This window comes from Dermacentor andersoni, chromosome 1, assembly GCF_023375885.2.
Source record: "Dermacentor andersoni chromosome 1, qqDerAnde1_hic_scaffold, whole genome shotgun sequence".
In the NCBI taxonomy this organism is placed as follows: domain Eukaryota; kingdom Metazoa; phylum Arthropoda; class Arachnida; order Ixodida; family Ixodidae; genus Dermacentor; species Dermacentor andersoni.
The window spans coordinates 300,928,047-301,216,404 of record NC_092814.1 but is presented as its reverse complement, the minus strand read 5'-3'; the positions used below and the strand labels follow the sequence as shown (position 1 = coordinate 301,216,404).

The 288,358-nt window shown below is 47.9% G+C and overlaps 3 protein-coding genes, 1 non-coding gene and 1 pseudogene across 8 annotated transcripts; 2 read left to right on the top strand and 3 right to left on the bottom strand.

The window, feature by feature from the left end:
• Positions 1 to 61,112: 61,112 nt before the first annotated feature.
• Positions 61,113 to 61,185, bottom strand: TRNAS-UGA (transfer RNA serine (anticodon UGA)). The gene has a single exon. It is a non-coding gene; the product is annotated as a tRNA-Ser (tRNA).
• Positions 61,186 to 117,260: 56,075 nt separating this feature from the next.
• Positions 117,261 to 209,603, bottom strand: LOC126547612 (uncharacterized). Of its 5 annotated transcripts, none has more exons than XM_050195506.3 (13): positions 209,504 to 209,603; positions 208,250 to 208,463; positions 205,519 to 205,806; positions 191,228 to 191,356; positions 185,810 to 185,833; positions 175,453 to 175,637; positions 171,085 to 171,184; positions 149,775 to 149,876; positions 149,629 to 149,677; positions 142,760 to 142,875; positions 142,123 to 142,273; positions 135,929 to 135,949; positions 117,261 to 121,371 (listed from the first exon to the last, which is right to left on the bottom strand). In XM_050195506.3, exons 2-13 carry the CDS (start codon positions 208,457 to 208,459, stop codon positions 120,680 to 120,682), a joined length of 2,067 nt encoding a protein of 688 aa, XP_050051463.1. In that variant the 5' UTR covers positions 208,460 to 208,463; positions 209,504 to 209,603; the 3' UTR covers positions 117,261 to 120,679. The 5 variants fall into 5 exon arrangements, with proteins under 5 accessions (XP_050051463.1, XP_050051462.1, XP_050051464.1 ...); XM_050195505.3 differs by having other exon boundaries at positions 208,250 to 208,512; positions 209,504 to 209,599; XM_050195507.3 differs by having other exon boundaries at positions 208,250 to 208,505; positions 209,504 to 209,564.
• Positions 209,604 to 209,842: 239 nt separating this feature from the next.
• On the top strand, positions 209,843 to 238,703 carry LOC126547617 (suppressor APC domain-containing protein 2). Its single transcript, XM_050195513.2, has 6 exons — positions 209,843 to 211,072; positions 211,150 to 211,274; positions 211,583 to 211,729; positions 212,220 to 212,321; positions 227,128 to 227,232; positions 227,509 to 238,703. The coding sequence occupies exons 1-6, from the start codon at positions 210,178 to 210,180 to the stop codon at positions 227,629 to 227,631; spliced, it is 1,497 nt and encodes a 498-aa protein (XP_050051470.1). The 5' UTR covers positions 209,843 to 210,177; the 3' UTR covers positions 227,632 to 238,703.
• LOC126548368 (uncharacterized) lies at positions 232,154 to 246,978 on the bottom strand (annotated as a pseudogene).
• A 3,383-nt stretch (positions 246,979 to 250,361) lies between these two features.
• Positions 250,362 to 252,001, top strand: LOC126547618 (alpha-(1,3)-fucosyltransferase C). The gene has a single exon (XM_050195514.3). It carries the CDS (start codon positions 250,636 to 250,638, stop codon positions 251,728 to 251,730), a length of 1,095 nt encoding a protein of 364 aa, XP_050051471.1. The 5' UTR covers positions 250,362 to 250,635; the 3' UTR covers positions 251,731 to 252,001.
• The last annotated feature ends 36,357 nt before the right edge of the window (positions 252,002 to 288,358 follow it).

Sequence of the window (288,358 nt, the reverse complement as noted above, 5' to 3'; positions counted from 1 at the left end):
GAATTAACTTAATCTTCAAAGCAGCTGGTTTGCCTAGTAGATGGAAAGCAAACTAAAATAATATTACTGTGTTCAAAAATGAAGACATCACTAGCAGCTTGCAGGCATTTCTTCATTACGCTGTTTTTGTAGAAAAACTAATACAACAGCACCGCTCTAACGACTTGGAATTATTCAAACTATTTACGCCAAGACAGTTTGATTTTCGTCGGGTATATTATACTAACAACCTTACTTCAAACACAGTCAATGGCAATATCAAGAGAGGTATTTTTAAGGGCAGATTTGCAGTACTGCATTTATCGATTAAAGGTGAACTTTTAATTCCTGATTACTCACAATATTATTTACACTAAACTAAGCATATAACCTGACCATCTGTAGAACTACTCCACAGCTACTTGCACGACATATAGCAGCAGGTTATCGTTTCACGAGTCACTACTATAGTACAGTACAGTACACGATGCAGTACTATGTCAGCAGTGAAGATTCTTGTGACGACACCTTCGAGCTGGTGCGGAGTCGTAAATCAAAGCGAAGATTTCTCAGCGCATCATCGAATTCGAGTGAGTCTACCGTGATATCTTCGCGCAATACCGAGGAGCTCACCATCCTCTTCGCGCCAGTTTTCGCCACTGACAACCTGAGGCGCCTCAACAGGCAGGCGGTGTCTTCACATCTAGAGGCGCTGGTTCCGAATGAAATCAAAGACATCAGAGTGAACACCCGTAAGAACGTCCTAGCGATTGACGTAGAACACGCGGCTGCGTTGGATTCTTTGCGTAAAGTCACGGAACTTGACGGGATGAAAGTCCGCCCTCATATTCCGCTGGGCAAACAAGTCAGTACTGGCGTAATTTACGATGTTGACGAGACCATTCTCGACTCCGACTTGTCGATCTTAATCAAGCCGGCTACACAAAACACCATCATCACAAACGCGTTTCGTCTCGGCACGTCACGGTATGTTAAGATCATATTTAAGGGCGAATCCCTCCCATCGCATGTAAAACTGGCGTCGAAAGTGGCCCACACTTTCGACACGCAGTTCGCCCGTTTATATCAAAGCCGCTACAGTGCTGGAAGTGCATGAAGCTTGGCCATGTGAGTAGTGTAGGAATAACACTACCGTCTGTTCTCGCTGCACTGGGCCCCACACCACTAACACGTGCAAGGTCAATGTGCTGAAGTGCACAACCTGTAGCGGCCCTCACGATGCATCCTCGAAGGAATGCCCTTTGATTCGAAAGGAAATGGCAATATTGAAAAAAAATGGTTAGAGACCACTCGTCTCACCGAGAAACAGCAGCATCTATCAAGCGACGACGATCACGTCGCCGACGTCGACCGAGAACCTCCAAAGCCTCTGCAGAACGCCAGCCACGTACATTACCACCCGCTCTTCCGCCCAGGCCAAACGCAGTCAGCTCAAAGGACACATGCGCATTGAACAGCACGGCTGCTGGCGCTTGGCCTGCACTGCCGAGACTACATGCCCCTACTGAGCGAAGTCAGAGTTCTACAGCAAGGGATACCTCGTCTGTTAATGATAAATTGTTGGACCAGGATCAACAAGTTGTTGTCATGATCAGCTCTCTCATGAGTGCTATTCGTGCTTTTCTGCACAAGCTACAGGCACCAACAGCTCGAATGGCGCTGCAAGTGCTGGATGCCATCAATCCGGTTCTTCGAGCGGTCAGAAGTCCAGTGCTTGAGAGCTTCTACAGCAGAACCATGACTCATCGACAACAACAGCGATCGTTCCGGGATGATGTCAGAAGTGCCTCCATATCCCAATGGAATGCGAGAGGCCTGAGGTCACGTATTTCGGAGTTGCGACAGTTCGTGTTTGACAACCACTTTCCTATACTGGTTATCTGTGAACCGAACTTATCAGCCTCCATAAGACTATCAGGACATGAACCTTTTGTTTCAACCACGTGTATCCTTAGTAGTAAGGTGCTGGTTTACAGTCGCAAAGACCTTACGTATTTTTCGCAACCCGCACCGCCACACGACGGTAACCAATACGTCTGTGTTACTGTAAAAAAGAAGAGGCTGTCTTTTACTCTTATTTGCGTCTACCTATCCCCAACCAGTCAGTTTGATAGCAAAAGATTAGAAGATATGGCTGCTACTCCCGGTCCTTGGATAATAACAGGGGACTTCAACGCTCACCACCATATATGGGGAAGCACCAGGATATATTCGAGGGGCAGGTCACAAATATCATTTGCATCAGGCCACAACCTGTGTCTTCTAAATTACGGAAGCCCGACATTTCTGCGAGGAACAACGCACAGCAGCTGCCTCGACTTGACTTTGGTGTCACGTTGCCTGACTTCGAGCGTGCAGTGGTTCACTGATATTGAAACCCATGGAAGTGATCACATTCCGACCTATGTGAGAATTGATGGACTAGACGCCGCATTACCGGTTGTATCTCGCCAAATCGGCTGGTCAGGCTTTCAAGCTTGAGTAGAAGACACATGCAAGAAACCTATCGCACGCAAATCAGAAGACATAATTGCAGACGCAATGCAAGATTGCACGCATTGCTTCACATATTCATCAAAGCGTACAGAGAATGACATTGAGTTGGAAAGGCTTCGTTCACTACGTCGCCGAGCTGAAAGGAGATACAGGCGCACGAAGTCAATTCTTGACCTCATAGAAGCTCGGCGCATGCAAAAGAAGATAAAGCGTCGAATGAATAAGCTAGCTGATCAAAGATTGAAATGCTTTTGCGAGTCGCTGGACCCCCGCAAGCCATTATCCCGTGTGTGGCGTACCCTACGGGGTCTTAGCTCAAGCCCCCAGCAACCACGCCCTTTAAACGCCCTTGCTCTCTATCAAAACCGCCGTGAGATAGAAGTTGTGGAGGAATTTTGTGCGAAAGTCGCCGGCGGCACAGTTTTAATCTTTGAGATGACTTCAGGTGACATCCCCGGTCCACGAGATACAAGTATGGACGTTCCATTCTCTATGGAAGAGTTAGAAGCTGCTATGGCGCTCTGTAGGTGTTCATCTTCACCAGGCGCCTATGGCATAACATATACTGCTTTGCGCCACCTAGATCAAGAAGCTCGAAGAGAACTCATCAGTCTTTTTAATAGTTTATGGCGAGATGGTGTCGTCCCACATGAATGGAAACGTAGCCGCCTGGTACCGCTACTAAAAACAGGAAAATCACCGCTCGAACTGGCATCGTATCGGCCTATAGCACTTGCCAGCTGCGTCGGGAAACTCATGGAACGTATGATCATCATGCGTCTCGAATGGTACTTTGAACACAACAAAATTTACCCTCACTCAATGGCGGGATTTCGACGAGGTCGTTCATCGATTGATAGTGTCATCGATCTAGTATCATCTGTAGAACAGCAAAAATCTCGGAAGCGATTATCAGTAGCACTCTTTCTTGACGTGAAAGGCGCTTTCGACAACGTTTCTCATCAAACCATTCTAGACGCACTTTTGACAGTTGAACTAGGAGGGCGAGTATATCGATGGATCAGAAACTACTTGACACAAATGTCCTTGTTCGTGCGTACGGAAGATGGTCCGACTACCGACCACTACACATGCCGAGGCGTTCCCCAAAGCGGCGTTCTAAGCCCTATTCTTTTCAACCTCGCGCTTCTTGGGCTGGCCGAATCTCTACCGGAAACAGTGAGCGTTTCAATCTACGCCGACGACATCAGCTGTCACTTGCCTGCAGGTTCGCGCAAGGCTACAGAAAGCAGCAACAGAGGCATCTGACTATCTTCACACACAAGGCCTTACCATCTCAATAGAAAAATGTGCGTTAGTCGCTTTTACGCAAAAAGCGATGTCTGGTTATCCAGTATGCATCAATGGGTAGCCAGTCTGCTACAAGAAAAATCATTGGTTTTTGGGTGTCATTGTTGACCGGGACCTCTCTTGGAGCCCTCACGTTGCCCACTTGAAGAAGAGGCTCACATATATTGTTCGCGTCTTCAAGTTCATCGCCGGCAAAACATGGGGATCGTCAGTGGGCTCCATGCTGCAGTTATATCGAGCACTTTTTATCGGATTCCTACGCTATAGTTGTGCCGTACTTGCTAAAACATGCAAGTCAAATCTTCGAGAACTTCCGAGCGTGCAAGCACAGGCACTACGTGTTTGCCCATGCCTTCCGCGGAGCGCCTCAACAGCAGGAACCATTATTATGGCTCAAGACCATCCGATCACGGCTTACATCAGCACCGACACGCTTAGGGCCCATGTTCGTCATGTTTCACGGATGCAATCAAGCTCTCTTGCCTGCCTGCCAGAACGACGACCACAGACGTCCTTCTACAACGAGGTCAGCAAGCATCGTGCCTCCCTGCCATCGGGCTTCACACCCTCAGCACGTTCAACCTCAGCAAAATAACCTCAAGTGCGTCTTACGGTTCCAGGGATAAGAAAGAAGACCGCCCTGCCTACCTTGGCCTTGAAGCAAGCAGCTCTGGATTGTTTGCACACTTTCTACTTTGACCGAGTCCACATATATACGGATGGCTCTTCCACCCAGACCAGCTCCACCGGGGCAGTGGTTATACCATCACGATCACTAAGCATCCGATACAAGATTTCTCCCTTGACAACATCGACCGGTTCGGAGCTTCATGCCCTCCGAGGTGCCGTTGATTATATTACCAACCGGTTAATCGGTGGGCAATATTCTGCGATTCGAAGGCGGCCTTACAATGAATACAAATGTATTACATTTGTATTCTCTTATCTAGCGTTTACGATCTTTGCGCACTGATGTGTAGTGAGGCTGTTTACGTACACGTCATGGGTACTTAGAGCATGAGAACGATATATGCTGTGTAAAAGCTTCAGTCGAAACGACAATCTTCGGTGCTGCAGAGATAGCCAGTTTAGCATTGCCTTAGACTTAGTTGCACTAAACTGCCTGTCATACAATGGTATATCTAGTACATATCTTGCCGCCATAGACTGAACTTTTTCTAGTCTTTCATTGTTAGTTACTGATGAAGGGTCCCACACAGAGCATGCGTATTCCAGCGCAGATTCTACTTATGATTTATGTAGTAACTCCCGGGTTTGTTGTGGAAACGCACGGGTATTTCGTCGTAAAAATCCCAAGCTCCGACAAGCTTTGCCTACGGTATAATCCACATGCCGATTTCGTCATAAAGAGGGAATCTTAAGTAAACGCCTAGGTATTTATATTCACACATCATTTTTACTGGAGAGCAGTTTATCGGGTATTCAAATTTTCCAGGATTCTTTTTTTTCTGGAGAACCTCATGCACGCCGTTTTGTCGAGATTCAGTTTCATTTCCCATCGCTCACCGCACTCGTGTATGGTATATAGGTCGTTTTGAATTACAAAGCAGTCACTTTCAGATGTAACTTTACGGTATAATATAGTCATCTGCAAATAACCTAATATGGGACTAAACGAGAAGAAAGGGGACTAACCGAGGGGCCCAATTTTTCTAATATTTTATTCTAATATTGGACTGTACATTTGTATTAATGTCATTGATATAAAGTAGGAAAAGAAGGGACCCCAGAACTGACCCCTGAGGTACCCCTTGTTAGGGTTGGCGTCTGACACCACGTGGCGAAAGGAATTTCATCCGACCGTCTTCGTCGAAATGAGGCGTGACTTCTCCTGCGATGGCTGGCGTCCCGCACCTTGTGCACAAAGAACTTTCTTTCCCCCGACCTTCTTCCACCAGGCCTCGTCGAAATGAAGCGTGACTTCCTAATTCGCCATGACCGTTTCGTGTGTCTACCTGTCTGCCGGAAGCCCCGCAGTGTACAGGCCTCTTTTGTGTGTGCGTGCGTGCGTGTGTGTGTGTGTGTGTGTGTGTGTGTGTGTGTGTGTGTGTGTGCGTGCGTGCGTGCGTGCGTGTGTACGTGTGTGTGTGTGTGTGCGCGCGTGCGCGCGTGCGCGTGCGTGCGTGCGTGCGTGCGTGTGTGCGTGCGTGTGTGTGTGTGTGTGTGTGTGTGTGTGTGTGTGTGTGTGTGTGTGTGTGTGCGTGTGTGTGTGTGCGCGTGCGCGCGCGCGCGCGACTTTAGAGGCCCTTTCCTCGAATTGGACGTAGAAGAGAACTTCCACGAACCCGCAACGCGCAGAAAAGGCGGACAGGCGTCTACAATTCCAGGAGGCGGGACGACTTCTTCCTTTCAGCAGGCTCGGTATAACCAGAGGAGGAGGGGCCCTCTTTTTTGTGCCGGTCACGTGACATCGACGGAAGCAAGATCCCGCCCACGATTGTAGAGAGCCTATTTAAGGGGCTCCGAAATGTACTTTTAACCACTTCATGCTCTTCTCATTTTTTTTTCATCTACCTTTGAATAAACCGTGCAAGTTTCGCACTAGAAATCGTCTCGCCCTTAACTTGGTCGCCATGATCTACCGGATGCCTGCAGCTCGCCGACAACGCCACGCTACCGAATAAGTAACGTCGGTCGATCTTCGATAGGCAGGCGCCGCTACTTCTCGGCAGCAGTACGATACGCTACCCTGGAGTACGCAACACCCTGACGTAACATTAGTCATTGCAGATTGTTCGCCGTTTACGACTGCATATTGTCGCCTCTCGCGTAAATATTCTGTGAACCACGCAATAACTTGGGGATTAATATTAAAACTGTTTAGTTTTTGCAGTAACAGGTAATGTGAAACGGTGTCGAACGCTTTTTGAAAGTCAAGAAAAATACAGTCAACCGATGATTTGTCGTCCAGGGCTGCCGCTAAGACATGTGTGAACTCTACTAGTTGTGTGACGCATGATAATCCTCGTCTAAATCCATGCTGGTTTGAATTTAATAAAGAATTACTTCTATATGTTTGACTACTGCAGTATATAAAACGTGCTATAGAACTTTACTGCACACAGAAGTGAGTGAAATGGGATGGTAGTTATTAATAACGTTGCGCTGGCTAGTTTATGTATAGGAGCAACCAATGCCCTTTTCCTATCAGCCGGAAGTGAACTGTGTTCCAAGGACTTCTCAAAAATAATTTTCAAGTACATTTACCCTATATGAGAGCAAGACTTCAACATAAAATTGGGTAAACAATCATGGCTAACATCTTTTGCACAATTTAAATCACGAAGTAGTAATTCAATGCCCCAAGCTTCGATCATTATATTAAGCATGAGTGCGCATTCGTGTTTCAACAATTTCAGATCTTTCCGAGGATCTGTTGGGGCAGAGAACACTGATGTAGAATAAAGATTGAACAACTTGGCCTTTTCTGTGGCGTCGCAAATTATAACATCGCCATCGGTCAAAGCGGGGATAGAAATGTCTTTTTTATTTCGTTTTATATGCTTCAAAAGTTCCTTCGGGCTTTGCTTTATTTTAATTTCTATTGTTTTAAAGTTGGCTGATTTTGTTTGGACTGTAGCATTGTTCACTTCCCGCGTTGCAGTTTTACTTTACATAAGTTCTCTTTAGAAGGGTATCGTTTGAATAAATAGTAAATTCTTTGCCTACGCTTCACTAAAACGTCCAGTTCTTTAGTGTACCATTGCTTACTTCTATTACGCCTTCTAGTCAATACCCACAACGGAACAAACCGGTTGCGTAGTTCAAAATTGGTTTCATTAAATAGAAGCCATAGGTTTTCCACAGAATACTCATCCGCAAGTGTTTCGAACACAACGAAATACGCTTCCAGTAAACAATTAACGCGTCAGCGTTAAGGAGCTCGCGTCGCAGAAAAGCCGGTGTCGTCGTTGTCGGTGTCCGCGGCGTTGGCCGTGAGCGAAAAATCCCGGCAGGCAATTCATAAATAAAAACAACTTGAAACATGGGCTGCGTGGGAATCGAACCAGGGTCTCCGGAGTGTGAGGCGGAGACGCTGTCACTCAGCCACGAGTTCGATGCTTCAAAGCGGTACAAAAGCGCCTCTAGTGAATGCGGTGTTGTCTTAGAAACGTGCCGTAGAAAGTTGTACTGCGGTGTATATCGGTAATTATGAGCATGTAACTTACAGAAGTTGCCGTTGCACGAGTAGCGAAGTACGTTTCTGCTACATTTCTTCTGTGCTTTCCGCACACGCAGAGCCATCTTGCGGCAAACACAGAAGACCCCCTCCTCTCAATGTACGGCGCTGCCCCGACAGGTGGCGCGCCACGCGCGCATTGGGGCTGTGCGGCGACCGGTGCGAGGCGCGTCGCGGCCCCGACTCCCTCTCCCCTGACGACGCTTCGCCGTGCTCTCTCAAGGGTTGCAGAATCAAGCGTCCTTCCTTTCTTTAGATCACTATCTATATATCTCTCTGCCCGTGCCGATCACGACGTTTGGCTGGCGTAGATCGTTTCCCCCTCCGAGACACCGAGTTCTTTGGTTCGTTCCGCTTGCTCAGGCGCACGTTTCGTTGCCGCGCCGGTGGGTGCAAAGTCCGATGCGGGGCGCCTCGTAAGTGATCGCTGCGCCGTAGCGCATTGTCTTACACCCCTTGGCGGGTCGACGGGAACGCTGTCGCGTTTCACTCTTGAAGGCGAAGCTTAAGCGTTCTCCAATTTTTGATTGCTGGGATATCAGCCTTGGCGTAATTGTACATGCACCGACTCTTCTCATTGTAAACGCTTACATGTTTCACATATATTTCGCATAGCATGACGTCATGATCACTTACCCCTGGCAATATTTCAGTGTTCTGGACCATTTCTGGCATGTTTGTGAAAAAAAACGTCTGGGATATGACTTCCTCGCGTAGGTTTCAGCACAGTTTGTCTTAATGAAAGGAGGTTCATAAAATCGGCAATTTCAGATTTGAAGCTAGGAGAGTTTCCACAGGCTATCGGCTGTTCATTCCAGTTGAGATCAGGTAAAGTCCCCACCCACAATGACGTAATCGGATGTGATTTTTGTAGCTATAACAGTGACATGACATAATTCTTTAGCTGAACCAATTGGTGGCCGGTAAAAGGAGCAGATTGATAGTGATCCACCTTTCCAGAGTTTCAGCTGACACCAAACAGCTTCACTCCTACCCTCTATAATATTTACGCGTGTAGAAGGAATGCGCTGGTCTACCAAGATAAATACACCGCCTCCGTAATAATTTCTATCCTTTCTATAACATGTAAAGTTATCAGGAAATACTTCAGAGCTCGCTACGTCTTCATCGAGCCACGATTCGGTACCGATAACTACACTAGGTTCGACCATGCGCACTAAGTTATTGAAAACATCAACTTTGTTTTTAATGCTCCTAAAGTTGACTACCAAAAATGAAAGTGAAGTCGATAAGGACTTATTGGGTCATTGGCACGGCACAACCTTATCTGAATGGTCATCATAGGTGTTCATGATGCCGTCTATGTAAAGTTTGCACAAGTGCGTTCCTGAACAAACTCCCACAGATTTCACCTTCTCTTGCGCACTGGCTCGGAAAAGTCTTCCGACATACTGATACCTGTATCTTTCAAATTATTGGCCTTTCCTAAAATCAAATGTTTTTTTTCTTTCAGAGACCCAAACCTTGCGATCATGGGACGCGTTTTTCCTTCTGAGAATTTTCCAAGTCGGATGGGCTTTTTCGATCGACTTAGGGTTAACTTGTAATGTTGTTGCGCATGCTTCCTTCAAGAGCAATTCAGATGATGACCAAGATTCGCGAATATTTTTATCAGGTACGCCGTAGAACACGAGGTTATGCTGCCTACTACTATTTTCAATATCATCAATCTTATTTTGGAGCAGCTGTGTAACACCGTGCTGTGCGTCATAGTGTGCGGTACACTCCGTAATGGCGGATTATAAGGCGGATTCTTGCCGATCCTTGCCGTTAGGCGAAGTGTACAACTTTATCTTGGACGCCGCTGAAAGATGCATCCGCGTGCAAGGGATACAAGTCATCGCTCACCAGACAAAAAACAAATCCCACCGAGGTCGATCGCAAAAGCGCACACGAGACATGGCGACAAGAAAAAAAGGTGCAAGCAATCACATTTCAACATGGGCATGTTTGGCCATGGCTAACATGCACGCCGTAGACTACCAGAGGACTACTCACGTTCTGCTGAAGACCGTTAAATAAGACGAGGGCTGACACTAGCATTTTTTTTTTTTTTGGTTGGGGAAAGGAGTATCTTGACTTACATTCCCGTTTATATGGTGCGTATGAGGTGCACAAGAACTGGCTTTCGGAAATACTGAAACCAACGAAAATTACGTAACATAAGCCACGACAGCTTGCAGTGAAGGGGTAATAACAAAAGTACAAACGTATGTGCGTGTCACCCATTGGTAGCGTTGTGGTTGAGTCTGCAATTGCTACCTTACGGTACCCGGGTGCAATACCACGTCGCGCTTCTCCCCCCCCCCCCACCCTTCCATTTCACCCCCTTTTTTTTTCACCGCATTGTGGCAGTTTGTCCGACAGGTCTGGAATCTTTACGCTGATTACATCTGATAATGGCCAAACGACAGTAAGCAGCCTTTCCTCACTACCGCTCGACTACCGCATCTTTTGGACCGTCCGGTCGTGTGTTTAAGTGCGTTTATTGCGCTGTTTTTAAGTATGTTTATTGAGCTGTATTTATTATGATGGGTCATTCCACGCGAAACATCCCGGGCCACAAAAGGGACCGGCGCCGATTCTCTTTCTCTTGAAAAAAAAATGGCGAGTTGATGATTGTATGAATAAAGTTTCACCAATGTATGTTTCTCGCAAAAAATAAGATATATATATTTTTCGCCCCACAAGCGCTCTTTAAAGTTTCCGCGAAGAAGCAAAAGTTGGCTGGAAGTAATTTTTAAAAGTATCAAACTAGGTAAAATGACAAATATTATTTTAGAATATTCTACTTGCGTGGTTCTTTCATGTGATGTCACAGGTGAAAACGTTAAGGAATTTTCCACGTTTAATTTGCTCGGTAAAAGCGCAAAAAATTGCGCGTTTTCAGAATTTTTTTTGCATAAGCACCATTAAAGTTTTAGCCAGAATGTTTTTGTACAAGTCTTTTTTTGGGTGGCTATAGTTTCTGCTAAAAACAAGTATAGAATATGAAGTCGTGTACTTTTGCCAGGAAGTGCTCCCAAATTCGGCAAACAGTCAATTTTTGACGATGTTTAGACCTAAATTAAGCATGAAGGCCCTCTAGATAAATATGTGAGATGGAACATTGTGCGCAACTACCGTTTAGCTTGTGATGTAGAAATCTCAATTTGAGAAAGCTTTGTTTGAGGCGAGAAAAAAAATATACCTAAGTCCACAATCTCACCGATAGGCACTCCCGAACTATGTCTTCACTGCAGAGCACGCATGCACCACCAGCTATCTCTTTTTTTTTTTTTTTTTGTTACACGTATGCACTGTGGCTATTTGCTAAGCGACCGCGTGCTGCATCACTAGACATCAAAAGTTCGGCAGCATGTTACACTCCTGTAGCACGTGAAGGCGAAAGCCTGCACCACACTTGGTGACGCATTAACGTACACGACCTGAGGGGTCAGACTGCTTGCAAGAAATAACGAACCGCAGTGCGAAGTGCACGCGTGGCCCTTGAGGTCGACCTCCTCAACGACGGTTGCGACCACCTAATGCACTATGTATAGGTGCAGCTTGCTTGCCGCCAGTAGGTGTTACGGATGTGCAGCTCAACCCGAACATAATTAAAGACACATATGGTTGTTGTACCTCACGAATGTTTATTTGTCAAAGTTCATTTTTTAGCGTCGTCCGGTGGTAAGATATCGTTTAACCACGCACCGTCACTGGGGCTCCGCGGTGGCTTCTCGACGTTCGGAGGCATAACCATGGCGTTATGGTCTGTAAAGTAGCAGGAGATGTATTGCAACTCTTCAACGGCATCGTGGTTGTGGAACACCAAGTCTGTGCACGTTCGCCTGTTTGTTGTAACACTCCTCTTGGGAGTGACCAAGTCCAATCCTAGCTTTCGCTCCATTTCGGGTAGAAACGCCGCGTTAGTGTGAGCGTTCTGGTGGAAATCTCCAACTAGGAGCATGGGTCGCTGTCTAAGTGTAAGCGAAAGGTTGCATGCCCGGAAGCGACGCGCTTTTGCTCCTGAGACGTTGGGAACGGCGATAGAACGCAATCGTGCGAGCGGGGTTCTATTTATTTCCCGACTAGACGAAGCGTTTCTGTACGTTGTATGAGTGATTCTAATGACTGTATGCACTATACGCTTCACTTTGCTGAGGGCTTGTAACCTCTGCATTACGAGAAAGATGAGCCTCGCATTTTTTGCTTGCTTAAGGGGGGTATGAGTCATTGGTGGTGATGATAGTTTTCGCACCGTGGGACCGGAGGACCCGTTTTTTTTTGTTTCTTTTTTTTTGGTTATGTGAGCTATTGCATTGAGCCACTTAAAGCTTTCGTCTTAATGTATATCAATCGTAAACAGCGTATGCTCATTAGTTCGGGGATCGAGAGATCGAGATGGTCAGGTAGGCGAACTCGCCATAGATGTGAGATTTTTGTTTTGGCAGAGAGTTTCTATAGCTTCGCCTTCTTCTGTCCTACGCGGAAGCAGAATAATCGCAGGGTCCATTCTTGCGTGCTGTTTCACTCCGGAACAAAGATGGCCCTTGACCAGGCTCGCGGACACTCACTGCAGACGATAGCCTGCAAACTGCAAATTTCTTCACATTTGTCTCCTATGCTATGGTTGGCGCACAGCGATGTTCTTGCGTAACTCGTAATCTGCAGGTCTGTATTACACTGAATCAGCGCCGTGCACCATATCCAGTTTGCGATAAGTATCCGGTCTAAACGATGACCTCGAAGCAGTCATAGTCTACATTCATCACACAAAAATATTACCGTAAAATTTAGTTGCGGGTCATCAACATTCAAACAGCCTTAAACTGATACTTTAGTGTCATTTGCCGCGCATAAAAAAACATGCACCTGTGGCCGAATTGCGAAAACACCCGTGTACAGATTTAGGCGCACGTCAAAGAACCTCAGGTGGTCGAAATTTCCGGAGTCCCACACTACGGCGTGCCTCATAATCAGAAAGTGGTTTTGGCACGTAAAACATAATAATTTAATTTTAAAAGCATGCAGCTATGTTTTATGCACAAAGAGTTCATAAGCACGGCAAGATTTCAATTATGGCCCGCATGTGTTTTCCATTGAAGACGGTTCAGGAGTCCCTGCAGGGGAGATTTGTTGTGGACTTCAAGAAACTCTTTTCACGCCCCAAACAAAAGTTATTTGAATTAATATGTCTAAAGCACAAGCTGAAATGTTGGTGCGTATAATGAGTTATCCCAGGCATTTTTAACTAGAGGGCCTTAGTGCTTAATTTAGGTCTGAGCATCTTCAAAAAGTGACTTTCGGAAATAACTTTTCAAAAAGAAAGGTACTAAATTTCATAGCTGAACATCATTTTCAGCATAAACTATAGCAAAGGGAAAAAGTAAGAAACAAGAATTGTGGCCGAAACATTAACAATGTTTATGCAAAAAAAAATCTGAAAACGCGCAATTTTCAGCCTTTTACTTAGCCACTTAAACGCTGAAAATACATAAACGCCTTCACCTATGACGTCACACGCAACAACCGCATGAATAGGGTATTCTAAAATATTTGTCATTGTACCTAGTTCGACACTTAATTTAAAAGGTTTACTTCCAACTAACTTTTTACTTCGCGGAAACTTCAAAAAGCCGTTTACGTGACCAAAATATTTTTTTCTTGAAGAATATTTTTGTGAAATCTTATTCACACAAACGTCAACTAGCCCATATTAGTTTTTTGAAAGACTCGGCGATGGTCACTTTCAGGGTCTGGGACTTTTCCGCGTGGAATGATCTCATATGTAAACACAGTGCGTTAAACATAGACACATGAACCGACGGTCGGAAGGGTGTCGCTGTAGGGCAGTAACGAGGATGCACTTCTTGGAGTCATCTTGCCCTTGCCAAATTTAAGTGGTGAAAAGTTTTTGCTACGCCAGGCAAATTGCCGCAGATAAAAAAGAGAATCTGCAGTAAGCTGGTATCGACTACCCTAGTATAGCAATCAGAGATCCTACCACAACGGTAAGAAGCAACTCGCTACCATTTATGCGCTCATAATATTAACAACTTACTGCTAATTGTTGAACCTCACGATTTTTTTTTGTTGCTGATTTTGGCCTTTCCGAAGGCTAATTCTTGCGTGCTTTACGTACACATTCCACTTTAAGCTTATACCAGAAATTTCTTTAACACCCACCTTTAACAACCATTTGTAAGGGTTTCTTTCGATAGAAAAGTGAGCCCTCAAGTGCTCTGGCACTGATTGCCACAGAAGTGAGCTTCTGCAACGAGATTCTCCCACATGGTTGGGCAGAATCCCACCTACAGTGTTAGCCAAGTACTTTAAGAAGACGAATGAGCATCACCGCATGTGCGGACACGGCCGAGTATCCTTTTAAACGTATGCAGAAGCACGACATCCACGAACGACGCCGGATATTTGCGCTACCATTTTCCAAGTTTATATTAGCGGTCTGCATAGCGGTGTGATTAAAGCACAGTGTGCTGAAGGAACTTCAAGAACGAGCTGTCTGGGAGCGACAAAGCAAATGGTACGACAAGGGTCACTCGCGCCTGTTCATGAACGAAAACTGAAGGTGACCTAAAGAACGATCAACGGAGCTAACTGTTCAGTAAAAAGTTGCGCTTGCTACTTCGGGTTAACGTTTCTGTTAATTTCTGGATCGGGGTTTCGACTTCGACATGGTAGTGTTTGCAGAATCCACAGGCAGCTTCAACACGGATGCATTTCCACCAATCACTCGAGCGGATCGGTATGGGAGCTTAAGTGCATCACTGCTTCATTTGCAAGAAGCACACACTGGCATAGTATCACGTCGAGATCCACCGAATGGAATGTTCACCCTCTTGGAATGCTCTGGGAAAGTTCACCCAGGTGCGCTCTACCTCAAAACACACAACGAGAACGCTGATGCCAGAGAAGCGCGTATTAGGGAAGCCTGATGTACCTTAACGTGAAACATGCTTAAAAGAACGAGATACGTCGGAAGTGCTTCCTTAAAATAAGTCGGCTTCACCCGAAAGGCGAAGCGTTCATAGGGATAGCAAAGTGTTAGACAACAACACGAAGCAAGGTTCAGTAGTTTAATCGGCCGTATAGATTGGAGTAAACATTCGCTTACTATTTATATCAATAAGAATGGTGCCACGCGCACACTGGCTAACATGAACAGATCTCGCTCGAGGACCACGAACATCCCCTGTCAAAACGCTGGCGGGACGAAAGGCGCAGACAAAGGCGAGCGTACCCTTCGTGCTGCTTCTCGTTTCAGCGGGTCTGTGTAACTTGATATTACGCGACCTCCAACACTACGCACGCGGGAAGACGGCCACCAGCCATCTCGGCCCGCCCAAGCTCAGTACCCTCCACACATTACCGCCAAGATAGCGCGAGCGAGCAGCATATGCGCTCAGCCGTGCGGACATCCAGCACAGCAACGGCAGGATCGCGCAGGAGGCGCGCACTCACCTGCCCCCTTTAGCGTGCGCTTGATCACGTTACCAGTCGCTCACCTATACCCGCACCCCCCCCCCCTACTCCGTCCCCGTATTCCCTTGTGAACACGTGATCACGCGTCACTTCCAACGTCGTCAATGTGGCGATTCGGGTGAGTTGATTATGCACTGCGAAAATGTTTTTTTTTTTTTTTTGCGCTAGAAGTCGTGGACAAAGAATGGAGGGCACAGGACTAACGAAGCGCTTCGTGTGTTCTGTACCCGCTTTTCTTTGCCCGCGTCTTCTAGCGCAAAAACTGTTTTCGCACTCAAAGTTGGGCGCGCGGGAAGGCGGCCCACGTCAAGCCGCCATTCTCGTTGACTTCCCCTCGCACGTTTTCGTTCGTACCCACAGCATACGGCGCGCGGGGCGCGGTAGGATCTTATCGCACTTGAACTTTATACGAAGCATCACGGCGACGGCGGCGAAAATTCTTCTGGAGTGTCCCTATAGTTGTTATCACCCGCCGTGGTTGCTCAGTGGCTATGGTGTTGGGCTGCTGAGCACGAGGTCGCGGGATCGAATCCCGAAATGCGAAAACACCCGTGTGCTTAGATTTAGGTGCACGTTAAAGAACCCCAGGTGGTCAAAATTTCCGGAGTCCTCCACTACGGCGTGCCTCATAATCAGAAAGTGGTTTTGGCACGTAAAACCCCAAATATTATTATTATTATAGTTGTTATCGGAACAAAGACTGCCGGATCTGTGTAATCTACCTGTATTATTGTTGAAGGAATGCGTCGAACGTACCGTCAGCCAAAAAAGTTTGCGGACAACGGGATCTCAGAAAACCTCCAATTTACGAGCAGCCTGCAATAGTAGTCGGTAAAACAGAACATCACAAGGTTGTTCACATAAACTAGTAGTAGCTGTATATGTGCATACTGGGCTACGTTGTGAGGCTGCTCGCAAATTGGACGTTTTCTGAGATCCCGTGGTCCGCACACTTCTTTAGTTGACAGTACTTTTAGTCACTGCGTATATTGAAGAAAATCACTTTCTTTGCCCCTTTCACCCGTTTTCGTGGTTGCCGGTCGGCGGTCAGATACGATAAAAGACGCCGAGGAAACGGCGCGTGGTCTGGGGCAACCGAGTTGCGGTGAAGAGCGGGAGCGAGGGGCAGGGGCGACTGTCGCGCGCGAGTTCTCGCACAGTTAAGTTGCGGAGAGGGGCGGGAAGGTGGGGGAGGCGGGGGCGTGTCGCTCGCTCGCTCGTTCATTCGTTCGTTCGCTCGTTCGTTATGTCGTTTTCTCGGGTTATTCGCATACATTGACAATCGTCGCCGATGGTTTCTTCACAATTATTTATTCATAATTTTTCAACTTGTCCAACTTCCGCAGACTTTCATCTGTACGTGTACAATAACCCTGGGGAGCTATAACGCAAAGCTATTCCAAACTTTTCTATTCCAATTCTGCACTCGGCCCTCCGCGACTGGTCAAAACCTTTTTTGGACCAACCCCACTTCGCCTGTCATTCACGCAACGTCACAAAAACCGCGATAGCTCCCCATCTGATATGACGTGTACACACTGATTATGCATGATTGGACCGAACAAAAGAAACAGTTATTTTTGCTTCGACGCCTTTTCGCAATTAGCCCTCTGCTATTGGTCAAAAGTCTAAGGCTGGACCCACTTCACCTGCCTGTCACGCGACGTCTCAAAACCGCAAAAACTTATTGCGTCAAAGTGACGTGTAAGCGTTAAAGATACATTAAGATGCCAAACAAAACTGAATTTTCTTCTGAATAGCCGCAGGCTGCCCCGTTTCCGAAAGGAATAAACGATGACGGCCGCCGATCGCACAGGCACTGGCTGCTCACACCTGACGGAGAGCATGGGTTTATTTGCGTGTATTAAAACTTTTTGCGTGGCCATGTAACGTTTTCGAGCCCTTTCGGCACGTTTACGACCTCGCTTTGCCAACTCTTCTTTGCTGAGGATCGGCTTTAGCGGCATTCTTAACATTCTGCTGCACACCGCCGCGATTTTCGACCATACACCGCAAGCAAAGTAAGGGAAAGCGGGCCAATGGCAGATGCCAGCACCACCTACTTCATCCGGTTATCTATTTTCAGTACGCTGGCTCGGCACCATAGAAACCCTCTACACTTGAGCGTGCTCCTCTCTTCTTGTCAGCCAATTACAAACGAAAAAGTTCTCAATGTAGGTAAAGTTATGCATTTTGAAAGCAAGGTGACCTCCTATTTACTAGGAAAGCGCTTGATTGAGCTGTTCAGGCAACGCTGCGGGTCACCGCGCGATGCTTGCGCCGGCAGTTATGCAAATTTGACGTCAGGAAACTGGAATAAGAGCATATTGGAATAATATTACGTTATAGGGTCCCTGTTTGCACTTATCATAATGACTTCTGCACGCTAACTGAGCAGTGAAATTTTGAAATAAATAATGTTAGCAGTAGGTGCTAAAAATAAGTTTGTTATTCACCATCAGAAAAGAAAGCTTTTCGTTTTCAATTCGCAATACACATCTCGATCTACCGTTCCACCAGTGAACATAACGTCCCGCCCAAAATCGCCCTCTAATGAGTGCTTGTTTATAGGTCTTCAACTTGACGGGTTGATCGATCGATTGATTGATTGATTAATTGATTGATAACAATGATTGATCGGTGATTTCTCCACACAGATCGACTCTGTGTATGTGCAATCATTGCTGGCAGCACTGCCATTACGGTATTTAAAGCAGCACAATTTTTACTCTGGAATCTTCCCAACTTTCTTAGGTAGTATCAGAAATAACATAAAAAATTTATCTTATATTCTAAAATAATCCTAGAAGTCCCCAAAGCGTCTGGAAAGTGCAGTTTTTTGGAAGAGCGGAATCGGGGGGGGGGGGGGGTAGGGTTGTAAGGGGGGCTACCAACAGTTTCGTGCACCCTTAAGGTGTACACAAGCAAAGAAAGCCTGCTATGCGTAACGCATACGTGGAATTTTCTGCTCTAAATTTTCTTTCACAACACCCTCCGAATTTATTTTCGCAGCGCTTGTAACAGTCTTTATAAATTTCTTCGTGAGCGCCGTAGTACAGCCTCTTCAAGTTTTTAGTAATCTAACGGAAACGTCCACCGACACGGCGGTCAGTGCCGCGTCATGGGACGCACCTACGAAAGTTGCGAGTCTATAGGCGCCTGCGCGTGGAGCATGCTGAGCGTCCTCCTGCGTGCTCATTAGACAGTTTTAGTACTGCGTCATGACGATACGTACGCAGCACGGAAGTGCTTTGTGGAACGTAGGAGCGCGCGTCGCGTTAGAGCTTTTAGTACTGCGAAATGCCTACGTACGTAAGCGGGCGAGCATTAGACGCCGGGCGCGTCGGAGCGCATTGACCGCGTCCGCCAGTACGTCGAACCGTCGGTCGAACTAGACGCTGTAACGTCGGTCGAGCTAGACGTGATGTAACGTGTGGCTGCGTTCCCGCTTCGTCGAACTATATTGAGGCCTTTAAGAGACTCTACTTTTAATACGGATGAAATACACGAATCATATCGAGAAAAATATCAACCGAGTACTTACTTTCTGAGGCTGGCACAGTCATTTGCGACAAACTGCGCCAAAAGCAGGTCGAGCCTTTCGCGCAAACAGCACACACTGAACACTTTCTCAAAAACTAAGTTGCTATTTTTGCTGTGCATTCCCACCGTGCAGAATCTGGGAATGGCTTCTGCGCGTTCACTTCACGCAGCAAAGCCAAATCGTAGGCCATTGAAAAGTACAGCCTTCCGCTGGTCGCCTTTGACGCGGCCATGTTGGGAAACTCTTGTCTCGCGCTCTCCCGAACAAACGAGAACCACGAGAGCAGCACGCAAGGCTCTCCACGTACGCACGCAAGAATCGGATGCGTGCGTTCGCAGCGGCCGCGTAGGCATCACGTACCGTTCGTGTATAGTTCTGCACATGCGCACTTTGCAGAACGTAGCGACCTTACGTACGCAGTACTAAGACTGTCTATTGTCGCATAGGCTGTCCCATTCAGCCCAGCACAGACCCTGCTGCTTATCAGCCCATCTGTTGCTTGCAAAATCTTATTGGGCGTGCCATAAGGGGCACGCGTGAGACAATGATCGCACGCAGCAGGCAGCAGTTGAGTGGCGCTGCTCTAAAGCGCGCATGCGCACATCTGCTTTGCTGCGATTAGCGGATGAGCAGCGATGATTGTGTCGAGCTCAATGGAATTGTAAAGCTTCCCACGCGAAATGACTGGTGAGAACTCTAGCGCTAGCGCATGCGGGAGCGGCAAGCATGACGGTTCAGCCGACATGGAAACGAATAGGAAGACCACAAGTTTAGCTAAAATTCGTCGTCACTTCAAACAGTTTTGTGGCTATACAAACTGATCCTCTTCGATAAAGCACGGCGTTATAAATCCAACAATTCACGGCAATTCTGCCTGTGTGCAGAGTCTTATTACTTTCTTCGCTAGGAAAAATAGGATTGATTAGAAATTTAAGACAATGAAGGCAGATCAAGCGCAGCAAACAAAGCCACAAGAACGGTTGCAGCCACAAGCACGACGGTCAAAGACATCCATGCGCTAAGCATCGTTCTCGTGGTAGCTTTAGTAATTTCACTGGTAATCTAATTAACTAGCAGTACACTTCCCTCTAGTAAATTTAGTAGGAAACCCCATGAATAGAACAGGCTAGCAGACGAGGTTCGGAATAAAAGAGTATGCGCTGGGCACCTGAGCCTACTCACGCTACTTAGGCGTACTTCGTTCAGAGGCTGTTAGCGTTCCACTTCCTTGAGCACGGCTGTAGTGATTTTTTGTATTTTTTTACCTTCATTACGGTCGCTCCCTCTATAATGCAATGTTAATCCGGACGGTAATGCAGTAATGGAATAAATAAATAGGTTCCGGGCAGCGGACTACGCGTTTCCACGAAGCTGGCTATGCAATACATGTTCTGGTGTCTGGAGCAGCATGGTTCGCTCAGGAAGGTGCAGCTGGAAAATGGGCATCTCTTCCATTTAAGCTTATAAAATGCATTCAGAGTACTATATATATATATATATATATATATATATATATATATATATATATATATATATATATATATATGTATATATATATATATATATATATATATATATATATATATATATATATATATATATATATATATATATATATATATACAATTTTAGTTAAGCGCGCTACTGACAGCGATAATTATAATCTCACTTTGTCTCCCCCTGGTCACATAATTTATTTGCACAGGTGGTCTTCACGTGCCTACCTGTGCCTCATTTTAAGAAAACCATAAAGCTTAATATTGAACACCCGGTATATTCAGAGTACTATATATATATATATATATATGTATATATATATATATATATATATATATATATATATATATATATATATATATATATATATATATATATATATATATATATATATATAGTACTCTGAATATACCGGGTGTTCAAAATTAAGCTTTATGGTTATATATATATATATATATATATATATATATATATATATATATATATATACATATATATATATATATATATAGTACTCTGAATATACCGGGTGTTCAATATTAAGCTTTATGGTTTTCTTAAAATGAGGCACAGGTAGGCACGTGAAGACCACCTGTGCAAATAAATTATGTGACCAGGGGGAGACAAAGTGAGATTATAATTATCGCTGTCAGTAGCCCGCTTAACTAAAATTGTAGAATTAACTTTTTTATTGACTGCAATAAGTTTGTCTGTTTGTATTGAAAAGTTAGAGGAAGTCGTGTTTCTACACAGTTTCACTTGGAAGAATTCTTCTAGCATGTCTGTGCTCCGAATCCGACTCCAAATTTTAATTGTTGTTCGCATGATTACGCACGCAAGACAGCTCCTCCCTGATGTGACGCAGGCTGTTGCGTGTGGCGTTTAGTCTGACAGCGAGGTGGAGGCATAAGCAAAGACGATCACTGTCGTCCTACCCCTCTCGGCTGCGCGCCGTTCTTCAAATACTATTTGTGGAAACTCAGCGCCGTGTGCGTTTCCTCCTGGTGGTCCGGTCTTCCTCGCGCTGAAACCTACAGTCATGAATCACCAGCAAGCCCAACTTTTCACCGTTTTCGATACATTTGTCAGTAGACACATTTTAACTTCTTGATTGCTCCCTGCAAACACTAAGAACAAGTGTAGTATAATCAAAAGTAACATCCTCGTGTGAAAAAGAGTGATCAAGAACTGTGTGTTTTGCCCTCGTAACCAAATGATGCAAAAATAATTTTTAGAAAGCAGTGGGGGGGTACCTGTACAGAAGATTCATACAAATGAACCACAATACTGAACACTGACAACACGTATATAATCGTCTCACGGTTGAGAGTGCTCGCTTTATCATTAACAGTAATGGATTTTCCAAAACGCGTCTTTCCCCTAAGGTAAAAATCAGTCCGACTTAATTTCCTTAAGGAAGTGCCACTCTCTTTTTGCTATGAAATGTACGTTTTGAACTGGTTTTGCGTGGACTACTTTCACTGCCACAGCTGTCAGCAAATATTTCCAAAAAAAAAAAAAGAAGAAGGGAAAAAAACATATGCCTGTGCTGTCTGCGGTGCCCCACCCCCCTTCTGAAAGGAACCGTTCGTGTGGTGCGGCTTCACGCCCACCATTTATCACCTCAATAATATAGCGAGGCTGCGTTCGCTTCACGCAGGCACGCTCACTGTACCGCTTCTACGGCATGTGCGGAGTGTCCCATCTAATCCTTGTTAAATATGCATGGTGCTCTCGCGAGTGGCTCCGGCAAGCGCTGAAGCACCTAGGCAGTGAGGCGCTGTTGCGGAATGGTGCATTCGTCGTTGTCGACGCTACAGTGCGGCAAAATTTACAGACAAAGCGACTATTCAAGGGCTCCCCGATGAGAAAACGGAGTACTTGGACGGAGTAAGATTTCTCTATCGTTGTTTGTGGACGACGGTGCGGAGAGAAATTAGGGGAAGGCACGAGAAAGAAATCGTGTCCATTGCTTACGCGACTGTTTCTGAAAATAAAAATTTGAATCCTAAACGAGTCATGATACGATTGCATGTTTCAGCTGGCCATCGGTGTGTGATACATTTTTGCCAGGCCATGCGCTTTTGTGTGTTTGACTCACAGATATCGCTGCACGACGGATTCGATACCTGACGCCCTTGTATAGTGCTGCTACCGCCGTAGAGTATTAGAGGCAGCCATCATGAATTTAACATTAACCACATTTAAATGAACGGGATCGAAGTGCATCACATTTGCATAAGCGGGAATAATATGCTAGGAAGGCGAAACGAGAAAAATGCACCGTGCGGTTGTGTAGATGGAAAGAGACAACGACGATGATTTTAATGAGAGCTGGGGGTGCCATTAGAGTGAAGGAATAACTAATGTTTCTGGCGCCAAGCGAGCGAGGAACATGAACAGAGGGGGGCAGGTAAGAGTCAGAGGAATCTCTTACCTGTCCCCATTTTTTTTATGTTCAGTATTTTGCGCCAGAAACAACACGCTTAGCAAGCATAGACACCAGCTAGCGCGAGAACAAGTTCTTCCGGAGTAAGCAATAATTACAAACACCATGCTCAAAAAATAATAATACTTGCAAGAACAATTATTCGTGAAGGAAAAAGATGAAAAAAGGAGTAAGTAAAAGAACAGTCACGCAAGGGAGACCCGAATGGATGAAGTCCTGCGGGAGTTATGTTCAGGGATTTTGTGTAAAGTATTACTAATTGTATCAAAGGGACTGTGAGGGAGTTGGTACGTGGGTGCACTTTCAACGATACGACGAAGTCAAAGCGATGGTTGGAGGTAATATCAAAGTACAAAATGTTCTAGTACCAAAATACGCACTGACGAAAGATTGAAATCTATAAACATTACTTCTCGCTGGGCCGTTAACTCAAGGCACGTATGGTCTTGACTCCCAATAGCTTGACGTCACGACAGAGAGCTGATATCCAGGTTTTAAGCCATACAAGGAGGCGTTGGCTCTTTGACGCTCGCTGCATACGTGCGGCCGTCAGAAGAGGCATAATTATCTGCCTGGTTCGTCCTACATGCAAGGAATGGTTCGTCAGAGTGATAGATGCAAGTCTGAAAACAACAAGCGATGGCGATATGAATGTTTGCCAAGTTCTGTGTTGGCAGTTCCATGCCGGCTTATTTTACGGTATCGTTAAAGGCAAGCTCTGCGCGAAGTCGGCCTGTTATGTCTTTTAGAAAGAATGAGAAACACTTATGCGATCGAAATACGTTATCTTTCTATCTGGACTGCCATATGGGACATCGGGCTCCCACTGTAAACTGAATGTTCGGACGGGGCAAGTAGTTTCATTAGCCGTGTACGTTTAGGCACACCGACTTAATAAATGCAGGTATGAGAAATCAGTCCTTCTTCATTCGCCTGGGCTGCTCCGCCGCGTATTAGTGGAATGAAATTAAACACAAGCATGGAGGCCCGTTTCACGCAAATACTGCAAAAGCGACATGTAAAATGTAATGTGCACCGCGCTGCAAATTGACGAGAGAGGACGCCGTTGCATGAAGAAAGCTTCAACCAAACATGTTTCCGCGTGGGACACTATTCAACGCGATGCATCCGACATGCTATGACTACGCCTGCAAGATATGCTCGGCGCCGTGCACTTTCTACCATATGGTACGGGAGTGCGCGCGCGAGAAGACACTCTCCCATACCGGGCGCTCAGTGCTCGCCCCGAGCGGACGTACACAACGAGAGCTCCGCCGAACTCTGAGAGCTCCCTGTCATCCCTGGACGAACTTTGGCCCGCTGCACTGTGCCTCGCCTAAACATCGGCGGCCTCGGCCGGCCCCAGCACAGGGCCCCCCGACCCCGCGCCGCACTACAGGCGCTTCGCCGCCGCCGCTGCCGCGCTCGGCATGGATCCGCCGCCCTCGACAGCTACGACTGCATCGCAGCCTGCGCAATCCACCACGCTGAATCCACAGGGCATGGACTTTGCTGACGCTTCACAGGGAGCATTTACGTGCGTGACCCCTTCAGCACCACGGCAGGACGACGCCACCGCCATAGTTGTGAAGTTGACCGATGGCTTCGACCTCTCCTAGCACCAATCGAATTGAGCCTACAAATTGGTCGGGCGGCCCACCTTCCCAAGTTCGAGAGGCAGGACACAGTCGCGAAAATTCGAACCGCCCAAAACCTCATCGCTATCGACACGTACCGTGCATCGGCCACCACCAAACTACTCGCCTTACAGTCCGTGGATGTCTGAGGAAAATCGCACCCTGTGAGTGCGTACTACGCCAACGACCCACAGAACGCCCGCGCCGTCCTGCACGGTGTACCACTCTCCTTTTCTGAAGATGCCGTGCGGGAAGAACTCCTTATTCCGGGCCGAAAAATCCTGTCTTTTCGACGGCGTCTCTCATCATCACCGTAGAGGGCCCTGAAATACCAAAGAGCGCCATCCTGTTTTCAGTGGTCTACCGGCTGTACCCACCCAAGCCGAAATGCCTTCAATGCTGGCATTGTTACAGCCTGAGACACAGATCTGATGTCTGCCCCAACGCGTCGACATGTTCGTGCTGCAGATCTTGTCGGCAACATTTCCCCCCTGGAACTGACACGTCAACAACTCCTCACGAGTGCTCTTCACTGCTGCAACTGCGGGGGTGACCACTCGGCTACGGACGCAAACTGCCCACACCGCCGCGCTGCAGAGGAGGCACTTCGCCGACGCAAACCACCGACACGCATCAATCCAAATCAACAATCAGCCCACCATCTATCACGACCGCCTACTCGAGAAGACTCCGGCGTGCCAACCAGCAACCGGTATTCGGCACTCGACACCGACTGCCGCCGTAGCCGTAGCCGCAGTCGCAACCGGAGCCAAAGTCACAACCGCTAGCTCAGTCAAGATCGGCCCAGACAGAAACCGAAGCCTGCCCACAAGCAGAAGGTGGACTTCAGACAGAGCCACCAGCTAAATCACAATGTGATCAACACGATTCACGCCGTCCTTCGTGGCAACAACTACCTAAATCTAAGCCTGTTGCTGACGACCCTAACTGGCCTGCGCCACCTCACCAGCGACAGAGGCAGTCTACGCCTTTAAAGGTGAGTGGTACAGCTCTCCCAGAAACTGCCCTCACTCCGCAGCCCTCCCCATTGAGCTCGGGCCTTTTGTCAGAGGAGCTAGATGCACGTATTCGTCGCTCCCGGCGTATTGGGTCACCTGCTCACCAGCTCGTCCCTGAAGGTCACCTGTGACTGGTGGACAGGGCGTGACGGGCGGCGAGGTACCGCGGCGTCAGGCATTCAGGACGCCGTCCACCTGGAAGCGACCATCTTGGTCTGCTCGTTAAATAAAGTTTTATTTCTCTCTCTCTCTCTCTCTCTCTCTCTCTCTCTCCATGAGCCATTATTCATAGTGGGCAGGTTAATCTCTTCTCAACTTCAGACTGATACACTTTGGCGGACTGCCTTTGTGCCAGAGCACGTCCAAAGCAGATGGCTGGCATCCACTGCAGACGCAGGAGCGTAGCACTTCTGACCCTGGACGTTGTCTTCATATGGTGGACCCCAGGTACCAGTGACGGCTGGTGGGCCACACCCCGGTCCGAAGTGTCTCTTACTATAAATGCCGATTCATACTTCGAATACCTGCATCTCTTAACTAAGGCTTAAACAAATTTGCAAATAAAAAGAAAGCGATAGCAATGATATGGATAACGAACACTTTCATAATAGTTTTAAAGATAGGCACCGCGCCAGAGAGGTCTCGATCGTCAGTTATCAATGAGCTTCCCGGACGGTATCCTCCGAAATCAGTTACAGAGATAACTTGTACACACTTCGCTGATATACTTAGAGCTATTCATGATTTTATTTCGCTTCTTTTTCTTCAGAACTATGCCCTAATGCTATAATAATACGGTCTAAAGGATTGTTTATCCATAGTGAGCTTAAAGCATTTTATTGATATTCTGTGTAAGGCCTTAGAAAATATGTTCAATCTGTCTTTCTATACTGCTACTTACCCCGACTTATTAAATATCAATCAGATGATTCCTGCTTACGAAAATGGGGACTCTAATTTGTTAGAACACTACTGTCCTATATCACTCTTAAGTAGCTTAAACACTGTTTTTAATATGTAACGGCGAAACGCATCACTTCATTTCTTGAATCCATTCTGACTCATTGTCATCATGGTTCTCGTGCTAAAATATCGACAAATACGTCAGTGTTACGTTTATCTGGGAACAGTGCCGATTACGTCAGTTCACACTTAAGCGACAACAAAACAGTGTTAGGCATTTTTTTTTTTTTTTGGACTTGCGAAAAGCGTTTATACTGCGAATCGGGACGTACCGCTAAGTAAGTTATAATACGAGTACTTGTGCTTCGTGGTCTAACACTTCATTTTTTTCGTAGGTATCTTATTAAAAGAAAACAGGCAGTTACTATCGCATATAGAAATCCTACCGTTCTGACGCAGTTACAGGTGTTCCGCAAGGCTGGGTACTGGGGCAAATATTTTTTTCTTTCTTTGTTATTGATCGCTGTAGTACCATAAGGAATATTATGCTGTAATGTATCCAGAACATGTCTTTTTTTTTTGTGCACAAGACTCCGAAGACCAAACTTTACAAAATGCTAATAAAGAAATGTTACGTGTTAACCTGTTGTTCCCAACAAATAAGCGAACTTTTAATGCATAAAGTATTGTTTTTACTTTTTCGTGGAAAGCACCTCTTACGGGGTTTAATTTGCTTTCTCTAAGTCTTATCCACTTGAGTATTCAAACTCAATTCTGTGCTCGGGTGTCACTGTAGCGTCACTCTGCAAAAAATTAAGAAAGCTTGGTTTATTCTTTACAAACGCCGTTATTACTTTGGCACTGCCACTCTGAGCACAATTTACATTAGCATATGCCATAGCAATCGATTCCACTGTATATCATCCGAGAGTCGCACGTGCTTTTATATGTCGAACCTGTTGTACTTCAAAAAGAGCATTGTATTTTATGACGTTGTCTCATTTTAATGGTAGTGAATGTCACTGTTTAAAAGCCTAAACACAGTCCCTTTCAATTTACTCGATTTTAGGACAATAGGTACTCACAGTACCATGACCAGTAACTATCGTTCGAGGTCATCGAATTATTTATAGTCCAGATGCAATACACACAGTGTTGTCAACGGAAATTTTCTCTTGTCGAAAAGGCATAAGTTATATGGAAAGAGGAGATTAAGCAGCACTGAATCACTCGGATGGAGTAACTTACCATCAGAAATAAAACACGTCAAGAATTTTTCATCATAACTGAAGCACCATTATCGCGAAGATGCTATTATCTGTTTAGCGTAATAATTCCTCGGTGGCCTTTGTCTCCTTTTCTTACTTTTTGTGAATACATGCTTTTCATGTCTACATGTATACATACATTCTTTTCAATTAAAAGGCCTTCTTTCAGGTGTGTCGTTGTTATTATCAAAACAGACGGCCTTCTGTAAATGTGTATTTGTGTAAACGTGATTGATTAAGCAATTTACTTATTGCCGTATCGCCATGGTGAACATTATTACTTAGTGTGGATCTCAACTAGGCTTGAGCTCGGGATCCAGATGCATTAGACAACATTTTTTGTGTATATTTCTTATTTGAACAAACTGTATTTGAAAACCGTCTGTAGAAGTGTCTTCTTATACTTCCTTTTTTACCACCAGTCCAGTAATCTGTGACGCATTTCATTTGATTTCAGTAATAAAAAATATCACCTGCTTTCTTCGATATTTTCGGTGAGCAATTAATCTCAATCTCGATGGTTTCTGCACCAGCGGATGCATAAGGAAAAAAGACACGGATACCAACTTTTCCAACCACGGATACCAACCACGGATACCAACTTTTCAACGGTGGGTGGCCTTTTCGGCGGATTTTCGAGCTGCTTCTCTTCCGTGACGCCGCGCTTCCCTCAGACTGACGGCAAGGCCTAACCAGCGTTCGCTGGGCAGGGTTAATCCCGCCTCGTCATGACAGAGGGAATGGTCGTTGTAATGGAAGGAGACGATCTTCCTCCGGAAGAATTTGGTGCGGAGCACGGCTGGCGCTCCGCCGCTGTCAAGAAAAACGCCCTGCGCGTCTCTCGTCGCGACAGCACCCGTGAAGCGGCAAGCAGCGAGGGGCACCGCGAGCGTCTCAATGGCAGCAGGAAGCCCATGAGCCTAAAGCACAAGATCATCAAGTCGTCGCGAATGTCTCAGCTCCCGAAGGAACACTGGAAGATTATCGCCCGGCCCAGGGGTGGTCTGGATGTTCAGAAAACGGGCTCCGCAAGGCTTGGTCGGGCCATCGCCGCCGCGGCAGGACTCACGTCCGAGCAAGCTAGCCACGACATCGTCTGCCCCAACGCAACACAAAATATTATCGTCCTCAGCACCGCGTCTCGCGATAACGCAGATGCTTATCTAAAAATGAATTGCATCACTCTGGGAATCAAACAATACGAACTCGGCACTTACGAAGCCGCGCCGCACGCCACGTGCAAGGGTGTCATACGCCAAATTGATGTGTCGGAGAGCCAGGCCGACCTGGACAGAAGCATCCTCAACGAGAGAAATCCCTTAGCCCTGGGAGCCAAGCGAATCAAGAATAGCGAAATGGTAGTCATCGTTTTCGACGGCTACAAGGTCCCCAACTTCGTTTTCTACGGCTCGGCGCTAGTCAAGTGCTCCTTGTACCTCAGGCAGCACGACTGCTGCTATGCCTGCGGTAGGCTAGGCCACAAAGCCGACGTCTGCCCAACGCCGGAGGACAAACTATGCAGGAAATGTGGGGCCAACAACCCCGACGACAACCACACCTGCTCGCCTACTTGCGGCCTCTGCGGCGGCCCGCACGCCACAGCGGACAAGATTTGCAAGCAAAGATTCCAGCTCCCGTACATCGTTCGACGGAGGAGGAGGGAAAGAAATGCGGAATCCAGGAATCGAGACCCGTCACCAGCACAGACATGCGCCGGAAGCGAACCGGCTAGATCTTCGAGCCGGCGCTCCCGCTCGAGAAGCCGCTCGAGGTCCAGGAGCCGTTCCCGGTCCAGGAGCCGTTCTAGGTCCAGGAGCCGTTCTAGGTCCAGGTCCCGGGGCCCACAGAACAGGGTCCGGTTCGAGGAGCCAGCCGGTCCTGGGAAACAAGGCGCCACCTGGGCAGACAGGGTGCGGAGTGGAGCGAGAACTGCCGAAAAGGTAACGGGGGGTGCGGCGCCAGAGCATGGTTCCTCTGAAATAGCTCAGCTCAGGAAAGAAAATGCCGAGATGCGCAGCATAATCGAGTTAATGCGAGCCGAAATAGCAGAGCTCAGAAAGGCTAAGCAACCTCACCACGTTCCAGTCACTAGTTCAACCCCCTCAGGGACCCCCTCGGCGACCCCCTCGCCCCATCCCCCTCGGGGACCTCAACCCGTTCCAGTCCCTAGTTCATCCCCCTCGGGGACCCCCTCTCCCCAAACAGCAGACATTCCCATGGTCGTGGATGCAAGCCACTCGGGCAACCCAGCGAAACGAAAGGCCGTTCCCAGCATGCCCGATAATGTACAGGCTAAAGCCAAGTCGGAAGTCAGAGAAATGTTGAATTCCATCTGCTTCGAGATCAAGAAGATTAATGAACGACTAGCTGCAGTGGATCAGCGACTCTTGGTCGTGGATCAGAAGTTAGACGCGGAAAACATCAAAATTCAATGCTTAGAAAACAGAATGCCAGTGATAGAGTCCAAGGTGCAGGAAATGGACATCAGGACGTCGACCCACGCACGTCCCGCTTACTTCATGGATGGCGCGTCGGTACCTACGCCGCCACCACTGCACATCCCCGGACCGATTAATAGAACCATCTCCCTCGAGACCCTAGTAGCAACGCCGGAAGGTGCTCTATACAGCAATGATGGGGCCACAAACCCAATTTAGAATTTGGCAGTGGAACTGCAGGGGACTCCGCCATAAAAGATGTACCCTGCAGCAGTTTGTTCGCACTCACAAAGAAAAGCCACATGTTATATTATTGCAATAAACGATGACTGATCAGGTTTCACTCCAGGGATACAAAGCTCTGGCTCTCCGTGGGGACGGCAGAGGAATCTGCACATTAGTCTGCAGCAAGTTCACTTTCGTCGCACACGATCTAGGGGTCCAGCCTAGCAAGACGGAGACCTCCCTAGTAGAAGTCATCCCAAGTCAATCCAACATCTCCAGCATTTTTATACTTAACGTATATAGCAGCCCGAGCGATCACAGACAACGTTTCAAAACCATCATCGCTAGGGCAACTAAACTCGCTGGAAACTCTAGACTGGTTGTGGCCGGCGATTTCAACGCCCCCTTTCACGCGTGGAACTACACGCACGACACGGTCAAGGGCAGAAGCCTGTGGCAGGAGGCGGGAGATGCGGGACTCTCTCTGTTGACGGACCCAGCCTTTCCCACCAGACGTGGCACCTCCTCGACCAGGGACTCTGTCCCAGATCTCGCTTTTCTTAAAAACACTGGCTCAGCCGTGTGGTCGAATCTGCTCATAGACCTCGGTAGCGATCACTACATCACGGTCACCAGCTTACAAGTGGAGCAGAAAAGAAAGAAGGCCTTCTCGGTCCCTGACTGGGACAAATTCCGTGAGGTTCGCAGGGCCCGCGCCGTCCGTGGAGAAAAGCCGGAGAGTCTCGTCCAGTGGTGCGCATTAATTCTGCAAGATGTCTGCTCCACCACCAAAACCATAGAGACAGATCTACAGACAGACAAAATGGATAGCAGGCTAGCACACCTTCTCGAGGCCAAGCAATCACTTCTTGAGAGGTGGAAAAGCCAACGCTTAAATCGCAAGCTCAGAAAAAGGATAGCCGAGATCAACAAGCAGATCGACGAGCACTGCCAAGCCCTGTCTAGGCAGCAATGGGACGAAATTTGCAATTCAATCGACGGGCAGATGCGCACGGGAGGCAAGTGGAATCTTCTCAAACACTTGCTCGACGACTCCGGCACCAAGTCAAACCAGAGAAGTGTCCTCGCTAAAGCGCTCCACGAAGCCAAGAAGTCGTCTTCGGAAAAGGACGTGCTGGAGATGCTAGCTAATAAGTACCTGCCGCTCAAAACTGTGGCCGATGATGCGGCATACCCATTATACAAAGGGAAGCCGAACTCCGTGCTAGACGAGCCTTTCAAAGCCAGTGAAATCCGTCGTGCCCTACACGACCTCAATGGCAAGTCAGCGCCCGGCCCGGATCACATTAACAACAAGGCTCTCAGAAACCTAGAGGACGCATCGATCGAGTTTCTCACAGATGAGATAAATCGGATTTGGGAGGAGGGAATTGTACCGGAAGAATGGAAGTTGGCGAAGGTCATACTAATCCCAAAGCCCGGTAAACCGCCGAGCTTGGACAACCTCCGCCCCATCTCACTGACGTCATGTGTAGGGAAGGTGGCCGAGCACGCCATCCATAACAGAATTGCCGAGTATATCGAGACCAACGACCTTTTCCCCTCACAACATGATAGGCTTCAGGCCAGGCCTCTCCACCCAGGATGCCATGAAGCTTATCAAGATACAAATCCTGGAACGCTGCACTCGGGACACGAGAGCCATCCTTGGTTTGGACCTGGAGAAGGCCTTTGATAACATCCGTCACGAGTTCGTTCTCGAGGCCATCTCCAAATTCGACCTAGGCTCGTCCTTCCATGCCTTCGTCAGATCTTTCTTGAGCAAACGATGCGCCATCCTCAAAGCTGGAGATTTGGAATCGGAGAAAATGGAGCTGAGCAGAAGAGGCACCCCTCAGGGTTCAGTCATCTCACCACTCCTCTTTAACATCGCAATGGTCGACCTCTCAAGGTACTTAGGCAAGGTCCAGGGCATCGGTCACACGATCTATGCAGACGACATCACTGTCTGGTGCGCGGGTGGCAGTGACGGACAAGTCGAAGCCGCTCTCCAGGAAGCTGTCGACACTACAGAGCGCGTTCTAACCGACACGGGACTCCGGTGCTCCCCAAAGAAATCGGAGCTCCTTCTCTACAGCCCAACTAGAAATGGCCGCAAGCCACATAACTGGAAACCCCCACTGAAATTGACATTAATCTCTACACCAAGTGCGGAGATCCCATTCCCAAAGTCGCGTCCATTCGAATCTTGGGAATGACACTCGAAGGGGCGGGCACGAATAGCATCACCATTCACAAACTAGCAAAGAAGACGGATAGCGTCATCGGTCTAATCAGGGCGGTAGCTAACACAAGGAGAGGCCTGAGCGAAGAGAATCTGATAAGGCTAGTCCACGCTTTCTTGTTATGCCATTTCACGTACGTAGCGGCCATGCACGTCTGGAAGAGGGCCGAGCGAGACAAGCTAAATGCCATGATAAGGAGGGGGATCAAGAGCGCGCTCGGACTACCAAACTACACACGCACCGACCGACTCCTGCAGTTGGGTATTCGTAATACCCTGGAAGAAATTGCAGAAGCACAAGAAAGGGCACAGATTCTCAGGCTCTCCGGCACCAGGGCAGGCAGACGACTCCTAACAGAGATGGGCGTCCCCCCGGCCACTGTCGAAGACGCCTATCAGGGCCTTCCGAAAGAGCAGAAAGATAGCATCATCATATCGCCTGCCCCGCGCAATATGCATCCCCAGCGCAACGTAGAAAGAAGGAAGGCCAGGGCGGTGGCGCTCCTACGCCGCGCGACAGAACTCCCTGGCGGCAGCTGCTTCGTTGACGCGGCCCAGTATGGCAACAGCAACAATTTCACCGTAGTGTCGATCAACCACAGGGGTTCGACCGTTAACGCCGCTTCGGTACGAAGCACGTCCTCGCGTGCGGCCGAGCAAGTGGCCATTGCCTTGGCCCTCCTGGACGACAAACATGCCCATATCTTCAGCGACTCCAGGGCAGCCATCCGCGCCTTCGGCGTTGGCGCTGTGTGTAAGGAAGCCTGTCGCATCCTCGACGGCAAAAGCATCGCCACCCACACCCTCACGTGGTTCCCCGCTCACATGGGATCCATCATGGCAGGCCCCACAAACCTCAACGAGCTGGCCCACTCCAAGGCGCGAGGTCTCGCTTTCCGCGACCATGGAGAACAACAATGCCGGCCCGCAGTGGTGGAGAACAGAGATCAACCGATCACATACAATGAAATTGCGCAGCACTTTTATCTCGGCAGGAGAGACTTTCCCCTTCCACACAAAAAGTTAAATAGAGCGCAGGCATTGACCCTGAGGCATTGACCCTGAACAGGCTCGTATCCCAGCCCAGCTTTATTCCACAAGCTTTATCCCGACACCTATGCCACTGGTTCTTGCAGGCACTGCAATGACATCGCTAGCCTAGACCATATGCTCTGGCGTTGCCCCTCGTTACGAGGCACAGAACAAATCAATGAGGACAAGTGGCTCTCCGCTATCAAGAGCCCCGATGCCGGGGCGCAACTATGGGCTGTCCAGAGGGCCCACGATGCGGCGGTCGGGCATGGCCTGACTGTCCCAACGTGGGAGCGGCCCGCAGCGCGCTGAGTCGCGTACCTCAGGACCTTCATTAAAGTTTTGCATTCATCCATCCAACCTGGGGTTGAAAAACCCGAATGTAACATTTCGTTCTTGGAAGATGTGTCGCTAATCGCGATAAATGTTTATTAAGCGCAGCTTCACTTCAGACGAACTGAAGTGAAGCAGTTTCAACACCGCCGATAATTATCACGAGAAAGGAGCAAAAGGAAGAGAGATACAGCAGTGAGATACAGCTCGGATTCAGTAAAACGAAGTTTTCTTTGCATACCCCCAGGACGCTGCTGGCAGTGGCTGCGATCATGTAAATTAGCTCATACGAAAAAAAAATACGTCTTCCAAGATGCAATCTAAGATCGGGCTTCACGCAAAAGAGCCCGACCCTCTAACTATTGGGCAACAGTCGCACACATACTCTCCACATGCCAACGACAACTATGTGCTTGAGACAATTGGCGCATGTGTCACACACGTGCCAGAGAACGTGCGCACGAGTCAACCTTTATCAGGCCAAATACGTATAAATGAAATAGACGAACAAATAATTAGCCTTACCACTGCCTTGTGCATAGAGCTCTCCTCGCTATTCTGCCCTCGACAAGCATTAAACAACGCCTTTGTCATTGGGGCAGCATAGAGTTAAGGTCTTTCACAGTGTGCATTTGTATGGACAGCTGTTCGCATTGCCGTATACAGCTTTTCTGGACACGAGGGTTCAGTTCACATGAGTGCCACCACGTGGCGTACTGACCTTAAACTTTTCAAACTTCCCGCGGTGACGTGTGATGACGTCAACATAACAATTAACATAACAATAGTCATGTAAATAAATATGCGGTAGAAATTAGCAAGATGCGATTGGAGGATTGGTGGCTCAAAAGCAGAGAGGCGACATAAGGTTAAAAGTGTAGGAAGACATATTTAAAGAAAATAGAGAATTTTCATAACACAGTTAAACAAAAATAAAAAGCTGAGCATGGTGGCAACTGCCATCACCCCGTTTCAAAGGGGACGCTCCTACCTTCCATTCATTCATCCATCCAAAACAAAAAGAAAACATTTAAAAGCTATCCCTGCGTATTGAACTTCGCCACAATGCTTGTCCCGCCGGCGTTATCAGTGTTCTTGATAAAGTGTAGCCGCTCGTCGCCTGGAAATGACTGATCATCCTAAGAGCGTTTAGTCGCGACGAGCGACGACTGATTGTGGGCTTCTGATACGGTTCTTTTTTTTCCCTTTTTTATGCTGAGTAAACAAGCTAGGGTAATCATCGGAAGCACCCCGCAGCAGCCTTTCTTCAGTTGGCACATTATCTTCAGTTGGCACATTATGCGAACATCGCACAGCGTCTACGAGAGACGCCGTTGTGGACGGCTTTTGATTTTGACTTATCGATTTCGTTAAGGTAACCCCAATTATTTCCCCAGCGACTTTGCTATCCGTACTCATGGGCTACCGCAGCAGCTCCAAATCTAGATGTGCATAACTATTTAGATGGATACATGGATAAGCTGGTTTTGCACCTTGAGGCAAAAAAAAAGAAGGAACGACACAAGAATTGTACAAGCTGTCTCTGTGTGGTCGTCCGTTAACATGCTATAGCCGAAGCTGCTCACAATATTACGTCCCATTTACTGGCCACCGTGCCAGGTACACCTTTGGGCATGACATATACACTTCCAGTTAGTTGTGAAAGTACTGTCCTGTGACGGTTATCCACGTTCGTGAAAGAAGACCACTATTTAAGATTATTGTGCAGTAATATATGCGGGATTCGTCGGTTCTCCATATTGTCGACCATGTTTCCGTTCCGCCCATATAGTATAGCCGCACTGTAGACTAGCAGATATCGAACGCCAAAATGGCTACCCACGTACTCAAGACCTCGCGCGCAACTCCTGACACTTGTATTCAAGAGTTGTGCGACTCCCAAAGACATCCTTAAGGAATGGTAAATAATACATTATGGGGTTTTACGTGCCAAAAGCACGATCTGATTATGAGGCACGCGGTAGTGCGGGATTCCGTTATAATTTGGACCAGCTGGGGTTCTTTAACCTAAATCTAAGTACACGAATGTTTTCGCATTTACCCCCATCAAAATACGGCCGCCGCGGATAGGATTCGATCTCGCGACCTCGTGCTTAGCAGCCCAACACTACATCCACTAAGCAACTACGGTGGGTAAAGAATGTTGGCAGTTCGAGGAAGGTGACATTTGGCACTTGAGATAATTTGTTTGCATCGTTATGGTGCGAGAATCGCTACGAGCCGTCGAAGAATGACCATAGAGTGCATTGTATTTAATGTGTTTGAGTCCGCGCCCAAAATTTTATACCCGAATCACCCTGTAAGGACTGACGACCAGGCATCTCGCTTATGTGTGTAGTCGCCTGACAGTTGCCGGGCGCTGGCGTCGGCCAAAGGACCTACTTGACCTCTTTACAACGCTTGTCGAGATTCTCGCCATATTTCGCACCATCGGGTTTCGGCTGAACTCCTTCAACAGCCAATTTATTTGTCCAGAATTTTGGCTACCAACATTATGTTTTCTTCTTATCTTCAAGTCATCTTTTATATTTAAGCTAGTACTGTCGTGAGATTTCCAGCGGGTTCACCTTTCCCGAAATTCCTGCAGTTTTGTTGGCCTCTGCTCATATTTTGGGCGATTTCTAATAGACGAAACCATAGCACGGCCCCCTACCAGGCTGCTTAAAAAGTCATTTTATTTTCCTGAGGCCTTGTGCAAGCTCCTGTCTCCTTCCCATTCATCAACTTCCTGATTTCCCTGTCACTTATATACCATTTTGACGACTACAATCCCACGGAAGTTGCCAATGATATAATGGCCATGAGATTGAAGCCGCTCTACCGTGCACGCGACAGTCGCTTTTGCTCACTGCGAATGAAAATGTTGTATTAATGAGCGCCAATTTTAAGCACATAAATTCACAGCCTAAAAAATTATGCGCATCCCACGCACTGTGGGAATCGATGTGAGCGAAGCTTTTGTGTTGTTTGCTTTTAGTGACGAGAATTAGCGCTAATGCTGACTGCGAATGTATAGTTTCTTCAGCGTTTAGTGCAATACGGGAGTAGCGAATTGATGACAAATGTTAACTTGCGTGCACCACTGCTTTTTGTCTGCGTAGTACACAGCATACAGCGAGACGTGTTTGCTTGAGGCGTTGTTGTGCGCCATTGTGTATATCTTATGAGAGGGTTGAGCATTGTCATTGCTTCACATGGCACATCGCATCGCGGCACACGTGTAGGCAGAACTATGAGGCTGTACGTGCTAAAATCATAATAAGATTATGAGGCACGCCGTAGTAGCGGACTCCAGATTAATTTTCACATCCTGGTGTTCTGTAACGTGCACCTAAATCTAAGTGCACGACTGTTTTTATATTTCGCTCCCGTCGAAATCCAGCTCCCGCGGTAGGGATCGAAACCACGACGTCGAGCGATGCCATAGCCATACAGCTACCGCGGCGGGCACAGACGCGTTGTTTTGACGTGTGACGGCTTCCTTAGTGTTGCATAGACCCTACGGTGTTTTTTGTGGCTTTGCATCTGCACGCCCTGCGTCAATAGTCCGCTTGACAAATTTGCATGGTGTTTGTTCTTGAAAAAAAGCAGAAACGTACAGTACCGTACCTTCCATTTGGCCCGCAACTGTTGTCGGGTCCATAGTAGTAGCGTTTCCTTATCGTAGCCTTTTCTCTATCACGACCTTCCCTCCTGTATGGTAACTGAGAGCGAAGAGTGGCAAGGCTGTTATTCACTCGTTTCACGAGTGCCGCCGGTTTTACCCATTCTCTGCCTCATCTCCTTGCTCCTTCTCTACCGTTCTACTTGCACGTTAGTATATACAGCGGTAAGCGCTGCAGTTTCTGCAATGCAAGACGAAGACGAAGACGACAAGCGATAGGCTCGCTTCCGAACGCCCGTCTGTAATTTTAAGTCTTTTTTAGCAAGTGTAGAGCTCCTTTTTACTCTTTGTGCCTCTCTTTCACCGAACGCCGGTCTGGGGGTCACCGTCCTGCGAGAGAAGCACAGCAAGCGGCTCCCGAAACGCACCGGACCGAAGCAGCGCGGCGAGCCCCCGCCGTCGGCCGCCCTTCGTGATGCTCTGATGGCATCCGTCGCAAGCAATCAGCAATCAGGTCAGCACGTTGCTTCTGTAGACCACAGAGAAGATGAGCAAGCAAGGAAAAGGCTACGTGAAGATGACATCGACACAAGGGAATCTGCAGGAGACAACGAAGAGATGGACCAGACAGCCTTCACTGTTGTCTCTTACAAAAAGAAAAGAGCCGCAGGTGTTCCTGTTATATTCAAGCCAACTGAGCCTGACAGCAGCTTATGGAAAGTAAACCCAAATCTTCTGGCTTCTGCGGTCGTGACAACAGCCCAAGAAAAGATACTCAGCCACCGTCTCAACAAAGATGGCAGCCTCATGGTGACAGTGTCTACACTTCCTGCAGCCAATCGTCTCCTCAGAGTGACAGATCTATCGGGTATTCCTGTAGAAGCTCGAGTTCTATACTCCTACTCTGCCACGTACGGGAGGATACAGGACGTTCCTGTTGAGTACTCAGATGACGACCTCAAGGAGTATTTGAGCGAACAAGGAGTCATATCTGCTAAAAGGCAAGTTTTCTACGTCCCTAACGAAGATGGCGTAGTAACGGAAACCCGAAGACGCTCGGTCATCCTGGAATTCTCTAAGGACGCCCCTTTACCAAACCGAGTGTCGCTTGGATTCTGCAGTTATCCCGTGACGGAATACATGGGGTCTGCTACTCAATGTTTCAGATGTCAATGACATGGACATATAGCGAAATATTGTAAAGGCCCCATCCGCTGCAAGATATGCGCTGGTCCACATACGCATAACGAGTGTACGTCACGTTCCCAGCCTCGGTGTGCTAACTGTGGAGCTGAGCATGCTGCGTCATACGGAGGGTGTCCTAAAAAGAAATCAGCCACTCTTGCACGGACGATGGAGCAAATCCAAGGAAAAGTGCGGAAACGACGAGAACCACCACCGAATCCGGATGTGATGTATACATCTACTAACCAAAAGCAACACGACACGGTGCAGCGCAGCGACACGGCTTTGAAAAAGTCCTACGCCTCAGTCGTGAAAGAAAACCAGCAAAGGCCTTCAACTGCAACGAATCCATCAAAGCCCTCAAGTGATATAACCTCAAGCCCACGACAGCAACAAGTGTCCTCAAGGTCGTAGCAGAAGAACAGGAAGAACCAAGAAAAGCTGTTAGATGGTAGCACTGCAAATGAGATATCAAGTATGCTGATTCCCATGATGTTCGCCGCAATCAAGGCTATTCTCCGTGCCAGCCCATCGTTTAAGAGCATCCCTGAAGTAGAGGCCGTCCTGGCTTTGGAACCGCTAGTGTCGTCTTCTGTCACGGCGCAAAGCCGTGATTCTTCACAGTAGCAAAGATGGCTTCGCCAACAATCGTCTCACAAGCGGTGTCCACCAACAAACACTTCCGCACATGTACTATATTCCAGTGGAACGCTCGCGGCTTGCACTCGAAGTTAGCAGACTTTAAGCATCTTACGCGAGTGTACCGATTCCCTTTTTTAGTCATTTCCGAGTCTCGCGTCGACGAGCACTTTAGGATAAAGGGGTATTATTTTCATCATTCAAGGCGACAAAATGGAACTAGCCGACTGCTCGCTGGATTTCGCAACGACATACCTGCCTCTGCAATTGACGTAGCACCACATGACAAGAACGAATATATTTGCGCAACCACAGTGATTGCATCCAAAGTGTTTACCCTGATCGGCGTCTACTTGGAACCAGGATCACCTTTCGACGTGACAAGATTGGAAAACTTGTTGACAAACACTCAGTCTCCACACATTATTTGTGGCGATTTCAACGCGCATAACGAGATGTGGGGCAGTTCACATACATGTGCTCGGGGTGCCAAGCTGGCGAAGCTTTTTGCAAAATACAATATAGAGCCCTTGAACGATGGCAGCATAACATACCTGAAAAATCCGACGACTGTTAGCTGCATTGACGTCACATTCGTGTCAAGTCAAGTGGCCCCTATGTTCGGATGGTGTACAGATTTCGAGACTCGAGGTAGTGATCACTACCCGATCTTAATCTCTGCCCTTCATTTTCGGACGTCGCCCAGAAAAGTGAAGCTGAAGTCGGTAGACTGGGAAGCTTACACAGCAGCCGTAGACAAAGGAATCACAGCCTCGACTACGAATACAGAAATAATACCGACAATAGCTCATTGCCTCAAACAAAGTACCCGCTCTGCCACTAAGCATTGTAATGTACCAACAAACGACGAGGAATTTGAAAGGTTATGTGCCATTCGAAGACGTGCCGAAAGGAAGGCTCTACGTACTAAGAATATCGAAGACCTCAGAACTTGTCGACGGGCACAAAGACATATACGACGTTACCTCACCAAACTGGACCGAAAAAGGTGGAGGGACTTTTGTGGGACACTGGACATACGACAACCGCTGAGCAAAATCTGGCGAGTCATCAGAGGCATTCGCAAAGAGCCGCAACAGCTTTATCCTTTTATCGCCCTCTCATTACATGAGCGCGCATCCGTGAAAGAGGTGGCAGAGCAGTACTGCAGGCTCCTTTCCAACGGGGCACAACCTTTGCGGCAAATTGCAAGTCGTCAGCCTAGTCCACCTCGAGCTACCCTTCCTGACTTAGAATTACCATTCACCATCGAAGAGCTCACGGCAGCAATCGGCGACGTAAACAAGCGATCATCACCTGGCCATGACGACGTGAGTTATGAAGCGCTCGCAAATCTATGCCACGCATCCCGCCTACGCCTTCTGGAGTACTACAACACCTCATGGATAACTGGGGAGGTTCCTACGGAATGGAAGCTTGCGAAAGTCATTCCTATATTGAAACCAGCGAAGCAGCCAACAAATTACGCCTCCTTCAGACCCATATCTCTGCTTAGCTGCGTAGGGAAGCTATTCGAAAAAATGATCTACAAACGACTAAATTGGTTCCTGGAAACTGCAAAAGTTTACCCGGAGGAAATGAATGGCTTCCGGCAAAATAGATCCGCAATTGATAATGTCATTGCCTTGGTCTCATCAATTGAAGAGGAATTGATCTCTGGAAACATACCTACTGCATTATTTTTAGACATTAAGGCAGCATATGATTCGGTCTATCATAGAGCAATACTTGACGCTTTGGAAACCCTTGGTCTTGGAGGACGGCTCTACGCATGGATTGAAGACTACCTTCAAGGACGCCAACTTTTCATGTGTACCCCGGATGGCCCCACGGCGCTTTATGCCGTCAAGAAGGGAGTGCCACAAGGAGCTGTGTTAAGCCCGGTATTATTTAATTTAGTCCTCATCCATCTGAAAAGAAACCTACCCCCTGACGTCAAAATCACACTGTATGCGGACGACATCTGTATTTGGAGTGCGGCGCGTTCCCGCACTACCACCCAACAACGCCTCCAGAGAGCGCTAGCAAATATATCGGCCTACCTAAATCCAAGGGGTCTGAAATTGTCCCCCGACAAAAGCGTTGCCATGGCTTTCACGCGGAGGTGTATGGAAAAATACCCACTAGTGTTGGGTGGTCGTGCCCTTCCATACGTCAAGACGCAAAGGTTTCTTGGAGTGACGATCGATAGGAACCTCACATGGTCGCCCCAAGTGAAAAAACTGAGTGAGAAGATTTCCTCGGTGTCGCACGTATTCCGATTTTTAGCCGGATCACAGTGGGGCAGCAACTGTCGATCAACGGTGCTCCTCCATAAGGCCTACGTCGACGGAACACTACGATATTACCTCCCGATCCTGCACAGAATATCTTCCACAAGCAAGAGAAAACTCGAGGCAGCACGAAACAACTGCCTTCGCGTATGTCTTGGCCTTCCGAAGGGGTCGTCCCGCTCAGGGACTGTAGCAGAAGCTGGATGCCTGCCTCTGGAAGTGCTATGTTCGCAGGAGACACTTCGGATACACCTCCGCCACGTCATTCATACGAAGACTCACTTTTTAAAGGATATTTCCAGAACCCGTGCTATATCTAGCTTTGGGCAGGCCGTCGGAAGCATATCTATTTCGATTCCTGCTCAGGCGTCACAAATTATGCCGCGAAACATTTCACCATGGACACTGTCCTCACTGGAAATCGTGCCATATATACCTGGAATCAGTGCGAAAAAGAAAATGCCTCAAGCAGCGACTTATCAGATAGCTTTAGAATATATGCACAAAGAATACGCAGCCGCAATGCACATTTTCACAGATGGCTCTACCACTCCACATCGTTCATCATGCGGACTTTTTGTTCCCTCTACAGGGCTACGATTCTCGTTTCGTCTTGAGCGAGCGACATCATCTACTTCAGCGGAGCTATATGGTATTAAGGAGGCCCTTGTGTATGTACTTCGACAGCAGCCGCCAAAGACATAGGTGATTTTCACAGACTCAAAAGCAGCCCTACAAAGTATGTGGAACAGGCACAAGCGTTGCAATAATCAACCAGCAGCATTTGACATTGCTTATCTTCACCACAGGGATAAGATTGCTGGGCATTGCATAAAGTTCCAGTGGATACCTGGCCATGCCGGCATTTTGGGAAATGAAAGAGCGGACCAAGCTGCCAGAAATGGACTCCAATACCGCAAGTTCAAAAGAACATATTTTACCAAAGCCGACGCTTCAAACATGGCAAAAAAATATGCCTATCAAGAAAAAGACCGCATCTTGAATCTGCCGCTTCACCAAGATAACTTCCTACGTTACATTGATCCAGAAATGAGACCGAAAATTCCACGACCACTTCCTCGACACTTAGAGACATTGTACCATCGTCTTCGACTGAACGTGGCATACACGAACAATTATCTGTACCGCATAGGACTTACTACTAACCCATACTGTGATAACTGTCGCACCTTAGAGACAATTGAGCACATTACTAGAATGCCCCGCGTACCGCGACGAGAGACAATTTTTTGAGCTCCAAATGGACATGATTTGCCACGAACCGTTAACGTTACCGAGCATCTTAGGTCCAATGCCCGGCCCTTCAAAACAACGACGTGTTTTGGATTTATTGTTCAAATACCTGACAGAAATTGGTCAAATAGGAAAGCTTTAAAAATTGCATCCTTCCTATACAAAAGCCTAAATTTACCCGCCATGTCACCTGTAAATATTAGTATCAGGTCCACTCGGACATTTCATATTCACTTTTATCCTTTTTTTCTCCCACTCTTTTCTGGAATCTTTTAATCCCATTCCCCATCCCTATACAGAGTAGCATGCCAGCGGTTATATACGCGCCGGCAAAATTCTCAGTTTTTCCAATAAAGAGCCCTCTCTCTCTCTCTCTCTCTCTCTCTCTCTCTCGCCATGCTTTTGCGGGGGGTCACAGATAATTACAGCTGTAAAGAGGCTAATGTAACGACGCCCAGGGAGCTCCAGAGAGCACTGTGCACATGTGACGCGAGGGAAGACGCGAATGGTCTATCCAGTTTACTACAGACCTACAAGGTTTTTTTTTTTCAGTATGTTCATTATTTGCATCATCCACAGGAATACTGTGGAGGCACTTCCTTTATACTGCATTGCAATAATAAGTGAACTTGTTTTCGAATGATATTCTCTTATAATGTTGTATTCTTGCCAGGCACGTACGCAGGATTTTTTTTCGGGGGGGGCCCAACCCAAGGTAACTTTTCTGTGCAAATGAGGGGGGGGGGGGGGGGGCTACCTTTACTAGTTTTATATATGAATAGCGCCCAGCATTCGCCATAAAAACGCGTAAACCCACAAAAGAGAAATGAAATAAGGTGTATTTTACAGGTACGCGTGTGCGATACGCCTCTCCCTTACTTGGCAAACAAAGAACCAAGTCAAATGCACTCGCGCAGGAAAGAAGCGCAGGAATAAAACTGCCAAGAACAAGTACAGAAGCGAACGTGTAACATAAATGTTGCTTGTTGCTTGTTGTAACATAAATGTGACTAGAACTTTAAGAAACAGCAGCTGACAACAAAGGCACACGGACTGCGCGGAGTTGTGTTACTCCGCCAGTCAATCACAGAAACAAACAAAATCGTTGTCATGCGGCCTTTTCAAAATGGCGTCGTACTTGATACCTCCGGAGCGTCTGCTATTCTTCAAGAGTCTTTTCATCGGCGGTAGCAATGAGGTGTGTAACAGACATGGACAAAATGTATGGAATCTGAGCATTTCACTCTTCAAAATTGGCTGTGCAGTTCATTTCACTGCTGAACCCGTTTTACTCATGAAACTTCACTGCCAACTGAAGTGAAACTTCACAGCGAATAGTTGTAGCGAAGCGAGCATGTTATTGCATTTCAATAATGAATTAGGCATTCGCCATTCCACTATAATAGGCGAGGGTAAAGGTATAAAATTACGCGCTAATAATTTTATTTTTATAGTTACCGCCTTATTTGGTTAACAGAAAAGGTTTGAAGTACGAATTATTTGCAGCCTCGCGGAGGAGCAGTGGCTGGCGGTTATGAGGGCGTGGGCGGCGCTTCATTGCAGACTTAAGTGGAAGGTTTAGCTCGGGTGCTCCTATCTAAATATATGTAATGTAAAAGGAGAATTCGTTTTTCTCAGCAACCACTGCACCAAATTTGACAAGCTTTGTTGCATTTAAAAGAAAAACTTAAACTCCAGTGACCGTTGGCTTCGAATTTTTCCTTTAGGTTGTCAATGTTTTATTAAAGATTCGCAAAAATCGGAAATTGTCGGAAAACGAGACTATCAAGTTTGCAACTCTGTCTTTCGGCAACGAGAAATGGTATCACAATTCTGTAAATTGCACCTAATAGTAGATCTAAAGCGTACAAAATTGATATGTTACACATGAATCTAAAAAAAATTTAGTAATATGGAAATACAGCTTTTGCAGAACCCTTGTAAATACCGTAACAAATTCACATAATATATAAAATAAAATTTTTCCGCTTTGAATGGTCTAATGGATGCCGTTTACAGAACTGCCATATCTGTTCTTGATGCAGAGCTATGGATTTGTAAACTTCTTGCTTCTATTTTTTTTCAAACTGTCGAATATTTGAAAATCTTTTTTAACAAAATTCAGGCCCTAAATCGAAATTCCGCTTCCAACAGTCACTATAGTTTAGCTGTCTCTCTCAAATGCAACAAACTTTATTAAAATCGGTCCAGGGGCTATCTCAGAAAAACGTTTTTTGCATTTTACACTGTATTTGAATAGGCCGCGTCGGAGTTGGGCCCGAGCTAAAGCTTCCTCTTAAGTTGTATCCGACTATAGTAGCGCTTTTTGAATTAGGTCTGGAAGAAATATACGGAAATATATATTTGCGGAACAATCTCAGTTGTTTTGGATCCCTTGTTTACGGCTCTAACAAGTGCCACAACCGACTCGTATTGTTATTTGGGAAGCTACGTAACGATGCGTGCCCGCGAGCCTCGTACAACCGCGTATGGCGCAGGAAGCTGCAATTCTACACGTACTGCGCCCACCGCGGAAGGTTAGAAAAGTATCTACATAAGCACAGCAGAGAAATGGCAACGTTAAGCGGCTCGAATGATAACTGTAGAAGCGTCATTCAGAACACATGGAATTGTCCTCCACTTCTGGCGGCGTTTTCTCTACTTCCTTTTTGAATAAAAAGATGTTGATCCATAAATATTTTCACAAACAGTGGTTACAATTGTTAATTTTCGCTTTTCCTTCCTGTTTGGTTGTTGCCTTGGCTCTCTCCCTTAGGAGATCGCTTAATTTCTCAAATCCTTGCGAGTATTGTTTCCAGTTGGCAATTTTGCATGAAAAGAGCTGTAGAATTAGGGAAAAACCCGACAAATTAACGGGTGACTGTCATATTGGCTATGAGTTTAATGGTTATTGCAGGGATTGATGGTAAATGCTGTCTCGCATCATATTATTTTCCACCTTATCTAATCCATATCACGGGTATGTTGTTCCGAGGATCTGTCAGCGTCGCGGCGAGCCGTCACTCGAGGAAATAATGGAACAACAAGAAAAGTTAAAGGCAATTGATACTTTTTCTGGCCGCAACTCGCTCCACGTGCACGCAGACCAGCTGACCACGAACTGAATCCCTTTCCTGGCCTCTGGATCAGTCTAAACGAGGAAGGTTGAATATACGAAGCAACAACGATGGGCGTGACATTTGAATAGACGGGGACAACTAAATACATCTCGAGTTAATCGCGCGAGCACCGAATTGATGAGGAAACTGGCCATAACATCCCAGGAGACGCCGATAACTGCCGCCATCCAAAAGCAGTGAGAAAGGCAGCAAAATGTTGACCGACGAATAGCTGTCAAGCCTCAAGATTGATTAGGCGGCGCATTACGAATGTGTGTGAGAAATGGTGGCGTGGGCGGGGAGGGGGGGGTATGCATCTTAATTTCGGGGGGGGCCCGGGCCCCCCCGAGCCCCCCCTTGGGTACGTGCCTGATTCTTGCTATCATTGTCGTGCGTAATCTACACAGAGTACTCAGGCATCCTCTAATGCTTTTACTTTTTCCTTGATTACGCCCGCCATTGTAATGCAAATAAACATAGCTTGAACTCATTTTCTAAGAGATAAACGCTGAATAAAACACTGATGCCATGCTGAACAAAATCAACAAGGGCCGTAGTACTCGATTTTCCGATGTCCCTGTTCGCAAGCTCTTTTTTTTTTCAGGATGTGATCTTGTACCGTAGAAACGTCCCTTGGACGTCTCTGATGTGCTCGTTTTTATTCTCAAGCACCCAGTGCAAACTGTCATCGCCGTAACTCCATGATGTCCCGGTGGCAGGCAACCATGGCGTATCACGCAAGTATGACCACGCTGATTCATTTGGGTTTGCATATACTATTTGGCTTGAAAAGGCCGTCCATGTAACCTGATTGTATTCTTCAATCTCTTCATACACCAGACGAGTTCTCTCATTTATCTAATTTTCAACTCACTCGGCCCTTTTCCTCTTTTTCATTTTCGCAAAGTGTGTGTCTATCGTGGTGGTTACCAAATACGCCCAACCGTATGCTACCACTCAAGCCTTTCTGGCGACCTGAGCAACTGAAGTCGCAGGCTTTCTTCAACACGGCGCTGGCATTCACTATGGCTATCCTCAACTACTTCTCGCGGACTTCGCCTCACCGCTTTCTCTTCACTGTCATCTCTTACATTACTCGCTCGTGCTACACACTACACAAACACGCAACGACCTTAATGAAGTATCAGTTACACGCTAGTTGACATGCTGTTGATGTACATTCCCTCTAAATACCGGGATAGGAGCGCTACCATGTCTTTGGTGACATTATTGGTCTACTACCTCGCTCAACAACAGTGCTCGTTATTCATCACATTTTTTTGTCGATAGGAGCATACTGTATTTCCTCTGAATATACTTTCGGCTTTAGATGCTACTTTGCACGCCCGCTTATTCTGTTACGCTGACGGCGACCGTTGTCGTCAGGTCGCCGCCTCATTCTGAGCTTCGTCGTCACCAGAGAGCACACAAAGGTGTTTCCACAGCAAGTCACGTGATTTCAGCCCCTGAATGCGCAGCGTTCTACATGTGGGAGCTGGGCACACTAACCACTACGCTGTATCGCTTTCCTTAGCCACCTTCGATTTATCGGCCTTCCCACTTCTCGTTTTCGTCACTGACGCAGGCAGAATGGACGCAGAAACGAAAGAAAGTGTAGATTGCTTGAGCCGCTAGGTAACACATGGCTAACGTTGACAGGCTACTATCATCGGAGCGCATGTGGACTTGCGGTGCGCGCAGATCATCGCCCTAGCTTTATTGTAAATTTTCTTTCACTTAGGCCCAAACAACGAAACGTTCCTTTCCTTGGAGCGCTTCCTAACCTTACGTGAGGCCTCCTTACAGCGAAAGACCGATGGAGGAAGCAAGCGTACTCTGAAAGCTCCCTTCACCAGTCCTCACGTAAGGAGCGGTTGCCGCATGCCTGGGTTCGAGATTATCTCTTAAAATCTTTACGCGAACACCATTATTCTGTAAAAAAAATGTTCTATCGTCGCACAATCTCTAAATTGAAGAGCTAATATAGAGAAGCGTGGACGCTTTCTTCTAGTTTTGTTTACTACAGTTAAAAAAAGTAGCGCATTACAGTGCAAAACTTGATGTGCTCCATCAACGCTGGCACGCCGGCGTCGTGCAACGCCTAGCAACGCCTAGCAACGCTTTCATGCCGCACGCGTGACTGAAACGAACATGCCTGGCAAGACGTACCGTAAGAGTATAGGCTTGGGCTGGTTGGCATTGCGCCGACCTTCACTCCGGCGTGGACAGGCCAATTTGGGCTGCTGACAGGTGTGACAAATGGAGGCGTGACGACTGCATGTCGCAGGTGTAGCATCTTCCCCGATCTGTAGGGCCGCCATGCACAACAGCACTCCCGCTGCCAGATGGTGCATCGGAAGGGTCGAGTTTGATGCAGCTCGGCCGGCTTGATGCCTGCATTGTTCGAAGCCATGGGCCGCAGCTTCTGAGAATGACGATCTCTGGCCCAAGACCTCTTGGTAGGTGGGCTCTGACTGGACTGCGCAACTGCAAGGAGACAAGCTCCAAGGAGCGACCGTTGTCAGCCACACACAATGCCTCAAGCGCCACGTGCACGCCACTCTCATCGCCAGAATGTATGAATGCAAAAAAATTTCTGACAACCCCCTACCGAAAGAAACCCTGAAACACAAGGCCCACGTTGATTTGGACAAATACCCAGAAACTTTCAGTTATGTGTCCTCTCAAATAGACACAAACGGGTTTACGTAATCAAGCTAAGTAATCAGAAATTAGAGCTTCCTCTGGTCAGGAAAGGGAAGGAAGAACTGGCCTTCATTACTTTATGTCCGTCCCTTAGTACCCGATAGCTACATGATCATTACATAATGCCAAATTCGAAGATCAACAAAAGGGAAAACCATATGAAAACCTTATCACGTTCCTAAATTGGCTCAGAAGACCTCACTTATTCGGCTTTTCTTCTAGCGCGCATCTTAATGATGCCAATACGATGCAGCATGACTAGTATATAACACCAAATCCGACCAATAATGACAACACTTCCAAAAAGTACGAATTATCCAAAACAAGTCGCAACTAAACTTACACTGGGGCTCTTTATCTTCAGCCTTCATCTCTGTGTAAGAACACTGATGCTTTCCCCTCTCCAGTCTTCAGTTGTCACGTTTTCATGGAAGTAAAGAAACTAATTAAAACAAAATCTGCCATACCACGAGCAAAAGAGACCAACGATGCTTTCTGTCTAATAGAAGTTCCTCAAACTTAGACGTTCCAAAATATTAATCTCGTCGAAGAAATTAAAGCTCATGAACGCAATCTGCAAAACGTGCCTCCAAAAGCACTCCTGCCAAATCAAACATGACTCGCTATGGACTCCCGCTAAAGCATAACTTATCAACTTGCGCGTAACCTTCCGAACTGTATGCAACACTGAACTTGTTTGCCTTGCAGTTCTACACGTGCCGTCACGTAAACTTTCCACTTCAAACTACGGAACTAACCTGAGCCAAAAATGCTTATAACCTAAAAAAAAGATTGTGGTATTCCTTACGCCTTGTTAAACGTTAAGCGCGCAACTAATCTCCTATAAAATGAATACAAAAGAACAAAATAATTTTCAACGCTTCTTCCTGATTTCTTTTTCAGACCTTAACAAATCCTTTCAGACGAGCTCGAGAGGGTCGCGCCTGGGTTCTCGCAAAGTGCGATCGCGAAGAAGGCAAAAGCCGCTAATTCGCTTGACGCTCCTCGTAGCTGCGACTTTAGAACAACTGCCTCCGCGTGCTAGAAGGGCACATTCACAGACCCGCGCGCGCACTGTTACCCTAGGTGCCAGGCAAATGACCGTCTTTGCCTTCGCGAGTGACCAGCTCTTGTAGCAGCCTACAGGACGCTTCCCTTTGTCCTCCTGCTTACAACGAGACGCTCTCGACGCGTTTAAGCGATGGTTACTACGCCTGAATCTTCGTGAAACTCTTTTTTCGCCACGTGCGTCACGCCGATCCCCGATCTCTGCAAACGCCTAAGCTTTACCGTCCTTCGCGTTTTCAGTCTTGGGCTGGATCTTGACTTTCGCGCCTTTGCCTCGGTCGCCTTGGCGCTTCGCACGTTTTACTCTAGACACCTCGACCACGTCCGCCTTTCTCCTCCTGTGCCTACGCCTTCTCTTCACCATCTGTTCTGACCTATCCGAACAGCCATAGGTGGCATATTCCGGCAGGCCAGTCGAACTTGCCGCCTCCTTACACACTTGGCCTAGCGGGTCCTCCGTTTCTTGTGCGAAAAAACCGCCGCTCTCTACCGCTTTCACCTCGCTTCCGGCTACTGACACGTCTGACTCGTCACTGCACGCAGCTGCCTCGGGAACCGTTCCTTGGTCCTCTGACTGCTGCTTAATAGGGGACACGCCTATTAGACTCCGAGTCTCCTCCGGTGTTTTCGCCCTGAAAACTCCCATACCGGAAAAGGGTTCTCCTTGCTCTGTCAGCGTTTGCTTCGACCTATTCGAAGAGCCATAGCTGACCTGCTCTTGCAAACTGGCCGAAATTGCCGCCGTCGTGCTGATTTGCTCTGCTTGAGGTGCGTCGCCCTCTTTCTCTCTATGCGTGCCTAGGGAATTTTAAGTCTCCGGTTTAAAATTCTTACGGACGGACTTCCTACCCTTTTGCTTCCCGGCGCCATATCGCGCTCTTTGTCGCTTCTCCCTGGTTGTCGTGGCGTACTGTGGAAACCTTGTGGCGTGCAGCTATCCGCGGCGAATTCTGTCACTCTCTCTTTTTGGGCTTCGAGGTCGGCGCGAAATTCCAGACCGAAGTGTCTGAAGAAAGCCTTCTTAGCCCTATCGTAGTCTCGCGCTTTCTCCTCGAACAAGCAGTTCATGAAGCACTTAGCAATACTCAACGGAATTAACGCTGGTAACCTCACGGTCCACAAGTCCCGGCTGACACCCTCTTTCTCACACACACTTTCGAAAACAGCGAGGAAATTAACTATATCGTCGTCTGTCTCGAAAGTGCGCTATCTGCCATCTGATTATCTGAATTTTGCGCTCAAGCTCTGCAATCCCAAGAGCGTGTCGTCGCGCTGCCTCCTGCTCGCACCTCTCGTACTCTTCTGCTTCTCGCTCGCGACTTTCTCGCCTCTCTACTGCTTCACGCTCGCGCCTCTCTACTTCTTCCCGCTTGAGCAACTCGCACCCATCTGCCTCTTGTTTTCTTTCAACAATTGTTCCCCAAGCCTCGTCCGCTTCTTCGACCGTCACATCTTCTAAGTTCATGATGTCGAGAACTGCACCTTTTATTTTTGCGGAACCGACGGAAATGCCTAATTCGTCGCAAATTAGAAGTAGGCCCTGTACTTCGAATCTCGCCATAGCGATCTCGCTTGTCTTCAAAATTCACCCTTCTCTGAAACTTAAATCCTATTTAAAGAAGGTGAATTCCTCAAAACTGTGCCCACCAGAAAACAATCATGCTCTCCTAGCATCTGCTTTCTTGTACTAGAGAGAGTTCTGGCGACATGAAGAGCACACATTCGGCACTAGCTGGCCCGTCTTTATCGCTATCCTCAGGAGACCACAGAATTTCTCGTTCGTCGCGCTCTTTACTTACAACACAACTTTCCTGGCCTCACCGGCCTCCTCCCAACTCCTCTCGACATTTTGGAAAAGCTCTAATTTCTGCCTTTTGCAGGGCCAACTGAAATGCCCACCTTCTCATTAATATTGAGGAGTTCTTGGATTTTCTACTTCTCCCTGCTCACCGTGCACCCTGTGTTTCTTCCCCACTAGCAATTTAGCCCGCGAGGCACTCAATTCTTTGTCTCCAAGACAAAATCACTAATAACACCGAACGTCATTACAGACTGCCTACGTTAATGAGCCTGGCGGAGGAGCAAACACGCAGCACTCATCACACTGATGTAGCCAACGCCAGCCGATCCCATAAGCTGCCAGCCACTCTTGCGATTTCCCAAGACATTCCAATTTCCACGAGGTCAATCTGACCGCAGACTACCACTGTTGCGAAGTCGGGGTCCGTGCGGCCAACGAAGTTTCCATTGGTGGTCCCGTTTCAGGTGCCGGGAGAAAGTGTTCCGAGCAACGCTGTAAGAAAATGAAGACAAGGAATATATTCAAAAAGGTTACATGATTGAGAATACCAGACGGCTCCAACTATCAGAGCACCCTATGGTAGCGTCTTAGCATGTCCGAGTTACACTGTTTCCAAGCGTCCTCTCTCAGCCATCAGGATCCGCTCTTTATCCCTGCGTGGTCATTGTTCCTGGTTTCCACCAATCCGGCGTCAGGAAGAGATGGCCTCAGGAGACTAATCCCGGCGTCGGTAAGATGGTTAACCCTTTCGGTGCGCCCGGTCGGAAACGCACGCCCCTCCCTGGGCGTTAAGAAGGAAAGTAGGAGGAACAAACGCTGACTCCGATTCCCCGCGTGGTCATGCCGATTTGGGCTGTTGACATACGTGAAAAGTCTTAGCCTTGCACCGACCTTCACTCCGGCGTGGACAGGCCAGTTTGGGCTGCTGACAGGTGTGACGAATGGAGGCGTGACGAGTGCATGTCGCACGCCTCCAACGGGACGAGAAATGCAGCCATAATGAAACACAGAGCGCTATCGGGATACAATAGGTACGAGGTGCTCCGGGGTATGTGGAAAGGTTTAATGGTTTCAAGGCTTACTTTTGGAAATGCGGTTGTTTTCTTTAAAACAGAGGTACAATCAGGACTCGATCGGAACGAAAGGTCAGTGCGATGCCTCGCATTGGGCGCTCCTGGGAAGTCTACAAATGAAGCTGTGCAGGGTGATATGGGCTGGACTAGTTTTGAAGTGAGGGAAGCTCGCAGTAAAATGGGTTATGAAGAACGTCTGAGGAATATGGAAGAAGGTAAATGGGCTCGGAGAGTGTTGAGGTATTTGTACAGGAATAACATTGATTCACAGTGGAGGAAAAGAACTAGGAAGCTTACCAGCAAGTATGCGACTTGTAAGGTCAGCAACACAGCAACAAAGTACGTCGAGCGGAAATTCAGAGAGACTGAGATAATCTCATGGGTGTCGGTAGTGGAAAAGCGACCTGCTATGAGTAACTACTTAAGAGGAAAAAACGAAATCAGGAAAGAAACAATTTATGATAACTCAAAGGAAACTCATTACTTTTCGAAACGAGATCGGGATGCCTAGAACACGCACCTATAAAGCGAGATATAAGAAGGAAGAAAAAGCATGTGCTTGCTGCGGTAAAGCTAGGGAAACGATGGAGCACGTTTTATTAGAATGTGAAGATATCTGCCCAGTGGTCGATTTAGGCACCACTGGCCTCCTTGAAGCCCTTGGGTTCAGCGAGAGCAGGGGAAAAGTAAACATTTCCGCAATAAAGATTAGTAAGAGGCGATTGAAATATTGGTGGAAGAAAAGTAGGGAGACGACAAAAAACGGAGGCGTACAAAAGCAAAGTTCGCAATAAGGGATCTGAAAATTCGGTTGTGGGAGTTCATAGTGTGTTTTTTTTTTTTTCTTTTTTAACCTAGGTAGGACATTAAGCCGTATAACAGCAAGAGCTTGGTGGCGCCACCCACCGCCCCGTTCCAAAGGGGAAGCTCATAACATCCATCCATCCATCCATCCAGCAGGTGTAGCATCTTCCCCGATCGGTAGGGCCGCCTGGCACAACAGTGTATAGAGCTACACCAGACAAGTCAGAGGAACGGCATATTGTTCGTAGTCGTCTTGGTTGCTCAAACTATTTTTATAGTGCGGTTAGTTATTAAATCAGTTGCTTTTTTTAAATAAAATTTTAAGTATTCGCTTTAAAGCTTAAGTCGCATTTGAGAAGTTGTAGAGCATACTAAAAAGCACCCAGTTATGTTACTTCTATGTTGTTACTATTTCGTGAGCATCTTCTTCAAGCTGTGAAGAATGTCCGCGAAAAAAATGACGTCACTGTGAGCTTGCGCGTCTTGATTTCAGCGCTCTCAATCATGAATCTAAAGAACAAAGTCCGCATACCCATAAATGTCTTCAAACCTAACTAATTAACTAACTAACTGCACTTCAAGAAACACTCCAAGTAACTCGAAATGACTACGAGCAATGTGCCGTTGGTATGGCTTTTGCAAGGTGTATCCGTCTAGTTTTAACGTCTGGCTTTACTTACGTAAAACACAGAGTATACAAACCACTCTATGGTCGACGTACTTGCTAGTGAGTGTACACACTTCTAATACGTGACTGTGAGTCACAGTGAGTTTCAGTAAATATGGATGGACGTTAGTGGAGACCCGAAAAAAAGTAACATTTACCAGCGCGAGAGAGTGTCTACTAAATTTTGCGGTGTTATCTGGCCCTTATCTTTTTCCTGTAACTTTCCCTTTGATCAAAAATAACCGCAGCATTATTTCGTTACAGCAAACACGTGCTTTGAGTTACATTATGGTCCGACATTTCATTCCGGGGTTGCGGCGCGAAAGAACAAGGACGAATAAAACCTGGCCAGACAAAAGCTACAGTAAAGCAGAGTTAGCAAAACGCCATTAACGTGTGGTACGTGGACTTTTTTTTTCGATGCTTCTCCATTGTCAACACGAAACACAGCGAACTTCTCAGCGTTTAGTACAAAGATGCCATAACCTACAATCCACTAAGCAGGAACCAGCCTTACTCAAGCGTGTACGCGTACAGCATATTTAGCAGATTTTTTTATGTGTTTAGCGTACTCAAACTGCGCAGTAGGTTATGAGGGACGTGGTAGCGTGGGGGCTCCAGATAGCTTTCGACCATCTGGTGTTCCTTAAAGTGCGCCTAAATATAAGTACAGGAGCGTTTTTGCATTCCGTCTCTATCGGAACGCGGCCGCCATTAGCGGCAACACGGTGGGTCTTGAGGCAAGAAATGGCTAGCGCGACGGAAGCGCCATCGCCTTTGTACAGGGCGAACTAGCCAGTGAAAAGGGTTTATACGTAAGGGACTTTAAGGCAGAAAGCTGGGCTAGTTGGAGGTTATTCGTATAGGGGGACATTTCACTAGCGCGTAAAAAATGACATGGACAGGAACATGAAAAAAGACCCACCGAACGCTAGTGTGTTTATAGTGTGTCCGTGTCCTTTTTTACGCGCTAGTGCAATGTCCCCTTATACGTGAGAGACTGACTGTAGAGAACCGAGTCGCTGCCAAGTGGACGGGTGCCTGACAGAGGAAAGAATGTTGCGAACAACTTCTCACAGCGCAGCTTTCTGTTTGATCACTTGACGAAGGTACAAACTCGTGGGCTATGAGAGCCGCCATGGTCGGGAGCTCCGTATTATTTTGATGACTTGAGGTTACTTAATGTGCGCCGAAATCTCGGAATGCACAGACATTCTTGCCTTTTATTGCGATAGCAATTACATGGACACTCCAGGCGCATCTCAGCCGTCGGCGTCGCCGGTAGGTTCCCCATAAAGTGTCCAAGTGCGGTAAAATACGGCGCCGCGCACCGTATGTGCGAGTGAAAGCGTGCAAGGGTGAGCCGGCGATCGCGGCTCAATCTCGCGGACACAACGGACAAAGGCGGGGAGGAAGCGCGCCGCCTTCCGTCGCGCGCAAGGCTTTGGGTGGGGGGGAGGCGTTCTACTCCGGGCGGCCGCGCAGCCGCGCGAGCCCGGCCGGGGCGCTGTATCTTGATGCCCATCTGCAACGGGCACAGAGTCCGCGCTGCGCTGTGTTTTCGCAGTTTAGTTCACGTTGATGCGAGCGGCAGCACGAAAGTCAATTCGTTCGCTGCTGCTGCCGCGCTTCCTCCCTGCAGCGTTTTGACAGTGAGTTTCTGCGGTCATCAAGTGAGATATGTGTTCATGTTCGATTGTGCGCGGGTGACACCATGCTTGTTAATTGAGTTAGTATGCCTATGTTCACAAGTTTGTACGGCCGATAAGACTACTATCCTTACTTCGTGTAGCTGTCCACTAATTCGCTATAACAATCAATGCTTCATCTTTCGGGTGAAACTGCGACTTTTTTTTCATTGCGCGATAATGTCACAGAGGGCGCGCACAGACGCACGCTTCGCTGGCTTTTAAAGGAACCCTCACCAGGCCACGTAGCAAATTTGGGTCATACGCTGGAAGTTGTTGCGTGCCCTCTAAGGAGCGTTCTGCTGCAATAATTTTTCAAATTGGTTCATTAATAGCCGAGATGGAAATATTTCAGTGCCCCGAACCCATGACTTCAGGAGGCGAGCGTCACTGCCAACATAACTCTCCACTTGTCCCCGTCTAGCTTCCGAAAGCGAAATTCCTTCCATTTGTTCCCATACCGGAGCTGGAGGATCGCCCCGTGACGCATACGTCACGGGCCCCACCTTTTTTTTTTTTTTTTTTACACGCTTTTTTGCTGTACGGTGCACTTCCGCTGACGGTCTCGTGTGCGAGCTGTTGCGTTTGTCACGTCGCGCACGGCTAACAATTTGGCGTGCTGTGCATGAGAACACCTAACCAACAGTATAACTCCGTGCTACACGAACACTGAGGTAGGTACAAGCAGGTCACAGAGCATGACCGTGCGTTGAAACACGATAGAAAAGGAAATGGTTTCTGTCTCTGTGGGCGCTTCTGCATGATATGGGAGCGAGCAGACAAACCGGAAGTACATCTTTCTTGCTACGGTACGAAGTAGAACAAAGGCGTGCAGACATTCGGTTACACCCCGGCTCTGTCTAACCCTTTTATAGGCAATACCATTCCTACGGAAGTATTTCGCTGTCTGGTGCCATAAGCATGAATGCTAACTTAGTTATGCGACAAAATTTTGTTGAAACAAAGACTGCAATATCTCCGCCTCTAGTAGGACAGTCCAAACGAAAACATCGATAATTCCGCAAGTAACATTTTTTTCCAGTATACAACGAAGTTGCTTGTAAAAGTATGATATCAGGAAAAACCTTACGTGTGAGATTAAGTAAATCTGTTGAAGCAGCAAGTATAGAGCGAAAATTCCACTGAAGCACTCTCATCAGCCCTCGGGTGGCGAGAGCACCGCAGTGGGCGCGAATTTCAGGCACCATTCCTGGGAGACCCGGGACGTTTCGGAGCCCGCGACTCCACATCCATGCTCAATGCATCATTCGACTCCAAGTTACTAGGGCCAGCGACATTTGATTCCTTGTCACGGAATGAAAACATAACATTTTCCTCACTCCCCATTGGCAAATTAGACATGTTCAGCTCAGGTACTGCATTTAATTTTGACATTGCTACTTGTATAGAAGTTGCCTGCAGCACCGGCATTAATTGTGCGGAAACTATTTATGATATGCAATCAGTCACATTTGGAATAACCCGTTCCATGACCTTAGCCATGGACTTTTCTACAGCAGCTACAATCGCTTCTGAAATGATTTAATCCCTGACATCAGGCTGCCGCGTTACAACACCAGCGTAACCATGGGATCTTTACTGTGACAGAAGCCTATGTACATGAACAACGCCTCTTATCCATTACCTCAAGAATTTGAACTCCATGTGCTCGAGAAGGACAATCCGAATAATTAGTTTGATCGTCTCCTCCGCATAAGCAACACTTGTCTGAGTGACGCACTCATTGCCAGGTTGTCCCTCACCACAGGTGCAGCAACGAGGATTACAGTTGCACCGTCACTCAACTGTGCGTTACAATATATATATATATAGCCTATGCTGCGCCTCCACCTGAGAGCGAGGCTCCTCCACAAAACCTTGCGCTACTGTTTTTCTTTCTGAGGTTACAAGATCAGGCCACCTCGTCCAAGCAGCGTCGCCGAATCTAAAGCCCCTTTAGCCGAATCAGGAGACTAGTGCCCCCTAGAGTTTTCTACTGAAATCACCAGAGGAAACTCTAGCGCTGCTGTTCAGCTACCATGAGAATGCTAGTATTGGCCTCGAGCTCCCCAGTGGAAAAGCTGGCGCCACCGTCGGCGTGACGTCCTATGAGGGATCACGTGGGCACAGCGGCCGCGTCGGCTGCTTCGGGAGCGCCGAAGCGAGCTGAGAACGGAAGTTTAATTTCCCTCGTACGCGGCGGTCCTCATTGAGTGGCGAAATTTTCCCGCTTCGGGTGTCTCCTATACAACGCTTGAAAGCACTACAATAGGTAGTGGCTGCCTTTGAAGATACGCAACATGGTAGGCTACTGCTCGGTGCCGCAGTGCCGGACGTACGCAACGGAGCCCGGTGTCAGCCTTGTTCACACGTAGCCGCAGCAGAAGAAGCTGCGTGCAGCTTGGCTCGCGAAACATAAAACCGGCAAACAGTCATCGGCTACAACTCGGGTATGCAGCAAGCACAGACGCGAGGAAGATTTCTGCTACGGCGCCGGGTCTGCGATGTTCGGAAAACGCGCACTGAGACGCTCGCCCGAGTCCGCTGCCCGACTAATGTCATGACGGTTTGGTCTATGAACTTGTCGATGCTATAGATACTGGCAAGTTCACTGGAGTGGAAAGGGAGCGGTAAGAAGCACATCAAAAAAGAAGCATGGCATATGGTCATGTTTGTGTTATGAATTAATGTACTGGATCACAAAAAACAAGCAGCGAGAAATCGCACGCTGAGAACACCGATAAACATAGAGTGCGACGCAACTCGAGAAATAATATTGAAACGTCCAAGAATTTAGAAGAAAAAAGATTGAATCGTCGCGACGGCACTTCACTGCATGCAGTCCCCGTAGACGTCGAAGTCTCTACAATGAAATTATTTTTGAACAGCTCTGATAGCGCCCACGCAACAATGGTTGCTTGTATATACTGTAAAATGCTCATTTCTGCGGCCTAAAGCTCATGGCACGGTGCGAAAACGCGCACGCGACGAAAGCGAAACAGTGCGCGGACAAGCATGCAGACACGCAGTCGGTCGCTGCAAACCTGTGCGATCGCTGCATTGAGGGTTCATTCTATTACGCTCCATTTAGTTATACAAGCACCATAAGAACATATTTCACATAGTTTGCTCTCAGCGTTTGCCTACCTTTCACACAAGAAGCCGGTTCGGGAGACTCCATGCATCGCGGCGACCGCGCGCAGTGGCGTTCACTGTACGTATTCGGTAAAGAGATAGCGTCTGTAAACGATTCTGTGCTTTCAGTTTGCCAAAGATTATTATTTAGACAATAAAAAACTTCTCTCGTTTCGAAAGTACTTACAGAAATGTCCGGGAGAGCTCCCGCGTGGTGTTTTCAGTGAGTGCTGACAGCAAAACCTATGAGGAGCGCGCCGCGTGATCCCTCATACTATGCCAGCTTCCGATAGATGGCGACTCCGTAACTCCTCGCCGCCAATACATGAATTTTTGCGACCTTCGTGCTTGTGGCTTCAGACGTCCTTGCAACTTTATTTACTGCGGTTTATCTGCACTAATCGGCCTAAACTTCGAAGGCATCCTGCATTTATAAACGCAGAAAGGCAATAATCTGCGCAAATGCATAACTGCTGCGAATTGTTGCATTTACAACACAGTTGTTGTTGTTGTTGTTGTTGTTGTTGTTGTTGTTGTTGTTGTTGTTGTTGTTGTTGTTGTTGTTGTTGAAAGAGATCAATTTGCAAAGTCACAAAGCCGTTTGAAGCCAGAAGAACGATGTTCAGGCCAATCCATATGTTAACCATCATTCCTATGCTTTGCATGCTGGCTCAAGCGCCATGTTTGCAGCTACCGTAGACGCTAGCGCCAGGGAGTTCCTTCCAGCAATTTTCCTAAGGAACTCTATTATGTGGTCATCGCGTGAGGAGAGCGCGACTCTCCGACTAGTCGGTCCCAGCCACCCCGTCAGACGACACGCCTTATCGTTCTAGGGTTGGTAATATCGATGGATGATTAATCGATTAAACGTATCCCCTCGAAATGGTTAATCTTCATCGATGTCTACCTTTCATTTAATGGACTTAATCAATTAGACCTGTTCGATTAATCGTTGTCAAGAGTTTGACAGGAGTGCCGCGAAAATTTTGAAATCTTACTGGAAGGGGGCCACACGAGCAGTGACTGTGCGGTTGTGGTCGAGCGACTGTCGGCTGTTTTTCCGAGTCCCGAGTGATGCCTAGCCGAGCGCTTCCCTTCTTTTCCCTACACCGCACACGTCGCCCGAAGCCGAAGGCTCGAGATGCCCTCGCAATTCAAGGCATACTAAAACAACCCTGTCGTTGATCGTCGTGCCACTCTCAGTCCGCTAAAGACGTGGTACAGCATACACTTCGGTCTGCAGAATGTATTTGACATAGCGATAAAGTTCATGTCGATTCCAGCAAATCTAGAGCATCCGAGCGCGACACAATGCGTTGCTAGTCCACAGTGTCATTGTGGCCACCCTGACAAAGACATACTACACCTCCTTGAATGCGCACGACTCGAAACTGCGAGGCCAAGACTAAAGGCTTATTTAATGTTACTAAACCCTCGACCACTCACTCTGAAAAAAAAAACATGTTGGGTGCATGGCCAACCGTGGAGCTAGAGAAAAGAGCACTTGCAGCTTTTAAAACCTTCGTGGACAATACAGAAGCATTAAGCTGAGTGTTAGTGAATGAGGCCACTATTATGTTTCAATGCCATAGACAATATGTGCGTAGCTCACGTCTGTATATTTGTGACACACGTCTGATTTTGTTGTGTGTTTTTTGTCTTGTTATGTATAGATAAGTGCAAATTCGTCAGACGCCTCAGCTGCAAAACTATCCAGCTTATGTGCGTGTTTTCGAACTCTTTTTTTGTGTTTACGGAACTGCGTGTGTCTCTTAGTCTCTTAAACGAGAAGAAAGGAGGTTAACCGAGGGGCCCGATTTTTATTAGTCATATCATAAGAAGCCAACAAACACTGACACCAAGGACAACATAGGAGAAATTACTTGTGCTTAATAAATCAAATAAAAAAACGATAAATTAATGGAAATTAAAGTGGATGAAAAAACAACTTGCCGCAGGTGGGAACCGAGCCTACAACCTTCGCATTTCACGTGCGATGCTCTACCAATTGAGCTACTGCGGCGCTGTTTCCGCATCCACTTTCTTGGGTATTTATGTGTCCTAGTATAACCCTGGGAGTGTTAGCCAGCGCCACCACTCACAGACCTCGGCGGCGGACGTGGAACGTCCTTTTTGCCGCAGGCGTCACGAGAACGTGATCTTTTTGGGTGAAGGCAACTGGTCAATAAAACCCACATATGCTACCTGAAGGCATCAATGTAGCCGGATTCGAGACCCTCGTTATGTAATAAACGAGTGTGTCTCTTTTAGCCACTTCTGAGCCTTCCTTTACTCTTGCGCGGAACTTCGCAAATGTATGTCGTATTTGACTGTCTCAATGTTTTCGTGGTTGTAGTTTTGGTTGCCGTGCGAAGAAGAGTAACCGGTGCCATCAAAGGCGCCAACCTCTATTTCAAATACATACAAATAAAGAGAACGCACGTCGATTAATTGCAATATATATTTTTTTCACAAACATTTATGTAGTTCTTTGTTGTCCGGTCCTCGACTGCTCCACTAGTCGCCAATTCGGCAGTCTTGCCCAAAGGTTCTGGGATGCCTGCTCAAAACGATCACCGGGACGTTCAAAGCCACTGACATGGCGGTTGCCATAGGAACGAAAGCAGCAATTTAGAAGCACGCCGACAAGCAGGTGGTCTCGGTGCCGCCTGATGAAAGAAAGCCGGCTAAGGAATAAAAACTGCTAACGCGCCTAGCATAATGACGGGTCGAACGCTTAATTGGTGAGCTGCAACGAGACTTGAAGGCGCCTAATTAATGCCATAAGCAGCATCAAGATGTCATTAGATATTCGACATCTGTCGACACAACACAGCAAACTTAGTCGATAATAATTTGCGATGAAGAAACGATTTATTTCGTCACTTCTCGCCAGTCTCCGCGGTACGCAACAATGTAACCGACGCAGTTGCTCTGCAAGCTGGCACGGCAGATGCAGTAATAATAGAAAACACGTTCGAAATGTTCTAACAGCATAAAGACATTTATTAAACAGTTGCTCATATGCAGTTTTAGTACAGTATTCTACCCGTTGCTCAAAGTAATCCTTTGAGGGAAATCCTGAAGGAAACCTTCTCAGGTGCTTATAGGTAATTCATACTGTATATGCATATCATTGCATTTTAGGTTGACGCATCGAGTATTCACGCAGCATCATCGACGCGACATTGAAGTCCCATTCCAAGTTTCCTCAAGGATGCTGCCGCAGTGTTGCGGACTGAATGTCGGAGCGGATTTTCATTGTACCATTGTATGGCTGTGACAACTTCAGTACATGCCTCCGTAAAAGGGCCCCACAGCATATTTTATTGGTGTGGTGCAACACACTTCACCTAAAAGGACGCAATTTTAGAAATATTTTGCAGTAAAAAGTATTTCAATCCATTCAGTACAGCGGCCATTCAAAGATCGCATTTTATTTCCTCCGCAGTGCTCCTGCTTCTTCAAAGCTTGCACTGCGGAGGCTACGGCAGTCACAACGTTCTGTCCATTGAACGACGCCCAGTTTGAATTTAATTGAATTATGGGGTTTTACGTGCCAAAGTAACGATTTGATTACGAGGCACGCTGTAGTGGCGAAATCCGGATTAAGTCTGACCACCAAGGGCCGGATCTTCAACCTGCCCCCAATGCACGGGATACGGGCGTTTTTGCATTTCGCCCCCATCGAAACGCGGCCGCCGCGGCCGGGATTCGATCCCGCGACCTCGTATTTAGCAACGCTACATCACAGCCGCTAAGCCACCGCGGTGGTTGACGCCCAGAGCAAATTTCGTTTCAGATTTTCGCCCAAACCCCACTACTTCCGGTTTTGGAATCTACAACATGCTAAACTCAGAGGTTACCACCTAACAAGGCTTGCCGACGCTGCTCCTCTTGCGGTAACCGGTACAGTGCACTTTTACCCCTCCCGCCGCCTCTGCGGCACGTCGCTATTTCGAGAGAGAGAGAGAGAGAGAGAGAAATAACTTTTATTTATATAGCCGGCAGATTGGTGGGGAGGCCAACCCCGCTGTTGGAATCGCACCGCTGGCACGAGTTGTTGGGGTCTCGGTGCTGACGCCCGTTATTGCCAATGGGTCGCAAGCCCCAAGGGTAGCGTTGGCCTGGCGGCCTGGGGCACTGGAAGCATCCGAAGGTCCCGGCAAAGCATGAGAAGACTGGTAACAGAACAACTTGTTTATTCTAACATAGCAAAAGAGCGGCCGGTCAGTTCGACCGAAGTGGAGAGACGGGAGAGCACGTAACTCAACAGTACAAATCGGAGTCTCTCTCCTGGCGTCCGGGGGCAGCTGCTCTTATACTCTCGGCGTCGCGGTCCAAAAGGGAAGGTCACGGGATGAAGGTCACGGGACGAAGGTCACGGGACGGCGGAGCATGAGCCCACGACGGCGCGCACGGCCGAGCCGAGAGACCTGCTGAACCGAGTGTAGTGACGCATCGCCAACCTTCACTTGGGGAGCTCCGCTCCCCGGCTGCCGCGCTTTGACAAGCGTGGGCACACACACACACACGCACACACGAAGACACGTGGCACTGAAACACGCCTGGACACGCTTGGCGGGTAGGCGTTGCGGCGGCGTTGAACGGGCCAAAATGTCCGCCGCTTTGAACAAAGCCCCGGCGTCCGTTGCATCCGCGCCGGCATTACCGCGCGTTGTAGGCGAAACGTAACAGACCGCCCCGCCGGGGGAAGGAGATCCCGATGGTCAGGGGACTGCATCCGCTGTCCGGAGGGATGTCGCTCGATGATGCTCATAACCGAAGTCGGGCGTCCTTTGGCGTTTCTTGAGCGCAGCGCACAGAGAAGGCCTCGTTCTCACGTTCAGGTGCACACAGGACACTGCAAAGTGACTTCGGGAGAGTTGACATTTTTGTTCTCGTTTCCGGCAAGCGTTAGAACCACGCCTGAAAGTCAACCGCTCAGTCAGCAAGCACGGCACAAACCTCACTAAGCCCTGCCAGGCTCTTTCCCCTTTTATACTGCTGCCTAGTTCCTTACAGTAGTTTAGCAGCACTCAGAACGCGTCCACAAATCGGAAAATTGCACTAGAAAGCACATCATCACTTTGAAACACTATACAAAAGCAATAGGTTAAAAAAAATCCTGCCTCAGGAAGAAAAACATCAGTAACAAGCAATTTTGAGGCTGATTCCCACGTTAGGGGCTTCGACTTAAGCCATCGGCGTTACCGTTGAGACTCCCCTTTTTGTAACGCACCTCAAAGGAATATTGTTGCAAAGCGAGGCTCCAGCGCAGGAGGCGGCCATTTTTGGGAGAGATGGTCTGCAGCCATTGGAGAGGGCAGTGATCCGTTTCAATGATAAACCTCGAGCCGGCTAGGTAACATGACAATTTCTGAACGGCCCACACGATACACGCACACTCTTTCTCGGTGGCGCTATACGCCTGCTCACGACTCGTCAGCTTACGACTAGCATACAGGACGGGGTGTTCTACTTCTCCATTTTCCCGTTGGCACAGTACAACGCCCATGCCTCGCTCACTAGCATCGCACTGAACAACGAACCCTTTTGTGTAGTCGGGCGATCGTAGCACAGGCTGGCTTGTTAGGGCGCTCTTTAGGGCGCTAAAAGCTCTTTCCTTTGTCTCATCCCAGACGACTGTTTGCGGCTCTGTCTTTCTTAGAGCATCCGTCAAGGGAGCCGCGATATCAGAGTACCTGGGGATGTACCTCTGATAGTAGCCGGCGACACCTAAGAACGACCGAATATCGGTCTTCGTACGCGGTTGCGGGAAGTCTCGCACAGCGGCCACCTTTATTTCAGAGGGGCGGCGTCGACCCCGACCAATCACGTGTCCGAGGTAGACAACCTCGGCCTGTGCTAACTGGCACTTGGGAGCCTTGACTGTCAAGCCCGCATCGCGCAGGCGGGTTAGCACTGCCCGCAAGTGGGCCATATGCTCAGGCCAGGATGCGGAGAATATCGCTACGTCGTCTAGATACGGTAAAGCGAATTCTTGCTGTCCCCGCAACACTTTATCCATGAGGCTTGAAAAGCAGTATGGCGCGTTCTTCAAACCAAAACTCAAAACTTTAGGACGGAATGTCCCCATTGGTGAAATGAACGCCGCATACCTACTAGCCTCTTCTGTAAGTGGAACCTGCCAATAACCCCTGACAAGATCTAGGGTGGAAATAAACTGAGCGCTACTCACTCTCTCAAGGCGCTCCTCGATGTTAGGGATCGGATAAATTTGATCCTTAGTGATGGAATTAAGCCTGCGGTAGTCGACGCAAGGACGAGGTTCCTTGCCCGGTACCTCAACTAAAATCAAAGGGGAGGTATAATCACTCTCACCCGCTTCAATAACACCGAGCTGTAGCATTTTCTTTACCTCAGCCTCCATAATATCGCTCTGGCGGGGTGACACCCGGTACGCCTTGGATCGTACTGGCTCTGGGGAGGTAAGTTCTATGTCATGAGTAAGGACAGAAGTCCTACCAGGCCTCTCAGAGAACAGACCTTGAAACTCTTGTAAGAGCTGGTGTAGTTCGGTTTTCTGCTCAGGCGACAGCGATGCTTTACGTATTAAGTCACTAATGACTTGATCGGTGTCTTTCCTGTTCGTCACTGAGCCTAGTCCCGGAAGCTCGACCGGAAGCTCTTCTAACTTTCCCGCATCGGGAATTTCCTCACCAGTATCTGGTGCCTTTAACGCTACCGGCTCAATTTTATCCCGTTCGGGCGTGCTCTGAATACCAGCTTGCTGCGCCTCTGACCCTTTTTCATCGTTCAACAACGTCGGCCCCGCAACTACCGCCTTTGCAGCGAGCTCCCGAACCTTCGATCTGGTTAAGGCCTGAACGCTAGCCTCACCAAACAAAAGCCCCTTCTCGCGCAGGAGGTGATCGGACCTGTTCGAAAATAGGTACGGGTACTGGGGGGGCAGCATAGATGACACTGCGGCCTCCGTCTCAAGTGCTCCGAAAGGTCCTTCAATAAGCACTTTTGCTACCGGCAGACACACGCTATGAGCTTCCACTGCTTGCTTGATCCATGCGCACTCGCCCGTGAACATATCGGGTTCTACGTAAGAGGGGTGAACTACATCCATTGTAGCTGCGGAATCGCGAAGCACTCGGCACTCTTTCCCGTTCACGAGGAGGTCTCGCATGTAAGGCTCGAGAAGCTTCATGTTCTCGTCAGTGCTGCATAAAGACAAAAACACGACTTGTGTTTTTGTTTCTGGACACTGCGCCGAAAAGTGACCCGGCTTCTGGCACGTATAACAAACGCGCGCTTGCCTCGTCTCGAACCGCTTTCTGCGTTCGGCTTCGGTTGCCGCCGTCTCCTTACGTTCGGTCGGACTGCTTTCACTCGCATCCGAACTACGTGTGCCCCCCTTTGCTCTCATGGGCGTGAACTTCGGCCTCTCAAACTTGGAGCCAAATTCACCCTTTTGACCGTCCTTAGCTCCGCGAGCCCGACGCGTCACAAACTCCTCGGCTAACTCAGCGGCTCTAGCCACCGTACTAACGTCTGGCCTATCCAAGACCCAGTACCGCACGTTCTCAGGTAACCGACTATAAAACTGTTCTAGCCCGAAACACTGCAGAACTTTCTCGTGGTCACCAAACGCTTTCTCTTCTTTGAGCCACTCCTGCATGTTTGACATAAGCCTGTACGCAAACTCTGTATATGACTCACTTTTGCCTTTCTCGTTTTCCCGAAACTTCCGACGGAACGCCTCCGCTGACAGCCGGTACTTTTTTAGCAGACTCGATTTCACTTTGTCGAAATCCTCTGCCTCCTCTCTCTCCAAGCGAGCGACTACGTCGGCCGCCTCGCCGGGTAGCAAAGTGAGCAAGCGCTGTGGCCACGTTTCCCGAGAGAACCCCTGCTTCTCGCACGTTCGCTCAAAGTTAACCAGGAACAAACCAATGTCCTCTCCAAGCTTAAACGGCCGCATCAGGTCAGTCATTTTGAACAATACTCGTTCTCCTGCACCGTGTGCCTGACTTCCATTACGAGCGCGTTCCATCTCTAACTCGAGACGCTTCATTTCCAAAGCGTGTTGACGGTCGCGCTCTTCTTTTTCTTTCTCTTTTTGTTCTTTAAGTTCACGCTCCTGTTTCTCTTTTTGCTCTTTAAGTTCACGCTCCCTCTCCTCAATGGTCTCAAGGCATTCCGACAGCTCGTCATCCTCAGCTTCTAACTCAAGAATAGCCCTTAGCAGTTCTGGTTTTCTGAGTTTGTCTGAGACATCCAGACCCAACTCTCTCGCAAGCTCCAGCAATTTCGGTTTGCGCAACGACTTCAAATCCATGGCTGCTCTGAATGCTGCTTTCTCCACTGCCTACTATTGTCTTGCCGCAAACTAACCCGGTAGCAACGACAAGCACAATTACCAGCTCTGTTTCTAACACTAACAAAAGCCTGGCAAAACTCAGAAGAAGAAAGTCCCGCACTCACCAAACCTTGCAGCCAAGACTTCAGCGCAGTCGTTCCGCTGCAGGCAACCAGTTATCACACAGGGCTCGTTGCGCTGCTCCCGGATGGTCGTTGTGCTGCTCAGCATACAGTCAACCGCATCTCTTCGCTGCTGGCCTCCGTTGTCGCGATCTCTCCGCTGCCAACCAGTTGTTGGAATCGCACCGCTGGCACGAGTTGTTGGGGTCTCGGTGCTGACGCCCGTTATTGCCAATGGGTCGCAAGCCCCAAGGGTAGCGTTGGCCTGGCGGCCTGGGGCACTGGAAGCATCCGAAGGTCCCGGCAAAGCATGAGAAGACTGGTAACAGAACAACTTGTTTATTCTAACATAGCAAAAGAGCGGCCGGTCAGTTCGACCGAAGTGGAGAGACGGGAGAGCACGTAACTCAACAGTACAAATCGGAGTCTCTCTCCTGGCGTCCGGGGGCAGCTGCTCTTATACTCTCGGCGTCGCGGTCCAAAAGGGAAGGTCACGGGATGAAGGTCACGGGACGAAGGTCACGGGACGGCGGAGCATGAGCCCACGACGGCGCGCACGGCCGAGCCGAGAGACCTGCTGAACCGAGTGTAGTGACGCATCGCCAACCTTCACTTGGGGAGCTCCGCTCCCCGGCTGCCGCGCTTTGACAAGCGTGGGTACACACACACACACGCACACACGAAGACACGTGGCACTGAAACACGCCTGGACACGCTTGGCGGGTAGGCGTTGCGGCGGCGTTGAACGGGCCAAAATGTCCGCCGCTTTGAACAAAGCCCCGGCGTCCGTTGCATCCGCGCCGGCATTACCGCGCGTTGTAGGCGAAACGTAACACCGCCTAGATGGCGGCCAGAAGCCCTTGAGCTCTAGCGGCATCCTCGGCCTGCTGGACAGCCAGAAGTTGGTCTTCGGGGGCCGAGCTGAGCAACACGGTCTCCCACTGCTTCCGATCCTGAATTTTTTGGCCCTGTCGGGGCGCCCGAGGGCAGGCCCAGATAATGTGATCCAGGTCCGCCCTTTCTTGACAAAATTTACAATTCGCCGAATATTGGTCTGGGTAATAATGATTATAAGTCACCGGATTTGGATATGTATTTGTTTGAAGGAGGCGCCATGCCACCGCCTGCTGCTTATTAAGTGATGGGTGTGCGGGAGGAAAACGCACCCTCCCCAATCTGTAATGATTAGTTATCTCCCTGTAGCCAACCATCCGGTCCCCTGTCAGCCCCAGCCGCGGCGCCCCGGTGGCTCGGCTTGTGAGTCCTCGAGCCACGCTGTCGGCCGCCTCATTGCCGGGGAGGGAGGAGTGCGCAGGTGCCCAGATGATATGGACAACTCGCTCACCGCGGAAGTTTGCCAGGATACGTTGTGATTCCGGCGAAATGCGCCCCTTTGCGTAATTTAAAATGGCGGTTTTAGAATCACTGACTATTATCGTGGCCAGTGTGGAAGCCATTGCGAGAGCAATGGCCGATTCCTCAGCCACCTCGGCTCTGTTGGTTTTAATAGATCCGCTGACTTTAGGCTCACCTTCTGAGTTCACTGCAACGATACACATATTCTGATTAGTCGTGTACTCTGCCGCGTCGACGTACACCACGTCCTGAGAGCGTTGGAATCTCCTATGCATAGCCCTTGCCCTTTCCTCCCGCCTTTCCCTGTGGTGTTCGGGATGCATGTTTTTGGGTAGCGGTGGGATAATAAACTTCTTCCTTATGTCGTGGGGAATGTCTACTTTAGTGCCATATTGTGATGCGTATGCTACTCTAAGCTTGTTAAGTATGTGTCTGCCAGTAGGTGTTTGCGAGAGTCTTTCATATTGCACTATCGTATGGGCTTCTATGAGTTCTTCGAGCGTGTTGTGGACACCTAAGGCTAGCAGCCTGTCATTCGATGTGTTTATCGGCAAACCTATGGCTTGTTTGAATGATCGTCTAATGATGCCTTCGATTTTTGTCTTTTCTGATACTTGGAGATTTAGGTAAGGTGTTACATATACTATGCGGCTGATGACAAAAGCCTGGACTAGTCGTACCAGATTGTTCTCTTTCATCCCATAATGGCGATTAGCAATTCTCTTAATTAGTCTCATTGTTTGTTGTGCGCTGTTTTCTAGTATTCTGATTGTTTCCCCGTTGTGACCGTTCGCTGATACGTGGAGGCCGAGGACTCTAATGCTGTCGACAATAGGTATTTGGTTGCCATTTACAAAAAGCGTGATGTTTGGTTTATCCGTAGAACTCTTACGGCCCCTGCGTGTCGGTCGGTATAGAAGTAATTCTGATTTTTGCGGCGAGCATCTCAATCCTTTATCCACGACATATTTCTCAACCGTATGTATGGCTGTTTGGAGGATTTCCTCAATCTGCCCATCACTTCCACCTGTTACCCAAAGGGTGATATCATCCGCGTACAGGCTATGCTGTAATCCATCTATATTTTCTAGTTCTGTTGGCAGGCCAATCATAGCTACATTGTAAAGAAAGGGAGATAAGACTGATCCTTGTGGTGTGCCCCGGCTTCCGAGTTCTATCTCTTTGGATTTCACTTCACCGATTGCGATTTGTGCCATACGGTCTGAGAGAAAGTCTTTAACATACGCATGGGTTCTTTGCCCCACTCCTAGGCCTTGTAAGTTTTCTAAAATAGCCCTGTGGGTGATATTATCAAAGGCCTTCGTAAGATCAAGACCAAGGATAGCTTTTGTATCTAGTGTTTGAGGTCCCGCGTCTATGATTTGGTGTTTGATTTGCAACATAATGTCTTGTGTGGACAGTTTTGGTCTAAACCCAATCATGGTGTGCGGGAAAAGGCCGTTGTCTTCCATGTAATTAGTTAGACGTGTGAGAATAACGTGCTCCATGAGCTTGCCAGCACACGACGTTAACGATATAGGCCTGAGATTCTCAAGTTGAAGTTTCTTTCCCGGCTTTGGAATCATTATAACCTGGGCGGTTTTCCATTGACGTGGGATATTACCCTGTTCCCAGCAGTTGTTAATATACTTGGTGAGGGCAGAGATAGATTCATCATCGAGATTTCTCAGGATCTTGTTGGTGATTCCATTCGGGCCTGGCGTGGATTTCGTGTTGAGCCTGATGAGTTCCGCTCGAACTTCAGCCTCGGTTATGGGGCTGTCAAGATACGGGTTTTCCTTACCAGTATATGGATGTTGTTGTTCTTTGGTTGTATTTCCTACGTATAGCCTTTGAAGTTCCTGTAAAAGTTCTTCTTCCGTGCCTTTGTATCTGTGAATTATTTTGTGCAGGCAGTGTCGTTGTGTGGACTTGCTGTTTTCCGGGTCTAAAAGATAACGCAGAAGATTCCAGGTTTTAGGTAGCCCTATCTGTCTCTCCATGGCGTTGCACGTGGCCTCCCAATTTTGACGGCTTAATCTATTCGCATAGTCCTCTATTTCCTTATTGAGCATGGCGATTTTCCTTCTCAGGTTTCTATTAAGTTTTTGCTGTCTCCAGCGTTTCAGCATGCTGCTTTTTGCCTCCCACATATGTAGGAGTTTGCTGTCCGCCTCCTCTATCCCCGCTTTTTCCGGAATAGTCTTAGTGGCTCGTATCACACTTTGATGAAGTTTTTTAGTCCAAATCTCAATGTCATGTATGACTTCATCAGCTTCCTCCTCCCGGATTTTGCGGAAGGAGTCCCATTCGACAATCATTATTTTCCTGCCTTTCTTTCTTGATGGGCCTGCGTGTACAGTTGTTGCTACAATGAAGTGATCACTACCCAGATTTTCTTGTGTGTTTATCCATTTTGCATCAGGTGTGTTCTTTGTAAAAGTTAGGTCTGGTGTGGTGTCATTGCTCACACTGTTACCCATCCTAGTGGGCGCCTGTGGATCCGTTACGAGAGTGAGACCCTCCTGCTGAGCGTCTAACCATAGATTACGACCCTTGACGTTCTCCAAACGGTATCCCCAAGCCGCGTGGGGTGCATTAAAGTCCCCTACAATTACCATTGCATGTCTTTCTGCTAAATTTAAGGATTTACGAAAGAGCGGGCCGAATCTTATCTTGTGTCGAGGGCTACTGTATACATTTAAAATGAAAAGGCTTCCTTCTCCCTTGCGAGTGGGAATGATTTCAATAAGGACGTGGTCTACACCGGTCACGCCAGTGTTGTGTTCTATGACCGTAAGGTTTCTATGTACGAGAGTTGTAACGGACGCCTTCTCGTCGGAAGCACCGTATGCTTTGTAACCGGATAATTTAGCCAGTCCCCCCGTTTCTTGCAGGGCGATGACGTCTGGGGCCTCCTTGCTACTTATGAACTGCTGTAGGTGTCCCCGTTTCCGGCGATACCCGCGACAGTTCCATTGCCATATTAAGTATTTATTACGCGGAGCCATGTTTAATTGTTTGATTCTCCCCGGTGACTTTACTGGTTTCTGTCACTACGGGTCGATGATATGGTTTGGTGGTCGCTTTTACCGGTCCCACTCCCGCAGGCCTCAAGTCTTTTTGCGCGTTTTCAACAACTGTTAGTCGGGTTTCAATGCCTTCTATTCTTTGTAGAATTTCCACGAACTGTACCTGTAACCCGGCGAATTGTTGTTGTAGCGTCTTGGTTAACTCCACAAACATTCCCTCTACTTGCTTTTCTAACTGCGTTGAGACGCTGCTTTGCGCGTCTTCAGCTTTTCTTTTGTTGGAGGGCGTCCCTGTCATTTGCGTGAGAGCGGGCGTTGACTCGCACGGCGTCTGTGCCGTACTGGCGGTAGGCGTGTGACTTGGCTCGTGTGTCCTATTCTGCTGAAGCCTAGCGTTTTCTTGCTTTGTTTAATTTCCTCTCTCTGCTTAGCATTTTCACGAGTAATTTGCGCTAGTAATTTTCTAATTTGGATCATTTCCTGCTCCAGGGCGGACCCTTCTATTTTAGGTGTTATATTAGACGGAGAAGCATTGCCGGAGACCGTGTCTGCCCAGCTCACCTGCGTTTTGTTGCCGTTGTCCCCGCCAGAGCCCTCCGGGGTTCCGTGTAGTGGGGATCCTCTCGATCTCGATTCAGACCTGGGCCGGGACCTGGACCGAGACTTGGAGTTGGACCGGCCGCCACCGCCTCCACCTCGGGGAGTCTTGGGAAGGAGCTAGAGCGGCTCCTGTCGCGGCGTCTGCTGCCGTGGCTGTTGGTCCGTGTCGATCCCTTGTGCGATTCGATGCTGCCCGACCGCTCCCTGGACCGACTCGGGCGATTGTCCGCCATAGCTTTCTGCGGTTGCTGTTCATTCCGTTGTTGTTGTTGTTGTTGTTGTTGTTGTTGCTGTTGTTGTTGTTGTTTCCACTGCCTCTTTCTGAGAATATATGGGGTCTTGAATCGTTCACGGCACTTTTTGTCTCCTGTGAGGTGTCCCTTCCCACACATGAAACATCTTGGCTCGCACTGATGATCTTCGGGTGGATTGAGAGTTCCGCACCCGCGACATTTCTTGCTGTTCGGTGTCGGGCAGACATCCGCTCGGTGGCCGAGGCGGCCACAGGTGGTACATGTTTCGTACTGCTTACGATATAGTAAGCATCGGTATTCAGCTCCGCGGTAGTACACGTAGTGTGGTACGTATGTACCTTCAAACACTATCACAACCGAATCGGTGCGTCCCATGCGTCTTGCGTGTAGTATAGTCGGGTTTCTGCAGTTCACCAGGCTTTTTTCAACGTCTTCAGGCGTGTCGTATTCTGGAATACCGTGTACGACTCCCTTGGAGGTGTTCTCCGGCGCAGTAATGTAAGCGGCCGTACTGTAGGTGTTTGATCCAAGTTGGATTTCCCGTATCTGGCTGTAGCGTTTCGCATTCTCCAGTTTCGGCGTGCTCATGATCATGGTGTTTTGCCTTGGATTGATTCGTAGCGTATCTTCTCCGGCATTTTCTGGTGTCAATGCGGCTGCCAGCAGAACGCCATCCTTTATGTACGCAATGCGTTGTTGCGCCATGTCGAGCCCACCTCTCGGGCGGATCACGACCTTGTAGTCATCCTCCGGTAGCTGCGGTTGCCTCGGGGCCATTGGTCGATGTAGAATTCGTGCGTTCGTGGTTTTCCACGCCGTTGAAACCGGCGCGTCTCCGATGTTCTTGGATCGTTCATCGAGGTCTGGGCGTCTCTTGGCGTTACTACGGCGTTCGTGAGCCGCAATCCAACCCTGGTCGTCATATTCTTCCGGGGAAATCGTCTCCCCTTCCACTTCTACGACGTCCATCCTCGCGTCTCGTGGCGAAGCGGGGGCCCGACCGCACCCGAGACAGGCGTCGTTCCCGCCGAAGTGGTGGGAACAGTGGCGTCGCAGACTCAGCTAGTTAGGGTTAGCCAGGCCGCCGGCGTGGCAGTGTATTAAAACTGCCTTTGTGGCTCAGAAAATCGCCCACCTGAGATAATCCCGATGTCTTCGTTGTAAGTCGGCCTTCCGGTGTTAGGTGTGGTAGTTCTAGACTCGAGAACTGCCTTTTTCCGCCACAATCATGGAAAGCTTTCGGAGCCCATGTGAAGTGCGTCTGCCACAAACTCCACAGCTGTGAAAACGACAAACGCCACGTTCGCGCTGCCCATCCACATGCGTTCAAGTCAGTCCCTGTGCGACAAGAAGAAGAAGAAGAACAAAACTTTATTCGTAGAAAGAACTTCGTTGCCCCTAAAATGGGGTAACGCCGTGTGGTCGGGCCCCTATTCCAAGGCACCGCTGGCCCTCGCCATCCTTTCTGCCCTGCGGACGAGCCTGAGCTGATCCCCGAGGGCGGAGCTGGATAGCAATGCCTCCCACCTCGCTCTCGTGTTATTATCTTCTTGTTCTTCTGTGTGAGCTGTGCACTCCCATGTGATGTGGTAGAGCGTTGGTGTGCTCCCACACCACGGGCATATGTCCTTGTATGCTGTTGGGTAGTATATGTGCAATTTATGTAGGTTTATGTATGTGTCTGTTTGGAGCCTGCGTAACGTCGCTGAGTCCACGGCTGAAAGGTTCGTATGCGGGGCTGGGTAGAGCCTTCTGATTTCCCTGTAGTGTTGCAAGATCGCTCTATAACTTGGATCGATGGGTGTCGGGTCCTCCACCATGTTGCCATGGACAGCTCGGCAATTAGTAAAACCTCGAGCCGCCTCATCTGCATGGAGGTTCCCAGTAACACCCTCGTGTCCCGGGGCCCATGTTATCGTTTGGGTATACCTGACGTCAAGGTCTCTGTTGATTTCGGTAAGTACCCGGCGTGCCCTCGCGCCGATCTGTCCCCTCTGATAGTTCCTACATGCGGCCTGAGAATCTGTGACTATTGTTAGTGGAGCATTGCGCTCTATGCCTTCTCGTATAGCTAAGGCAATGGCTATCTCTTCGGCTTCTAAAATGGTTGCTCGGGAAACCGAAGCACAGGCCGTGATTTTCCCTTTACGGTTTACGACAACTGCCACCATGTTCTTTGCGTTGGCCCGATATGGTGAAGCATCCGTGAATCGTGCAGTGTCCAAGTATTTTGTTGTTTTGTCTATGTATTCTGCTCTAGCTTTTCTCCTTCCTGCGTGTAATGTCGGATCCATGTTTTGTGGTATTGGTGATACCCCATACAAAGCTCTGATCTTGCAGGGTAGACCTTTGGCGTTTTGGTATATGTGTATGCATTCTCCAAGGCCGACTCTTAGAAGAAGAGCTCTGCCGACTGTCGTTTGCGCCAATCGACTCCTCTGCGCTATGAGTTGGGCCTCAGCCAGCTCATGAAATGTATTGTGGAGGCCGAGGGCTAGAAGCTTCTCATTTGAAGTGTTGCGTGGCAACCTCAGGGCTGTCTTATATGCCATCCTTATTATTGTATCAGCCTTTTCTTCTTCCTCCCTGTTCATGGTATGGTAAGGTAGGGAGTACATTAGTCTGCTAATGACCAGGCTTTTCACCAGTCTGAGGGTGTCTTGTTCCCCCATTCCTGTCCGATTATGAGCCACACGGGCTATCATCCGGTTAATTTGTTGCGTTGTTTTTCTGATCGTGTTTAAAGTGTGTAAACATCTGACATTAGATTGCAGCCACATCCCCAACACTCTTACTGTTGACCTCTCAGGAATAATTTTCCCGTCCAGCCTGATCTCGAGTTTGAGTCTCGGGTCAGTTCTTTGTTTTTTGGTTTTTGTGAGGCGAATGAGTTCTGACTTCTCCGCAGAGCACTGGAGTCCTCTTTGTTGCGTATAGTTTTCTATTATATTGGCTGCCCGTTGGAGCTTTTCCTCCTTCTCTCCCAAGTTGCCCTTGGTTATCCATATCGTTATATCATCCGCGTATAGGGAATGGTGGACGTCGGGGATTTCTTTGAGTTTTTTAGCTAGTCCAATCATGGCTATGTTGAAGAGTGTAGGCGAAATCACCGCACCCTGTGGCGTTCCTTTGTTGGGAGGATGGATGACTTCAGATTCATCGTTTCCTACTTTTATAACTGCTGTTCTCTGGTTGAGGAAGCTTCGGATGTACTGGTACGTCCTTTGACCGCAGCTGGTCTCTGCAAGTCCATCCAGTATCCCTTTGTGACTTACGTTGTCGAAGGCCCCTTTTATGTCGACAGCCATGACAATGTGTTCTCCGGCCTTGGGGACGTTCGTTAATACTTCCTCCTTTAAAAGCAGGAGTATGTCCTGTGTTGACAGATGTGGTCTGAAGCCAAACATGGTATCAGGCATTAGGTTGTTTTCTTCAAGATGACGTTGGAGTCTAGTGTTTACTAATCTTTCGAGCACCTTTCCTAGACATGATGTAAGAGAGATGGGTCTAAGGTTGTCTAAAGTAAATTTCTTCCCTGGTTTTGGAATCATGATTATCACAGCGTGCTTCCATTGCTGTGGTATCGTTCCTTTGACCCAATGGTCATTTATAAAGTTCGTAAGGGCTGTTATGGCTTCATCATTCATGTTTCTAATCATGGCATTTGATATTTGGTCCGCCCCTGTCGCTGTGTTCCGTTTTGTACTGGCGATTGCTGCTTTAACTTCTGCCACCGTGAAGAGTTCATCCATTTCTGGGTTTGGGTGTCCGATGTAATCAGCTTGGTATGGGGGTATCGGGGCTTTGTTACCGAAGCATTTTCTATGGACTGCCTGTAGGAGTTCTTCTTTTGTGCCTGGGTAAGAGTGCAGCAATCTCTCCAAGTTCTTTTGTCCCTCGCGTCTGGTTTTGAGCGGGTCAATCATTCCTCTGAGGATGTTCCACGTTTTTGCCGTCCCTAGGGTTCCATTAAGTGATCCGCAGAAGCGTTCCCAGTTGGCTGTTGTCAGTTGATTAGCATATTCCTCGGCCTTCTGGGTTATTTCTTTGATTTTCATTTTGAGTTTGCGGTTGCATTTCTGTCGCTTCCATCTTTTGGTCAGGCTTCGTCTTGCATCCCACAGATGCAATAGGTGAGGGTCCACTTCAGGTGTTTTGTCTGTCCTGGTGATGGTTTTGGTATGTTTCTGCTTTATATTTCGTATGCGTTCGCACCAATTATCTAAATCATTTATGTCCGTGGTATGTTCTTTAAGCGATTCTCTGTACGCCCGCCAGTCTGTTATTTTAGCTGTACCTATTTGTTTGCGGATTTGAGCTGTGCGGATTGTGGTGCTTATAATGCAATGGTCACTTCCTAGATTTTCGAGGGTGTTGCACCACTCCGCATTTGGACAATTTTTGGTTATTGTTAGGTCCGGACTTGTGTCTGCGGAGATACTATTCCCTGTTCTTGTTGGCATTGCAGGGTCTGTTAGAAGTGTCATGCCGAGTGCTTCTATTTGTCCCATGATATTTTTGCCTTTATTGTTCTGGGTTGGATACCCCCAGCTTGAGTGCCTGGCATTAAAATCCCCAACTATCACGAGAGGTCTCCCCTTCGCCATTGTTGCTGCCTCTTGAAATAGTTTGTCGAACGTTGCTCTTTTCTGACTCGGCGGGCTGTAGACATTAATTATGAAGGCGCTCTTTCCTCTGGTGCCTTTATATGTGATTTCTGTTATTATATGCGGAATGTCCGTTCCTTCTATGGATTTGTGACATATCGCCGTTACTTTCTTGTCCACCAATGTTGCGACCTTCCAGTTTTCACCTTCGGTATTGAAGGTTTCGTATCCCTGTAATTTTGGGTTTGTTCCGGCTTCTTGCAATGCAATGATAGCTGGTGATCTTTTTTGTGTCGTCACCAGCTGCGACAGTTGTCCCATTTTACGCCGGTACCCGCGGCAGTTCCACTGCCATATTTCGCACTCTTCGGAAGCGTGCTTTTGATGTTTAGGCATTGTGTGTCGCCTGGGTCATGGCCGACAAGCCTGGCCTGTTGTATACTTTCTCTGCTTTTTCTCTTATGCTGCTGCCTGTGGCATGTTTTCTCAATGCTTTCGTAAATTCTATTTGTTGTGCCTGGATTTTCTTGTCCAGAGCTTCTAGTTTTCGATCTACCTGAACCATCACCTGCTCTATGATTGTGGGTATAACTTCTTTTATGGTTTCTTTCAATATCGACAAGCTAATTACGGTGTCGCCTTCTAAATTCGGTAGTTTCTGTCCTTTCTGTCCTGTCTGGACTGGTTTAGGCTCTCGTTGTGGTTGCTGCATTTGTTGCTTTTTCAATTGCCTATTTTCTCTTTCTAGGTCTCCTATTCGCACTCGCATTAGCTCTAGTTCGTGTTCTAGGCGTGTGAGTTGTGTTGTTTGGTGTGGGGGTTGGGAGGCGATTGCTGCCCAGCTCACCTTGTTTTTGCCTTCCTTGTTCAGCGTCTTCTTGCTCTTCTGCTGTTGTTTTGTTGTTTGGCCCCTCTCTTGGCCACTGTCCCTGGAGTTGGAGCGGTCTCGGGAGCTGGACCTGGATCGGGAACTGGATCGGGACCTGGAACGGGCCCCATCTGGTGATGCAGAGTCCTCACGGTCCATGCTGAACCAGCGTCTCTTGAGGATTCCGTTGGCTTGTGGTCGGCGTAGCTGTTGCGACAGTGGTGGCCTGCCCCTTTGGGGGACCCGTTTGAGTTTCTTGGTGCACTCCGATGACGCCGTGGGATGAGCCCCCCCGCACAGGGCACACTCTAGATCACAGGTGTGGTCCTCAGGAGGGTCCCTTAGCCAACAATTGCTGCACGCCTTTGCCGTAGGCGTTGGACAAACGTCCGTTCTATGTCCCTTGCTTTTGCACAGTTTGCAGTATTGTCTCGTGGGCTGATAAGGCACACATGGCATTTCGCCACCGTAATAGTAGACGAAGCGTGGCACTGTCGGTCCATCAAACGTTATCACTGCGGTTTCAGACTTGCCGAGCATCCGGGCTTAGACGATTGTCACTCCTTGAGTGCGCACTCGGAGATGGCTTAAAAGTTCCTCTTCTGGAGTTTCGCGTTCCAGTCCGTGTACCACTCCTTTAAGGTACCCTTCAGGGGTAGTTATGTAGGTGTTCATCGACAAAGTTTACATACAAAGCGAAAGAAACACTGGAACGCGCAGACGCGCACTGCGAGAGCGGTCAGCGAAACCTGGCGAGGCCACGATCGTGCACTGCGGAGGAGGAGGCGCAACTCGAGCAGACGACAGCCGCCGAATACCGGAAGCACAAAATTTACTTTTTTTCGTAGGGACTTTGGACGCGGTAGAATTCCTTCATTTTCGATTACGTCAAGTATCATCAACATCGTTACCGTTGTGTACACGTTTGTGGCCGTGGATAACGTCAATATTTCTCGCGGCATTTCGAGACATCCAGCCAGTTGTCGTATAAGGGCGCCATGGCGTCCTCATGTGCAGTTTTGATCGTGTGGTTTTGACGGAGCCGTAGGAAAGCATGAACTGTCTTTACAGATGCGTTGTACGTTCTCTGCTGCTTGGAATCGAGTAATATTGGGTTCGGGTGTTGACAGCACTCTCTAGCGTCTAGCATGATTTAATTATCGTGCTCACAGAGTTACCAACTCTGATTTCCCTGTTCATATACATGCAAAACGCATAAATGCTCTTCCGAGATAATTGCTAGACCGGTTTCAATTAAATGAATAGCAATCAAGAGATAAATTTAAATTATAGAAATGGTAGCCAGCAGAATTTTTATTTCAGACATCATAATTATTACAAAAAAATTGCCGCACATCGGTAAGTTTTCAAATCAATTGATGCACGAAGTTTACAAATCCTTAACTGACACCAAAAAGAGATATCACGGTTCTCTGAATTGCATCTGTTTGAGCATCTAAAGTGGGCAAATTTGATAATGGTTTACATCTTAAATGTAGTTGTTACAATGTTAGGATAATATTGCAAAAATACTATACAGAAACTAGTGGCTTATTTGAGAGCGGTGTATTGTCTTTTTTCTGAATTAGATGTCTCAATAGTTATAGTGTACATGATTGTGTTAGCATCATAATTTATTACTGTGTTAGAGTTGAAAGCTTGGTACTTGTAGTTTCTCGCTTCTGTTTTGTTTCTCTATTTTTTTATTTTAAACTTTTTTAAAATAATATTTACGGCTTGAATAAAATCTGCTTCCTAATGTCACTAGATATGATTTTTTTTTTCTTTTAAACGCTACAAACCTCATCAAAGCCATCGATGCCGAGCTATACGATTTCCTTGTTCAGACATGCATTAATACGCATACGACCACCGACCATATCCCTGATATCAGAGAAGCAGGTGATAACCGCGAATGGTCGCTGCGTCTTGTGACGCTGTGTTCCGTGGAGTGGCGCAGAAAATATAGATCTACTGCGATGAGCCTCTGCTGCAATGTCTCCGGCCTATGTGTCGTTAATCACTTGCTAGCGTGAAGGAGTCGGCAGCGACGTAAATCTCAGTTACGATGTTATGTTACTGCTGTCTTCTAAAGCCAGCCTTTCTTTGCTCACCGGCCGTCCATCCATCCGGCCGGCTGAACGTATTTTGCAGCCAGCGCACACTCCCCCGGCTCGTGAGATAGCTGGTGGGCTCGCCGTGACGTCACGGTGTTTAAGAAATTGCTGGCTCTCCCGTAATCGAGAATAGATGCAAGCGTGAAATGGCTACCGGCAAAGCAGATTGGTTAGACATGATAATAGCCACAGTCTTAAAATGGGTGTAGTGCATGTTCGCAACGGGAAACGCCACCGCTCCACGCCATACTGTCCACTGGTCCATATGGACGCTGCCCAGCTAGAAGAAGAAAAATTTGGGGGACACTTAAGGTTCGCCTTTAAGAGTGGAACGCGATAGCGTTCAAAGATCCCTGACTGGTTCTCACGCTTCCCGGCAACTGTAGCGTACGTAACCGTAATATTTACCGGGAAACGCTGGCCGCGAACGCTATGCACGAAGGCGGGCTTTCTGGTGGAAACACGGCCTCTCGCGTGGGCCGCGATGCGGCGTAGGCGAGCGCCAGCTGGAGGTATTGAAAGGAACCGGGCGCGCCGCTCCGTGGCCCCCCAGTAGAGTGTACTAGTCTATCGTTACTATCAACCGTGTTTCAGGGCCGGATTGAAAAAAATGGGGGCCCTGGGCTAAGGCGCATGCAGGCCCCCTTTCCCTATACTGAAACACCCCCCCCCCCCCCGTCGCCTGCTGCGCTACTGGAAATATGCCATGTTTCATTTTAATTCCACCAAATTAAGAAGAACGGAGTGCGATCAACGGGATTATTATTATTGTTATTATTATAAGGAAAACAACAGAACTTGCTTGAAACCCGTGCTGTTGTAAACACACACACACATATGTTCGCTTTGTGATTCATCTGCATTCTGTTTTCAGCAAAAGCTAGGCTTTAAGGAAAAGTTTGGTGCACTCAAGACAAACAAGAACGCAGAAAAGACAAGACAGCTCAGATGTCGATCCTTCTGAAGCTAGGCTTTGTTTGCATCACTAAGTTTAATCCCGTGAGGAGACGCATGGTTATATCCAAAACATTATTTATTAAAATTCAAGCATCAGACTGCAATAATCGTTCTACACGTTGCTCTATAAATAGGCAATAGATATATACAATACTTAAGGCATTACAAACACCATAAAAATGCACTAGAATACAGACGAAAATTACCAACTGTAATTACAAAACATTATTTGAAAACATTTTCGTTAAAGGTAAGACAAGCAAGGACGACACCGAATAACCGTGGCACTATCAAAAACAACAAAAATACAGTTCTTTATAAGCACTCTAAATATCACAAGAAAACAAACAAGAGAGGAAGAACGAAGATTCGCATATCTTGAATTACACTGCTCGGCGTTTCATTGGCAACGTGGAGGCTGGGAGGCGACACAACGAACTTATTGGAACTATTCATGTATAGCGGAAACAATCCTCTTTTAAAATGGCATCTTTCGCGCCTTCACTTTGGCGAAATCAGATATGGTCTGTTCGAAGGATAGGTCGCGGAGGAGGTCACTTTCAATGAACGTGATAGCAAGTGAGTTCACCTTGTCGTCAAGGACGCTCGAACGAGGGCGATTTCTTATCAGCGACAACTTGGAAAACGATCGTTCGGTCTCACACTTTGCCACGGGTATGCTTAAGTACATTCGCAAAGCAATATAAAGGTTCGGAAACGCATCAATAAGCTTTCTTTCGTGCAGCAACTTCCTTATTCCCAGGGGACTCGTGTCCTGGCACACAGAGTTGTGCAGAAAGTTCGCAAACTGAACGATTTCAGCGGAAAATGCTGGCTCCAAATCATTTTTGTAGATTTTCACCAACTTCTCAGCCTGCTGTGCCAGAGAGGCCTCGCTCCCAACTTCTGTCAGCAATTTTAAGAATCCGAACCTTTCGCAGAGTTCAGTGTAGGCAGCCTTTCGCACTCGCAAAGCGAAGCCTAGACTGTCACGTACAGCATTGTAGGTCTCTACGATAAACTTTTTTCTACCTTGTAGCGCACTATCGCTTTTTCCGTCCGGCTGCTTACTCAAAACGATGCGTTTGCCCTCATCCTGATAACATTGATTGGTACCTTAGCGTGCGTGCTCTCTCTTCGAAGGTATCAAAGAGAGGTCGCAAAGAATTAACAAAGCCTTCTAGAGAGCTCAGCAGGTCTAGAGCAGTTGAAATGTCTAGACCTGGTTTCTGAAGTGCTACGCTCGTTTTGTCAAAGCGCTCCAAGATTTCACTCCAGAAAATCGCCATGAATGCAGATTCTGGTTTTGTCATTTTCTTGAAGAGAGAGTGCGCTTCGTTCCTAGTGTCACCGTTTTCTTCCTCGTTCTTTGATATAGCTTCAAGGCAACACAAGACTGCACTGATTTTTTTCAGAATGGCCTTACATGATTCAGCGTGTCTTGACCACCTGGTCTCAGAGAGACTTTTCAAAACAAGCTGCTGGCCAGTTCCGCCCATGCTGTCCAAAACATACCTCCATCGCTTAGGTGAGGCAGTAAAGAACACACAAAGTCTCTGAATTACAGTGAAAAATTTCACTGCCTCAAGGCAACTGTCAACGCTACACGCGCCAACTAAGTTCAGTGAATGACCAGCACAAGGGACGTGGACTGCCAATTCGTTCAGGTGTTTGATTTGAACTTGCAGTCCTTTGTATTTTCCTGACATATTATTCGCATTATCATAAGCTTGGCCCCTACAATCGTCGATTGAGATGCCATTGGTCGTCAAGAGGGACATCCCTGTATCGAAAAGATACAAGCCGGTATGCGATTCAATTGAAACAAATCCAAGAAAGCGTTCGTACACTTTCCCATTTAAATAGTATCGTAAAACAACTTACAGCTGATCAACGCGAGTAAGGTCTGGAGTCGAATCAACAATTAAAGGGAAGTATTTTGCGCGTTTCAATTCACCAACGAGACGTTCCTTGACAGCCTTTGCCATATGCTCGATAAATTCATCACAAATGGTTTTTGACAGGTACGATGGGTGACCTTTTCCTTTGTTCCCGTAGCGTTTGATGTGCTCCTCTAGAAAGGGATCAAATTCGCACATAATTGCCATTTCTCGGTGAACCAAAAATCTCCTCACTGCCCCTAAACGCTAGGTTGCGCTCCGATAGAAGCTTAACTACAACGACTACGCGCTTCAACACATATGTCCAGTAAACGGTCTCAGTGACAAGATGCTTAACCAGCTCCTTGTCAATTGTGCTGCTCGAGTTAGAGCGGACGAGCCATGCTGCCACGTAGTTCCTGTGCTCGACGCTATTTTCATGTGCGCAAACCTTTTCTTCCGTTCTTTTCCAATCAGAAAAGTCGTGCGTGGTGAAAGCACTAGAGTTGCTTGAAATCGAAAATAGTTTGCACATGAAACAGTAAACGGAACCTTTGGACTCCGAGTACATTAACCAGTGTCGCTCTTACGCCTCCCCATTTACAGCCTTTCGCCCGAAAAGATGAGGTCACATATAGCGTTTCTGAATTTTGTATTGCCTTTCGGAAGACGGTAAATTTTCTGCCCGATTTTGAAAATACAATGGCCCTTTCTCAAGGTATACACTCCGAAAGCTCTCAGTAATAACGTCCGGCCACTTAACAGGGTCACTTCGAAGAATTTCGCAACGTACCTCTTGCTGCAGGGGTGTCTGTACTTCTCTGTTGCCGCAACGAGAAGCCCTCTCATGCGTCCTCTCGAGGCACACTTTGTGGGTGGAAACATGATTATTTGAAGCCAAACTAACAGGAAACAAGTGAGTCCATTCTTGGAGTGTTGTTTCCTGGCGCTCGTCAGGAGAAGGAGGCTCATCGGGGAGGTTTGGCACCTGTTGATCAGCAGTAGTAGAAATCAGGCGTGGCGGACCGAACACCTGGAGCTCTGTGGCAGGGGCTCAGCCGAGTAGCATAGACGTTGCTGACTCAGGGACAGGACAGTGCTCGGTTAGCGTCGGTTACTCAGAAATATGGACGACCGAGGTTGGCACCGTTTTCACGCTATCCAGACAACCAAGATGAGTCAAACGTTGCTTCTTTCCAGGAAACCGTGGTGATGGAGTTGGCGAGTCCTCCACAGAAGCACAGTTGGTACTATTGGGAGTTTGACACGGACTCTGGGTAGAGCTATCATACTGCTCCACGGAAGCTGCATTCAGTTGGTACTTTGTCATCTTTGGTAGCTTCTTTTCGCGCAGTTCTCTTTCTAACTTCGCCTTTCGTTTAGACGCACCACTTTGATGCTTCCGACCGAGCATTTTCGCATGAATGGATGCTAATTGTTCACCGGGCACTTCGTCAGTCCGACGCGACCGCAGGTGTCCAACGGTGGCCGTCCCGATGACTGGCGCACACTGCCTGGATGGTCCGTGGCTGGCCGAGAGTGGTGCGTCCCCCGGGAGCTCCTCAGCGGGCGGGCTTATGCAAGCTTAACCGGCGGCTCGGGGCTGAATCTTAGCCCGCGATCAACTTCCTTTTATAGACGCGCGCCGCGTCTGTCTGTTACTAGCGCCAAAGCAGGCGTTCACATACGCATAGAGTTCCTTGTACAAATTCCCTCCTTCTCCGTACAAACTCACTCCTTCTCCCGTTTCGGTCTCGTCTTCCTATTGGCTAGGAGCAATCGTCTGTTCTGGGAGGTTCTCGATTTTTATTTCGCCCCGTCGACGCCGAGCACGAGAACGAATAGGAGAGGGCGACTCCTAGCGCGGGCGAAGTTACGCGCCCTCCGTCGCCTCTGAGTCATCTTTTTCTACTTCTTTCTGGAAAGTTCGGGGGCCAGTCTAACCTACTTTTTCCGTCGAGCGCGCGCGAGGGTGCGCAGCCACTAGGCAGGAATAGGCCCTGGAGACAGGCCTTTGTGTCCAGCTCTCCAACATCCCCCTTCACTCTTCCACAACCCTAGCCCCAACAGTGAACAGTCCATGCCCCACGGCACGCGGACAAAAGCACGTGTGACGTTTTCTTTCCTTTCCCAGCTGCCTAGACTCTGCCATCAGACTCATCATCATCTGCTATCGGACTCATCCTCCCTCGCCCAAATTACCATCACGGTAAAGAAAAGTCGAATGGGAGGCACTGTTGGGTACTGCAGTACATCCTTTCTATGAGAAGCACAGCGGCGGAACTATTTGAGAAGTGGAGGGTGGCGTGGTGCTGACGAGGGGCAAGGGAGATTTAGGTCCTCATCCCACATTACGTGTTTTAGGTGTTTCACCCTTGCCTCTCCTCTCCAGACAACACTGGACAGACGGACTGACAGGAAACCACGAAAACTCTTCCAAGCAAACGCACCTCGCTTCGTAAGAAGGAGGGCCCCGCCGGGGTGGCCGGGAGATTCCTGTTTTTGCAGCTCGACAAGCTCTCCACAAATGATCAGGCGAAACGCATGCTGTTAAATTAGGCGGGGGGCCCCGTCTGCTCGTCCTGGTTTTCTCGCTTCATACATGTCGCTCGAAGTTCCGTTGCCCATGGTTTCATATACTAAGCAGGTTAGAATAAATGGGCCCCCTTCTCCTACTGCCCGAGGTGAGGCCCTGGGCTGCAGACCCCTTAACCCCCTCCATAATCCAGCGCTGCCATGGTTACTATCCTACCTCCAAGACACCCGTCGTGCCGGCGCACACAAAATGGCGGACGCCGTGGCCGGTCTGTGCATAGAGTTAGTATGACCAACCCTAGAGGAAAAGTTGGCCCGAAAAGGTGGGAACCACTAGGGCGCCGCCCTGTTGCTACTGGTCAATGTGGCCAGCGAAGTTAATATTGAAATAGCTGAAAACAAGTACAGGTCACCTTATGCTTTGTCATTTAAAAACGCATACCTGATGGCTTTGTGAAGGTGATGCGTTAATATTAATTTTACGGAAAGCGCCTGCTAAATACGTGACATGTAAATCATGATGTACACATTCATGCAATAAAGGATGACACGAATTACGGTTTCGAATCTCTGCTTTTTGAGATGCGTAGTAGTTTCGTACAGTTTAGGTTTGACATGCGATCGCGCGTCAACATCTGACGCTATGGCAGATTCGTGCCTTTTGTGCCACCGAAGCCCCGAAGTGCTCTGGCATATACCTTCACATGTAAGTAAGCGAACGTATCTTCTTGTTCAGAACATCATGCGAGTAGACAGCTACTGTCATGCATCACAATCGCTTGAGAAGCGTCACAGTAGAGCATTTTTTTACATGCGGGGCGGTGTTTTTATTTGCAGGTTTCCCTTCAGTAGGAAACTGCTGGACAGGCGGACCGGCGCACCGGAATTGTACTGGCGAATCCATAAGCAAGTCATAGAATCTGTTTAATTGTTGCACTTTGAACAATCATGCTTCTACAAAGACCACAGCAGAAAAACAGCCTGATGCCGAGTATTTTTGTGCCACGAAGCAATCAAGAGGCGAGTGCCTAATACGGACGAAATCGAGTGCATGAACCCACATAATAATAGCGTAGGCGTTTTATTAACTGTGCAATATTTTCAACACTTCTTTCCATGCCATTTCATGCGACATATTTTTTCTGGTCACAAATGTATGCAGCGAATCTATTTGCATGATCGACTCCGGACCTGTGAGACCGTTCACTTGCACTTGATGCTGAGTCTTTTACATGTATCCATAAACTGCAGATAGGCACATCAAATTCCTATGAGCATTTTCAAAATTCAATTATTTTAGACACCAGGCACATATATGCAATACTGACGTAATCTCAAATGCCACTAAGCAGCTGGGACACATTTTTGTTGAGTATACTTGCAGGTAAAATAGGTAGATAATGTGGACAGCTCCAGCTCATTTTCCTTAAAGCAGTGTGTACAAGGGCTATTCAAAAATAACATTTTTTCTCGCGCACCGATTATATTGTTGTATAAGCAAGAGAACCCACCATGTTAGTGTAACACATCTTCTACATAACACTAATACGTGCTTTTTTTACCAAGTCAGATGGGTTACTTTTATGGCTCATTTAGTCAAATCACACAAGCTGCATTCATCAATGTTCTATTAGATTTTGCAAATGTGCAATGAAACATGTTCCCCTGTTATGCAGATATGCAATGATAAGCCCTTCTGTGTGTTTCAAAGATTTAAGCTCTAAATTAAAGAAGACATTTCTAGTCAGAAACAACCAGCAAAAATGGTGAATGCATAGTATCAAAAGCCCAAGGTACAGAAATTGTGAGAAGTGTCGAATTATTTTAAGGAAAGAATGGTATTTGGAAATGCAAGACTCTTTAGCGGAGGTCAAGCAAGTCAATATAGGTAGAATACTCTGCAAAATTATGCGAGTGACGGGTTGGCAAACAATGGGTCAGGAAATTCATTGTTTTTCTGCAAAAAAGAAGCTGATGATTGTCATTACATAAGTCACTTAAGCATCATGAGACTGTTGCTTGATAAATTCAGAAATAAACCAAAAACAAGACACGCAAAAATAAAGAACAATTTAATCATGCTCTCTCCACACTGGGGTAAATAAAAATAAACGAATCACATCTAATGTGGACATATCAGACGCCTTGCGAAACTCTAAAGGAAAAATTCAGTTTCAAGCTATGGCACTTGCCGTATAGATGGGGGGTGGGGGGGAGGCTTGCACCAACAGTGATAGTTACCACTGCATTTAGAAATTGAACGCATTCATGCAGACAAGGATGATTCTTTATATTTTTGGCTACCACTTCAAATGCCTCCACCAAGTGTTACAATGCTGCACGCAGCCATATTAAGGATCTCACAGCAACACCTGCAGGTTAAAAGCCACAGCAGTCAAAGTGCTGGTGCATTCTGGACACTAGCTTTGAAAACTTTTAGGAAAAAACATTGCAAGAAGCAGACATAAGAACTGCATTTATTTCCATAATTCCCCATTTTAATGGCATTTTCTTCTTGCTTACACAATGCCTACGCCTAGCCACAGCAGCTCCCTCATGCAGACTCTGCAAGCCAAGAGGCCGTGGAGGCAAATGCAGGTAACAGGCAAGATGCAATAGAACTGGTATTGACATTCATCTAATTTCTTTCTTTTTCTTACATTTAGGCAGCCAGCACACCCACAACAGCCACTTTGACAGCAGGTGTGTCACCCTAGTCGCCAAGGAAGCATTTGAGGGAAAGCGACAGGCAATGTGAACAGCCGCTTCTCCATGTAAGCGATACCCTTTCTCTCGGATGACTCCTACGCCTCGCCACGCCAGCTCACCTGTGCAGACTCCACAACAAAGATGCCGCGGAGGCACGTGCTGGTCAGGGGCAAGAAGCAGTGGCACTGGTGTCTACATTCACCCAATTCCTTTCCTTTTCTTACACTGAGGCAGCCAGCACACCTCGAACAGCCACCTGGACTGCGGGTGTGTCAGCAGATTCCTCTTGTACATATGCTCATAACAGTGGCGTAGCCAGAAATTTCGTTCGGGGGGGGGGGGGGGGGGGGGCTCACGTTACAGCTTGGCCTCCTCCTTAAGATGAAGCTTTAGCTCGGGCCCAACTCCGACTCGGCCTATTCAAATACAGGTAAAACGCAAAAACTTTTTATGAAATAACCCCTGGACCGATTTTGATGAAATTTGTTGTATTTGAAAGAGGAAGTTAAATTCTAGTGACTGTTGGGAGCGGAATTTCGATTTAGGGCTTAAAATTTCTTAAAACGATTTACAAATATCTGACCGTTTGAAAAAAATAGAAGCACGAAGTTTACAAATTCATAGCTCTGCATCAAGAACTGATATCGCGGTTCTGTAAACGGCATCCATTATATCATTCAAAGCGGACAAATTCAATATGTTATTTTACATCTTGCGTGAATTTGTTACGTTGCTTACAATGGTTTTGCAAGAGTTGTATTTCCCTATGATTAAATTTTTTTATATCCATGTGTAACATATCAATTTTGTCCGCTTTAGATGTACTATTAGATGCAATTCACGGAATTGTATTATCATGTTTAGTGGTTGAGTTACAGAGTTGTAAACATGATAGTTTTGTTTTCTGAAAATGTTCGATTTTTGCCAATTTTTAATAAAAAATTGACGACCTAACTCAAAAATTCGAAACCAACAGTCACTAGATTTTAAGTTTGTCTTTTAAATGCAACAAACTTCGTCAAATTTGGTGCAGTGGTTGCCGAGAAAAACGAATTCTCCTTTTACATGTATTTAGATAGGAGCACTAGAGCTAAAGCTTTAGCTCGAGTGCTGCTATATAAATACATGTAGAAGGTGAATTCATTTTTCTCGGCAACCACTGCACAAAATTTGATGCGGTTTGTTGCATTTAAAAGAAAAACTTAAATTCTACTGGCTTCCGGCTTCGAATTTTTCATTCAGGTTATGAATTATTGGTTAAAAATTTGCAAAAATCGCAAATTTTCAGGAAACGAAGCTATCACGTTTAAAGCTCTGTAACTCAACAATGAAAGATATCACAATTCTGTGAATTGCATCTCATAGTACATCTACAGCGGACAAAATTGATATGTTACACATGGATATAAAAAAAATTGTATTATCGAAATACGGCTTTTGCAGAACCCTTGTACACCACGTGACCAGTTCACGTAAGATACAAATTGACATACCAAATTTATTCGCTTCGACTCTTATAATAGATGCCGTTTGAAGAACCACTATATCTGTTCTTGATGCAGAGATATTAGTTTGTAAACGTCGTGCTTCTATTTTTATCGAACTTTCGAATTTTTCAAAATAGATTAAACAAAATTCAGGCCCTAAATCTAATTTCCGCTTGCAACAGATACTAGAATTTAACTTTCTCTCTCAAATGCAACACATTTGATTAAAAGCGATCCAGGGGTTACCTCAGAAAAGCGTTTCTGCGTTTTACATGTATAGGCCGCGTCGGAGCTGGGCGCGAGCTAAAGCTTCCTCTTGAACAATTTGTCGAGGGATCAAATGCATGAATAATAACTGCATTGCCATTGCCAAAGATGCTGCAACCGAATTCTTGAGCGATACGAACTGTCGAAACAAGTAATATATGTATTTTTCATAAAAAGATATTCTCGTATGTGCCAAAAATTGTGCCCAGAACTGATATCAATGCTTCCATATTTTTGTCTATTTTATAAGTAAAGAAAATGTCACACGATCGTTAGATAGAACTATATCAGTTCGAAACCAGCAAAGCAGTGCATTCCACTGATATGAAAAATGTAAAGGCCATGAAATGAACAAGTTGAGGACAAATATGTTAATGAAACTTTGTCATTCAAGAACCTTGTTTACATTTTTGTACATATGCAACGTGCAGTGAAAAACCTCCATGACGCTGTCATTTATTCTATTGTGTTGCGCAGGAGCAGCTGTCACCGGTCGTGTATGGTGAGTAATTGCACCAAAATTATTGTCCCAGCAGAGAGCAGGTATAAAATTGTCGTTCTACAAAATATACGAGGGCGAATTAGATGAAAGTGAGACAATGCGAATATATGACAAACGGGGTACTTTATTTAAAAGTAGTCTCCATGAGCATTTAGGCATTTGTCCTATTGAATAACGAGTCGGGTGATTCCCGTCTCATAAAACTCCTTGGGTTGCTGCTTCAAAAAACCTGCAACTGATTCTTTCACGTCATCGTCCGACACGAATCTGTTTCCCTTGAGCTGCTTTTTCATTTGTCCCAAAATGTGGAAGTCGCAAGGTTCAGCTGTATGGCGGATGTGGCAGCGTTTCCCACTTGAACTTTCGCAGTTTTGTATTGACCACATCAGCGACGTGGGGACGGGAATTGTCGTGGAACAATTAAAAATAAATTATGGGGTTCTACGTGTCAAAACCACTTTCTGCTTATGAGGCACGCCGTAGTGGAGGACTGCGGAAATTTCGACCACCTGGGGTTCTTTATCGTGCACCTAAATCTAAGTACACGGGTGTTTTCGCATTTCGCCCCCATCGAAATGCGGCCGCCGTGGCCGGGTTTCCATTCCGCGACCTCGTGCTCAACAGCCCAACACTATAGCCAGGTCGTGGAACAGAGGACCCCATTCGTCAATTTTCCATGTCGTTTGTTCTTGATTGCGCCATGATAGTCTCTCCGGCTTTAGCAAATTTTAACAGTAATGACCCCTGACGATCGAAAAAAAAAAGAAGTCAACTACACCTTTCCAGCGGAAATGACGGCCGTTGCTTTCTTTTGGGTTGGTGAATTCGAATCTTTACACTGTAAGCTTTGCCGTCCTGTTTCAGGCTTGTAACAGTGGCACCATGGTTCGTTCCCGACCACAATTGCAGACAAAAAGTCGTCACCCTCATTGTGATACCTGATCAGATGAGTCAAGGCAGCGCAGAACCTTCTTCTGGCGGTGGTTCAAAATCTTGGGAATTCATTGCGCACACAAGAGCCGATAACCGAGATGTTCATGAATTATGGTGTGAACCGAACGATGACTGATGTTCACACGTTCTGCCAGTTCATCGATGCTTATCCTCCGTTCTTGTCTCATCAGCTCATCAACCTTTTGCAATTTTGTTGGGGGTGAAGTCGAAAGTATGACGGAAACTCGTCTGATCGGGATGATGCATACTTAAAAGGAAGAGGTCTGGGCACCGACCAAAAGGGTTTAAAATAGTTATTTACGTTCCGGCTCCCCCACGGGAGGCTTGTTCAAGATTGTGATCAAGGCTCCCGTGGTGGAGCCGAAACATGGGGGCTCTACCATCTGAGCCGCTGCCGCGGAAAGGCGGTGATCCCGTGTTCGAGTCCCGGACCAGGACGAATTCTTCTTCAACTGCGAGGCTTTTCTTTCGAGGAACCCGTATGGGTTTCCTTTGTAACAATTGCTACGAGCGGGTGGATGTCTGATTTTCTCTTTGTTATTTACTTCTCTCCACCTTGCGGGTTTCCGCAGAACTATTACGTCAAACTCTTGCATTTGCTTCGAGTTGTTGACAAATTCAACTTCACCCTACAATCTGCTAGCCGCCTGGTTAGCTCAGATGGTAGAGCGGCTGCCCCAGAAAGGCGGTGGTCCTGGGTGCAAGTCCTGGATCAGGACGAATTTTTCTTCAACTGCGAGGCTTTTCTTTCGAGGAACCCGTATGGGTTTCCTTTGTAGCAATTCCTACGAACGGGTGGATGTCTGATTTTCCCTTTATTATTACAAATGCTTGATAAAGGGCAAAAAAAAGTGTCACTGGAAAGAAAGTTCACTGCACGTATACGCAAAACCTCTCAACAAGATATTTAAATATACGTATAAGTCTTTAATAAATCTACGTAGCTAAGGAAAAGTCACTGTATATAATGGGTCAAACAAAGCAAATAAACATGTTGCCCTATCACAGATTCACAGATTCCTAGATCGCACCCCCATTCCATCCATTTCCCCCGATGTATCGCGAGCGACAGAAGGCGGCGCGCTCGCTCCCCGCTTTTCTTCTTTGCGCACACAAGACTGCGCAACCATCGTCGGCTCACCCATTACACCCCCCCTACTCTTTCACTCGCACGCACAGCATGCGGCGCGCGGTCATGAAGTTATTGGCCTTAGACTTCATACGAAACATGAGGGCGACGGCGATAGCAGGAATGCGCCTGGAGTGTTCATATAATTGCTATCGCAATAATATAATAATAGTATCCGCTAACTGAAGCGTGCCGTGGCCGATCACTTTCCGCAAAAGAAGTAATAAACTGTCACCATGCGACAATTCGCCGCGCCGCAACAATGTATCTTTTTTTTTCCTTTTGTGGGGCGGGGGCACCGAAATGAAAAAAAAAAAAGAAAACGCAAAGGAGAGTATGTTGGCCACAATCCAATGCCTACTTTGGGCACATAATGTGGTTACCGAATGAATATCGAAGAAAATGTGAGACGCTTGGTCCACCGAGAACTATACGCATAGTGCTCGGTATCCTACACCGGCGAGACAAGACTTTCCGGTGAAGTTGCGCTCAAGCGAACGCGGTGCAATCCGTCCAGTCTTCACAGTGATGGCGGTGAGCGACCATAGTTTCTTTTTCTCGTCTGCTAGCCAGAAGGCGTTCAAACCTCTTCCAGGCGAAAATCCACTCGGTCAGAGAAAACCAACGCGCACCGAAGTGCGCCGCGCGGTGGTCGGGGCAACACGAGAAAAGCGCATGGAATCTGGCTGGCTCTGGCAGCCCCCGCGGGTAGGGTAGCGAGAATAAAAAAATTTAAGAGCCTCAGTGTGTCCTCACGAATAAAAGTCAAAGTAGAAAACATAACTTAGAACGTATACATATATAGTCACCATGGCTGGCTTTAGTGTCTTGACATGGATGCTTTGGCGTAGGTAAAAAAAATGAACTTTTTTTTATGCGACATGAAGGTACAAATGAACCACCACAACGCTTCGTCTCATCGGATCTCGCTGCGTGTTTTATCGACTTGTCTGATAGTGTGTATATTTGGCTTGTCTCGCTCTATGTTCCGATCTACGACTTTAAGAAATCAATGCACCTTTGGCGTCGAATGTTTATAACAACATTAAACCCACAAACGTCCGCAATCGAATATCTGAAGCACAACTTTGGAAATGTCAATGGACGTTTCGCATCAAAAGTTTATGAGAACTTTATGCCCATAAAGTTTCGGAATTGAAATGAATGTGCTCCTAGATTCCGCGGCCTCCGCGCGATTCCGCGGCGAGCCCGTTCGCCATCAAAACGCCCTTGAAGCTTTGTGCTCGGATGGGGCTGCTTGCGTTATGTGACTCCCGGTGCGTGGGCGTTGCAGCAAAATCCAGCCCGAGTTCGCAATGTTCGTGGTGAAGTGTCTTTTCGAGCGCGAAAATGACATTCTAGACAAAATCCAGAATGATTTCCGGCGCCGGGGGGAATCTTTGGTCGACGGTGCATGGACAGCTCGAAAAAATTTCGGGGGGGGGGGGGCTGAAGCCCCATAAGCGCCCCCCCCCTGGCTACGCCCCTGTCTCATAATAAACTTCAGTAAACTTGAACTTATTAATAAACTTGAAGGCAAATTGGACATTGATGCATTGCTTTTTTGAACATTTAGAGTACACATACATGTTATACTTTGCAGTGCTACAGAGCGTATTTTGAAGCTTCCCTCTATATTTTGCATCTTTAGTTACGTATGTGTTGTGTGGCCCTTAATGCAGTTCATCTTGTAGCAGCTGCTTTGTCTGTGTATTGCACATTGGATTAAGCTATTGATATCCACATGTGCAAAAGGCCTATACTTCTCTCACATATAAAAAATTATTCTGTTTTATGTTCTAGGTTCTATGTAGTTCTCAGTGTTACAATAAAGTAAAAGTAAACACTCCGATCATGGAATTAGTTATTATAGTAATTCCTATGACATTTATTGACAAGTTGACAACTTGAACTGGTCAATCCGTCATGGGAAGGAATTGTATGTATACATATAGGTAAAAAAGGGGTATGTGTATTTTTGTAGGGGAGGGGGGTATAGGATTAGGGCGGTACAAAAAAACGTACCAACACCGCCCTCTAGACCCATTGCTTTAAGGTGCCGTGACAAAGCGTATTATGCATAAAGTTCATACAACTAACTCTGGTATTACTACACACGCCAGGCGACGCGAGCTACATCTGCCATGACTCGCATTCGCGACTGCACCGGATTCCCTCCATATTATTCTGGTTAATCTTGCTCACTGCAACGAGGCAATAGAACGATCATGGGGGCAGGTGCCTTTAAAGTATCTCGACCTTGCGAGGCACCGCTGCGCGTGCCAGAGGAGCTGTCCGGGCGAACATCCCCTGGCACACACCTACCTCGGCGGCCCCGACCTATTACCGCTCTGCTTCGAGCTTTGATCCCCCCACTGTCCCTTGGGTGCCCTGGAGTTCCTGCGCCGCCTGCTTTATTATAATCTCAGGTGCTCTCCTGAGACTTCGTTTGTCGGTTACATGTGCCCTACAGCTGGATCAGTACTTGTAATAAAAAAAAACCCGATCGATCGTCGCGACGTTAGATCGCGACAGCGGCTTCTGCAACATACCGCACCCGTGCGAAGATAATTAGGGAATGCCAATGAGGAGTCTGACCACAGCTTCGAGCTCCAAACTCGTAACCTCGTCGAGTGACACTCCTGCAACAGGCGTGACCGCTGAAAACCGCATACCGCCGGAAACTTCAACAGGACCATCCTTCGGTTGCATAACTGCCACCTGCACGGCCAACATCGATCACACCCACACCATCCCGCAACATAGAATAAACAGCCCAAACACACGGCTGCACGCATACCACATCACCACACTACAAGCGAGACGCCATACTGCTACGCTGCTACGGTTGCCAGATTAAATCTGACTACTGTCACCAAGTCTAGCAAGCGTCTCAGGAGCTGGAAACCTTGGCGCGTAGCAACATGGCGGCGCTCTTGCGGTTCCCGATTTCAATGCATGGGCCCTATGGGTAGCTTGTCCTCTAGAGTCAGTATGAAGCTCCTGCATTTCCCAGGGGGCGCTGCGAAAATGAGGCTAAAAAGCGCCCTCTGTCCTGAACTGGGTAGTACCAAGCTCGGTCGTCTGGTTTGGAAAGCACGTTTACAATATGGACCCGCCACTTTCGGTTGTGTTGTACCACGGCTTGCAGCGAATATCGGGCGCCGAAGATTTTTTTCAGGGGTGGCACGCTGCGTAAAGGCAAGAAATTATGCAACGCCAGATACGTGTACGCCGTTCAAGAAATAAGCGGCGAAGTTTTAGCGCGGTGTCAATCGCAAGTGAAGCGAGTCACGTACCAAGTTGAACTTCAGGTAAGGTTTGCACGCTGCTAGATTCAGGCGCACAAACGCGAGGAAATGTTTGCTATAAATGAATTCACAGCAGCGATAAGCAGACATCATGTGTACGGAACTGCTCGAACGCGCGACGGTACGCGCCGCGACGGCAGCGGTCTTTCAGCATGCCGCGATGTACGAACTGCTCGAGCGCACGATCATACGCGCCGCGACAGCAGCGGTCTTTCGACATCCCGCGAAACGGCGGGCCTCCTGCAATCTTTGTTGACTGCATGCCACTAGACAAGTAGTTATGCCTGCACTGTAGTAGCGGCCATCTGTCCCTTTCATCATCATCATCATCATCATCATCATCATCAGCCTAGTTGAGCCCACTGCAGGGCAAAGGTATCTCCCATACTTCTACAACTACCCCGGTCATGTACTAATTGTGGCCATGTTGTGCCTGCAAACGTCTTAATGTCATCCGCCAACCTAACTTTCTGCCGCCCCCTACTACGCTTCCCTTCCCTTGGAATCCAGTCCGTAACCCTTAATGACCATCGATTGTCTTCCCTCCTCATTACATGTCCGGCCCATGCCCATTTCTTTTTCTTGATTTCAACTAAGATGTCATTTACCCGTGTTTGTTCCCTCACCCAATCTGCTCTTTTCTTATCCCTTAACGTTACACCTATCATTCTTCTTTCCATAGCTCGTTGCGTCGTCCTCAATTTAAGTAGAACCCTTTTCGTAAGCCTCCAGGTTTCTGTCCCGTAGGTGAGTACTGGTAAGACACAGCTATTATACACTTTTCTCTCGAGGGATAATGGCAACCTGCTGTTCATGATCTGAGAATGCCTGCCAAACGCACCCCAGCCCATTCTTATTCTTCTGGTTATTTCAGTCTCATGATCCGGATCCGTGGTCACTACCTGCCCTAAGTAGATGTATTCCCTTACCACTTCCAGTGCCTCGCTACCTATCGTAAACTGCTGTTCTCTTCCGAGACTGTTAAACATTACTTTAGTTTTCTGTAGATTAATTTTCAGACCCACCCTTCTGCTTTGCCTCTCCAGGTCAGTGAGCATGCATTGCAATTGGTCTCCTGAGTTACTAAGCAAGGCAATATCATCAGCGAATCGCAAGTTGCTAAGGTATTCTCCATCAACTTTTATCCCCAATTCTTCCCACTCCAGGTCTCTGAATACCTCCTGTAAACATGCTGTGAATAGCATTGGAGAGATCGTATCTCCCTGTCTGACGCCTTTCTTTATTGGGATTTTGTTGCTTTTTTTGTGGAGGACTACGGTGGCTGTGGAACCGCTATAGATATCTTCCAGTATCTTTACATATGGCTCATGTACACCCTGATTCCGTAGTGCCTTCATGACTGCTGAGGTTTCGACTGAATCAAATGCTTTTTTCGTAATCAATGAAGGCTATATATAAGGGTTGGTTATATTCCGCACATTTCTCTATCACCTGATTGATAGTGTGAATATTGTCTATTGTTGAGTAGCCTTTACGGAATCCTGCCTGGTCCTTTGGTTGACAGAAGTCTAAGGTATTCCTGATTCTATTTGCGATTACCTTAGTAAATACTTTGTAGGCAACGGACAGTAAGCTGATCGGTCTATAATTTTTCAAGTCTTTGGCGTCCCCTTTCTTATGGATTAGGATTATGTTAGCATTCTTCCAAGATTCCGGTACGTTCGAGGTCATGAGGCATTGTGTATATAGGGCGGCCAATCTTTCTAGGACAGTGTTCCCTCCATCCTTCAACAAATCTGCTGTTACCTGATCCTCCCCAGCTGCCTTCCCCCTTTGCATAGCTCCCAAGGCGTTCTTTACCTCTTCCGGCGTTACTTGTGGGATTTCAAGTTCCTCTAGACTATTCTCTCTCACCTTATCGTCGTGGGTGTTACTGGTACTGTATAAATCTCTATAAAACTCTTCAGCCACTTGAACTATCTCATCCATATTAGTCACAATATTGCCGGCTTTGTCTCTTAACGCACACATCTGATTCTTGCCTATTCCTGGTTTTTTCTTCACTGCTTTTAGGCTTCCTCCGTTCCTGAGAGCCTGTTCAATTCTATCCATATTATAGTTCCTTATGTCCGCTGTCTTACGCTTGTTGATTAACTTAGAAAGTTCTGCCAGTTCTATTCTAGCTGTAGGGTTAGAGGCTTTCATACATTGGCGTTTCTTGATCAGATCTTTCGTCTCCTGCGATAGCTTACTGGTTTCCTGTTTATCGGCGTTACCACCGACTTCTATTGCGCACTACTTATTGATGCCCATAAGATTGTCGTTCATTGCTTCGACACTATGGTCCTCTTCCTGGGTTAAAGCCGAATACCTGTTCTGTAGCTTGATCCGGAATTCCTCTAGTTTCCCTCTTACCGCTAACTTATTGATTGGCTTCTTATGTACCATGCAGTTTCTTCCGTTCCCTCCTCAAGTCAAGGCTAATTCGAGTTCTTACCATCCTATGGTCAGTGCAGCGCACCTTGCCGAGCACGTCTACATCTTGTATGATGCCAGGGTTCGCGCAGAGTATGAAGTCGATTTCATTTCTAGTCTCACCATTCGGGCTCCTCCACGTCCACTTTCGACTAACCCGCTTGCGGAAAAAGGTATTCATTATCCGCATATTGGGGAGGGGGTATGAGCCATGGTATGTGCTGACGTGTCTCACATGTGCTCCTCGATTTTTCGGCAAAAGGCCCGGTAATTCACCCCAGCTCATGCAAGGTCTCACACAACGGCATCCGTGAAGTTACAAGGACCGTGTGCATACCGAAATATGAGGTGCGAAACCATTTCTCTCCGATTTAGGAGGATTTTTTTTACGAGCACAGTGTCGCTGCGAGCTAAGCCTGAAGAAAGCAGGGCCTAGCGGCCGTGCATAGGCGTGGTCCGGCGGGGCCATCGACCTTGCCGGGGACCGAGAGGCGAAGTGCTTCAAGAAAATGGCGTCCGGTATGCGTGTGGAAGTGGAGGGTGAAGAAATAATGCCGGAGGAAGTTTCCGAGAAGTTTGGCTGGCGCGTCGCCGGGGAGAAGAAGACCCAAGAGCAACAGAGCAAGCTAAGTCTAACGCTGGTCAACGGGGGGCCGGTGGCTGCCGGGCATCGTCGCCCGCAGCGGAAAAATTTCAAGAGCAAGCTACTCAAGGCAGCGAGGATGCCTGTGTTGCCGAGGCAAGATATCAAGATCGTCATGCGTCCCAGGGGAGGTCTGAACATTGGGGAAGTGTCTAGATTCGAGATCAGCCGAGCCATCGTCGCAGCTGCGAATGTGAGTGGCGAGGAGGTGACGCAAGATGTTGTTTGCCCGAACAAACAGCAAAACATAGTCGTTATCAGTACGCCTAAGCGAGAGAACGCAGACCGCTACTCGGCAGTCAGAAGCCTCACTATCAACGGCACGGCACACGAAGTCAGCGCCTACGAGACCGCCCCCCACGGCACCGTTAAGGGCGTCATCAGGGGTGTCCCGATGACGGACACTATTCAAGAAATCAACGACTACATCGTTCAAGAGTATAATCCCACTGCTATGCAAGCCAACCGCATCGGCAAGACGACGACGATGGTCATCGCATTCGACGGCGACAAGGTCCCGAACTACACCAGATACGGCAACCTGCTGGTCGAGTGTTCGCTGTATCGCAAGCAGATCGATATGTGCTACCGGTGTGGTCGCCTCGGTCACCGGATGGACGTTTGTCGTAACCCCGAAAACAAGATATGCCGTGGTTGCGGCATGAAGAATCCTGAAGAAAGCCACGTTTGCAGTAACCCCAAGTGCAGCCTCTGCGGGGGCAACCACCTCACCGCGGACAAGGAGTGTACAGCGAGATTCAAGACGCCATACGTCGTTCGTAAACGGCGTTGGGAACGTCAGCAACGAGAACAGGTGCAGCAGCAGCGGCAGCAGCAGAGGGGGCCAGCGTGGCAGCAGACAGCGTGGCAGCCACCGAGCAGGCGTCGCAGCCGCTCCCAGACAAGGCGAGGGAGAAGCACGAGCGATACCAGGTCACCATCGGCAGCTGGGGCTCGCAGGCGAGAATCTCGTTGGAGGTCCAAGTCGAAGACCCGGCGGAGCAACAGCGCCGAGAAACAGGTGGGCTGGGCAGCGGGGTCTCCCGTCGCTCTTGACAATAGCAATATCCCTCCCCTCCCTTCCTTCCGCCCTTCCAAAGACAATGAGTGCAGACACTGTTTGGAACTCAAGGAGTTGATAGAGAGGCAGAACAATCAAATCAAGAACCAAAACAATCAGATAAAGGCAATGATGGAGCGTATCGAGACGCTCAGTAGAACAAAGAACAGTGATAATGACGTCAGTGCAGTTAAAAGGAAAGTACCCAAGAGAGACACCACCAGCGCTGCTCCAGCGGTGACGAAGCTGATCACGTCACCGGCGTTGACGCAGTCAGTGACGCAAACTCCACAGACAGAAACGGCAGTGGTTGCCATGGAGGAAGAGAAGGCTGAGGCCGCCGTTGCTCCGACAATGGAGTCGGTCATGAGCATGCTTACGCAAATCTCCAGCCAAGTTTCCCAAATGTCTGCGCAAGTGAACAATCTAACAGTAAGAATGGATAATGTGGAGGCCAAATGCAGTCAACTCTCCGTTAGAGTCATGACGATGGATGCGAAAAATAAGCATCTCACCGTTGCCAAGATGAAGTCATCACGGTTTAATCTACGGGTCAGGCCGCGAAAAGTTGGTTCCGTGCGCAAATCTACTGCTCAAAAAGTAGAAAATGACGAAGACTAAAGGAAAGCAGAAAGAGACTGCGACGTTATTTCAATGGAACTGTAGGAGTATTAGAAACAAGATAGGGGAGTTACAACTATTCGTTGATAAATTGGACCAAAAACCGGATATCATAGCGTTACAAGAGACCAACGGCCGGGCCAAGCTCGCGGGATACATTACGTATACGGACCCTAGCGAAAAGGGTACTGCGATCTTGGTCCGCAGCAACGTGGCGGCCACACAGCACGTGACCGCTCAGCGAGGCTGCGAACATACGCTCATCGAAATTCACAGCAGAAGAGTGGGGGGGGGGGGGGGGGCGGACAAGAACTTTTTCGTCCTGAATGCTTATTGCCGACCGTCCAGCAGGGTCATTGACTTTGAAGGCACCATATTGGACTGCATTAAAGAAGCAAAAACAAGACCGATTTTAGTGCAAGGAGATTTCAACGCCGCCCACACGATGTGGGGTTATAAATATTCGTCCAAAAGAGGAAACCAATTGGTTAAAGCTATAGAGGATCACGACATGGAGGTACTTAACGAACCGGGCGTACCAACCAGGACAGGCACTAGCACGGTCAGAGACACCACACCTGATCTGACGCTAGTTCGGGGGAACCTCGACGTAACTTGGCGTAACACGGGGGAAAAATCTTGGCTTTGTGATAATTTGTGTAACCCTCGGGGGGACTGACATCAAGGCGAAACTGGGTCAAGCCAACATTACAGACTGGGACCGGTTACGTAGAAGCGCAGACAGTGAAGGCGAGGACGAAAACCAAGACACCAAGACGTATGAGGCGTGGGCCAAAAAGCAACGCGAATTTGTAAAGAAATTTACGCAGAAGATTACTACGACCACGCAAATTCCCTTCGTAGACAGCAGGCTTAGTCACATGTGGGCGGCCAGGCACGGTCTTACTCGAAGGTGGAAGAGGCAAAGACATAACAAGACGCTTCGCAGACGTATACACGCGCTCAACAAGCAAGTGACCGAGTATGCGGAACAACTATGCAGGCAAAACTGGATGAAGATGTGTGATGACCTGCAAGGCACACTGTCTACGAAGAAGACTTGGAAGCTGTTGCGACACCTCATAGATCCGTTAAAAAGCAAGAGCGCATGCGCTCGAGACCTCACAAGAACGATCAACAGTTACGACGGGGACGGGGAGAAGCTCATTCGTGAACTCACAAGTAAATACCTCAAGACCGAGAAGAGCGGTAACCCGACTCACGAGTATGAAGGCGATAGCAACGTCGAGATGGACGAAGCCTTCACCGAACTGGAGCTGGTTGCGGCCATCGATGAAAGCAATCAAGGCAGCGCACCTGGAATTGACGGCGTTACATACAAGATGTTAAAAAATATGCGCGACAAAAGCCGAGCTGAACTGCTAAACCTCGTCAACGCGTCCTGGGAGAAGGGTTCGTTACCAAAAGAATGGAAAGAAGCGGAGGTGCATTTCATTCCCAAGCCGGGGAAAGCACCCCACGTCGACAATCTACGCCCCATCTCCCTCACGTCATGTGTAGGGAAGGTGGTCGAGCGTATGGTGTTCAAGAGACTACAGAGACATTTGGATGTCACTGATCAGATGCCACCGACCATGTACGGATTTCGGAGGCACCTGAGCACGCAAGACGTCTTGGTGCAAATACACGAGCTGGTTATCAAGCAAGCGAAGACCCCTACGCCAAGAGCTATCCTGGCGCTCGATCTCAAGGGGGCCTTCGATAACGTCACACACGAAAGTATTCTCCGTAACCTGCACCAAACGGGATGCGGAAAGCGAACATTCAAATATGTGCAGGATTTCTTAAACAATAGAACGGCAACCATCAAAATTGGAGAGGAGAAGTCGAAACCGATAGCCCTGGGAGACAGAGGCACCCCGCAAGGATCGGTTCTTTCGCCGCTTCTCTTCAACCTGGCACTCCTCCCTCTCCCGACTTTGCTTCAAGACATAGAGGGCATAGATCACGCTCTCTATGCAGACGATATCACTGTGTGGACGTCGAGGGCAGGGTCGGAGAGTTGGATGGAGGAGACCCTTCAGAGAGTGGCAAAGACCGTGCACGAGTTCGCTAAATCGTGCGGCCTCAGTTGCTCGCCACAGAAGTCCGAGTTACTCGTCATCAAGCCAAGAAGAAAGAAAGGAGACCGAGAGAACGTACGCATCACCATCGACGGGACGACCATAACACCAACCACGCAAGCACGTATCCTGGGTGTCATCTTCCAGAACAATGGCAAGGCGGGGGCGTCGATCGACAAAATCAAAGTTTCAACGGAACAAATTTCGAACATGATCAGAAGTCACAAACAGACAAAGGGGATTGAAGGAGGACGATGTACTGACGCTCGTCCAGGCCTTCTTGACGTCGCGCATCGTTTACGCGGCGCCGTACCTCAAGTTACTGAAAAAAGACGGGGACCAGTTGAACGTCATTATACGAAAGGCAACCAAGATGGCGCTGGGCATACCGAAGCATTCTTCGACCGACAAGCTTCTCGGCATGGCCAAGCACAACGTCGTCGAAGAGTTAATAGAAGCTCATCTATCTAATCAAAGAGTTCGGCTCAGTCAGACGTCGGCGGGACGTCGCGTTCTTGCCAAGTTGGGCTGGCAAGAGGCAGAGCGGAAGGAAACGGGGCCGTTACCCAGGTTGTGGGCGCATATAATCCACAGTAAGCCACTGCCTAGAAACATGAGGTCGGGTCGTAACGACGGCCGCAGAGCGGCTCGTATAGCGGCCTTGACGGAGACTTTGGGTCAAATAGTAGAAGACGAAGAGGGGGTCACTCTCTTCACAGACGCTTCGTTACCCAAGTTTTCATCGAAAGCAACGCTGGCAGTTACGACGCGGGATGTGCTCGTAACCTGCGCCTCCATCAACACGTCTTTTCCTGAGGTGGCAGAAGAGGCCGCGATAGCGCTAGCACTCGCGCAGCCCAACGTGGGAAGAATTGTCACCGACTCGCAAAAGGCGTATAACAACTACAGGAAGGGGTGGGTGTCTCTTGCGGCACTAGATATTCTCCAAAGTAAACGCGGCGTACCTGAAAGGAAAGTTGAGTTAATATGGACACCGGCTCACTCTGGGCTGGAGGGCAACGAACTTGCCCACCAGTTCGCCCGAGAGATGGAACACCGGGTTGAGGAAGGTGAGCCACAGTCCATATTTAGTTACAGAGACATTACGAACCATTATAAGACGGAGAGGCGCCGTTACCCCGATCCTCACAAATCGCTTAGCAGAGAACAGCAAGCGATCTACAGGCAAATACAGGCAGGATCCTTCCCGCACCCTTACCTTCAAAACAAGATGTACCCGGAAAGGTACGAGGAGGATTGTAACTTCTGCAAAACTCAGTTAGGCACGCTCCAACACGTCATTGGAGTATGCGATTTCATCAAGGCGATCCCCCCACCTCTTATCTGCCCCGCTACCCTACCCCATCCCTCATCCACCCTTACCGAGCGATGGGAGACCTTGCTAACCAGCACCGCCCTGGAAGACCAACTCGTCCTGATCTCCAGGGGCCAGGCGGCTAGGGAAGCATATGGGTCTCGTGAAGAGAGAACCACTTCCATCGACGGCGTCTAAGATGTCGAGCTCGGTTCAATAAAGTTGTTTCTCTCTCTCTCTCTATCCGCATATTATTCTGTTCTCCTGCGGGACCCGCCGTGGTTACTCAGTGGCTATGGCGTTAGACTGCTCGGCACGAGGTCGCGGGATCGGATCCCGGCCACGGCGGCCGCATTTCGATGGGGGCGAAATGCGAAAACACCCGTGTACTTAGATTTAGGTGCACGTTAAAGAACCCCAGGGGGTCGAAATTTCCGGAGTCCTCCACTACGGCGTGCCTCATAATCAGAAAGTGGTTTTGTCACGTAAAACCCCATAATTTAATTTTTAATTTAACTCCTGCGGGAACGGTAGAGTATCCGCCTTCTGTGCAAGAGGACCGTGATTCAAATCCCGGTGCCACACAATTCTCCACCGGTTAATACAAAAAAAAAAAACCGTGTGTTGAGAAAATTGCACAAACAGGCCTGGAGTGCGGCCTGATCCCGGTCACCAGAACCGGTAACGCACTCTCTCACCAGAGCAGGATCTAAGATTTGGAGCGGTCGTAGTCGTAGAGATGAACTTGGGACGACAGGGCTTGGCGAGCAGGATTTAATTGCAGGATTTACATTTAAAAACAGGACATACATTGGCAGACTAGCGAGACTCCCATATGGAGCCCGCAAAACTAGCATACAGCAAACAGTTTACGAGCACACAGCTCACTAGTACATTTCTAGCATGACAGAGCACTCAGCTCCCGACAACGATCACGACACGAGCACACTCTAGCAGCCGGCAAACGCTGCTTATAAGCTCTCCGCTTGACGTCATAGTTCGACGTCATCGTTCGGTCGTGGTCGGAGCACGAATGGTCGGGAAGGTTCGTCCAAGCATTGTAAACTTGCCGCCGCCCCGCACTATCGTTTACGCCCACACACACGCAAACACACAGGTGCGAAGGTCTGGAGCCGACGACAGAGGGGCGCCGTTCCGCAGTATCGTTTACGCCCACACACACAAAGGCTCCGGAGTCAACGACCGAGGGCTTCGTAGAACTGTGCTCCGTCTGGTGTGGCGCGGCGGAGTACCACATTCCTGAACTGACCGCGCGCCACGTGGCTGCCGGTCATCCGCAGTTCTCGGTACCGCCCAGCTTTCAGTGCCGACGTCAGAGGGCTTCGTAGAACTGCTTTGTCCCGGATGGCTCTGCCAAGTACCAATTTCCTGAGCTGATCGCGCGCCACGTGGCCGCCGGCCGTCCGCAGTTCTCGGAATGGATCCCTGTCTGGTGGGCTTGGAACACGTGCAGCGGGCTAAAAGCTGGCCCGTACGGCCATTCTTCGACGAAGTGCAGCTATCCAGCGCGCCCGACGCTCCGCTTCTTGAGGCCTTGAAGGAAAACGGTAGAATCTGATGTTGGGATTCAGGCTTTCTTGTTCATGGCAGCCCACGACTCAGCAGTAACGACGGTGACGCTTTTTCGAGGCTGCGCTAGGTCTCTCCGGATCGGCGTCGCCGATTCCTTCTGCTTCCAGCATTACGTCCCACGGAGAGTCCGTTTTCGTTAAACTAAAGGCTGCGGCTCGCTCGCAGCGTAGTCGGCTTGGTCTGTGAGAAGTGACGAGCCTTTTCACACTCGCAACAGGGCAGAACAAAGTGCGAATCGACGCAAAACTCGGGCTAGAAACGTGCTTCGCCACAGCCAGGGCTCAATACTACCCAAGCTGGTACTACCCAGATAACGTTTCTCGAGCCGCCACCAGGCGCCGCTACTATACCTCAAACTCCAGCGCAAGACGTCCATAGTAACTCTATGGGTCTGTGAAAGCCGCGGCCGGTTTGTGTGCGTGGAGGGGGTTTCTTTGAGTTTTCGCGTAACAGAATTTCGTTTTCTCGTATAGTCAAATTACAGAGAGCCATCATGTTTGTAGGGTGTGTGGAAGTCGTACTTTACTATTTTTCTACGTAGTTTAGCTAAAGAAATTCAATTATTTCAGTCAATTCCTTGCGTCACATGGAAGACCTGGGTATGCGTAGTTCGAACATCTTTTCGTCGATTCGACGCCCGACGCTAGACGCCAACACCGGATTTTCTGCGATACGGGCGCCTTAACGCCATCGCGTTCATACGGGCTGAGAGCGGCACGACAGGCAGCGAAAGGCGCCAGAGAGACAGAGCGCACTGCCCAGCTAGAAGCAAAAAAAAAGAAGCGCCTGAAGAGGGCGCCACGCAGCGTGGCGCCATCTCTCTAGGTGACGCGAAACACGCGTCGCGGAACTTGCAAACCGCTGGCATTCAAGAGAGCACAGGCAACCCTATCTCAGCACGAAAATATGGCAGTGAAGTGTAGGTACCCTGTATCACGCGTTTTGGACGTTGCTATTCGAAATGACAAATAAAATTTCAGCGTAATAGAAGTTACAGCTCGAGTGATATTATGAAGAAGCATTATGAAGCCCTCGGAAGCAATATTTTTGTAACTTATTTGGCCAGTAGCTAGCGTATGTAATGCGGTCCTGTACAAAGGGCTGGGGGCCAGGGGAAGCATCATTTTTCACGAGTTGCTCGGATAAGCATACATTGTCCTCGTAATGATGCCCGGATAAGGGTTCTGGCTTTAGGGTCAAGGTTACTCGAAGGTCGCCGACAACGTACGGGAGCTAAACGCATTTCAGTCTTAAAACGTGGAAATCCATTCCAAGTCAATACATACTGTCTATTGACAGATGTAACCTAGGTAGTAATGGTCACACAACTCGGGATCACGGGGTAAACGGAAAGACGTTTATTCGATACCGTGGTCTCTTTTTATTTATCCGGGCAAGGCCCGGCAGCATGAGCACCTGGGCGATAGCTTAAGACGTGTTCGCTTCATGTGATGCTGTGCCGATTGCTTGATATGAGCGCTGACAACGGTCAGGTGACACCAATATTATCAGAGGGCTTCCGGATTCGCGTCGAACATTGTAGGATTCGTCGGACGATCCTACCTCTGTCAACCAGATGTAGGAGTCGTCGGACTATCTCGCCGCTGCCACCATTTGAAGGAGATGAAGGTCGTAGACAGGAACTCGGTGAACAGGATTTATTTACATATTAACAGTTTAAGCAAGATACATTGGCAGTCTAGCGCGACTCCCAGATGGAGCCCGCAAGACTAACATACAGCAAACAGCTTACTAGCACACAGCTCACTAGTTCATTTCTAGCATGACAAGGAGCACTCAGCTCCGAACGAAGAGCACGACACAAGCACACACTAGCAGCCGGCAAACGCTGCTTATAAGCTCTCCGCTTGACGTCATATTTCGACGTCATCGTTCGACGTCACTCTTCGAGGTCCCCGTGGACGGAGTCCCAGTGGACGGAAACGTTCGTCCAGTCATTGCAAACTAGCCGCCCCCCGCAGGACGGCCCACACACACAAAGGCTCACACGTTTGAGTGCCCCGTGGACGGAAATGTTCGTGTTGCACACACACACAGGTGAAAAGGCCGGACAGTTCTCGGTACCGCCCAGCTTTCAGTGCCGACGTCAGAGGGCTTCGTAGAACTCTGCTTTGTCCCGGATGGCTCGGCCAAGTACCAATTTCCTGAGTTGATCGCGCGCCACGTGGCTGCCGGCCCTTCGCAGTTCTCCGAAGTGCGCCCCGTACGGCCATTCTTAACAGCTGCTCCATGGCCCGGAAAATCTCGCCTGGCCAGTGCTGGCAACCGCTGGGCAGGAAGAGAATGGCTGGCGAGCAAGACGATGGCTTTGCTCTCTGCAACCCCTGCGTAATTGGAATGCCTTCAACCATCTTACAACAACTGGCACAGAAGAGTCGACCCGGCAACACAATACCGCTCAGCGTTCAAACGCCCGGAATCAACTGCTAACCCACCAGGCCTCCTATCACAATTTCAATGCAAGTCACTCAACTGGGAATTTTGCCCCAAAATTTCGTGCCGCCAAAGCGAGCGTTCACGTTCCCCTTTCAGTTCGACCAAACCTGACTGTCGTGCTGCACAAGAATAAAGGTTTACGCAGAATTAAACCGAAGGCTCTCAAACACCAATACCCAAACATAACATAAGCAGCCTAACTTCACCAACAGCCTGTTCTTACCCTATCGCAGTGGCGTACTTATCTCACGCACTGTTGCCACTGAACAGTCTGGCCAACTCCACAGGTACGCAATCACAATCGCGCTAGCTTTGTGGTCCCTATTCCGAACACGTGCTGGCATCCAACAAAGTTTTCATCACGCTGACTCACATTTGTTCCTTTAGTCCACACAGGACACGTTCCTTAAACAAGCAACCAAATTTGCTTAACTTACGCATCACAGAGGAACCGTCGAACAAATGTGTCTTCTAATAACTAGCTCTACGCACGCGTACAAGAGAAGTCAGAATACGGTTGCCCTCAACAGACACGAGCAACCCAGACATAAATCTGCTTCTTTCCGTCCACACAGGACACGCGCTAATGGACTTAAGAGCTCTTCTCAGTGCAAATCGTGCACTTACTGAAGATCTACGCGCTTAACCTTAGAAAATTCAAAAAACACTTTTAAAAAAGAAGGTTAAATAACACACACGCGCGTTACGATAGGCCTCTCAACGATAACCTTGACCTTCAGGTTACTCACACACGCAAAAAAGCAAGCCTATATACTTATTAATGAACACCTCGCGAAACTACATGTTTACTTAAAACGCGTCTTTCAAATCTCGAGCTTCTCAAACAAAACATAAACAGAGCTCATGCCTTACATATTGAAAGAAACTTAAATCGCGAAAATTATCCGAGTGCTCAAAAATAAAACAAAACAACATGCTTTACTTCCGCGGAAGCTCCCTTGGCCTCCCGTTCCAAGCATTTACAACTGACTCATACTTTTGAGCCGTACTCGAGGTGGTCGCGGTCCGAAAGCTACTCTGGCTACGCGGGAAGAACAAAAGGGCTGACTCACTATCAGGTCCCCCAAGACGTTAGAGTCCCCTGCCAATTTGCGTCCTCGCGCCTCGCTGTAGCCGTAGTCGGATCTCACCGCTGCCATTCAGTTGTCGGATTTTTGGCAGTCGTAGCTGTAGGGATGAACTTCGGAGGAACCAGGCGAGCAGGATTTAATTGCAGGATTTACATTTTTAAAACAAGATACATTGGCAGCCTAGCGCGACTCCCATATGGAGCCCGCAAAACTAACATACAGCAAACAGCTTACGAGCACACAGCTCACTAGTTCATTTCTAGCATGACAAGGAGCACTCAGCTCCGAACGAAGAGCACGACACGAGCACACACTAGCAGCCGGCAAACGCTGCTTATAAGCTCTCCGCTTGACGTCATATTTCGACGTCATCGTTCGACGTCACTCTTCGAGGTCCCCGTGGACGGAGTCCCAGTGGACGGAAACGTTCGTCCAGTCATTGCAAACTAGCCGCCCCCCGCAGGACGGCCCACACACACAAAGGCTCACACGTTTGAGTGCCCCGTGGACGGAAATGTTCGTGCTGCACACACACACAGGTGAAAAGGCCGGACAGTTCTCGGTACCGCCCAGCTTTCAGTGCCGACGTCAGAGGGCTTCGTAGAACTCTGCTTTGTCCCGGATGGCTCGGCCAAGTACCAATTTCCTGAGTTGATCGCGCGCCACGTGGCTGCCGGCCCTTCGCAGTTCTCCGAAGTGCGCCCCGTACGGCCATTCTTAACGTCTTATCATTTGGACGGGGCCTGAGGTATCGGGGACCGGAACCTCGAGCCTTGTCTTGCCGTCTCCTGCCCCCGAAGGTTTCCCTTGGGTGGTTGGGACTTCCTCCTTACTGCTGCTGTTGTCCTGCGTGGGTTCACTATGATTTTCCGCGACGGCCAACGCCACGTCCCGAAATAGAACTTGATCAACATGACGCCGCAGCAGTCCTACTGGCGTGTCCAGCGTTACCATCTGTGTTCCCTCCATAGTGGTGACCGTTCCAGGCAACCATCTTTTCCCTGGTCGATACTGCCGTGACCATACTTTCATACCACGCGAGAAAGGCTGCGCACCGGTGATCTATTCACACCACGTTACTGAACCATGCTCGAGCTGACTCCTGTTCGCGGAAGTAACTGCTCCTTCTTGTTCGCGGCTGAACACCGAATGGCATCTCCGCCGGTGACTGGCTCCTGCAGGTTGGAGTAGACCTGTCACGAGCTAACAACTTCGCCATCCGGTTTTGCAAAGCTCCTCCAGTATTCTTTTGTCAGTGCTTCCTTAAAGGGACCCTGAAACGATTTTGACGATTTTCTACAAACGTACTGAGTCGTTAGAGTAGGTCCTTCTGATCATTAGTTGACACATCTAAGTGCTCCGCGTAAAGCGTGTAATTTATTATAAGGTTATAAAAACCCACATCGCTTCCGATCGTAGCACACTGCTCGGCAGAATTTTAAGCCGCCCCTACCCATATGACGGAAATCACCCATATGACGTCAGTGGGGCGAGCTATCCGATTGGCTGACCAGGGCGCGTGATCGGTCATTTTTCCAACTTTATGGTAAACAAATGATGTTCGTAATAGTTGGAATGTTAGTTAATTTGTTTTTATAAAAAGAAAGTAACATAAAGAGAATGCACAAGAACAATTTTTTAGTACATTTAAGCACTTCCGGCACACAGCAAGTGTCGTCAGCTTGTGTTACAACGTTCTCCGTCTTTGACGAGAGCTCCGCCGTCAGTGTCGGTCTGTCTTTTCGCGAGCGCTATGATTCGGCTTTGTTGCGTTGTGGACTGCAAACGTAGCGACTGGCAATATGTCAAGCTGCGACATCGTGTCCCTCTGCAAGTCAATAGACGAGCGGACTGGCTGCAGCGCACCGGACTGCCGCTATCCGATCGGCGCCAGGATTTGCGCGATTGCGGCCGTCACTTTACACCGGAAGATTACGAACGCAATAGCGATTCGCGAGTCCGGTATTAGGGTAAACGCAAGCGCAAGGAGGCAGGGCCTGGCCGTGTCCCCTTGCGTGTCGTTTCAGGGGATGAACAGAAGCGCAAATGTGAATGGTCTGCACGGTGCAGCCACCTGGTGGCATAGACCTCAACCATACACAGTAGCTGTAACAAAATGTATTCTTTGCTGCTGCTGTAAATTTTTCGAAGGAGTGTAATCGTTAACACGTTGTTTTTTGTAAATGTTTCAAATGTTTTACACTTGGTTAGAACACTATTAGCTCTTTCTTTGGCTGGTTAAGCTCTGCGCCCACGGGTGGCTGGACCGTGGAGACCAATCAGGCAGCTCACGTACGTCTACGTTAATGTTCTTTCATCAGCTTGAGTTTACGCCTCCACCGTTCCGTCGAAACGTTCAGCTAGTATGTGATTACCGGAATAGCAGACACGTTCGGCGCTACGACAGAATGCTCGCAACGCACGCTGCTTCGATAGCTCTCGCTTGGGGTCGACGGCCAAGCGGCTAGCGGAGACGTTTCGCGCGGGCGGGGGCTGGCTCCAAAACAACCGGAAGTGGACGATGTGACGTCGCATCGTGACGCCGAACCAGTGAAGGTGGAGCTTAGCCCCGATCGCTCGGCGAACTAGTTGAGGAGGAAAAGCATGGCTAGGGAGGAGGGTAACTTGTAATCGCTTGTAGCTCCATTAATACGTAACGCTTCACTTAAATTGTGGTGCGAATGTTTTACTTAAGCTGTACCCTACGCGTCTGCAAAATTTGTCCGAACCGTTTCAGGGGCCCTTTAATGGTGCGCACAGCTCGCTCCGCGAGGCCTTTGTACTGCGGTGGTACGGCGCTGTAGTCAAGTGACGCACCCAATTTTCTCGGAGGAAGCGTTGCATCGTCGCGCTCGCAAATTGAGCATCGTTGTCCGATACCAGTGGCCTCGGCAGGTCGAAACACACGAAGATTTCTAGAAGCACTTCGATTGTTGTCTTGGCGCTTGACGTCTTTAGGGGCACCCCTCTACGCACTTTGTTTCTGCGTCAAGCAAAAGAAACAGCATGTGCCCCTCGACTGGACCCGCAAAGTCTAAATGTAAGCGGCACCGAGGTTTGTTAGTATGGGGCCAGTTCGCAGGAACCTGCGCTACGGGCGTAGCCCAGCTTTGAATACACTGTGGTCAACTTTTATAGCAATTACCATGTTTTGGGAACTTCACCCAGTTCGTGGTATGTCTCTGTCTGTCTGGCTGTCTGTCCGTCCGTCTCATCATTATCATCAGCCTGGTTACGCCCACTGCAGGACAAAGGCCTCTCCCATACTTCTCCAACAACCCCGGCCATATACTGTCAGATACAGGACCTTTTCCTGAGCCTCCTTCGAGTTCACCAGACCACATCGAATCGCGCCACACCTAAGTAAGGAACGCAGAAGCAGATCTACCACGTTCCCGAGCCGCAGCACGTCCAAACAAGTTGGCGTCCCCCACTTCGTGCGCCGCATCTGGAGCTATTCACTGCTTGACTCTTCCCGAAAGTGTAGCGAGAGCCTGGCACTGTTCCAGGTAACGTGGGTCCCGAGGCAAGACGGCTGTGTTGCATCTGGGTCACAAGCCTCAAGGGTAGCGTTGGCCTGGCGGCCTGGGGCACAGCTGGAAGCATACGAAGGTCCTGGCAAAGGATGAGTCGATTGCTAACAGAACAACTTGTTTATTATAGCATCGCAAAAGAGCGGCCGGTCAGGTCGACCGAAGTGGAGAGACGGGAGACCACGTTACTCGACGGAAGAAATCGGAGCCTCTTTCGGCGTCCGTGGGCAGCTGCTTTTATACTCTCGGAGTCGAGGACAAGGAACGGCTCGGGATGAGGCGCACGTGACGGCGGCGCACGGACACGTTGAGACGAGAAGTGACGCATCCGCCGGGCCGGCGCCGGTCAGACCTCCTCGCTTCACAGTTGGGGAACTCCTCTCCCCGGCTGCCGCGCTATGACAGGCGTGGGCACCAACATGTATACACACACACACACACACACACGAAGACACGTGGCCTTGTAACATGCCTGGATGCGCTTGGGAGGAAGCGTTGCGGCAGCGCTGAACGGGCCAAAACGTCCGCCGCTTTGAACGAAACCCCGGCGTCCGTTGCATCCGCGCCGGAGGCGAAACGTAACAGACCGCCCCGCCGGGAGGAGATCCCGATGGTCAGGGGACTGCATCCGCTGTCCGGAGGGATGTCGCTCAATGATGCTCATAACCGAAGTCTGTCGTCCCTCAGCGTTTCTTGAGCGCAGCGCAAAGAGAAGGCCTCGTTCTCACGTTCAGGTTCACACAGGACACTGCGAAGTGACTTCGGGAGAGTTGCCATTTTAACGCGACAGCGTTAAGAGCTCGTGTCGCAGAAAAGCCGGTGTCGTCGGCGTCGGTGGCGTTGGCCATGAGCGATGGGCTGGGTGGGAATCGAACCAGGGTCTCCGGAGTGTGAGACGGAGACACTACCACTCAGCCACGAGTTCGATGCTTCAAAGCGGTACAAAAGCGCGTCTAGTGAATGCGGTGTTGCCTTAGAAACGAGCTGTTTCTAAGGCTCAGGCGTGCGTCGCTTGCTCAGGCGCACATTTCGTTGCCGCGCCGAAAGCTGCGTTGCTCGACGCTCACCGCGTCCGATGCGGGCGGGGCGCGTAGTCGCTGCGCCGTAGCGCGTCTTACACACCTTGGCGGGTCGACGGGAACGCTATCGCGTTCCACTCTTGAAGGCGAAGCTTAAGCGTCCTCCAATTTTTTTATCTGTTTTTACTTTTGGCCTTCTCATCAATAAAAGTTTTTCACCGCCACCACCATGAAACTGTCAATCCTGCCGAAAACCCAATACGCTCTATCATATGGTTTGGGAGCGCAACGGTGTCACGGAGGTGCCAGCCAACAGCGCCATATGAAGAGTAGTGGGAGGGCCTGCTGGCCAGAGGTGACCCGGAGGACCTGAGACGACTCGTCTAATTCGGCCACCTCTACATAACGGATGCAGCGAAATCCGAGCGAACCAGTTTTTACAGTACATTAACGCACGCTAGCGTTCCGCACACCGCCGTGCACTTCGCTCTCTTTTTTTTTTTTTTTTTTTGTCCTACGCGTCATTTCACAGGTTTTGTAGCCAAGAATTGCGCTACGATCATGACAGCAAATTCAACTTACTTCCACGACACCCGCTTACATACGAACTACACATACAGGACCCCTGAAACGGCTCGGACAAATTTTGTAGACTAGGGTACAGCTAATCATTCGCATCACAATTTGTGTGAAGTGTCTAATATTAAGAACTACGGACAATTACAAATTACCCTCCTCCATGGTCATGCATTTTCTTCTCAACTCGTTCGCCGAGTGATCGGGGCTAAGCTCCGCCTTCACTGGCTCTGCGTCATGACGGCACGTCGTGTCGTCGACTTCCAGTTCTCTAGGACCGAGCGCGCAAAGCTTCTAACTCTCCGCCAGGTGCCTGGCAGTCGACCCCAAGCGAGAGCTATCCAGGCAGCGTGCGTTGCGAGCATTCTGTCGTAGCTCCGAACGTCTGGTATTCCGGTAAACACAGGCGAGCTGGGCGTTTCGACGGATGGCTGGAGGCATAAACTCAAGCCGATGAAGGAACTTTATTGCAGACGTACGTGGGCGGCCTGATCGGTCTGCACGGTCCAGCCACCTGTTGGGGCAGAGCTTAACCAGCCAAACAAAGCGCTAATATTGCTCTAACTAAGTGTAATACATTTTAAACATTTACAAAAGCAACGTGTTGATGATTACACGCCTGTGAAAAATTTACACCAGCAGCAAAGAATACATTTCGTTACTGCTACTGTGTGCTTGAGCTCTGTATCACCAGGTGGCTGCACCGTGCAGACAACTCACATTTGCGCTTCTTCTCATCCCGTTAAACGGCACGGACAACCGGCCAGGCCCTGTCCCTTTGCGCTTACCCGAATACCGGACTCTCGAAACGCTATTGCGGTAATCCTCCGGTGTAAAGTGACCGCCGCAAACGCGCAAATTCTTGCGCTGATCGGATAGCGGCAGTCGGATGCGCTGTAGCCAGTCCGCTCATCCGCTGCCTTGCAGACGGACACGATGTCGCAGTTTGACAAATTGCCAGTCGCTGCGTTTGCAGCCCACAACGCAACAAAGTCGAATCATGGTGCTCGCGAAAAGACTGACTGCGGAGCTCTCGTGAAAATGGATCACGTTGTAACACAAGCAGACGACGCTTGCTGTGTGCCGGAAGTGTGGCGAGAAATTGTTATTGCAACATTCCAACTATTACGGACATTTGTTCACCATGAAGTTGGGGAAATTATCGATGACACGCCCTGGGCAGCCCATCGGATAGCTCGCCCTACTAGCGTCATTGGGATAATTTACATCAAATAGTTAGGGGCGGCTTAAAATTCAGCCGAGCGATATGCTGCGACCGGCAGCGATGTACATTTTTTACAACCTTATATTAAATTACACGCTTTACGCGGAGCACTTACATGCGTCAATTAATGATCGGAAGGACCTACTCCAAAGACTCCGTACGTATGTACAATATCGTTTCAGGGTCCCTTTAAAAGGAAGCTTTAGCTCAGGTGCTTCTATTAAAACATGCGAAAAGGAGAATTCGTTTTTCTCGGCAACCACTGCACGGAACTTTACTATGTTCGTTGCATTTAAATGAAAAATATAGTGACTCGATTTCCAATTTTCGATGTAGATCGTAAATTTTTATTAAAAATTAGCAAAAATAGAAATTTTCGCAAAACGAAACTATGAAGTGTACAACTCATCACAATTCTGTGAATTACATACGATAGCACATCTAAAGCAGACAAAATTGATACGTCACGAATCTAAAAAAATAAACGAGCAATACGGGAATACGGCTTCTGCGGAACCCTTGTACACAACGAAACAAATTCACGTAAGATAAATTTGTTTCGAGTTTGGTTGCATTGAATGATCTAACGGATGTCGTTTCAAGAACATCTAAAGCGGACAAAATTGATACGTTACACACGAATCTAAACAGAATGAGCAATACTGGAATACAGCTTGTGCAGAACCTTCGTACACAACAAAACAAATTCACGTAAGATAAATTTAAGTTTCAAATTTGGCTGCTTTGAATGATCTAACGGATGCCGCTCAAAGAACCGCGATATCTGTTTTTGATGCAGAGCTATTAATTTATAAACTTCGTGCGTCTTTCTCGAACTTCCGAATTTTTGAAAATTCCTTCTACAAAATTTCAGCCCTATATCGAATATCCGCTTCCAACAAACACTAGAATTTAACTCTCTCTCAAATGCAACAAATTTTATTAAAATCGGTCCAGGGGTTATCTCAGAAAAGCGTTTTACATTTATTTGAATAGGCCACGTCGGAGTTGAGCCCAAGCTAAAGCTTCCTCTTAACCATGCCCCTGACCTGCAAGCACACGACTCGTGTCCTGGACCATCGTGGTCTGGACAGCCGTAGCCTAATAATAAGCCATTCCCTTTATCTCCACGATCAGAAATGCAGCACATCCTCTTGGTGGCTTAGTGGTTATGGCGTTGAGCTACTAAGCACAAGGTCGCAGTTTCAAATCCCAGCGGCGGTGGCCACATGGGGGTGAAATGCAAAAACTCCTGTGTGCCGTGCATTGGGTGCACGCTCAAGAACCCCGGTTGGTAAATACTCATACGGAGTTGCTCACTACGGCGTGCCTCATCAAATTATGGATTGTTTTAAATTCTAACGCAGCACCGTCTACGAAAGAACGCAGCATGCAGCTACAAGAATGACAATAGGCAGACTAGTGACATGACCATTACAGCAAACTTTATTTGGCTCAATAACCAAAAGCAAAAAAAAAAAAGAGTAGCAGCTTTCTACAATAAGCAAATGTTATGTTCTCAGTGGGTGATATTTACAAGAAACCTGCAACCGCGCTTGTCAAAGCGACAGTGCTTTTCACACAATGGGACACAATGAGGGCTAGTGACACCACTGTGCATGGATAAACTGCAGTCATTGAAGCCCAATCTCAACTAAAAAGTTGCGGTATGGTCAATAATGCTAGAAAGCGTATTAAATGAAAATGTCACATGGAAGAATATTTGACAAGCTATCTTGGTAATGACTGCGTGGCAATTGTATAAATGTTGATATGAAATCGTCCCCAACGCATATGTTGAAAAGAGCAGAAGAGGGGACAAAAAAAAAAAGACGTCTGCCTGAACAGACTGCCAATTAAACTACTGTATGGTCAGCTCAAGGTGCACAGTGCAAGCATGCAGTTGGCCAGGCATATTCAACCCCATGTTCATTCGAGTCTAAATCAAAACCATCCATATCAATCCATTAAAAATCAACTTTTGACAATTCCACTACACATGACAGAACAGGCAATTGATAACAGACCATGCATGCAGGTCCACGCAGGCCAGCTGTGCCAGGTATACTGAAACAGAATATTTACCAACAGAGCACAACAGCTTGCAAGGTTGAAACATAACAAAAATAAATATTGTCTTGAATCCATTACCACTCTGCTGCCATGTACTATACCGTATATTCTTGTGCAAGATAGCCATCCCTAAAATTTGGACCTAAACATTCAATTAAAAAATTCCAAGGACACCTAAGCACTTACGAGTTGTGAAAGTGAAAGCGTTAATGTTCAATTGAACACTGCTGAGTGGTCCTTCGAGTTTTGTGCTGCAAATAATGTTTTCAAGTTTTGCTACAGGGTAGGTTATCAAGTTTTGCGATTGATTATTGGTGCAGGTTATTTTTTCTACGTTGGCATGTTGGCTATAGACAATCATCTGGATGATATTGGTAAGAAAAAGGTCGCAGTTTCGCCCGAAAGGCAAAGCATAGATTGCGATAGACAGATATACATAGCAAGGACAGTAGCTTTATCCCGTATAAACTCAAACACTTGCTTATAACTAAATGAACAAGCATGGTGTCATGCACGCACAGGCAAACACATTTCACTCTGAGCGCGGGCATTCTCTGTCGATACACTGGTGTATGGTAGAGGCGGCAGCAGCGAGCGAAATCACCTTCGTGCTGCCTCTCGCTTCAATGCAAATTAGGCGGCGAGAACACAGTGCGCATAAAGCTAAGAATCATCGGCGCATCTAGACTCTGTACTCATTGCCGATTGCTTTCAAGATGGAGCCAGTATGGCCGCGCTATACGCAGCAGCCGCTAGAGTAGAACGACACGTGAAAATAAGGCGTGTCCAGCAAGGTACACATTGCGCACTTCCTTTTTCTGGCAAACAAAACAGCCCCACAACATATACACGACTGCACAACCGTTCACTAGGGTGGCAGCGCCATCAAAGTCTCAGTGGGAAAGCAAGCTGTTGATCTGTTACTGGGCCAAACAGCGGCGATAACGTGCATGTTCTTCCCACAATGCACGAACAGCTCTGGCAATTATATTGCACATCAAGGTAAAAAAAAATGCACCGCCCTGAAAGGCGAGCCTGAGATGAACAGCTTGCTTTCCCACGACCACTGCTTGACAGCACTGTTATTTTGTGTGCGCAGGTTGTATGGCATGTTTCATATTTCACAGGCTTTCCCCATTTGCCTGAAAAAGTTAACACGCAACATGTACCTTTCTGGACACATCTCATTTTGACATGTCTTACAGTTCTCTAAAACCACCCAATTGATATCTTGACAATAAGAACCATTTAAAAGTTAGATAATTTCAAATAAATATTGGCATGTCACTGACTAAAAGCTTACTGGCAGGTTCTTAACAAGATTTAATACTCTCTTGAAAATTTGGTGCATCATAGCTGGGACACCCAGTAGACAGCCTGCAGGCCCCGAGAACCTTCAGGTGCTTCAGGTCTTAACAGCCGACTATGCAGGGGGGGGGGGGGGGGGAGGCTGAGACGCCCCACTTCTTGATATTCAAGTTGTTCCAACACAGGAGACATTACCTTCCCATGTTTTAAAATATAATAATTTATCAAGCCTCAAGCACACACATAACCGTCCCTGTAATTTATGATAAAACTGATTTGTGCTTAGCTAGATATTTTTTTTTTTAATGTGCAGGCATGTGTTGCCACACTAGTGCACATCGCCATTGTCTGTTAGTAAACTGCGAATTAAGCTATAATGGGAGGATCCCTTTTGCTTGACTTTATTCCTTTCTCGCCCGCCATCCATGAGCAGCCAATCGGTGATAATGTAAAGGGAGCAACACTTAGACCACTGACAATGCGCGGAAAGAAATAGCATTGAAATAAACTTATTAACACTTTCGCAGCACAGCACATGCTTACCTGTTAAACCATGACTCGCCCCATATCAGACGACCCTGCTCCACTCAACACTTCTTCCATGGCTCAGTCTCCTCTGCACTAAATATGTGCTTCGGCCCCATTTTGTGTTGGAACTCATGTGATGCTTTTTAAACACCAGCTCTTGGCACACGTGTACTGCACACAAGGCGCATGCCACCAACCGTGCTCACGGCACTAATGTAATGCAAATCATGCAAGACTGCAGTAGCCAGAACTGCTGCAGCTTTTTGTAAACAGCTACGGCCGTCTTTAACTGCTTCAAAAGCATTTGGGTATTATCAACTGAAACATGCCACCTCCCTTAATCTCTTCATCATGAAACTTTACACGCGGCACAATGCACAAGGACAGTTTTACCATGTAACCGCGCGCTTGCAGTGAAATAGATTCCAGCTGGTGCAGCTCTAAGGCTATGTCCAAGCAATGACTAATAAAGTAGCAAATGAAGCTAAAATGAAGGTTTCCCGAGGTTGTTAAACCTGAAAGATACAAATCTGTTTCATTTTACTCATGCATGAGCCTTACGCAACAAATTTGGGTCAGAATTAATGCAAAATGTGGGGCCCTTACACAAGAATATACGGTAGTTAAAGCATGCCAGCTGCTTTCATTCACACATTTTTGCAGCCTGTTCTCAAGCATGCTGAAGTGTGGCACTTGCATGTAAGCAGAGTGCTGACAGTTGTCAAAAAAAGTGCTGGCCAAGGCTCGGATAGTTTTAATAGGAACCCAAAAAGCAAACTGATGACAGTAGAAACCAAGATGTGTCTGGCAAATGACCTTTTGACTTTATGGACCTAAAAAGAGACAGTGGGAGTGAAAGAAAGAAACAGAGCTTGGCAGGGGGGGAAAAGCGGATGGCCTGCCACCCAGGAGACCGCCACAGAAAGCGGGGCATTAGCGTTTGCGTGCCCGGACTGCTTTGGGTGCCCCCCTGCCGCGACCCCTCACCATGCCGCCCCTGCCTCCTCCTGCTGCTGCTGCTGACCCTGCCGCAGTTGGCGGCTTTTTGGCGGGCGCAGGTGCCGCAGTAGCAGACGCTGCAGGAGCAGAGGTCGCGGCAGCTGAGCCCGCAGCAGTGCCTGTCTTGGCAGCAGGTGCCCTGGTGGCAGTTGCCGCAGGCTTGGGTGCTGTGGCAGCAGCTTTAGAAGCTGGCACATTCTTTGCAGGCACTTTGGCGGCTGGAGCCTTCGGGGCAGCAGCTTTGGTGGGAGCAGGATCTGCGTTGGTTGCAGGCGGATCTGCGCTGCTCTCAGCGGCAGCCACAGCAGGCTTTTGCTCTTCCATGTCTTCCTCCAGGCTTTTGCAACCATTTGTATCAGGAACGTTGTCCTCCTTGGGCTCATCCATGAGAGAAGCAGCCTCGTTCTCAAGCGCCTCTTTTTCCTCCTTGCAATCCTCCTCAAGGGCGTCCTGTCCACCCTCTGCCTCTGCTGGCTCTGATTTGACCTGAGCTACTGGCTGCTCCCCATCCTGCTCAGCTTCAGGCTGCTCCTTTGTGGTGCCCGAAGCCTCTTTCACTGGCAAAGCCTCAAGAGTCTCCTCGGCAGTCTTATCTTGCTTGGATCCCTTAGTTCCTTCAGCTGCACCTAACAGAAGGCACCGCAAAAAAAGGCTTAACCAACTGCACCTTACATAGTGGCGCATCAAAGATTGCAAAATGCATTCAAGGGTCATGGCTGAATTGAATGCTCAGTTATGACTGGAGCTCCGATTAGTCCACCATAATGCTCAACAATTGCAGCTTTTAATTGCAACGCACAGCAGGTTTTAACCACACAAGTGCATGCAAGTCTGGCCAATGGTTCTCCTTCAATCTCATCTTGTACACCATCGAGAGTAGACACATGGAACGCCGCTAGCACACTTATGCTAGCGTTCTGCGACGCCTTCTATGCAATGCTTAACCTTATCATCACTTTCAATGCTTCGCTTTAGGGCGAAACTGACGATTTTTTAAGTCTCCTCATTATGGAATAATACAGCACAAGACAAAGTGGCGACTGTAAAATCAATCCATTCCACAGCACATTTCGGATCCATATATACCTTGCGCATGGAGCTAAGTGCAAATCTTACAAGTTTGTCTTACTATACTTGCAGACTTCAATGCTGCAACTAGGCGTCCCCCAAGGTCATTATTAAAAGAGTAATTAGTGACGGTTTGGTACATGATAATCATATTCTAGACTACTGTTCATAAACCAGAAAGCTGAGCAAGCTTGTTTCTGTGGTCTGCCACTTTACAAAAAGACACGCAGCATGAAGATGGCAGAACGGGCATTCGGCGCTCAACAGCAATAAGCACTCGTCCTGTCGCTTTCTTCAGACAGTGTGCCCATCTTCTAGTGCTGTAATTATGCCAGACTACTGAAACCAACTGGCCCAGCATTCTGCTTTATAAAAGTTAGCGCAATAGTCTTGAATTCAATTACTATCTGTTTAATTATTTTAAGCTCTCAAAGCAATGGTTGTCATGATGGGGCTTAAGCATGCACAAGCCTTCTAATACCGTATTGATTGCAATCTAGGCTGAGTTTTTTTTTTTTTTTTTTCAAATAATCGTATACTTAACTCTAGGGTCCGCTTAGAATCAAGGATTTAAATAAACGTACGAGTTTTTAATTGAAACTGATAAACATGGTGCATAGTTAACCCCATCTAGAAAAGTTAGAATCGCAGCCGCTACTAGTCACTCAAGTAGCCAACAGAAGAAGTACACGAGCGACGTCGGCGTTTTGACCTGTGTCGTATCGGGGTGCGGCGTGGCGTAATAGTAATGGCACCAAACAGGTGATGCCACTATAGTGCCACTTTCAAACGAAAAGCTGTGCTAGCCGCAGAGGCACCGTGAAACGTTTGAGCCAGGTGGGACTTCGGCATCAATGAGAAAAACATCCGTCGTTGGAGGGGGCAACTGGAGGCGCTTTTTGCATGTTCCGCAACGAGGATCTAGATGAAAGCGTTAGTAAAGACAGTGACGAGGCTAGCAGTGATGACGACGTAGAGTGAGCTTGGCAAGTTCATTGTGAATAAATGCCGTTTTTGTTTTGTGAACACTGTTCTCGCTTTTTCATGCTGCCTACATTCGCGGCAATTTTTTTTTTTCCCCCGCCTCTCTCCTGGCTTCGGGAATTCGGGGGTCGGCTTAGAAACGGGCTGGCCTAGATTCGAGTAAATACGGTACTTGATTATTGTGTTCACGATCAGCTTTTCTGTGCAAGCAAGCTGGTCTAGTTGTGCGCCTTGAACTGGCGCTGGAGCCTTCACATCATTTCTATAGTATTTGTACAGTAATGAATAAGGGCATTTGCAAAGGCTGTGTTTAAAAAGCAAGGGATTAGACTGCTAATTAAACTTCCGCCAAAGGTCAGTATGAAATCGACTGCATGCTCTTATAATACAAGTGAAAACTCGCGACGAGAAGAATTGCTTATAATAAGGCGTACATACGCTGTCGAAACAGATGGGTAAAAGCAACAGACAGTAGGAAAAAATGAAGCTGCACTTGATATTAGTCAAACACAATCATCAAAACAACACGCACTCCTGAGTATGTACTGATGTTTGCAACATTGTTAACCCTTTCGCTGTCGGACGTTTCTGGCCGTGACGCACCCCCAGTGTCGGCTTGGTTTCAGGGAACGAGCATAACAGGGAATGAACATAGCAATTTATTTTTGATTATGATTGGTATACAAATAACATAGTCAATGCAATATGCACATTTCAGTGTTCTGCAGCTGTTGTTAGTAAACATCATCATCATCATCAGCCTGACTATAAAATCCGTTCAACATCCGAATCTGACGATGCGGAACCCTCTTCCTCTCATGCGACTTTGTCCGAGTCCGAATCCGAGCTCGGCTCGTTTTCTGAATCGGAATTCAGCCACCGCTCCCATGAGCAGACGAAGGTCCCGCGCGCCGAGCCATCCGAAAGTAACCGTGCGCAGGGAGGATGCGCTTTCAGTCGCCCGCGCAACGGAGAGAAATGGGACGTTGCGTGATCAAGAAGACAGAGGGAGATGGAAAAAGGCTAAAACAAAGTTCGAAGAGCTTTACGTTTACTGCTGCAAGTCGGAAGCGAGGGTGCAGCGAGAGAGCGAAAGCAGCAATCAAGTCACCCTTTTTGGAGAGGCAACGGCACGGCACGTGCGCCTGAACTTGACGCGTCGCAGCAGGCACACCAACAGAAGAAAAATAAAAACCTTGAAACCAGCGGCGATTACAGGGCAACCCTTGAACCCATAACCACACGCGCGCGACGCATGATCCAGCGAACGCGGAGCCACCGCGCCACTCAGCAAAGAGAAAGTGGGGAGTGGCAGTCGCACTGTACTCTTCAATACATGGACTAACACAGCTCGGAGCGAATATACGAACTTGTAGAAAGAGTCAACAGATGGCGTGGCCAATACAGGAGCGCCTGCTTTGCGCTCAGGCGCGAAATTTTGAACGCACGATAGAGAACGTACCGGTACGTCAGTGACACCGTGAAGGGGAAGCGCGATGGCGTACCGGTACGTCCGTGACAGCAAAAGGGTTAAAACAGCACAGATGTCGGATTGCAAAACTAACAACCCGACAGAAGCTTTTGTGTCTTCCTTGCTGCTGTCACTTAAAAATTATGTTGCCGAGTCGACTGGCTTGTTTCAATGATACCTTCTGTCGAAGTTATTTTCCCAGACTTCCCCAATGTGCCGAAAGTTGCCAAATCGGACAAATAGTTAAGGGGGGGATGGTACCCAAAACACATTTCTTTCAAAAGTAGGACCAATAAATACTTCATCTTATGGAGAAAATTTCCAGCAAGTGGCATGCTTGTAGTTGAACAAGCGATTAAAAATATTGCGCTTCTGATATGCACCCGCTCATGAAAGTGGGCGTGGCTTCTAAAAAGATTGCTTACGTTGCAATTTCCACTTTAAATAAAGTAATGAAACAGTAATTCAAACAACGAAGGAAGGCCAAGGCAAGTGCGAGAAAAGGTTTCCAAAAGAAATCTGATGCAGATGATGCTGCAGCCTACGCCCCAGGTGCATACTAGCATGGTCGAACAGTTCAAACTTCAAACAAGATTTCTGAAAATGCTATTTTGACTTGCATTAAGAAACCTAGAAAATGGTATTTGAGGATTGTAGTTCTCAAAGTGATTTGTTTTAGTTCAGTAAAAACCCCATGTCGTAAAGAAGACTTGAGAGCACTTCCATTGCACTAAAAGGAACCATTTTTTAAATGTTCCTTCACCAAAGTAACAAATTAGTCGCAATTGTTTTTATAAATGACATACTACTAAACCTTTTTGATGGAATTTTCATATGAAAGAAGCTGAAACAAATTATAGCTAAACAAATTTCGAATTGTTGGTTGCCAGTGGAAGCTGAGATATTCGCCAAAGTCATCTGTCCGGGTACCATCCCCCCTTAAAGTGCAATCAGCATTTCAAACAGTGCACCGGTTTGTCGTAGAAGATTTTAAATGGCAATGTTCAAAATGTCGAAGAACTGTCTATCAGACTTATCTATTTCTTTGGGCCAAGTAAGGAAAGAGTTAAAGCTAATGGCAACAAAGGAGCTACCACAGAGGGTTCTAAACCTATTAGTATGTTCAAATGTCAAACCCACAGCAACACCAATGCCAAAATGGGCCCTGATGCTTATACCCGTCAAGCGGGCAATTTAAGTGCACTTACAGGGAGTGCACTTTGGGACTCCGAGTGACACTTTAGGCTACGCGGTGCTAAACGAGAAGACAGACTGCACTCTCAGTAAAAAAAAAAAAAAAAAAAAAAAAAAAAAAGGCAACAAACAGAACGAGTTTTTTTGGAGATGTAGAACTAAAAGAAAAAACTCCTAAAAAGCGATTGTGTTACATTGTATAATAAACAAAAACAAATTTAATCTATATGTTCAACAAAAGATGAAAAGATTACAACAGTGTTGCAAGTCAATGCCGGCCAAGACGAATGCCTAGCCAATCCAGAACATGGCGGCGTGCAGCGAGGCAGCATTTGATCCTGCTAGCACAGAATATGAGCAAGTTCTGTTCCGATTTTGTTATAAAGCTGCTCACCGACTAAATTTAACTCATGCATCCTTTTTTTTATGCATAAAATTTTGTACCACTTAAACTGCTGGCGGCAAGACTACGCACTCGGCCAACAAAGTGCGTTCCGTGAATGTACTCCGACCGGAGCACACTCTTCTTCAAGTGACACTCGACTTGCGACGCTTAGATTTGGCAAATCACACTTAAACGAGTGAGGCTCTCCATAAGTGCACTTAACTAGCCCACTTGACAGGGGCCCTACTTGCCCGAATTTTGAAGTTGTGATATCATCCTACCAGATATGATCATCTCACTGGCAGTCCTACCCTTAAAAAAAGCAACCCAAGAAATGTTGCAACCGCAACTTGTCATGCACTCTTAGGTAAATTTCATACAGTGTGTAATAAAAATGCAGTCTCTTCTGTCTCATCTTTTTTCTATAAGTAGTATTGAGTGCAAAAAGCATGCTGTAAGAGAGGTACAATGTTTTTTTCTCCGAACACTACTTGATGTTTCCAAGTAAAGAATTTCAGTATACCACCGAGTGGTCACCCAAGGTCAATCATTCGCCCATAAGGATGCAGAGACATATTTCGGATACATTTGAACTAAATCCAGAAAATGTGTTTTATTATGTTTTCAGAAATAACTGATCTATCTCCGTTACATTGTTACCTGTAGCATCTCTTCTCAATGTGAATTTGTGAACGTTATGGAGTTTTAAAAGAAATCCAAGAAGACTTCTTCAACTTGCAATTTATATGGTACTTGCACAAGTTGCATTCATTCTCACATTGTCTGGATCGCTACATATGCTGTAAGAACAGAAATACACTAAAAATTTGAAACAGACTACACAAATTAAAAATAAAACTGCACACGTTATAGCTCACGGACTATACCAATCAAGCAATACAGTGTTCTAGCAAGAAATAGACTTCCAGAACAGCCTCTGAAGTTCAACATCCTAGATCAAGATTTAGAAGTGGTCTTGGTAGCCTGGCCAAGTTTTGTTCCTAGCTTGAATTGACAGCACATGCCATGCGAGTGCCAGACATGACCAGATCAGCGAAGCTTCAGTTCAGCTATAACTGAACAGCTAACACTCCTTATTACAGTATATAAATAGTACACGAAACTAATTGAAGTAAGACTAGGACAGGAAAGAGCATCAATTCGGTTCACGTACTATTACACCGTAATAAGTATGAACGAACTAGCTAAGCAACAAGTGGTGATAGCTAACACTCCATCCATGGGCCTGCTGCTGAAACAAAAATAATCACCATGCAGCATGTATGTTGTCACAAAAGATTGGATCGGTTGTTTCTGAATTCCCTCTACAGTGCAACGAAACTCACTTGGCCCTAAAATGAATATTTAAAATTTTGCAAATTCATCTTATTTAACTATAAGCGGAACATAAAAAATACTCTAAGGAGCACCACATGACGCCAAAACCTTATGCCATTGGTTTCATCCAGCTGGGGGCTAACCACTTTCTAAAATCCTTGGTTAAAGTAACGTGAAACACCCAGTATATAGTGCCCTCCACAGTACTCAAAGATTACAGTGCATTGACTCTGCAGCAAGTTGACGTATTGTTATGCTGCAGAAGTCACATATATATATGTATTTGTAATATTTCCAAGAGAGACAACGATGCATAAACAATATGGCTGTCGAGACTAATTCCACCTCTACACGACAAATCGTCTTCTGACTGGCGCCACTCGTTGTTGCGCCGTCACATAACCCCTGCCTGTGAAGGCACAGTCTCGGCGCTAACTGTAACGGAGGTGAACTCTCTGCAAAGCAAGACTTCAGACGGGACACATACACGTCTGCGGGGACACCTGAAACCAGGGGAGGTATTCTGTAGGAGTCTACCTAGTGGACTGTCCATTTCGGCCGCTGCCGATTGGCTGGGGCTTTTCGTCTCCTCCTCGATCGTACAGCTGCATCCAATCAGCAGCAGCCAAAATGGACAGTCCACTAGGTGGACTTCTACAGAATACCTCCCCAGCAGAGCGATCTCGTAGTTGACATCGCCAAGCTGACGCAATATCATGTAGGGCCCTGTGTGGTGCAGCAGCAGCTTTTCAGACAAGCTGATGCGGCGACATGGCATCCATAGGAAGACAATGCATCTAGGAGAAAATTTAACGTCCCGATGTCAGCTGTGTACTGGATCTTCCGCCCAGCCTGAGACTCAGTGAGCCGGGAGCCTGCAATATGGTGTGCCGTGCGAGCCTGGGCGAAGACGTCTTGAGTGTATTCAGTAAGTGCTCGTTGAGGAAGGAAGCAGTGTGTCAAAGGGCAAAGAAGGGTGGTGAACAGACGGTAAAAGGGTGAAAAGCCAGCAGTCTCATGACGGGACGAATTATAGGTAAAGGTCACGAAGAGCAACATGCCGTCCCAATCATTGTGGTCGTCGGAAACGTACATAGAGAGCATTTCTGTCAACATGAGATTGAGCCGCTCCGTCAGTCCCGTTCGCACGTGGCAGGTGGTGGTGGAAAGCTTGTGCTTGGCAGAACAGGAGTGAAGTAGGTCTTCCGACTACTCGGGACAAGAAGGTGCAGCCACGATCAGTAAGGAGCTGCGCGGGTGCGCTGTGATGGAGGACGACGTTATGTAAAAGGAAATCTGTCACCTCAGTTGCACAGCTTGCACGTAAAGCTCGCATGATCGTGTACCGGGTCGCATAATCAATCACGACAACGTCCGAGAAGATAGAGACAGACAAGAAAGAATGGTTCTGAGAGCACATCGATGGGGTGAAGGCGTCCAGTGGGCAGTGCAGCAGTTTTTACAGTGCTGACAGAGCGCACAGGTTGCAACGTAGTGGTGCACGGAGCGGCACAGGCCTGGCCAGTAGAAGCTGCGTCGTACACAGTCTTAAGTACACGAAAAACAGAGGCGGCCTGCTGTAGGGGCATCATGCAACTGCCTAAGAAGTTATGTCCTGAGATGGCATGGTACGATAAAAATTCTGGTCATTTAGGGCATAAGCTGCAATGGCAAAGAACGTAGTCGCGGAACACTAACACGCACAGTGTGGGCTCCGAATTTCCAGAATTGAGACGATGGATGAGAACACGTAAGCAGTCATCACGCCGTTGCTCAGAGCGTATGTCGTGCAGATCAGAAATAGCCAGGACGCAAGAGTCTGTGTCATGCGCATCATATTCAGGGTGGTTGACAGGACGACGGGAAAGGCACTTGGCTTCCTTGTGCGAACGGCCCGACTTGTATAAAACAGCAAATGAATATTCTTGGAACTGTAGCACCCATCTACCCAATCCTCCAGTGGGGTCTTTAAATGAGGAGAGCCAGCACAAGGCGTGGCGATCAGTAACCACGAAAAATGTGTGGTTGTACAAGTAGGGGCAGAATTTGGCAACTTCCCAAACTAACACCAGGCACTCCTGTTCGGTAATCGGAAAATTCCTCTCAGAGGGTGACAGGAGGCAGCTGGCATTACCCTGCCACTGAACAAGTACAGCCCCAATTCCATGGCCACTGGGATGCGTGTGAAGTTCAGTGGCGGCATAGAGCCAGCAATGGGGGAGCAGTGAGCAAGTGTACGAGGGTTTGTGCAAGGCCCCATGTGAAAGTAACCTCCTTCTTAAAGTGCCCCTCACCAGGTCTGGCCATTTTTAGCTGAAAAGCACAGTGCATACAATGCGCACTAACGATAGTGTCTGCTAAGTATTACATCGCTACGGACTGCGGAAAGAGCCGAAATTTCAAACCAAAACAGTTTACCCTTCTCACGGGCGCCGCGCTGCAAGCCCGAGGGTAACGTATGTGTGTTAATGCGCCTACGTACACGTGTTTGCACTGTGACATAGCTCATAGTGACACGCTGAGAATTATTCAAGGCAACATTTGTTATTTGTATAATCTGTTAGTTCAATAGATGACTTAATGTTTAGAGAAATAAACACACAATCCGAATGTCTGTGTTCTTGCTTTACTTTGCACCGCAGCAAGATAGACGTACTTCCATTTCGTCTGCTTGTTCCCCTGCTGTGCAGTCGCTTGCACCGAAACCGAAACTAATTTTTTATTGTGTTCCAGTGCGCGATCATGCTCTGTGATCTGCTGGCGTCTGCCTCAGTATTCATGTAGCCCCGACTTATACCGCTAGTCAGGTGTCCTCGTGCACTGCGCGAAACGAGACATTTGCAACAGTTCGTGCCCGACGCTGTCAGCGTAAGTGCACCGCGCCACAAAAAAGCAAGGAGAAAAAACAAATGAAGGCAGCGCCTGTGATGTATGCACCACACGACCCTCGAGCTCCGGTATGAGAGAGCGCAGGGAAGAACTTCCACTTCCGGAGGCAAGACGGGGCAAGTGGAGAGAGAGAGAGTCTCTCTTGGCAGTGATGCTTGCCTCATGATATCATGGGTTCGCGGCACTGAAATATTTCTATCTCAGCTATTAATGAACCAACTAAAAAAATGTTTGTGGCAGAACGCTCCCTAGAGGACATGTAACAACTTGTAGCATATAACCGCCATTTGCTATGTGGCCTAGTGAGGGGCCCTTTAAGTAAATCAGCGAGTAGGTGAGCGGTTTCAGCAAAATTCTTGATAAAACGGGAATACGAGCACAGCCCAACAAAGCTTGTTACGTGTGCAGCTGAAGACAATAGGAAGGTTCTGGACAGCACAAATCTTGTCTGGGTCGGGCTGAACGCCAGCAGCACTGAGAAGATGGCCAAGCATGGTAATTTGACGAGGTCGAAAGTGGCGCTTGGATGAGTTCCAATTGCAGGCCGGTGCATCGGAAAACAACAAGAATAGCCGATAGACGCGTTAGATAACTTGTGAAAGTTGGTGAAAAGACTACAACATAAGCTAGATAACACAGACATGTGAACCATTTATAGGCACGGAGTAAGGAGTCCATTCTTTCGAAGGTTGCCAAGGCATTACAAAAGCCGAACAGCATAACCTTGAATTGGTAGAGGCTGTCGGGTGTTACGAAGGCAGTTCTCTCACGGTCCATGTCATCTACTGAGATTTGTCAATTACCTGATCGGAGGTCTAGTGATGAAAAGTGTTCGGTGCTCTTCTGCCCGGTGGGACAGCCAAATAAGCCCCTTGGCTTCTGTTGACACATGTCCCAGTCGTTAGGCTCTTCCTCATGGTTGTCATACCACACCTTCTCCATACCTTGTAGGTAGAAGACCAAGTCAGCCAACATAATTGTCGGATCCCATTTGTTGTGGGCACTTGCAAGCACATACGTGATGATCCCGTCTTCCACATCGCGATGGTCAGTGCCGCAGAACGTTCCGGGATCCCGCAGCTGAGCTAGTACAACTGTGTTGTAGGCGTTGATGTGGGCCGCGACATGTCCGAGTCCTGTTTCGTCTGTTATGTTGTCCAGTCCAAGGTGACGACCACTGCGGAGCTCCGTTGTTTCTCGTGGGTACCTAGCACCTCTCGCCAATTTGTTACGTTGCAGAAGTCACATATGAAGAAGTAAAGTCAAATCCCAATACTTCGAACTGAAAGAAGGACTTGTTTTTCACATATTTGTGCACCATAGCAGGATGCACGAACGGTGCGAGTCGTGAAATACTGCGGTGCACAAGCACACAGCAAGCGAGGACCACAAAACCGCCCACGCCGGCCAACGCTCTGTTCTTGACAAGGGCAGAAAACTAAGCTTCAAGGAGTAAGCTAAGCTGGGGCCAGGCCAGCAGGGCTGGCGGCCCCCGCACCAGTGCGGGGGCGCCTGGGCGTGGAGACCGTCGAAGATGAGGGAATTACAAACGAGTTGATAGGGAGGGCGAGGGAAGCGTAGGTGCAAAGAAGGGCAGGAGGGAAGCAGATTTGTTTTCCCGCCAGCTTGCTGGAAGGCATTATTTACCTCTGCCACCTACTGCTACCGAAGCAGCGGAGTTGCCGAGACCGGATTGGGCCTCCGCTGCTGCTTCCCTCCGAGTGCTTTGCATGTTTTTTTCCCTTTGTCTGCCGACAGATTGGCGCTGTGTTTACCTTCTTCGTCCTGCGTTCGTAAGGGGAGATACTCCTCGAAAAAACATTCCTCAAATATTTGTACTATACAGATATGAAAATCCACGCACTTACACAGCATTACAAGCAGATTTCAAATATGTCATTAGTTTCTGTGTAGCCACTATAGTTCTCGAGTTATGTGCTACACAATGGCAAAATAGAGTGATTTTGAGGGCACTTTCTTTATTGTGTAATAAATTTTCGTAAAAAGCTTTCCGCTGTTGCTTATTTAGCTCTTTGTAGATTGCTAAGTGCTGATATCTATTCAAACAGCATCTACAATTACTGCAACTATGAAAAAAAAAACTTAAGACACTTCAACTAATTTTTTCTACAATCACATGAAAATAACCTTGTACATTAATAATTGTCTTATACTAATGAAATTTGGCATACATACTCCTGAAGATTTGTATAGTGCTGATACCTACTTGAAACTGCAATATCTGCAAGCAGTAGTTACGAAAGTATAAAGTTAGATTTCAGGGTATCGAGAAAGATGAGTTCAAATGCTCTAATCTTTTTGCATAGTTTCAGTAATTGTACACGCTGTTTGGCTAGATATTGGCCCTTTGTGATCTACAAAGAGCTAAACAAGCTACATCACGATGCTTTTTGTGAAAAGTTAGCACATAAAGTGTCCACAAAGATGAGTATATTTTGCCATTGTACATCACATAACTCAAAATCTATAACAGCTACACAAAAAGTAATGACATGTTTAAAATCTGCATAGAAACTATAATTGGCCAAATTTTGAAGCCTCTAGTACAAGTAATAAAGAAAAGGTTGTTTCGAGGAGAGTCTCCCCTTAAAGCGAGTCATGTCTAATCAAGATGACGAAGTAATTGCCGTTGATCATAATCATGTTGGTGAGCACCCTTTTGTGACTGCATCGCCACGCTCAAAAAACAAGGAAGATTAGGTACTGGGTGTCACCTCCGTGTCCTTGTATTCAAGGTCTGTATTGTTGTACAGAATCGGATATGGCACACTGTCTCGAACCTTTCCATCGGGATGCCTAGGTTAAACGCATCATTGTAAAAAACAAGCGCTAACGAGACCAATCATGCCAAGCAAAACAAGCGCAAGTGAGAGCCAACGTGAGCAGACGCTAGTGTGAAACAAGCAGTCCGGCTGAACCAGATGCGAGTACGAATAGAGCGGTCGCGCGGGTCCGAGTAATACCAATTTCCCGCGCATACCGTATTTACTCTCATAATGATCGCACTCGTGTAATAATCGCACCCCTGAATTTTGTCGTCAAAATTCGATTCTTTTTCTTTCCCGTGTAATGACCACACCCCGAACCTGTCGCAGCGATATCTCGTGTGCCAAGTCTAGCTAATGATGATCGCGCTTACCATCTGTTGAATGCTGTCAAATGCTACGCGAACGACTCTAGAAGACATACCAAGTGGTCTGCACGCACCAAACATTCTTAAGCAGATGCCCAATTTCATTCCTTTCATCACTTTCCACACTCCCATGAAAAAAAAAAAAGCTACAGCCAAACTTGCCTTGGTTTTATTACTTGTAGGGTTCATAATGGTTTTGGCCAACAACAACAAAAAAGGCGCCTTTCGATTCTTCTCGTCTGCACTCGTGAGCACGCAACAAATCGCAACTGGCAACTATAGTGGCCACGTTTACACTTATACGTTAGAAGTGTACCCCATTCATACGCTGACGCTTGTAACACAGCTTAGATATTCGCCCACCCATAGCAGAAACATCCCGTATTAGGATAGTAGTGATGACAAATGCCGCAGTTTCCGCAGCATGCCCGCCATGTGTTTCTATGTCACTGGCAGCTACGCGCGCCCACCTTTGTTTCTGTCTCCTCAAAGTGGACATGGCTACGGTATTGTCGCAAACTTGCCGATATTAACGATATTATTCATTACTGATACGAAAGAAACTGTTTCAATGCGCGTAGTGTACTCACGAGAAGAACAAAAATCGCGTTCGGTTTACTCCGCCGGCCGCCATATTTGTTTTGGTGTCCCGCACTGTTACAGCGGCAGCCGCCTGGTCGTTGACCTGTTGTCATCCCGCAGCAAACACAGAATAAAAAAAAATAGATATATTATTCTCACGGGAAATTTAACCTGCGTAATGACGCACCCCTGAATTTGCGTCAATTTATTTTTTACACAAAAGTGTGATCATTATGCGAGTAAATACGGTACATCCCTGTAGCGGCTTCTCTCATTGGTCTCCTCCACTCCTGGCTCGCTTGTCGCCGTGGTGAGCCACGAAACATCCGACCGATTACTCCATTTTGCTGATAGCGTGGCTGGGGCATTACGGCGCGCCGCAGAAACAGCGACCTTGCCATTTGAGAGAGGGTAAAATTACACCACCAGACTTCCTTGTACAGCTCAATGCAATCACATTAAGTGTCTGACCTCACATGTTTACGTATACATGAGCCTCTACATGTGCAAACTCTGAAAAATGTGGTGCAGAGACTCTAGAGTCAGGCCTTCAAAGCAGATAAAACAAAGCATGAAATCAACTTTCATAATACAGTGGAACCTCGATTATACGTCCCCCAGTCATGCGACGACCCGCATTTTATAACGAATTGGTTTGGTCCTGGCAAAAGCCCCATATTAAAAACCTCGATTATGTGACTCAATTTTACACCAACCCCACCTTATACAATGCCCCTCTGGTAGAGCCCGAGACGGAAAAATATACCCTAAGCAGACATAGGCTGGCATGTGAGCCCACTGTAGCCAGTTGGTAACAGGTTAAATTCACATTACATATAAATAATGGCAAAATTCACAATTTTAAAACACATGTTCCAAATTCCACAGTATTTCGCGTTACACCAGCTACCTGTACCTTTACATCTGAATCCAATCCACAGACATGTCGACCGAAGTCGAAACTAGTTTTTGGTCAGAATCGAAGTCATTTTCCCTGTACCTGTGTTACAGGTTACGGTGCTGCAGTGTCCTGCGGCCTTTCGCGCTTCGACTCTGCCTATCTGTGATGTTACGGCAACGTAGCGAATTCGATACGAGGCCCACTTCGAAAGACGAGCAATTTTGATGGCAGAGAAATAGAGAAACTCCGCCACGGCTCAGCAGCTCGACGTCAACGATTCACGGTTGGCAGGACCAGCAAGAGGCGCTCTTTAAATGCGAAGCCAGTCGGAAGGGCTCTGTAGACATCATAAGTGGCCTGGTACCATCCCCAAATGAAATGGTTGTGTGGCCTCTTAAGAAGTCCTGAATCTCAAACAAGCTCGAAGGAGACATGATCTCGTGCGATCACTTACAGAGATAGCTTCGCTTTCGCGAGACTCTGCTTGTCTCGGTACCAAACCCCTCAAAAGCCGTTAACGGCCAATAGTACTCTTCGCACAGTGCCCAAAAAACTGCCAGGCACACTTTCGGTGCCGAGTCACGCGAAATTTCGCGAAAGTGAAACTATCTGCAAAAGGGATCGCCCAAGAATACTGCCCGAGGAAAGTTGCCTACACCTCAGACAATGCAAAGCGAAGAGGACTTGTTTCTGAATTATCCATTTGTTACGCAGGCGTGTTGTGCAGCATCTACAACATTTGGCAGTTTGTGCGCGCGACGATTTCAGCAACTTGCTGGCAGATGTTGCAGCTTTGGAGAGGAAGCTGATGCATCACGGCTCGGCAAAAATCCAGAAAAAGATCAGATTTTTTCAAAGGCAAGAACGAAGATTCACTCACACCTCCTCCAATTAAATTTAAAATAATTTAATATACCATCCTTGGAGCAATGCAGGTTCATGCCGTGGGCTTTTTCAGGCGATCTGTACCCGTTTTTAGGGGGGGGGGGGGGGGGGGGGGCAAGATCGAGCAGCACTGCCTATATTCTTAGTTTTTCGATTATACGACGCCCAGATTACACGATTGTTTTGCATGGTCCCCTGAAAGTTGTATAAGCAGGGTTCCACTGTAATTTCATTCCAACACCTTTCAACGACCCATGCCATGGTCACTGCAGTGTTAGTATATCAAAGTGTGCAATGAACCAGAGTACATGAAATAATTAAGGGTTCCTCACCTTTCCGATTAGCCTTGCTCGCTTCAGAGTGGGTTACAAATACAAGAACAAATAAAAATTATCTTTGATTTCAACAAATGACAGTTCAAAAAACTCATTTTTATACTTGCTACGTGCTAATAAAATTTTTATACATTTATTACAATACAGTGAACAAGTACACAAACACACAGCACTAGGGGTGCACAAGTAGTAATATTTGAGATCAAACTGAATCAAATAGAATTGAACATAGATGCCTTTTTGAATACAGTGAACTCCCATTACAATGGACCCTGATAATCCGACAAAAGTATCCCATTTTATCCGACGTCTGTAATCCCGTATTTACATGATTGTAAGTCTACCATTTTTCTTAAATTTGAAAATCTGAAGTTGGAGGTCGACTTACAATCGAAACCAAAACATGGCACCGCCAAAAAAGCAAGACCGACGGGAGCTACAACGTAGTTACAATTTTATGTTTCCTGTATGGCCCTACCCGTAGCTTTGCGCTATCCCACGTGTTTGTTTGCTTTTCGAAAGGGTTTTTCAACATTTTTGAGAGTTTTACAGTGCACACAACACTCATGAGGGGGTGTCGATACTTAATGGAAGCGCCGATGTTCCATTCGCGGCGGCACCCTCAGAATGGCGGCGCTTGCGGGGAGTATCGGTAGTTCATGGAAGAGCAGATACCGCTCGCGGGTTTCTCTTTGCCTGTTGCGCTTAGCTTCCTCTATAGTTTGACGAAAGGCATTGGTTTGACGCATACCACTTGACTGCCGGCTACGTGCTACTTCTATGCTTCCTCAGTCGTCATGAGTGCTCCAGGCCCACTAATCATTCGGCATTCGTTCACAGCAGCGTTCAAGAGGGCTGCCATCCTACCACTGCGCAGCGGGCCACAAGTTCTGTGTTGCTGAACGGGTGGTGCAAGAGTGGCGACTGCAGCGAAGCGAAATTTTCACCTGTGACAAAAAGTGAGGAATTTCCCACGTGCCGAAGTACGGACGCTTTCCGTAGCTGTAGACTAAGCTTGCGGTGTACGTCGCCGAAATGCGACATGGTCATGAAACAAGCCCGGATCTTCGCCTTTTAAGGACCTGCTCCGCCGTGAGTACGAGTGGTTGGCGGCAGAAGACCGCAAAATTACGCCAACCGGACCTGCCAAAAGAGCCTCCCTGACGGCTGCGTGTGGTTGGGTGCATTCGGCATGGGCTGCTGTTCCACAAGATGTCGTGGTGCGGTCGTTTGCCAAATGAGAAATTTCGCGGGACGACGACGCGCTGTGGGATCGTAGCAACGATGACGATGGCAGCCCTTGTGAAGACGAGTAGTCCAGTGACCTTGTCAGCTACTAATAAATTTTCGTTATCGAATGTGCCCTCGGGTATGCACTCCTTTTGCTTTTGTTTTTTCCTGTCACGCGATATGGGGGGGTCCACTCACATTCGAGTCGATTTACAATCGTGTAAATACGGTATCCACAACGCCTCACTTTTGAAACTTTGGTCGCGATATGTAACAATGTTATTGCAAACAGTCAGTAAGGAACAGGAACGGCCAAAGTAAAAAAAAAAAAAAAGAAAACAATTAAAAGAGTTGCAGTTTACCCCGAAAGGCGAAACATCGATTGCGATAGCAAATTAGTTGACAGATATGTGAAGTAAGGATAGTAGTTTTAACAGCCGCATAAAGTTGTAAACGTTTGCTTACTAAATTAACAAGCACGGTGTCACGCGCGCTCAGGTAAAAACGAACACATCTCACTCGATGACCGCAGAAAGTCGCTGTCAAAACGCTGGAGTGTGGAAGCGCGGTCGCAACAGCGAGCGAATTGACCTTCATGTTGACCTTTGCTTCAACGCGAACGAAGCGTTGAGGGCACAGCGCATACAAAGCTACCGGCACTGGTGCACTTCGTCCACATCACAGATCGCTTTCAAGATATGGCACCAGCGCGGCCGCACCGTAAGCAGCAGCTGCCGGAGTAGAATCCCCTTCTCCCTTGCCTACCCCCCCCCCCCTTGTGCACTTTTGACAGCACGCTTCCGCTCCTCCTTCCTCCCTCCCCTTCCTCCACTGTAGCTGACAGTCCGTTGTAGCACGGTCCGTTAAAAGGAACCTTGCATTAATAGGTAGAGCAAACTAAGGTTGAAATATAGTTCGTTGTATCTGAAAGTCTGTTGTACGCGGGTCCGTTGTACTGAGCATAGACCGCAGTTTTTGAACAGTCATTTTCTCCAATAATATAAAACAATGTTCGAATCCCAGTACAGTAAAAGCGCGTTAATTCAGACTTCTAGGGACCGTAAATTATGTCCGAATTAACCGAATGTCCGAATTATCGAGCGGACAACAAAAACATTAAATGCAAGACTTTCATCAACAAACCTTTACTGCGCAAAGTAATCGAGGATGCTCGTCTGCTTTCGAGCAGAAACCCGCGCGGATACTATTTTACGAAGTCCTTCCAGATGCTTAGCAGCTCGCATGCTGTCTGCAGTGTCCCAACAAAATTCTTCCAACACAGCGAGGGCCTCCACGGCTTCCTTCACAGTGCAAAGGGGCCGAGGCTGCTCCTCTCCAGCTCCTCTTCCTCCTCAGAATTTTCGCCGTGCAGCACGTCCCTGACAATTTCTTCTTCGGTAAGCGAGCCGGTTGTAACAACGCCGTCATCAATGCCGACGTAATCAGCGAGTGTCACCGCATCCGGCAGAAGTCCTCCAAAATCCTCGCAGTCATCTCCATTGTCATCTAGCGACACTTCGGCCACTGCATCATCGCCAGGCTCACGCACAACGAAGCCACTGTGTCTAAAACAGTGGGCGACGATGTGCGCGGGCGTGTTGTGCCAAACGTAGGCAAGAATGTTGACCGCGCTCAAAGGATTCACGTCGTACTGCTTGCCGACTTCATGGCACAGGAGCATCCGTTGCAGCACACGCCTGCGGTATTTGGTCTTGACATACTGAATTATGCCTTAGTCCATCGGTTAGAGGGCCGATGCTGTGTTCGGCGGCAAGAAAACAACCATGTTGTCCAGTCCGGTGACACTTATGCGCACTACAATTGTCCAGCACCATTAACACTTTGCGGTTCTTTGCGGAAAACTGTCGGTCTAACTTCTGCATCCAGCCACGAAAAATTTCCTACGTCATCCAGGCCTTTTTATTCACTCGGTATTCCACCGGAAGAGCAGGCATGTTCTTAAAGCACCGTGGCTTTTGAGCCTTTCCAATGACGACAAGCGGCAAGCGCTCTTGTTTCTGTCGTGTTGGCAGCTAAAAGAATGGTGATGCCTTCCTTGGATCTTTTGCCACCGATGCACGGATCTCCTTTCATGGTCACAGTCTTGTCTGGCAAAGCCTTAAAGAAAAGTGCTGTTTCATCAGCATCGATATGCATCATCAGTGCAAACCTCTCGGCTTGAGCCATGATGAGGGGTCCACTCAATGGCAGATTTGCATTACGCGAGTCGACCACCCACCGAAGCAAAGCCTCTTCCAACTCTGGATGAGCTGCTGTCCCCAGACGCTTTCGTGACGCGCGAAACTTCTCGCTTTCGAACGCCTGAAGAATCTGTTCTTCATTTTTCACATACGTGCTCAAGGTACTTCTTTTCACGTCGTACATAGGCGTCATACTTATTCATGGCTTCTTGTAGAGAGAGTCCGTCCTTCAGGGCCCGCAAAATTTCCACCTTGGTAGCCAAGTCCTTTGCCTCGTATTTCGACCACTTCACCGGCGTTGCCATCAGCGGAGAATGCAGTGACACGGGTGCACAACAGAAAAGTACCAATAAAGTCCAATAACTGAGCTGCGCTAAATCCAGCAGTCCTCGGCAAAACAGTGTGCAAGGATGTAGCGCACCAACAACAACAAAGCGACAAAATGGCCCCGTCGATAACGCCGACACATGCAAAAACAAGGAAAAGCACCCATACACCCACAAGTCGAGCCAATTGGATTGGATTGGCCAAGTTTCAGCCACTTGATGTCAATGGCGATGCTGCGTTTGGGCAACGAGGCGTTGGTTTGGGTATCACTTTTGTGCCGCGTTTGCCGTATTTTCGTTTTTGAGCCTCGGTGGTTGCCCGAAATCATCCGAATTATCCGAGGTGGGCTGGAATCCGTCCAAATTAACGAGAGTTTCGTCCCATAGACTTTTATATATAATTGTAGGGACCAGGCACGAAGGTCGAATTATCGAATTTTCCGAATTCATGGAAGTCGAATTAACGAGCTTTCACTGTATTCATAATGCAAGTTTCTGTTATAAAATCGTACATTAGGATGCATTATTAATTAAAAGTCCAAATGGAGCATTGGGGAACAAATAAGCTGTTTTGCATACACAGCAATCTGAAGAAAGTGCAAATAATCACGACTAATACCCACGTCACACGGGCAAACTTAAATGCATTTTGAGTGAATGGACTTAGCCGCTACTGTCATTTGCAGGCTGCCACACAAGAACGCTTAGTGACACTGCAGAGCGGACTTTCGGCAAGTGTGTTTAGTGAACACTTTCTGGCGACAAAGTGTGCAGCCTCGTTAGCAATGAATAAAAAATTAAGTAATATTGAAAGTAGAGTCAGGAGTATATTTTAATAACATTTCTTAAATTGCTAACGTTACAAGCTAATAACGTGTGACATTGCAAGACAAAAAAAAAACAAACAAAAAAAAACAAAAGAGCAGCTAAGAACTGCTCTCGCTCTTGGGCTGTTTACGGCGATGCCAGGCTGAAAAAAAATTAAATTGTGGGGTTTTACATGCCAAAACCATTTTCTGATTATGGGGCACGCCGTAGTGGAGGACTCCGGAAATTTCGACCACCCGGGCTTCTTTAACGTGCACATAAATGTAAGCACCACGGGTGTTTTCGCATTTCGCCCCCATTGAAATGCGGCCACCGTGGCCAAAATTCAATCCCGCGACCTCGTGCTCAGCAGCCTAACACCATAGCCACTGAGCAACCACGGCGGGGGCGGCTATGCCAGGTAATGACCACGCAGTTGTTTGGAGAGACATCGTTTGGACTGGCACTGGTCAAGTCTTGTTGTCTTTGCTCGTGACGATTAATCTTGTAAATGAGGTTGCAATTACTTCACTTGCACTCAAGTTGATTGTAAATGCTGTTTTTAACTATACCAAACTCTTTTATGTGGACATCTTCAGGTTAACCAATTCAAAAAATACATGGTTTGCCGTCCGACTCCCGATCACCATCGCCACCAATCTGAAAGAACATCTTTCTTTTTCCTGTAGTAATGCACCGCCAAAACGATGCTCAACGAGCTGAAGTGGACTTGCTCAAAATGCACTTTAGTTTGCCCGCACGACAGGGGTATTAGAAGGATAAGTCTGGCTCACTCAGGGATGTACAGCATGCTCTACTGCAAACTTCTAGTGTTTCATGTCTACTGCTATGACCACCAGGATTAAGTTTATCACATTTTAGGTCCAATTTTAAGTTTGATTAGGCATACTAGTGGATTTAAACTACTCAAAAAGTATTTGTTTTACGAACACAGACTATTTGATTCGATAGAACACTGTATTGCATTCACTATAAGAAATTAAGAAATTTCCAAATATTATACACCCCTACAATGATCTAATGTAAGTGCATGCTACAGTGCTACGGTGCTAAAGGGACTTCAAATAATAGGATAACATTGTAAACTCAACTGTCTCCAAGTATTTTTTTTTTTGTCACCAAACACGTTATAGAACATTTCCTTGCAGAACTAAAGCTATAAAAAAACGGTAACACAGTTTTCAGACAACAAGTGCGACAGCAAGTCTTTCGTTCATGATGTTTAAAAGCTTAGTCATGGCCATAAATTCACTTTCTCACCAGCCCATCTCCCCGTTTCTTAGACGAAACTGTCCAGAAACAGAATTGCTGGCAGTTCTCTCCCTAAGTTAAACAGTAGCAGTCAACAATAAAATCTGCAACTTCTTGAACCACCACAATAGCATTAGGTACATTTTTCACTGATACCATTTACCATTTTGATTTGACCATATTACAAGAAAAAGCAGCGCACTTAAGCATAACATTACGACACAAAAGCATGGAAATCTTGAGTTTCAAGTTCGAATGGAATACCAATGTGTGAATCACAAATAATTCAAACCACCAAACAGTTAAGCCGAACAGTTGAGCTATTTGGTGGTCCCACACTAACTGCCTAACTCACCTGTGGCATCAGAGGCTGCCCTGGCTTCGTCATCACTTCCTACTTCATCTGTGATGGTATAGGCCACCTGGTTGGTATCATCTTCCTCATCTTCAGCCTTCTCTTTTGCAAGTTTAGCTTTAAGAGCCGCTTCTTCTTTGCGCTTGATATCCTGCAAAAAGAATTCGAGTCGTGCGTAATTCAAGAACCCTTATCCGCAACAGTTAACAGTGCTTTCCAGGACTTCACAACCACAATGGTGACTTCCAAGATGGTGGCTTTCAGATTTGACAATACAAGAGCACACATCTCGACATAAAAGAGATTACATAAGATTAGAAAGGAACGAAATAGAGAAAGATGATAGCAAAGCTGTTTTTGCATGCCCCTTCAATTTTAGTGGGGTGCCAGCAATTCCTAAAAGTCTTGTGGAAAAACACCTAGCATTACAAAAACAAAGGTTCCATCTTGAACCAATTTATCAAATCTGATGGCAGCGAATTAATCCAAATTCAGCAATATTGCAAAAAATTCGGAAGCTTATAAAGAACTATTTCCTTTTCCTGGACTGTGCCATGGTGATGCCACAAAGATTCAGATCACACAGCTTTGACTAGCTTGCCTGCTAGCAGCAGTGAAGAAACAGGTCTATGCTTACCCTGTGCCTCCTGTAGTGACCCTGGGTGCAGCAATGATGCGATTTGAGTTCAATTTTCAGCAAGAGCTTGCACAATGTGCAAAAATAAGCAGGGATTTCCTCAAGGTACTCCTCACCTGCACATACCATTTGCACACATCAATGAGAAGGACAAGAGCAGCACTTCACAAAGCAAGAAGTGGTTCAACAACAGTGCCCTACTATACATTCGAATTTTATTAAAATGAAGTTGAAGGGGGAGCCGAAATTATATCCATTATTGCCTTTTACTATAATACATGCAAAATGGGACCTGCAAAAAATACACCTTAGCTGCCTACAAAACCACTACACGGCAACTTACGCAATGCAATTTCATAAAACATTAAAAGAATGTCTGGCGTGTGCAACACGCGACTTGGCACCCGATGCAATAGCCTTTACAATAGCTGTCTTTTACTCCAAAGAGATGGTCTCACTTCTGCTTTTCACTTGGCTCATCCATATTGTTGCGAACCTGGCAAAACAGCAATGCAGTTAAAGAGATCTAGTACACTGCAGACGCTAAAAGGAAAGTGCGCTGTGGTCTGGCAGAACATGGCACACAACACGGCGCGCCAAATACACAGTCGATCTAGGCTGATCCCTCGTTCTCACGTGGCTCAAACGTGTACCCCCAAAAAAATTATGTCTTGGGTTCAGAGCCAAATCTAGTTCGTTGTACCACTGGCAGGACAATTTTACTTCATTTCATGAAATCTCATTCTGTTATAACAAGGTTCACACATGCGCACAGGCACAGGTTGAAGTTTAAAAACTCAAATTTTATAGGTATGATTTAAAGATAAAAAGTATGTTCCAAATATTGGACTACTGTAAAACCAGAATATAAACACCTTTTTTTTCAATACATTTAGTACCAAAGTTTCCCCCTCACATTACGTAGCAGTCTTTAGCAAAATTCATATCGCCATCTGACCATCGTAGGAGCGCAAAAAACTGAAAATGTAGAAGCTATGTCACCATTTTTGTTATTGCACAGCTGCCAACTTTAGAATTTGAAAGCCACAATGTATAAAAAAACTTGGCCAAAGTACTAAAATTACTGTATTTACTCAATTCTAACGCACCCTAGATTGTAACGCACACCCGTTTTCAGTGACCGCAAAAAAATACAATGCTGCACACCTCGTGCTTTCATATAGAAATACTATTTTCTCTCATTTGGAAAAAACAGGTTTATTCCCAATAGACTACAGTTGCGATAAATAAAAACACAAATGGAAGCGGCCTACCTTGCCGCCAAGATTTTCACTGTGCCAATATGAGTCTCGTGAGGCAATAGATATCACTCCTCATCGCTATCAGACAACTCCTTATCGCTATCAACAGACTAAAGCATTTCATCCTCAGTGCCGTCCATGGCATTCGAAATTCAGCACTTTTTAAAGGCCTTGTTGACCATGGCAGACGGGATCGTGCACCATGTATCTTTCACCCATCCAGCAAAGTCCTGCAGCGAGGCACACTTCATTTTATTCGCGAGCGTGAATTCCTGGCAGCCACTCACAAGCCATTAGGTGTAGAGCACCCGAATTCTATCTTTCACTGGCTTATTCAAACAAACATTGAGTGGCTGGGGCTGCGATGTCATGTCGCTGGGTATCACGACAACGTTGGTGTTGCATGCAGCCAGCTTGTCGTTGATGCGCTGGTCAAGGTGGCACCTGAACGTTAGAGCACAAGCATCCCACGCAGACCCAAACTGCCGCTGGGTCCCTTCCGCCAAACGTTATCAATCCAGTCGGCCACCAAGTCTGTGGTCATCCAACCTTTTTCATTTGCGCACACAGTTACGCCACTCGGAAACAATTCCTTTCGGGAGCGTCTTCCATCTGAAGATAAGATACGGGGGCAGCTTGTGCCCATCCGCAGTGCAACGAAGCATTGTGGCGACTAGTTTTTTTTTTTTTTGTGGCCAGAAGACAAAACGCGCACTCGCTTCACCCTCTTCTTTTCAACGGTTGTGGTGGCAGGCATGTCAAAGTAGAACGGCATCTGATCGGCATTTCCAATCTGTCCAAAGTGGTGGCCGTTTCTATGGCGCAGCTTCAAAATATACCGCTGAAAACTGCAATTTCTCTTCATATTCAGGTTATTTTTGGCATATCCCTGTCCGCCTTCGAAGAGAAAAGCCTTTTCTTTTCATAAAATCTGATAGCACCTGCTCACTTTGAAGTCACTCCGCATTAGCTCTCTCTGTAGGCCTAACTGCATCGCCCGTACTTTGAGCAGATCGGTCATCGCAAGCCGCTGTGCCGCTTCGCTGCTCTTGCACGTATTCCGCGAGCAGCTCTTCTTTTTCGGCGAAGCGGCCCTGCTTCGGTCAACTGAAACCCTCCCTTGTTGCTTTGCTGGTGAAAATATTCTCCTTCTATTTACGCCAGTCCCGCATGCAAGTTTCGGGAACTCCAAACGCCCATGATGTGGCCCGATTTCCGTCCGCCTCCGCGCAGATGATAACTTTCCTTTTAAATGCGGCATCATGGTGGACTCTGCGTGTCTTTGCAGTCGGCGCTTCCATGCTGATTGAATAAACACAGAAAACGGGAAGACAGGTGGGAGACTCGGTTACACAAGCGCCTGGTTACACGTTGTGGGGATGCGTGACTCTCACGCCTCCCCTGAGATATAGTTTTCCCGCATAGCTCGTCTCCTGCAGGGCGGCTTCACCCGCCGCGTGGCCTAGCGCCCGCGGCGGTCGGAGTGGTTGAAGCGCAGTGCGAGAGATGGCGCTAGCGTTGCGCTGCGGCGGGGTTACTTAGGCGCGGGAAAAAAGGCTCTTGGTCTTGAGCGGCGGACTGGCGAACGCGCCGGACATTCCGCGCGCGCGCGCCATTCCATGCTTCTGTGAGACCGTCTCGCGTGGCCGCCTTGGAATGCGCCACCGTCTGCGTGACCGTACACGCGAATGACCAGGCGTTGGGATCCAGCATGGGGAGAACATATTCGCTCGCTGTCGGTCGTGGTGAGTCGGACTTCTAGATTTGTCGCGCGCCCATCGGCATGTTTTGGGGATAGCAACTCGGCTAGCAGGCATTGATCTATGAAAGGTGCAATAAATGCCCTTGTGATTGTTTGCACTACTGTGTTGTCGTTCCTTTGTCCCAAGAGTACGGAGAACACCCATATCTCCCACACCCACATCCCACCCCCACATCGGGCCCTATCTCTAGAGGACACATTGGCTGTAAGGCAATTGCCAGCCCAGCACCTTCCCCAACCTTCACTTCTTACCGTATTTACACGATTGTAAGTCGACCCCTTTTTTTAAATTTGAAAGTCTGAAGTTGGGGGGTCGACTTACAATCGAAACCGAAACATGGCCCCGCCAAAAAAAGCGATACCAACGGGAGCTACAACGTAGTTACAATTTTATGTTTGCTCTATGGCCCTACCCGTATCTTTTCGCTATCCCGCGTGTTTGTTCGCTTTTCAGAAGGCTTTTTGAACATTTTTGAGAGTCTTACAGTGCATGCAACACTCATGGGGGGGTGTCAATAGTTGATGGAAGCGCCGCTGTTCCAATTTGCGGCAGCACCCTCAGAACGGCGGCGCTTGCGGGGAGTATCGGTAGCTCATGGAAGAGCAGACACTGCTCGCGGGTTTCTCTTTCTCTGTTTAAAGCACGACCGGCTTTATTACGAGTCAGTCGTGGTTTAAAGGCATTGTTATTGGTTTGACGCGTTCCACTTGACTGCCGGCTACGTGCTACTTCTATGCTTCCCAGTCGTCATGAGTGCTCCAGGCCCACTAATCGTTCGGCACTCGTTCACAGCAGCGTTCAAGAAGGCTGCCATCCTTTAGCCGAAGAAACAAATCGCTGCGCAGCGGGCCGCAATTTCGATGTTTCTAAATGGGTGGTGCGAGAGTGGCGACTGCAGCGAAGCGAAATGTGTGACGGCAAGTGAGAAATTTCCCACGTGCCGAACTCTGGACGCTTTCCGGAGCTGTAGGCTAAGCTTGCGGCGTACGTCGCTGAAATGCGTGATCGGTGCGACGTGGTCATGAAACAAGCCTGGACCTTCGCCTTAATTTTAAGGTTCTGCTCCGCCGTGAGTACGAGTGGCTGGCGGCAGAAGACTGCGAAATTACGCCAACCGGACCTGTAAAAAGAGCCTCCCTGACGGCTGCGTGTGGCTGGGTGCATTTGGCGTGGGCTGCTGTTCTGCAAGATGTCCTGGTGCGGTCGTTTGCCAAATTTGAAATTTCGCTGGACCACGACGCGCTGTGGGACCGCAGCAACGTTGACGATGGCAGCACTAGTGAAGACTAGTAGTCCAGTGACCATGTCAGCTACTAATAAATTTTCGTTATCGAATGCGCCCTCGGGTATGCTTTCCGATTTTTTTTTTTTCCGTCTCAAGCGATATGGGGGGGTCAACTTACATTCGAGTCGACTTACAATCGTGTAAATACGGTACATGTCCTCCAGCCCACATCCTATTACCCCTGTTGCCCAGGCTGTGAGAGCACCCAAATGTTATTTCATGTTACGCTGGAGTGCCAGCGCCTGCCGCCTAGACACAGACCTTACAACAACCCCATCCCAACCATGGATAGCTGGGAGGCCATGCTAAGAAACAGAAGCTCGCAGGTTCAGCAACCACTGGTCTGGCAGGCCTGTGACATAGCCACGGACACTGGAGCCCTGGACTAAGTGGCCCGCCCTTTCAACCCTATGATGCCAATAAAGCTCTTTCTCCCACTGATGAAACATTCACGTAACGGCTGTTGACGGTTCAGTGGCTTAAAAATTTAGCCATAAAGTGGCTTAATTTGGCTATAAAGAGACACTCAGCAACTGAATTTCTTTTTATTAAAATTGGTTTTGCCTGAAACTATACGCAAATGAAAAATCTTAAAATATTTGTGTCCATATGCCAATCGTAAACCAGTGCTAAAAATCAATCACTTTACAACAAAATCGGTAACATCTGCAGGTATGTTATTGCCAGTGCGAACATGCAAGTTCCACAAACTACAAAATAATTCTTTACAGCTTGATAGGTTACTATTGCCTCCGGGTCCAAGACAAGCAGGACTCGGCTACAATTTAGTGCGACATTAAAAAAACAATACGTGGATGCAAACAAGAACACGGAGCTCCACCTAATATTAGAGTTCCCAAGAACAGGAAGTAAAATTAGTACAGCTGTTGACCTACGATAACTATTTTGTGGGCTTAATGGTCATGTTCTCCTGGCAACGGTAGATTCAATTAATCCAAAAGGTAGTTCTATTCCCCCATGAGTACCATGCTTCAAGGAGAGAAAGTTTGCTTCATTTGGACTTGCAAAAGCAGCCAAGTGTTTAGCACTGTGATTTCAGAGCGGCAGAAGGACAACTACCCACTGCAATGAACAAGCAACAGAGCAGAGAGGTCTTGCCGGCTACTTCAGTCTATGAACATGATGCAAGACATGAAGCTACCTATTAACCCTTTCGCTGTCGGACCTTTCCGGCCGTGACGCACCCCCAGTGTCGGCTTGGTTTTAGGGAACGAGCATAACAGGGAATGAACATAGCAATTTATTTTTGATTATGATTGGTACACAAATAACATAGTCAATGCAATATGCATATTTTAGTGTTCTGCAGCTGTTAGTAAACATCATCATCATCAGCCTGGCTATAACATCCGTTTAACATCTGAATCTGACTATACGGAACTCATCTCTTCCTCGCATGAGACTGTCCGAGTCTGAATCTGAGCTCGGCTCGTATTCTGAATCGGAAGAGCCACTGCTCCAATGAGCAGACGAAGGTCCCGCCGCGCTCAGCCATCCGAATGTAACCGCGCACAGGGAGGATGCGCTTTCAGTCGCCCGCACAACGGAGAGAAATGGGACCTTGTGTGATCAAGACAGAGGGAGATGGAAAAAGGCTAAAACAAAGTTCGAAGGGCTTTACGTTTACTGCTGCAAGTCGGAAGCGAGGGTGCCGCGAGAGAGCGAAAGCAGCAATCGAGTCTCTTTTCGGAGAGGCAACAGCGCGTGCGCCTGAACTTGACGCGCCCTAGCAGACACACCAAAAGAAAAATAAAAACCTTCAAACCAGCCGAGATGGCAGAACAACCCTTGAACCCATAACCACACGCACGCAATGCATGATCCAGCGAACGTGGAGCCACCGCGCCACCCAGCAAAGAAAGAGGGGGGAGTGGCAGTCTCACCGTACTCTTCAATATATGTACTACACAGGTCGGCGCGAAAATACGAACTTGTAGAAAGATTCAACAGATGGCGTGGCCAGTCCAGGAGCGCCAGCTTTGCGCTCAGGAGTGAAATTTTGAACGCACGATAGAGAAGGTAACGGTACGTCAGTGACACTGTGGGGGGGAAGCGCGATGACGTACCGGTACGTCCGTGACAGCGAAAGGGTTAATGGGAGACCATCACAGTAAAGGGGCGCTTGCCAAGGCAAAGGGAGTGTGCGCCTGCTGGCTGCGACACTCACCTCCACAATAGGAACAGGACAGTTAAATTTCTTCTATCTCCTCAAATAACAGACTTGAAAAATTATTTTGGTAAAACACTCCCTAGACAGCACCTTACAATTTTCATTGTATAACCAAAATTTGCAATGGGGTCTGGTGAAGGGCCCTTTAACTGCATAGCAATATTTAAAAAAAAAAAAAAACGTATTTTCTACCAGGATGTGTTGCTAACTCACATTAGCTTCGCTAATGTGTCCAAAATGCAAAAAAGGTGACTAGAATTCAAAATGACTGGAGGTCGTATCGCAGGGGGAAGAGAAGCTTAACTGAATACTCCCCCTCCCACTATGCAGAAGTTTCTGGCATTTAGTGACTAGCACCCACTACTCACCCAAAGGACCAGCCGTCTCATCCACTTCATTGTCAAGTATTTCCACATTCTGTTTCAATGCAAGAAAAATTGGAGGTTACTTATATAAAGATATGTGCACAACAAAATACAAGCAGCTTGTTAAATACAAGAGAATCGATTTTTACCTTGCGGTGAAAGTCACCAGAGCAGTGCTGCTCGTACTGTTTGCGATTATTGAAGCCCATACTGCAGGGGTGACACTTCGGATACTTCTCATCCCGCTTCACCTACAGAAGGAACAGAAAGAGAAAGGGCAATTAAAACAATTTGAACAGCAATATCAATCTTATTGAAGCAGCTTCACTTCCATGCACTAAACATCATAATGAGACAATCCAGCTAACCAGCCAAACATTACTCATGTTAAACGAGCTGCTCTCTGCAGCAAGGTGCAATCAGTGCGGGAAAACACCAATTCGTGTTGTGGGCCATGTCTTGGACTTGCGACTAAAATGGAACTGTTGTTTGATGACTGTGGTGTGATAAGCAAAAGGTGGTCATCCCCATGATGTGCTGGCACTCAGAAGATCAACCCTATTGAAGTGAGTGTTCATGCACTGAGAGCTGTGCGGTCAGTTGGCAAAAAGCAAGCCACATTGAATGATGTTTTCTCCCACATGGATGAGGACTGCACCGAAGGCATAGTCACCCTGCCACTGCCTCAGCAGCCATGACAATAGAGACCGAAAGTGCACACAAGGTGCACGAGATCTACAGGGAACTTGGATATGCCGCAGACAACGCTGATGTGATCTATGTTGGCACTTGTGTGGCCCCTTGTCATCCAAGTCACATTGGTGTTGGCTGTGTTATTGAATTATATTCTGGCCTTGTCTTGGACTGCTGTGTCCTCTCCAATTATTGCCATGGATGTTCTCTTGGCCCAAGCCTGGAGACAGTATTTATTCAGAGTGGCATGAAGAACACCGACCACAATGCCAAAAATACACCGAGGCAAGTGCAGGGCAAATGGAAATAATTGCGGCAAAAACCATGTTTCAGCGGTCTCTTCAGAAACACCAGCTCCGTTACACAAATGTCCTTTGTGATGGGGATAGCCGCACTTATATTGCCCTCAGTGAAGAGAAGGTGTATGGTTTTATACCCATACACAAACAAGAGTGCGTGAATCACGTGAAAAAAGGAATGGGAACTGGTTTGTGCTACCTTGTTGAGAAAAACAAGAGCAAGGACCGTGAGCACAGCATGAGTGGAAAGGGTCGCCTAACGCAGGGTTTAATTAAAGAACTCACAAACTATTATGGCTTAGCCATAAAAAGTAACCCAAATGATGTGCCTGCTATGGAAAAGGCCATCATGGCTACTTTTCCCCATATAACATCGACCGATGATGAGCAGCATCAGCGAGCACTGTCCCACTGGCATGAACTCTTGGTGCAAGTTTAATTCTGCGGTGGCCTCAGGTCAACCAGTCCCTCCACATGTTCGAGCAGCACTCCTACCTATATATAAGCGTCTATCTGCAAGAGAACTCCTTGAGGCAAAACACAGAACGTCATCAAGTCGCTGAACAATGTCATTTGGTCACTCCAATCAAAAAATCAGTTTGCTTCACTCCAGGGTGTTGAAAGTGCTGTGGAAGATGCAGTTTGCCGTTTCAATGCTGCCTGTGAAAGAGCACTGCAAACAATTACGTCGCAACTGGGATAAAGTCCAGGATCATGTTCAGTGCGGTGGGCTGCTGGAAAGGATGCACAACATATTAAGGGGGGACACGACGTTTGCATCGCTAAAAATTGCCAAACAATCGATTTTTTGAAAATCGAAATTTCAGTTTCTATAACCCTTTTTCTATCAGACAGCCAAATATCATCACTGTAAACCACTTAGAGGTGCTCTAAAAAATTCGTTTTATCAGCCAAGGTGGCAAAAAATCTCGCAGAAATCAAGAAAACAGCGTTTTTCAAGCCACAATATCTCCGGAACGGCGCAACCGAACGCCGCCATCTTGGTCTTGCTGGAAAGCGCATTTCTCCGTCCTCAAATTTGCTGCTTCAGGTATCTCCTCCATACAGAAACAAGCGCACAAAAAGCAAATTATTGAAGGTCGTGCCGGAGTCTGCGATTGGCCGCGCCCGCCACGCGACTCTAGCGCTGTTCGCCATTGGTCCGGTGCTCGCGTCGCCTGCTCGGCTCTTTGCACCTCGCGAGTCGGGACGTCTCCACTCGCCGCAATCTCGACGTGTCGAAACGGGCGCTACAGACATCACAGTAGCGTGGCCGATCCCTATTTTTGTGGACATTTCAGACTCGCAGCTGAGCATTCCGAGCATCGGCGACGCGGATTTCGCGTCCAAGGTTCACTCGCGGAATCCTCGGACATGCCGCTAAGCCTTTCGCACCTAGGGAGTCTCCGACTCGGACCCGCGCCTAAGCATTTCGCGTGTCGGCACCTCGGACTGCATGAATAAGCGCATCGAGTGTCAACTCCTCGAACCCGCGGCTAGGCATATTGCGCGTTTTCCATGCAGAATAATCATGACATTTGAGTTGCTACGTTCCCCATAAACAAATGATGCGAAGACAAGGCAAAAAGTTTGCCTACATGAGTTCGTATCTGTCGCCATTACCGCACAGCACATCCACCACAAAGAGCATTGCAAGTTGACGCAGCGCACAAAGATAGCGTCAGCCACTTCAGGAGCGTCGCCCATAATCATGCTCCACGCATCGAGAGAAGAGAGAAAAGAGAAATGACAGGCAGCCCGCCCTATTTACACTCTCTCAGCAAGCGCAGAAATGCGCCGCGGAAGCAGCACCGAAACAGCGAACAGCCTAGTTAGTAGAAGATGGTGCCGACAAAGCGAAATGCTGCATCACTTGAGATGAACCTGCATATTTTGCTTAAGGGGGGAAGCGGGGATCAGATCGCGATTTTCGCGAAAAAAATCGATTTTTGAAAAGTACGCTTTTCAGAATCTACAGCATCATTTCTATCTTGTACTGAAATATTTCACCGAAAAACAAACTCTAAGCACTTAAAATAAATATATTTGTCGGTGCCGGCGTCCACAAATCCGCCCGAAATCGCGAAAAAGCCGCGAAGTTCAACGCGCGACTGCTCGGCTTTCCCGCCACGGAGCGCCGCCATTTTGGTATCGTTGGAAAGCCCGACTCTTTGACTCTTTGTCCCAGCCCTTCCCTTCCTTCCCTGCCAGCCAGCAAGCGCACAAAAAAAGAAAAACAGGAGAGTGGCAGCACGGAGCAGCCAATGGCTGCCGCGCCCCGATTGGCTCTGCGCCGCGGCTCGTAAGGCGCCTCCTCATTGGTCGACGCCGCGCCATAATGGCGGCCGAGGCAAGGAGCGCAAGGAGCGTCTGCTTTTGTCCGCTGCTGGGAAGCCTTTCTGGACTTTCCTTCTCTTGTGTTTCGAGGACGTCGGCCACGTGCAATGGATCCGCGCACGTTCGAAAAGAAGTACCGGACGAAGCATGCCTACGGGAAGCGGAAACGCAAGCCCGGCACAGCAAGGAAGAAGCGGCGATTGTCAGCAGGTGGTTCGGCCGAGCCGAGCGTCCGTTCAGAATCGGCGGAGTACGCGCCCAACGTGCTGTGCGATCTCTCGCCCAACGTGCTGCGGGATCTTGCGCCGAGTCGAGCACCAGCCAGCGATAGTGAGACGAACCATGATCTTTTGCCGTCGAAGCGCGGGCGCAGTGTTACTTCACCGGTGACGATCGACATGCCAGTGAGTCTCGCCGTACGCGAGCGTCCCGTCGCAAGTTCGTCCAGCACAGATTACGGAGTGAGCTTGCAGCGGTCATTGCCGCCCGACTGCAGAGCATCGGAGACGCGCTTCCACGGTGTGTCGTTCAACGCCGAGATGTCTCCGCAGCCAACAACCGCCAGTGAAGGCAGTCCCATGCCATCGACGAGTTCCGGCGCTTCGACGGAGCTGCAACGCGGGCGCACGCTCGCTGCCGCGGATGCGCCGGCGGCCGACCTTGCCGCTCATCGCAGTGTTGACTGTTCGCCCAGTGAACGTCGCACTATTCAAGCTCACCTGGAAACACGATTTGTGTCCGCGGAAACTGCAGAACTGCAAGCGTCGAGAGTTCGCGAATCGCTTCGCGCGGTTTCAGCAACGGAGCGCAAGTTCGGGCTGACTGGCTCACAGGAAAATGCCATTCCCGCACCTCCAGAAGAGGAGTTTATGCTTGTTCAAGTTGCTGCTTTGAACTCGCTGATTGGTTCCCCGCTTTGCCCAACTTGTCAGCAGCCCGGCCTAGCAGTGCACCGCGAGACTGAACTGGGACTAGCTGTGAAGATGGTACTTTCATGCATTTCCTGTGGTAGTACCCTACAGTCTGAGTGGTCCTCACAAAGGAAGAGCGGCTCTAGAGCTTTCGAGGTCAACATCAGAGCTATGCAAGCAATAAAGAGCATTGGGAAAGGACCAACTGCTCTTAATGACTTCTGGGCCACCATGAATGTCTCGCATCGTGGGTTACACCACAAAACATATGATGGGCACCTCAAAAAGACTTTCAAGCCTGCCGCAGCGGCAGCTGCACACAACATCTTCACAGATGCTGTAGAGGCAGTGAAAAAGGTGTACACTGAAATGGAGACAACATTTTCAAAGAACATTACAGTAGTGTATGATGGCACATGGTTGACACGCGGCCACAGCTCCCATACCGGCGTAGGCTGTATAATTGATTTCCATACAGGGCTTGTGTTGGACTGCATAGTTCTGTCCAACTTCTGCCTTGGGTGCAGCCGACAGCCAGCAGAAAGTGACCCCAACTATGCTGAATGGAAGCAGCAACACCAGTGCCAGAAAAACACTGATGTGAATTCTGGAAGAATGGAGGTTGAGGCTGCACTACAGCTCTTCAGGCGCTCCTTGAGCAGAAATGATCTACGTTACACAAACATAGTTTGTGACGGGGACAGCCGCATGTTTCGCACTCTATGTGATGAAGAAGTTTATGGTTTTGTGCAGCTATCTAAAGAGGACTGCATAAATCATGTTAAAAAACGAATGGGGGCTGCACTTCGCTCTTTGGTGGCCAAGGCAAAGAAAGGAGAGCCACTAGGTGGAAAGGGGGGCCTGACACAGCAGCTCATCAAAAAACTGACAAACTACTATGGCCTTGCTCTGCGGAACCACTCGGAAGTCGAGGAAATGCAAAGGGCAGTAATGGCAACGTACTACCACATCACATCAACAGATGATGAGCCCCATCATGAGCTGTGTCCCCCTGGCCCCCTTAGCTGGTGCAACCACCGGTCAGCTGAGGCAGAAGGGCAGCCAGCACCAGCTCACAAGTACAAGCTTTCAGCTAAAGTTGCTGAAGCACTCCTGCCTGTGTACCAGCGCCTCTCAGACCCTCAGTTGCTGGCCCGGTGCAGAGGAGGCAAAACTCAAAACGCGGCTGAGAGTCTCCATTCAGTGATATGGTCACTAGTATCAAAAGACCAGCATGCCTCACTGTTTGCTGTGGAAACAGCAGTGCACGAGGCAATTTCAAAGTACAACTCGGGCAGTCTGAAAGCTTATTCAGACCTGTGCACAACATTGGGCCTGCGCCCTGGTGCCCTCTCTCTTCAGCGGGCTGTCGAGAAAGACTCCCAGCGAATGAAGAAGGCACACAAAGTCCATCTCCTGAAAGGACAGAGGGCTAAGAAGTCACCTGCTGCCAAGGACACCAAATTCTACAATGCAGGAGCATTCTAGACAGTGTGTGCCAGTATGGAACTTTGAGGCTTGTTTTCTCAAAAGTTTGTTTTGAGCTTATCACCTCGCTCGTGGAAAGCATAGCACGGCAATGGGAGCACGGATTTTAATCCTGTTTGTTTTGCTGCAATTGGTGAAGTGTGCCTTATGTCAAGACAGTCTCAGATTTACCATTTAGGCTCACCATTTTTTTATTACACAATAATTGGAGCATGATACATTCTAAACATAAAGAGAAGGTGCATACTATATCGTTTAGAAGAAGAGCAGAGAAATTTAAAAAGAAATTAAGAGAATCTTTACTTAGACTATACTTCTTAGTAACTATTAAAAACATTTACAGACCCATAACCCATTTTGCTGTCACGCTAGGCTTTCCACGAGCAAGCAACATGTGAGCAATATATAAATAATGATAAAATAAAAACTACTGAAGATATGATTGTGAAACTTTGCAGCTGTCTGTTTGATGCTATTTCGAACCTGTATGCCAAATTTCATCACTCTAAGATAAAAAATGAAAAAGTTAGTTCCGATCCCCTCATCCCCCCTTAAGGGGGGAGGAGGGGATCAGAATTAACTTTTTTGTTTCTTGACAGAAAGGGCTGAAATTTGGCACACATACTGCACATTGCAATAAAGAGACAATTCTAAAATTTCATTACGATATCTTAATTAGTTTTTGTTTTATAAGAATTTATAAGTTCCTTGCTTGTGGAAAGCCTGGCACAGTAACGAAACATGATAGGGAGCAGGAAATACTTTGCATGTTTGCCCAGATGTCTAATCTACATCAAGACAGTGTCCGATTTTTTTTTTAGTGCGCTAATAATTTTTTGCTCAACATAACATGCACATGACTGTGCTTCACTGCATGGAGCCATGTAGTAATTGTGAAATAATTAAATAATGGAAAGATAAAGAAACATTTCAAGACTGTCTTTAAGTACAGCACAGCTTGTGGATCACAGCAAAACAAACTGGACCAAAATCAGTCAAGCCATTGTTGTGCTACGCTTTCCACGAGCGAGGTGATTGACAAAAAAAATGCAATTGAGAAAACTGGCTGCAAAGTTTGCAAAGTTTTAAAAGCACTGCAAATTTATTAAAAAGCACCAGGGCTGTAATATTTTGAATCATTGCTGTCAGGCATCTTCTTACACCTTTGCCTCTTTATTTGGTGGGCTTTGGATGCCTTCTTCAGGCGTTCTTTATCCTTTTCTTGCGCCGTTTGGAGTAGTGCATGACCACCATTTTCACTGCCAGGCCGAGCCTGGTATCGCAGTGTACACCCACAGAACGCTGTTGGCATCTTGGGCACAGAGCTTTAGCGATCAAAGAGTTCATCGCGGAAACAGGCATAATAATGAACTCGAAGTCACAAGGGGCCTAAATTTGTTCTTGGCATTGCTGCTTCCGCTCAGTCGCGGACACTGCGCGAAGGGAGTCGCGAACGCTGCATGCCTGCATTTCTGCAGTCACCGCTGACACAAAACGCGGCTCGAGGTGCGTATGAATCGTGCGACGATTCGTCTGGTGAGCCTTGAGTCACCATACAGTATGTAGCTCGTCGACGGTTGGGGCTCACTCGCAGGCTGCGTGTCCCTGTCGCACGATGCATCGGAAACGCACACCGTCTCTGCCGGCGATGGAGACCTTCGACCCGCGTCGTCTCCAACAACGCGATCTCGGTTGCTGACTCGCGCGGCCGTACGCACAGGTGCGAGAGCCTCCATTGGCACGTCTTCCGGTGGCTTAGTTATCAGTATCGATGTCACAGGGCGATTGTCGGCTTCGCTGCTGGAATAGCACGGTGCAAGATAACGTGGCACGTTATCCGCGTGTTCAGTCGGGTTCTCCGCTTCTCCCGCTGGCCGCCGTCTTTTTCTCGCCGTAGGAGGCTTGCGCTTCCGTTTTCCGAAGGCATGCTTCATTTAAAAGTTCTTTTCGAACGAGCGACGATCCATCACTGACCTGGGAGCTTTCATAAATCCGAATTCTGCGAGTGTCAAGCGAAGAACGACGCCGGCCTGGTTTTCAAAGCAGACAACTGCCGTCCGCTGTGGTTGCCAGCTTGCCCGCTGCTGCAGCAGCAACCAATGGCGAGACGCCTTTCAGTACGGCAACCAATCGGAGGCCCGCTTTCATCGCAGGGCCCGTGTGACCGCCTTTAGCAGACCCGCGCTTCTTTTGTGTTTGTGCGTTTGTTACAAGATGGCGACGACCGAAGAATTCAGAAACGGAATGGCGAAACTTCGAGCGTTCGAACGATACCAAGATGGCGGCGTTCGGTGGCGGGAAAGACGAGTTAGGGCTCCGCGAACTGCGGTGATTTTACGCGATTTAAAGCTGTTTTCTCGCCCTACGCACTGATAAATTAATTTTTTTCGGGCACTTTTAGTGCGTTTTCAGTCAAACCATATTGATACAATGTAGATTAGGCATTGCAGATACCGAAACGCGTCGTTGCCAAAAATCGATCTTTTTTGCGATTTTCGCGATCTGATCCCCGCGTCCCCCCTTAACTCACGGATGTATGATGTATGACAGGAGTACTGCGATTATGATGGCTGCATCCAGGGGCCATGCCAATGAACAGAAAAGATGGGATTTCTGCGCCAGGGCGAAACCCCCATAGTAGTGAAACCAAGACAGTGGAAGCTACTGACATTACTGAGCTCTCAGAGCACATCGCTACTGACGATTAAACAGGTGATACTTCGATGCAGGAGATTCTTAGTGCAGACACTGCTGCCTCGTTCTGCGAAGAGATATCCGATGGGGCAATCACTGTCGCGACAGACAACGGCGTTGTGCGATGGTGGCGATGACAAGACTGACAAGAGCCCATCTTTGACACCGACCCCAATCAAGTTGCTCATTGATTTCATGCAAGCTAAATTACTGCCACCAGTGTTCGCGCAGCAGCTGGACGAGACGCACACTGCATTTGTGAACCTCAAACTCCTGCAAAAGCAAGTGCAGATTTCTGACTATTTCAGTGCGTGTAACGCTTGACAAGTTCTTTAGAGGTTTAAATAAACGTTTTAGTTTTCACTGCTTATTTTCTATGCCTATTTTTAGCACAAATGGCAAATTTGGTTTCAGAGCTACAAAGATATGTTTAACGGCCGCCATCCAGATATAGCAATGATCTGTTATGGTTCGGATTTTTTATTTTTGATATCTTCATAAGTGGACTGCACTATAGCAGTTATTCGACTTGCAAATATAATTATTCGAACGTTCAGTATTCGAGTCAGTGATATTCAAATATTCGCACCCTCTTACTGCATAAACCCGCGTGTAATACGAGGTTCTTTCCCATTATTAGCGTCCCTAATTTTCGCCTCGTACTATATGTGGATCCAAACAAAAATTGCAGTCAGAAATTTGGACTAGAAGTTTTGGTTTCATTATTGCAGCGTGGCTATGGCTTGACTTCGTTATTGTTGCGTGGCTACAGCTTGGCTTCCTTACTGCTCCGTGGCTACGGCTTGGTTTCGTTATTGCTGCGTGGCTACAGCATCGTTTCTTTATTGTTGAGAGCGCGCCTTGGCAGCACAGTGCAAACCATGTTTCGCGAAGGGCATCTTTTTTTATTCCGCATTGAAAGACTAAGATGTCCGGACCACGAAAACAGTACTCTGCTGTTTTCAAGAGAAAGGTTATTTTAGCTGCACAGGACATCGGCAACAGTGCGGCCAGGAGGCAGTTTGCCGTCAATGGGGGAAGCATTCACGGGTGGCATTGACAGAAGGAAGCCTTTTTCGCGTGCAGCGGAACGCGAAGAAGCTTTCGCAGCCCGAAGAGTGGGACATTCCCAGAAATCGAACTCGACCTGACGTAGTTCATACGCCAACACTGAGCCGCGCATCTAGCTGTGAGCGTGGAGCTTATACAGGCACAAGCTAAGGAGCTTGCAAGAGAAAAAGGGCTACCGAGCTCCGCCTTCAAAGCGAGCAAGCACTGGATTTATCGCTGCATGTGCCGTACTGGATTTTCCTTACGCCGCCGAACTTCAATTTCACAAAAGCTGCCCGAATCATTCGAAGAGCCGCTTGTGGCTTTCCAGCGCCACGTTATTTCGCAGCGCAAGTCCAAGAACTTCCAGCTAGGGCAAATCGGCAATGCTGACCAAACGCCGGTTTATCTGGACATGCCATCGCCCCTCACCGAGCACGAAAAGGGCTCTAAACAAGTTTATGTCCCGTCCACTGGCAACGAGAAAACGCGAGTTACTGTCATGTTGTCATGCACGGCAGACGGACGCAAGCTCCCGCCCTATGTCGTCTTCAAGTGCAAAACAGTGCCTAAAGGTGAGGAGCTGCCAAAAAATGTGGTCGTGAGATGCCATGAGAACGGCTGGATGAACGAGAATCTTGTGCTCAAATGGATAAAGTCCGTCTGGTAAAGGCGGCCCAGCACACTTGTTCCCGTCCATCCTCGTGCTGGATGCATTTCGTTGCCATTTGGCCGACTCAGTGAAGAAGCTGATACGTGAATCCAGCACTGAACTCGTCGTTACCCCGAGTGGGATGACGTCTCAGCTGCAGCCTTTAGATGCTTGCGTGAACAAGCCATTCAAGGACGCAGTCAAGCGGTGTCACGCAGATTGGATGGGCTCAGGTGAGCCGGCAGTGACATCGGCCGGGCGGCTGAAGCGGGCTTCGCCAGCCACTCAATGCGAGTGGATTGTGGACGCATGAGCCAGCATACCAGAGGACCTTGTGCATCGCGCATTCAGGAAGTACGGCGCCTCAAACGCGCTCAATGACACAGCGGATGAGTACCTCTGGCAAGATATGTCCGACAAGGAACTATCCGAAGAAAGCGCAGCTGAGGAAGACGGCGATTGAAGGGCGGAGTGAAATTTTAATAAATGCTTTCCTCGAGTTTTCCCAACTCTTATTACACGCTGATAAACTTTTTTTTTTTTTTTTCATTTCATGTCCCGAAAATTTCACCTCATACTATATGCAGGTTCAGATTATACGCGGGTTTTTACGGTGTAACGTAAGTGGCCACGGTTGCAAATATCCGCACTACAAGGGATACCGCACTATAACGAAGACAACATTTTTCTAAGGCTCAGCATGGGCACAGCAAGAATTTTGAAAGGTTAACCCTTTGAAGGTTTTAGCCGTACATGTACGGCGGCGGTTTTCTGTCCCGCAAGGTCTGCGCCGTACGGGTACGGTTTCGAACCTCCGTATGAAATTTCGTGCCATAATGACTATCCGTGCTTACTGGGAGGTGCTGCCACCTCTCAGGTCTTACAAGAAGCGTTTGAAATTTGCGCTACCTTCTTGGGGAGATAAACAGAACTGATTTCTAGCTTGAGCGCGTCGCGGAGACTGCGGCAACACCCCTTTTGTGGTTTCGGTTTCGCCGCGTGATCGCAACGGAGGCGCGGGAAACGTCATTTTTCTGTTCGTCGGCACTCTCTTGCAGGGGTCGTGGAAGCTGATTTCTATCTTGATTGGCGCTGCTCTTACCTTATTATCACCGCCGTTCACGAGGTATTCTCGCTCTCAGCGGCAACGCGCTTTTGCGGTTTCGGTTACGCCGCGTGATCGCAACGGAGGCGCGCGAAACGTGATTTTTCTCTTTGTCGGCAGGCTCTCACAGGGGCGGCGGAAGTTGATTTCTATCTTGATTGGCGCTGCTCTTAGTTTGTTTATCACCGCCGCGCACGAGGTATTCTCGCTCTCTGCGGCAACGCGCTTACGCGAGAGGGTGCCTCAGACCTCTGCCCAAGGCAGCCGCACGCAGAGAAGATGTCATGTGTGCGCCAACACAACTGGTCAATCCAAGAGGAGAACATACATGCATTTCAGGTGTGCAGACTGCGATAAGGCGCTGTGCGTAGAACAGTGTTTTAAGGAGTACCACACTCTGAAATACTACTGAACATATTGCAGTTCTCAGTGATGCCGACACCAAAATACTGTTCCTAATTTTTGTTTTACTATTTATTCCCGACTTTATACATTTTGTACATACAAGATCCGCAATAAAGTAATTTGACCACCTGGGAAAGTTTTTTTCAAAATAATTCGACCCTCAAAGGGTTAAGGGGGGGACGCGGTTCTTGAAAACCGAAAAATCGCAAAAGAAGTCGATTTTTTAAAAACCATATTTTTGGGTTGTCTCATAAACTACCTGTTCTGTAATTATCAGCACCTAATTCAACCGTAAAGTACAAAAATAGAACGCTACTTTTGAGGTTACCGCGGCCCACTAAACCCGCACAAATGCCGAAATGAAGTCAAATTTCGCGCACGCACCATTCCCGGCCCATGCGGCCTGCCCGCGCCATCTTGGTGTCGTTTTGACCCTGAATTCTTTGTCTCTGTTTTGCCGCCTTGCAAAATGGCATCATCGGCGCGGTTGAGGCGCTATTGACGTTTCCCCGCGATGTGATGCGGAGCGTTGATTGGCCGGAGCAGCGCGTTCAAATCCCGCGGGCTAAAGCGCGCCTGCCATTGGCAGCTCCGTAGGCGGCGGTGGCTGCTCCCTTTGATGCCACACCCGCCGCGCTCGCGTCGTTGTTACCCCTTGCCCCGTCTGCTTCAACATGAGCTTGCGAGCTGCTCATCGCCTTGTGCTATCTTTTAGATTATTTGCTCAGGTTTTTTTTTTTTTTTTCGCTAGTTCTTCGCTACACGCTATGCCGGCACAGCCCAAGACAATGCAGATGTTCGGTGCACACAGAGCGATATGCATCTTGTACGAGCATCGAACTTCCAATCTTCCACAGGCACTTTTCGGCGGCGGAACTGTGCTTTCGGCTGTCGCCAGTCGAAAATCTGACACACTGAGTGTGCCTGGAGCCGCAAGAGCTAATTAGAAGCTCTGCAGGAGCTTTCTAATAAAAAAACACATATGTTCAACTTTAAGGCCCGTTTTCTCGGAATGGATTTTTTCGCTAGTACAGTCGAACCCGACTATATCGAACCCGTTTACATCGAATTATTCTATATATCGAACAATTTCTGGTCACGGTATACCGTATTTACTGGCATAATGATCGCGCTCGCGTAATGATCGCACCCCTGAATTTTGACGTCAAAATTAGTTTTTTTTTAATTTCCCGCGTAATGATCGCACCCCGAACTTGCCGCAGCGATATGTCGTGTGCCAAGTCTAGCTAATAATGATTGCGCTTACCATCTGTTGAATGCTACGCGAACGACTATTCAAGACGAACCAGGCGGTCTGCACGCACCAAACACTCTTAAGGGGGGAAGCGGGGATCAGATCGCGATTTTCGCGAAAAAAATCGATTTTTGAAAAGTACGCTTTTCAGAATCTACAGCATCATTTCTATCTTGTACTGAAATATTTCACCGAAAAACAAACTCTAAGCACTTAAAATAAATATATTTGTCGGTGCCGGCGTCCACAAATCCGCCCGAAATCGCGAAAAAGCCGCGAAGTTCAACGCGCGACTGCTCGGCTTTCCCGCCACGGAGCGCCGCCATTTTGGTATCGTTGGAAAGCCCGACTCTTTGACTCTTTGTCCCAGCCCTTCCCTTCCTTCCCTGCCAGCCAGCAAGCGCACAAAAAAAGAAAAACAGGAGAGTGGCAGCACGGAGCAGCCAATGGCTGCCGCGCCCCGATTGGCTCTGCGCCGCGGCTCGTTGTAAGGCGCCTCCTCATTGGTCGACGCCGCGCCATAATGGCGGCCGAGGCAAGGAGCGCAAGGAGCGTCTGCTTTTGTCCGCTGCTGGGAAGCCTTTCTGGACTTTCCTTCTCTTGTGTTTCGAGGACGTCGGCCACGTGCAATGGATCCGCGCACGTTCGAAAAGAAGTACCGGACGAAGCATGCCTACGGGAAGCGGAAACGCAAGCCCGTCACAGCAAGGAAGAAGCGGCGATTGTCAGCAGGTGGTTCGGCCGAGCCGAGCGTCCGTTCAGAATCGGCGGAGTACGCGCCCAACGTGCTGTGCGATCTCTCGCCCAACGTGCTGCGGGATCTTGCGCCGAGTCGAGCACCAGCCAGCGATAGTGAGACGAACCATGATCTTTTGCCGTCGAAGCGCGGGCGCAGTGTTACTTCACCGGTGACGATCGACATGCCAGTGAGTCTCGCCGTACGCGAGCGTCCCGTCGCAAGTTCGTCCAGCACAGATTACGGAGTGAGCTTGCAGCGGTCATCGCCGCCCGACTGCAGAGCATCGGAGACGCGCTTCCGCGGTGTGTCGTTCAACGCCGAGATGTCTCCGCAGCCAACAACCGCCAGTGAAGGCAGTCCCATGCCATCGACGAGTTCCGGCGCTTCGACGGAGCTGCAACGCGGGCGCACGCTCGCTGCCGCGGATGCGCCGGCGGCCGACCTTGCCGCTCATCGCAGTGTTGACTGTTCGCCCAGTGAACGTCGCACTATTCAAGCTCACCTGGAAACACGATTTGTGTCCGCGGAAACTGCAGAACTGCAAGCGTCGAGAGTTCGCGAATCGCTTCGCGCGGTTTCAGCAACGGAGCGCAAGTTCGGGCTGACTGGCTCACAGGAAAATGCCATTCCCGCACCTCCAGAAGAGGAGTTTATGCTTGTTCAAGTTGCTGCTTTGAACTCGCTGATTGGTTCCCCGCTTTGCCCAACTTGTCAGCAGCCCGGCCTAGCAGTGCACCGCGAGACTGAACTGGGACTAGCTGTGAAGATGGTACTTTCATGCATTTCCTGTGGTAGTACCCTACAGTCTGAGTGGTCCTCACAAAGGAAGAGCGGCTCTAGAGCTTTCGAGGTCAACATCAGAGCTATGCAAGCAATAAAGAGCATTGGGAAAGGACCAACTGCTCTTAATGACTTCTGGGCCACCATGAATGTCTCGCATCGTGGGTTACACCACAAAACATATGATGGGCACCTCAAAAAGACTTTCAAGCCTGCCGCAGCGGCAGCTGCACACAACATCTTCACAGATGCTGTAGAGGCAGTGAAAAAGGTGTACACTGAAATGGAGACAACATTTTCAAAGAACATTACAGTAGTGTATGATGGCACATGGTTGACACGCGGCCACAGCTCCCATACCGGCGTAGGCTGTATAATTGATTTCCATACAGGGCTTGTGTTGGACTGCATAGTTCTGTCCAACTTCTGCCTTGGGTGCAGCCGACAGCCAGCAGAAAGTGACCCCAACTATGCTGAATGGAAGCAGCAACACCAGTGCCAGAAAAACACTGATGTGAATTCTGGAAGAATGGAGGTTGAGGCTGCACTACAGCTCTTCAGGCGCTCCTTGAGCAGAAATGATCTACGTTACACAAACATAGTTTGTGACGGGGACAGCCGCATGTTTCGCACTCTATGTGATGAAGAAGTTTATGGTTTTGTGCAGCTATCTAAAGAGGACTGCATAAATCATGTTAAAAAACGAATGGGGGCTGCACTTCGCTCTTTGGTGGCCAAGGCAAAGAAAGGAGAGCCACTAGGTGGAAAGGGGGGCCTGACACAGCAGCTCATCAAAAAACTGACAAACTACTATGGCCTTGCTCTGCGGAACCACTCGGAAGTCGAGGAAATGCAAAGGGCAGTAATGGCAACGTACTACCACATCACATCAACAGATGATGAGCCCCATCATGAGCTGTGTCCCCCTGGCCCCCTTAGCTGGTGCAACCACCGGTCAGCTGAGGCAGAAGGGCAGCCAGCACCAGCTCACAAGTACAAGCTTTCAGCTAAAGTTGCTGAAGCACTCCTGCCTGTGTACCAGCGCCTCTCAGACCCTCAGTTGCTGGCCCGGTGCAGAGGAGGCAAAACTCAAAACGCGGCTGAGAGTCTCCATTCAGTGATATGGTCACTAGTATCAAAAGACCAGCATGCCTCACTGTTTGCTGTGGAAACAGCAGTGCACGAGGCAATTTCAAAGTACAACTCGGGCAGTCTGAAAGCTTATTCAGACCTGTGCACAACATTGGGCCTGCGCCCTGGTGCCCTCTCTCTTCAGCGGGCTGTCGAGAAAGACTCCCAGCGAATGAAGAAGGCACACAAAGTCCATCTCCTGAAAGGACAGAGGGCTAAGAAGTCACCTGCTGCCAAGGACACCAAATTCTACAATGCAGGAGCATTCTAGACAGTGTGTGCCAGTATGGAACTTTGAGGCTTGTTTTCTCAAAAGTTTGTTTTGAGCTTATCACCTCGCTCGTGGAAAGCATAGCACGGCAATGGGAGCACGGATTTTAATCCTGTTTGTTTTGCTGCAATTGGTGAAGTGTGCCTTATGTCAAGACAGTCTCAGATTTACCATTTAGGCTCACCATTTTTTTATTACACAATAATTGGAGCATGATACATTCTAAACATAAAGAGAAGGTGCATACTATATCGTTCAGAAGAAGAGCAGAGAAATTTAAAAAGAAATTAAGAGAATCTTGACTTAGACTATACTTCTTAGTAACTATTAAAAACATTTACAGACCCATAACCCATTTTGCTGTCACGCTAGGCTTTCCACGAGCAAGCAACATGTGAGCAATATATAAATAATGATAAAATAAAAACTACTGAAGATATGATTGTGAAACTTTGCAGCTGTCTGTTTGATGCTATTTCGAACCTGTATGCCAAATTTCATCACTCTAAGATAAAAAATGAAAAAGTTAGTTCCGATCCCCTCATCCCCCCTTAAGGGGGGACACGGCTCTTTGCGGCGAAAAAATCGCGAAAAAACCGATTTTTCGAAAACCAAATTTTCTATATCTACAGCTAATATTCCTTTTATTCACCAAGTTTCGAATCTCAGGGAAGAGTATTTCGTCCGCAATATCAATTTATAACATCACTGTGAGCTGAATTCCGCGCAAAAACAGCCCTTTTTATCGCGGCGCGTAGCTCTCTTTCTATGCGCGTGATCGCAGCCATCTTGGTCTCGTTGGAAAGAGGAGCTTTCCTCCTTGAATTTCCCGCCAAAGGTGACTCCGTCGGTGCGCCAGTGACGTTGAAATCCGGGGAGGAAAAAAAGCCCGAACGCGCGATTCGATTCGTTGTCTAGCGCACGTGACCAAAAGCGCGTGCTGTGGTTGGCTGCGCGAGGTTCCCATCGTCTGCTCCACTCCGCAGGCGACGCGACGGCGCGTCTCGTAGGTTTGTTGGCACATGCCGAACGATGTCCGATCCTCCGGGGAAGTTCGCCACGAGGCACAAGTTCAGCAAAACGAAGAAGCGATCAGCTTATAACTTTCAAAAGCGCTCCATTCCTTCTGAAAGCATCGAGAGTAGCTCGCCGCCAACCGCAAATGATACCGAAGCCGCGGACGATGCCGAAGTAGGCCTAGCCAGCTCACAAATGAGTGAAATCGTTACGGACAGCGGCCGCGTTCCGCGTGACACTGCAATGTTGCAGCGTGCGGATTTGTTGCAGAGGGAGATGAATGCTCAAAAAAACTTCAAGTTCTTGCGTCAACGCCAGCAACAAAGCGGGTGTTGGATTTGCTCACTCGCGCCAACGGCGTTGCAGCCGCGCCAGTCGACGCCGAGGCAGGCTTCGCTTTCCTCAGTAGGACTCAGTGAACGCACTGATGTCGTTTGTCAAGTGCAATGTGTGCGGCGGCAGCGTCGCAGGAGGCAAAAACGATCGGTAATCTGGCCTTGCCATAAAGATCGTTATCACGTGCGCGTGTTACAGCGATATCGCGTCGGCGTGAAGCTCGACCCGCGTGAACGACAACCTTGCCGCGCGCGCGGTGCAAGCCACCGGGAATCGGCGAAAGGTGCTAAACGATGTTTTTGCCGCATTTGGGTGGCCGTGGTCAGAGGGACTACATTCCTGGTGGCTTTTAGCCACTTTCACTGCAAAATAATGCAAAATTATTTCTGTACTTTTGATTAAAAGTGAATGTATTCCTTTTTTCTCGTTTTCTCAAAACACCGACTTTTGACTTGTTGCTGATTTGCAGCGGTGATATCTCTGCCTTCAAAGCAGATAGAGCCATAATTTTTGTTGTGGCTTGTAGCTGAGTGTGCAAAGTACACAGTGGTAGGGTCAGATTTTCGAATTTATGCTTTAAAAATTTTCAATTCTGCTTTAGATCAGACAGTAGGGTAGCCACAATTCGAACAGTAAAGATTGAATTGCTATAAAATTAGTAATATTTGATGTATCAAAATAGTATTCCTACCATTGTGTTCCTTATGTTTTCTAGTACCCAGGCATGTGCCAATATGAATTTCGTAGCGCGTTTTCTTCCCCTATTGTTTCTGCAAATTATGAACAATGAATTTCATTTACCTTCAGAACTAAATGGCCTATTGTAAAAATAATTACATATTTGAAATCAGCACAAAAGTCTTAACAAGAATGGAAAGTTTCATGAATATTGATGGAAAACATCATGCACATTATTTGAAAAACAGTGTCCCCCCTTAAGTAGATGCCTCATTTCATTACTTTCATCACTTTCCGCACTTCCATGACAAAAAGAGGTACAACCAAACTTTCCTTTATTATGTGTAGGCTTTATAATGGTTGTGGTCAACAACAAAAAAGGCGCCTTTCGATTCTTCTCATCTGCACTCGTGGGCAAGCAACAAATCGCAAGCGGCAACGATAGTAGCCACGTTTACACTGATACGTTAAAAGTGTACCTTATTCATACGCCAACGCTTGTAACACAGCTAAGATATTCACCCACCCTTAGCGCAAACGTGCGGTATTAGGATAGTAGTGAAGACAGATGCCGCAGTTTCTGCAGCATGCCCGCCATGTGTTTCTGTCACTGGCAGCTAAGCGCGCCCATCTGTTTCTGCCCCTTCAAGGTGGACATGGCTACGTTATTGCCGCAAACTTGTCGATATTAACGATGTTATTCATTACTGATACGGAAAAGACTGTTTCAATGCATGTAATGTACTCACGAGAATGTAATGTACTCACGAGAAGAAAAAAAAGATCGCGTTCGGCGGTTTCGGCTTGCTCAGCCGGCCACCATTTTTGTTTTGGTGTCCCGCACCCGCATCAAACGGGGGACAAAAAAAAATTTTTTTCTTGCGGGAAATTTAACCCGCGTAATGATCGCACCCCTGAATTTACGTCAATTTTTTCTGACAAAAAAGTGCGATCATTATGCGAGTAAATACGGTAGTTACAATGAGTATATATAGCAAAAATTACGCTTACATCGAACAAATATTGCAGCGACTCCCGATGTATCGAACGTCAAGCGGCGGAAAAGTGCCCCCTGAAGTTGGCTTTCCCTCGCGGTAGCGGGAAAACCCGGCGGCGCGGCTCCATCCAACCGCTCTCCCTACCATGACCGCGCTGCCCCGGGCTGTTCGGGTGAGCCGTCGACAGTCCCCCTGTCGCGCATAGAGGAGTCTATTGTCCTCCCTATTTCTCCATCATCTTTCACTTCCCACTCCCTCTCCCCTGACGACGCTTCGCCGTGCTCCCTCACGGGTTGCAGAATCAAGCATCCTTCCTTTCTTTAGATCACTATCTATCGACACTCCCCAGCAAAAAATGATCCTGGCCCGCCTACAGTGCTTGCTCAGACAGCCAATCAGAGGCTCTTGTGCTCTCTTCGTGCAAGATGGCGAAAGTGCGAGTTGTCTGGCTGCTTCTCTGGTTTATCGTGTTTGCGCCTTGTGGGCCTTCTCCCGCAGTGTTGCCGTGATGAAGCGGCAGAATTCGCCTTTCGTCGTGAAGCTCGAAATCATAAATCGCGTCGAACGCGATGAGAAATTGGACGTCCCCGCAGCGTGCAAGATTCCGCCACTCTCAGCACGATTAGGGCTAAAGTGGCAAGACTCGCAAACCGGTGCCCATGGCGCCCGACGCGTACGCACGGCCGTGTACGAGGCGTTCTTCATACGTGCCGGTTTCCGCGTGCTCGGTGATGACTGTAAATTCTGATGAATGCGACGAAGCCGTTGCCGGTGTTGCCGAAGTTTGGAGCGAGCTGTCAAAACTTCCGGGACATTCAAATGAACGGTGGACGAGTTTGTGAGTGCAGATGATGGTGTCGCGACCACGGTAGAGCCAGGAAACGAAGTCTACATCGCCGACGTCGTACCGAGCACAAATGAAAATAGGCACATTGAGGAAAGCAACTACGGTCCTTTGCCCACATCCTCCGAAGTGATTGGTGCACTAGCATTAGTCCGGTGCTTCTGTGCGAATACGGAAGGTTGCGGCCTCAGCTGCACCGACTCCTTAGACAACGTGGGGAAGTGCGTGCGTCGCAGGCAGCGAAATTTCTCAAGCAGAAGAAAATGCAGGACTAATTTATGCAAAACTAAGCTAGTTTCGTCAATAAAGTGATTTTATAAATGGTATGTGCTTTTATGACATCCAATTACTTAGCAGGCTTATATCGAATTATGCTCTATATCGAACTGATCGGCGTTTTTTTGCGAGTTCGACATAGCCGGGTTTGACTGTAGTGGTGCTAGGGAAGGCAATCTCTCAAGAACGGCTTTTCATATTTGTATGCCGTTTTTTTTATTCTGTTCCTGAATGACTTTGCCGGGGGTAACAGGCTTCTTTTTTGAAAGCTGGTGCAGTTAATTTATAATAAGCAATTAATTTTTGATGAATGTGGTCATTATTGGCTACATCAAATTCAAAGTCGCCTTAAAATTTTTGTGGGGTGAAATTAAAGAAAAGGGCTCTTTAGCCCCCTGGGATATCTATCAAGGGATCATCACAGTGAATTTCAGCTTCCTACGATGTCCTGGCATTTCTCCAGGCTCTTCCTCAGGCATATACATGAATCACATCTTCATAAAACTTTGCAGTTCCTCATAGTTCGGTGGTGTGAACGTACCCTGAAAGTTTCATCTGGATATCTTAAAAAATAAAAAAGCTCGGTCTCCAGGATAGCCTCCCCCCTTAAACATCTGACGATCTGCCGTACTCGCATGAAGCCGATAGACTAAGAATCACCGACTGATTTTTCGGAATTCCCACAGCCCACCACCCCCTTCTCTATAGAACCAACGCAGAACGGCAACTTCGAACCACAAGAACATGGAGGCCATGAACAAAGTTGCCACCATGTGAGCTGTCGCCCACACCCTCCTTTTTGTTGTCAAAACGGTTCTCCCACACACCGCTTACAAGCGGCCAGAGCAGAGGCTTTGCTGCCCAGCACACTACCGCCGCAGCTTTATTCTTTTTATTTTATTTTTTTTACCTTCCTTGTTCGTTCACTGAGAGTCTCCCTTTCTGCATAGCCCTTCTCACTCCCCTCTCAGCCGGCGCACCTCAATGAGAACCCTTCTCACCAGTCTGCACCATTTTCCAGCAACTGCATCGTAACCAGTATTTTGTCTCATGCAACTGCAGTATACCAGGTGTTTCAGTGAACACTCAAAATTTTTTTTTTAAATTCCTATGGCAGATAGCACAATTCTAGTCCATGAGCTGGTCTACCTCAAGAGACAGACAACACTTGCACAAAAATCTGAAATGCATAATGGACTAATTAACAAATATCCACTAATTAAGCTTGTAACTAATTACGTTATGGCACATATTGCAATTTACAAATTCTAGTCGGGGAGTTCGCAAGGCAGATCCACGTGGAACAAATTGTCAGGATGGCACTAGCTTAAAGATAATTCCCGAACTTCACGGAGAAATGCATTGGTGTTCCAGTTAGTTTTGTGCTCCAATGCATAAAATGATGTTTTGTTAAGTGGAATGATGGTGCATTTTTAACGCAAGTTTGAACTGCACTACATATACTCGCATAATGCACAATTTGGTATCAAAATGGCCTACCTTGTGTTCCTCAGTTCTGCGATGGTCAAGGAAACTGCCATCAAAGTGCACCTCACAAACTGTACACCAGCCCTTATCCTTCTGGCCGCCTTTCCTCATCCTGCATAAGATATATAAAGGTATCACAGACTTGCCAACCTATAAATTTGCAAAACGTTACAGTCGAAGCCACAAATATAATTGTATATATATACACAAACACACACCCACCCACCCACACACACACAGCTTGTGTGAAAACGCTAAAAATTTGTATCCAATAACTGAATTTGTTGACTATATATTAACCATGTATGGACCAGTGTTGCCAACAGGCAACAAAACCAGAAAAATAATTTTCCCTTGCCGAATTTGTTGCAAGTATGAAGTTTCTGGCTAAATGTCACATCACATGCGCAATGCCAATGCAAGTTGCCCTTGCTGAGAATTTGACATTTTTCGCTACCACAATACACAATTTAAGCTTTCGGTGAATGAATTTTAGTTGCACTGAAATCGATAATGCCTCAAAGTTGACATTCTTGCTTTCATTATAGCTGTATAAAATTCAGTGACACGGTCAAATGTTAATATAGATGTCGCATACGACATGAAAATACCTTCGTACATATATCCAATATTCAACACAAGTATATATGCTGACATTGGTGGAAAAAAAATTGCCAACAAATCTATGCATAAGAAACAAGCGTGATGCCTCTAATGCAGAGTTTCTCAAGCATGTTAGTCCCAAGGAACCCTGCTAAGCTCCATGAAGCGCCAAGGGCCTACCCCTAATAGAAAGGCTAGGCGCAGCACGTAACAAGTTTGGGGCCAATGGTGGTGTAGTGCAGGCTACTTTGACGGCAACGTGCCACCCACGTGGTCCAAACTGGGTGCAATTGCTATGAGCCAGGAGAAGACAGCATCGCAACCAAGGCATGCCAAAAAAGAATGAAAGTTTTCAGTGCTTATCGCACGAGGACACTTATAACATTTTATCAAAAGAGGTGAGAATTGGTGCCAACTCTACCCTCAGCACAGTAAAACATCGTCAATTTGAATTTTACAGGACCGAAAAAAATGTCCGAATTAACCGAATGTCGAATTGTCGAGGGTATCAAGAAAACAAACCAAATGCTTACTACATCAACACGCCTTTATTTGCTGAATAAATCAGCAAATCCTGTTTCTATTTTGCACAAAAGCAGTGCAGAAGCTGCAATTCTCAAGTGACTGATCGGCACTCGCAGCAGCAAAGGCCTTGCAGCATCCTACACAGCACAGCCCCGGCGCGCGTCTTCATCAGAGACGTTTTCCAATACTGCGCGCACATCCGGATCATTTTTTTGCCAGTGAGCTCGTCACCAACAAATCGTATGTCCACTGCGATATAGCTAGCACTCTTCACCTTTGACAACTTTGCACCGTTTGCTGCAACAAGTGCGGATCAAAGCGTAGTTGCTATCGACGCGATCATGGATGGCGACTATGAAGGCACGCAACTAGCCACCAATGCGGTTTTATGTGCTGCGATAAACGCAAGAATAAAGGCTTTGAGGGGACAATTAAGCACGAAGCGTTCCGGTGTTGCTGTCAGTCACATATCACGTGCGATTTCCGCTGATGACTATGCAGACTCCGCCACTTCGTTTCGATTGGACGCTAGCGCCATTTTTGCTTTTTTGAGTCGTGCACATTTGCGGTGCTCCACACTTGCTGAGCTACCGTACTAGAACCAGCTGGCTTGTGCTGTTGCGTGCATTTAACTTTTAATCCTCCGATGTATGCGTCAGCACGCACGCCAACAGCACCTATCTGCAAATGGCAGAAATGCGCATAGTTCGCCGTCTTAGCCATTTGGCAAGCGCAGAACCAGGGAAAATTTATCAGTGGCTCAAGGAACCCTGAAGAGGGGCCTGCAGAACCCACTTCGAGAACCGATGCTTTAATCGACCAGCAATGTCTCCCCCCCACCAATTTTCATGACCCACTGCTTGCTTGCTGTACCAATAAGCATCAAGTAGATGATAAATTACACATGCTTTGCACCTGTATTAATATACAACCACGCTGTTGGAGTAATCACCGGGGAACCTCAGTGCATGGCTTGCGGGCTGCAGGCTAGCCAAGCCAAGCTGTTGGCCACAACATGCATGTGCATTCAGAACGTGCTCCTTCAAGCTGCGCTTGCCAAGTACTATTTGACATTTTTGATACCACAATTAATACCCCAAAATGCAAGTAAACAAATATTCGATATGCTCTAGCCAATATTGCCTCAACGTTTTGTTTTGCTACCGCAGAATACTGCTCTGAAATAAAGCATGGCCAGCCAAATTTTAAGTTTACATCATTGAATGAGAGTTCTCTATACTGAGGTTCAACTGTACTAGGACAATTAAGACTAGTAGAGATGATAGGTAGAGACGACAGGTTTAGAAGAGAGCAAAAGTTTCTGATGTGGTTGAACATTCACACACCTATTTCTTGTTTTCAATTGGACCTGCATCAATGTAGAGGGTGCAGCTCCACAAATGGTACTTACAAGGGCGAATCAGTCTTTGCCCCTATTTTTTATTAACCAAAATCAGGTACATACAAGTCATTACAAATATATGTACTATTTATTCCACATACCTTACACTATTTTTCCACACCGGTGCAGATATTTGTCCCAACGCTGAACTAAACTTGAGATGCCCCTGTCATCAGTCAGCGGCACACGTGGCCTCCCAGTACACTCATCGTCATGCAACACTTACGGCCTTTTGCGAACTCTCAACACCACCACTGCACACTTCTTAAAACGAGACAACTTTCCCCATACATGGGCTGCATTTCCCTGTGGATTTCGATAGGTATTCATCTTTTGCTCCATAGAAAATGAATCGCACTTCGTTTGTACACAATGGACATGTGAAGCACAGACGCAGTCTTCAACAACCGACAGCAGCACTGTGCTATGCAACTACCGGCAGATAAAGCCAGTCCATTACTGCTGGGAATGGATATGTTGACCTCCCCTTTACAGCTGTAATTTGGCTAAAAAATAGAATAGGGGGCTAAGACTCTCACATTCGCCCTCGTAAAATGAAAATTGTGGGCCTTAAATGTCCTCAAAACTGCACAGGGTAGGTTACGAGATGCCTTAGCGGCCACTTTCGACCACTTTGATTTCCGTAACCTGCAACTAAATACAAGTATGTGAGCATGTTTGTATTTTTGGCTTCATGAAAATGTCCCACGGCAGCCTCCCAGGAGTCAAACCCGTGACCTCGTGCCCAGTGGCAGAATGCCATATTGATAACCACAGTGGAAGATCACTGAAAAAAAACCTATGTCATCTTTACAGTGGCCTCTCAGGACCTACATGAACTGGTTCACTTTGAGAGCCCCTGGTGGCATGCTAACCACAGTTTAAGAACGCTCATAACAAACCTTGTGCAACCATACATTATTGGTTATTATAAAATGCCGTTATCCCCTTAAGTCATGAATTATAGCAGTGTAAATAAATGTATCAAATTTAAGTAATTTTATGTGAAAGTGTTAAAGACTGCCCTGAAAACAAGCCACAGTGGTAGGACTGCATTTTCTAGTAGGTCATCGCAATTGGAGAGTGATTAAATATTTATGTATTCTCCAGTCAGTCATGCTGCTTTTATATATATATATATATATATATATATATATATATATATATATATATACTAGTTAGAACTGAACCTTTAGCTCAAAGCCCATTCACAAGTTAGTGATTGGTACGAGCATTACAAGACAAGAAAAATTTCTTTGGCCATTGCCAACAGAACGCTGCACATCGAACATCCCGTCAAACATGCCAGTGGTCGTTTGTCGCAGTACACTGCACTCTGAAGTGAAATGGAGCCACTTAAAGTAATCAGAGTGCTCAGTCTACCTTAAACTTAATGTCCATGATTATTTCCATGCCACAACTAGACAAATGGAAAAAAAAAAGTCTCATACACGTTGCACATGGTGACTGAAGGCGTTATACTACGAACTCGCAAATTAATTTAAGGATTTGAGGGTTAAGAACAGACGGGTTAAACCACATGAACTGCTTGCCTTTGTAAGCAGTGTATTTGTGAATGTGTTTATACTGATCTGGAACAAAAAAAAAAAAAAAACACTGTTCAAGACAGACTTCTGATCACATATTAGCGAGAACTCAGACTAAAAGCAATGGCAGGCTGAGGATGCTTCTAAGCATTTTTATTGCCGATCTGCAGTGTATTCCCAGCAATATGCATATTCTATACGATCCCGCAAGATTCGTAACAAGGAAATTTATTGCGGCATGCAACTACTACTCCATACAATGTGGGCAGAGCTGTTGCTGGAATAAAAATAATGCTTCATCACCCTTCTTGACGAGCCTTGTCAGCTGCCCGACCTCCGGTTTGTCCCTTGCCATCCGCACCTTTGGTGGGAGATTTGGGATCAGAAGCCTTAGATCCAGACGCCTTGGCGCCTGGTTTGGCAGGTACTTTAGCACCAGACTTGGCTGTTGGTTTGCCTGTAGGTTGTGCACCATCTTCTCCACCTCCCTGAAAAATAAGCCACACTGTTTACTCCTCTTGCTCAGTGACAGGGGTTTAACCACTGGGGTTCTTAAAGAAACCTAATAATTGAACAAATAATAACTTACACTTCTATAATACCTAAAAAAAAATCCCCTCTTACCGTGACTGGAGGCTTGGGCAAGGCCCAAGAAGACCGATACACTGCGTTGAAGTTCCTACACCAGCTTGCAGTGATGTAGGTTTTGATAGCATCTGCTCAAGCCTGGTTAATTGTTTGTTGGCAAGGATGGACTACACTGCATTCTAAAGGAGCCAAAGACTGAACTTTGCAAACTTTTACTGCACCTTGACAGCCCAAATATGGAAAGATACTTTGAAATCCCTTACATCATACTGAAATAATGGTGCTGGGGTTCTGGCACTAAATTCCAAGAAATTGAAGTGGGGCCTTCATTTGCTCTTATAATAATCAGTTTTTAGAAAAATTGATGAAAAGAAGTTTGGGAATAATTCTTTAGCCTAAACTGATTTAGTGTTTCTCTTTAGTGTCTCTTTATAGGAACACTAAATAGAGTTATGTCTGATGTGGTAAATTTCTCTCAGAATCAGTATGCCAGACAAAGTTTGGTTATTAGTGTCGAAAATAAAGGTCAAACTTTCCCTTTCTGAATTTCGTGCCTGAATGACAGTTCTGGTACACTTAGTACGACATCACAGCTAACAAAGTATTTAAAATTTGTTTTTTCTTTTCCTGAAGAAGTTCGAAAAGCTCGCTCCAGGTGTTTTGTTCCTTGAGAATACAATGTAATACTTCCTTTTCAATAAACTGTTAACTAGTCCCGCAATGCGCAGCTAAATTCTTGTCACAAGAAGCTGGTGTGGGACCGACAAGCCCATCATTCATTTTTTAGTGCTTTCTAGTTGCAGTGGTGTGCACTGCCCAGAACCTTTTCTGGTCACTTGAAGTGTGAAAATTCCCAGCTTTAAGGAAGACGCACACTAGCAGCACATTCCCCACAGTCGCATCCTTCCCCAGGCTAAAAATGACTTTGGGGGACAACCGTGCAAGCAGCTCACCACAGCCCACCGCTGTCGGCTCAGTGGCAAATAGTAGGTGCAGAAGGCGACGTTAGGCCTAGTCCGCTTTGCTTCGAAGCCACAGCAGACTGCACCTCAAATAATACAACTGCTGACAATCACAACATGCTTTGTTTTGAGAACTTTCTCCCTTCAAATCGAACCAATTCGCAGAGAAAAGAAAGTGGGCTGCTATTCACAGCATCCAGGCTGCGAGCCGCCTCGCATGCAGGGCAGCAGAATCTACGGCCAGACGCGGACTCCCAGTTGCACTTGCCTCGCATCAAAACTCGCGTTCATGCTAACGATTTGGCAGTTGCTCATAACTGAAAATAAAATTAAGGCATCAATTTATTGTAGTGACCGTTACCTCGTGTGATAAATTGTAGCCAATGTTTGTGTCAGTGGCAACACACTCGAGTCGGCTGGAACGGTGGGAAACTGGCCACAACGGCAGAGCTATTGCTTGATCCCATTTTTTCAGCAACAGCATTCTTGCCATTGTGCATAAAAACCGTGGGAAACCAATTTGTGGGTAGCTTGTGTCCGGAAAATGGTAGACAGCATGGTGCCGTGCAGATAGTGTGTTCGTAGTACCACTACTATAAAACATTGTTTTACTTTAGATTTTTTTTTTCAGAGCTTTACCTTCAGAGCCTCCAAGTTAGCATAAGCACTATAGAAGAAGTTCCCCCTTTCACAGCATATTGTGACCGGAATTTTCAATAGAACGGCCTTCGGATATAGTTCACCTTTTTAGTGCATTATGTTATAGTACATTGTCACGAGCATCGCCCGAAGTTGTAGGCAGAGGCAAAATTATCCTGTATATCGAAGAATTTCTGAACACGGCATAGTTACATAGAGTGTACAGTCGACTCCCAATAATTCGAAGCCACTTAATTGGAATTTTCGGTTAATTAGAAGTAAAGTGCTGGTCCCGTCAGTTTTGCATGTAATCCTATGGAAGGAATCGCTCAATAATTCGAAGTCCTCATCCAGTAATATTGTGTAATTGGAAGTTAATTTTCAGCCGGGATCCTCAAGGTGACTGTCATTCTTTGGTAGAATGTGCAATTTTTTCAAGTGATGCAACAGCTCTGTATTCCGCGTTGGTGTCATCGCCACAGCAGCCGTCCGCAACGCCGCCCTTCTTCGAGCGGCGCGATTATTCATTGCTACGGCTGCCGTAGCCTCTGCGATCAGCTCCGGCAGCGAAGCGGCTGCCGCGTGTCGCCGGAGCTGATCGCGGAGGCCACGCGGATGCCATAGGTGCACGCAGCGCTGCATACTGGCAGTGGCGAGATTGTGCGAGATTAGGCTTGCAGCGTATGTCGAGGCGTGTGCTGTGGCGTGTGTTGGTCGAGGGCCCTTGTGCGTGTAGCTCGTTGGCTAGGTTGTTCCGCGGGTGATCCTACGCTTCGGAATTGACTGTACATAGTCGCACCGTTGATAGCCATGGCAAACCGTGGCTCTTATCGCACGCTCGACCTGGCAACGAAAGTAGAGGTTTTGAAGGAAGTTGAGAAGGGAGGTGCCGCTAAACAAGACATAGCGCGGGAAGTACGGGATCAAGCCGAACACGCTCTCAAACTACATCAAGAACAAGCGCACAATGGATGCATTTGAGAACGACAAGTTCAAGACGTCTCGGAAGCAAATGCGCACCGCCGCTTACCCAGAGCTGGAGAAGGCTCTGCTGGTTTGGATTAGGGAGGCATGGAGCAACAAACTTCCTCTCAGCGGAGATATTGTTGCGATGAAAGCCCGAACGCTTGCAACAATGTTGGGGATCGATGACTTCGCTTTCAAGATCGACATGACCTGGTCTTTAAGTGCGTGTGTGGTGAAAAAGCGTCCGTTAATCAGGAAACATGCGCCACGTGGAAGGACGGAAAGCTGCGTGAATATCTCTGTGAATACAGACCGGAAGCCATCGTCAATGCAGATGAGACTGCAGTCTTCTATTGGTTTCTACCAGAGAATACCCTGACATTCAAGGACGACGACTGTGCTGGGGGCAAACGCAGCAAGGAAAGGGTGTCGGTGCTGATCGCAGCAAACATGACTGGCACGGAACGATGTCGCTTACTTGTGATTAGGAAAGCCGCCAAGCCGAGGTGTTTTAAAGGCATAAAGACACTGCCTGTGGACTATGAGTCGAACAAGAAAGCGCGGATGACGGCCGAAATCTTCAAGAGCTGGATAACGAAATTGGACCGCAAGTTTGCTTCTTCGAACCGCAAGGTGTTGTTCCTTGTGGATAACTGCAGTGCTCATGTGAATGTGCCAGCCTTAAGTGCAATACGCCTCACATTTGTGCCTGCAAACACAACAGCTGTTTTGCAGCCAATGGACCAAGGCATCATCAAGAATGTTAAAGTCCTGTACAGGCGGCACCTCCTCGAGCGCATGATTTTGTGCATGAATAATTCCGCAAAATACGAGGTGAGCCTGCTCAGTGCCATTCACATGTTAGCGTGAGCATGGGATCGTGTGAAGTAATAAACAATCGCAAACTGCTTCAGGGCTTGCGGTTTTGTAACAGCTTCTTCGGAGGATGCCTCTGCAATTTCATCGGAGGAAGCGTCAAACAAGCGAGCTTGACAGCACTGATTTTGGTGATGCTCTCGGGGACGTCAATTTTGAAGATTACGTCACCGTAGACAAGGCGGTCGAAACGTGCGGTGCACTAACGGATGAAGAGATTGTGGAGATTATTCGGCCCCAGGAATGAATGAATGAATTATGGGGTTTTACGTGCCAAAACCACTTTCTGATTATGAGGCACGCCGTAGTGGAGGACTCCGGAAATTTCGACTACCTGGGGTTCTTTAACGTGCACCTAAATCTAAGTACACGGGTGTTTTCGCATTTCGCCCCCATCGAAATGCGGCCGCCGTGGCCGGGATTCGATCCCGCGACCTCGTGCTCAGCAGCCCAACACCATAGCCACTGAGCAACCACGGCGGGTATCGGCCCCAGGAAAGCGACTATGACGTTGAAGACGAGCCGCCACCTAAGGCTGCCGATGCAGCTGCGGGCCTGGCTCTCGCGGAGCGCTTCCTTGCCGCTGAAGGTAACGCGGAAGAAGCGTTCCGCCACATCTACAGCCCGCAGAACTTGCTTTCAGCAGCGCGATGTGGTAAGAAGAAACAGAGCAAGATGACCGACTATTTTTCTCAGGGAAAATACTCGATTTCGCTACCAATAAAGTGCTGTTTTTGTGCTTAATTGGAAGTTCGTTTAATTCGAAGTTTTTTGCGGTCCCCGTGAACTTCGTATTAACGGGAGTCGACTGTATAGAGCAAAAATTCCGCTTACATCGAACAAAAATAGCAGCGACTCTCGATGTATCGAACGTCAAGCGGTGCAGAAGTGCCTCCAGAAGTTGGCTTTCCCTTGTGGCGGCGGGGAAACCCGGCAGCGCGGTTTTACCTACCCGCTCTGCCTCCTGACCGTGCCGCGTGAGTCGACACTCCCCTGCAAAAAATGATCCTGGCCTGCCCGCAGCGCTTGCTCTGACAGCCAATCGGAGACTCTTGTGCACTCGTACAAGATGGTGGAAGTGCAAGTAGTCTCGCTACTTTTCTGGTTCATTGTGTTTGTGCCTTGTGAGCCTTGTCCCGCAGTGTTGCCGTGATGAAGCGACAGAATTCGCCTTTCGTTGTGAAGCTCGAAATCATAAACCAAGTCAAACGTGGCGAGAAGTCGGATGTCCCTGCAGCGTGCAAGATTCCGAGGAGCACTCTCAGCACGATCTTGAAGCAAGAATAAGGGGAAGATTAGGGCTAAAGCAGACAAACTTGCGACCCGAGGCCCGTGGCGCTCAACGCGTACGCACGGCGACGTCGAGGCAACTGTGTGCAAGTGGTTCATCCAAAACTGCTTCAGACGTGCCGGCTTCCGTGTGCCCGGTGGCGACTGAAAATTCTGATGAGTGCGACGAAGCCATTGCCGGTGTCGCTGAAGTTTGGAGCAAGCTGTCAGAATTTCCGGAAGCCATTGACAGATCAACGGTCGACGAGTTTGTGAGTGTGGATGATGGTGTCGCCACCACGGGAGAGACTGAAAACAGACTACACTGCCGACATCGTACCGAGCACAAGTGATAGTGGGCACAATGAGGAAAGCAACGACGATCCTTTGCCGACATCATCCGAGGTGATTGGTGCACTTGCATTAGTCTGGCGCTTCTGCACGAATGTGGAAGGTTGGGGCCTCAGCTGCTCCGACTCTTTAGACAATGTGGAGAAGTGCATGCGTCGCAGGCAGCGAAACTGACCAAGCAGAAAAATTATACAGGACTATTTGATGCGAAACTAAGCTAGTTTCATCAATAAAGTGCTTTTATAAATGGTATGTGCGTTTACGACGCACAATTCTTTTGCAGGCTTATATCGAATTATGCCCTATATCGAACTGATAGGCACTTTTTTGCTGGTTCGATATAACCGGGTTCGACTGTATTGCAGCCGCTACTAGCCACGCCAGTAGCCAACTTAAGTGCACGAGCGAAATTGCCATTTTGATCTGTGTCGTACTGGCTTACTGCGTGGCGTTATCGTTCAAACTAAAATTGTGCTAACCTCAGAGGCATCGTCAAACGTTCAAGCCAGGCGGGACTTCAGCGTCTATGAGAAAAACGTCCGTCATTGGAAGGAGCAACGGAAGACGCTTATTGCGTGTGCCGCAACGAGGAGATAACAGCGATAAGGAAGATAAGCGCACGACAATAGAAAGGAGCTGTTCAGAGATCTCACCACGGTCAGATGCATACGAGCTTTGCCGCACCGTCTGCGCATGCGTGGGCGCACATCCGCAAGCTTATGAGGCTAGCAGCGATGACGTAGAGTGAGCTCGGCATGTTCAAATTAAATGCCGTTTTCATTTGGAAACACTGTCCTCACTTTTTTGTTCAGTCTACATTCAAGGTAAGCTTTTTTTATTTTTTCTGGCTTCAGACATTCGGGGGTCGGCTTAGAATCAGGGCCAGCCTAGATTCAAATAAATACGGTATTCCTTCATTGTTCAGGTCATTTCATTGTACAGGCGTTCGAGGTGCTCAACTGTATTGTGGCCCCAAGGCCAAAATGAAGCTTTCCAATTGAGAAATGAAGTGCCACAACCTTCAGCTCGCACACATGCCAGCAGCAGTCGGCACTGGTGTAGCATGCCGAAATAATCGAAGGAATGGTTAAGGGGGGATGAGGGGATCGGAACTAACTTTTTCATTTTTTATCTTAGAGTGATGAAATTTGGCATACAGGTTCGAAATAGCATCAAACAGACAGCTGCAAAGTTTCACAATCATATCTTCAGTAGTTTTTATTTTATCATTATTTATATATTGCTCACATGTTGCTTGCTCGTGGAAAGCCTAGCGTGACAGCAAAATGGGTTATGGGTCTGTAAATGTTTTTAATAGTTACTAAGAAGTATAGTCTAAGTAAAGATTCTCTTAATTTCTTTTTAAATTTCTCTGCTCTTCTTCTAAACGATATAGTATGCACCTTCTCTTTATGTTTAGAATGTATCATGCTCCAATTATTGTGTAATAAAAAAATGGTGAGCCTAAATGGTAAATCTGAGACTGTCTTGACATAAGGCACACTTCACCAATTGCAGCAAAACAAACAGGATTAAAATCCGTGCTCCCATTGCCGTGCTATGCTTTCCACGAGCGAGGTGATAAGCTCAAAACAAACTTTTGAGAAAACAAGCCTCAAAGTTCCATACTGGCACACACTGTCTAGAATGCTCCTGCATTGTAGAATTTGGTGTCCTTGGCAGCAGGTGACTTCTTAGCCCTCTGTCCTTTCAGGAGATGGACTTTGTGTGCCTTCTTCATTCGCTGGGAGTCTTTCTCGACAGCCCGCTGAAGAGAGAGGGCACCAGGGCGCAGGCCCAATGTTGTGCACAGGTCTGAATAAGCTTTCAGACTGCCCGAGTTGTACTTTGAAATTGCCTCGTGCACTGCTGTTTCCACAGCAAACAGTGAGGCATGCTGGTCTTTTGATACTAGTGACCATATCACTGAATGGAGACTCTCAGCCGCGTTTTGAGTTTTGCCTCCTCTGCACCGGGCCAGCAACTGAGGGTCTGAGAGGCGCTGGTACACAGGCAGGAGTGCTTCAGCAACTTTAGCTGAAAGCTTGTACTTGTGAGCTGGTGCTGGCTGCCCTTCTGCCTCAGCTGACCGGTGGTTGCACCAGCTAAGGGGGCCAGGGGGACACAGCTCATGATGGGGCTCATCATCTGTTGATGTGATGTGGTAGTACGTTGCCATTACTGCCCTTTGCATTTCCTCGACTTCCGAGTGGTTCCGCAGAGCAAGGCCATAGTAGTTTGTCAGTTTTTTGATGAGCTGCTGTGTCAGGCCCCCCTTTCCACCTAGTGGCTCTCCTTTCTTTGCCTTGGCCACCAAAGAGCGAAGTGCAGCCCCCATTCGTTTTTTAACATGATTTATGCAGTCCTCTTTAGATAGCTGCACAAAACCATAAACTTCTTCATCACATAGAGTGCGAAACATGCGGCTGTCCCCGTCACAAACTATGTTTGTGTAACGTAGATCATTTCTGCTCAAGGAGCGCCTGAAGAGCTGTAGTGCAGCCTCAACCTCCATTCTTCCAGAATTCACATCAGTGTTTTTCTGGCACTGGTGTTGCTGCTTCCATTCAGCATAGTTGGGGTCACTTTCTGCTGGCTGTCGGCTGCACCCAAGGCAGAAGTTGGACAGAACTATGCAGTCCAACACAAGCCCTGTATGGAAATCAATTATACAGCCTACGCCGGTATGGGAGCTGTGGCCGCGTGTCAACCATGTGCCATCATACACTACTGTAATGTTCTTTGAAAATGTTGTCTCCATTTCAGTGTACACCTTTTTCACTGCCTCTACAGCATCTGTGAAGATGTTGTGTGCAGCTGCCGCTGCGGCAGGCTTGAAAGTCTTTTTGAGGTGCCCATCATATGTTTTGTGGTGTAACCCACGATGAGAGACATTCATGGTGGCCCAGAAGTCATTAAGAGCAGTTGGTCCTTTCCCAATGCTCTTTATTGCTTGCATAGCTCTGATGTTGACCTCGAAAGCTCTAGAGCCGCTCTTCCTTTGTGAGGACCACTCAGACTGTAGGGTACTACCACAGGAAATGCATGAAAGTACCATCTTCACAGCTAGTCCCAGTTCAGTCTCGCGGTGCACTGCTAGGCCGGGCTGCTGACAAGTTGGGCAAAGCGGGGAACCAATCAGCGAGTTCAAAGCAGCAACTTGAACAAGCATAAACTCCTCTTCTGGAGGTGCGGGAATGGCATTTTCCTGTGAGCCAGTCAGCCCGAACTTGCGCTCCGTTGCTGAAACCGCGCGAAGCGATTCGCGAACTCTCGACGCTTGCAGTTCTGCAGTTTCCGCGGACACAAATCGTGTTTCCAGGTGAGCTTGAATAGTGCGACGTTCACTGGGCGAACAGTCAACACTGCGATGAGCGGCAAGGTCGGCCGCCGGCGCATCCGCGGCAGCGAGCGTGCGCCCGCGTTGCAGCTCCGTCGAAGCGCCGGAACTCGTCGATGGCATGGGACTGCCTTCACTGGCGGTTGTTGGCTGCGGAGACATCTCGGCGTTGAACGACACACCGCAGAAGCGCGTCTCCGATGCTCTGCAGTCGGGCGGCGATGACCGCTGCAAGCTCACTCCGTAATCTGTGCTGGACGAACTTGCGACGGGACGCTCGCGTACGGCGAGACTCACTGGCATGTCGATCGTCACCGGTGAAGTAACACTGCGCCCGCGCTTCGACGGCAAAAGATCATGGTTCGTCTCACTATCGCTGGCTGGTGCTCGACTCGGCGCAAGATCCCGCAGCACGTTGGGCGAGAGATCGCACAGCACGTTGGGCGCGTACTCCGCCGATTCTGAACGGACGCTCGGCTCGGCCGAACCACCTGCTGACAATCGCCGCTTCTTCCTTGCTGTGACGGGCTTGCGTTTCCGCTTCCCGTAGGCATGCTTCGTCCGGTACTTCTTTTCGAACGTGCGCGGATCCATTGCACGTGGCCGACGTCCTCGAAACACAAGAGAAGGAAAGTCCAGAAAGGCTTCCCAGCAGCGGACAAAAGCAGACGCTCCTTGCGCTCCTTGCCTCGGCCGCCATTATGGCGCGGCGTCGACCAATGAGGAGGCGCCTTACAACGAGCCGCGGCGCAGAGCCAATCGGGGCGCGGCAGCCATTGGCTGCTCCGTGCTGCCACTCTCCTGTTTTTCTTTTTTTGTGCGCTTGCTGGCTGGCAGGGAAGGAAGGGAAGGGCTGGGACAAAGAGTCAAAGAGTCGGGCTTTCCAACGATACCAAAATGGCGGCGCTCCGTGGCGGGAAAGCCGAGCAGTCGCGCGTTGAACTTCGCGGCTTTTTCGCGATTTCGGGCGGATTTGTGGACGCCGGCACCGACAAATATATTTATTTTAAGTGCTTAGAGTTTGTTTTTCGGTGAAATATTTCAGTACAAGATAGAAATGATGCTGTAGATTCTGAAAAGCGTACTTTTCAAAAATCGATTTTTTTCGCGAAAATCGCGATCTGATCCCCGCTTCCCCCCTTAAGCGCGCTCAGTACTGTGGCCATGTATGCATACACTGGAGGCATGAAACCAGAAAAGCTTAGCTAAACATCAAAACCACAACTGGCTGAACTTGTTTGGATGCCTGCAGTTTGCTTCCCTTTTATCATCAACTTTCTTGCGTGGAAAGAGTCATATATGCCAGTCTTTTCTTACCAAGGCATGTTAGCACACATGTGGCAAGACTGCTGTTGAAAAAAGCTAATGGCGAGGTGCAGCACCTCCAAAAAATCTCTTGCAAGTTACAAACAACTCCCATAAATAAATCAATGCCAAATGGCAAAATGTTCCATGAAATGAAAGTTAACCGATATTTAATCTTGTGAAACTTATGAGCCATGTTGTAGCCATGTGTAAGCAACCACTGCCATGGCTGCATGCAAGTGTATCAAGCCCACATTATTTTGCAATGTTTTGCATCTGTGCAGGTAGACCACTACAGTTTTCCCACTTGCACACATTTGCACATAACACCGAAGCATCAGCACAGGAAGAAATGAGCACTCACTTCTTCAGCATCTGCATGTGCCTCCTAAAAAGGAAGACATATGCGTGAGAAAGGCATACATAAGCAACAGCAGGAACATAACTACATGCATCCATAATAGTAAGTGGCCCCAACAATTAGCAACTATATTATGATCATTGAAGGGCATGCAAAGATTAATTGTAAGCAGCAAGATGAAAATTTTATCATGCACATTGGCGGCAAAGGCAAGTAAGCATCGAAATACTAGAAAGGCTGAAAAGATAAATGCAGCTTGTGAACAACCAGACAGCCGGGAATTAACATCTGCACTGAAAACCTAAGAATGTATGCGTCATCACCTCAGCTAAGAAATCCAAACCCTTAAAACTGTCATGAAAGTTAGCCAAGTTCAGCAAACACTTCCCACACTAAGCGAGATAAAGTAAAATACCACTTGAAGAAATGTCATTTAAAACAAGTGCAGTGCAGTGCCCATTTCAGTTCTATGAACGTATTCCGCGGCATCAAGCTATGTCTAGCAGGTCGTACTGATCACAACCCGTACTTTTGCAGCAGATTTTACATTGAGAACTGCAATTCATACTTGCGCGATGAATGGGCCCTATTTTAGCTTTGAACTGCATTGGCCAAGGTTCCTTGTATTGGCTACTTAGATAAGCTTGTAGCCAGCCAAAGCCATAGCCACAGCTTTAGCCCTACAACCACGAAGACAAAGCATTCACATGCTGGTTAATCATGAGCACCAAACAAAAAACAGGACGATTTGCGTAGGCTGGACTGCGGGCATCGTCAAGTCGACATTGCGAAAGCATTTGGGATATCGGCGTCATCAGTGTCGACGATCAAGGGCCAGCACCATGCAATTGCAGCCGCTTCAGAAAGTGCACAGCTCAGCCACGTGTGCACTAGACTATGCACTGGGTATTTCAGAAAAGTCAACGCTATTGTCACATGGCTGAACGATTTACAATCCAGGAACGTTCCAGTTTCATGATCCATGATTCAAGAGAAGGCTGTGGAAGTCGCAGCGCTTTTCTATGTCATTGGTTCTGACGCAAGCAGTGGATGGTTGCATCGCTTTCGGGCGGGCTACAGAATTGCATGGAAACAGGTCTGTAGTGCAGCGAGCAGAGTGGACACCCCTGTTGCAAGCATGTAGCAAGAGAAATTGCACGACATTATCGGATCTTTTTTTGTCCTTCATATAAGCACTATAGCACAGCAAGCAGAACTACGGAGTATGGACTACGGGAGTATGGTCTCCGATTGCACAAGGAAAATTGCAAATTTCGGCAATGCGAAATCACATTTCTCTGCCATTGTATCGAAGGTAACGAACTATGGGAAAAGGACGAGAACATAAAGGCCGTTCTCAAAGCGCCAGAACCCATTTCGGTGAGTGAGCTGAAAGCCTTGTGAATTATTACGGCAAGTTCCCGCCGAATCTGGCCACTGTGCTCGCTCCGCTATATGCCCTTCTCGCCAAAGGTGCCAGCTGGCAGTGGAAGCAGGAACGCAAAGAATGTCGGCAAGTTAAGGGGGGACACAGGTTTTATTTTACATCGCGAAAAATGGCAAAAAAATCGATTTTTTGAAAATCACATTTTCAGTTTCTATAACCCTTTTTCTATCTAATACACAAATATCATCCCTGTAAACCACCTAGAAGTGCTCTAAAATATTCAATTTGTTAGCCAAGGTGGCGAAAAATCTCGCGGAAATCAAGAAAGAACAGCGTTTTTCACGCCACAATATCTCCGGAACGGCGTGACCGAGCGCCGCCATCTTGGTCTCGTCGGAAAGCGCATTTCTCCGTCTTCAAATTTGCCGCTCAGCGATCTCCTCCATACAGAAACAAGCGCACAAAAAGCAAACGATTGAAGGTCGTGCCGGAGCCTGCGATTGGCCGCGCCCGCCACGTGACTCCAGCGCGGTTCGCCATTGGTCCGGCGCTCGCATCGTCTGCTCGACTCTTTGCACCTCGCGAGTTTGATGTCTCCACCCGCCGTAATCTCGACATGTCAAAACGGGCGCTACACGGACATCGCAGTAGCGTGGCCGATCCCTACGCTTGTGGACGTTTCAGACTCGCGGCTAAGCATTCCGAGCGTCGGCGACGCGGACTTCGCGACCAAGATCCACGCGCGGAATCCTTGGACATGGGGCTAAGCCTTTCAGCACTCGGTGTTTCGGAATTCGCGACGATGCACATCACACACGCAATCCTCGGATACGCAGCTAAGCATTTCGCGCCTAGGGAGTCTCCGACTCGGCGATCAAGCACATCACGCGCGGACTTCTCGGACCCTCGCCTAAGCATTTTGTGCATCGGCACCTCGGACTGTGCGAGTAAGAGCATCGAGTGTCGACTCCTTGAGCCCGCGACTAACCATTTCCCGTGTCGGCATTTCGCTCTGCGCGAATAAGCGCATCGAGTGTCGACTCCTCGAGCCTGCGACTAGGCATATTGCGCCTCGGCACTTCGGACTGCGCAAATAAGCGCTTCGAGGGTCGACTCCCGGCTCAAGCCCGCGACTAGGCATTTCACGCGTCGGCACCGCGGGCTTTGCGAATAAGTGCGAGGGTCGACTCATCAAGCCCGCAAATAGGCATTTCGCGCATCGGCACCTTGTATCTGTGGCTAGACGTTTCGCACATCGGCACCTCGGACCCGCAACAAAGCATATTGCGCGTTCGCTCTGTTAACATATTGTCACGATAGCTCGCAACAATATCTATCACACCACTCCTTCATAAAGAGAACCTCATCATGAGCTCTGTTCACGAGGCCCCTTGGGCGGGCACAGACACCTGGCTGCAGAAGTGATTGAGGCATCATACAAAAGTCCAATTCTGGACAGCACCTAGCAGCTGCAAATCTGTCACTGGCTCTCTGATCTCAAGTTCTACAGTCATTGTCAAGTAAAGATCACTTGGGAGGCTGCTGACACTCGGAGCCTTCATTCAGTAACATGGTCGAGTCTACCAAAAGAAAAAAAAATGCCTCACTGATTGTACTGGAGATTGCTATCAATCGGGCAGCCTGCGGATACAGGCTGCCTGAATGTACACTTGAACTATATTCATGCCCACACAGAGTTCTGCAGGTCACTTGGTTTGAAACTTAGGCACCATGCCCTTTGTAGAGCAGCAGCAGCAGCAAAGAATGCCCTATAAAAAGAAAAAAGGGGGGGGAGTGCAACAGACCAGAGGCCACATGTACAAGAAGCCCCACATCACAAAACACCCCAAAGACTACAAATTTGGTGCCTTTTAGAGAACTGAGGAGGTGAAACATTGAGAGCCGTTTTCTCAAAACTGTTTTTCTGCCTTTCTGCTCAGTTTCTAGAGCCGATTTCTTCGTTACCGTTTAATATATTTTGACCACATTTTTTTTTTCACATTCCTTGGGCTACAGTGCAGGTCGTGACATTCCCACTTTCTTATCTTGACCCTTTGCTAGTTTACGATATGGCTATTCGTCTACCCCGAAAGTGTGCTTGATACGAAGGTAACATAAAATATGGCACTCCAAAAAATTTGTGTTGTGAAAAAGAAGAATTCAAGAATGTCACGACCTTCAGCACGCAGCTATGTAGTCAGTAGATAACAAGCCTTCTATCACATTCTTTAAATTCCCCAGGCTCTCCAGAAAGTTAGAGGGAGAAAAATTCTGCTCAATAAAACTGAATAAAAGGTTCTCAAGATATCACTCTAAAACTTTTATGGAAGCATCAGGGAGATATTCTAAACATTTGTGCCAATTTTGGTCAAAATCCATGAAGAAATAAAGAAGTTAATTTTCAAAGCCACGTCCCCCTTTAATCGTACGATTACTGACATGCTATCGAAATACGTTTCACCCGACCACAAGGACTGGGATGTGGCGCTGCCCTACGTCACGTTCGCCTATAATTCATCATGCCACGATACTGCTGGGTAGTCCCCCTTTGACTTGCTCTTCGGTCGTGACCCTGTATTAACATTGGACGCTTCACTCTCCTTGATACAGGATTCGAGGACCGAGTATGTCCGCAACGCCATAGCCCACGCTGACCATGCGTGCCAGCTTGCCCGTACTCGTCTGTTGGCATCGCAGGAATCTGAACGACACGCTTACAATCGCCGCCATCGTGACATATTTTTCACCAGGCTCTCTCGTGCTACTTTGGTCCCCTAGCTGTCGAGTGGGGCTCTCCGAGAAACATTTTCCGTGCTATAAAGGCCCTTACCGAATGTCACTTACGAGATAATCCCCGAGACCTCTGTCATGCCACCCGGTTCTACATCACCTGATGTCGTACACGTCTCTCAGCTTAAGGGCTCAAACTGCCACAAGAAATTCAAAAACGCTCTGAAGGCCTGCTGGTACACGTATTAGGCATATCGGTGCTCGTACTGACAGGAAATACCGGGTGCACGCGTGTGGAATTAAGGAATACATACTGTCCCATGGCAATAGCCCATCTTCCCATGCTTGTTATGCTTCACTGCAATACTTTTGCGTATGCTTCACCAATTAACACTTGCGTATGGAGGCAAAGCTGACTTTCGGGAACCGGCATTATGCAACGCACCGTGCTTTCCAAGCTTCTAAGTCAACCACGAGGACCACAAAGGCGGAGTCCGTGCCATTGCTGACAGCAGCGAATTCTTTCAATAAAAAACACGGCAACCAACGGCAAGAAGCTTCATGGCGAACGTCGAAGCAGCTAGGCCTAGCGTTGCCGCCGTGGTGGCTACGGCTGCCAGCGGATCTGTGTGCGAGAGCACACAGATCCGCTGGCACTGTGACACTATTTTGGTTAAGCAGTTCTACCGTTTAGTACATACTTTTTCCGAACTCCGACCAACTATGGTTTTACATGGTTTCACTGTATTAGCAATTTAATGCAAAGAAATATTTGATGAACTTCCTTTATTTTGCTGAATTAAGACGTCTGCACGAGGCTTATGAGAGGTGCCCTTGTACCCAGACGCATACCTTTCGCATCCTTTCCTTACGTAACGAAAGGGTTCCTTTCACAACGATGGATGAAGGGAGATTCAAAAGATACCGTGTCCTCCATTCATGCTTTGCGGCAAAGAAGCGTGAAGGGTCCTCACGCAAGGTTAGGGAGCGGCCTAAAAAAGAAGGTTTTAGAATTTGGCCCCGATTTCCCCCTCCTGGAGATACAAAACTCTCTGCCCATACTGACAAAATAACCAAGAAACCAAAGACCATCCTGAAGTCCTTGCAAAAAACATTACAGTCCATCATCCACCATGCTGCAATAAGCACAGTATGCCAAAGAGAACTAGCAATAATGTAAAACAAAGGACAAAGAAAAAAAATGGCACAGTTCTCACATAACCAGGTTTCTTTTCCCATCTCCTTTCCCAATATTCAATCTATCTAAATTTATGGGTTCTGTGCTCTTACATAACTTTTCTTACCGTGCCTCCACTTTCATCTTTAGACTCGGAGCCTCCAGCTTCCTGATCATCTTCATCGCCATCCTTGGCACCCTCCTCTTCAACCCCTTCACCAGAATCGTCCTCCTCTTGCCCTTCAGCCTTTTCTGCCTGGACAACAAAAGCACACACAAGGCAAAACGAAACATTATTTTGACAGCACCAGACATTCAAGCTCAGCCAATGCTGCAACAGATAACTGTGCCACCATTGAGGGCCTTGAAAACGGAAATTATAATGCTGTACAACTTCAAGGAGTACCAACAGTTTTGAAATTGTAGAAACTCTACAGCAAGTATGAAAGTTGGCAATTGCTTATATGTCAAGTTACTAAAAATTAAAATTGAAGTCTGGGGTTCTATGAGCCAAAATCACAACCTGATTATGAATCACGCCATAGTGGGGAGACAGCAGATTAATTCCGACCACCAGAGGTTCATTAACCCTTTGAAGGTTTTTGCCGTACATGTACGGCGACAGTTTTCTGTCCCGCAAGGTCTTTGCCGTACGGGTACGGTTTCGACCCCCATTTGAAATTTCGCGCCATAATGACGATGAGTGCGATGAGTGCTTACTGGGAGGTGCTGCCACCTCTTAGGACTTACAAGAAGCGTTTGAAGTTTGTGCTACCTTCTTGGGGAGATAAACAGAACTGATTTCTAGCTTCAGCACGTCGCGCAGACTGCAGCAACACCCCTTTTGCGGTTTCGCCGTGTGATCGCAATGGAGGCGTGCAAAACATTTTTTTCTTTGTCGGCACTCTCTTGCAGAGGCAGTGGAAGTTGATTTCTATCTTGATTGGTGCTGCTCTTAGCTTGTTTATAACCACCACTCGCGAGGTATTCTCGCTCTCAGCGGCAACACGCTTTCGTGGTTTCAGTTCCTCCGCGTGATCGCAACGGAGGCGCGCGAAACGTGATTTTTCTCTTTGTCGGCACGCTATCGCAGGGGCGGCGGAAGTTGATTTCTATCTTGATTGGTGCTGCTCTTAGCTTGTTTATCACCACCGCTCACGAGGTATTCTCGCTCTCTGCGGCAACGCGCTTACGCGAGAGCATGCCTCAGACCTCTGCCCAAGGCAGCCGCACGCAGAGAAGATGTCATGTGTGCGCCAACACAACTCGTCGCTAAACATACAGAACATACACACATTTTAGGTGTGCAGACTCCGATAAGGCACTGTGCGGAGACCAGTGTTTCAAGGAGTACCACACTCTGAAATACTATTGAACATTTTGCAGTTCTGAGTAATGCCGACACCAAAATACTGTTCCTAATTTTTTTTTAGTATTTATTCCCGACTTTATACATCTTGTACATTCAAGATCTGCAATAAAGTAATTTGACCACCTGGGAAAGTTTTTTTCAAAATAATTCGACCCTCAAAGGGTTAATGAGCACCCCACCAAAATGAGACTGCCGCAGCAGTGGGTTTAAGCAGCGACCTCGTGTTCAGCAGCGCAACAGTACAATTTGATACTAAAGCTGGTCTTGAAATGCCACACCTGGCGCCATCACCATCATCGAGATGTCGTGAGAGAGAGCAAAATTCGCCAACATAGTGTAGCAACGAGGCCAAGTAAATGATGATGTTTCCCGTAAAAAAAATTTACAAGAATGCTGTTTGTGTTGACTGCACACGTGTGCAGCAGCTGAAGCTATGGCACAAATTGAGCAAACCAGTGTATCACAACATCACGAAGAGTCTAAGTCAAACCCATTTATAACGGATTCAATTTCATGAAAAGCAGTCGTTATATCAATAGTTTATCAGGGTGTCTACCAATCTGACATATCCAAATTCCCCGAGTTTTACAGGTCTTCCCTGAGTGCCATTGCAAAATTCCCTGAGTGACAAAGAACTTTGTTTTATGTCAAGACGGGCTGACACAATGTCGCCCAATTCTGCCACACTCAGTAAGCATGTTAAAAATTAAAAAAAACTTAATCCAGTTTGAATATCTTTGAATATCAAATATTTTTGCAAAGGTATGGTAACGCCCATTGCAAGTTGAGCCACACATTTTCAAATATGAATAAAAAGAGATGCATAAAGAGCATACAGAAGCAAATATTCTCAACTATGAACTCTTTCTATCAACTGATAGAAAGCTCATTGGTATGGTGCCCGAACTTTGTCACAAGCAAGATTCTCCCTCAGCAGCTGGAAAGTCAACCTCAACTGTCCTGACATACTGTCAGCACGCACACAACGCCTCAGTGTTGTGCTTCACTGCTTTAAAGAGTTTACTTTGGTTTGGATGAGGGAAACAAGCACCTCGGCGTCAGCAGACACTTTCCTTTTTTAGCTCAAGCTCCTTCAAAGGAGAGGTGGCACAGTTCTTTTCCTGATCATTCCTCAATACAACGGACCTTTCATTTCTCGTCCTCGTTCTGCCGTGCGTTTGCTCCACGGACCATTCAAAGCATCTTCTTAATCAGTTATACAGTCAACGTCCGATTTTTTGGACCCCCTAGACATCCGCAAAGACATCCGAAAAAATTAATGCATGTCTTTTACTGCCCTTAACAAATCGCCACAGGCACATCCGAAAAAGCTCTGAAGGCCTGCAGTACACTTATTAGGCATATCGGTACTCATACTGACAGGAGGTGGCGGGTGCACGCGTGTATAATTAAAGAATGCATACTGGGTACCGTGACAATTGCCCCTTCCCACACTTAAGGGGGGACGCGGCCCTTAAAAACCGAAAAATCGTGAAAAAGTCGATTTTTGAAAAACTATATTTTTGGGTTGTATGTCTCATAAACTACCTGTTCTGTAATTATCAGCACCTAATTCAACCATAAAGTACCAAAAATAACGCTACTTTTGAGGCCACCGCGGCCCAAAAAACGCGCAAATGCCGAAATGAAGTCAAACTTCGCGCGCGCCATTCCCGACCCATGCGGCCTGCCTGCGCCATCTTGGTGTCGTTTTTACCGTGGATTCTTTGTCTCTATTTTGCCGCCTTGCAAAATGGAATCGTCGGCGCGGTTGAGGCGCTATTGGCGTTTTCCCGCAATGTGATGCGGAGCGCTGATTGGCCGGAGCAGCGCGTTCAAATCCCGCGGGCGGCGGCTGCTCCCTTTGATGCCGCGCTCGCGTCGTTCTTGCCCCTTGCTCCGTCCGCCTGAACATGAGCTTGCGCGCTGCTCATCGCCTTGCGCTATCTTTTAGATTATTTGCTCAGCTTTTTTCTTTTCGCTAGTTCTTCGCTGCACGCGATGCCGGCAAAGCCCAAGACAGTGCAGATGTTCGGTGCACGGGAGCGCGATATGCGTCTTGTACGAGCATCGAACTTCCAATCTTCCGCAGCGAGTGCCGACTGCGTAGACTCTTTTCAGCGGCGGAACTGTGCTTTCGGCTGTCGCCAGTCGAAAATCCGACACACTGAGTGTGCCTGGAGCCGCAAGAGCTAATTAGAAGCTCCGCAGGAGCTTTCTAATAAAAAACGCATGTGTTCAACTAAGGCCTGTTTTCTCGGAATGGATTTTTTCGCTAGTAGTGGTGCTGGGGAAGGCGATATCTCAAGAACCGCTCTTCAGATTTGTATGCCGTTTTTTTTTATTCTGTTCCTGAATGACTTTGCCAGGGGGTAACAGGCTTCTTTTTTTGAAAGCTGGTGCAGTTAATTTATAATAAGCAATTAATTTTTGATGAATTGGCTACATTAAATTATTGGCTACATCAAATTCAAAGTCTCCTTAAAATTTTTGTGGGGTGAAATTAAAGGGCTCTTTAGCCCCCTGGGATATCTATCAAGGGATCATCACAGTGAATTTCAGCTTCCTACGATGTCCTGGCATTTCTCCAGACTCTTCCTCAGGCATATACATGAATCACCTAGTTAGACCTCAATAACTCTGGAACTAATAAACATATTTTCATGAAACTTTGCAGTTCCTCATAGTTCGGTGGTGTGAACGTACCCTGAAAGTTTCATCTGGATATCTTAAAAAATAAGAAAGTTCTGTCTCCAGGGTAGGCTCCCCCCTTAAGCTTCACTGCAATACTTAACCGCGTAACTTTTGTGTAATGAGGCGAAGCTTACTTTCGGAAACCCGCATAATTCAACACATTGTGCTTTCCGAGCTTCGAAGCCACTGGCAAGGATTACAAAGGCTGCGTTGGCGCCATTGCTAACAGCGCCAAGTTGTTAGCACTAGCAAACGTCGAAGTAGCTAGGCCTAGCGTTGCCACTGCGGTGGCTACGACTGCCAACGGATCTGTGTGTGAGAGCACCGGTTCGAGGCGGCGAGATAATCAAAATGGCGGTGATGGTGGCTTTGCTTAATGCCATTTCGGAACTGTGGTCATGGAAAAATGTCGGCGAAATCGGATGGCCGCAGGGGTCTTGCGTCTGAAATTTCATACATTCTTATGCAGCGAGTGACTCTATGGGACACATGTTGGTGCCGCAAAGCCGTCCAAATTATCAGGCATCCAGAAAATCGGTCATTAACTGTACAATGGCAACTCCTCCAGCCAACAACACAGCGTCAAAGATGATTCGTTACGATTCCTCTCTATTACTCGAACCAGCATTAGCGTGACTTTCATGCCCTTTCAATAAAATTACAGCTAATTTTCCCTGACAGAAGCACAAATCCCCCGAGTATTTCCACACTATTCAAGATCCCTGAATATTCCTGGTTGGTAGACACCATGTTTGTTAATATGGACTCGTGCCTTGACAACTCTAAAAATTAACGCTCTGAAGCTGGCGTCGGCAGTTACGATTCGGCAGCACTTTGGCCAGTAAAACAGATTTTTAGTGTCATTTGTTCCCGGTGCGTTCTTGCACCTAGCTGCTAATTTCCTATAGAAATGTCCGCCTAAAGAACGAAATGTGACATCGTATAGCTCTTCCAAAATGGAGCCCAGTTCCAATCCCCACTTATTTCGAAACTGCGAGCTTCGCAGCAATTTTCCATGCGAGAGCTTACGACATTTTACTAGCAGCGGGACATGGCTGTATTCTGCACACAAGAGCGAAACATTCAAGTTGGCCAGAAACGTAAACTTCATAAACTACTGCGACGTACCACCATTCTGCAGAGGTCTCAGACATTGCGGTCTTGGTGTTATGACGCGCGTCAGCCTCACAGGAGCTGTAAAGTTAAATTATTTATGCCGCTTCGGGCAAAAAATTCTATATTCGAAACGTAGAATGTCTCCACAAACCATTATCAGCAATAGGCAATGCGTGGACTAAGTGTCAATGAAGTGCGATCTGATAATGGCGCGGTAACCGCCGTCCCTTTGCAACATTGCGTGGCGCTGACATATGGTGTAGCGTTCTTGCCGACTTGGTCCGCGTGAAATGATAGCAATGCATGAGCAGATGTTCCCATGGTGGAAGGACATAAGCTGCATTTACATGAATGCGACAACTGGCCCATCGCATCAATTTTCTAGTGCATCACGTCCGTGTAAATGGGGCTAATGCCACACCAAGGGGTGGATTGAAACGAAGTAGACTTTCACACTTCATGTAAATGCGATCAGATCAAATCAAGAATTATGCAACTGGCCCATCGCATCAATTTTCTAGTGCATCACGTCCGTGTAAATGGGGCTAATGCCACACAATGCCACACCAAGGGGTGGATTGAAACGAAGTCGACTTTCACACTTCCTGTAAATGCGATCAGATCAAATCAAGAATTATGCAAAAATAATTTGCCGCATATCTGCTGGGATCGCCGAACCGTGAACCGGCTGCGCCAGAAACACTGCTTTGCCTTTCGATTTGCGACATTGTGTGCCTCCACCATTGCACCAGGGGTAATGCGCTACATGTAAATGCTGGCGCATCGCATTACTTGTGATGAGCTAGGAAATGCGATGCACTACTGTCGCATTCATGTAAATGCGGCTATAGATTGTTGTTCCAAATAATTTAGATAGGCGCACGTGGAGCCGCAAGCACAACTGCGCAAAAACGAGAATGCCGCCATCGTGGCACTGGACATCGCACCAATGCACGCTCATGACCCGCACCATGCTCTTCATGTTGTACGCCTCCGCCTTCGAGGTGAGCAATCGCTCGCTCACCTCGAAAGCCGTATCAGTGTCACAGTTCTACTGGATCTGGGCATGCGCTGCCATGGTTTGGTACTGTGCATGTGCCCTCTTTTTACTATGACCGGGTGCGAAGCATTCGTTGCAACAGTACGGCAATGTAAAAAACATATCTGAAAGTAGTTTCAATAGGCAGCATCAGGAAATTGTAAATGCACAGAAATATGGTCATTATAACTGGTAGATCATTATATCTCGGATAGTCATAATTGGGTTCGACTGTACATCCCAAAAACAAACTAAAACTGGTTTGCTGAAACAAATATATTAGAGGAATATTTAGGATGTGACAAAAAAATTTTTTTAATTAGATTCTGCAGTTTTACGTACCAAAACCATCATTATTATGAAGCACGTCGTAGTGAGGGGCTCCAGGTTAATTTTGACCACCTGGAGTTCGTTAAAGTGCACCCAATGCACACTACAAGAACATTTTTGCTGTACTTCACCGAATTCTCTTTTATACTGGTAGCTACAGAACAAAGTTCAGAGTGCAAATGTCGGAAAAACAAAAGTTTGCCGAGAACCCACTTATGGCAGTGGTTTGGGAAGTGCATTGAAATTTGGTAATGTGGAGGGTGACTGCAGTAGTCTTGAGTCACCCACTTTACTGGAACGGAACAAATGTAGGGCTCGGCATACTGTCAAATGTGGCTTTGCCCAAAATGAATGCTTTCATAGCATGGCTTGGCAAAGGGAAACTGACACCAACATGAGTCTTTTGACCAGTGTTTACTATATAGACCTGAATTTTCAGCACCTGTAGGCGGCCGCCATGTTTTTGTTATGACGATGATAGTGGTAAGGGTACTGTGGAAATGGGGGGGGGGCGACTGTAGGTAACAGTGCATTTGCAATTGTCTGTCGCCTGCAATGGCTGGTTGCAAAAGTGCTGCAGCGCCTTGTCTCTGAATTGTGTCTCCTTTAAGGGGGGACGCGGGTCTTGAAACGGCAAAAAATCACAAAAAAGTCGATTTTCGGAAAAGTGCATTTTCGCTACGTTTATACATTCAAGAATCCCTCCGCGAAATCTAGAAGCTAAATTTAATCGGAAAATAATAAAAAATCGCGCATAAAGGGGCCAGGGTGAACGCGAAATCAGCAAAATCTGGTCAAAAATGTTCAAACTTCGCGCCGTCGCCATTTGCGAACGCGGTGGCCGATGGCCGCCACCTTGCGCTTGTTTTGAAGCTGTTTTTTTTGTGCGCATTTTGCGCCAGTTCAAAATGGCGTCGGTGAAGGGAAACCGAGGCTATCGCGTAATTTCTGAAGGATGCGTCCGTGCCGCTGCTGTTGGGGAAGCTGTCCTACGCTTCAACACTGGGAACCTGAGTGCGTCCACTGCAATTCTACAGCAGCTACACATGAATATTCCTGGCACTGCATCTCAGCGAGCAAAGGAGAAAGACTGCCATCGAAGTGCTAACTCCAGCAAGAAGCGAGAAGCCTCTTTGAGCGCAAGGAAGCTAGCCAAAAAGCGGCATAAAGATAGGATGCATCCAGATTATGCCCCTGGTGAATTTCCTTGAGATTTTATTGGTATGTTCTCAATAAAGATGTTGCAGAATGTTTTTCCTTGATTTCTCAAAACAACAATTCTGACAGACTTCCAATTTTGGAGGTAAAATAGCTTCTGTCCTATTTGAGCTATCAGCATAATTTTTTTTTTGCCAGAAAGAGAAATGTATGCAGTAAGCAATATGCACCTTTTCAAAGCAGTACTCTTCTCAAAAAGTTTTTGAAATGGGTCACATGCTTGACATGTCAAGATGGCGTTTTTTTCTCACAACTTTGATGAGCTCTAACTCTTGCTCAGATTAGCCTAGAACATTAATTAATACCTTATGGCACTCCCTGAACATTCTAGATTGTCTTTATACTCAAATTACTGTGTTAGGGTTTTTAGTGTAGATGCTAATTTTCCTCCAAACAAAGGACCCAGCTTATACAATGCTTTTAGAGTATAACAGAAACTACTTATCCTATGGCGAAATTTATTATATTTTTAGAATCTGCATATTAAAATACACAAAGTGTGAAAATTTCGTTCAGATCTGTCCACAAATAAAAAAGTAGTATTTCAAGTGTAGCCTCCCCCCTTAATGCGATCGCATATCACATCACAGACATATACCACAGAAATAGTATAGCAAGAGCACCCTGCAGCACAGTCTGCTTCAAAGGAGCTTTAGCATCATCTGCTCCATAACAGTTGTAACATACTGCAATTGGATAAGCTTTATACATGCAAGCATACATGCCCTATCTGTGAAATCAGAGAAACGAAGTCGGAAGCCGCCAAGGTGGAGGAGGAACGCACGCTGGAGAAGGCAGGCGTGGGTGGGGAGGCATGAGTGTCATGGAGGAGGGTAAGCAGAGGTGCGCTGCGTTCAGCTCCTCTGGCAGTTGCTGCGAACTGTGTGTACACTATGGATGTACGAACTTCATCTGGCGATTGGGAGCATAAGCACTGAGCAGGAAGGATGGACCAGCAACGCAAGCAGCGGCAGGATCAAGTGCGAGTCGATTGACCCCAAAGTCATCGGCAAGCAACGGACACCAGCTGAACAAGATCGACAAAAGTGTGAGCTAGGCGTGCGTGCCCAGGAGACTCCCAAAGAACGTGCCAGGCGGCTTGCGACAATGTGGGATTGTCAGGCAAGACGGCATAGCTTAGAAGCTCCGGAACAGCACCCATACGCTTGCACGTAAACCACATTCAAGAAGTGAAATGTCACTATACAGTCACTTATAAGAATATTCAAATGCCACGAAAATTCCATTGTTATAACCGATAATTGTTAAAACCGGGTTGCATGAAAATATCAAAAGAGGGGGATGGCAGAACTGACCTTAGCAAACTATGATGGCAGGAGGCCAGCGCCCCACCCCACCACCTTCCTCCATCCGGCTGCCGATTGTGCTCACTCGTTTAACTGCTGCCTGGGCGCTCCCATCACGTGTAACAAGCCGCGGCTATCGGCGTTAAAGAATGGCACTTCTATAACTGCAAAGAGGGGTCACGGGTGGCAAGCAATATACAAGCACCAAGGCAGCGCTTTGGTGGGCCCAAAAGGGGCCTTTTAAAAAATGCGAGGCAGTTGCTGCGGCAGCCTGTCAGCTTGAAAAATCCAGAAGAAACGCTGACACAAGATTGCCACAAGCGTCTCGCCACGTACGTCGCACTGCATTGTGCAAGAAAACACCATGTCCATCTGCCTTGCCGACATCTTTTCCCAAGGTATCCAGGTGCTCCACGTAGTGCAGCGGAAGGTCCCTCGCAAGAACGAAGCCCCGGAGAGACTCAATCATCTGCCACGTCTCCTGTGAGGACAATGTTAAGGCAGTCTGCCCTACCGCGTCATCACTGTCGCCGTCGCTATCCAATGCAAGCATTTTCGCAGCGATCGATGAGGCAATCGTCACGAACGTGCTGGCAGAGGATAGCGACAGCGACGATCGCCTCATCGGTTAGAAGCACTTGGTTTCGAAATCTATGGCCATCCTCTTTTTTTCCCCGGCAATGTCGTGCATTGCCGATTATCACCGGGCAGGTCAGGCATTTTCCGTTTTGGCGGCGAGTCAAAAGAGGCTGGGAAACTACGTGGCGAGGAACGATTTCGACCCAACCAACAAAGACGAACACAGGCAATTACGCTGTTTGCAGAACTGTGCTGAATGAGGACCCAGCGAGCAAGATGCGAGCAGCACAGTTGGCATGGTCCGCTTGCGTTTCCGAGGATGGTGCGGCGTAGAAATATGGGCGCAGCCCATTCATGTTCGGAGGGGTGGAAGGGCGACGGGAAAGAGGCGCGCTGAGAAGGCTGGGAAATGAGCGCGCGGCAGCCGTTCGGGCAGGGGCTCGAATTTCTCGTTTTCTTTACAAGGATTTCACATTTCACTACCTTTCTGCTCAGACATCGACCAGCCAGACTTCATCGTTATAACCGATAAAGCAGAATAGGGGCACTGAGCTTAGCCAGCTTGGCGACTGCACCACCAAGCACGGCACGTCCGTCACCTTGGGCATCCTCAGTCGTTGTGGGGCACATCTTGAAGTTTTCGGCGAACAACCGCTTCCCAAATCTGTGCTTGCTGCGGAACTTTACTTCTCGAGCCATGGCTGCTTGCTCCGTCAGCAACAGCAAAACAAAATGGTGCACACTCAGGCGCCGTGAAGCAGATGACGGAAAAGATGCTAGGCCAATCTGATGGCTCGCTGCCTGAAGCAGCCAATACAGTCGCCGACCGTTTATTTGGACCTCACGGGGACTGCAAAAATGTCCGAATGAACAGGTGTCCGAAAAAGCAGATTAAGAAAAAAAAAATGAGATCCTTTATTTCCGCACACTTATTCGGGCTCGGCAGTAGGCTTGAAGAAATCGTGAATGCGCCGTTGCATGCTGTTCCTTTTACGCGCAATCAGATAAGCCTGAATCTCTGAGAGGGTCATACGGTCACTATAGGTGGCTGAAAGCACAGTGACTTGTACACGCTACGCATGCGACGGCAGCGTAACACATGGTGCGTCATCTTCCGACTCAGAGTCATCATGCGGCGGTGCATCAGAAACCTGACGAATGATCTCGCCGTCGTCAAGTTCTGCACATGTCAGTACAGCAGTGTCAGCACCTGTGAAACGGTCAAATGAGACGGTGTCCGGAATCGCAATGCAACCACTGCGCAGGTCTCAGCAGAACACTTTCCGCGTCAGTAAGGAGCACATCGGAAGGCGACAAATCTTAAGCCTCCCGGCACCCGCTTGCCGGCATTCCCCAGCGCAGTGTGCGCGGGCACTGTCGGTGCCATTAGACACTTGACGCAATGTTTCCTCAACACAGCACACAAAGCAAACACCACCATGTCGACACCAGTCGCACAAACAAAAAACGCGGCCTACTCGCAGCGTCGTGCCAAGGTCATGCACGAAGAAACAAATCAGCTGCTGGATTGTCTTGACATAGCTTACTAAGCTGAAACCGGAACTGCTGTAGAGCCACTCTATCGAACCAGGCAGAAACGATGATGATGAGCGGGGACTTGCAGTAGCGCCACTTCGTGGGGCAGCAAGGAGGCTCCGTTCAAAACAAAAATGGCATTCAGCAAGTCTAACCATGCACCGGTCAGAGTCCGTGCATGGCGCTCTCGATCGAATTGGCTCAAGGAGTGTCCAAAAAATCAGACGAGAGGTTGCAAGGTGTCCGAACTTACAGCAGTTGTTATACATTATGGTCTATGGGGAGAATGGCGGTGCCGCAAAGCAGGCCGAATAATTGAGCATGTCTGAATTTTTGGAGTCCAGAAAGTCAGTCGGCGGCTGTATATACAGTCGAACCCCGCTACAACGAATTCTCAGTTCCTCGTCAGCTGCCCATAGGAGTCAATGCATAAATATCCTCACCACAACGAACACTTTTTCTTATGCCGTTCCACTTTAACGAAATCTGACGAAGTAATTCCAGGCTCGAAATTTAATTTGCCGCACAAGAAACGCAATTTCGAACATTTTGCACATAAAAAAGCGTCTGCAAAGTTATCGCGTGTTGGCACCACAAGAAACTGCTGATGATGACCGAGCATGGGGGCCGCCATTGCTCGAAGGTGACGGCGATGAGACTGGCCTAGCTTTGGGATTGGCTTGAAACTTTTTAGCCGCAGACAATCCAAAGCCAACGCTCAGTCGTCTCGTCAGTCCATGCTGCATCTCGGCGCCGTCGGCGCGTAGTTAGTGCTAGTGCAATTGGCAGTTCGTGTTGTGCACGTGTTGCGGTGTTCGATTTGATCAGAGAAGCCGTTCTGTTTTAGCGTGCTTTCCGACATGGCGCCGCCATGTCGAAAAGCTTCCGACATCAGAGGTTTATCCTTGGAGGATAAAGCTCGGATCCTGGCCAATGTCGCAAGTGGAGAGAAGAAAGGCGACGTTGAGAAGTTTGGGATTTCTCCCAGTTCGCTGTCCACCATCTTGAAGTCAAAAGAAGCAATAGCGCAAGCTCTTGTTTCGGGCACATTAGCCAAGCGGAAGAAGCTGACGCCGTCGGCGCACAAAGACCTCGACAAGGCTATGTACACGTGGTTTGTCGAGACGAGGGCGAAAAACATACCCATCAGTGGAAATGCCGTGCAGCAGAAGGCCCTGAATTACGCTTGCCTGCTGGGAATTGACGATTTTAAGGCGAGCACAGGCTGGCTCAGCATGTTCAAGGCCCGCCATGACATTGTCGGCAAGACACTCTCTGGTGAGTCGGCATCGGCAGACACAGGCGGCGCATCCGCCTGGATCTCCACAAACGTTTCGGCGTTGTTGAAAGACTATGCCAAGTGTGACATTTACAACGCTGACGAGACAGGCCTGTTTTACAAGATGCTGCCGTCAAAAACCCTCGAAATGAAAGGTCAGCGTTGCCACGGTGGGAAACACAGTAAGAAGCGCGTGACTGTGCTGCTGTGCACCAACGCGAACGGATCCGACAAGCGCCCACCGCTAGTCATTGGGAAGAGTGCAAGGCCCCGTTGCTTTAAAGGTAATAGGAGCCTTCCCGTAAAATATGTCACCAACAGCCGCTCCTGGATGACACGGGCCATTTTCTCCGAGTGGGTCGCGTCATTTGACTGCGACATGAGGAGGCAGGGCCGGCGGGTGTGCTTATTGCTGGAGAATTGCTCCGCCCATCATATTCTGGATGTGGCGCTCACAAATGTGGAGCTGAAGTACTTTCCGCCGAACTGCACTTCGATAAAACAGCCACTTGACCAAGGTGTCATTAGAAGTCTGAAGTGCGCCTACCGCCAGCAAGTGATGCAGCTTCTATTGAACGTGGAGACCGGTCGCGACACGAAGTTAGACCTGTACATGGCGCTGCAGATGATGGCTGCTGCATGGGCTGCAACTGGACGGCCAGTTATCGCGAACTGCTTCACGCACGCTGGCTTCAAGCTCGGAGACCCAGACACCGACTCCGCTGAGGATGCTGCTGACTGCAACGGAGCAGTGCATCCGCCGGCAGACGTAATTGCGTCCTGGGCGGCCCTTCAAGGTGCCGGAAGTGTGCCATCCAGTGTCGAGCTGGACGACTTCATCGACGCTAACATCAATGTTATCGCCCGTGAGGAATTGAGCGATGAGGACATAAAATGTGTCAGCGACGACGGGAGGCAGTAGGAAATTGTGAAGACAGGTTGCTTGTGTAAACATCTCATTTCTCCAAGATGAAGATGCCACTGGGATGACTCAAATGGTTCCCGTACACAATAGAAATTTCCAAACTTCCTTAACACATCTCACATTGCAGTTTCCTGTAGCTATGTCACCCTAGTCCTGTTGTGCATCTTTTGTCCTCATACTGCTTCAATATACCTTCAAGGTGAACCAAATTGTCTAAATAAAGTTGTTGCTAACCCTTTTTTACTCTAACCCCCATAGTTACTTGCACCCAGAACATAGTACACAATATGTTTCGCATTCCACTCCCACTGGAATCTGGCCACAGTAGCAAGGAATTGAAGCCACGACCTTGTGCTTGGCAGCAGAACATCATAGTCACTGAGCCACTACGGTGGGAACAGAGCAAAATCTCGCACTTCATACTGCACAGGCAGCATTCTGGTTGTAGCTAGACCTTGCAGCAGTGCATAGTTAAAGCAGAAGACAACAGTTACGTACAAAGCCGAGTTTCATTAATTTGACCTGACAGGTCCAGTGTATGGACACGCAAAAACGCTGTTGCCTCTAGCTTAGCATGTAAAATAACTTCGTCTTTGAAATTGGCACGCAGTTCAGTCGTCACTCCAACATGAAAACTTCAGTGGTAATGTGGTAACCATCACGATCACACTGGCCTGCACGAATTCTCATGGTAGGCTGTTTCTAAGGCCTAGGGTGCAATCTTGAAAAAATTTGTAATGCGAACAGTCCACTTGCCCTTGTGATTGGTCAGAATCGTGTTTTCACTAAAGCAAGCAAACTGTTCGCTTTCCCTTACATGACTGGTCAGAATCGTGCTTTCGCTAAAGCAAACGATTGCAAGATAGCACCCCTTCATTCACTCAAGCCAAATTTCTAGCTTTCTATTTTCCCCTTCACACATTTTAAACACAAGGCAGGCAGTAATTACTACTACTTTAGTATGGTGTGCCCTGCCCCTCCTCCATATTCCAAAAAACCACCCTTGCAGACAGCCATGCTCACCCCATCTGCAATGTCCTCCGTGGTAGGTTCAGCAGGGTCGTAGAGGTCATCATTCTGAGTGCCAGTGGTGTCCTCATCCTCTGCAGGACCTTCTTCAGATGCACCTGCCTTCTTAGGCCGATCCTGATCTGCCTTTCGGCTGCCATCACGCCCCTGTGCACCTCTTTTCGGGGCGGGAGATCGAGAACGGTCGCTGGGACCAGGGCGTTTGCGGTCTCCACGATTGTATGCACCTTGGCGGTTTCCATAACGGTCGTTGAATCCCTGACGTGGCCTGTAGCGGTCCGGCTGCACAACCCAGTACTGCAGTTAACTACTTTTGACCAACAACAGAGAGCAATGGTCTGTCACAAATTTCGTCCAACCACGGTACCGCCAAAAACAAGCTGCCTTAAAACGGCCATAACATGGCCGTTCAACTTATCTGTTCGTCATTGCAAAAGCAGAGGGCCGATAAGGTCACACAAACAAAAAACTAGGCTCTCGATACACATTTTGACCGGAAATTTCAATTCGAAATCGCTACCCAAACTCAATCCAGTGACAGCTACCGCCATTTTGTCGTCAAGAAGTGCGGTGCCACGGCTCTATCATCTGCTCCGGCATCTATGCGTGTTTTGCCAAACTCTCCCTGCTCAGAACCTGGCACCAAACAGTTCAGCAAAGGCATCTCCTGCTGCATAGTGCCTGCAATTCTTTCACTCACAATAATTGCACAAACCAGGGAAGACTTGCCAAAACTAGCTCAGGCTGACCACCGAGACGCATGTATGAGATACAACACGTCTACCACACACACTGACCACGCAGAACGCATTTAATTTCATCGCCATTGGGTTTCAACTGCTATATAAAAGATTCAGGTACAAATTTTCTACGGTGCTAAATGTAAATGTAGCCAGTTTGCTGTGGGACATTAGTTTAACATGCAATGCATAATCAAGCTCAAACCTTTTGTCTTACGGGCCCCTTAATCTTAAATTAAATTATGGGGTTTTACGTGCCAAAACCACGATCCGATTATGAGGCACGCCGTAGTGGGGGACTCCGAAAATTTGGGCCACGTGGGGTTCTTTAACGTGCACCTAAATTTAAGTACACGGGTGTTTTCGCATTTCGCCCCCATCGAAATGCAGCCACCGTGGCCGGGATTCAATCCCACGACCTCGTGCTTAGCACCCCAACACCATAGCCACTAAGCAACCACGACGGGTCCCCTTTATCTTGTGTACATGATGTTGCAACAAGAGCAAATTCAGCTACTGAACATAGAAATACTGCAACACCCTATAATTTCATGGCCCCAATCAAGCACTTCAGCCAATCATGTCTACTTCGCTATTTCAGGTTCGTGCCATACGGCTCCTTTGGGCAACAATACCTCACTCTAGTGCATTTTTTTCTACAATTTCTACATTGGTATGCTGATTCAATCACAACACAAATGAAGCAGGGCAAAGATGACAAGGTGCCTCTAGCAGCCTCACTAAAGCTACTGCACGCCACCCAACTCATCTAAGTGGCACTCCTTCTCTGCAAGGCTGGAGATACCATGTATAGCATAGTGCAAGCTTGGGCAGCCAAGTAAATCAAATGCACCCTATTTTAGAGGGTACTTCTAGTAGAACTGGCAAAATATGTTTTTAGCCTAGTATCCTTATTTCATGTCGTTATATTCTGCGACATTTTCCAATTGCAAAATTATTGTAAAGTAAGGACACACGAACTAAAGGACTTTGTAGTACCTAAATTTTGATGCTCCAGGAGGTTTATGTAGACAGAAGAACAAACAAGCAATCTACAACATTCTCCTGGTGGTACAAAAAAAAAGTTTAGCCATATAGTGGCAGGCAGAGAATTCCACAGACTGAAAACTGCTTCTGATAGCAAATGAATGAGCTGCTTCATACAAATTGAGGACTCAAAAAAACGTAATCCCAGAAGAGGGCCCACCATCTTTGATCATGGCATCTGTGCAAACAAGTAACAAGCACAGTGGAGCCCATTCTTAGCCACAGCAGTAGCTTCCCGTTTCAGTGGATGAAAGACATTTGAACCTAAACAGCACCAAAGTGTTGGGCACTCAAATGTGCACTGCACTGACAGCAGATCATCTCTGGTGACTTGTCTTTTTCAGAAACAATTCGCAGGATGCTCTACGTCTACCCAGTCCCACAAGTGCAAAGCTTTAATGGTTTTCATCGACATGCGGCACTTTAGAGGTGCGCTTTTACAAAAACATTCAAAGGCAAAGCCTTATAAGAATGCCTGAAGAACGATGCACATGCTAGAGAGAGAGAGAGAGAGCTGCAAGCACTCATGAGCCTTCGTGCTCATTGTGTCTGGATCCCACGCTGCTCCTCCAGCTCTTGACGTCCCTCTTGCGATTCACGGGTGCCGCCAAACATCAATGCAGAATATGACAAAAAAAGGGGCCAGCCACTCCAAGGGCTGCCCAACCAATCATTTCCCGAGGTCATCTCAAGTCAAGAGGCTTCACAGAGCGCAGCATGAGGCCTGCCTTACAGCCGCGAGCTCGTTCTGGCCTCCCCCTGGCCAAAATGCTTTTTCCAAATTGCAACCAAAGCATGAGGGACGTCAACAGGCCCATGCTGCTTCTTTTCCGGACATAAAAAACAATTTAACACAACGGGCACAAACAAGGGCATACCAAAATCAAGGGAAAAAAAAGACATGACGGGCCAGTGCCAGCTGTGAAGTCTGCTCTCACCTGGTCATAGTTGCGTCTAAAGTTCGAACGAGAGGAAACGTTGCCTCCAAACCTCATCATGTCGGGAGCCATGCTCCCGCCCATAAAGGGGAGGTTATGCTGTGCCCACACGGGGCCACAATTCATCATTGGACTGAACTGTTGCTGGCAGAGACCAAACGGTGGCATTCCATTCTGCCAGGGGCTATCAGGAGCGGATCTTCTCGACATGATACTGCAAGCAGAAGTGTGGTCCGACGTCAAGTGCTGCACGAGGCTGGACTCTCGAGGGAAAGAAAGAGAACAGACATTTTATGTCGGCTTAGCAGGATGCTATGAAAACGCTTTAAACATTTTGTTTTGCAAGCGAATGATGCAAGCATTCCCTTAAAGCTCATTTGCATGGCGTGGCCAGCTCAATTTCAGCCATTCCAAAGATGTCAAAGCAGGCAGCCACGGCGAATAAAAAAAAAGTAATTAAATAAATCTTGCAGAACACACTTCGTCGTATGCTGGCACTCGAATCACTACAGCCGCTGAAGTGAAAGCTTGCCCGCAATCACGAGCGTACCGCTTACAAATTTCTCGCACGCGACGCGCTCTACATTACGGCAAGAATGATTAAAGTAGCGTAAATTTCTTGGTTCGGCCAGAGAACACGCGTCACAGCCACAGCATTGACAGTCAAAAAGGCTGTCCAAATCATAAAGTAACGAGTGCGCATGACGAGCAAGCATGGCTGACCGAACGGCCGGTTCGAATGATGTACGGCAGGCCGTCTCACCGAGTGCTTGCCAGCGAAGACTGATCACTGCAGCCGCTGAAATGGTAGCTCCTGTGGACGATATCTTACATGTACCGCTTATCCCTTACAAAACTTTATGGCCACTACGAATGGACACCAGAATTTTCAGCTGCCGCTGTTACCACGACCACAGGCTATGCCACAGGATAGCTGTTCTTTTTCGTTACTCTGCATTCGCAACTGTAAATGCTACCGGCTTCACAGTAATTTAATCCAAGGTAGCATTACTATAGCTACTAATGAGATCGCTAAAGTTAGCTCAGCCCCGGTAGAAATCGATCAACAGAAAAATGCGCATGCATTTTTTGTTTCCTTTAGGCCTAACGTATATCTCGCGCACCACGATATAGTAGGTTTTGGTGCACCAGTACTATATTACTGCTGCACCAAATCCTAGGCCGAATCAAGCCTTAGTCGAACTGCGTGTCAATAATACTAAAGACACTGAACTCTATCAGAAGTGTTCCTACCAGTTGAACTCCAACGCAACGAACCGTAGAACCACGACGACCGGCAACTGCACACTGCACCAATCGAACCTAAACACAAAGAGATGAAGAATGAAGATGTGTCGAATATCTTGATGATGATAGCGGCTCAAGCTGGCTGGGTAACTGCAAAAAGTTGTGTAACTGCCTATACAACAGATATAAAAAAATATTCTTGCGTTCGAAGTCTTGCAGCATACTCAAAATAGTTTTATTTGCGTTTCAAGTAAACCAGTTTTTTTTCTTTACACAGTACAGTTTGTCATACACTTTCGTTTCTTAATGCTTTTATGCAGTGCATGTGGCGACATGTTTCCGATTTGTTTTATTTTTGAACTCAAGTCAGTAGCCAATCATGAGCCAGAAAACGGACGTGTTTTTTGTTGAGCAACAGCGGCAACTGTTGGTAGTTCGTTCTTTATTTTATGACAGTCCCACCGATGCCCGCCGTCCCGCGGTTGCCGCTTCACTCGACCGACTTCACCAACTTCACTCCGTTGACTCGCCTCGCTCCATTGACTTGAGTCTGTGCTTGGCAGTCAAGAGGTAGTGCAAATTGGTTTTGGGTATTCTGTGGTTGTGCGCGACGAACAATCGCATAGGTGTTGTCTGCCATCACGTTTTGTGCTGTGGTAACGGCGTGGACGTTGGCAAACATGACAAGTTCGACTCAGCGACACATCAAACCATCCTTGGACGACTTACCTAAACGCTTTGTGGTGGCCATGAAGACCTTATTCGATATTATGGACGATCAGAAGGCTGGTCACATCAATCTCAAGGATATAGAGGCACGGTGGGCAAGTGGTCGCGACGACAGTGCATCTTCGGTTGTTCCTAACGGCGTAATCGAGTCCCTGCAGAAGGTCACTCCGCCGAATGGTCAGCTGACGTTCGAGCGCTTTTGTGCTGGGCTAAAAATCTGCTTGCTCCGTCATCGGGTGTCGAACCACCGCCAGCCTGTCCAGCAGGGCGTTCTGCAAAGACATCGCAGCGTCATGCCGCCCGCACCGCCGCAGCCTCTAGGTCAGGTCGCCGAACCTAGAGGACGGCCTTCGTCCGTGCCGCTCCCTGACCGTGTCGAAAGGTCAAACGGGCAAGGAAATGGCCTTTCAAAGCCTTCGGCCAAGGTTTACGGTGGCTCGGACCGGTCCCTTAATAGGTTGTCGGCAGTTCGGCCGCCTTCGAACACGGCGACGGTACGGCCCAATGTTGTGGCCACGCAGCAGAGATCCGTAAGTGTGCCGCACCTCCAAAACACGACGGGCGCCGAGCAGCCCAGGATGTCTAGCGATCCGCGTCGGGCCCCCACGAATGTTCGGGAGTTGCCGAGCAAGCTAAGGGGTTATCGCAGTGACAACAGGCTGCACCATGGACCCCAGCAAGCTTCGGCGGAGCCATCGGGGATATTGAGATTCAGCCGGGTGCGCAGCAAAACTCCCGATCCGAGTTCGGAGCTGGCGAAGAGTCAGCCACCGCAGGCCCACAGGCGCAATCCGGATGCACAAAAAGAGAACAAAAACCCTGAGCAGGGCACTGACGACAACGCGAGTATGTGTTTACTTGGATTTCTCAATATAAGCAGGAATGGGCACATACTAGTGACTCACTGAACTGTCTATCTGCAGGCTCAAGCAAAACGAAAAGTGTTCTGCCAGCTGCACCAGCTCACCCAGCAGCACCAGAGCGCAAGTTTCCGAAGAAGAAAGAACCGCGTAGGCACACACTGGGTCATGGCATAGAGTATAACATGGTAATGACATCTGTTAATTTCTCGGTGCATGGACTTTAGTGGTGCCTGCTTGAGGTAAAGTTAAGCATGAACACTATGAAGTAAGTGTTTGCAGTTTCTGTCACCAGATGAGCTGCAACAAAACACTGTCACCATTGTTGTCTAAGATAATGGCGCATTAAAAATGCTGCCAAAGTAGCTTTTGAAACACATATTGGTACAGAGCAAGTGTGGTTCTACTTTTGTGCATTTGATACTTGGGAGTATTAAGGATGGTTGCAATTCAAGCTTAAATAAGGTGCATGACAACATTTTTTTGGTTCTTGCAGCTGCGGCGTATGAAGCAACTAGAGCATGAAAAGGATGCACTCCAGCAAGGTCTTCACGCCATAGAGCGAGCTAGAGAGTGGTACCAGCAGCGCATCAGTGCTGTTCAGGAAAAAATGCAGCAAGCTGGAAAGTGCCATGCAACACCAGTAAGCAACATATTATTTTTGCAACACTTCATTGCCTAACTGAGCATACCTCATGATGCTGTTAGATGCTCTGTTGCAGTTTGCTGCTTTGTATGAAGCCAAAGTTTGAAAATAATATTTGCATTGTTATATAATACACCACAAAATTTTTTATGTGCAGAGCATTACAATTTCCTTTAAGAAAATATACAGCTCTTCATCAAGGCCAGCTGCCACAAGTGTCTGAAAGCTTGCTGCATTAAAACATTGCTAGAATTTGGTGCTTTGTGGTGTTCGTTCATATTGTCTAGTAGTGCACCTTGTGATTGAATGTGCAGTGTGTTCTTTCTATCCTGTGATGGTTCACCATGTAGTATGCTGTTGCAATTACAGAATCACGGCTATCACGGAACATATGTTTGGGCAATCACAGATTCAAAGGCTTTGTTAATTTCTCCTGTGTTATGAAGTGGCTAGCATGTGAGCACATTTCTTATTTTCTCTTCGACAGGAGTATTCCATGGATGCCCAAGATGAAAGACTGAGATTCCAACTGGCAAGAATCTTGGATGCTAACCAACACCTTAATGCATTGATTGACAGTTCAGACAAGGTAGGTGTGCAGATCCTGTTGCAGTATTTCTCAATTGAGGCACCTTTTCAAAAGTGCCCTGTCTTCACTTTTCCAGAGATTAAGCACAAAGCTTGTTCACTTAGTTACACTCCTTCTTTTGCGCTGGTAGGGTAGGGTGTATGCACGAGCAACATGTGCACGCTCTCAATGCGACACATTGCGGGCAGCACGCCATAGTCGTACTCAAACTGTTGATTGTTTTTTGTGTATTACCATGTGCACTGGCAACAACGAATGCTACTACGACTACAGATTATTTTGGCTACGTGACAATGCTCATGGAAACAACAGGGCCTGATACAAAGAGAAGGTAAAGCTATGTAGTGTCGACCATGTCGTGCTGCGCTGGGGCAACTGTGGTACGAACGAATGATGCTGCATCAGTGCCTTGAGAAATTTACGAATTCCTTGTTTTGTCAACCATATCTTTTAGCAAGAATCAATTGAAGTTGCAGAATGCATTGGATGGGCTCAACTTCCTCACAGACAGCTGGGTTTATGAGCCATGGCTGAAGAAATAAGTATCGGCCAACACAGTGATAATTATTGCACTGGTAAACAAACATTTTAGATCTCATGCTTTGCCCTTCTTCACAACTTAAAGCTGGGTTTTTTTTTTTTTTTCCCAATTAAAATTAACCACTCCCAAGCACTTGTTGAGCGCTCCGCAGTTCAGTGCAAACCCGATGTGTTGCCCTGTTGAGGTTGCAGTCATCAAAGAGTTCTGACAAGCGACCTACAACATGAAAACATAGTAGAGTGGAGCCTTGTTTACATGCCACATTTGTAAATGGATGGCTATGCAGCGACACATGCAAGGTGCAAAGATACTTGCGCCAATTCTATGTCAACACAGTGCTAAATCTGTGCATGCTGCCCCGCCTCGAAAACGAGAGTGAAAAATATGCATGACTATAATTCGATACGTTTGCATGTGACACATACGCATAGTCAAATCACCAATGGTTCACGTACCTGTTATGAAGCGCCAAGAGAGAGAGAGAGAATAAACATTTTTATTAGGCAAATGCAGCTTTGGAGAGGCGTCCTCATTCCAGAATTATTTGAGCTCGGGCCGTATCCTGGGTCCTCGCAGTCAGCCGTTGCTGATCCTCGAGGTCAGAGCTGGCCAAGGCTCTCTCCCAAAGCTCATTGGTGTGGTAAGGGTTCGGAGGATTTAATGGTGCCGCTCTGCAACCCCCCGCTATGTGCCTGAGCGACCCGGGCTCTGTGCAGAAGTGGCATTGCAGAGAGAATTGTTTAGGGGCTATAAGGTGATTTCTGGTTGGGTGGGGGAATGTATTAACCTGTAGAGCTTGGAAGAATTGCTCCTGCTCTCTAGGTAGTGACTTGTGTGGGGGTGCATATGTTCTGCGGGTTAGCTTGTAGTGTTGTGTGATGTCTTGGTGCGAGACTAGAGGGTGCATGCACTCGGGTTCAGATTCCTCAGCTCGGTGGGTCAAATCTCGAGCCACATGGCTGGTGAACTCGTTGCCAGAAATGCTGTGATAAGCTGGCGCCCAGATGATCATGACTGATCTCATATGCGGCTTTTGATTGATGATCTGGAGCGTAGTGGTATGAATTCTGCCGCTAGCAATGTTGCGGCACGCCTGTAGGGAGTCGGTCACTATGACTTCAACCTCTGTTTGAGAGAGCGCGAGGGCTATGGCCACTTCCTCGGCTTGGAGGGGATTGTTTCGCTTGAGCGAAATGCTGCTCCAATGTTTTTTTGTTGAGAATATCACCGAGAACAGATCCTGTATTTGACAGAATTCACAGCGAGTCCGCACATGTTGATGCAGGAGATCTATCACGTTATCTCTGTTCAGAAAATTTCCTAGGTGCACATGCATATGTGTACCTTGGGAATTCTAAAAAGCACATTTACCACTGCTTCATCTTCAGCTTATCTTCTTTTACTTTGAAACAGTTGCTGCGACCATGGCTGCAACACATGATGGCATATAGCACCATTTATGCAATGTGCAGCTGTGGCAGTGTGCACTTCTCGCTGCAGAGTGCACCAACATGGCATCGGGCTGCCATTGTTCGTATATACACTATATACCAAGTAGTGCAGCTGTCCACGTTACCTCTCTACATTAAGTTTCCAACAGTTTTTTTATTGATTGACTTTTGCATCCCAGTGCTGTGCGTGTGCATGATGACGGACGTCGTGTAGAAAGCTCCAGAATGGTCAGCCACTTACAATTCTTTAGTATGCACCAAACTTCAGTATACAAATGCTTTTCAGATTCTTGCCCCATTGAATTTGCATTCCTCAAGGCAGCCCAGGAGGAGGCGCATACATCTCATAGCACTAGCTATCAGACAGCTTTAGTGTGATGCTTGTTCGTCACATTATTGTATTACTGTCCCACTGACAATGCAGGCATGTAAGGCACCTCTGGTGGCAATTCCCTATGAGTGCCCAACCAAAGCATGCAGAACTACAATGAGCAATGCATGTTGCGCTCACCTGCTGGCACAGGAGTGTAATTGGCAATGTAATCTTATAGAAAATGCTCTTGGCTCCTCCTTATTTTTGGCAAAAATGTTCGTGCAACACTACACCAGCTCACTAGTTCCCCATAGCACTGCAGAGGCTACAAACATTGCTGACCAATAAGGAGCTTGAACGTCATCAAGAGTTTGTTCGTTTGCACCCTGTTGCCTGCTCATTGTCAGCTTGCACATGTGATGACTCCCTGCACCCAGCCCACGCAATTTACTCCTCCAATTGAAGCTGTGAATGGCGCACCACTGCACTGCAAGGTGCTTTTAAAGCAAAGCTTTCTTTGCCTCTCCCTTTGGGTTTGCGCTGTTGCTGCTGTCGTCTTGCACTCCATATTAGGGGGGGGGGGGGGCGTTCAGAGCGTGTATATACAAGGGAGGAGCATGGCAGAGAGGAAAGTCGATGCGAGAGACTCATTTGAACTTTTCCATCTCATGTACGGTGCCCTCTGGAGCCCCCTGGAAGTTTCCACATTAGCCTCTTGACAGCTGTAATTATCCGTGACCCCCTCAAAAGCATTGCGGAAACTGCAGCACTTGCCTTTCCACTAACGTGCTAGCCCAGAGCGGACATAAATAGAACTGTAGAGAGGAGGGGGTAGAGGAGGCAGAGAATGGGTACAACCGACGCAGTCATGAAATGAGTGCATAACAGCCTTGCCACTTCCGCACTTCCCATACAGAGGGAGAGTGAAAAGGCGACGTGAGAACGCAAGTGAACAGCAGTCGTAGGCAAACTGAAGGTATGGTACGGTATGCTTCTGCTATTTCTGAAAAATAAGCACCGTGCAAATTTGCCAACTGGATAACTGACGCAAGGCTTGCATATGCAAAGCTGCATTAAAACACCGTAGGGTCTAGGCGACACTACGGAAGCGGTCACATGTGAAGTCAACACTTCTGTGCCCGCCATGGTAGCTTGACGGCTGCGGCATTGCTCGGGATCGCGGGTTCAATTCTGGCTGTATCAGCCATAATTCGATGGGAGCGAAATACAAAAAGACTTGTGCTCTTAGATGCACACGTTAAAGTATGCCAAGGTGTCAAAATTAATCCTGAGTCTGCCACTATGGTGTGCCTCATAATCCGAACATGGTCTTGGCACATGTAGCCCCATAATTTGATTAAAATTTAACACTTCTGCCACAATGTGATGTGCCATGTGAGGCAATGGTAATGCTCATCCCTCTAGGAGATTATGAACAATTTTGCAGAATGCCTCAACCAAACATGTTTCTCTGTGTTTTGTGTACTACACAGACAAACAGCAGTGGTACACGCAGGGTAATGTTTAGCATCGACTTACCACTCTCGTATTGAACTAAACGCTGAATAAATTACACATTTGCCATCAACATCACCGCTAATTATCATTAGTCAAACCCAACAGCAAAGAAAGCTTCGTTGCATCTATTCCCACAGTGCATGGGAGCCACATATTTTTTTCATGCGCTCTCGTTTCCTCTGCCGTCACCTGAGAGGTTTCTGGGTGGCTACTGTACTCTCCCCACTCGCTCATATTCATTCAGCAGTCCTGTGTTATAATGAGCAATGACTCACATTTGTAAGTGCGGCTGCGTTCTTGACAACAGAACATGTGGCCACTTTGTTCCCATGTATTTTTAATTCTTTCCCTGAATTCTCGTAATGTGTTAAAAGCTACTTGCTGTCGCCTTTATACGAAAAGTTACTTTTGAGCTATACCACACAAATGACACCATGTGCAGCACACCTGACACTATATTGCACAAGGCAGTGCACTACCCAGCTGCCAAATTTTGCGGTTCACTATGGTGTTTTGCCATAAATATTGACTTTGTTGTCACAGTCACGGGTTGAACTGTTTCTAGGTGACATAATAAAACATGTTAGATGGTGAACGGTTTTCCTGCCCATTTTTCTGATATTATGGGCTGAAACAGAGAACTGTTATCTCAATATTCATGCACCTTGGCATGCAAAAAAAAGAAATCTTAGACACCTAAATTTAAACATTGTGTCCGTAGCTCATAAAAGATTATTCCCGCACTATTGCGTATGCCAGTGTGTCTATTGTGTGGATGAGCAACAAGAGTTAATTGCGACCACTACTATATGTGCCATGCAATGACAAACCCTCAGAGACCTCTCACAGGGTCCTCAGTGCTGCAGGGTACTACTGAGTTGGAGTTTAGAATGTTTTCCATGCACTTTAGTTGAGTGTACTGCATCATGAGATGTCATTGCCAGTGCTGTTATGCCTCCAGTACTATGGTCACACATATGTGTCAGGCTGAAGCTTTCTGTCGCATCCTCTGGTGCCGGGCCATTTGCTCCAGGCTTCTGCCATGCTTATTTGGTTCCAGAACAGTTAAGCAAGACAATAAATTCGGCTAGTTGCTATAGGCTTAGACACGATTCACAGTAGCTCCAGAAGATAAAGTCCAAGAAGCTCAGTCGTCTGCTGTGCTGCTCTTCGTTGCGCAGCCTGATGTAGCAGCATAACACCACCAAGTAAGTAGAAGTAAGTGACAAAACGTTGTGATATCCTGCTCCCAAGTGGCCACCTCCTGTGTCATGGCATCGCAGCAAATACCCTCGTTGGAAACTAAACCAAAACTGCTTCGAAGAAAAGCTATTACAGTAAATTGTTTAGGGTTCTCTGATGCTTGCCACTATTCTTTGCAGGCTTTCGTGGCCCAGAACTTCGTATATCTCACAAAAGGAAAGGGAGGGTCAGTCAAAGATAGCATGTCAGGACTCCTGTAAAGAAGACTTGGCCTATGGAAATGTATTTTTGAACCGATGGCTCAACTTTAATAAAAATTATAAGGCATATTTAGAGCAATAGTAAAGGGCAGGGTGACAAATTTGATTATTATTGAATAATTTGTGACATTGCCAATTTGTCACAATTTGGCTCTTCAAAAGTTCAAGTGACTATGGTTAGTTATAGAAACTACCATTTTGAAATGACAAGAAAGTTCAGCATTTTTGAACCTTATATAATTTAAGAATGAACAAACTATGGCACTGTGGTGTCATTTTTTAATATACAAGTACTTTTCATAGAAAAATGAATTATACATTGTGGGGAGCACACGCGGCCATCTTCCCCCGCGTCCAGAGCCGGCATAGACATGGGAGAGGCGCACTACACACTCTCCCGCTTCTCTCTCGCTCTCGCGCGCACACCCTTCCTCCCCGACTCACGGGAAGGTAGCCGACAGACGAGGAGGACATTCCCCTTGTGAAAGTAAAAAGGTACAAAACAGCGCCACCAGGGGAGACCCGCTCTCTCTGATGCCGGACTCCTAACCTGCTAGACTGGAGTGCCTGCCACAACCTGTGAGTGACCTCGTTTGCCTGACTATCCCGGGCAATGAGGCCAGCCTATTACTTATTACAGAGAGGACTTCCCTCTGCCAGGGTTCTTTATTGCTGGTAGCAATAAACGTTGTTACAGTTGGCACCGCTGGTTGCCTTATTCATTCGAACTCGACGTAGCCGCGATTCCCACGTAACGGGCTGGGGAGTACCACGAAGCGACTGGTGTGGGCTAGATGCGGAGCTCGCCTTCAGCCCTAGCCGCAAGCAGAGTGGAGCCCTCACAATATATAATTGGCACCACTACAATTGCATTTGCACCTTGCGTTCAAAATTTCAGATTTTCTATAAGGAAGGAAAAACTTAAAAAGCTGAGTCTGTAGTAGCATCCTGCATAAAATTTCACCCTAGTAAATCCCCTACAAATAAGCCTGCCTTTTCCAATATAAAAATGACAGTTTTTGCCAATGCAAACTTGGTGAAGAAACACTTAATCAGAAAGAATGGCTTCAAAAATTGAGAAGTGTGCCGGTTTATTCTCATTTTCACATATGGTCACTAGAATTATCCTGGAGCATACGTGGGGCCTTTTTCTTGTATTCTGCATTCTTTTGTCAGAATGGCTTCAAGCTTCCACTTCTTTTTAGCTACTTTCTCACACTCTGCTGCATTTCCTGACATCATGGATGGGCATTTTTCAAACCCCTTTTCTAAATAGCACACCATTTGCATGCTGTGGGAAAAGACTCTTCTGCCAGGTTTATTGTCGCAGAGCGTTAAGCCGTCCTAACATGGCGTACTCAAGGTCACAAGCCTAACATCCGCATTCTCCCCGGTCGCGAGACCCTCTCTCTCTTCCTCTTCTTCGATGCGCCGCACGTGCACGATTTCCCACATCCTCTGCGGCCAACAATGTCACTTGCACAGTTCCAGAAGACAAAGAAGTTGAACTGGTCTCGTGAGCTCTGTGTTGTCTGCTAGCAGGATTTTTCATGCTCCAAGGTACCCATCACTCCCCTTAAAGATTTTAGCAACTTTACCTAATTTCCAAAACGTAATGGGTACTTTGTTATCTCTAATAATGAAATGACAAGGTCATCGTTCTTTAAACAGTTGAGGTTCTGTGACCTGCTGTGCGCTCTTCGCAGTGTGAAGATGTATTCTTTATACCAGCGCTGCCAAAAGTCGTTTAGTTTTTGTTTTCTACATCTCCAGACGTGCAGTGTGTCTGTGTGACCTCCCAAGTTCTCTTTAACTTGCGCTTGTGGAAGGGCAGTGAGACGTCTGCCTGACAAAAAGTGCGAAGGAGTTAGTACTTCCGCTTCGATAGCATCGTCAGAAATGTATGTGAGGGGTCTAGAATTTATCACTGCCTCGACCTCTGTTAGTAAGGTGTGTGGAGCTGTTTGAAGCTGAAGCATCCTCTTATTAGTGTTTTCCTGAGGCAGTTCTTAACTGTTCGAATCATTCTTTCCCAAAATCCTCCCCACCATGAAGCACGCTCAGCAATGAACTTCCATGTCATGTTACTAGATGCACAAAAGTTCTGTACCTGGACATCACGTAGAAGTCCATATGTCAGCTTAAGTTCACGACTGGCCGCCTTAAACATTAAAGCATTGTCAGAATAAATTACACCTGGCGAACCACGGTGCAAAATAGACGAAAAGCCAATAAAAAAAGTATTCACAGTCATGTCACAGGAAAGTTCTAAGTGAACAGCTCGCACTACAGCACAGGTAAATACTACAATGAATGTTTTCACAGAGCCGTTTCCCTTCACAAACACTGGACCAGCGAAGTCGACGCCCGTGACTTGAAATGGATGAGACCTCGAGACTCTGTCGATCGGAAGCGGGACTGTAGGAGCTGAAGCCGCTTAAAGATAAAACCTCGCACAGACCCCGCGCTGGCCAAGCACCTTTTTAACGCACTGGCGACTGCGCACTACCCAAAACTTCTCACGCACCTCTGTGAGTGTAACACCGACACCACTGTGAAGAAGGCGTCGATGTTCGCTGTCCACGATGAGGTGTGTACAGCGGTGATCTGCGGGTAGGAGTACAGGATATTTTACGTTGTCCAAAGCAGCTACGTTGTGAAGGCGAGTCTTGATCCTGATAATGCCCTTGGCATCCATGAACGGGTGAAGGTCTCGTATCGTCGACGTCTTGTCGAGAGCTTTGTCCGTTGTTAGTGCAGCAATTTCATTTCCAAAGCTTTGTGCTTGTAAAATCCTCAGCCACGTACCTTCGTTTTCTGAAATCTCCTGAGCAGAAAGTAGACCTTCTCTTCTAGTATTAGAAGGGGCTTGGCAATTGTGAATGAACCTGTTCACCCAAGTCGTGATTCTAAAGACTGTCTTCCAGCGACTATATTTGGTGACATCTAATATAGGCTCAGGAGTCCTACTCAGGGCCATCAGAACCACTTCTGCTGGTTTTCTGTCGTCGAGTAACACCTCAGGTGAGTTCTCGCATCTCTCTTCTTGTTTTGGCCACGTTTGTTAGGGCATAATTAGCCATGCGGGGCCAAGCCACCATAAAGAATTTGTGCAAAGGCTCTAGGCTGACACACCTCTTGTTAGTAAATCGGCTGGGTTTTGTTCGTACCAGTGGGATATCTCCTCTGGTGTTGAAGCGCCAAATACCAAATCGTCCACATAGAAGCTTTCCTTGAGCTGAGCAGCTATTTCTTGGTATTTCGAATCTACGTGGTTGAAGTGATACTGAATCGTAGCCGATAGGAGAAACAGACTCGAAGTGGTTCCGAAAGGCACCCACGTCATCCTGATCTCCTCGAGCCATGGAAGCAGTTTGTTCTTGGTGGGAACTTCCTCAAACCACAAGAAGCGAAGTGCATCCCCGTCTTCTTCCTTGATGGATATCTGGAGGAATGCCTTCTGTACATCCGCTGCAAGTCCAGATACGTACAAACGAAACCTGGTTATCATCTTGAGAAGGTCAGCGTTCAAGTGTTTAATTTAGACTGCATGATCCTGTTCCGTGAGACGATGTGTCGAAAACAACGTGCAGTCTTGTAGTAGTAGACGTCTCGCGAATGACTTCATGATGGGGCATGTAATACACGTTTTCTCATGATGTTAAGACGTCCTTGACATTCTCCACATGGCCATTCTTGTACTGTCTGACTGCTTTGTCATACGCTTCCAAGGTTTCGTTGTTCGACGAAAGCCTTCGAACCAACGAATACAGTCATGAAAGCACAACTTTGCTATTGTTTGTCATATCAGGTCCAGTTAATTTCCATGGGAGTGATACTTCAAAGCGACCATCTTGAAATTTGATGGTTTCATTAAACTTCGTCCAAACATCTCCTGCTTGTTTGGATGATGGCGTAACCATCATACCAATCGCTTCCATTTCCCAGAATCATTGCAACGGGAAGGAAATCGTATGCGTCTACGCGTAAAACATATCTGACTGCTCGTTTGCTGACTAACTTTTCTTGTGAACACCAAGGGCCCTTGAATAGTCCATCCGATGTACGTGTTGACCGCCACCAGAGATCGGTTTTTGGTATCCCATTTCACCTCACTTGAATTCGGCATGAGCTTCCACATCTGGTCGGGACCAATCAAAAGACTTACTCCGGGTTCACCTGTTACGCCAGGGAAAACCACTGCGTCTGCTAGTCGCTTGTCCTCCGCGACGATGGCACAGAACAACTGGTTATCTGGCGGAACTTTGATCTTTGCACATGAAAGGCATGACGATTGCTTCTATCTGTACTGATACATTCTCGTGCTCGCTCCGAAGTGTTATGCTGACTACCTTAGCCCGCTGAGCATGCTGTGACCGAGCTCGTCCGAACGTGCTAATCACCAGATCCATATCTCATATGGGAGATAAATTGAGCTTTTTACAGACATCTTCCCGCATAAATGTTCTTTGAATGCCATTGTCCAAAACACCACGGACGTAACAGCAGTGGGTCGGAGTCGTCAGCCAGGCACGGAATGTCTATAAGAGAATCTCCGTAGCGAGTTGAGGCTGTGTACCGTTCGTTGCAACATGCATGGCAACATCCGGCGTCTTTTGTGGTGCTGAAGAAGGTGATCTTTCGTTAACGCCAGCGTTGCACATCGTGGAAGCATGACGACGCTTGCATGCTGTACACTGGATCCTGTGACGACAGTCACGCGCAAGGTGTCCCCTCGTCGTGCACTTGAAGCATCGACCATCTTTCCTGAGCATGCTGTGTTTGTCTTCAAGGCTAACGTCACTGGTGCATCGTTCAGTCCTGTGGTCTTTGGCTGAACAAAAGAAGCATGGTTTTGTAAATACTTCTGCTTTGTTGTGAAGAACCCTTGCAGCAGGAGTTGACGACATATTGAAGCTCGACTGTGTTTAGGACATGTTTCGTTCAGCCTTGGTGTTCTAGTCTGAGCGCACCTCTCACTATATTAGACTTCTAGCTGAAGAAATTTCAGCAAGCGCTCTAACTCTTGTTCCGGTGAGTTCTCACTATTGCTTGAGCCTACCGATGGCATAGTGGACTCTATGCTCTCGCGCTTGTAATACTCTACTACCATATCTTGAGGTATAGCTTTCAGAAGTATTTCATCTAGCATCGAAGCGTAAGATGAAGTACTCACCCCAAGGTTTGCGAGTCACCGATCCGAGCATTCGTAGGTTTTCCAAGAGCTTCTGCTCGATCAACATGCGGTTGCCATAGCGCTGCTTCAATATTCCAAGTGCGTCGCTGTAGCTTGATTCTGTCATTTGGATTCCGGTGACCACTTCAGCAGCAGCTCCGTCAAGTAGCGAAATCAGGTAATGGAAGCGATCCCTGTCGGACAGCCGCGGGTTCTCGTGAACAGAATGAAGCAACATATTCCAGAACGGCTTCCATCGGGTGATCGTTTCGTCGAAACGTACAAGTTCTAACTTCGGTAACCTAGCACCAAACTCATGCTGTGAACGTGTCGTGTTCGTCGAGGAAGCAGACGCTTGGTTCCCCTCAGATGCGTTAGGTGGCTGAAATGTCGGAGGCGAGGAGGAAACCTTGAGCATGTCGATATTGTGCTCGAGTAAGGCCAAAGCGCTGTTAGCACGTCTTCATATTCCATGACTGAATCATAATCTGCTGTGGCTTGCTCGTCAGTCATAAATGTTTCCAACTCGGTGTTCAGTACGGATATCTCTGACTTCGTCGCCTTTAACCTGCTATGCCGGACACGAAGGGCAGAAAGGTCTAACTGTCCGGATTGAATGATCTCATTCACCTCGGTAATGATCCTCGTGCTCTGCGCTCGGTGAGAAGTCCGCTTGTTCTTGATTCGCTCCATGACAGTCTGGCTGCAGAGGTCACTCCCAGGCAAAGCCGCAAGTTGCAAAGGCGCTGGCTGGCTCTCTGGGTTTTCGGCACCAAATACGATGTGGGAAAAGACTCTTCTGCCAGGTTTATTGTTGCAGAGCGTTAAGCCGTCCTAACATGGCGTACTCAAGGTCACAAGCCTAACATCCGCGTTCTCCCCGGTCACGAGACCCTCTCTCCCTTCCTCATCTTTGATGTGCCGCGCGAGCATGATTTCCAACACATGCCACAAACAGTGCCCAACTTCCCAAGCACTCTCTAAATCCCCTGTTTGGCCAGCATTCTAAGACTGCTAGGGCTGCAGCCATTAGAAACACTAGAGCTTGTAGACTCGGGTTCTCTCAAGCAACCTTTGTGTGTAAGACATAAACTCGACGCCCAATTCCCTTTTGCTTGCCTTGTACAGCCGGGCTTCGGCAGTACCAGGACAAGCATAAAACACAACAACACATTGTAGAATAACAAGTACAATGTTTATTGTTCCTGAGGATTCACTTGAAGCTACAAACGCGACGTTTGCCAGGGTCGATCGTAAGGGGAACAGTGGTAGGGGACAACAAAGGATCGGAATGAGATGTTTACCTGACGTCCTTCCTTCGTCGTGGCTTGCAGTCTTCTCCGCTTACTGGCGTTCACCGGCCACGCCGATAGCAGGATATCTACAAACACGACATTTACCGGGATCGATCGTAAGGGGAACAATGGCAGGGGACAACAACAGATCTGAATGAGATGTTTACCTGAGGTCCTTCCTTCGTCGTGACTCGCAGTCCTCCACTTACCAGCGTTCACCAGCCATGCCGATTTCGTCCACTCCGCATTGTTCTTTACTCTTTCCAATGGGCGCATGGGGCTCCGCGGTCATGCGACCATTATGTTTGCAACCAGTTTGCGAGCAGGTTGTGCCACCGTGAGAAAAGCAATCTGGCTCCCCGCACGGGTAAAGAGGAAAAAGGTGTCTGCTCTCCTCACTTCTGTGGCACGCATAGGAACACGGCAAAATATGAACCTTCATAACTACCACAAGCTTGCCAAACACGCATTCAACATTGGGGAAGGAAACGCTGCGCCAGTCTCGCAGTGGCCTGGAAAGTCCAGAGCATGAGTCACTTCCGCACATGGCCAGTTCACTGCTGCAGGCTGTGCCCCTTGGCTTTGCAAAAGGATACTAGTTTGCAAAACTATGGTATGTGCCGAACTTAGGGCCATTTTACAGATGTAAATGTGCATGCTAGAAATGGCAAAGGGACCTCAGGGCACAACATGCTCCAAAAATGGCAGTCGTAAGCTGTTTGAAAGCGCTAAGTTGCATGTTTTATGAAAATGGATGATGGAACGAAGCCTCATGTGGCAATAAATTGTTGTCAAGTGACAGCACCTGCACCAATAGGGCATTGAGTTTAGCCTTGTTTACAGCCACTGCCCAAAATTTGTTTTTTTTTACTTCGTTCATCAGCCTTTACACAAATCTTGTTGAACCCTTGATGCCAGTGCGTGAGCTTATAAAGAAGAGAGGAAAACAACCTTTACAATGATTGTAGCCATTTTATACTAAGCTTTTTTTCTTGCACTGCAAATGCACTTCCAGAACAGTGGTCACGGGTACATTTCTTTTACCCAAGACACCACCAGCCTACCTAAGAATATAAATTTTCACTTTATTACCATGCAGTTGTTGCTGAAATTTTTCTGGCACATTCTACAATGATTGGAGATCCCAGAACTGCAAGAAACTCTGAACACACTTTTTGGCCAAAAATTGCTATTTTTTACATCATGTCCCTCCCCCTAATATGACCATCTTGCACTTGTCTGCTTAGATATAGGTGCATTTGGACAAACAACAGTTGGCCAAAATCAACCTGAAGCCGATTGCAGTAACTCTCATAGACCACAGTGCATCTGGGGAACAGTCTTGTAAATGAATGATTCCATTTCATATTGCGTATGTATAGTTTGCCGAACCTAGACCTATTTAATCAAACAGCAGCTTGTACCATGTTGTTCCATACGTGATACGTTGTGCTTACTGAATAGTGTATATAGAGCTGTGTGAGCACTTGTATTTATCTAATACATTTTTTGTTGTGAACACAGAAAAAAGGCAATAGATGGCCTCTTGCTACCTGCTTTAGAGCACATCTCTATGTAAGATATCTACATCTTTACTGTATGGTAGTGTAGTGCATTATCCTTTAGCAGTCATAAGCATTTATCCACTTTGCAGTTATTCCAGTCAGAAATGACTTCATGCATTTTGTGTGTCTCGCAGAAAAATTGCTCTAATGTACAAATGCATAGTGAGTAATTTATTTCAGATAATTTTTATTCCACGGGCACTTCTACAATCTACAGCCAGCATACCCTTGTGGGTGAAAGCCACAGGAATAATTTTTTCTAGTGTCCTCATCACCACTTCCTTCATTGTTTGCTATCATCTGAGGACATGTGCTAAAATCATACTAAAGTAATCGTGGGAGTTTACAAACTCACGCGAGTCCTTTGTGTAAAGCCCATGTGGAGAAAATGTCACCATCCTCTTGGTGCTTCGCACTACAAACAGCATATATTGCTTCAAGTATGCCACTAAAAAAGTGATGTCCTTATACTCAAACACTGTGAAGTGCAATTACAATATACAGTAAACTCTCCGTTGTACGAACGTCGGTTTATCGAATATTTCAGAATAACGAACTTTTTAAAAATCCCCGGCAGTTTTCTTATAGATTCTATGCAAAAATGTTTCACTTGAACGAATTTCGGAAGTCAATATTTCAGTTTAACGAACTTGCTCAGAGGACCAAGGCTTATTTTCATGATCAGTTACTTACTCAGTTATCTGATCGTAACTTATCAGTTACGATCAGATACTTCGTTTGAAGACTATGCACAGTGTGACAGTGCACTGATTACCTGTGCTGGACAGACGGATCTGGAGATTGTTTCCAGTGTTCGTCCTGAAGAAGAAGAAGAGTGCGACGAAGAAGAGGCAACTGCTGAGCCAGTTTCAAGCCCTATAACTCTAGCTGAGGTTGTAGGGTACATTGGAAAGTTGAAATACTTTGTGTCTCAACAGCTAGTTGTGCCAGAAGAAGTGTACAAGAACATTGACTCTTTGGACAGTTTGTTACTTCCTGTGCTTTAAAAGTACAAGTGCAGAAGAAGATTACAGATTTTTTTTCTGAGTGAGAAAGGCAGCATTATAACTGTTATGAACCTTGTACTTGTTGATATGTACAAATTCCATTTCACACATTTCTAAGACTATAGATGCCATTTCTTTTGCTCCATGAATTTCACTTCAAACTTTTGACTCTGTATGCCATGTCTTAGGTTGGACTAGTGAATATTCAGTTTAGTGAACTTTCAGTTAAGTGAACTATTTCCTTCGGTCCCTTGAAGTTCACTCAAGTGAAAGTTCACTGTAGTTGAAAAAGTTTCTGAAAGGCCTGCAACAAATACCAAGAAGAAACCTGCACACATGTATGTTAGGTGCCTCCTGACATCTAACTGCAAATGATATTTTCGCATGTTGAAGCAGTCCCGAAACATGAATGCAAAGGATCAATTAAGTTCATGGTATAAATGAAGCAGAATACATTTTCTTTTTTTTTTTTTCCAGGGCTTCCCAACGCACATGAACTTGGCTGTCCAGCCACCACCCTATGATGTTCATCAAAACTCCATAGTTCAGCGGCTGAAAGAGCAAAACCATCTCTTAACTGAGGTAAGCACAAATTAAGAACTGCCTCACACATCATTTCATTCCATGCCATACCTGGCAGAAGATGTGTATTTTGCTCTGTAAACAGGCTTAGCATGCATTCCTAGTGTACAGGCTCACTGAACTTTTATTTTTGGCATGCTGCTCTTGGGCATCAAGAAAAGATTGAACTGTAGCAAAATTTTGACTTTTATTGGTGCTCTCAAAATGGCCTTATCTCAGCAACCCTCGCCCCCTCCTCTCCCCCCCCTCCCCCCCGTTTTTTATCTTTGCTTTCAGGAAGTGAGCCAAAAAAGTGAGGTGATTGCACAGCTGGAAAGAGAGAAAGCAACGCTGATACGGGAGCTGTTCCAGGCTCGATCGCAGCACAGGGCTGTTGTTGATGAGACGACCCTCATGTGAATGTACATCTTTCGCGTTACCTGCTTTCTTCGAAAGGCTGTCTGCAGTGACTGTCTCTCTTGCGAAAGGGCAGAGAGGCGTAAACAATTGCGTGGGACCTACTGTGCGGTAGCCCTGCACATGCCGGCAAGAGGGTGACAGCAAGGATTTCATTACAAATGGACAGATCTTTGCTCTTGTCACTGAAGTTATGCTGGACATCGCTCTACCTGGACGCGGGTTTGCTTTGCACTCGGTTATACTGGAACTGGTCGGATAGCAGTGGAGAGCATTAACTTTTAGAGCAGCCAGCCGTTAAAGGGCCCCTGAAACGGTTCGGACAAATTTTGTAGGCGCGTAGGGTACAGCTTAAGTAGAACATTCGCACCACAATTTAAGTGAATCGTTACGTATTAATGGCGCTACAAGCGATTACAAGTTACCCTCCTCCCTAGCCATGCTTTTCCTCCTCAACTCGTGTCAAAGATTGATGGTGAGGTAATCGCACTCTCCGAACCGGAGGGGATGGGGCGACAACAAACCCACCCCGCGTCCGTTTATTGAGGGTTCGACTGCTGACCGGCGATAAGGTCCACGCCTGATCGACTGTGAACCAGAGGCATGAGACGGGAGGCGACGTACAACACAACTCATTCAATTTAATAAAATAACATCATGCGCGAGACATAATCAAAGGAAAAGAACATACAACTACAGGTAGTGGGTCCTAGCTCACGGAAGGCTTGCGGGTCACACAACGCACGCCCTGACGCCACTCGCGCGACACTAAGCCCACCACGTGGGAAATCCTACACTCGCGAAATAACAAACAAAATACGCGACACAAGCACGAAATATACGCGACAATAAATACGGCAAGCACTACACTAACAGAACATGAAAGAATTAACTCGCGATGGATAAATAAATGAAAGATTAAACACGATTTAAAAAATACAGTCCGGTGGAAAGTTCTGAGAGCGGGCTGGAACACGAGGCTTAACTGTGGCGTGCTTGCCGAGATCCCGGTCTGAAGAGCGTCGGGCTGCTGCTACCCCCGCTGCCGAAGATCCTGACGGACTTGCACCGTCTGTCGGTCGAACGGCGAAGACTTCAGCCTGGAGGTTTCAGCCTGCCGACCACATCTTCAGCTGTCTCCCGGTGCACGACCACGCTGCTTCGTCTTCCAAACTACTCTGCCGCTCCCCGGGCTGCCTCGTCCCTCCGTCGCGCTCAGGCGACCCACGTGAGCAAACGGTCGGGCGAGACGGGAACAATGGGGACCGCTCTCCCCCCATCGCCGTGCAAGCGGCGCTGTAGCTGGGGCGGCACTGGCGGCCATCCCGAGAGGGACGCGGGCATGCACTCTGTGACAACTCGTTCGCCGAGCGAATGGGGCTAAGCTCCGCCTTCACTGGTTCCACGTCACGATGCGACGTCACATCGTCCACTTCCGGTTGTTTTGGAGCCCGCCCCCGCCCGCGTGAAACCTCTCCGCTAGCCACTTGGCCGTCGACCACAAGCGAGAGCTATCGAAACAGCGTGCGTTGCGAGCATTCTGTCGCAACGCCGAGCGTGTCTGGTATTCCGTTAACTGCACACTAGCGGAACGTTTCGACCGAACGGTGGAAGCATACACTCAAGCTGATGAAGGAACTTTAGCGTAGACATACGTGAGCTGCCTGATCGGTCTACATGGTCCAGCCACCCGTAGGTGCAGAGCTTAACCAGCCAAAGAAAGAGCTAATATTTCTCTAACCAAGTGTAAAACATTTTAAACATTTACAAAAACAACGTGTTAACGATTACATTCCTGCGAAAAATTTACACCGGCAGCAAAGAAGAATACATTTTGTTACTGCTACTGTGTCTGGTTGAGCTCTATGCCACCAGGTGGCTGCACCGTGCAGACCATTCACATTTGCGCTTCTGTTCATCCCCTGAAACGACACGCAAGGGGACACGGCCAGGCCCTGCCCCTTGCGCTTGCGTTTACCCTAATACCGGACTCGCGAAACGCTATTGCGTTAGTAATCTTCCGGTGTAAAGTGACGGCCGCAATCGCGCAAATCCTGGCGCCGATCGGATAGCGGCAGTCCGATGCGCTCCAGCCAGTCCGCTCATCTATGTCGCAGCTTGACATATTGCCAGTCGCTACATTTGCAGTCCACAACGCAACAAAGTCGAATCATAGTGCTCGCGAAAAGACAGATCGACACTGACGGTGGAGCTCTCGTCAAAGACGGAGCATGTTGTAACACAAGCAGACGACACTTGCTGTGTGCCGGAAGTGCTTAAGTGTACTGAAATATTGTTCTTGTGCATTCTCTTTATGTTACTTTATCTTTATAAAAACAAATTAACTAACATTCCAACTATTACGAACATCATTTCTTTACAACAATGTTGGAAAAATTATCGATCACGCGCCCTGGTCAGCCAATCGGATAGCTCGCCCCACTGACGTCATATGGGTGATTTCCGTCATATGGGTAGGGGTGGCTTAAAATTCCACCGAGCAGTGTGCTGCGATCGGCAGTGATGTGCATTTTTAAAACCTTATAATAAATTACACGCTTTACGCGGAGCACTTAGATATGTCAATTAATGATCAGAAGGACCTACTCTAACGACTTAGTATGTTTGTAGAAAATCGTTTCGGGGTCCCTTTAAGCCGCTGCCATCGGGATCATATCTTTGCAGGCAGCATACACAGTGCAATCTCACCTTACTTTGCCCTGAACCTCAGCTATATTTATTTATCCCTGTGTAACAGAGGTGCTTGCAACCTCTACTTGGCACGTTGAGGCCACCACTGGCACCACTGTTGCTTTTCAGGTTACAGTGTGTTGGGTTGCCAGATATGACAACAAAATATATCGCTGGGCATGCCAACATTACTGCAGAGTAAGACTGTTTTGTACCACCAGAGCAAAAGTTGTTCCAGCTCCCATGATGTTGACACCACTGTGCTAAAGCACTGACGTTTTGCTCACGCTGTGTGAACACTCACCGCACCAGTTGTGATTTCCTCCTGGTGTGAGCACACTGTAAGGGGACCTGCTGTTTTCCTTGGCCTCTTATCATTTGTTGAAAATGCTCAGTCCAGCTTGATGCGGCATGTGCAATACCTGTATACCCGACCAGTCATGAAAGGCCATACTGCACTACTTTATTTTTGTTTGCTGGTGCACAAGTAAAAGTGCTCCATTCCCTCCTTTATAGATGGCTGAAAGTGACTGACATTCCACATGATCCATTTGTGTGCTGCTTTATACAAAGAAATATTCTGATGAACCAAAGTGAGGGAGAGGTCAAACAGCAGTGCTGCAGCAACCCCTTTAAAGGAAAACTAATAAGAATACTTGAAGGAGGATCACTAATATGAAACTTCATTGAGTTGCTTTTTCTGCTGCAGTGAGTTACCGTTTAGCAATTAATTGCATTATAGAACCTTGTTTACTTCAGCACTAAGAATGATCAATTATGGCCTCCTTTACTATAACCATTCTGTGTTTCAATTTAAAAACAAAGGCGATGCAACAAATGCCACAGATGTTTATAGACTGCCTGGTAAGCACAGTGAGGTTTTAAAATGACATAATAAAACACTTACAAGCATGGTACCCATCCACACTGTGCTGTGGAAAGCATGAAAAGGAAGCCATAAATAAGCTTGTCAAGAAGCTTAAAGGGACTGTCCATTGTTTTTCAAGGACTTGCTACTTTGTAGTGCAATGGGGAGCTTGCGTACTGTTTGAAATGTCTAAAAGTACAATAGTTTCCCTGAAAAGCAAGTAGAAATTTTCAAAACAGATTTTTTCTATTTGCATAGTCTCCTTCAAACTGCGTAAGTACACCCAGAGAACTGAATACTGATCCCAGTGGAATAGCCATACCGGTAAAAGTGAGGAACTGGAACCGTATCGAGTTTCCACAGGAATTATTACTTTGTGTTAAACACTAAAATGTGACCTTAAAGGAACCCTGAAATAATTTTTATCAAAGTCAAGAAATGCATTGGAAGTTTAACTAGACTATTTCAGAAATAATTCGCAGCGAAAAGTACTTTAATGCTAGAGCTGAAATTCTGGATAGTTGGCTATTCGTGATCCTCAAATAACAGCATGTAAAAAACAAGCGACGAACATTGAAGAGACATAAAACTTCAATGCATTCAGCAAAAGCAGAGTTTTTGGCAATCAAAGATTGCCTGTGATCACCTTCGTGGAGCTCCCACTGCGTCAATGCCTTGCACTGTGAAGGCTATGGCGGAGTAGGGTGTGCCCACAACACTCCGCCTACTGAACGTCACCGTGGCACGCAGCTCAAATTTGATTTTGGATGTTCACGTAGAAGCCACTACTTCAGATATTGGTGCCTATGACACACCAAACCCAGTTGTCCTCGGCAAGCAGGCTCGTCATAGCTGCATGCAACTGTAGTGTGGGTGGTGGTGGTGGAAACTTATTTATTTGCAGTGAAATTGCTGCGGGGAGACTCCGAGTGGTCGGAGGTACTTGGCTTCCCATGGGTGGGGCCCTCAGTCCAGAGCTTCGCTTGTGGCTGCTGCTCTGTGAGCCCGGTCAACCAGACTCAGCTGATCTTCCAGGCTCTCGCTGGCCAGCAGCTCCTCCCATCGCTCCGCTGTAGGGTGTTGTATGGGGGGTACAGCAGTGATTGCCTAACATGCCTACGTGATATGGTATAGGGTGGCTTTAGCTGAACACCATGGGCAGCGAGGAGGGTATGCCATAGGATGTATTTTATTGAGGACGTGCAAATTGGGGTATGTGCCAGGTTGGATTTGCCTCCAACTGACCGATTCATCTTTAATTAGTGTTCAGTGGGGTGGGGAATAGGTTCGCCTAAGTCCTCTATAGTGGTTTAAAATGGCTGAGTAGTCGCACGCGACGGGAACGGGTTCCTCAGGGGCAGAGTTGGAGGGTGCTCGGTTCATATACCCTAGAGCTACCCTATCTGCTGCTTGGTTTCCCTCCAGCCCCATGTGTCCCGGGGTCCATATGATCCGATTCTGAATTGGGGGTGTGTGTGTATTAGGACGCTCGCCGGTGTCTGTTGCGCTCAGGATGATACTGTGGGCAGGTTGGCTGATGCGCCCTTGTAGGTAGTTGTGGCAAGCCGCCTGGGAGTCCGTCAGAACTGTGAGCGATCGTCTATGCCTGTAGCCGTGGGCAAGAGCAAGTGCAATGGCTGTTTCTTTGGTCTCGGTAATGTTGTGGCAGTGTATGGAGGCGCTGGTAAGTTCTCGGAGTGTGTTGTCCAGAACTGTGGTTACTGCCTTGGAGTTCATGAGGTCGTAGTTGGCGGCGTCAACATAATATGTGGTGTTCTTGTGCTCGTACTGTAGTTCGAGGGCTTCCACTCTTCCTTCTTGCCGGCCGTGATGTAATCGGGGGGGTCCATATTGGGGGCATGGGGGCAACTTTATAGGTGGCGCGAAGGAGGCCTGGAATGGCCTCGCGGCGAGCTGCTTCGTGGAGCTCACCGGTATAGCCAAGGTGTCGAAGCAGGGCACGGCCCATTGGTGTTTGCGCAAGTCGCTGAAGTTGCATGGCGAGTTGCACTTCGCAGAGTTCTGCATATGTGTTGTGCAGACCCAACGCGACAAGCTTGCTCGTAGGGGTGCCCGGGGGCAGCTTGAGTGCCGCCTTATAGGCCTTCCGGAGCATGGCAACAACTTGGTCCTGCTCACCTTTGGTAAGTCATTGATAGGGTAAACTGTATGTCACTCTACTAACCACGAGGCTGCTTATAAGTTTCAGGGTGTCCTCCTCGCGCATACCGTGGCAACGAGTGGCGACCCTGGATATCATTCGGGCCGCCTGCAGGGTGGTAGTGCGGAGGAGGGTAAGGGTGTGGTTTACATGGTGATTTGACTGGATGCACATTCCCAATATACGGATGATGGTTTTCTCGGGGAGTTGTTGGCCAGCGATAACAACACGGAGGCAATAGCCTGGGTCCTTCTGCGCAGATTGGGGGGGCTTGTGTTGCCAGATTCGTAGGAACTCAGACTTCTCGGTTGCACAGGCAAGGCCACGTGCCTGTACGTATTGTTCGACGCAGGTGGCTGCTTGCTGCAGATTATGTTCTTTTTCTCCAAGGGACCCTCGTGTGGCCCAGATGGTGATATCATCCGCGTACATTGCGTGATGGATGGCATCGATGCACTGGAGTTCATGCGCAAGACCAGCCATGGCTACGTCGTTGAACAGTAGCGGGGAGATCACGGAGCCCTGTGGGGTGCCCTTGTTCAGAACCTTGATGATGTTTGATCGGATTGGGCTGAGAGAGACTGTGGCGGTGCAATCTGACAGGAATGTCTGAAGATAATTAGGTGCATCTTCACCTCTGCGTGCTTCCACTCAGGGGGAGCGTGCCGCATTGCCAATGGTTATTTAGGAACTCCGTGAGTTCTCGTACGGTTCCTGATAAGAGAGTACGTGATTCTGACAGTCCCAGCTGCTGTGTTGCGAGTGCTGCTGCGAATGGCAGCATAGACTTCGTCCACCGTTATTGGTCGGTCGACAGTGTTGTTTGGGACACTTTGATACATCACTCGAGAGGGAGGCGGATGATAATCGCCAAAGCACTTGCACTGGAATTGGGCAAGCAGCTCGTCATCTGTGCCCTCAAAGACGTGTATGAGGCATGTGATTGATTTTTTGGTTTCATTTCTTTCTGCACAGCATTTGCTTTGTGCACGACAGGGCTGGAGTGCGCGCTCGCACTCAAGTGCTCCAGTCTGGCCATGCTACGTAGCACGGACCGGCTTTGTCTTGCAACAGCTTGACCGACGGATAGCAGAGACATCCAACTTGCGCATTTTGAAGTGCTGTCATTAGCCCAATGCGAAGCAACGTCTGCCAAGCCGTCTAGCCAGGAACAGTCAGGAGTGAGCAGATGCTTTTTGAGCGTACATATTGTCTGACTTTAACGTGGTTCAAGGCTAGTTGAGTGTTCAAATCTAATCAAAATTAGCGAGGCCCAATGGCTACCACATCGATAAGCAGGGTGGCCAAAGTTTAATTCCTGCGCAGGTGGCCACGGCCGAGCGCAAGCAGACTATAGTCTATAGAATGCCTGCTTGGGGGTGTGGCCACACTGGCATACCAAAGCACACAGCTTTTTCAACATCCTGAACACGACAGCGACCCTCGCACCACGCCCACAACGTGATATGCATTGAGCATGTCGCGATGTCCAGAGGGCACACTTGAGGACCCAATGATGTACCAGTTTTCAACATTCTCTAACTGGAAATCTGAAAGGAATTACTGTACGATGCAAAAAAAGATCATGGAGGCACGTGAAATACAATCTTAAGCAATGCATAAATGTATCTAAACAAAATAGCTCTCCTTACATGGGTTTTAGGCTACAATATGGTACACAGTTTCGTTTAGACTGTTTCACTGTCAAGCGATGCCACAGGTAATTTTGCACAACTTTCAGAGTCCGATCAAGCATATCATCCTTGTTTATGTAATAATAACATGCTCGTTTCCGTCAATACGACACAAAGTCTTCTCATTCTTACCATAATACAAAGACATGTTCCGAGCGGTGGGCAGTCCCTTTAAACATGTGAAGCCATCTCCCGTGCCATCACAACATTTCCCACATCGCACCTCAGTCAAGTTCCTTCTCATTCAGTTTGTGTTAGCAATGGTTACCAGGAGCCACCATGAAAGAGATCATAGTGTGCAGCAAGAGTGCAGATTCAGCTAAAGGACGGCTCTTTGGCCCGAATGGGTTGGAGGGGTAAAACTAGTTTCGAGGTGAGGGTCATGCCAACTAACATTCCATCACCCTTCCTGCATGTTCAACCAGCCAAATACTTAGCTAGGCCACACGAGCGCTGATTTTTCTGTAAGCCAGCGTGTTATGATGGAGAGAATTTGCGAGATGGTTGATAACGATGCAGGTGCTGTTGCACATAGTGGACACAGTACCCCAGCTTCCTACAATTTGTATCTGTTACTGTAAATCTGTTCTCCAGAGAGTGTCACCACTGCTAGTATTTTTGGCACTCCTGCTCACTCAAGCAATCTCTGCTTCTTGGCAGCCTGGAACATTGCATTATGATCTATGTTTCCGGTGTCTCTGTTGCTTCATTCTATGAACAGACCGCAGTTCCGTGTTTATGAGAAACTCAAAAGGTCTAAGTAATCTCAGCTAAATGAGCTGCTTCAAATGACAGTGTCTCAAATTGTTACCAATTCTGATTTTTTTAGTCGCTGTGCTAGCCAGTGGTGCACTCGCAAGTGATGAAGTGTCCTGCTGGTCTGCATGGTTGTACAACTGCTGCATTGTGTGCAAGTACAGTCGGTAGTCAGTAGAAGGTAGCTAGTTGATGCTTCAGCTGTTTCTTCCCTCTGCTGTGCTTGGTATGCAGATATGCATGTTACATGCCCAGTGTAATGCCAGCAATGTGTTATCGTCATGATATTGTTCATTATGCATATCATATAGACTATTTTGAAGTTTACTTAAATGAGGCGGACGCACAGGCAAAAATGTATTAAACTATCACTTGCCTGCTTCCTACTCTGTGATCAAGCCAGTTCTTGTGTGCCACAATTGCAGCCATTGCTGCACCTACTGAAAGTTGCTCAGGGTAATTTTTCTGTACTTGTCTCTGTGCTTTCATCATTTTGCTTGTTAGCCCACTGCCATCAGTGCCACATAGTGTAAATTTAGCAAGATTCCACAATAAACATTTGTAACAAAGCATATAAATAGGTTCTGCACTTTGCCACACATGTAGCTTCTTCAGAAACAGACTAACATTGTGCGCATTGACAAACTATTTGTGCAGTGTTGGTGTTTATTGCCAGGTAACATGATAACAACATTTGCAAGTGCTCCCACTGGCACTGTGTTGACTGTTACACACACATACCCTTCCTTGTCACCAGCACCAAGGAGAGTCCTTCATTTTATTACTCAAGAAGTTATCTTTCAATTTTGTGTGTAATAATTAAACAGCTACATGTCACGTGCTTTGCACCGAAATTTCACCATCACTTAGAGAGCACTTGGTTAGTGTAGAGAGTATTCTTTGAAACGACACTTATACCTCAATGCATATAAATGCCTTATACTCTCATCTCATGACTAAATTACATATGCTAGTACAAAAGTTTTGTGCATTTTTATCTGTGCTTCAGTAACGGCATTCCATTCATTGAAATGGCTGACATTGTTATTGGCAGCATTCTTTCACAGTCCTGCCCTTGCTGTATTTCCATTATAACGCAGCTTACAAGTTTTTCCACATTGCCTCCAAGCAATCTATCAGACAGGCTAAAACACATTTTAGGAAAGAACCCGATTCAACACAAACGTCTTGCAAGGATTTCGTACTACAAAGTAGTAATGCCGCCAATATAATGCAATATCCCTGCTCTATTACTTTATATATTCGATGGGGGCGAAATGCAAAAACACCCGTGTACTTAGATTTAGGTGCACGTTAAAGAACCCCAGGTAGTCAAAATTTCCGGAGCCCTCCACTACGGCGTGCCTCATAATCGGAAAGTGGTTTTGGCACGTAAAACCCCATAATTTAATTTTTTTATTATTATTACATATGCATAATCTCGGAGGCTCAGTTATGTGTACATTGTTGATATGCTGTTAAATTATTTTCTGGTTCTTAAAATTGGGCACTAAAGGGAAACACTAAATCAGATTAAATTGGTTAAAGATCCTCTCAAAACTATGTTTTCATTCATTTGGTAAGAAAGTTGATTTTACTGGTGCAGGATATGAAGGTCAAACTGCCCTTTTCCTGAATCTTGCATCAAAACCTTCTAGCAGATATGTCACTGAAGTTATGGATTTCAGAAGTGTTTTCTTGTATTTAGGCTGTTTTACAGAGGAAAAGTTCCCAAAACTTGTTAGCTTGGGTTTTCTGTTATATTGGAATGAAATGGAGTCCCTCTTTAATAATGGAGGTTTACTAACTAGATCCACGTGAACACTGTCAAAATCCACGACGTCGTGGTGAGCTGGTGCAAAAACAATGGCAGCGTTGCCACCAGAATTTCGTGTTTGCATATTTTCTGGTCTTAAAACACCCTATCATTGTAAAGGTGGCTGTTCTGCTGTTGCAGAACCGCAGCTTACTAGTGCATCTCATATTAATGTGCGTCTTTAGTATCCCTTTAACCCCTTGTAGCATTGGTACTCAGAAATGTTACGCTGTTTATATGCCACTCATCTTTTAGAGAAACGAGCACAATTTGTGAAAGAACTAACATTGACGGATGGGAAAGTGCCAATTGCTTCTCTTTTACTGTGCATGAAAGATGCACGTTCATGTGTGCAGGTACAATTTGCTGTTGCATGATTGTTCGTTGTGCAGTGAAGTTTTTCAGCCAAATCAAAAGTGCAAATGCTGTGCATTTAGCTTAAAGATTTATGTTACGCAGGAAGAAAATGACATTATGCAAATGTTTAATCAGTGCTAAGGCGTACACTCAACCTTCACTTCTTCTAATAGCTGCCATCGTTATTTGCTCGTTGCCTTATTCCTCCATTCTTGTACATCATCAGTGCTTTAACTTAATGTCATCTTGAACTGTTAGTTGGGTATCGCCAGTATGACGCTGGTATTGAGAATAGAATCACAGTGCAGTATTACTCAGAACCAGTTCATGGACTTGCACGTACAATTCAAGAAAACAACTTTCCCTTGGTACTTATTTTGTTATGACTGGCTCTGAATATCTGAATAAAAAAACTTGTTTACAAATGTTCCACACAAGCCAGTTGTGAAATGAGTGTGTTTTGTACTCGTGGTTATCGTGAATGTTTTGTGATGAAATGACCAGTTTATATGAAATAAGCAGTTTATATGAGATCCTGCCATTTTACACAGGTGTTCCTTGCATAAAGTTCTTACAGACATTGCTATATTTTAATGTTGCTTTGCTGGAAAAGTTAATATTTTGTTGTATATGTACATATAAGAAATTTTTACCAAGTGTATCTTGAATACTGTAATACATATTTTGAATAAATTCAACAGTATTGAAGGCTTTTAATGGCCAATAAAAATATATATTTGTTGTGGATGTCAGTAAGTTAGTGAACAATCCTCAAATGCCTAAAGATGGGGTATGCGAGGTATCATTGGGTAGTTCATTCGTGGTGATGTCAGCTGCTTTGCCAGACATTTCAGTTGCGGTGCAATTGTACTGAGATAACTAATCAGCAAAAATCTACTGATTAACATCTATAAGGTAGACTACATCATAATGGGAAGCTGGTAATGCTTTCAAGGTGTTTTTTTTTTTTTTTGCTTTTCCTTTTACAAAATAATGATGCAGTGGCAAATACATCACTGCTCAACTCGAAGCTAATTTGTACAGATTTCTGCGACGTCACAGCGGAGGCAGCCTTGTTTCTATAGCGTATGTCTCACAGGAGCACAGAAAGCAGTGGCACCATGGTTTTGTGGACAGAGCTCATGCTGAACTCTGGCAGGTTGTGTTTCACGCCAACTGTGCAGAGACTAACTGTGCTTGTCCAAAATATTTTTTAGTGAAACAAAAATTTAAGGGGAAACGTGAATGCCCTTTAAATTTTACCAAACGACGGGAAACCGAGTGTCAAAAATCTAGTGGTATGCACTGTTGCAAGGCTTGCATTTTTTAAAGGATTCACATTCCTTGAAAGACGACGAGACAGTGCACTTTTTTAAAGCGAAGCTTTCTTTGCCTTTTCCTTCGACTTTCCCACTGCTGCTGCTGCTGTGACTGCTGCTGTCCAGCACCGTTGTCAGATGGGAAGAGGACTTGGCACCCGGAGGTGCCGCATCCCAGAGCTTTCATGTACTCATCAACCCAGCATCATTCGGTACATTGACCCCGACACTCACCCTCTACCAGGGTTGACTGAGTGGGGGCTTTGATTCGGGCCAACGGTCCTTCCCAGACAAAGGGATTCCTGTGGTGCAGCACAACTGAGTTACTGCACTGAACACACAAACAGCCATGTCGGTCTTACCGGACGCAAGCCTGACTGACCCTCGGACTGCCTTGACGCAAAAGAGGTCAAGGCATACAACCATGGAGACCACGAAAGCCATCCGCGGAGCAGCATGACCACACAAGGGTGCACCACGACCGGTTCCGGCTCTGGGTTCCATTGAGCGAAACAAAACCCCGTAGATCGACTGGCACACACGACCAAGTTTAGCGACCTTAGGAGCATGCACCATAACCTAATAGAGAGCTTTCCGCCTGACTCATCAAAAATCATGGCAGGACGAGCCCACACTTCAAGAAACTTCTTGTCGCCCAAGCGATGCCACTCCCGGTGAGGTGGAACTAGACTTCCTTCCGTGCTTTCGCTAGCACTTCGTGAAGGCCCAGCGCCCATCCCCTGAAAACCGCATCACAGCGTGCCAACCAGACTTGGTATGAGCACTTGACAAGAAGCACGAACTGGTTTATCGCCTGTTTAGGCAAAGGGTGCAAAAATTGAACAGTCTTTTATGGAACACCTGGAAGCTTAAAGAGGCTAGCAGTCCTTTGGAGAAGAGCTGCAGGAAGCAAACACTGCGTAAAGATATGAACCAAATCCTCACAACCGCCACAAAAAGGGCACACTCCACGAGCCGGGACGGCTATGAAGGGCCTGTAACTCAGCGGCAGGCGGTACATGAACGTAGCTCGCCTAGCGTCGAGGAAACTGGCCGTAATGAGCTTCCAGCTTGGCATGTGGATGGACAGGTCGTACCTTTGGCAATGTGGGCAGAGACCTGGGGTGAGAATATCAAATAGTTCTTGGGTTGGAGTTAAAACTACGTCGATGCCATGGTGAACATTGCAGAGGCTTACCAGAGAATTGGCAGCCGCCGCATAAATGGTGGACGGGGAACCTAAGCGAGGCACACAGTAGGAAAATGTGCTCTGCGAAAACAAGCGGAGTCAGGTGCTAAGAAAAAAGAAAGTAAAGCTTCAAGTTGGGAGCATATCCGAGTTAAGAGCGACCTGGGTCCACCTGACGTGTAGTGCAGTAGCCACGATGCCCAGATCAGAAATTCCGAGTCCTCCCATATCCTTGGGCAACATTGAGCACCTGCCTAGCTGTACAACCAGTTGTCCCTTTCCAGAGGAAGCAAAAGAGTACCCTCTTCAAGATAAGCTTGGTTCGGGTTGGAACAGGAGACACACACGCTATGTACGTAAGAAAGGAAAACAGAAGTGGAGCGAAGAACTGTCACTCGAGCAGTCAGTGGGCATGACAAAGGGCTGAATTCCTGAATCCTGGTTTCAAGCTTCTCCTTAGCCTGTTGCCAGTTTTCAGGAGACAGACCGTCTGGTTCAAATTGGAAACCTAGAATGCGCAACCGAATTTTCACGGGAAGACCATGAACGGGCTGCGGACTGGACGGAGTGGAGTTCAAGTGCATGGCTGCACTTTTCAACCTTGCACCACTCGCCCTGCAGTAACTGCCCATGACATCCAAGACGTTGCAAGCTGATGCCTCGTCTGGGACGACAATGGACAAGTGCAACCAGAGGGGAACCTGGTGGGAGTAGGAACCTGCCAATTCTACTGTCACAGGACAATCTCTGCAGAAGCGGTTCAAAAGCGAGTACGTAGAGGGCAGGCGAGAGAGGGTCCCCCTGCCATACACCGCGTCCCACAATGAATGCCTCCAAGACGCGATCCTGTATGAGAACAGCAGAAGTCGGTCGAGAATACGAAGCTTGGACCACCTGCCGAAAACCCACACTAAAAACAGCCTCTTCCAAAACACGGAAAAGGTACCTATGGCTAATGATATCGAAAGCCTTCTCCTGATCGAAGGAGCACAGAATACCTTGAAGTTTTCTGGTATTTGCTCACAGGAGAAGGTCCCTCACTGCTAAACCGTGATGCTGAGTGGAGCGCCCCTGGACACAACATGCCTAGTATGGACCCAAAACAGTGTTGAGTACTGGCGTGAGTCGCATACACAGACACTTTGCTATGAGCTTGTAATTGCAGTTCAGAAGTGTGATTGGATGCCATGCTCTTAGATCGGAGCTTCTCGACTCATCCTTACAAAGGAGAGTGATTAGCCCCTCTCGTTGGCCCCCTGATTAAGTCCCTTCACTGAGTGGCCTGTTCACCAGTGATGTGAACGGCTTCCCTAACAGTGTCCAAAAGTTCACATACATTTTGACTGTCAGACCATCGGATCATGGTCTGCGATTATGCTTCATAGACTTCAAAGCCGAAAATGGCTTTGGCTATGGTCTATGGCTGAGTCACTTACTTCCGGTGGCTCAGCTGGTGAAATAAATGGAAAGACAGCTGGAGAGGCAACTGGTTTGGCATACAAGGTCATGCAAAACTGCCTCGCCAGGGCAAGAACTCCATCTGGTGAATTGACTGTGCTTCCATCACTTGGATCTACTAGGGAAGAGAGAGTTGTGCTCTTCCTTGAAAGATGCCTACGTAGGACATTTCTGCTGCACCACGCTTCCATTTCCCACTGCTCTGCTCGGGTTCTGGCTCTCAAGCCATCCCAGCATCTCTGTAGAATCCGAAGTTCCTTTCGGAGTGAGGCCAGCGCTGGAGCAACGCCAGGCACACAGGATAGTGGCCTCAAGAGCAGGAGCATTGCGTCAGAGACGATTTTAATCTCCTTGTGCACTCGATGCTTGCCCCAAGACCTGACTTACTCACGCACTCTGACCTTCACATCATCCCATTCTGTGCCATCTAGATTCTCTCTGTTGTGCAGCGATCGAAAGAGAATGGATGATACCTCTGCAGTTGCCTGCCTGTCCTTTAGGAGCCGTGGATTTAGAGGCCACAGTCTCTTCCCTTGCGGGACTATGTTCGAATCGGCAAACCGCAGAATTAGGAAGCTGTGGTCGCTAAGAACAGAAGGAACCATCCAAAAAGAATGCATACTGGAAGCTAGTGACGATGAGATGTAAAACGATCGATGCAGCTCTGCATGCCCCTTCCTGTCCAAGTCATTCCTGACTGTCCAGGGCTAAGCATCGACCAGTCCCAACCCATCGACGAGCTCTCGCAGTATAGAATTTCCTGCCATAACTTTAGTTTTTGGAGTCCCTCTAAGGGAGATGCGATCAACCTGTTCTAACACACAGTTGAAATCGGCCACAAGAATAAGCCAAGAGGGACCTACCAAGTATGGGTCTAATGCAGCAAAAAACTATCTCTGATCTCTAGACTTGTTTGGAGCATAAACATTAACAATTCGAATGCCACAATCAAGATCCACCTACAGGATATGGCCCTCCACATCCCTGGCATGACGAAGAGCAAGACCGCCAAAATTTGGCATCAAAATGATGGCCATACCTCGGCAGCCCGACTCGCCATAACTCCAGAAGGACCTGGTGCAACGTTATTATAATTATAGACGCTGCAACCTAGTCTAGTAACGTTGGTTCAGAGCATGTATATATATATATATATATATGGAAGGAGCGTTGCAGAGAAGAAGAGAGACATGAGGAACTCGTTTGGATCGCACCGCGTCGAATGTGCACGATCACCTCTGGAGCTCCTGGGTTATCACCACATTAGCCTCTCAACACTTCTGTGCCTGCCGCGATAGCTTTGCGGCTAAGGCATTGCTAGAGGTCGCGGATTTGTCCGAGACAGCCGCTTTTCGACGGTGGCGAAGTAAACACTGGAGCACTTTGATTTAGGGACACGTTAAAGAACACCACGGTGCCAAAATTAACCCGGGGTGCGTTACTACAGCCTGCCTCATAATCCAGTTGTAGTTTTGGCACATACAGCCCCATAATCCAATTCAAGTTTAATGCTTCTGCCACTATGCGATGTGCCATGTGAGGCAATGGCAATGCTGAACCCTCTCGGAGGTTATGAAATATGGCGCACAACAATGCCTCAAGCAAGCACCTCTCACTTTGTGTTTTGTCTACTACGCAGACAAACAGCAGTGGTGCACGCAAGGAAACGTTTAACATCAGCTCGTCACTCTCGTGTTGGGCAAATTGTTGAAATCGAACATTTGCCGTGAATATCACCACTAATTATCGTCAATCAAAGCAAACAGCACAGAAAGCTTCCCTTACATCGATTCCCACACTGCATGGGATCTGCATAATTTTTTTTTTCTTCTGAAAATGGTGACGACTCGCGACACACTAGATTTTTAGCAACATTATCCCTCACACCTGTTTTCTCGTCGTGTGGTGAAACTCGATGGCCCGCACGTGTCGGAAAAAAAAAACTAATTTCTTTTTTGCGCAAGATATTTTGGAGAAATGCAGTCCATGTGATGCCAATAATTGCTTTCTTCTTTTTTTTTTCAGGGTGTGGGCATTGGAAGATGCCAACCGGGGTTGGTAAAATGGATGTGAATGAGTCATTGCCATCCAATTCTATTTCAACCGCAGCGCTAGACAATTAGACAATCTTCGATATCCCCACCCTGACCCATAAATAGAGCATCGGACCCAATGAACGCTCTCAGTGATGTGGAGCCAACACCCTCTAGAGAACTTAAGGCCTTCTGGCTGTACCCTCTCCCCTTGAGCTACGTCACGCAAAAGAGGCCCACATAGAAGTTCCGTGCAGCGTGCTACGAAGGCTACGAGTGGCGCACCTGTGCTGAAAATGAGACGCGGAAGACCGAGTGGGCGATGACGGCGATAACAATTCGATTAGTTCCGGGAACCCTGCTGCTCCTTGGATAGCTTCGGGGTTAGAAAAGTCCTGGCATGCTGCGACATGCTTCTGAGCGCACTTTTTTTCTGGACATGAACCGTGCATAGAGTCTCTGCGCTTGTGCTGCGATTGCGGTTGTGTGTCCGGCAAGCCTTCATTGCCGCAGAATGTGGATTACGTTCATGCCAGGATATGCCTAATAAGTGCTGCGTGCACAATTGCTGGAGCAATTATAAATCGGGGCCGAAAAATCATGCTTCATGTTTCCGCAAGATCAATGACAGAGAGAGAGAGGAAATGATAAATGAAAGATAGGGAGGTTAACCAGGACTGAGCCCGGTTGGCTACCCTACACTAGGAAATAAGAAAGGGGGACGGAAAGATTAAAAGAAGAGAAAGTCCACTGGGAATATCAGTCGGTCACTCAGTCCGGATCACAGGCGCTGACTCAATCCGGTAGCTTTCAAATATTGCAGCAGCGCTTTTGTGGCCTTTTGTAGCTGCGATATGCGAGGCCATGGTCCCAAGATCTTGTTCAAGGTGAACGGCTTTCCATCTAGCTGATTGAGAGCTGTGCAGAGGTCTTGCCTTTCATTTTCAAAAGATGGGCAGTAGCACAGTAGGTGTTCTATGGTTTCCTCGACACCGCAGGCATTGCACGTGGCGCTATCAGCCATTCCAATCAAAAATGCATGTGCATTGGTGAATGCGACGCCCAAACGTAAGCGGCACAGCACTGTTTCCTCATTTCGCGGAAGACCTGGTAACAGCCGCAGTTGCATAGAGGGATCGAGGGAATGCAATCGATGTTGAGTGAATTCAGGTGTGTGCCACTTCTCCAATGTCAAAGAGTGCGCTAGCGTGCCTAAGTGTTGGGCTGCATCGGTCCGTGATAAAGGTATAGAAACAAGGGTTGCTCCTTCGTGTGCTTTCCTAGCAGCTTCGTCAGCGAGGTCATTGCCGGAGATACCGCAATGACCAGGCAGCCACTGAAACATGATGTCGTGTCCTTTTGCGATCATGTGATGGTGCATTTCTCGTATCTCCGACACAAGTTGTTCACATGACCCGCGACGAAGAGATGACAGAAGACATTGTAAGGCCACCTTACAAGTGCACGGCAGAATATTGGCAGAATCGCAGAATATTGCCCACCGATTAGCCTGTTGGTTATTAATATAATCAACGGCACCTCGGAGGGCAACAAGCTCCGAACCGGTCAATGTTGTCAAGTAAGAACTCTTGTATTGGATGCTTAGTGATTGTCATGGTATAACCACTGCGCTGGTGGAGCTGGTCTGAGTGGAAGAGCCATCCGTATATATGTGGACTCGATCAAAGTAGAAAGTGTGCAAACAATCCAGAGCTGCTTGCTTCAAGGCCAAGGTAGGCAGGTCGGTCTTCTTTCTTATCCCTGGAACCGTAAGACGCACTTGAGGTTGTTTTAAACACCACAAAGCTGAGGTTGAACGTGCTGAGGGTGTGAAGCCCGATGGTAAGGAGGCACGATGGATGCTGACCTTGTTGGAGAAGGACGCCTGTGGTCGTCGTTCTGGCAGGCACGCAATAGAGCTGGACTGCATCTGTGAAACATGACGAACATGGGCTCTAAGCGTTTCGGTTCTAATGTAAGTCGTGATAGGATGGTCTTGAGCCATTACAATGGTTCCTGCTGTTGAGGCGCTCTGCGGAAGGCCTAGGCAAACACGTAGTGCCTGCGCCTGCACGCTCTGAAGGTCTCGAAGATTTGACTTGCATGTTTTAGCAAGCATGGGAGAGCTGTAGCATAGGAATCCGATAAGAAGTGCTCAATATAGCTGTAGCACAGAGCCCACTGACGATCCCAATGTTTTGCCGGCGATGAACTTGAAGACGTGAACAATAGATGTGAGCTTCTTCTTTAAGTGGGCAACCTGAGGGCTCCAAGTGAGGTCGCGGTCTACAATGACGCCCAAAAACTGGTGATTTCTCTTGTAGGAGATAGGTTGACCATTGATGCATACTGGATAACGAGTCATCGCTTTTCGCGTAAAAGCGACTAACGCACATTTTTCTGTTGAGATGGTAAGGCCTTGTGTGTGAAGGTAGTCGGATGCCTGTGTTGCTGCTTTCTGTAGCCGTGCGCGAACCTGCAGGCGAGTGACCGCTGATGTCCAGATGCAGATGTTGTCGGCATAGATTGAGACACTCACTGTTTCCGGCAGGGATTCGGCCAGCCGAAGAAGCGCGAGGTTGAAAAGAATAGGGCTCAGAACACCACCTTGGGGAACGCCTCGGCATGTGTAGTGGTCGGTAGTCGGACCATCTTCCGTACTTACGAACAAGGACCTTTGTGTCAAGTAGTTTCTAATCCATTGATATACTCGCCCTCCTAGTTCAATTGTCAAAAGTGCATCTAGAATGGTTTGATGGGAAACGTTGTCGTAAGCGCCTTTCACGTCAAGAAAGAGTGCTACTGATAATCGCTTCCGAAATTTTTGTTGTTCTACAGATGATACTAGATCGATGACACTGTCAATCGATGAACGACCGCGTCGAAATCCCACCATAGAGTCGGGGTAAATTTTGTGGTGTTCAAGGTACCATTCGAGACGCATGAGGATCATACGTTCCATGAGCTTCCCGACACAGCTGGCAAGAGCTATAGGCTGATACGATGCCATTTCGAGCGGTGACTTTCCTGCTTTTAGAAGCGGTACCATGTGGCTGCGTTTCCATTCCTGTGGGATGACACCATCTTGCCATGAACTATTAAAAAGGCTGAGGAGTTGTCTTCGTGCTTCTTGACCTAGGCGGCGCAAAGCAGTATATGTTATGCCATCGGGCCCTGGTGAAGACGAACACCTGCAGAGCGCCATAGCAGCTTCTAACTCTTCCATAGAGAATGGAGCGTCCATATTTGCATCTCGTGGGCCGGGGATGTTGCCTAAAGCCATGTCAGGGACTAAAGTCAAGGCAGCTGCTGTATGTAGTTCCTCGCAGAAATGTCGGGCTTCCGTCATTTAGAAGACACAGGTTGTGGCCTGTGTCTGACAATGACAGAATATTGGATGCCAGTGCTAAGGCAATAAGAGAAAAGCTGAAATTCTGCGGAATAAGGCAGCTGTTTCTTTGTAAATAGTTACACGAATGTTTTGTATCTCCATTGCGAAACTCATTTGAGGTGGTGTAAATATGTGGACTGCGGTACTATATTTAATAATGCCTCGAAAGCGAAACTATTTGGTTAGAGCCTAATCTAGGCTGGGATAAATACATGTGTCCCGAATGTGAAGAAGGGCGCACCAGTGAAGTTCTCATGAGATATGTGTTACGGTGCAGTGCTAACATTTTGTTGAACGTTTGTGGTCGCATGAACGGCTAACTCTTTGACGCCGACGATAAATCAAGGCAAAGAAGAAGAGGGCAGCACTGTGACTTTTCAATACAAGACATGCTCCCTGTCATCATTTACCCGAAATTCGTTCTCAATCCTAAGGTTCAATCATTTCATTTTTTTATAGACGGGCTTTTTAATATTGCAGCGCGTAAATAGTCTTGCATAAATAAAATAATCTTGGAACACCCTCTGTTCTCTGCGGGCCATCTGCTCAACTATGCTTAAAAAAACTAACTGCGCTCTGGTTAAGGTTGCCCATAAGGGCGCGATCCCTTCATTCAACCCCTATCCCCGAGCACGCCGCCGGCCTCTTCTCCGTGACGTCACTCGCCGAGCGCTCAGGCCTTCTCTTGTTTAGGTGGTCAGCGGCCTACCCTCATCGCGACCAGAAAGCACGGTCAGACGACGGTGGTTTGCAAAACGCCTGCGGAACGGCCGCCATGTATCAACACACGAAAACGTCACCGAGAGTCGAAGTCGTGACTCACGTCACCGACGTATGTTTCCCTTCGGGCGTGGCAGCTACGCTACCGAAATGCACTCAGTTTCGGTTTTGCGGCTGTATTGATAAGCCTTGGTACTGATATTGTTCTGATAGTCTCCAGACGAATAAGAAATTTAGTTTGAGCGCATACATGGCAGAAATACCCAAGCCACGAAAGGGCGGTTTGCCGATATCTTTGAATCGAAAAATGCACAAGCGCTGCATTCTAACAACTATAACTAACTCACGGGGCTGAAACATTGAAGTGTAACAAAGAAGTTTAAACAAGGGCCGCGCGATTGACGAGCAGTGGAGCGAAAAATGATGGGCGTAACGTTGAAAGACAGGAATACAGACGGTGTTGATTAGACTCTATCAAGCGGGTGTATATTGATATCTTAGTTCATATTGAGAGAAGAGTTGCAACAGGCAGATCGAATGCGCAGGGCAGTGTTACGGTTGGCGTGTAACAGCCCGGGCAAACAAAAAAGGATGCTCAAAGACCATGCCTAGTCGAAACGGAGGATGGAATCCTAATTTGTTATGGTTGTCTCGAGGGATTGCCGGTCTGGCAGGCCCTGCAGTTATGACAGGCCCCTTTGTGTGTGTGCGAACAAGGGGACAATGCTTTCCGCGAACCAGACCGCCGGGTTGCCGCCAGCGGAGGCACGCTGGTGAAAACGTCACATGGAAGAATGGATCAGCAGCCCCATCCCCGACCAGACCCGCGGGTTGCCACCAGCAGAGGCAAGCTTGGGAAAACATCGCCCAGGAAAGTGGGAGCAGCCGAAAAGCAACGAAGGGGACTCTGTGCATGTCACGTGACGTTGACGTGAGCAAGATGGCGCCTACGATTTTAGTGGGCCTATTTAAGGGGCCCCGCAATATACTTTTGAACATCATTCATTCTCTTCTTATCCTTCACCAACCATTGAATAAACAGTGCAAGTTTCGCACTTGAAATCGTCTCGTCCTTGCCTGATCGCCATGGTCTATCGGACGCCTGCAGCCCGCCGACAACGCCACCATCGCCACGCTACCCAATAGTAACGTCGGTCGAGGTTGAAGAACCAGGACTTGCAACCAGGTAATCGGTGGTCTGTTGAACGGGTGCCAAAGGAAAGCAAAACGCAGTTGAAGATAGCGAATGAAATAGTTGATAAGACGAGGAAATTGTGAGATAAGAAACAGTGAACGTCGGTCGTTAATGTGGACATGTCAGTAGCATTAATTATTTTGTCTTTTTAAAAACTGGCATGGAACACTCGCAAAATGCTACAAGTTTCAAATGACAATTGCGCACACCTCGCCCAGTTGAGTAAGTGACTAAGATTTTTTCTTTTTATATAACATACTGCAGACCACATATCGGTCCTTGCAGGAAGGGCACTCAAGCATACAAGGCAAATTACAAACAATGCAAACAAAAAAGAAAGAAAACTCATATATAGAAATATAAATACTATACAATAAATGCAAATAAATATGCATAACAGAGAGCATATGAGTAACGCACTTCACTAGTCCGTTACATCGCGGGTCGGGAGTTCCACTTAGACTGTTCTGGGGAAGAAAGAAAATTTTTATGTATTTGTCCTAGCGAAATGAGGGGTTAATGCACATGTGTGATCATGACGTGTACGCCTTGTGGACAAAGGGGTCACGTACACCGAGGGGTTTACGGATAATTCACGATTAATTGCTGTAAGAAATTCAGGCGAAGCACCTGCCTCCGCGTCTCGAGGAGGGGAATGTCGTTTGCCACCATTAGCTGTGTGGGGGAATCGGTGCGCTTAAACTTAGAACAAATAAAACGAACAACCTTTCTCTGAATTCTCTCCATGATTTTAATGTTATGTTTACTGTATGGATCCCATGTAATGCAAGCGTACTCTAGGTCTGATGAAAGTCAAATAACTTAATTTTATGCTGGCAGGTGAATTTCTCAGTGTGTGTTACGAGGCATTTTGAATGTACGGCAGCGCGCCTGAAGCTACCTGGAACAAATCGCTCAAATATCTCCCCTGAGCTCTTTTGAGGAATTTTCGACTCGACCGAAACTGCCCAAACGCGCGCACTACCCTGTAGATCGATCTGCTCTGCAACGCTCCGTGGCGCTGCGAGGCAGCAAAGCAGCTATTTGAATTTCGACGTGCGGGCTTTCGGCCCGATGTTCGCCGTAGAAGACGCACAGCGTGGCAACACTGGTGAGGGGGGCGCGGGTTTAGTTTTTGTTTTCTTTCGTAACGAAGCGCCCTTGCTCCGGTCGGCTTCCTCGGTGCCTCGTTTCCCGACGAAGCGCGCGCCGTATCGGTGACTGGGTGCGATCGTATGCGGCTGTCGCAGGAGCGCGTGCAGCTACCGCGCTGCGTGGTCCGCGCGTATCACTGAAATGTGAGGAGCAAGCTGACCGGGCGAGGCTGCGAGGCGCGCCTGATAAAGGCGTCGCGCTGCCATGCACGACTCCTCGATGCGCGTGCCCTCGAGGTGCGTCTTGGCGCTGCTCGTGGGCGCCGTCCTCGCCGGTCTCTACGTGCTGCTGCCCGGCAGCAGGAGCAGCGCAAGGCCCTCCTCGGCGGTGCGGCGGCGGCAGCCTGCGGCCGCCGATCCACCCGTCATCCTCATGTGGACGCCGTTCTTCCGCGACCGGGTGTGGAGCACGGAGCTGAAGCCCTCCGCGTGCGGCGGCGAGCCGGCCTGCGTGCGGACGTCGAACCGGAGCGCCCTGAGCGCGAGCGCGCTGGTTGTGTTCCACCTGCGTGACGTACGCGCCGACGACTTGCCAACTGAGCGGCCGCACGGCCAGCGTTGGGCCCTCTTCACGCACGAATCGCCAGCCTATGAATCGAGGCTGCCGCACGCCCTGCGGAGCGCAATCAACTGGACAGCCACGTACCGTTCCGACTCGGACGTTAACGTGCTGCCCTGGTTGCAGGAGGTGGCCCGCCCGCCGCTGCCGCGCAACTGGTGGGCGAACAAGACCCGCCAGGCCCTGTGGCTCGTGAGCAACTGCAAGACGTTCAGCAACCGCGAGGGTTTCGTCCGGGAGCTCGCCAAGTTCATCCAGGTGGACGTGGTAGGCGCCTGCGGCGCCAAGGGCGGCCCCTCGTGCCTGCCCAAAATGGCCGAGCGCTGCTATCGCCAGGCGTCCAAGACCTACTACTTCTACCTGTCCCTGGAGAACTCCATCTGCACCGACTACGTCACCGAGAAGTTCTTCAACGCGCTGAACTGGGGCATGGTACCCGTGGTGCTGGGCGGCGCCAACTACAGCCGCATAGCGCCGCCCGGTTCCTACATCGACGCCCTGGCGTTCCGAAACGTGCGCCAGCTCGCCGACCACATGAAGCGCGTTGCCGCGGACGTGCGCCTGTACAACAGCTACCACGCGTGGAGGCAAAATTACTCGTACGCCTGGGAGGACTTCGGGTGCGGCTTCTGCCGAATGCTGCACAACTCGTCTGCTCCGGTGAAGGCGTACAGCGATTTCAATGAATGGTGGTTCAAACAAGCTCGCTGTTATACGTGGAAGAAAACGTTTAGGTACTAAAACGTTTGGTGTGGACTAGTGGAAATTTTTGTAAATACTGTATACCTGTCGTTGTCTAGCTCATTATATATCAAAACATGCGCACATTGTTCTTATATGTGTAGCCAAAACATGGAAGGACTCTGGTGTAGTTTGGGTGGCGACTTGCACCTGCTCACAGTTGTGACCAACGGCATGCATGCGGAAAGGCGACACATTCGAACATTCCGATGCGGGCCGTCATACTAAGCTGATTGTACACGACCTTTAATAAAGGGACACTGAAGAGGAATGTGATTCTGAAACAGCAACAGGCTCTTACCGTGAGAGGAGGTACGGTATACCAGAAAAGTATGGCCTTTGAGATAGTACCGCCCGATCTCGAAGACCATATAGAAAAGGTATGCAAGCACCTATGATGGGGATGCACGGATGCTATGAGCGTCCCCTTTGGAACAGGGTGGTGGGTTGCCCCACCAAGCTCTTATTATTATATTGCCTAATGCCCTACCTATGTTAAAAAGAAAGAAAGAAAAGGAAAAAAAATCACGAAAATCATTCTTCCACCAATCTTACAATCACCACTTACAAATCTCTACTGCGGACACGTTTACTTTCCCCCTGCACAATGTTTCGCTTTCGCTGCGAGCGCGTTCTCGCACCGTTCCGTGAGCTTATGTCGCAGCATATGAGCATTTGACCGTACACAAGCAACCATCATTGTTGCGTGGACGCTATCACAGCAGTTCAAACATAATTTCATTACAACTATAGGGACTTCGATGTCTACGGCGACTTGTGATGTGCCGTCGCGACGGCTCAATCTTTTTTTTTTATTTCTTCTAAATTTTTGGGCGTTTCAATATCATTGGGCGCTCTAACGTAAAGCTATTCCAATACTGCAATCAGCTCACCGCGATTGGTCAAAACCTTTTTTGCACCACCCCCACTTCACCTGTCTGTCACGCGACGTCACGAAAGCCGCGATAGCTCCACATCTGATATGACGTGTACACACTGATTATGTATGATTTGACCGAACAAACGAAAAATGGTTATTTCTGATTCGACGCCTTTTCGCCATTAGCCCTCGGCTATTGGTCAAAAGTTTTCGGGCTGCACCCACTTCACCTGCCTGTCACGCGACATCACAAAAACGCTAGAACTCACCGCATCAAAGTGACGTGTACGCGTTTAAGATGCGTTAATATGTCGAACAAAACTGAATTTTCTTCTGAATAGCCGCAGGCTGCCCCGTTCCGAAAGGAATAAAAGACGGCTGCCGCCGATCGCTCAGGCACTGGCTACTCGCACCTGCCGGAAAGCATGATTTTATTTGCGCATAATGAACTTTTTGCGTGGCCGTGTAACGTTTTCGAGCACTTTCGGCACGGTACAACCTCGCTCTGCCAACTCTTCTTTGCTGAGGATCCGTTTTAGCGTCATTCTTAAGCTTCCGTTGCATGCCGCCGCGATTTTCCACCAGCCACTGCAAGCTAAGTAAGGGAAATCGGACCAATCGCAGACGCCGGTACCATCCTCTTCATCCGGTTATCGATTTTCAGTGCAGTGGCTCGACCCCATCGAATCCCTCTCCACTTGAGCGTGCTCGTCGTCTCTTGTCAGCCAATTAGATAAGAAAAACCGCTCAATGTAGGCAATGTTATTCGTTTTTCGAGCAAACAAAAATGATCTCCTATGAACGAGGATGTATTTGATTGGTCTGTTCAGACAACCCTGCGGGTCACCGCCCGTCGGCGGTTAGGCAAATTTGACGTCTGGAGAGTGGAATAAAAACATATTGGAATAGTTTTACGTTGTAGGGCCCATTATTTCCCAAGTCGCATCGTACTGTATGTTTATCGGTCTTCTCGGCGAGCAATTCCCCTCTGCTTCTTTTTCTTAATCAAACCTGTCACGCAGCAGGGGGTGCTAAGAATCTCTGGACCCGGATAGGCCGCCAACGGAAACTGACCCTGACAGCTTTTAACACCTGAATTGGAGGCTTGTACAGTGCTGACTAACGGTCATGTCCTTCTCTGCTATAGAGGTCTCCCAGATGTTACGTTTCGCCTACAACGCGCGGTAATGCCGGCGCGGATGCAACGGACGCCGGGGCTTTGTTCAAAACGGCGGACATTTTGGCCTGTTCGACGCCGCCGCAACGCCTACCCGCCAAGCGTGTCCAGGCGTGTTTCAGTGCCACGTGTCTTCGTGTGTGCGTGTGTGTGTGTGTGCCCTCGCTTGTCAAAGCGCGGCAGCCGGGGAGCGGAGTTCCCCGAATGAGGAGCCTGGACGTCTCTCGGCTCAACTGTTCACGCCGTCGTGTGGGTGAAGGTTGGCGATGCGTCACTACACTCGGTTCAGCAGGTCTCTCGGCCCGACAGTTCGCGCCGTCGTGGGCTCATGCTCCGCCGTCCCGTGACCTTCATCCCGTGACCTTCCCTCCTTCCCTTTTGGACCGCGACGCCGAGAGTATAAGAGCAGCTGCCCCCGGACGCCAGGAGAGAGGCTCCGATTTGTACTGTTGAGTTACGTGCTCTCCCGTCTCTCCACTTCGGTCGACCTGACCGGCCGCTCTTTTGCTATGTTAGAATAAACAAGTTGTTCTGTTACCAGTCTTCTCATGCTTTGCCGGGACCTTCGGATGCTTCCAGTGCCCCAGGCCGCCAGGCCAACGCTACCCTTGGGGCTTGCGACCCATTGGCAATAACGGGCGTCAGCACCGAGACCCCAACAACTCGGGCCAGCGGTGCGATTCCAACATCTGGTTGCCAGCGGTGAGATCGCGACAACGGAGGCCAGCAGCGAAGAGATGCGGTTGACTGTATGCTGAGCAGCACAACGACCATCCGGGAGCAGTGCAACGAGCCCTGTGTGACGACTGGTTGCCTGCAGCGGAACGACTGCGCTGAAGTCTTGGCTGCGAGGTTTGGTGAGTGCGGGACTTTCTTCTTCTGAGTTTTGCCAGGCTTTTGTTAGTGTTAGAAACAGAGCTGGTAATTGTGGTTGTCGTTGCTACCGGGTTAGTTTGCGGCAAGACAATAGTAGGCAGTAGAGAAAGCAGCATTCAGAGCAGCCATGGATTTGAAGTCGTTGCGCAAACCGAAATTGCTGGAGCTTGCGAGAGAGTTGGGTCTGGATGTCTCAGACAAACTCAGAAAACCAGAACTGCTAAGGGCTATTCTTGAGTTAGAAGCTGAGGATGACGAGCTGTCGGAATGCCTTGAGACCATTGAGGAGAGGGAGGAGCAAAAAGAGAAACAGGAGCGCGAACTTAAAGAACAGAAAGAGAAAGATGAGCGTGAACGTAAAGAGCAACAAGAGAAAGAAAGAGAGCGCGACCGTCAACACGCTTTGGAAATGAAGCGTCTCGAGTTAGAGATGGAACGCGCTCGTAATGGAAGTCAGGCACACGGTGCAGGAGAACGAGTATTGTTCAAAATGACTGACCTGATGCGGCCGTTTAAGCTTGGAGAGGACATTGGTTTGTTCCTGGTTAACTTTGAGCGAACGTGCGAGAAGCAGGGGTTCTCTCGGGAAACGTGGCCACAGCGCTTGCTCACTTTGCTACCCGGCGAGGCGGCCGACGTAGTCGCTCGCTTGGAGAGAGAGGAGGCAGAGGATTTCGACAAAGTGAAATCGAGTCTGCTAAAAAAGTACCGGCTGTCAGCGGAGGCGTTCCGTCGGAAGTTCCGGGAAAATGAGAAAGGCAGAAGTGAGTCGTATACAGAGTTTGCCTACAGGCTAATGTCAAACATGCAGGAGTGGCTCAAAGAAGAGAAAGCGTTTGGTGACCACGAGAAAGTTCTGCAGTGTTTCGGGCTAGAACAGTTTTATAGTCGGTTACCTGAGAACGTGCGGTACTGGGTCTTGGATAGGCCAGACGTTAGTACGGTGGCTAGAGCCGCTGAGCTAGCCGAGGAGTTTGTGACGCGTCGGGCTCGCGGAGCTAAGGACGGTCAAAAGGGTGAATTTGGCTCCAAGTTTGAGAGGCCGAAGTTCACACCCATGAGAGCAAAGGGGGACACACGTAGTTCGGATGCAAGTGAAAGCAGTCCGACCGAACGTAAGGAGACGGCGGCAACCGAAGCCGAACGCAGAAAGCGGTTCGAGACGAGGCAAGCGCGCGTTTGTTATACGTGCCAGAAGCCGGGTCACTTTTCGGCGCAGTGTCCAGAAACAAAAACACAAGTCGTGTTTTTGTCTATATGCAGCACTGACGAGAACATGAAGCTTCTCGAGCCTTACATGCGAGACCTCCTCGTGAACGGGAAAGAGTGCCGAGTGCTTCGCGATTCCGCAGCTACAATGGATGTAGTTCACCCCTCTTACGTAGAACCCAATATGTTCACGGGCGAGTGCGCATGGATCAAGCAAGCAGTGGAAGCTCATAGCGTGTGTCTGCCGGTAGCAAAAGTGCTTATTGAAGGACCTTTCGGAGCACTTGAGACGGAGGCCGCAGTGTCATCTATGCTGCCCCCCCAGTACCCGTACTTATTTTCAAACAGGTCCGATCACCTCCTGCGCGAGAAGGGGCTTTTGTTTGGTGAGGCTAGCGTTCAGGCCTTAACCAGATCGAAGGTTCGGGAGCTCGCTGCAAAGGCGGTAGTTGCGGGGCCGACGTTGTTGAACGATGAGAAAGGGTCAGAGGCGCAGCAAGCTAGTATTCAAAGCACGCCCGAACGGGATAAAATTGAGCCTGTAGCGTTAAGGGCACCAGATACTGGAGAGGAAATTCCCGATGCGGGAAAGTTAGAAGAGCTTCCGATCGAGCTTCCGGGACTAGGCTCAGTGACGAACAGGAAAGACACCGATCAAGTCATTAGTGACTTAATAAGTAAAGCATCGCTGTCGCCTGAGCAGAAAACCGAACTACACCAGCTCTTACAAGAGTTTCAAGGTCTGTTCTCTGAGAGGCCTGGTAGGACTTCTGTCCTTACTCATGACATAGAACTTACCTCCCCAGAGCCAGTACGATCCAAGGCGTACCGGGTGTCACCCCGCCAGAGCGATATTATGGAGGCTGAGGTAAAGAAAATGCTACAGCTCGGTGTTATTGAAGCGGGTGAGAGTGATTATACCTCCCCTTTGATTTTAGTTGAGGTACCGGGCAGCGTATTTCCAACTGCTCGTAGGTACAACGGGGCGTGGAACTTGCGGAGACGACGGACGTTTGCGCGCATGCGCGAGTGAGAGCGGGTGCGAGAGAGGAAATGTGGGGAGTTTTGATTCTTGAAAATACGACTCTGCCTAGGTACTACGGAGGAGTCCCTTGGGGCGCGGTGTATGCGCTTGTCCCTAGGCGCGCCGTGCCGGCAGAAGTCGCGGGGCGCGGTTGTGCTGAACTTAGCATCGCAAGTTGGCGGCTCGACGCAATCATATTTAATCGATCATGTTTTTACTAATGAAAACAACGTGTCATTATTTCGCATTATTGGCGGCGCCTCCAGGACACCAAAGCGGCAACGGGGATATCAAAGCTAGAAGCCGGACTGGTCCGTGGGTTGGGGCTCGCAGAGGCCTGCGCGTGCCAGGGGAGTATAAGATCGGCTGTCCGCTATCGCGGACAGCCAATGTTTTATGCGAACACCCCCAGGCACGCTTCGGCCTCTGCGGCCCCAACCCACGGGCCGCCCGGCTTCCAGCTTTGATCCCCCCGCTACCGCTTGGGTGCCCCGGAGATCCTGCGCCGCCTGCTTTAATATAACCTCAGGTGCTCTCCTGAGGCCTCCGTTTGCCGGTTACATGTGCCCTCCTGGAGCAGTGCTTGTAAAAAATCCGATCTATCGTCGCGACGAAAAATTCGACCCGTGACTTATAAAACACCAGTCAGAACATTGTCCCTTCAGACACAGCGATCACCAAGCGGCGTCCGCGCCCACTGCCTCACCGCGCGGGCAGCCAGCGGCGGAGCGTATAAACCAACTCGACCGAACTCCGCAATGCCGGCATGTCAGGGGACAAACGAATACAACGCAATCTAAGAAACCTCCTCCGTAGTGCCTAGGCTGAGTCATATATTCAAGGAGCAAAAGCCCCCAGATTTTCTCTCTCGCGCCCGCTCTTACTCGCGCCTGCGCAGAAACGTCGAGCTCCGTCAAAAGTGGCACGCCCCGTTGTAGCTGCTAGCGGATGAAAATACGCTACCGGGCAAGGAACCTCGTCCTTGCGTCGACTACCGCAGGCTTAATTCCATCACTAAGGATCAAATTTATCCGATCCCTAACATCGAGGAGCGCCTTGAGAGAGTGAGTAGCGCTCAGTTTATTTCCACCCTAGATCTTGTCAGGGGTTATTGGCAGGTTCCACTTACAGAAGAGGCTAGTAGGTATGCGGCGTTCATTTCACCAATGGGGACATTCCGTCCTAAAGTTTTGAGTTTTGGTTTGAAGAACGCGCCATACTGCTTTTCAAGCCTCATGGATAAAGTGTTGCGGGGACAGCAAGAATTCGCTTTACCGTATCTAGACGACGTAGCGATATTCTCCGCATCCTGGCCGGAACATATGGCGCACTTGCGGGCAGTGCTAACCCGCCTGCGCGATGCGGGCTTGACAGTCAAGGCTCCCAAGTGCCAGTTAGCACAGGCCGAGGTTGTCTACCTCGGACACGTGATTGGTCGGGGTCGTCGCCGCCCCTCTGAAATAAAGGTGGCCGCTGTGCGAGACTTCCCGCAACCGCGTACGAAGACCGATATTCGGTCGTTCTTAGGTGTCGCCGGCTACTATCAGAGGTACATCCCCAGGTACTCTGATATCGCGGCTCCCTTGACGGATGCTCTAAGAAAGACAGAGCCGCAAACAGTCGTCTGGGATGAGACGAAGGAAAGAGCTTTTAGCGCCCTAACAAGCCAGCCTGTGCTACGATCGCCCGACTACACAAAAGGGTTCGTTGTTCAGTGTGATGCTAGTGAGCGAGGCATGGGCGTTGTACTGTGCCAACGGGAAAATGGAGAAGTAGAACACCCCGTCCTGTATGCTAGTCGTAAGCTGACGAGTCGTGAGCAGGCGTATAGCGCCACCGAGAAAGAGTGTTCGTGTATCGTGTGGGCCGTTCAGAAATTGTCATGTTACCTAGCTGGCTCGAGGTTTATCATTGAAACGGATCACTGCCCTCTCCAATGGCTGCAGACCATCTCTCCCAAAAATGGCCGCCTCCTGCGCTGGAGCCTCGCTTTGCAACAATATTCCTTTGAGGTGCGTTACAAAAAGGGGAGTCTCAACGGTAACGCCGATGGCTTAAGTCGAAGCCCCTAACGTGGGAATCAGCCTCAAAATTGCTTGTTACTGATGTTTTTCTTCCTGAGGCAGGATTTTTAACCTATTGCTTTTGTGTAGTGTTTCAAAGTGATGATGTGCTTTTTAGTGCAATTTTTCCGATTTGTGGACACGTTCTGAGTGCTGCTAAACTACTGTAAGGAACTAGGCAGCAGTATAAAAGGGGAAAGAGCCTGGCAGGGCTTAGTGAGGGTTGTGCCGTGCTTGCTGACTGAGCGGTTGACTTTTGGCGTGGTTCTAACGCTTGCCGGAAACGAGAACAAAAATGTCAACTCTCCCGAAGTCACTTTGCAGTGTCCTGTGTGCACCTGAACGTGAGAACGAGGCCTTCTCTGTGCGCTGCGCTCAAGAAACGCCCAGGGACGCCCAACTTCGGTTATGAGCATCATCGAGCGACATCCCTCCGGACAGCGGATGCAGTCCCCTGACCATCGGGATCTCCTTCCCCCGGCGGGGCGGTCTGTTACGTTTCGCCTACAACGCGCGGTAATGCCGGCGCGGATGCAACGGACGCCGGGGCTTTGTTCAAAACGGCGGACATTTTGGCCTGTTCGACGCCGCCGCAACGCCTACCCGCCAAGCGTGTCCAGGCGTGTTTCAGTGCCACGTGTCTTCGTGTGTGCGTGTGTGTGTGTGTGCCCTCGCTTGTCAAAGCGCGGCAGCCGGGGAGCGGAGTTCCCCGAATGAGGAGCCTGGACGTCTCTCGGCTCAACTGTTCACGCCGTCGTGTGGGTGAAGGTTGGCGATGCGTCACTACACTCGGTTCAGCAGGTCTCTCGGCCCGACAGTTCGCGCCGTCGTGGGCTCATGCTCCGCCGTCCCGTGACCTTCATCCCGTGACCTTCCCTCCTTCCCTTTTGGACCGCGACGCCGAGAGTATAAGAGCAGCTGCCCCCGGACGCCAGGAGAGAGGCTCCGATTTGTACTGTTGAGTTACGTGCTCTCCCGTCTCTCCACTTCGGTCGACCTGACCGGCCGCTCTTTTGCTATGTTAGAATAAACAAGTTGTTCTGTTACCAGTCTTCTCATGCTTTGCCGGGACCTTCGGATGCTTCCAGTGCCCCAGGCCGCCAGGCCAACGCTACCCTTGGGGCTTGCGACCCATTGGCAATAACGGGCGTCAGCACCGAGACCCCAACAACTCGGGCCAGCGGTGCGATTCCAACACAGATAAGAAGCAATAAGGGGTAGGATTCTTAATCGATAAGCACATAGCGGGCAACATTGACGAATTCTACAGCATTAATGAGAAGATAGAAATAGTCATAATCAAACTTAATAACAGGTATAGATTAAAGGTAGCACAAGCCTCCGCTCCAACATCCAGTCATGATGATGATTAAGTAGATCAGTATTATGAAGATGTTGAATTAGCGATGAGAAAAGTGCGAACTCAGTATGCTGTAGTAATGCGCGGCTTCAGTGCAAAAGTGGGGGAAAAGCAGGCTGGTGAACAAGCAGTTGGTAACTACGGCGTCGATTCTAGGAACGCTATAGGAGAGATGCTGGTATAATTCGCGGAAAGAATTATTATAAACACCTTCTTCAGGAAGCGTAGCAACAAAGTGGACCTGGAAAAGCCCCAATGGTGAAACAAGAAATGAAATAGATTTCATACTTTCTGCCAATCACAGCATAGTGAAGGATGTTGAAGTGTTAGGTACAGTAAAGTGCAGTGATCATAGGTTGGTGAGGTCTAGGATTCACCTCAATTTGAAGAGAGAAAGAGTAAAATTGGTCAGGAAAACACAGGCCAACCTAGACGCAGTAAGGGTCAAAGCAGACCAATTCAGGCTGCTACTTGCAAACAAATATGCAACCTTAGAACAGAGAGATGAAGATGGCATAGAGGTGATGAATGAAATCGTAACTAGGCTGGCTTCAGAGGCAGCAATGGAAGTAGGAGGTAAGGCACCAAGTCAACCAGTAGGCAAGCTCTCCTAAGTAACAAAGGACCTAATAAAGGAACGACAAAGAATGAAATTGTCCAACTCAAGAGATAAGATAGAATCCGCGGAACTGCCAAAACTGATCAACAAGGAGAAAATAAGGGATATTCGAAATTATAACTTGAGAAAGTCAAAAGCGTGGCAGTTTGGGCGAATTGGTATGTCGTGACTTTTTTAGGCTTGTAGTGCAACTCAGAAAGAGCAAAAAGGAAGGTGGAAGGGGTAATGAAAAGGAATGGAAAAGGGCACTCACTCTATTCTCGGTTCCTTTTCATTACCCCTTCCATCTAAGAAGCCTAAGAAAAGCCTAAGAAAAATAACTTGAGAAAGACTGAGGAAGCCGTAAGACAATGGACGCAGCGTGAAATCAGTGAAAAGGAAACTTGGCATAGGACAAACCAAGATATATGCACTTAAACATAAGCAGGGTAATGTCATCAGCAATCTCGAAGGTATAGTAAAAGTAGCGGAAGAATTCTACACTGACCTGTAGCCAGAGGAGCCACGATACCTCCATCCAAAGCAGTAATGAAGAGGTTGCAGAGACTCCTTCTATAACTAGCGATCAGGTTAGAAGGGCCTTGCAAGATATGAAACGGGGGAAAGCGGCAGGAGATGGAATAACAGTCGATTTAATCAAAGATGGAAGAGACGATGTTTGAAAAACTGGCGGGTCTCTGTACGAAGTGTCTATCAACTTCAAGGGTCCCAGAGAACTGGGAGAATGAAAACATTATGCTAATCCACGAAAAGGAAGACGGTAAAGAAATGAAAAAATATATGCCCATTAGCTTACTCCCAATATTATATAAAATTCACAAAAATAATTTCAAATGAAATAAGGACAACAATGGACTTTAGTCAACTAAGGGAACAGGCTCGCTTCAGGAAGGGATACTCTACAATGGATCACAGCCATGTCATTATTCAGGTAATAGAGAAATCCGCAGAGTACAATCAGCCTCTCTTATTGCTTTCATAGATTACGAAAAGGCATTTGATTCCGTAGAGATACCAGCAGTCATAGAGGCATGACGTAATCAAGGAGTACAGGACGCTTACGTAAATATCTTGGAAAAATATCTACAGAGGTTCCACAGTTACCTTAATTCTACACAAGAAAGGTAGGTAGATACCTATAAAGAAAGGGGTCAGACAAGGAGACACAATCTCTCCAATGCTATTCACTGCGTGCTTGGAAGAAGTATTCAAGCTATTAAAGTGGGAAGGCTTAGAGTAAGGATCAACGGCAAATATCTCAGCAACCTTCGGTTTGCAGATGACATTGTCCTGTTCAGCAACACTGGAGACAAGTTACAACAAATGATTGAGGACCTTAACAGATAGAGTGTAAGACTGGGGTTGAATATTAATATGCAGAAGACAAAGATAATGATCAATAGCCGGGCGAGGGAAGAAGAGTTCAGGATCGCCAGTCAGCCTCTAGAGTATGTGAAGGAGTACGTTTACCTAGGTCAATTGCTCACAGCGAACCCTGATCATGATAAGGAAATTCACCGAAGAATAAAAATGAGTTGGAGTGCATTCGGTAGACATTGTCAGATCCTGACTGGAAGCTTACCATTATCATTGAAAAGGTAGGTGTGCAATCAGTGCATTTTACCGGTGCTGACATATGCGGCAGAAACTTGGAGACTGACAAAGAAGCTGGAGAACGAGTTAAGGATCGCGCAAAGAGCGATGGAACGAAGAATGCTAGGCATAATTGAAGAGACAGCAAGAGAGCGGTTTGTATCAGAGAGCAAACGGGTATAGCCGGTATTCTAATTGACATTAGGAGAAAAAAAAAATGGAGCTGGGCAGGTCATGTAATGCGTAAGAGAAGGGAAGCGCAGTCGAGGACGGCAGAAGACTAGGTGGGGCGATGAAATTATGAAATTTGCGGGCGCTATAGTTGCAATTGGTTGGCGCAGGACAGGGGTAATTGGAGATCGCAGGGAGAGGCCTTCGTCCTGCAGTGGACATATTATAGGCTGATGATGTATACGTTCATCATCATCATATGTTAATGTTTGTGCTAATACAAACGAGCATATGCCATGCCTTTTTTTTAACGGGCTTCTGACCGTTCCTTTTCCATTCCAGTGAACTTGCCAGCGGGCATGGAGGAAGGAAAAAGATAAGAGGGAGCATTAGGTCACGCAACCAGCCTTGGCAAGCAAACGCCCCATGAAGCCACAGTGGTGGCCCAACACGTGACCTCTTACGTCGATATCACGGAGCAAAATGAAGATTCGCAGAGACGTTTCGTTACCGGTAGCTTTTATTCGGTGCGGGCTGGGCTTCTGACTCGCATGAAAGGTTCGCACTCTGTTGCGGTTCGCCGAACGGACACGAATAGAGCAACAGCCCGATTCGACGCCACAATCCAGAAACTTGAGTGTAGTATTAAGCGAAAGTGCCGCGGTGGTAGCCGTGTTCTTGTTTACTTGAAGAGTTTCAAATGGTTTCGAATGGGTATTGAAAAAAAAAATCATCCGGAAGTGCTAAAACCTACCGCGCGCTTACACCACGTGTTGGACCGCCACACTGGCTTCAATCACGTTGCGGTATGCTTCCTCCTATATTTTTCCTTCCTCCTTGGCCGCTCGTATAGCAGATCACGCGGCATCGCTTAGGGAGGCAGACTTTTTTCTGGCTAAACCGCGATCATTCGCCCTAATATTTTCTTCAAACGTTCAAATACAACGCCAGTGTGCTCTCTTCGGATTAAATATGAATACGCGTCATTGCAACATTATTTGATACAACAGTGATACCATCTGCCGCGACGGCCGTTCCAGTTAAAGAAAAAAAATTTACTGCACTGTTTTTCTTTTTTGCTCTGCCATTCATCACCGCAGCTATAGACGACGCAAGATTTTGACTTTTGCATGCCTTTTAAAACTTCATTCCGATAATGCAACTGCACGTATGTGAACAAGCTGCTTGCTTGCTTACTTATTTATCTATTGCGTATGTGGCGCCCTGCTACAGCACGCCTGAAATACTTTGGATAATGCGTAGCCATATGTGATCTGGTATTTGTTCCAAATGCTCAATCTGTGCTTAAGCGTGCTTCATAACGTGCAGTGTAATGGCAGTATTCCTAATATTGTGAATATGTATCTGAACGCTGATAAATAATAGCTAAAAGGGATGTTCATATTATTCGAAAACTATTCGATATTTGATTCGCTCTCCAGAATCACTATTCGCACGCCCCTAATACGTGACAAATAAGTTGAGCAGATTCTGCATGGTACGCATTCAGCTCATAGTATTGACTATTTTCGCGAAGCAATTTGCTCTAGAGAAACGGCATGGCGCTTTCGGCAGCGCTCCGCACGTTGCCTCAGTGAAAGCGCACGAATACCTCTTCTGCCCTGCGTCTGTGCGATCAGCTGTCGGAAATGAAACTGGGTTTTCGCTAACGCACTGGTTATCCATTCACGCTGCAAAATATGGAGCGGTGGAGTGAAGGTGTGTGCAGTAGTTGGCTATTATTATTATTACATATTAAGGAATGGTGAATCTGTGTGTCCAAGTTCACGAACCGCTGCTACACACGGAGTGCCTGTGTTGCCGGCTCTTCGCGATGCACGGCTTCCCTCGAAGATGACAAAAAACTCACTCATCCGCCAGCGTTGTAGCGCTAACCTCCAAAGAAAGGACTGCAGCCCTGGAACGTCCGTACGAGTGAGTACCACTTGTTGTGCGTGGTGACAGAGGGCGTAGCGCCGCTTTTTGGCATATAGTAAGTTTCTCGCACGTTATCTACGCACATCTACCCCAACTCACACGCAGACTTACGCATACTTGAGTCAATGAGCTGAAGCTTGGGTGACGGCGACTGCACCGTGTTGTGCCATACTACGTGCTTATCGTCGAGGCGACGAGAGCTCCCACCACGGCCGGTCTCGACGCGCGCGCGCTCTCTCCTTCGAGACCGGCCGTGCCCCCACTTCTTCGCGACGAATCAAGAATTCGACACGGGAGGGGACTTCAAGAAGCACCCAGCCATGTCCGCGACGAATCAAGAATTCGACGCGGGTGACGTCATCACCCGCCCCGACCGGTTCCTACCGACGAGGAATCGCCAAACTGGTTCCTGCCGACTAGGAGCCGCCAAAGGTATTCAAGGGAGAACCGGCCCATTGTCAAGAGATAGAGTCGCCTACAGCCGCCCAGTCGGTCTGATGCGCTCTTACAGCTAAATGTACGCTATCATGCACTATCTGTAAATATTGTATAAAGTTTTTCGTTTCTTCTTCGTCTGCGGAAAGAGTCCGTCTCTCGTCCTCCACCCCGAACTCACAACAACCGACAACACTCTAATGTTCGAAGCTGAACGTTTCGGAATGTAATGGTTGGTGTCGGGCATGAAATAGACGGTAGCTGGCCCATGCCGTCGTCCAACTCATCCACGCTGAGGACGTTGTTGAAGGGAAAGACTTGTTCTCATCGAGAACGAGGAACATGGGATTTATCTACAGTATCTACATGAGAACGTTACACTTCATCAGTCTAGCATGACTGAAAGAGAATGCACACCCAGCAGCCGCGCCACGGCTGCTTATAAACACTCTGTCCTCCCTAGATCCCTAGGTGAGGGAAAACGGCCGTTCAACCACCGACCAATTCGGAGCATCCAAAGTCATCGAAGCCGACCCGCCTTTGAGGTGGAGGGTTTACACACTCACCTCCGCACAGGTTTCACTGACTACAAGGTGAGAGGGTTTTCGCAGACACGGGTCTTGCCCTGAGCAGGCGCCTCTTGGTCCCAGAGTTGACCCCGCAGACAGTGGCCGCCGCGTCTGTCCATTGACTAACGACTTCTAAGACCCGTGAGACGGCGCCGCAAAACACCTCCTTCCAGGAGTTCCCCGCTCCAAACAAACCGTGACGGTGACGGCGAATCCACTAACAATACTTGGTCCACCGACTGCGTCTAGACATCCCGGCGCCGCTCGCTTGGGGACGCGGCGTATTGTCGTCCTTACAAAGCGAGTCGCCGCAGCAGACATGCCGGCGCCAACGGGTTGTTGTCGAGGCGCATTCTTGTTTTTACAAAGCGGGTCATCGCAACGGGCCGGGCAGAGTTCGACGGTCGCTTCCCCGAAGTTCGCCAACCTCCGCAGGCCGATCGTAACAGTAACGATCCACACAGTAAGCGAGTGACTAGCGATGATATATAATATATGTATACGTATTTACTAAAAGCTATTACATTGTACAGAATATTGACGTTACAAGCCTTGTGCACAACAAGAACAAGTCTATCGCACCTGAGCACACCCGCGAGCGATAAGCAGAAAATAAACAATCAGATAGTGGCCACACGGGGGAACATTAATGAGTCAGAAACGCGACAAGTCGCTGCTTAAAAGTATTTGCTAAATAAAGAATAAAGAGTTAAACACACTGCTACTTATTCAATTCATACGCAGAAAGGCAGGATAGCTTGGAATAAATTTTTAGCCCCGCTTTTATTACAAGCACCGTATACGCTGCTCACGCCGTTTAGGCAAAGCGTAATGAGCTTCGAAAGCGCTTACATGTGCATTGCAGCTGTTAAAGCTTCGCGTGTCGTCCGCCCAGTCACCGTCTACGATATCCGCCGAAACAGACGTTTTCAGTGCCACACCCGCGTCATGTACACCCATTGTAACCACAGAGGCAGAGGAGGCAGCTGAGGCAAGCAATGGACACGTCACCACGTGATCAAACATGGCAGAACCCACGGGATCGCCGTGAAAAGGGCGATTATAGCGGCGTGAGGCATTGCGCGACGCATTGTGCATGCGGTGGCTCCGGGCAACAGCATGTCGGAAATACGTTGGACAATGCGCAACTATATACGTGCAGTCTCGTAAATGCAAGTAATGTACTTCCAGTGTAAAGTCTATTAACCCCTTGCGATGACACCACTATGACCGAGATGAGCTCCATTTGGTTAACCGTGCATACGGAGAGCGGTTAAGCTCCGCTGTGACGGCAGTACTATACCACATCGTCCACTATCCACTCCACGTGATATTTAGTGGCAGGAAGCCTTTGAAATACGCGGCTTGCCAGTAACTATTAACCTTACTTCTTGACGAAGCAGAAAGCCAATTGACAGCACAGAGCTATACTAAAGCGTGAGTCAGGTATTAAGCAAAATTACGCCCTTTTGCCACAGAACGATAATTGTCATCCGTCTTGTCCGTATATCCATTTCTTTAACTCGGCGAGCCCGGTACTTCCAAGTCACGAACGGCATGCCCGTTATCAGCATGACAGAGCATTCTCGACAGGAACGTAGCGATCGCAGCGTTTTCAAGGAAGGAAACGCAAGCAAGACAGATGTCGATTATCGTTGTGTGGCAAATATACACCCCAAAGGGTGTACATTTGTTTAAGAGTGCACTCATAAAATTGCACACCATTTAGGGCGTAATTTTGTCACACGCCTACACTTTTAAACGTTTATACCCTTTGGGGCTTGTCGCACAACGATAATCGTCTTCTGTGTTTCCCGCATTTCCTTTCTATAACCCCGCGAGCCCGGTATTTCCAAGTCACGAACGGCTTGCGCGTTATCAGCGTGGCACGGCATTCTCGACAGGAAAGTAGCGAGCGCCGAGTTTTCAAGAAAGGAAACGCAAGCAGGCAGATGACGATTATCGTTGTGGGACACGATAAGCCCAAAACGCTGTAAACTTTTTAAGAGTGTATGCACTTTAATACCTTTACACCCTTTGGGGCCTATCCTATTGTCATCTCTCTTAATTGCTTGGTTTCCTTTAAAACTTCGCACTCGTTGCTTTCCTGTCAAGAACGCCGTGTCAGACATATTTGCGCATGCTGTTTGCCTACAACGCCCTACCTATACAATCTCTCTCGCTCTCTCTTTTCTTTTCTTTTTTGTCTACGACTGCCTTACTAGCCACCCAGCCCATACGAACCTCCTCCGTAGTGCCCCCAGATTTTCACTCTCGCGCCCGCTCTTGCTCGCGCCTGCACACAAACGGCTGGCGATCCCTCAAATGAACGTCTTGTGGGCGCCGCAATGCGAGATCACGTGGCGACGTTTCCATTATCACGGCCGCTCAATGAAAGCAACGAAATATTGAGTTGTCGTTCCATTATGTGCCTCAGCCTGTCCGTGTTTACGATGGAAGCGCTTGATGACGGTGCGGCACGGGAAGGAGCTGCTGTTTCGGCGGCTGTCGTTGACAGTGACTGGGTGAACGACACAAAGATTTCAGCAAAGTTTCAGACGACCTGTAAATGTCGCATATAAATCCTTCCATGCTCATGACGCATTTTTCAAATGCATGGTGTGAGCACCACTGAACCATGTGCGCATTAGAAAGCAGGGCTAAAAACTATTTCAAGAGTCAGCTATATATAATATAGTGCATATACTTTCCGCCTGTGAATTAAACCTCGACCACTGTATCTTGCTTTCCCTTTTCTTTTTCTTATCATTTTGAAGTCACAGCCTGTCATGTTTTTGAACCAGTAACGTTTTTCGGTTCGATGTGATCTGATTGCTTATTTTATGTACCTAATCGCTCGCGTGTGCCCAGTTGCGGTAGATTTGTTTTTGCCGCGCTCCGCGCTTAGAAGATACGAGGTCTGTCCCATACTATAGTGCAGTATATACGCTTTGAAACATTCATTTCACCAAGGGCGGAATCTTATAACGGTTCGGAAAACGAACCGCTCACTTCGCCGCTTACGTCACTAAATGTGCCACTCCCACGGAGGAAGGAAACTCAGGAGAGGCCCTGACGTCATTCTTTGTGAAGCTAAAGTGAAGCCGGAAGTTGCCGTCGCTCGTGGCGTTGCTCCGCCTGTCGGGCCAGCTCTCCTCTCTTTTTTACATTTCTCGCGAAACCACGCCGCGCTGCGCGCAACCGTGCTGCTCGGACGCGCGCGCTCCGCAGCAATACTAAAGAATCGCGATGTCTCATTGCATTACCGTTGCCGAAGTCGTGTTGAAAGAATGTCCATAATGAACTTCGCAAATTTGGCCGTGAGGTCGCATCGGCCGCTTTTACCGGCTTTTACTAAAATAAACATGCCTTATAAGGCTTGCCAACTGAACTGTTCTCATCAACCGCAGCTACCGGGCGCTGCTCAGTTCTTGCGTGTTTTTAAAAGAAGGTCACCTTTATCGCTGCCTTCTACTTGCTTTTCTCAGCTTGGGCTTCCTGGGGCTCTCAGACGGACTTGCGAGCCAGACGTCTGGCGACACGCAAAATATGTACGCATTCTCACTGCACTGCAAGAACGCACTGGAGACACGTACGACACACCGACCCATTTGCGATCCATTTGGAGTTTATGAGCACAAGCACATTCTCGCTTGAGGAATCGTCGTGCTTTATTGAGCAAAATTCGGGTGGCCGCGCATCACTACGACAGCGCGCCGGCGAGGAGGCAAAATGTCATTTCTGACTCCGCGTTTAGATTCATTGACTGCGGCCTGAGGTGCCTTCTTACCACGGTAAGTGAAGCATCACGGAACCAAAGTTTTGCGATAGCCGGCGCACGGTGTAGAACAGTACGCGCGTAGAACCGGCCTACGTGCGACCATGGAACAGCCGTTTGATGTGTTCGCAGGCGTACGTTCTGCGGAGCCTTGCTCACTCTTGCAGCGCATCCGCTAACCTGCGCTTCTCGCAGGCACATGTAAGATACGCCTGCGGTAAGGAGGATTTGTTCCTTATGTCAAAGCAGCCGCTTCTTTCCGATCTTCCAGGATGAAGCGTCGGCTGGCAGGCGCACGGTGCCGAGGGCAGCAAAATGCACATATTCTGCGTAACGCTCTATCAGCACGTGTATTGAGGTACACCTGTGCAGGTGTGCATGAACCTCGAACGTGCTCTGCTTAAAAGACTTCGTACAGTCGCGAGTACTGCGAGGAACAAGAAACAGTTAAGCAAGGTGTGTTTTAATATGCACAAAAGCAAGTTGTTACTGAACACAAAGTACGAAATCATAACGTACGTTCTACGTGCCGCAAATACACCATATACGCTGCCAAAAGCAGGAATCACTGACCTGCAAGGCGTTTATCGTGCGCGTTCTGAAACGCATCGGTTTCGGCCTGCTATGGCACGTTAGCATGATTCCGCCAAATAGGGAAAAATTTCCCGCGGATATTCCTTCGTCCGTTGCAATTGCCGTGGCGAGGTACATTGCGTACAGCGTTGCATGCGCGTTCATTTCATGAACTTTAGTTCCTCCTGCCCCACCTGGCCACAGCAACATCCGGTAGAGCACGGTCCAGATAACGCAGCGCAACAAAACACGGAGGCCAACGCAAACCTGCCCGCACGGCGCCTTTGCCACGGTACGAAACCTACGGAGCAACACGTGTGAGCGCCCATAAGCATAACAAAGCCGCCATTGTGGCCCGAAAGGCGTGGCCGCTACTCTACCGCTACAGCAAATAAATAAAAAAACAGCAAAAAAAGGAGTACCTACTACGTCATTTCCTCCACACTTTTCTCCTATTGGCGGCGAGGAGTTACGGAGTCGCCATCTATCGGAAGCGCCTCGCTGGCGTATTATGAGGGATCACGTGGCGCGCTCCTCATAGGTTTTGCTGTCAGCGCTCACTGAAAACACCATGCGCGAGCTCTTCCGGACATTTCTGTAAGTACTTTCGAAACGAGAGAAGTTCATTACTGTCTAAATAATAATCTTGGACAAACTGAAAGCACACAATCGTTTACAGACGCTATTTCTTTACCAAATACGTACAGTGAACGCCACTGCGCGCGGTCGCCGCGATGGAGTCTCCCGAACCGGCTTCTTGCGTGAAAGGTAGATAAACGCTGAGAGCAAACTATGTGAAATATGTTCTTATAGTGTTTGTATAACTAAATGGAGTGTAATAGAACGAAGCCTCAATGCAGCGATCGCGCAGATTCGCAGCGACCGACTGCGCGTCTGCATGCTTGTCCGCGCACTGTTTCGTTTTCACCGCGCGCGCGTTTTCGCACCGTGCCATGAGATTTAGGCAGCAGAATATGAGCATTTGACAGTATACAAGCAACCATTGTTGCGTGGGCGCTATCACAGCTGTTCAAAAATAATTTCATTGTAGAGACTTCGACGCCTACGGGGACTGTGATGTGCCGTCGCGACGATTCAATCTTTTTTTTCTTCTAAATTCTTTGACCTTTCAATAGTATTTCTCGAGTTGCGTCGCACTGTATGTTTATCGGTGTTCTCAGCGTGCAATTTCCCGCTGCTCCTTTTTTGTAATTTAGCGCATTAATTCATAACACAAACATGACCGTATGCCATGCTTTCCTTAAATGTGCTTCTTACCGCTGCCTTTTCACTCCACTGAACTTGCCAGTATCTATAGCATCGACAAGTTCATAGACCAAACCGTCACGACATTAGTCGAGCAGCGGACTCGGGCGAGCGTGTCAGTGCGCGTTTTCAGAACATCGCAGACCGGGCGCCGTAGCAGAAATCTTCCTCGCGTCTGTGCTTGCTGCATACCCGAGTTGTAGCCGATGACTGTTTGCCGGTTTTATGTTTCGCCAGCCAAGCTTCACGCAGCTTCTTGTCCTGCGGCTACGTGTGAATAAGGCTGACACCGGCCTCCGTTACGTGCGTCCGGCCCTGCGGCACCGAGCAGTAGCCTACCATGTTGCGCGCCTTCAAAGGCAGCCACTACCCATTGTAGTGCTTTCAAGCGTTGTAAAGGAGACACTCGAAGCGGGAAAATTTCGCCACTAAATGAGGACCGCAGCGTACGAGGGAATTTAAACTCGTTTTCAGCTCGCTTCGGCGCGACCGAAGCAGCCGACGCGGCCGCTATGTCCACGTGATCCCTCCTGGCACGTCACGCCGACAGTGGCGCCAGCTTTTCCAGTGGTGGAGCTCGAGGCCAATAGCGCACGGAGCGGGTAGGGCACGAAGGAAGGAAACTCAGGAGAGGCCCTGACGTCACTCTTTGCGAAACTGAAGTGAAGCCGGAAGTTGGCGTTGCTCATGGCGTTGCTCCGCCTATCGGGCCAGCTCTCCTCTCTTGTTTACATTTCTCGCGAAACCACACCGCGCTGCGCGCAACCATGCTGCTCGGACGCGCGCGCTCCGCAGATAACTGAACAATCGTTAGCACGTTAGCCTGATTCCGCCAAAGAGGGCAAAATTTCCCGCGGATATTCCTTCGTCCGTTGCCATTGCCGTGGCGAGGTACATTGCGTACAGCGTTGCATGCGCGTTCATTTCATGAACTTTAGTTCCTCCTGCCCCACCTGGCCACAGCAACATCCGGTAGAGCACGGTCCAGATAACGCAGCGCAACAAAACACGGAGACCAACGCAAACCTGCCCGCACGGCGCTTTTGCCACGGTACGAAACCTGCGGAGCAACACGTGTGAGCAATAACAAAGCCGTCATTGTGGCCCGAAAGGCGTGGCCGCTACAGCAAAGAATTAAAAAGGCAGCCAAAAAAAGGAGTACCTACTACGTCCTTTCCTCCACACTTTTCTCCTAGCGTGCGGAGGGGGTAGATCCTCTCCTCGGGTAGGGCCGCTCCTCAGTTTCTTTCCTCCATGGCCACTCCCAAGCCGGTAGTGCATGGAGGAAGGAAACTGAGGAGAGGCCCTACCCCCTCCGCGCGCTAGGAGAAAAGTGTGGAGGAAATGACGTAGTAGGTTCTCTTTTTCTTTGGCTGTTTTTTTAATTCTTTGCTGTAGCGGCCACGCCTTTCGGGCCACAATGGCGGCTTTGTTATTGTTCTGTACGCTCACACGTGTTGTTCCGCAGGTTTCTTACCGTGGCAAAGGCGCCGTGCGGGCAGGTTTGCGTTGGTCTCCGTGTTTTGCTACCTTTGGTAGCATATACAGTTACTCTAGCTCGGACATGACTCGCTTGCCGCCGCGCTGCCGATGTATCGCTGCGATCTCCCCACGGCGCGTCGCGTGATAGAAGCAATGGAAATTGAAATCGAACATTACGATATAAGGGCCCTGAATATGGCGTGCGCGAAGCAAAATCGAAGAGCGTGGTGCCGACGATGTACGCTGTGCCGTGAAATTGAGGAACGCAGTGCGGCACTCCCGGAACTAGAGAAAAAAGGGCACCCAAATAAGAGATCCCCTCAATATCTTCCCGTCCTGACCGTATAGTTTTATCAGCCGAACGAAGGAAGCGCTGAACCACCTTAGGTTGAACCCTTCTGATTGCTGAACGGCGATCTGCGAGCTATTCACGCTGGCGATAGCAGTGGGAATTCGATCTCACCATGCAAATATCTCCTTGGCATTGGCTTTGAAGCGGTGGTCACGGGAAAGCTGACCTAGCCCTTCTACCGGCCAACATAGTAATTGCGAGAGCAACTTCGTGGGCAGTGTCGGCAGCGGAGATCTAGGCCATTCCGATGAATGCTTCGCGTCCGACCGACCTCTGAGAGCCGCAGGCCGGTGGCGATGAACCGCAGCGCGCAAGTTCTTCCTCTGCGTGGAATGACCACTGGTACTCTTGCACCCGAGTCTCCTCCAGTTGATAGCGTAGCCTGGAAAAGGTCTACTTAGAAAGCCGGCAGGGGCGGTGCAACTCATTATCCGTCATTCCTTCGAACGCGTATCGCACTTCCAGCCGTGGTCGACACCGAAAGAGCAACGCCAAGCAGACGACAAAGGCAAGTAGTAGCCTCCGAAGCAACCAACGCAGGTGCGCGCGACGCTCTCGTGTGTCCAGGGTCGCGCGACCGGCGCGCGTGGCCATGGTCGCAAGCCAACAGTCAAGCCACAGCAACGGAACCCAAAGCGGACTACCCCTTCGCCGGTTACACTCTTAACCAAAGACGGGTTCACTTTGGAAATGATTGACAGATGCGTGACGTGATCCTAATTTGAGGTGCCGCCCCGCTGTCTCTGACAGCCTCTGACGCAAGCAAAATTTTGACCAATTAGATGAGGCTAAATGAACCGGTTCCCTTCCTAACTGTTATAAGATTCAGACCCAGCTTTCACATACGTCAATGCGGCCATTTTCAAAATAAGCCCCATTGAACACAATACACTGGTTCCACCTCTTCCATGCAAAGAAGCTCCTTTTGAAGTCGTCGTCTGTTAAGCACTTCAGCAGCGATGAAAATGCCGCCCCTGGAGCACCAAATCGCATTTGATGATGATGATACTACTACTACTAATAATAATAATAAAGACGCAGAGGGGGGAGGCATATCCGTCGAGAGAGAGAGAGAGAGAGAGAACATTTATTTGTCATGAGATTGGGCGACTTCCTCGCAGGGTGGAGCCCTTAGCCCAGGGCCCCATTGGCTCGCGCCACTCCGCGTGCCCGCCGGATCAGCCGTCGCTGCTCTTGGGGGTCTGAGCAAAAGGCCAGCGCAGTCTCCCGGAGGAAGGTGAAGGTGAAGGAATAGGGCAGTAGCCCGGAGGTAGTGGGCACTCCCAGGTGTAATGATATACTGTGGGCTTCGCTCCACAATAGGGACAGTATGAGGGATATTGTGTGGGGTGGAAGAGGTGTAGATAAAAGAGGCAGGGAAATGAATTAGTTTGAAGCGTCGCCACGCGACGGCATCTTCTCGATGAAGGGAATTATGTGGTGGAGGGAAGTGTCTCCTGGTATCTCTGTAATATTGTAGAGTTTCAGTGTAGTTCAGTGGTTCTGTTAGTGCGTCGTCTGGGTTGAACAGCTCTTCCAATGGTGCCCGGTTAGCGAGCTCTCGGGCTACCGCATTAGCGCGTTCATTACCGAGAGAGGCGTGTCCAGGTGTCCAGATGATACGCACCCTGTGTAACGCTGTGGGGTGTAATGATGTAAGGATGCGGTGTGTGTAGGATGTCACCCTCCCTTGTGTCAAAGTCCTGCAGGCGGTCTGTGAATCAGTGACCACTGTGATGGGTCCATCCGGTGCCGGCATGGTTGAAGCGTGTACGATGGCTAGGGCGATAGCAGCCTCTTCCGCCGTGCCACTGTCCACAAAGTTGAGCGTGGCCGAAGCCCTCAGAATGTCTGCGCTATCTAGTACGACTAGACATAGGGCACGTTTCTGTGGGTAGCGGGCCACGTCGGTGTATAGGACCGGTGTGTTCGATGTGTCATCGCCAAAGAATCGAGCCAGGGCTTGTGCTCTTGCCTTTCTTCGGCCTTTATGGTGGTCAGGGTGCATATTCCGGGGAATTCGGGCCACGTGAATTTTGTTGCGAATGCTAAGCGGAAGAAGTGTGCGGTTTTCCTGTTGTGGTTTTCTTGGTGTTTGGTATCCTAGCCGAGATAGAATGTGGCACTCTTGCATTGTTCGTTGCAGACGTTGCAGTTGGCTGTTAAAATGACCTTCAACTAGTTCGCGGATGGTGTTGTGCACCCCCAATTGTAGTAGGAGCTGCGTAGACGCATGTTGGGGTAGTCTCAGCGCTGCCTTTAGTGCCGCACTGAGGAGGGTGTCCATCTGGTGCATCTCAGTCTGAGTCAGATTATGATAGGGGAGGTGGTAGGTTAATCGGCTAATTATGAGGGCTTTCACAATTCGGAGTACGTCTTTTTCTTGGAGTCCTTGTCGGCGGTTTGTAATGCGCTTTATCATGTGCGTTACTTGGGTAAGTTGTTGGCGGAGCACGTGTAGGGTATGTGTGGCCTTCCGGTTGTGTTGTATGTGAAGGCCTAGCACACGTAGTCTGTCTATCCTTGGAATAACGTTGCCATTGAGATGCAGTGTGATGGCTGGTGGAATATCGGCCTTACTGCGTTTTTTTGAATACAAGCAGTGAGCTCCGACTTCTCAGCTGCGCATGTGAGTCCTCCGGCTGTTGCATACTCTTGTACTATATTTACGGCTTCCTGTAGTGCGTCTTGAATGGCGCCGTCTGACCATGTGGTCACCCAGATCGTAACATCATCGGCGTACAGGGCGTGCTGCACGTTCGGAAGTTTGTCGAGGAGCTGTGGTAGCTTTGCCATCGCCGCGTTGAACAGGATGGGTGAGAGAACCTAACCCTGCGGAGTCCCTCTGCCGGAAAGTTTTATGATATCCGACCGAATATCACCTAGGCCCGTGGTGGCTGTGCGGTCAGATAAAAAGGCTCGGACATAGTCATAGATGCGTTTTCCGCATCGGGAGAATGCAAGATTGTTTAGAATGAGGCCCTATGAGACGTTATCGAAGGCCCCTTTGAGGTCCAACGCCAGAATGGCTCTTGTTTGAGCTTTACTTGGACTATCCACAACATCCTCCTTAAGTTGTAGGAGTATGTCCTGCGCAGACAGACCTGGTCGATAGCCGAATAAGGTATTGAGGAAGAACTGCTTTGCTTCGAGGTGAGGCTGGAGGCGATTTAGAACTACGTGCTCGAAGAGTTTGCCAATACACGAAGTCAGGGAAATGGGTCTGAGATTTTGGAGGGACAGCGGTTTCCCGGGTTTCGGAATCAAGGTGATATTGGCGTGTCGTCATCCCTGTGGAAGCGTTCCGTTTTTCGTTGTAGTATGCAGTGAGTCGCCGTATGGCCTGGTCGTCGAGGTTGCGTAGCAGTGCATAGTGAATGCCGTCTGCTCCGGGTGCCGTGTTACGCCTTATGCCGTGTAGGGCTGCGCTCACTTCTGTCTCTGTAATATCGCCGTCCAATTGGGTTCCTTCCTCGTGTGGATAGTCTTTGTACTCCGGTCGGTGACATGAAGCAATGTATCTCTGTTGCAGTGTTTGGAGGAGCGCGTCATCATCCATTTGTTCTTTGTGGATGATAGTGCGGACGGTGTTCGTTGTGTGCGTTGGGTTGAGTAGTGCTCTGAGGAGGGACCACGTTTTGGAACTACTTAGTGTGCCATTAAGGCGGTCGCAGAGGTTGTGCCAATTGCTATTAGCGAGGCTGGTGGCGTATTCTTCAGCGTCTGCTGTGATCCGGGCGATTCTTTGTTTCAGCCTACGGTTGTGCCGCTGCCTCTTCCATCGTTTGGTCAGGCCTCTTCGAGCATGCCAGAGATGGAGCAGATGTCTGTCCACATCCGGTGTCTTCGTTGTTGCAGTAAGTTGCTTAGTGGCCGCTTTAAAATCTGCTTGTAGCTGTTGTGTCCACTCGTGTAGAGATGGCGCGTCGTGTTGTTGAGATTTGGTTCTCTTGCGCCGGAAAGCGTCCCAGTTCGTTATTTTAATTGGACGTTATGGGGTGTGTATGGCCACCAGTTGGACTTCTGTGGCTAGAATGCTGTGGTCACTGCCCAGATTCTCCATTAGGTTGTTCCAGGAGCATTGAGTCAACCCCTTGACCATTGTTAGGTCAGGGCAGGTATCCCTGCTTACGCTGTTGCCTCGTTCTGGTTGGTGTGTCAGGTTCTGTCAGCAGAGTGAATTGATGAAGGTTCATGGCGTGGGCTAGACGGCGGCCTTTTGGAGTTTCTGTTTGGTACCCCCAGGCTGGGTGGGACGTATTGAAATCTCCCAGAATAATCAGCTCTTTCGCTTGTTTACTGGCGGCCGAAAAAAGTTGTTCGAAGTCGTCTCGTCGCGATTTGGGTGCACTGTAGATATTAAGTAAGAACAAGCTGGTTTCATATCGATTCCTAGGTACAATTTCCAAGAGCACATGCGGAATATGGGAGCTGTCTAGCGTGTGCTCGATCACTGTGATTTGTTTGGACACAAGGGTGGCAGCTAGCGGTGGTTTGGTGGTGTCATGCTTGTTGGTGTATGCATTGTATCCAGTGAGTGTGGGAGTGCAATGTACTTCTTGAAGTGCTATAACGTCTGGTGGGTGAGGCTGTGTGGCTAGGAACTGTGTGAGGGAACCCCTCTTCCTTCGGTACCCTCTACAATTCCATTGCCACACCCGAAAGGTGGTGGTAGTGCGCCTCTTAGGTTTGCTGGCCATTATTGGTTGATACCGCCTCGCTGGTGAGGGCAGGTGTTGTACGAGCCGGACGGGTATAAGGGTGTGACCTTCTTGTTTCTCGAGTGGCGTTAGTCGTTTCGATGGCTGAAAGTTGAGCTAAAAGTTGCACTGATGAATTGTTTCATGTCAGTCATGGCTTGTTGTATGATCTGTTGTAGCATGTGCTTGACATCAGCCATGATCTCTTCCCTCATTTTTTGCAACTCCGCTCTCAAAACAGTCGCCATTTCCTCTATCATTTCGCACACTTCTTGTTTGGTGCAGGAATTGTGATGGAGTTTCTCAGGTGCGAGTGTGGGTGTCTGGGTGAGTGAAAACGTCGCTGTGGGAGACAGTTTGTTTTGTTTGTTTGTTTACTGTGCGGACGGAGGTGAAGGAAGGGAGGAGGAAAGAGGGGGAAACTGCGCCGACCAACTCACCGCTGTCACCTTCCTGGTGTGATGGTCGGGCGTTTTCGGCCACGCGGCCTGAGGTTCTTTCAGTAGCTGTTTCTGCTGCGTCAGGCTGCGGCTCCCAGATCAGCTTCCACCACGTGGTTGTTTCTGGTCATTGGACGGCCTGCGGACCCTGGACCTACTGCGGCTTTGGGACTGGCTGTGTCCCCGGGATCGGTAGCGGGGACGACCACGTGTTGCATCAGTAGTCGTAGGTGCCGCACTGTTGAATGTCGTTACCTTGCTGGACTTCTTGTCGTGCTGTAGTTGTTGCTCCACCATTTTCTGCTGCCCTCGGAACACGTGGCTCTTGTTAAAGGGTTTGCGTTGCCTTACTGGACATCAAGAGTCAGTGGCGGGGTGCTCACCACCACAATGAAAACATTTCAGCGTGCAATCATGTCCTTCGGAGGGGTTGGAAGTTCCGCACGCAGCACACCGGGGTTTATCCGGGGTTGGGCAAACATCCGCTCGATGACCCGTGGAGAGGCACACGCTGCACAGCTGCTGTCGGGGTTTACGAATGTAGCACCGGCATTCTGCTCCGTAATAGTAGATGTACCGGGGAACCCGAATGCCAGAGAACGTGATGATGGCCGTGGCTGAATTTCCCATCATTCTTGCATGCAGGACCTGAGCCATCGGTGATCGAATATTTGTCATCAGCGTTGTCGGCGTTGTGTTCTTTTCTATGCCGGAGATGACTCCTTTGCAGGAAACATCCAGAGCAGCCACATAGGCCTGAACCTCGTACTGCTTGTTTTCCAGGCATATAGACTTGATCAGCTGCAGTCTTGCCGCTAGTTCTTCGTCCGGTGTGCTGACCACTGCGACGTTCTGCTCTCGGCGTATGTGGATGGTTAGCTGGTGGAGCGTGCTCTCGTTTAATTGAGCCGCCATGCCTATAGCTCTGGCTATAGAGTGCTGCGGCCACTCACCGAGATTCAGTACATCTCTCGGCCGGAAGACCACTTTCAAGTCGTCGATCGGTAGCGGGGGCCGCTGTGAGCTCTTATTGCGCAATGTCAGATGTAGGTGGTACTGCTGTGCAGGTTCGGTGTTGGGTGGCAAGCTCGACGTAGCTTGGACCTGTTTCTTGCGCTTTCGGGCCACGAGAAACCAAGTCCCGTCTTCGTTGTCTTGACTCGGTTCTCGATCCATAGCGGCGGCTGGTGTGGTTTCGTCCAATGCTGCGGCAGGCAGGGGGTGTCGGGCAGCCATCGTCACGGTAGCAGTGCAGTGGGCGTGAGCGGCACGCGATGCTGTCACGTCGCAATCGCGGCGCCTACGTTAGGCCTAGCGCTGCGGCCTGCTCGCCTCGAAATGTCCAAGGGCCGAGGTCTCACCGGATCTGGGAGATCTTGGTCTCAAAATATTTCACCCGTTAAGATCCGTCGACTGGTGGTGGTAGGCACGTTGTAGAAACAAAAGATCAGCTGTGAGGTGTTCCAAGAGCCGGAGCCCATTCGGAGTTCGTCTTTCACACATACGCGGCCTTCCATATCCATCGCGTAGGTAGGGTGTTGTAGCACAGCGATGGCCTGCCAAAAACTTACGCGTGATCAATGCAAAGTGCATGCGTAGGGGCATTATCGTGGTGCAGAATCCAGCGTCCCTCTACCGACAAATTTGGTCACACGCGGCGCGCACAGACGTTTCAGGACCTCCGCATATAGTAAGCTGCATTGACAGTTTGACCTTCAGTATACACGTTCGTGGCGCACAATTTCATGGCAGTCAAAGAAAATGAGCATGACTTTGAGTCTTGCGTTGTTCTTCCACGCTTTTTCTAGAGTCCGTTTCTGCGGCGAGCGTCGTCGTCGTCGGCGGCGCAACTGAGCGAACGACCGCAGCGAAAGGTGAAATAGTGAAAAGCGGCGAGAGCAAGATGCGCGAGGAGGAAAGCGGAACTATGAGGGGGAAAGCGTAGGAGGGTGTGGCGAAAGCGTAAGAAGCGTAGTGCGGCGACCATGGCTATGAGATGGCGCCAGAGTAGCGCGGGTCGTCTGGGAGGTCTGTTTCCGGCGGCTGCTGTGAATCGCGCATTGCGCCCACGCGTCCCCACGCACTGCCGCTCGCGATCGCCAGATTAGCGAGGGAGTCGTTCCACACTTCGCTCCGTTTGCAACATGCCGCACGAGACAGATTGTCCGCGACAGTCAATATATCGCCAAATGAAAACACGTATAGAGGTGCGCTGAAATTTCGCATTAGGGAGTACCTTCATCGTGGGTGAATTTTCCTTTTTAGCCTTGGCTGATCTTTATTTTGCCCCGCGACTCCAGCTGGATTTCCTATATCTAAATCAAGTTCTGTCGCCAGTGGCGATCCTTTGCGAGAATTCCTTTGCGAGAAACCAATGAAACATTATTTTCGTCGCAACTTTTGCTCAGGAGTCAGCACATGTTTCAGCACCACCTTGACGCAAACCTCTTTATTTCCAAATTCTAGGACATAATCCGGTGAACAGACGATTTTCCCAAACCAAGTGCTTCCGCTATCATTCTAACAGTCATTCGGCAGCCACAGTGCAAAAGAGAATGCACACGATCCATGTTTTCATCTTCGCACGAGGTGGAGGGGGCTCCCTGATCGCGCATTGTCCTTGTGGTCTCCACAACCTTCCCGAAAACGCTGGACCCACTTGAACAGAGTTCTTGCCTTTACGGCATCCTTTTCATAGGCCTTTTGCTACAGTCGATAAAATTGTGCACAATATTTGCCCAATTTCGCAAGAAGCTTGTTATCGATCCTTTGTTCCTAAAAATAGTTTGCACAAGAAGCACAGGCATAAAATTCTACCCAGTCATACTGCTGTCCGGCTCGTGCTAGAGGTCAATCGTGTCACTGCGAGAAAATAGCGCCGCGACATCCTCTATACATACCACTTTTTTTGCTGAGTGATTGCATGAACTTTTGAGACAGACCTCGTAGATGTTTCGAATTCAGTGTTTTAGTGTCTTGAATAAAATGGAAGAATATCTATAGACGATCGCTTTGCGCCGAACTGTCTTTCGCTTGTCGACATAGCAATTTTCATTGCGCGCAGTGCGGGACCACTGCGCGTTCAGTATTGCTGAACCACTGGAGTACATTGTTGTAATTGTATGCCTGTCGCACCTGTAAGAGAACTATTTCCTGAAGCGCGTAGTGACAAAGGGCAGGCACCTCATACTTTATTTAGCAACCTAGTCTTGCATTCTCGACGTCGGTGACATTACAAGGAAGCAGTGCGGCTGAGCGAATATTGCTTAGCGCAGTTGTATGACCGGCGGTTTATGAGTAACCGAATTGTGTCAACGAAACAGAACTGCTATCGAGAGCAGCGGAGGAGGTGGCGTTGGTGATTAGGAAATTCGCAGGCATAAAATAAACGTGGCTGACGCAAGGTAACATCTGAAGATAGCGTATAGTGCAGGCCTTCGTCTTGCACTAGACGTAATTTGACCGTATGATGCAGGCGCGTCTAAATATGCTAAAAACGGTATAATGGATCTCTTCGTGATGTACGGCTTCTCTCAAGGATAAAAAACAATATATTAACTCATCCGCCTTGGTTGTAGCGCTAACCTTCAAGGAAAGTACTTCAACCCCCGGAACGTGTCTGCACGAGTGAGTACCGTTCGTTATACGGCGACAAAGGGAGCAGCGCCGCTTGTTGGCATATATCGTAATATATCGTAACGAAACGGTCAGCTTCGAACATTCGCATGTAGCTGATGTAAACAACGCATTGGTCGGGATATTCACAAATGAGTTCGCTCATTTCTATTACGTGGACTATTGCGTGGGCGTGAGTCTCGGTGAGTTTGAATGCGTGCGAGAAAACGTGAGTCCCTGGAAAAAAATATATTTTTTAATTAGTCACGCTACAGCAAAACCTTGGTCTAAGACAGATAGATCGTGGTTCGGCATATGCTTCCATAATTGTGGCACAAAGAAACAAACACGAGTGACATGTAACAGGGAAGAATTTAGATACATCACTCAATCATATATGTATATATAATTGGCAATTAACGACATTACCGAGTGGTACACCTTTTTTTTTTTCGATGCTTTTCCATTGTGCCACAGCTGTCTGTCCACAAACCAGGAAGCAGCCTTACTCATTTATGTATATGCTTGTAGCACATTTAGCAGATTACGCTTACCACGTTTATGTATGTTGATTTTACACTAACAGGGGTGGAACAGCTTCTGAAAAAAATTTTGGAGCAGCAAAAAGTTGGTTTTTGAGTATGATATCTCGATTTTGGACTGCAAATTTTAAATTTGCAGCAGCTTATTTTGAGCACCCTCTCCAAATCTGGAGCATTTCAATGAAGTAAAACTGATCAAAATTTTACTCTAGTCCTTCTTTGACTTCATTGAGTTACAGGGCAAGAGAAAACTGCTGTATTCCACTTCCTACTATTTACAAGATACAGTGAAGTCCCTACAATTCCACCTCGATAATTAGAACTAGCAGATAACTCGAACAACATTTGGGGTCCCGTCACGAAAGCAGACATTTAAATGGAGAAAAATTATTGGTGTTTAACACATAAAGGCGTGAGACGGTTATTTTCATGCAAAATTCCAGTTCTCGCCTACTGCTTATCGCGGAAATATGCATGATGCCCGAGCACAAACTGAAATTCCACTCGAACTCTAAGGCGCACGTAATTCCTCTTTCTCTCTTTCTTTCTTTTTTGTCCACGTCATGAAGCTACTCCGGCGTATGCTAAGACTCCGCGGCGTCTGTTCGTGAGACCGATATCCCCCTATAGTAGACATTTCTTATTACGCCGACAGGTGCGATCGACGGCTGTTTAGGTTTTGAGAATTGACTTACGCTTACTATTGGCGCAAGTACTGAAGTTAGCAGCTGTGCTACCATTATACGCACGCATTTTAAATGCGTAAGCATTTCTATTCCTACCCAACGAGGAAACCCGTCCGTCTGTCCGTCACGTAAGGCGATCGTTTTCAAGATGGGGCCGGGAGCAGTGGGCTAATTGACCTTCGTGCTGCCTCTCGCTTCACCGCCAACTAAGCGACGAGAACACAGCGCCACACGAAGCTATCAGCCCTCGATGCACTCTGTCCCCATCGCAGATCGCTTTCAAGATAGGGTCGTCTCGGCTGCGCCATACACAGCCGCCTTCGGAGTACGGTTGATAATGGTTCGACGCGGATGGGTAAGGCGCTATACAGCGATAATGGCTTATAATGATCGGAACGTCATCAGCGCACCTGGCGCCGTCACCTGCAGTAGTTTGCCTGAGTCATAAATTCACCTCGTGCCGCCGTCCGCAGCAGTTCGTGTCGCCGCAGAGCTGTCGTTTGTACTGGTCGGATCAAGTTTCATAACATCGATAATGACACCGGGCTACGTAGAGATGAGCAAGTGGCACAATGCATACGCATAGTTCGAGAACTCCCAGAGGAGCTTCTGCGTGAATGTTTTGTTAATTTGCCACTAATTATCCCTTACCACCGGTCACCGCGTGATCGCCACCACTCACGGGAGCTCTCTGAAGGAACCGTCCTTATAGTTCAAAAACGGCTTCTTTAAATATTACTTAATATCTTGGTAGAAACTACCGGCTATTTAAGGGTGTGTGATGACGTACCTACCGAGATAAAGCTTTCATCAATGATGATCGAGCTAGAATGAAGGCCAGATGCATTCAACGACCGACATTTTGTAAATGTATTCCATTTCATGTATTTTCAATTCTTTTTATATATCATGCTTCGCACCGAGTGTGCGATCCTGGCTACAACGGCGGCGCATCCGAGAATGAAGAGCAAAAAGAACGTAAAATAACATAGTATACCTATAAAAAATACAGTGCCTGTTCAAATGCCTCGAAGCAAAAGTTACGCGTAGTTATTCCTTACTGTGTGCTATATGGTGATCACGCGAGCCCGTGCAAAGGTAGTGTCTCTGTATATGATATTGTTACGGCGCAACCAAGAGTGGCGCCATTCAGAAGACGATTTGACGTGTGTAGGTGGTGGAATCAGTCTGGACAGCCATCTTGTTCATGCATCGTTGTCTCTCTTGCAAAAATTTTGTAAATACATCGTTATATGCGACTTCTCCAACGTAACAATATATATAGATGGAACGTGACGCCACATACGTCGTTTAGCTATCCTGACCGTCCACCATTGCTTCGCTTCGGCGCATACGCGCCGCACGTCCTAGGAGCTCTGCGATCGCAATAGTTATAAGCCCCGAATTTGCTCACGTGGACGGGCTTGCGGGCTCTCTGTAAAGGTCTAAATGTGCGACGGCGTGGATCCGTATACAAACTCTAGTCAGTGTGGATGCGACCTCAGACCCCGAGGTGCTGCCAGCCACGATCGCGCGTGGATATGATTATAATTGCCTGGTGCTGCCTACGAACTCATCACTCTGAAAAAAAAGGTCTACAAATGGCTGTACGATCATAATTATTTTTGGTGAGGAACTTCGCCTGTCATCATGTCTTGTCGTCCTCAGCGAGACGAATCGATGAAAGCACGTTCCTTCGCGTGCGACAATGAAAATTTTCTTGCCCAATTATTCTTTAAGCTACTCGATCCGTTCACAAGCGACCTGCGTATGCCACATAGGTCCTAACATGCATGCACGGTTTTTACTGTGCGCGTGCGTGTGTGAAACAGTTTTCGTTTTTAGTTTGGAGGTGCTTCCGTCTGCGTGAATATTTTTTAAAGGAACCCTGGAACCATGGAACCCCGCTGCGATCCGCTAGTTTTTCAGCCACCCCGTCTCCTGCTACGTAGCGGAGGTGCGTGACGTCACTTAGTCAAGCTATCCGATTGGCTACCCGATTTACGTTATCACAAATTTTTCCAACTTTATAGCAAACAAATGTTGTTTGTAATAGTTGGAATATTGGTTAATTTGTTTCAGTAAAGAATTAACAGAAAGAGAATAGACAACGATAATTTATCACTACACTCAAGCAATTCCGGCACACAGCAAGTGTCGTCTGCTTGTGTTATAAAACGGTTACAACGTGCTCCGTGTCGACACGAGCTGCACGGTCAGTGTTGGTCTCGTGGTTTGTTTTCGCAAACACCATGAATCGTCCTTGTTGCGTTCTGCAGTGAAAACAATTCGTGCATAGGACATCGGAACGTTGTCTCAATGTCCATTTCGGACACAAATGGGACATCCGCTGAACGTCCAGTTTCGGATATCCCATTACGGATGTCCCATGGTTATCCCACGTGGACTTTTTTTGACGTGCACGTAAATATTTGTTCTCTAATTGAGGCTTTGCTTTTGAGTTTCCTCGTGAAAAAAATTGTTTTCTCGCATGTTCGAGTTACAATCCGAAGTCATCGTGTCTGCAGCTTGTGTGCGCCGTACTTCACGAATTATCTGACAGTTTACTTGAAAACTTCAGTTAGTTCAATAAGACACTTGCGCTTGGCGGAAGGCCTAGAATAATAGAGAGTTTTAGGTCAGGGGACGCAAGCCGCTTGCGTCCCCTAACCTAAAGCTCTCCATTGAGGAGTACATGCTGCACTTTCGCACACGTGCGTGCGCGCGTAACGTGAGCACACAATATATTGCGTCTGTTCGTGATGCATGGGCGCTCTGTCCGTTGCATCTGCCTCACAGCGTGTGCTGCGACCGTAATGTCATCATCATCATCATCATCATCAGCCTAGTTACGCCCACTGCAGGGCAAAGGCCTCTCCCATACTTCTCCAACTACCCCGGTCATGTACTAATTGCGGCCATGTTGTCCCTGCAAACGTCTTAATGTCATCCGCCCACCTAACTTTCTGCCGCCCCCTACTACGCTTCCCTTCCCTTGGAATGCAGTCCGTATAACCCTTAATGACCATCGGTTATCTTCCCTCCTCATTACATGTCCGGCCCATGCCCATTTCTTTTTCTTGATTTCAACTAAGATGTCATTTACCCGCGTTTGCTCCCTCACCCAATCTGCTCTTTTCTTATCCCTTAAAGGGACACTAAAGGTTACCAGAAACTCAGGTTAAAGTGGTAGAGCAATGTTCTAGAACGTCTAAGGCGTCAATATAATCGCGAACAGAGCTTTAGTAACCGAGAAATTGAGGTAAATGCATGACACGATTTGAGACCCCCCAGCGACATTCCGGTACTAGCCCGATGACGAAAGCACTCCTCATAATTTGTGTTACTAATACTCAACTACTCGTATTAAAAATATCATTTCATTCGATTATAAGACGGAAAAAATGCTACTTGTCTACGTCTATTCGATTCTAAGAAAAAATAACATTTTGACGTTACCCTTCAGTAATATGGGTGTTCGAAAGGTTTCGTTTTCGCTCGACTCTGCGCCGCGCACGCTTTTGAGTTTCAGTAGTTTCGTTATCGCGTCGTGCTGTGAGGGTTCTGCTGGCTCGCGAAACTTTTATTTGGAACAAGCAGCGAGAATGCCACGTCCATGTGATGTCGTGGGAAGCCCTCGTTGCTTCACACTCCGTAGAGCCGGTGTCGAGGCCGCCGTCGTAGTACGCAACGACGCCGGCAGTGCGAGCCCTCAGCAGCAGGTAGCGCTGGTCGGTGCTCAAATCGCTGAAGTTTAGCCCACCATCGCGAGCCAATCTGTCGGTGTCAGGGTCCATTGCGACGAGCGTCGAAGTTTGCGTCATAGAATGAAGTACCAGCTTATGAGCGTCTTTAGCTGGAGTTTGAGGTATAGTAGCGGCGCCTGGTGGCGGTGCGGGAAACGACATCTGGGTCGTGCCAGCTTGGGACGTATTGAGCCCTGGCTATGGCGAAGCACGTTTGTAGGCCGAGTTTTGCGTCGATTCGCACTTTTTTATGCCCTATTGCGAGTGCGAAAAGGCTCGTCACTTCTCACAGACCACGCCGACCACGCTGCGAGCTCGCCGCAGCCTATAGTTTAACGAAAACGGACTCTCCGCGTGCCGTGGGACGTAACGTGGGACGTAATTCGTTTCTCCTTCCGCTAGCCACCATACTAGAACCATACTCCCGCTTTCGCTCTGCTGTCGGCTCTGTCTTGGCTCTGTTTCTGGCCGCGCGTTTGCGTTTTGCGCAGAAAAGCCGTAGCGCCGTCTGCGGACGCCGTTCTACTCACCGATGGCGCAACGTCACTATGAGACCATGATGTCAGTACTCCTCGATCGGAGGGCGGGCGATTTGAACTGCGCTAGAGGTACGCGGATGCTTCAGAACGCATTTTCTCTTAAAATAAGTCTCTCCTTGGCACGAAACAAGCGTTTCGAGGTTGCTGTGATGGTATTTCAACAGTCCACGTTGACTTAATAGTAACCTTCTTCTTCTTTCCATAGCTCGTTGCGTCGTCCTCAATTTCAGCAGAACCCTTTTCGTAAGCCTCCAGGTTTCTGCCCCGTAGGCGAGTACTGGTAAGACACAGCTGTTATACACTTTCCTCTTGAGGGATAGTGGCAACCTGCTGTTCATGATTTCAGAATGCCTGCCAAACGCACCCCAGCCCATTCTTATTCTTCTGGTTATTTCAGTCTCATGATCCGGATCCGTGGTCACTACCTGCCCTAAGTAGATGTATTCCCTTACCACTTCCAGTGCCTCGCTACCTATCGTATACTGCTGTTCTCTTCCGAGACTGTTAAACATTACTTTAGTTTTCTGTAGATTAATTTTCAGACCCACCCTTCTGCTTTGCCTCTCCAGGTCAGTGAGCATGCATTGCAATTGGTCTCCCGAGTTACTAAGCAAGGCAATATCATCAGCGAATCGCAAGTTGCTAAGGTATTCTCCATCAACTTTTATCCCCAATTCTTCCCACTCCAGGTCTCTGAATACCTCCTGTAAACATGCTGTGAATAGCATTGGAGATATCGTATCTCCCTGTCTGACGCCTTTCTTTACTGGGATTTTGTTGCTTTCTTTGTGGAGGATTACGGTGGCTGTGGAACCGCTATAGATATCTTCCAGTATCTTTACATATGGCTCATCTACACCCTGATTCCGTAGTGCCTTCATGACTGCCGAGGTTTCGACTGAATCAAATGCTTTTTCGTAATCAATGAAGGCTATATATAAGGGTTGGTTATATTCCGCACATTTCTCTATCACCTGATTGATAGTGTGAATATG

Bases quoted from the DNA above. Each gene is read 5' to 3' on its own strand.
- LOC126547612 (XM_050195506.3), bottom strand. From the start codon at position 208,459: ATGTCGAGAAGATCCGCTCCTGATAGCCCCTGGCAGAATGGAATGCCA. The intron at 205,807-208,249 runs GTGAGAGCAGAC...TGGGTTGTGCAG, and splicing joins TTAGACGCAACTATGACCAG to CCGGACCGCTACAGGCCACG. The intron at 135,950-142,122 runs GTGAGTTAGGCA...CCCACTCTGAAG, and splicing joins GGCAGCCTCTGATGCCACAG to CGAGCAAGGCTAATCGGAAA.
- LOC126547617 (XM_050195513.2), top strand. From the start codon at position 210,178: ATGACAAGTTCGACTCAGCGACACATCAAACCATCCTTGGACGACTTA. The intron at 211,073-211,149 runs GTATGTGTTTAC...GTCTATCTGCAG, and splicing joins GGGCACTGACGACAACGCGA to GCTCAAGCAAAACGAAAAGT. The intron at 227,233-227,508 runs GTAAGCACAAAT...CTTTGCTTTCAG, and splicing joins AAAACCATCTCTTAACTGAG to GAAGTGAGCCAAAAAAGTGA.
- LOC126547618 (XM_050195514.3), top strand. From the start codon at position 250,636: ATGCACGACTCCTCGATGCGCGTGCCCTCGAGGTGCGTCTTGGCGCTG.